General features: G+C 44.6%; 1 protein-coding gene, 3 long non-coding RNA genes and 1 pseudogene across 10 annotated transcripts; 3 read left to right on the plus strand and 2 right to left on the minus strand.

Moving 5' to 3' along the window:
- Positions 1–2,804: 2,804 nt before the first annotated feature.
- LOC131402894 (uncharacterized) lies at positions 2,805–36,207 on the minus strand. 5 transcript variants are annotated; one of them, XR_009219050.1, is made up of 5 exons: positions 10,452–10,532; positions 10,136–10,183; positions 9,765–9,886; positions 5,769–5,925; positions 2,805–3,002 (listed from the first exon to the last, which is right to left on the minus strand). It is a non-coding gene; the product is annotated as an uncharacterized LOC131402894 (long non-coding RNA). The 5 variants fall into 5 exon arrangements; XR_009219051.1 differs by lacking the exon at positions 5,769–5,925 and having other exon boundaries at positions 10,452–10,530; XR_009219053.1 differs by lacking the exons at positions 2,805–3,002; positions 5,769–5,925 and adding an exon at positions 3,890–3,908 and having other exon boundaries at positions 10,452–10,530.
- A 4,791-nt stretch (positions 36,208–40,998) lies between these two features.
- LOC131402895 (uncharacterized) lies at positions 40,999–60,186 on the plus strand. 2 transcript variants are annotated; one of them, XR_009219055.1, is made up of 4 exons: positions 40,999–41,067; positions 56,962–57,111; positions 59,358–59,448; positions 60,123–60,186. It is a non-coding gene; the product is annotated as an uncharacterized LOC131402895 (long non-coding RNA). The 2 variants fall into 2 exon arrangements; XR_009219054.1 differs by lacking the exon at positions 60,123–60,186 and having other exon boundaries at positions 59,358–59,640.
- Positions 60,187–70,758: 10,572 nt separating this feature from the next.
- LOC131402893 (uncharacterized) lies at positions 70,759–73,188 on the minus strand. Its single transcript, XR_009219048.1, has 2 exons — positions 73,056–73,188; positions 70,759–71,261 (listed from the first exon to the last, which is right to left on the minus strand). It is a non-coding gene; the product is annotated as an uncharacterized LOC131402893 (long non-coding RNA).
- A 9,515-nt stretch (positions 73,189–82,703) lies between these two features.
- On the plus strand, positions 82,704–201,775 carry LOC131402896 (ral guanine nucleotide dissociation stimulator-like). 2 transcript variants are annotated; one of them, XM_058537374.1, is made up of 8 exons: positions 82,704–83,086; positions 83,853–84,068; positions 84,443–84,546; positions 87,099–87,173; positions 87,770–87,802; positions 88,163–88,284; positions 88,494–88,584; positions 201,467–201,775. In XM_058537374.1, exons 1-4 carry the CDS (start codon positions 82,736–82,738, stop codon positions 87,139–87,141), a joined length of 714 nt encoding a protein of 237 aa, XP_058393357.1. In that variant the 5' UTR covers positions 82,704–82,735; the 3' UTR covers positions 87,142–87,173; positions 87,770–87,802; positions 88,163–88,284; positions 88,494–88,584; positions 201,467–201,775. The 2 variants fall into 2 exon arrangements, with proteins under 2 accessions (XP_058393357.1, XP_058393359.1); XM_058537376.1 differs by lacking the exons at positions 83,853–84,068; positions 84,443–84,546; positions 87,099–87,173; ... (2 more) ...; positions 88,494–88,584; positions 201,467–201,775 and adding an exon at positions 83,256–83,806.
- LOC131402890 (peroxynitrite isomerase THAP4-like) lies at positions 168,917–172,338 on the plus strand (annotated as a pseudogene).
- Positions 201,776–261,148: the final 59,373 nt, after the last annotated feature.

Raw genomic sequence — 261,148 nt, forward strand, 5'->3', positions numbered from 1 at the left:
GGAATCCCCTGCCATGCCCGAACCTGGGGCAGGCAGGGTGGCCTCCCCTTGGAGACATGGTGAAGACAGAAGGAGCAGCAGGGGCCTGGCTTCTTGAGGACAGGTTTAGGCTGAGGGCTAAACCCACCCCAACCACCCAACAGCCTGGAAGAAGCGACATCCAGCAGGATGGACGTGCTTGGAAGCCAGAGACCTGCTGATGGTGCCAGCTCGGCAACTCCTCCTGGAACAGCCCAGCCAACACCACCGAGTCCCAGGACCAGGGGGGCCTCGTGCCCACAAACGGCACCCCACCTGCCCGTGGACCAAACAGATCCCTCTGTTTGTTAATCTGGACAAGACAGACGGGAATGTTTCAGAGAACGTTCAAGTGAGAAACTATCAAAACCACAGCCTGCCCAGTCCCCCTTTCCCCCTCGCCCCTCCTCTCTTTCCAGACCTCCAGCCTCCACTCTACCTTGGTCATCAATTCTCTTCTCAAGGACTTGTCATGGCTATAGAGCTCCTTAAGTTTTTCTGAGCTCTCCCTGAGGGGAGTGGAAAGAAGGAAGGATAAATTGGGGGATAATGTGAGGGGTCTGAGTGCAAATCCCTTTTCTTTGCAAACCCAAGAGATGCAACCTGCCTGGAGGAGTGTTCTCACTGGGCTCCTCTGAGCGCTAAGGTCTCGTGGGACTGGGCGGGGGCTCTCCTGTTGGTCACTGGGGTCTCCATTCCCCAGCTCTACAGAGCACCTCTGTTTTGACCACTTTGAGTTTCAACTGGGCTTAGAGTTCTGTTGCCATAAACACTTGAAAATCTCCAATGTGGCTCAACCCTGGCATTTAGGGAAACTGAGTCCTGAAGCAGAACTGGTGCACTAAGGACCCAGGGAGGCTTAGAGACCCCCCACCGAGGCCCAGGCCCTGTCCCCAGCATTTGCTGCCTCCCAGGAGTTCCCACGTGACTCAGGTGGCAATGGCAGACATACGAGAGATCCCCCATCCACCCTGATCCTCCTATGGAGAGGGGCCTACCCACCGGGAAACATCCGCCCACGTGTTCTTCAGGTGGCTTATGGAGGTTTTCTGCAGACCAGAGATGACAGCGCGGAGCGAGGAGAAGTTCTTCAGGATCTCGCACTCCTGGGGAAGGGAAGAGAATGAGCTGTGAGGTGGGGCGCTGGAGACCCGCTTGCTCTAGCTTCAGTCCCCTTCTATTTAAATCTCCCCTCCTGGATGAGACAGATGCTCAGGGTGCCCCAGAAGGGCACATTTAGGACCCAGAGAGTAACACTCACAGGGAGGAGGATTTTAGCTCAACCTAGGGAAGGAGCCAGGGAGGAAGTGAGCATCCTCCCACTGGGACCTGGAGTCAAGGTCAGCGGGCCCCTGGCAGGAAGGGCCTAGGAACTGTGCAGGGGCTTAGACCACACACTGCAATCCTGGGAGCTGATAAAGGTGGAGAGGCCGTTCCCAAGGCTCCAGAGAGGGGCTCCACTGGGCCTCCCGCAGCACACCTGGGCCACCTGGATCCAGTGCTCCACCACCCTCGCCCTGTCCTGGGCCGTCATGCTCGGGTCCCCGAGGCAGGTGGTGACGACGAGGCTGACCACCCTTCTGAAGTGGTCGACGGTGGCCTGGACGGTGGGTGCCAGGTGCTCATTGCCGGGCTTGTTCCTCTTGCCCCAGGTGGAGCCCAGGCACTGAGAGGGCACCACCTTCCGGAAGAGCTCCTGGGGAACAGGGGGAGTGTCACCCAGCCCTGCCACACCCCAGCTCCGTTCTACCACCCTCAAAGTGCCGCACAGGGGTCACTGTTTAGAGCTGGAGCTCAGGAAGCTCAGGATGTGGTCTGAGCCTTGTGAGAGTCCCTGGGTTTTCTTCTCTGTCCACTGCGGGCACACAGCACAGGATGACCCAGGACCCAATACTGGCAGGGAAGGGAGGGGCATTTGCACCCAGCCCGTCCTGGCTAACTCCAAGCTCCAGACGGTGGCTCAACTAGGCTCATCCCAAGGGGGCATCTTCCACCACCCTGATGCCCCCTCTGGTCCCACTCCGATTCTGATGCACATTCCCCTGCGGCAGCTACAACCACAGGCTCTGTCTGTCTCCCTTGTAGTGAAGTACACATCAGGTCTCTAATAAATGCTGAGGCTGTTGAGCCTCCTGAGCAGCCGGTTGGGCCACCAGGGACCTGGCTGCACACAGTGAGTTCCCCTCCCCCACTGATGGGCCAGGCCCCACGCAGCTTTCCGTCTCTTCTACCTCATGGAGCCGGCACAGCCACTCTGTGCAGCAGGTCCTGTTAGTGTCCACCTCTAAGGTCTGCAGGTGGACAGCAAAGCCTTGGGGGTTCAGAAAGTTGCCCAGGTCGTACGGTTGGTATGGGGGAGCGCCAGGATTTGGGCCCAGGTCATAGGAGTCCGGATCAGGTCTGGGGCACTGATGGCAGAGGGAAGGCCTGCCCCTCCGCCCTGAGAGCCCAGCTGCTCACCACATCCATCACGGTCAACTGCTCCGCCACCAGCTTAGGAGGGAAGGCGGTGAGATTAGGCTTCTTCTCACCCTCCTTAATGGCCACAGGTGGAGATGGACTTCCCACTAGAAGTGATGGTCCAGGTGACTCCAGCTCAGCAGCTCCCACTCCTGCTGCAGCCGACGTGGGCCCTTGCTCCAGCTCCAACACTGCTGAGGGAGGGGACGCTGGCTCCAGCGCTAGAGGGGGTGGTATTGACGGAGCTGCAGCCAGCTCTACCTCCACCACTGTCCACTGCCCTGCTTCTGCCGCCGGCTGGAGCTCTGCAGCTGGCGCTACAGCGGGATAAAGGGAAAGGTTCACCCACATAGCTGACTTTCCACGTGTCCTTCTAAACACAGGAAAGATCCCACTTTCCTTCCGGGAATACCCAGCCTGCAGGCCGCCTTACCCTCTGGCGCTGCCTCAGTGGCCTCCAGAAGCTCACACCGGGCAAGGGAAAGAGGGTCACGGCAGCTCAGCTCCGAACCAGGCAAGGTGACCTGCATGTACATCCCCTTTAGCTTGAAAAAGGGACAGCCCCAGTCTGGTCCCGCCCTAGTTCTGGTCCAAGCCCGGCGTCTCAAGGTCCTGAGTGTGGAGACCCTCTGCTCCTGCTCTCATCTCAGAGCAGCACTGGATGGTGCGGGTGGCCTCGTGCACCTGCCCCTTGTCTAGTGAGTTGGTGGAGTCGAAACCATTGGGCAGCTCCTCGACCACCTCCTGAGTGGAGTTCTGCAAAGACTGCCCGGGAGCTGGGCCAGAAGGAATCAGGGGCTGCTTGCACACTGCCACTGGGGCCGACCCCCAAGAGAAAGTCTGCTCCTCAGTTCAGGCACAGAGGGGCATCCCTGCAAAGAACTGTGGTCAGGGAGGGAAAGAGATGAAACCTCTAGGGCTCAGTAACATATGACTAGAGGAGCTCAACTTCTCACGCTGCCAGCCTTGACCCTGTATGAACATGACAGATCCACCAGGCTTCTGACACCTAACTACCAGCTCCTGCCTAGGAATGACCCACTCTTCATGCCCTGCCTTCCCCACTCCACACAGACACATGCACACACACACACACACACACACAGACACACACACACACGAAGAGGGGCAAGGAGTGTGGGGCTGATCAGGTGGAACAACAGTTGTGTCCTGGCCTGCACTAGCCTTTCCTGGGCTGCCCCGTTGTTTCCTTTCGCTGCCTCCTGCCCGATGCCCAGAGGCATCGGGCATGAGGGCTGAGCCAACGTCGGCAACGACGAAAAAGATTCTCTTTCTGGGCTCTTTTGAGCCCAGATCTTCCAAAAATCGGGACACAACAACTAAACATCTTTGTTGACCGTCGCCAGTCAAGTGAGCTGGACGGGGGTCTGTGGGTGCCTGGTTACCAGAGTTCTAAGATCTGTTGAGGTCTATGACCAAAGGAGTGAGGTCATTTTTCAAGATTCCATTACCTGGGCCACTTTCCTCAATCAGACTTGCCCAGAGCTGCTCCCTGCCCCGGGCTGCTCACCCTCCTCCCCCATGTCATCTCCTGAACTGTACACAAGGAGCCCACACAGCCCTAGCCACAGCTCCCTGGAAACCTCACTAGGGTCCTAGCTTTGAGGAGACAGAGATGAATGCCGACCTCCTTTTTCTTACCAGTTCTGCATCCTGGGAAAGTCACTGTGCCTCTCAGGTCCTCCCCAGTCTCCAACCTGTACCATGGGGATCAGGCTAGAATCTACTTCCTAGGAATGTCACCCAGTGTATATGAGATAATATCTATTACACCTGTGGGCTGGTGTCACATGTACCTAAGGCCCAAACTTAGAGATGGAAGAATAATAATGAGGGGTGACACGCAGCACAGACCACCACTCAAAACAGGCCTGGGTTCCAGGAATGTGATATTGGGACAGTCACACCCAACTTGGCCTCATTTTCAGGTCAGCATCATGAGGGGGTTGAAACTAATGGAAATTCAGATATTGCCCTACTGTGGCATAAAACCATTCAATTGTTCGCTGCTTTATGTAGAATCAGACCCAAGTGCCTCATCTTGGCCTATGAGGTGGACAGCCTCCACAGTGGTACCCAGTAAGCCCCACCCATGTTATACACCTCCCTATGGAACCACTAAGTGGTTAGTCCCTGGCTTCTGAACATAATAACAGCCAAGGTGACGGTTTGTCTTGTCTAGATTTTAACTAAAAAAGTCTTTCACTTCCTCTTACTCCGTGTCCTCTCTCACTCTGTTGAATCCCTGGAACTGAGGAATCAAATACTGGTGTTTTGGGGCTGCCCAATGTGGAGCCCCATCGAGGAGAGAAGCAAGGAAGTGCCCAGGCCAACAGACAGAAGGGAACTCAGGCTCTCTGTCCAAATTGAACCCTGAAGGCTGAGAGTGAACTTGGGGGCCAGTCCTCCCCCCCCCCGTCGAGCCTCAGTTGAGGCCACAGCCCCAACCTGTTAAACTCATTGAGGCAGAGGCGCCCAGCTAAAACGTGCCTGATTGCTGATCCACACAAATTGTGAGAGAGTCAACATTTGTAGTTTTGAAATGCAAGGTTGGGGCAATGATGTCAGAGAGGGAAAGGTAACTGACACAGCCCACCAGGCCCTGGCCCTACCTTCCACCCCAGCTCCTGTTCTCTCCTTCCAGGGTCCCTCCAGCCACTCTGGCCACCTTTCTAACCTCTTCCGGCCAAACTCACTCTTGCCTGCAAGACTCTGCATCAGTCGCACCTTCTCCCTGACACACTGCTACCAGGCTCGTGCAGGGCTGGCTCCCCCCTGTCATTCTGGTCCCAGCAAATGTCACCCCAGTGAGGCCTTTCAGACCCTCCTACCCAGTGACCCCCAGCCCTCCCTCACAACCCCCTGCTGTGTTTCTCTACAGCACTTGCTCTTTTCTTTCTTATGTCTTTGCTTTTGTCCCTTTCCCCTCTAGATTGTGAGCTCCTGGCAGGCAGGGACCACTTGGTCATTTTCATCCTGCACTTCGGCCCACCAGGGCATCCGGCACAGGGTGAGTGCTCAGTGCACAGCTGCTGAATGAGTACATGGGAAGCTCTTGCACCCCTCCCCCTGCTTAAGACCAACTTTGATTGTGGAGATGAACCCTAGTAAGAGGAGGTACAAGTTGTTTCTGAGGCAGGGGGACAGCCAGAAAGACCTCTGCTTGACTCTTCGCTGCTCCAGGTGCTCAAGAAAAGTTCAGTGGACACTGTGTAAATTCCAGGTTTACAGCAGAATGACTTGATGTAGATATATTATGTAATGGTTACCAAAATAAGGTTAGTTAACATCCATCACGAAACAGAAATAAAAGCTTTTTTCCTGGTGATGACAAGTTTTAGGATCTACTCTCTTAGCAACTTTCAAATATACCACACAGCAGTGTTAACTTGCACAGTGCTGTATATCAAGTATGTCTCAGTAGAACTGAAAAAACATAAAAACAAAAACTCACTGGCAACCACTGACACAAGAGGCTGCCCGCCCCCTGGTGGCCAGCACTAGCGCTGCAGCCCTTGCTGAAACTCCACCCAACAGAAAGGAACTTTTCTTCAGGTGTCCTCAAGGCAGAGGCTCTCCAGGGTCCCAGGGGTAAAGGAGCAGGACCTGTCGGCTTCGAGGGAGTGGGAGCAATCTCGGGAGCCTACCTTTCCCCCCATCTTGCTGTCCTGCACCAGGTGTCCTCTTCACTCCTGAGGCATCCAACCTCAACCAGGACAATGAATCTCCCCTCCCTCCAGATGAGGGCCCCGACGGTCCAACAAGGACTGGTCTTCTCCCTGGACTCTCCCTGTCCAGTGCTCTAGCATCTTCTTCCTTATCCCCATTTCTCATCCACCCAAGCCCCCAAGCCTCCTCAGTTCTAAAGGATCTCCAGGGGGTGGAAAGCATTTTCTCAGCATTGATGACAGTAGGTCATCGACGGAGAACCCAGTCCAACAGACATGTTGCAAGCACATGGAACGCTTGGAGTCACCTGCGGGATGCACTCCACTTTATATAGAAGGACCCTCACTGAGGTCTTCTCTCCTGTTCCCAATGCCTACACTAGGGGAGGATGGGCTCATCACAGTTCTGGGTGCCCACAGAGGTGGACTGCAGGACCCCAGTCCTGTGCTCCCCAGGCTGGGCCAGGGATGGGTCTGGAACAGGTAGAAACCTAGGAACCTTACACATTCCTCTGCCCATCTCTGCGCCCCAGGACACATATCTAGGAGAACGGATGTTACTGCCCCGTGGAAGAGCTGCCTGCAACCTCTCTCCCTCCTGCCTCTTGTCACTTCCCCGGTGTCGGCTCTTTCTTGACTTGCACCTCCGTGGTCCCCACATGAGACGTCAGTGAGAGTGGGTGTGCCTGTGCACATGCGATGATGAGGGGAAAATGACCCCATATGGAGAGGGGTGGGCAGCAATCCCCTAGGATCTTAATGCCTCTCATTGCCAAAGGAAACCTGAGGGAAGGGGTGGAGCCTTGGCCAAGGAAGCTGGAGCTCTCTCTAGTCTTCGGGACCCTGACCACCTCCTGTGGTCTGGGCCAGTACCTGCCTCTTCCTGGGCCAGTTTGCCAACTGTACAGTGAGGGGTAAGATGTGCAACAGCACAAGCATGTGCTCGGCCAGGACAAGTCATCAGGCCCCATAGGTACATTAAGTACGCTTTAAGTGTATTGAAGACATTAATATTGCTGTGCAATCATCACCACGATCCATCTTCAGAACTCTTCTCATCTTGCAAAACTGAAACTCTATATCCATTCATGAATAACCCCCCATTCCTCCTCCTCCCAGCCCCTGGCAAACACCATTCTACTTTCTGTCTCTCTGAATCTAGCGATTTCAGGAACCTCATAGAAGGGAAATCACACAAGGTTGTATTTTTGTGACTGGCTTATTTCATTTAGAGTAATATCATGAATGTTCATCCACGGTGTGCCATATCTTAGAATTTCCTTCCTTTTTTAAGGATGAATAATATGCCATTGTATGTATATTCCACATTTTGCTTATCCATACAACCCTGGACAGAAACCATAACCGGGCCCAAAAGCAAGCCCAAAATAAAATGGGGCCCCAGCCAGATTTTTATCAACTGTCCCCTGGAGACTCCTTTCTTAAGCCACGTCTCATATGATGTTTACTAAGGATCTAATCTTGGGCCGTGAGTTGTTTTTCAGAAACTCCGTTTTTGCTCCTTGAGCGAGTTTCAACTGGTTTGAGCCAATGAGACCACAAGATGGCTGGCAAGACTCAAACCACGAGTGCACAAGTGACTGGAGGATGACCTGGGGGACCAAGAACTCCCCTGTCGATGATGTTAAGGACACTGCCTTTTGAACGGGGGATGTATGACAGAACATGAACATCTTCTGTGCTTGCAGAAAATGCCTAGGACTGCCCCCAACCTTCCTGCACCTGCTGCTTTGCCCTTAAAAAGCCCTTTTCAATAGCCCATCGGGGAGAAAGATTTAACCTTTGTCTCCTGCCTCCTTGCTGGTCAACCACGTAATAAAGCTTTTTCCCTTCTACAAGAGGGGGTATCCCATGTTTGGCTTAAGGGGTGCATTGGGCAGCGAGCCCTTCCTCGGTTACAATACTTGGGTGGCTTCCATTTTTAGCTGTTGTGAATAATGATGTTATGAACATGGGTGCTGAAAAATGTCTTTGAGAACATGCTTTCAACTGTTTTGGGCAGGGGTATATGCCCACAAGTGGAATTGCTGGATCCTATATAACTATATTTTTAGTTTTTTTTAGGAATTGTTATACTGATTTTTACAGCAACTATATATTTTATATTCCTACCACAGTGCACAAGGGTTCCAACTTCTCCACATCTTGGCCAACACTGGTTCTACTCTTTTTCTTCTTTTTTTGATAGATGTCATCCTAATGAATGTGAGGTGGTCTCTCACTGTGTTTCTGCTTTGCATTTCCCTAATGATTACTGATGTTGGGCATCTTTTCATATGCTTATCGGTCACTTGCAGATCTTCTTTGAGGAAATGTCTATTCAAGTACTTTGTTCATTTCTCATTTGGGTTGTTTGTTTTTTATTGTTGAGTTTAGGAGTTCCCTATTTATTCTGGATAGTAAGCCCTTGTCAGATACATGGTTTGCAAATATGGTCTCCCACCCTGTGGGTTGTGCTTTTACTCTGTTGATAATGTCTTTTGAGGTACAAAACTTTTTAATATTCATGAAGTCCAGCATGTGTATCTTCTTATTTTATTGCCTGCTCCTTGGGTGTCATATCCATGAAATCATTGCCAAATCCTATTTTGTCAAGTTTTGTCTTACGTTTTCTTCTAAGGCTATTATAGTCTTACATTTAGGTCTTTGATCCACTGGGAATTAAGCTTTGTATATGGTGTTAGATAAGGGTCCAAGTTGATTCTTTTGCATGTAGATATCCACTTTTTCCAGCACAAGTTGTTGAAAAGACTGTCTTTTCCCCATTGAATAATCTTCGCGCCCTTGTCAAACATCATTTGGTCATATGGGTGAGGGTTAATTTCTGGGCTCTCAATTCTGTTTCCATTGGTCAACGTGTTTGTCTTTATGCCATGACAATGTTGTTTCGATATTGTAGATTTGTAGTAAGTTTTCAATCAGGAAAGAATGAGTCCTCCAACTTAGTACCTCCTTTCAAGATTGTTTCGGGTATCTGAACTTACTTGAGATTCCATAAGAATTTTTGGATGGGTTTTTTTCTATTTCAGCACAAAATGTCCTTGAGATTTCGATAAGGACTGCACTGCATTTGTTGATCTCTTTGGACAATGTTGACACCGTCACAATAAGGAGTCTTCCAATCCATGGTGATGGGATGCCTTTCAGTTCTGGTAGCGCCGGGCGGTTGTTCAGGTTGACGAGTGCTCGAGGTAGTCATGCAGAAACCCACAATTCCTCCTCACTGTGCCTTCACCATTTCCTTAGAACCCATCTACAGTCAACGGAGGGCAAAATGCATGTAAAATGCACGTGGGAAGTTTTCAAAGACTGGGTGTGCATGGAGCACACATTTCTTCCACTCCTCTCCATTAGCAAGAACCATGGACTGAACTAGCAGACCCTAACACAAGGGGCCTGCAGACTCAACCAGCAGACCCCAACAAATGGGGACTGTGGACTAACCAAGGGCTAAGACTGATGCTCTCTTAGAGCATCTTGTCAGTCTAGACTGACCCATTGACCCTGGACTGGAAAGCCAGTTAGATCGGGAGCTCAACACAAAGACAGTGGATCTCAGATCCGAGAGGAACTTACCCACGGCCCTCGGAAACAGCGAAAAAGATGGAGAACTCAAAGGTTTTGCGGGTACCAATGCCTGTGTTTCTCATCTCCGAAGCCATCAGATGAGTCCTTTGAATCCCACTGCTGCCACCAAACTGTTACAAAACAAAATTTAACTGAGTAAATTTTAAACATCTTATTGGCTTTACTCAACAATTCATGAATCAGGCAGCATCCAGTCTAGCAGAGAGAAAGGAGCTCCAAGGAGCTGGACAACATGAAGGACTTTTATAGGCAGAAGGGAGCAGGAACAAGGAAGTTACACTAGACACAACAGCGGGTTGGTTACTGCAAGGTTACCTTCCTTTAGGGGATGGCAGGGCTCCATCAGGAAGATGACCTACCTGCTGCTCATCAGGCGATTCCCCACTGACTGGTTTAAGATTCCATTCCTGGGAGGGCCAAAAGTCTAATTAAGTCTCAGCTTGTTGACGTGGGTCTTAGCCTAAGCGGCTCCATTTGGGCCTGGTGTCTTGTTTTAAACACATGACTTCTGCTGGTCCCTGCTTTCCCCAGTTACCCACCGGCTGTCCCTTCACTGACCATTGTTGGTCACACACCCACTGCACCTGCCTCCAGTCCTTCCCCCTCAACACCGTAATCTCACACACAGCTCCTCCCGACAGTATCATGACGTCTCCCACCACACGTCCCCTATACCTTCCACACTGCCAGCCAGATGCTTCACAAACACCACCACCATTTATGTCCAATGGGCTGAGTGGGCTGCCCGTGCACTGGGAATCAGTAGTCGCAGGGTCTGTCACTTGGCCTCCAATCACCTATTGTACCCCAGCTGAAGTGCTTAACCTGCGGAGAGACTCAGTTGTAGCCAACTCCATCGAACAACATCATCTTTGCCCCAGGCTTCCTTCAAAATGCTCCACCCACTTTCTGCCCCAACTGCTCCTTGAGGGGTCCTTTTGGGGTAGCCTTTGAGGCCACCTTGGTGATTTTGTGCCCAGGCACAAACATCCCTCGGCCCACAAACACTGTAACCATACCCCCTGAAATCATACAGCACAGGTAACCAGTCAATGGATGCAAATTACTGGTTTTACCTCCAAGACCGCTAATGAATATTTTACACCAGGAGCATCCACTTTTGGGTTTCACTGTGGGCTGATATCACAAGGCTCTCACCCAGTGAGCATCTCTCTTCCCCAGCCCTCTGAGCAGCTTTCTCCAGGCTACATTGTGCAATGCATCACTGTCTGTCTCTCAGCCTGCTTCCCTCAGGTCGCAGGAAACTTCCCCTGAGTTTCCTGCCCTGACTGGCTACCACCAACCCATATAGACACTGTCAGTCCTATAGCACTGGGTGTTCAGTTCTACTAGGACTGACTGACTGGACTGGGCACAGGTGCGGTGGCCCTACCCACACAAAATCAGGTAACTGAGGCAACCAAGAAGTATCGACAACCTTAACCCAACATGGACTACAACTCCGTAAGACCCTATCCTAGCCCTTGTACAACAGTCTCATGAGTCTCTTGTCTAAATGGTTTTAGAAAACGGCCTGGCCCTAGAGTGTCTATACCAGCTAAGGAAGGAGGGGTTTGTGCCTTTCCTGGAACCACTTGCTGAATGTACATCAACACACAAGTCCAAACCTACCACCACCAGATGGCCCAAGAGGTTAAAATATTGCATAATATTACCCAAATCTTGAACAGATACCCAAGGCCCCTGAGATCACTGACCTACTTTCATGGTTGGTCCCTCCAAGTTGGGGACGATGGAAACGGACTGGATTTTAGACTGTTGCTTGTACAATCATAGGACTTGTTTCTATAGTCCTCATCGGACGTTTACTTTTTTGGCTACAACATGCCCTACCCCTAATATCTCCGTTAATTACCCTTATTAAATGTCCCAACCAACTTAAAATTAACTAAGTTAAAATTAATCAATACCCTGATTAATTTAAAAACTTTAAAATTTTTATCGAGGAAAATCTGCTTAACACAGAATACACCGTTGAGAGCATTTTAAAGTATACAGTTCAGTGGCTTTTAGTACAATGATTATGTTGTGTGGCTATCACCACTCTCTAGTTCCAGAACATTTTCAACACCCCCTAACAAACCCATACTCATTCGCACTATTTTCTCCTAACCCAAGCCCATGGAAACAACTCATCTGTTTTCTCCCCCTATGGATTTGCCTATTCTGGACAGTGCATTCAAATGGCATCATGCTATCTGTGGCCTTTGTGGACAGCTTCAGTGAGCACACGTTTCAAGGTTCATCCATGGCTGAGCATGTAGCAGTACCTTATTCCTTTCTATGGCTCTATAATATCCTATCTTATGAATAGACCACATTTGGTTTATGCAGTGATAACTGGATAGAAATTTGGGTTTGTTTCACCTTTGGACCATTGTGAGTAATGTTGCTTTGAATGTCCATGGACAAGTTTTTCTTTGAACATATGTTTCCAATGCTCTTTTGGACATACCTACCATGTGACTCTCCAGGTTAATGGTAATTCTAGGTTTAAGATTTTAAAAAATGCCAAGCTGTTTTCTGCAGTGGCTGCATCATTTTACTTTCCCACCAGTAATGTTATGTGGGTTTCCCTTTCTCCACATCTTTATCAACACTTGTTATTTTCCATTATGTTGAGTATAGCCTTCATTTTGAGTGTGAAATAGTATCACACTATCCTTTGAATTTGCATTTTCCTAATAATTTATGATACTGAGCATCAACCTAGTGCTTATTGGACATCTGTGTATCTCCTGGAGACATGTCTATTCCAGTTGGTTACCCATTTTCATTGGCTTCTTTGTTTCTTATAATTGAGTTCTAAGAGATCTTTATATAGTCTCAATATTAGAGCCTTCTCAGTTACATAACTTGCAAATAGAGAACACATCAGTACCCCACTTTTAACAATGGATAGAATATCCAGACAGAAAATCAGGAAACAGCAGACATGAAAACATTAATGGACCTATCAGACATACACAGAACATTTTACTGAACAGCAACAAAACGCACTCTCTTCTCAAGGGCACACAGACTATTTTCCAGAACAGATCAAGTGTTAGGTCACAAAACAAGTCTTAACAAAATTAAGAAGACTGAAACCATACCAAGTATCTTTTCCAAATACAATGGCATGAAACTAGAAGTCAATAACAGAAGGAAAACTGGAATATTCATAATACATGGAAATTCAACAACAAACTCTTAAACAGCCACTAGATCAAAGAAGAAATCAAAAGGGACATTAGAAAATAGCTCCAGACATACAAAAAGAAAAAATAAAAACACCAAAACTTACAGGATGCAGCAAAAGTAGTACTAAGAGCAAAGTTTGTAGTGATAATCTTGTACATTATAAGAGAAGAAAGATGTCAAAGAAACAACCTGACTTAAAACGCACAGCATTAGAAAAAGAAAAAATGAAACCCAAAGTTAGCAGAAGGATGGAAGTCACCAAGAAGAGAGAGGGAAAAAATGAAAGAGAGTATGAAAGATCAATAAAAGTAAGAGTTGATTTTTTGGAAAAAAATAAAATTGACAAACCCTTAGATAGAATATCGAGGAAAAAGAAGAGAGATGACTCAAATAAAGTAAATCAGAAATGAAAGAGGAGGCATTACAACTGATGCTTCAGAAAGAAAAAGACCAGAAGAGACTATTCTGAACTACTGTACATTCACAAATTGGGTAACATAGACAAAACAGATAAATTCCTAGAAACAACCTATGAAGGCTAAATCATGGAGAAACAGAAATCTTGAACAGACCAGTAACAAACAAGCAGACTGAATGAGTAATCAAACACCTCCCAACGAGAGGAGTGTAAAGTGAATGCCTGACTTCACCACAGACCCCTGAGCCAGCCTGCCCCAGCCCCAGGCTGACTCCCGTGGACCTAGCTGGCTCCCTGCAGGCTTCTGCAAATCCAGGCCCCTGGCTCACCCTGGAGCATGCCAGCTCTGGTGGCCTCAAGCAGCATCCCTGACACCAGGCTCCCACCAGGCTCCTGGGAACCCAGGCCCCCATCTCAGCCTAGGGGCTGCCATCTTCAGCAGCCCAAGGTGGCTCCTGTGACCTCAAGTGGTGTCCTTGGCACCAGGCTCCTGGTGGGCTCTGGTGAATCCAGACCCTGGCTCACCCAAGTTCCTGCCTACAGGCAGCCACAGGCAGCACCCACAGCCAGAGGCAGCTTCTGCAACAGGGCACGTAGTGGGCTCCCACAAACCCAGGACCCCAGGTCACTGCAGCACTTACCGGCTCCAGCAACCCCAGGTAGATTCCATGGCATCAGGCTCCCTCGGGGCTACTGGGAACTCAGGCCCATGGCTCACCACACCACCTGCCAGTTCCAGCAGCTGTAGACAGCTCTCATGGAACCAGGCTCCTGGCAGGCTCCCACAAAACCAGGCCCCCCGCTCACCCAGGTGCTTGCTGACTCAGGCAGCCCTAGGCAGCTCCCATGGCACCAGGCACCAGCAGGCTCCCATGAACCCAGGCTTCCATCTTGACCCAGCACCTGCTGGCTCCTGCAGCCTCAGGCAGCTCCTGTGGCCCCAGGCCCCCAGAAGGCTCCCAGGAATCCAGACTTCTGGCCTACCCCAGCACAAGCTGTCTCTTATGGCGCCAGGGTCCTGGCAGGCTCCCGTGAACCAAGGCTCTCAGCTCATCCCAGCACTGGCCAACTCCCATGGCCCTGGATGACTCCTGTGGCTGCAAGCTCTCAATCAGGACCTGCCAAACCAGGCGCCAGTGGAGCTACGCATGAACTCAGGGTCCCAGCTGTGCCCAGGGCCAGACACAATACCGTGGACCCAAGCTCTCCACTCACCCCAGTACCAGGCTGCCCAAGGACTCCAGCAGCAAGCCTGCCCCTGGACACCACCAGATGGCCTACCCAGGACCCCTAGATGGGCTGACTGTGAAGGCTTTGGTTTGCTAAAGCCAGTCTGTAAAGAGTGGAAGAGGTGCCTACTTCTTCAAATTTGCAGACACCAATGGAGGCCACAAGGATCATGAATACTCAAAGACCCATGACACCACCAAAGAAAAAGAATAAAACTGCAATGACCGACCAAGAAATGGAGATATAGGAACTATGTGACAAAGGCTTCAGAACAACCCTCTTTGAGAAATTCATAAAACTATAAGGAAACACAGATAGACTACTAAATGAAATAAGGAAACAGTGCATGAGCAAGTGAGAAGTTCAACATAGAAACAGAAATCTTTAAGGAAAAACAAACAGAAATTCTAGAGTTGAAGAACAAAATGACAGAACTGAAAAATTCAATAGCAAGCTTTGAAATCAGATTCAACCATGTACAAGAAATAATTAGTGAACTAGAAGATGTGTCATTTGAAATCATCCAGTCAAAGAAGCAAAAAGTAAAAAAGGAATGGATGGGAACGGGGAAAGGCAGTGTGAATTACGGGATACCGTGAAAAGAAACAGATAAGCATTATTAAAGTACCAGAGAAGAAGACAAGGAGAAAGGAAAAGAAAGTTTACTTAAAAAAATAGCAGCTGGGCCGGCCCCAGGGCTTAGCGGTTAAATGCGTGTGCTCTGCTACCGGCGGCCCGGGTTCGGATCCCGGGTGTGCATCGACACACCGTTTGTCCAGCCATGCTGAGGCCGCATCCCACATACAGCAACTAGAAGGATGTGCAACTATGACATGCAACTGTCTACTGGGGCATTGGGGAAAAAAAGGAGGAGAATTGGCAATAGATGTTAGCTCAGAGCCAGTCTTCCTCAGCAAAAAAAGAGTAGGATTAGCCCGGATGTTAGCTCAGGGCTGATCTTCCTCACCAAAAAAAAAAAAAAAAAAGATCTAAAGAAAAAAAAATAGCAGCTGACATCTTCCCAAATCTGGGGAGAGATTTAGACATCCAAGGTCCTGAAGTCGATCTGTCACCCTAAAATTTCAAACTAAAACTTTCTTCTCCAAGACACATTATAACAAAACTATCTAAACTCAAAAAAAGGGTCAAACAACAGGATCAAGTTCAACATGATGCAAATCAATGAATGTGACACACCGCATTAATAGAATGAAAAATAAAAATCATAAAATAATCTCAGTCGATGCAGAAAAAGCAGTTTGACAAAATTCAACACCCCACCATGATAAAAACTCTCAATCAAGGGTTACAGAAGGAACATAATAAAAGGTTTACATGACAAACCCACAGCTAACATCATATTGAACAGTGAAAGGTTGAAAGCTTTCTTGCTATGACAAAGAACAAGACAAGGGTGCCCAGTCTCAATACCACTCTTCAACATAGTCCTACAAGTCTTAACCAGAGACATTTGGCCAGAGAAAGAAATATAATGCATCCAAATTGGAAAGGGAGAAACAAAGTGGTCTCTGTTTGCAGATGATATGATTTTATATAGAGAAATACCTAAGGACTCCCCCCCAAACTGTTAGGACTAATAAACAAATTCACTCAAGCTGCAGGAGACAAAATCAACATATAGAAATGTTACCTTTCTGTACACTAACAATGAACTATTTAAAAAAGATATAAAAAAAAAAATCCTATTTACAATAGCATCAAAAACAGTAAAATACTCATAAATAAATTTAACCAAGAAGGTGAAAGGTCTACACACTGATAACTATAAGACATTGATGAAAGAAACCAAAGACACAAAGAAATGAAAAGATATCTTATGTTCGTGGATCAGAAAAATTAATACTGTTAAGATGTCCATGCTACCCAATGCCATCTCAAGATTCAATGCAATTCCTATTAAAATTCCCATGGCATTTTTCACAGAAATAGGACAAACAATGCTAACATTCATATGGATGCACAAAAGACCTCAAATAACCAATGCAACGCTGAGAAAGAAAAACCTGAAGGCATCACAATTCCATTTCAAACTTTATTACAAATCTATAGTAATAAAAACCGTATGATACAGGTATAAAAAGAGACACATAGACCAATAGAACAGAATCAAGGGCGCAGAAATAAAACCACACACATACAGTTTGCTAACAGTTGACGAGTCAGCTAAGACGACTCCATGGGGAATGGATAGTTTCTACAATAAATGGTGTTGGGAAAACTGGATAACCACATGCAGACAAATGAAATTGGATCCCTATTTTACACCACTCTAAAAATGATACCAAATTGAATAAAAGACTTAAATGTAAGACAGCAAATATGAAACAACTATAAGAAAATATAGAGAAAAAACCCCATGAAACCGGTCTTGATATTGATTTTTTTGGATGTAACATCAAAAGTGCAAGCAACAAATGTAAAACTTAACAAGTGGCATGACATCAATCTAAAAAGCATCTGCACAGCAAAAGAAACAATCGGCAAACTAAAGGGGTTAATATCCACAATATATAAGAAACTCTTACAACTCAAAAGCAAAGAAACCAACGAAACAATATGAAAATGGTCAAAGACCTGAATAGATACTTTTCCAAAGAAGGCATAAAACTGGTCAGCAGGTACATGAGAAGATGCTCGTAATCACTCATCATCAGGGAAACGAAATCAAAACTACAATGAGATATCACCTCACACCTGCTAGAATGGTTATTCTCAAAGAGACAACAGACAACAAGTGTTGGCGAGGCTGTGTAGAAAAGAGAACCCTGTGCACTTTTGGTATGAATGTAAATTGTTACAGTCACTATGGAAAAAATATGAAATTTTCTCAAAAAAATAAAAACAGAAATACTATATAAACGAGCAATTCCACTTCTGGTTGTATATCCAAAGGAATTGAAATCACTATTCTGAAGAGATATCTGCACCCCCATGTTCATTTCAGCATTATTCACAAACTGAGGACATAGAAACAATCCATGTGTCCATCAATGGATAAACAGATAAAGAAAATATGAGATATACGTATATATACATGAAATATACAATGGAATATTATTTAGCCATCCAAGAGAATGAAATCCTGCATTTTGCGACAACATAGATGGACCTTGAGGCATTATGCTAAGCAATATAAGTCAGACAGAGAAAGATAAATACTATATGTTCTCACACATATGTGAAATCTAAAAAAGCCCAACTCAAAGGAATAGAGACTCGGGGCCGCCCGGTGGCGCAGTGGTTAACTGCACGCGCTCTGCTGCGGCAGCCCAGGGTTTGCAGGTTCGGATCCCGGGCATGCACCAACGCACCGCTTGTTAAGGCATGCTGTGGCGGCGTCCCATATAAAGTAGAGGAAGATGAGCACGGATGTTAGCCCAGGGCCAGTCTTCCTCAAGAAAAAAGGGGAGGATTGGCATCGGATGTTAGCTCAGGGCTAGTCCTCCTCACAAAAAAAAAAAAAAAAAAGAATACAGACTGGAATGGTGTTTGCCAGGGCCTCGCGGGTGGGGGAAATGGGGAGATGTGAGTCAAAGTGCGCAAATTTCTAACTGTGAAATGAATAAGTTCTGGGGATCTAACGTATAGCACGATGACATAATTAACAAGACTATATTATATACTCAAGAGTTGTTAAGAGAGAAGATCTTAAAAGTAATGACTAGACGGGGGCCAGCCCCGTCGCTTGGCGGTTAAGTGCACGTGCTCCGCTACTGGCAGCCCGGGTTCTGATCCCAGGCGCGCACCGACGCACCGCTAGTCTGGCCATGCTGAGGCGGCGTCCCACATACAGCAACTAGAGGGATGTGCAACTATGATGTACAACTATCTACTGGGGCTTTGGGGAGAAAAGGGGAAAAAAAAACCAAAAAAAAAAAAAAAGTGATGACTAGAAGAAAGAAGTTAATTATGGGAGGGAATGGAGGTGCTAACTCACCATACTGTGGTAATCCTTTCACAAATCATCATCTTGAACTCGAAAACTTACATATGTTATATGTCACTAATATTTCAAGAAATCTAAAAAAAAATCTCTCAACAAAGTACAACCCAGGACCAGATGACTGCACTGGTGAATTCTACCAAACCTATAAAGAAGTATTAAAAACAAGCCTTCTTACGCTCTGTCAAATGTTGAAAAAGAGGGAACACTTCCAAACTCATTTTACGATGCCAGCATTACCCTGATACCAACACTAGACAAGGACACTAAAAGAAAATAAAATTACAGACCATTACCCTCGATGAATATAGATGAAAAAATCCTCAACAAAGTACTAGCAAACTGAATTGAACAGCGTATTAAAAGAATTATACACTACGACCAAGTGAAATTTATTCCTGGTATACAACGGGAGTTCAACATACAAAAATCGATCAGTGTAATATGCCACATCAATAAAATGAAGGGGGAAAAAACATGACCATCTCAATGGATGCAGAAAAACCATTTGACATAATTCAACACCCTTTCATGATAAAACACTCAACAAACTAGAATAGGAGGAAAGTGCCTCACCATAATAAAAGCCATATATGAAAAACACACAGCAAACATAATACTCAATGACGGAAGACTGAAAGCTTTTCCTCTAAGATCAGGAACAAGGCAAGGATGCCCACTTTCACCACTTCTATTCAACACAGTACTGAAAGTTCAAGCCAGAACCATGAGGCAATAAAAATAAATAAATAAAAGGCTTCCAAATTGGAAAGAAAGCAGTAAAATGGTCTCTGTTGGAAGACGATATCATCTCATATGTAGAAAACACGAAAGACTCCACAAAAAAGCCGTTTGACCTAATACGAATTCAGGAAAGTAGCAGGATACAAAGTCAACACAAAAATCAGTTGCATTTCTATACACGAACCATGAGCTCTCTGAAAAGTAAATTACAAAAACAATTCATTTATAATAGTATCAGAAAGAATAACATGCTTAGGAATTAACTTAACCAAGGAGGTGAAAGGCTTGCACCATAGAAACTACAAAACATTTCAGAAAGAAATTAAAGAAGACATACATAAATGGACACATATCCCATGTTCGTGGATTGGAAGGCTTACTATTGGTAAAGTGTCAATATTACCCAAAGCAATCTACAGATTCAATGTAATCCCTATCCAAATCCTAATGATGTTTTTTGCAGAAATAGAAAAACCCATCCTAAAATTCACATGGAATCTCAAGGGACTCATAATAGCCAAAACAATCCTGAAAAAGAACAAAACTGGAGGACTCACACTTCCTGATTTCAAAACTTACTACAAAGCCACAGTAATCAACAGTATGGTATTGGCATAAAGACAGACATAGAGACCAATGGCATAGAATAGGGAGCCGAGAAACAAAGCCTCACATATACGGTCAATTGATTTTTCACAAGGGTGCCAAGACCACGCAACGGAGAAAGGTTTCTTTTCAACAAATGGTGCTGGGAAAACTGGATATCCGCATGCAAAAGATTGAAGCTGGACCCCATCCAACAACATATACAAAAATTAACTGAAAATGGATCAAGGACATAAATGTAAGACCTCAAACACGAAAACTCTTAGAAGAAAACATAGGACAAAATCTTCACGACACCGGACTTGGCAATGATTTCTTGGATATGACACCAAAGGCACAGGTAATGAAAGAAAAACAATGGACAAATTGGATTCCATGAAAATTTTATAAGTTGGTACATCAAGAGGCACTGTCCACAGCGTCAAAAAGCAACCCAAGAGAGGGAGAAAATATTTGCAAATCATGTTTCTGACAAGAGATTGATATCCAGAATATACAGAGAAGTCCTAAAACTAAACAACTAAAAAACAAGCCAATTCAAATATGGGCAAAGGACTTGAAGAGACATTTCTCCAAAGAAGACTTACAAATGGATAAGCACATGAAAAGATGCTCAACACCACTAATTATTAGGGAAATGAAAATCAAAACCACAATGAGACACCACCTCACACCCACTAAGATGAGTGCTATGGAAAAGACAGAAAACAACAAGTGTTGGCCAGGGTGCGGCAAAATTGGAACCCTGGTACACTGTTCACAGGAACGTAAAATGGTGCAGCCGCTATGGAAAACAGTATGGATGTTCCTCAAAAAATTGAACATAGAATTATCACGTGATCCAGCAATTCCACTTCTGGAGATACATCCAAAAGATCTGAAAGCAGAGCCTTGAAGAGATATTTGTACATCCATGTTCATAGCAGTCTTGTTCACAATAGCTAAAACGTGGAAGCAACCCCAGTGTCCACTGACGCATGAATGGATACACAAAATGTAGTATATCCACACAATGGAATATTATTCAGCCTTAAAAAGGAAGCAAATTCTGCAATATGCCACACATGGATTAACCTTGGGGACATTATGCTAACAGAAATAAGCCAGTCACAAAAAGATAAATACTGTATGATTCCACTTACACGAGGAACTGAGAGTAGTCAAAATCATAAGAGATGCAAAGTGGAATGGTGGCTGCCAAGGGCTGGGGGGAGGGGAGAAGGGAGAGTTATTGCTTAATAGGTATAGAGTTTCAGATTTATAAGAGTTATGGGGATGAATGGTGGTGATGACTGTACAATAGTATAAATGTATTTAATGCCACTGAAGTGTACACTTAAAAATGGTTAAGATGGCACACTTCTTTGTTATGTATATTTTAACTCAATATACAAAAAGGGGAAAAAAAAAAAAGAAATGAGCTATTAAGCCACAAAAAGACATAGTGGACCCTTAAATACATATTGATAAGTGAAAGAAGCCAACCTGAAAAGGCTATATACTCTGTTCCATAGTTTTCATGTAATTCAATTACACGACATTCTAGAAACGGCAAAAGTATAGACACACTATAAAGATCAGTGTTGCCAGGAGTTGGGAGGCAAGGGACGAAGAGGTAGAGCACAAGGACTTTTAGGGCAATCCAACTCTTCTGTGGGATACTGTCGTGGTGGATACATGAGATTATGCATTTGTCAAAATCCAAGTACATGACAGCGAGACAGCGAACCTTAATGTAAACTACGGACTTGGTTACCAACACTAGCAGCATCAGCTCCTCACCTGTGAGGAATGAGCCGCACTAACACAGGTGGTCATGCAAGATGCTAACAGTAGGGGAAACTGCAGGGGAGGAGGGAGAAATGCTCTGCACTATCTGCTGAATTTCTCTGTCCATCTAAAACTTTCCTAAAAAACAATCTATTAATTAAAAATTAATCAATGGAAGGTAGGGAGTGGGTAGAAATAGGGATGAAACAAGAATATCCGAATATTGACAAATGTTGAAGCTGGGTAATAGGGACACGGGGGGGGCTATCACACTTTTCTGTTTAATTTGTGAATGTTCAAGGTTTTCCACAATAAAACATTTTTAAAGCTCCAGATTAAATCTAGATTATATATACAAAGAATCAAAGAATGTGAAGAAAGCAGATATTTTTGAAGCAAGTACTCAAGGGGCACACTGAGGGAACGTGCAATCACACTGGATAGAGAGTGAACGTCCTGGTTCCACCAGGAAGGTTTGGAGCTCAGTGAGCAAGGCAGGCGACAGCACAGTCAGGGAAGTGACTGATAATGAACACGGAAAATGTTCGCCCTCACTGGTCACAGAAATGCCAACGATGAGCCCTGACAGAACTGCCCCAGGATTTACAACGTCGAGACACCCAGAGTTAGAGCGGGCTCAGGGACAGTGTACCACGTCCTGTGAGAATGCCAATCAGCACCGGCTTTCTGGAGGGCAAACCTCCCGAACCCTGGAACCTGCAGGCCACTGGCCCGGCTGCTCTGTTGTACGGACTCTGTCCAAAAACAAAGTGATTGGGTAAAGATGATGGACTGAATAAACATATGTAGAGCCCCTTTGACACAAAATCCCTAAAAAATGACCCAAAGATTCCTTCATTGATGAACAAATTCATAATAGCCCTGGGAACCATCAAGAGGGCCGACATTTTGAGAAAGACATCAAAGAGAGACAAAGCTGGTGACCGGGGACCCCAGTGGGGGGCTCCGGGTGGGCCATGGAGACCCAGTCAGGGTGCCCTCTCTTCCTCCCCCTCTTCCCCCTGCCGCTCACCTAACACCTCCTGCATCGCCCCTCCACTCCCAGCCACTGCCCACCTCACGCTCCAGGAATACAGGAGCAGAGGTGCAGGGCACCCTTTCCACCAGCACAGCTGTCCTCTTGCTCTCTGCACCTCCCCAGGCGGCAGAGCCCAGCCCTGCACCTCCTCAGGGCCCAGCACGCTCCTCCCGGGCCCTCAGCCTCCTCCTCTCCATCCGGTCCTCCCTGCAGCACCTGCTAGCTCATCTCCACCTTACAAACAAACTCTCCCTTGGACCCAGGCTCCCTTTTGGCTACTGTCCACTTGCCCGACTCCCCTTCATGGTGAAACCTCTTAAGTAAAGTGCCTCATCCCTACTGCCCTCCCATGGCTCCCCTTCCCCCACTCTAGACCCAGCTTCATTCCCACCCTCTCAAGGAGACTGAGGTCACCAGTGAGCCCACGTGGCTGAGTCCAGCCATCTTCTCTCCATTCTGATCAGAGCTGTACCCTACCCCGCTGAGCACCCCTCCTTTCTGCAATACCCTTTTCCCCTCGTGGCTCCTGCAACCTCATGCTCCACCATTTCAGTCCCCTTTCCTGGACCCTCTTCAGCTACACCTCTGCAAACAGTGCCTGCTCCTAGGCTGGGCCCGGGGCCCTTCCACAGTTGCAGTGTCTCCAGGAAACCTCATTCAATTCCACGTTTTTAAACATCTCTGACCTCATCCTCACTCTGCAGACACACCGATGCAACTTTAAGAGCTTAGGTGCTAGCTCCCCAGCATCAGCACCTAAGGAGTATCTTAGACTCGATTCCTCTCAAAATTTCACTGTCATATGAGTTCCAAAACAGCATCAAATATGTCCAAAAAGGAGGAAAAATTTGCATACAATAAATAGTGGTGAACAAAGTAACCGATAAAACGTATACTTACATCCAATCGTGGTTGCTTGATGGGGAAAATAAGAACACAGAACTGAGATCAGACAGTCTCAAGCTGGGGAGTGGAAGGTGAGGAGCTGAGAGTGTAGAATACAGGAACTGATCAACTCTAAGCATTTCCAGAAAGAAAGGCAGAAACTGTTGTTCCTAAAAGCTGAAAAACACCCACTAGAAGAATAGAAAAATCATGAGAAAGCCTAACAAATTAAAAATTAAATTAAATGGTAAACTCAACTTCCAATTTATCAATAATCACAATCGTGAATGGATGAAATTGTTCTATAAAAAGACGAAGGCTCTCAAGTTGAGTTGAAATATAGTCACAAAATAAAGGGATATAATATGGTTAAAAATGAGGAGATAAAGAAATAAGACTTTAAACGGACAAAAAGGGGTTTTCTGTGTTGATAACTGTCAGGAACACTTATGCACCTAACAATATGGTCTTGAAACATAAAGCAAAACTGGACAAACAAGAAGACACAGGCACCTCCAGAATCACAGGGAAACCTACCTTACCTCTCTTAGAAATCCACAGGTCATGGGGCGGCCCCATGGCTTAGCGGTTAAGTGCGCGTGCTCCGCTGCTGGCGGCCCAGGTTCGGATCCCGGGCACACACCGACACACCGCTTCTCCGGCCATGCTGAGGCCGTGTCCCACATGCAGCAACTAGAAGGATGTGCAGCTATGACATACAACTATCTACTGGGGCTTTGCGGGAAAAATAAATAAATAAATAAAAATTAAAAAAAAAAAGAAATTCACAGGTCAAGTGATACAGTAAGTTAGGAAACACATCTGCGGACGAACACAAAAAAGCTAGATCTGTCCTCAGCCTGAGGGACAACAACGTAAGCAACTAGTGGAGAGGATGCATTCTCCTCAAACCACAATGAAACAATCACCACAATGGACTGTGTGCTAAGCCACAATGAAACCTCTAAATTGTCCACAAAGCAGAAATCTATAAGTGACCATATTACTGGACCTTCAAGCAATAAAAGTAAAAAATAATCACAAAATATTGGCTCCTCTCCCCCAACCTATCCACTTGAAAATCTGTCCACACTCTTCTAAATCTCTCAGGTTAAAGGGGGGATCCAGACAGACAGACAAACTCTTTAGAAATGAACAGCAAGGAGAGCAGCATGAGGCAAATCCATGGCGTGGGGACAAAGGGACAGACGAAGGGACACAGCCTCCACTGCAGGTATCAAGGAATATCACCTGTACATGAAGAAGCTGAGCACTTCCCTCCAGGAGCCAGAACAACACCACAATAAAACCAACGACAGAAGAACGAAGCGAGGATTCACGAGGCAGGAACAACAACGTAGACCTGAGCAATGGAGTCAAGGGCTGGCTGTCTGGAAAGACCTGTAACAGTGAGAAACCTTCACAGTCTGACCAAGAGAAACAGACAAAGGCACCAAAGTGTACCCTCAGGTACGACAAACTACAGAAACAGCTTTAACGTGATAGGAGAACATAGCAGATAACTCTGACCAAGACATCAGCGGTCCTCAGCTGGAGCTGTCCTTCCCCCAGGATGCATCTGGAAACACACGGGATGGGTTTTGTTTCTTGCTTTGTGTTGTCCTAATGGTTGTTGCCCCGGGGGTCCAGGAGGTCCTGAACAGCCTGTCACATAGAGCCATTTCCCACCTGAAGTGTTACTGACATCTGGAAAGACAAGCACTGATCCAGATTAAATGAACAATGTGGCTGAGCGGCCCAGTGGCGTAGGGGTTAAGTGCACGCACTCTGCTGTGGTGGCCTGGGGTTCGGATCCCGGGCACGCAGCGATGCACTGCTTATCAAGCTAGGCTGTGGTGGCGTCCCATATAAAGTGGAGGAAGATGGGCATGGATGTTAGCCCAGGGCCAGTCTTCCTCAGCAAAAAGAGAAGGATTGACAGATGTTAGCAAAAAAACAAAGAAAGAAAGAAACAAACAAATGAATAAATAAATAAACAATGTGGTAGGGAAATGTTTTCCATGGATGTATAACAGGCAAAAGATGGTACCCTCAGTATGTAAGGAATATCGAGAAACCACTGTTTACAACTACTAAACTGTAAAAGAGCGGCAAAATCAGAAACATAGCCAATAAATACACCAAAAATATATACAACCTATTTGTACAGGTGGAGAAATATGTATGTAAAGCACAGGAAACAGTCTAGGAGATGACACACCAAATTTTACCATGGACAAGGACAAAAATAGGGAGATAGGTGAGAAATAGGAGTTTTTACACTTCTCAGTTTATATATTTCTGTAGTTTTAATTTTTACAAAAGTGAACGTATTGTACTCAAACAGATGTTTAAAATTTTAAAGAAATTATTAAAATATTCAAAATGACTTCAATTCAAGGATATTCATTAAAACATGAATAGGAGGAGAGACGTCAGCGTCACGGCGGAGTGAGCTTTCCCGTAAACTCTTCCCCCAATAAGATACAACAAAAGGAACAGTCACAGATCAACAACAGAATCCTAGACAGTGAAAAGCAAGATCAGAAAGATCCACACTGCTGCACATCTGAGAGAGGAATGTGCTAGGCCCCCGGAGGAAGTGAGGAGAGGTAAGGAGAACTCCTCTCCCTCCCCATCAGATCAGCAATCTCGGTCCACATGGCTCCCAGTGAGGGGGTAGGGGCAGCCCTCTGCAGGGAAACCATAGCCCTTCCGGCTCTCTCCACCAGTGGGAAACTCCCACACAGAGCACTCAGAACTGCTACGGGGTACCATCAACATCTGAGCACCCCAGGAGAGCGGATACCGAGGGGCGAATGAGAAGCCCCCGACGCCACGGACCCAGCGGGCAAAAGAGAGAGTGCCCCCCCCCCCCCCCCCCCCGCCTACAAGCTGGACCCTGCCGATCGCAGCGAACAGCTAGGGCAGAGTGCAGGGGGCACAGATTACACAGCCCTTTACCCCCACACAGTGGCGGTGGGTGGAAATTGCAACCAGATATTTCCAGGATGAGGAAAAACAAAGCCAATACAGGAACCACAATGCAAAAGTACATGAAATCACCAGACCAGAAGGAAAATGACAAGCACCCAGAAACCAATGCTGAAGACACAGAAATCCATAACCTAAATGACAGAGATTTCAAAATAGTTATCATAAAAAACTCAATGAAATACAAGACAGCACAAATAATTCAATGAGATTAGGAGTTTCTTCACAAAAGAGATTGAAATCATAAAGAAAAACCAATCAGTGCTGATGGAGATGAAGAACACAATGGAGGAGAGAAAGGAGAACCTGGAATCTTTAAAGAACAGAGCTGACAACATGGAGGAAAGAATTAGCATTATAGAGGATAGGAATACAGATATGCTCCAGATGGAAGAGGAGAAAGAACTAAGACTAAAAAGAAATGAAGAAAGTCTCTGAGGAATATCTGACTCTATTAGAAAATGTAACATGGGAATTATAGGTATTCCTGAGGGAGAAGAGAGGGAAAGAGGAACAGAGAGTCTATTCAAGGAAATAATAGCTGAGAATTTCCCAAATCTGGGGAAGGAGCAGGAAATACCAGTAAGCGAAGCCAACAGATTACCTAAATAAGTCAACAGGCAAAGGCCCACTCCACGACATCTAGTGGTAAGGCTAGACAGAGTCGATGACAAAGAAACAATATTAAGGGCAGCTAGACAAAAACAAAAGATAACGTACAAAGGAACTCCCATCAGGCTCTCAGCGGATTTCTCAACAGAAACTTTACAGGCTAGAAGAGACTGGAATGATATATTCAAAATACTGAAAAAACAAAACCTTTCAGCCAAGAATACTCTTATCCAGCAAAAATATCCTTCAAATATGATGGAGAAATAGTAACTTTCTCAGATAAACAAAAGCTAAGGAAGTTCATGGCCACGAGACCCCCCACTACAAGAAATACTCAAGAAGGCCCTCAGGCCTGAAAAAAAGAAGAGAAAGGGAATACAAAGCTTGGAGCAAGGAGAAAAATAGGTAGACAAACTCAGAAAAATAGTAGATCTTTAGCGGAATAGGTTAGCAACCACTTAAATACCAAAATCAAAGATCAAAGGAAGGAATTCACCAAAAATAAATTTAACCTTATCACTGTAAACACACACCCACAACACAAGATAGAATAAGGTATAACAAGAACGACTTAGAAGGCAAAGAGGAAAGTGATTGAATTGACTTAGTATAAGGAAATAGGAGGCTATCAGATAATGGACTATCTCATACACAAGATTTTTTATACAAACCTCAAGGTAACCACTAAACAAATAATCAACACAAAATCACATATGATAAACAATGAGAACACTAGAAGAGTCATAAGACAGAAGAACCAAACTGAATTGGCAGTCCGAAACAAATGGGACAAGAAACAAAGGAAATGCAAAAGAACCAGAAAATAAGTGACAAAACAGCAACATTAAGCCCTCATATATCAATAATTACCCTAAATGTAAATAGATTGAACTCTCCAATCAAAAGATACAGAGTGGCAGGATGGTTTAAAAAGCAAGACTCAACAATATGCTGCCTCCAGGAAACACATCTCAGCTCTAAAGACAAGCACAGGCTCAGAGTGAAAAGATGGAAGACAATACTCCAAGCTAATGACAAACAAACGAAAGCAGGTGTTGCCATACTCATATCAGAGAAAGTAGACTTCAAGATAAAACAGGTTAAGAGAGACAAAGCAGAGAAATATATAATGATAAAAGGGACACTCCACCAAGAAGACATATCACTTATAAATATATATGTGCCCAACATAGGAGCACCAATGTACATAAAGCAACTATTAACAAACCTAAAAGGAGACATTAACAACAACACAACAATAGGAGAGGATCTTAATACCCCACTTACATCAATGGATATATCATCCAGACAAAAACTCAATTAAATGAAAAACTGGATGAGATGGACCTAGTAGACATATACAGAGCACTCCATCCAAAAACAGCTGACTACACATTCTACTCAAGCACGCATGGAACATTCTCAAGGATAGACCATATGTTGGGAAACAAAGCAAGCCTCAATAAATTTAAGAAGATTGAAATCATAACAAGCATCTTTTCAGACAATAATGCTATGAAACTGGAAATCAACCATGAAAAAAAAACTGGGAAAGTGACAAAAATGTGGAGATTAAACAACATGCTACTGAACAACCAATGGATCATTGATGAAATTAAAGGAGAAAGCAAAAAATATCTGGAAACAAAGGAAAATGAAAATATGCCATACCAAACCATATGGGATGCAGCAAAAGCTGTCCTGAGAGGGAAACTCATAGCGATACAAGCCCACCTTAACAAACAAGAAAAAACCCAAATAAGCAACCTTAAATTGAACTAGAAAAAGAACAAAGCCCAAAGTCAGCAGAAAGAGAGAAATAATAAAAATCAGAGCAGAAATAAATGAAATTCAGACCAAAAAAAACAGTAGAAAGGATTAATGAAACAAAGAGTTGGTTCTTCGAGAAGATAAACAAAATTGACAAACCCTTAGCCAGGCTTACTAAGAAAAAAAGAGAAAAGGCTCAAGTAAATAAAATTAGAAATGAAAGAGGAGAAATTACAACGGATACCATGAAAATACAGAGGATTATAAGAGAATACTATGAGAAATTATATGCCAACAAATTGGACAATCTAGAAGAAATGGATAAATTCTTAGACTTATACAACCTCCCAAAATTGAACCAAGAAGAAATGGAAAATCTGAATAGACCAATAACAAGTAAAGAGATTGAAATAGTAATCAAAAACCTCCCAAAAAATAAAAGTCCAGGACCAGATGGCTCCTCCAGTGAATTTTACCAAACATTCAAAGAAGATTTAATACCCATCCTTCTCAAACTATTCCAAAAAATAGAAGAAGATGGAACACTTCCTAAATCATTCTATGAGGCCAACATCACCCTGATACCAAAACCAAAGACAATACAAAGAAAGAAAATTACAGGCCAATATTGCTGATGAACATTGATGCAAAAATCCTCAACAAAATATTGGCAAACCGAATACAACAATACATTAAAAAGATCATAGGGGCCGGCCCGGTGGCGCAAGCGGTTAAGTGCGCGCGCTCCGCTGTGGCGGCCCAGGGTTCGCTGGTTCGGATCCCGGGCGCGCACCGATGCACTGCTTGGTAAGCCATGCTGTGGCGGCGTCCCATATAAAGTGGAGGAAGATAGGCACCGATGTTAGCCCAGGGCCGTCTTCCTCAGCAAAAAAGGAGGAGGATTGGCGGATGTTAGCTCAGGGCTGATCTCCTCACAAAAAAAAAAAAAAAAAAAAAAAAAAAAGATCATACACCATGATCAAGTGGGATTTATACCAGGGACGCAGGGATGGTTCAACATCCGCAAATCAATCAACGTGATACATCACATCAACAAAACAAAGAATAAAAACCACATGATCATCTCAATAGACGCAGAGAAGGCATTTGACAAGATACAACATCCATTTATGATAAAAACTCTCAATAAAATGGGAATAGAAGGAAAGTACCTCAACATAATAAAGGCCATATATGACAAACCCACAGCCAACATCATACTCAACGAGGAAAGACTGAAAGCCATTCCTCTGAGAACAGGAACGAGGCAGGGCTGCCCACTCTCACCACTCCTGTTCAACATAGTACTGGAGGTTTTGGCCAGAGCAATTAGGCAAGAAAAAGGAAAAAAAGGAATCCAAATAGGTAACGAAGAAGTGAAACTCTCACTATTTGCAGATGACATGATTGTATATATAGAAAACCCTAAAGAATCTGTTGGAAAACTATTAGAAACAATCAACAACTACAGCAAAGTTGCAGGGTACAAAATCAATCTACAAAAATCAGTTGCATTTCTATATGCTAATAATGAACTAACAGAAAGAGAGCTCAAAAAGATAATACCATTTACAATTGCATCAAAAAGAATAAAATACCTAGGAATAAATCTTACCAAGGAGGTGAAGGAACTATACAATGAGAACTACAAGACATTATTGAAAGAAATCCATGATGACATAAAGAAATGGAAAGATATCCCATGCACGTGGATTGGAAGAATAAACATAGTTAAAATGGCTATATTACCTAAAGCAATCTACAGATTCAATGCAATCCCAATCAGAATCCCAATGACATTCTTCACAGAAATAGAAAAAAGAATACTAAAATTTATATGGGGCAACAAAAGACCCCGAACAGCTAAAGAAATCCTAAAGAAAAAGAACAAAGCAGGAGGCATCACAATCCCTGACTTCAAAACATACTACAAAGCAATAGTAATCAAAACAGCATGGTACTGGTACAAAAACAGACACACAGATCAATGGGACAGAATTGAAAGCCCAGAAATAAAACCACACATATACGGACAGCTAATTTTCGACAAAGGTGCTAAGAACATGCAATGGAGAAAGGAAAGTCTCTTCAATAAATGGTGTTGGGAAAACTGGACAGCCACATGCAAAAGAATGAAAGTGGACCATGTGCTATCGCCATTCACAAAAATTAACTCAAAATGGATCAAAGACCTGAAGGTGAGACCTGAAACTATAAAACTCACAGCAGAAAATATAGGGAACACACTATTTGACATTGGTCATAGAGGAATCTTTTTGGATGACATGCCTACTCAGACTAAGGAAACTAAAGAAAAAATAAACAAGTGAGACTTTATCAGATTAAAGAGCTTCTACAAGACAAACGAAACCAGAATCAAGATGAACAGACAACCCACCAGCTGGGAGAGAATATTTGCAAAACATACATCTGACAAGGGGTTGATCTCCATAATATATAAAGAACTCACACAACTGAACACCAAAAAAACAAACAACCCGATCAAAAAATGGGCAGAGGAAATGAACAGACACTTCTCCAAAGACGATATACAGATGGCCAACAGGCACATGAAAAGATGTTCAACATCACTAATCATCAGGGAAATGCAAATCAGAACGCTAAGATATCACCTCACACCCATTAGAATGGCTATAATCACCAAGACAAAATCAACAAATGTTGGAGAGGATGTGGAGAAACAGGAACCCTCATACACAGCTGGTGGGAATGCAAACTAGTGCAGCCTCTATGGAAAACGGTATGGAGATTCCCCAAAGAATTAAAAATAGAGGTGCCCTATGATCCAGCCATCCCACTACTGGGAATCTATCCAACGAACCTGAAATCAACAATCCAAAGAGGCTTATGCACCCCTATGTTCACTGCAGCATTATTCACCATAGCCCAGAAGTGGAAGTAACCTAAGTGTCCCTCGACTGACTATTGGATCAAGAAGATGTGGTATATATATACAACGGAATACTACTCAGCCATAAAAAAAGACAAAACCATCCCATTTGCAACAATATGGATGGGCCTGGAGGGTATTATGTTAAGTGAAATAAGCCAGAAAGAGAAAGACAAACACTGTATGATCTCACTCATATGTGGAATATAAACCAACACACGGTTTACTGTGTTACCAGGGGCAATGGGGGTGGGGGGTGGGCACAAGGGTTGAAGGGAGACATATATATGGTGATGGACAAACAAAAATGTACAACCCCAAACTTCACAATGTTATAAACTATTAAAACATCAATAAAATAAATTAATTAATTAAAAACATGAATGTAAAGAACCTCCCCATGACTTTAAGAGTCTCCCATAACTTTTCTAATAGTTTATTATGTCGATATTATTTCACATTTAGATCCTAACTCATTGGACTTTACATTTGTGTGAGAGATGCAACAGAAGCTGACTTTCTCCTGTTCAAGTGGAAAACCAACCATCCAGGCACCATTCATTGGGTAGGTCTGGCTTTCACAGCTGACCTGCAATGCCTCTTTTCCCACTTGCTAAACCCCGACAGCTACCGCAGCCTCTCGAGCGCCCTAGAGCGAGCGGGGTGAGCTCTGCAACCTGGGCTCCCTGTCTGCGAGGGGCGGCTACCAGCAGAGCCTTCTCCCAAGACAGCAGCAGGCATGCTGCACACAGAAGTGCTCAGGGGCCGTCTGCTGCGGAGCAGGAAACCCCTCATGATGAGCAGGCAGTGGGGGAGCCCCGAGCCCCGGGACTGACCTTGGCTGGGAGCAGCAGGCTGCTAAGGCAGTGAGCCCCCTCCCTTCAGCTCGTCCAGCTCCTCCTGCAGCGTGTGCACCTGGCTGTCGGCAGCTGCCCCTCTTCAGCTCGCCGTTCTTCTCCACCTGCTCCCGCAGGCGGCACCCGTGCTCCTGTTCCCCCGGGAGCAGAAGCAGTAGGAGTGCAGCGAGTCGAGGAGATCTTGGGCCCCCAGTGCTGACAGGATGAGCCCGCTGAGGGACGTGGGGCCGGTGTCCCTGTGCTCGCCCTGCACAGCTTCTGCGGCTGGCTTCGGGGTGACATCTGTTGGAGTGGAGGGGCTCTGGGAGGGTTTCTGAGGCATCATTGTGAATGATGAACTTGGGGGCTCTGGGCCAAGCTCTCGTCAGGCCTCAGGCTGGTCCCGCTGCAGCTGGGCTCCACGTCTCTCTTCAGCCTCCTTCGCTCGACAGGCTCTGGGGGACAGATGGCCTCTCTCGAATGTACACTGAGGAGAAACTGTAAGAAGGAAACCAGTCAATAAATCTGCACGCCCCAGATCCTGGGGGTAAAGTCACCCACGGAAAGGCCACTCTTACCCAGCAGCCCCTCGCTGGGAAGAGGGGGTTTCATCGCCAGCATCTACAGCAGACGTGTTTGCATCTCCCTGGCTGCCTGATGCTGTTGAGGCCACACCGTCTCCTGGAGTTCCTTCCAGAGACTCTGCGCCCGCTCCTGACTGGCGGCTTCCCGGGCAGCCCTGGCTGCGGGTTCACCCTGCAGAGGGGCTCGCTTCAACTTGCGGGACCCCGGCTAGGCCCTCAGGTTTTCCCTCGAGGACGACGATGAACCTGCAGCTCCTTTCCCATCTGCCTCACTCGCATGTTCCCTCAGGCCCCCGGCGGCCTTCCTGGTGTCCTTTCTCCTGGGGCGGCCAGGGCCTTCAGCCCCCTCTTCTCAGTCAGGTGGAAGATGGAGGGCACGGCCGCGGGTTTGAGCACGTAGTACTGATCCTCCAGCCTTTCCGAGAGCTTTTTTTGGCGAAATGTTCACTACAGATGAAAGAATGCTTAGTGGGGTCCAGTCATCCCTGTGAACAGCTTTTAACCACTGGACCACACATTTTGAGCTCTTTATGCAGAGCCCGCAAGGATAAATGAAAAAGTAATTAGAAAGAAAGAATTAAATGTCTCGCCCTAAAGTGAGCAACTATAAAAGCAAAACAAGTGTTTCTGCGGACACCCAAACCTGTAGCGACTTTGCCCATTAAACCTTTAGTAAAGATTTAAGGAATCTTTAGTAAAGATTAAGGCACCTTCTGCTTGCAAGTTATTACTGGAATAGAAAGATGAAAGACCCACTGTCTACTTTAAGGAGCTCACCGTCTGTAGGGCAGAGAAGAAAGGAAGGGGAGGACCTCCTCCCAGGCTGTGGTAAGTGCCCTGTAGGGACACAGATGCTCGGGCAGATAGCACAGGATGGCATCAAGACAACAGGAAAGGCTTCAGGAAGCCCCGGACATAGTTCCTAGAAGCTCATGGCTGCCCAACCCTCCTGCTGTCCCTGGGATGCAGGACTTGGGGTGCTAAAACAGAGAGGGTTGGTCCCCCCATTTCAAAGCCAGGCCAGGTGTCGGCCAGCAGAGCCTCCCAGGCACTCAGCAGGGCGCCTGGCCCCAGCTCTGCGCAAGCAGCTGAGGATGCAAGACCGCCGCCAAGAGGAGGTCAGCCCCAAGAGCTGCAGTTCCGTGTTCCTCCTGTCTTTCCACTACCAGGAGGAAAGCTGCTCCCTGTACAAAGCAAGCAGCCCCTGCAAGACACCGACCAAGACACTTCATCATCTCTTCTCCTCATTAAGGTAAAATCTCTATTTAGACCAAACTGTGCACATGGGCGGGGGCAGGGGGGTGGAGGGGGTCTCTCCCGAGGGCTGTCTGCTCCACCTGAGGTCATCTAGGCCCCTGAGGCTGCTGTGGACCAGACCAGATGGATACTAGGTCCTCAGGGAGTTTCAAGCAACATGACCTTCTAACCTTTCTCAATACTTTGTGACTAGTTACCAAAGGACCCCCACCTCCTTTGCCCCCAGACCACGTTAGACCACAACAAGTGCCAAGAGCAGCCTTCTCTGCAGTACTTTGCCTCATTCTCAAAAACAGTAACAAAACTTTTGGGACACAGGCTCTGAAGGAAACTGTCAAGAACGCATGGTGGCTGACCTCTGAAACAAGCTCATGTTACTAGTTCTTTGGATAGATTGTAACAACTTCCGACTTAGAACAAACCACTGTGAACTTTCAATAAGATTACAGACAACAAGTGCCATTCAGGTCTTTCAAACTTCAATAACAACCTGCAACACGAAACAAAAGGATCTGCCAGGAGGTTTTCAAAGTAGAATGTCTTCAGTGCACTGTTCTGGGACCTCCAGTGTGGAGTCCAAAGGACTCACTGAACTGGCTGAATTTCAGAAGCCCTCCTGAAGGGAGCCAGGCCAGGGGGAAGGCAAACCCCTCACCCAGCTGTGGGAGCCCAAGGAAGACGGTGGAGAGAGAAGCCCCTTTCCTGAGCCCCCAGGGTAAGTCTCCCTGTGAGGAGTGGGCTGCGCCCGGCTCTACCCAGGATGCTGTCAGATGCCCAGTCTGCAGGGTCAGCCTCCCAGTAAGGAGTGGGCCGCGCCCTCCTCCACCCAGGATGCTGTCAGATGCAGAGTCCGAGTCCACAGGGTCAGCCTGGCCCGCAGGGTCAGCCTTCCTGTGAGGAGTGGGCCGTGCCCTCCTCCACCCAGGATGCTGTCACATGCAGAGTCCCAGTCCACAGGGTCAGCCTGGCCAGCAGGGTCAGCCTCCCCTCGAGGAGTGGGCTGCACCCTGCTCCGCCCAGGATGCTGTCAGATGCCTCTCCAGGACTCACCTCCAGCACAGAGCCACCTTTCCCTGCACTGCCAGGACCCTTCTAGCAACAGAGCGTCTGGGAGGCACGTCCATCAAAGAGGTACAAGCTGCATTTGCTCAGCCGCATTCCTGATCGCAGAGATCAAGGCAGGCTCCATGCCATCAGAAGAGCAGAAAAGTCACAGCAAATGCAAAAAGATAGTGACCTAAGGAAGAGCGTTTCCAGAACACCCTGTTTCTCGACATTGTTGGCCCCAGCCCGAATCAGTGGAGACCAGGGTGGCCGCGGGGTGGGGGTGAGAGGGTGGTGGAGGCCATAAAGTGGGCGCCAGTGGCCGTGGTGGCCCCAGGCGCCCGGACTAGAGACGGTGGCACAGGCAAGGCCACACAGCGCCCGGCGCTGACTCACCCGCTGGACCGGCCGAGGACAAAGTGCCGCAGGCCTCGGTCTGGACCGCGCGGGGGTGCTGACTGGGCGGCAGCGCCGGTTACCTGTGGAAGGAGACGGCGGTTTCTCCTGCTGCCCGGCGATGGGAGCAGTTCGCGGCCGCGCAGCGATCACCATCCTGGGCCTCAGGCTATCGCGCCGCCATGCTCCAGCCCCCTCCTCGCCACCCCAGAGCGGGACCGCCACAAGGGTAAGGGTTCGCGACGACACTCTGTGGGACGTGGAGCTGATCCCCGCGGCCTGCAGGACGGCAAGATGGCGGCCTGCTCGTCGGCCGTAAAGCAAGATGGCTGCGCCCATGAGCCTAGGCAAAATGCCGGCCAACGCGCCCGCCCAGGGTCGCGCTGCCCAAACGCGTCTGTTCTGCTGCCCCCATGGGTCGCTGCTGCGGTGATCGGAGCGAACGACCCAGACCGTGGGGGAGCTGACTGTGCGGGCAGGCCCTCTGCGCAGGGACCCGCCGTCCGCCAAGATGGCGACCCACGCACTTCTGCCTGCACTTCCGGCCTGGCCCGCGTTGCTCGGCCGGATTGGCCCCAGCGGCTGCCCGTCGCGTGGCGCTCATTCTCGGAGGCAGCAGAAAGAAGAACGCGGATGAGGGCGTGCCTGGGCGGGGCGGCCTGGGAGGCTGCGCTCGCCTGGGCCCTCGGCCGCCAGGACTGGCGGGCGCGGTTGGGGGGGGGGCCGCGGGGCGGAGCATGATCCTCGAGCGGAGCGGGTGGCGGCGCCTGTGGTGAGATCGGCGCCTCTGACAGACCGCTCCCTGCGGGTCTGGGCGCTCTTCCGCTCCGGCCGCTGCGCTCGGGCGCCGGCCTGACAGGCCAAGGCCGCTGGGGCGGGGGGCAGCGGGGCGTTGGGGAGGGGAGGGGAGGGGATGCGCCGGCGGGGCTGGGGCGCCGGCCGCTGGGGCGAGGGGGCAGCGGGGCGTTGGGGAGGGGAGGGGAGGGGTGCGCTGGCGGGACTGGGGCGCCGGCCTGACAGGCCAAGGCCGCTGGGGCAGGGGGCAGCGGGGCGTTGGGGAGGGGAGGCGGTGCGCCGGCGGGGCTGGGCGGGGGCAGCGGGGCGTTGGGGAGGGGAGGGGAGGGGGGTGCGCTGGCGGGGGTGGGGCGCCGGCCTGACAGGCCAAGGCCGCTGGGGCGTGGGGGGGGCGGGGGCAGCGGGGCCTTGGGGAGGGGAGGGGTGCGCTGGCGGGGCTGGGGCGCCGGCCTGACAGGCCAAGGCCGCTCGGGCGTGGGGGGCGGCGGGGGCAGCGGGGCGTTGGGGAGGGGAGGAGGGGGAGGCGCGTTGGGGAGTCTCTGGCTCTTTTCCACCAGAGGAGAGCAGAGAATGGCCACCTGGAATCCTTCGTATGAAGTCCCTGTGCCCCTCCCAGGCTCTCTTCTGGCACAGACATCCTACGGGAAGGCCTTGGAGTGGAGGTTCCTCTGTGCAAGCTTTCTTGGGTGTTCTGGCCTGTCAGCACTGCCCCTCCCTGGGTTTGTCACCTTGAAAAGATTTACTCACTTAGTGGAGCCTCAGGTTTTCAAAAGTTAAAGTTTATGTAATCAGTGGCCTTGAAAAGCAGTATAAAATATTTCCAAAGAGGCAAGAAATAGGTACTTCAGAAAAAAATAAAAGATTCTAATATTACATTGAATCTGTTAAAAATTCTTGTTTCCCTCTTGAGCATGTGTAGTGCTGTTCTGAGGTCAGTTCTTTTCTTTGGGATGGGGTGTTCCAAATAGAATTCCAGGGCTTACATTTGAACAGCAAAAGTGTAAAGTATGATTAATTGTTTATAAAACAGTGTCTTGCCATGGACATAACAAATAATTAATATTATTTTCTGAAAGTAATAAATACATGTGGCTTTTCTCATTGTATCAGAAAAATGCTTTATAACTTTCTTCCCTGCTTTCCACATAAACTGTGGGTTTGTGTGACTTTGCTGGATTCTTCAAACACTGGGTTGTGCCATTTACAAGATCACTGTGGTCCAAAGCGATGTGACTGGGAGCAGAAGCCTGGGGTCAGGGTCTCTAAGCTAAGCCCCCCTTGAGCCTGCACAGGGAAGTACTTGAGGGCCCACACGTTCTTCCTGGGTGTCCTCCCTGGTCATACCCACTGCAGAAGGAGCCTTTCTGCTGAGAGAAGCTGCAGAGCCCTGGAAAGCTGGGAAGGCACCTGCACAGGGGGAGGGAGTTGCTGCCCTTCCTGAGGTTGTCCCTGTGCTCCCCTTGGGCCTGTGTCTACACGTAGGGTGGAGTTTTGCACCCACAGTGCAGGTGCCTGCAGAGGGTAATTTATGCACATTGGGAAAGTCTGTGAAATCAGGAGTTCTGTGTCTGGATTAGGGTTTATGAATTTAGGGTTCATTTGGGTCACAACCTTAAACTGCATCCTGCCGAGAGTCTCCTCACTTGTGAGAGTGGAAGCTGAGAGAGGGAGCCCTTCTCTTCCTCCCCGGGCAGAGGAGGGTGTGTGAGCTCCCAGAGTCCATTCCTGTGGCTGCTCAGGTGTCCCCACCCTCCTGCACCAGGAACTGACCCACTCAGGGCTTCTGTCCCCACCAGGAGAGTTTAGAATGTGTTTAACTTTCTGAATGTGGCTTTCCTTCTGTCCTGTGGGAAGCAGGCTGCTTATCTGTGCTGATCCCAATATTTGTGTTTCTTTGCTTTGGATTCCTGTATCGATTGAACAGTGCAGCCCTGTGCCTCTGGTTTCCCTTAGCACCTTGTAATTTTATTTCCTGTATAACAAATAACATTTCGAGTTTCTTGGGCTTAAAAATGTGAATTGATGGAGAGATCTAATGTCAGTAAGGCAAGAAAATTGTGGAACTAAATAGAATTTTTGTCCCTTTTAGGCAAGAGACTCTCAAGATGTGAAATGAATGTGTTGAAGTTTTCAGGTGCAGTTTTCGTCTTTACATCAGTGTTTGCGTGTGCATGTCCCTAGAGAACACTGAGATTTAAAAAGCTAAAGCAATGGAATTTCTATTTTAATTGATGTGAAGAAAACTAATCAAACTAATCCTACTATGTTTAAGGAGCTAAACCCAAACCCCTGTTGCGTTATAATATGCCACTGATTCCTGAAAATACTGCCTGTGTGAGATACAGTGAAAGGACAAACTAGGATGCACCTTGCCCTTTTAGTTAGCAAGCGATATGAAAATTTCATTTCCTCTGGTTTACTCTTTTGTAACCATTAGTGTGCTAAAGGAATTAAATCTTAGAATGGTTTCCTATGCACAAAAGTTAAAGAAAAACTATTAAATGGGAAAACATGGTATGTGTAAATTTCTGTTTATATTAGATAAACCTGTAAGATAGAAAAGTCTAACCTCAGAAGAGTCACTGCCAACACTTCTGGGTCCCCTCCAGCGCTGTTACTCCAGCCACCCCCAGTACACAGTTCTGATCATTCTTGAGCTTCCTGTTGGTGTTTCTTTATATAAAAACAAGCCATTGTGAATGCTTATATAAAAACAAGCCATTGAGAATGCATATTTTTGTACGCATGTTAGTCCTTGTAATGAGCGGTCACACTCCACACGTTTTGATGTGTGCTGACAGCTTACGCCTCTCTTCTCCCTCTTCCCCTCGTGTCCACACCTGGACAAGCTGAGGAGAAAGTCCAGAGGCTCCCTTCTCTGGCATTGGCTTTGGATCCAACCACACAATCCCCTGTCTGTGTGCAGAACTCTTGCCCTGGTCTCACCCCTGGCAAAGATTTCTTGCTTTGACCAAACTTTAGTCAGGCTCCTGAACCTTCTTGTAGGCCTGTCTGTGCACTTCTTGTAAAATCCAGTTTTAGCAAGAACCTTGCTAAGTCAGTTTAACCAGACCCCACACCCCTATGTCTGATCGCCTTCGCCATCTGTTCAGGCTCCTCCTCTTCCTCCACCATCCCTCAGGTGGTGTCTGATCACTCTGGCCTGTGTTCGGTAAGAATCCTGTTAGGTCAGGTTAGCCAGTAACCCAACACTTGTTTTTTCTCTTAGTAATTTTCCATCCCCTGACCCCCACCATGCTGCCTCCGCCGTGAATTCCCACTCGCCCATGCTGCATTCAGAGTCGAGCCCAATCTCGTTTCTCCTCCACTGTAAATCCCATCACGGTGGTCTCTACGTATCACAGTGGTTCTGAATAAAATATGCCTTACCATCTTTGACAAGTGTCATTGAATATTTTTCTTTAAAACCCCCAACCGCAATAAAAACCCAGGCCAGGCTCCTTTCCTTGCTCCCTCAAGCCATTTCAGAGCTGCTTGAGATTCTGGACCTGCTCTCCTCGGAGACCTCTATTATGTGAGTCATAAGACTTTTCCTAACTTCTGTGTGTGTGTGTGGAGGGGGGCACACACCAGCATCAGTCTCTACATGGGAACCACAGCACTTGCCAGTGAGCAGTCATATTTTGAAAGGAAGCTCTTTCTCTGAGTGGTAGGTCTCAACAGTGGGCTCAAAGTATTCAGTGAACCATGTTATAAACAGATGTCCTGTCATCCAGGCTTTGTTGTTCCATTTGAGCATTGACTCTAACTTAAAGTCACCAGATGCATCACACCTAACAAGAGAGTAAGCCTGTAGAAAGGCCCGGGGTGGGGTGGGGGGGGTGGATTGGAGGGGGAGGGGAGAGAACAGGATCAGTTAGAGGAACCAGAGGTCAGAGTGTGAGACAGCAGCTGGAGAAGGGGCCAGAGCAGTCAGTAACAGCACAGCAGCCAGGTCAAGTCCCTGTGCACCAGGTCTGGGAGTCAGGACCTTCTCCTAATTGCAGTCAGTGGGGGAGCCCCACTTCTGGTTGGATCCCTGGGGGACAAGAAGGCAGTGTCTTACCACGTCTGTCTGTCCACAGCTCCCAGACCCTGGCCAGGGAGCACGAAGCACTGATGCAGAAGTACCTGCACCTGCTGCACATCGTGGAGCCGAGAAGACAGTGGCCAAGCAGCTACGGCAGCAGATCGAGGATGGGGAGATCAATATCAAGCGGCTGAAGGCAGAGGTGACTGCTGGCTAGGGGTGCAGAGGAGGCTGGCCAAGAGGCCCAAGGCACAGGCCCAACACCTCACACTCCAGGCTCCTGCAGGATCGGGGGGCACATGATGGGCAGGGGGACCAGCTTCCAGTCACAGCTAGGCCAGCCTCCAAACTTAAAGTTAGTGATGCTGGCAGAGTGGGAAGGGCCTTAGTCAGATCTGAGTTCAGATCCTATCTCTGCCACTTGACAGTTGCAACCTGGAGTACGTCCCCCCATCATCTGTGCCTCCATTCCTTCATCTATAAAACAGCCTTTCTCTACTTGCCTGACAAGAGTGTGAGGATTGAGTGAGGTTATTTATGGGCGAGCTTTTAGTTACTCTGCTGATGACCACATTGACTAAGCATTCCCACATTATCAGCTGAAGTGTCCGAGGACACAGGGTCCTGGTAGGTCATCATAGTGTGGGCTCCTGGCTCAGTTCCAAGCAGTCGTTCCCTCTGCCTGTTGTAAGAGCTCCTACAGGGGCTCACCGGACATCAGTCTGGAGGCCACACTGTTGCTAGGTTAAGCCATCTAGAACTTCACTACTCAAAATGTGGCCCATGAAGCAAGAGCATGTTAGAAATGCAGAATCTCAGGCCCTGCCCAGACCTCCAGAATCAGAATCTGCACTTTCACAACGTCCCAGTTGATTGCCATTTACATTAAAGCTTGGGAGGCGCTGGCTCTCTGTCCCTTAGACGCCCCTCACCAGCTGTCTACCCCAGCGCCGAATGATCTGATTGCCCTCCCCCCTCATCTCACCATGCTCACCAGATGCTCAGAGCCATTTGGCCATGTCACACGAGGACCGTGGACGCTGAGCTGAGGACGGGAAAATGGAAACAGATTCTAACCAGGTTCAGCTGCATGATTTGTAGGGCCTGAGGCAAGGGAAAAATGCAAGGCCCTGGGTGGAGTCGGGGAAGTCGACCTCCCCTTCTCACAGCCCACCAACCCACCCATGGCAGACAGGCGACCCCCCAATATCAACCTCCAACCTCCTCTAACCTCTGTGCCATGATACACTTGGTACCTAGATGAGAGGTGGGCAAGATGCCCATGCTGAGTCACCCACCTAGTGCCCAGGTATTGTCTCCTCCCCCTGCTCTGAGACAGCATTGGGTGTGCACTGCACCCACCCTTTCTGCACCTACCCCGAGGCCCCTGCAGAGGGTGGAGGGTGACTCACGGTGGGATGTGAGTCTTCCTGGCTGACTCAACCCATTTACTCCCAGACAGAGGGTAGAGGAGGTCATGGGTTCTGGGGTGCCAGCATGTGGGAAGCAAGCAGCTGAGAAACAATCCCAGGGAGGCAGCAGGAGGCAGGAACACATGAGGGCTGAGTCCCACTCCCCTGGGGCGTGCTCAATTGTTCCATCAGATGTTACTCCTGAAACACAAATTCAAAGAGAAATGGTTAAGAATTTCAAGGTGGCAACCGCAGAACTTGAAGCCCCAAGCATGGGGCCTTCTGAGCATAGGACCCCATCACATGCCCTTGAAGCCAGCTCTGCCTGGAATGTTCAAAGATCTGAAATTGCCAATTCCACCTTATGGTGCCGCTGCCAAGCTCTGAACTATGGTCACATTAGCTTGGAACTTGAGGTTGAACAAAAGTTTCAGATTCCACACACCTCTTCTACCCTGCACCAGGCTCTGTCAGACATGCTTCCTTAGTCAGTCCCCACAACCATCCTCATAGGATGGAAGGAGGAAGCAGGCTCAGAGAACTCAAGTCACCTGCCCAAGCTCACACAGCTGGGAGGTGGCAGAGGCAGGACTAGAACCCAGGTCTGCGTGTCTACTTGCCAGTCTTCCCACTCTACTTGTAGCCTCTTCCCACATGGCTCCTGGGATGGGGGCTTGTCCCGTGTCTAAACCATCTGGTTCATTCTGAGATCTAGCCTAGCCCTACACATATCCCTGAAACCAAGCTGAGTCCTTGCTAGGGACCAAGGAATAGGTCTAGGGACCAGTATCAAGTTAGTGGCTTCATGATCAAGGGTGTTATTCTCTCACTCACTTGTTCACTAACTGCCTAAGATCAGCTGACCACTGCCTAATCCTGTTCCCCAGGCTCCTCTTCCCTCATCACTCGGGGCTCCAGCCAGTGATCCCTGGTCATGAGCTGAGCACCTCTTGGCCTTTGCACATGCTGGGGCTTCTGTTTGGAGTGCCCCTGCCATCCCTATGCTTCCCTGCCTGGTGGAATCCTACCAAGCTCGAATGCCTCCTCCTGGGGACTCTCATCCCAGAATGTGCTCCATGCCCCCTGCTCCAACGGCTTTCCCACTCTAAGCATGCCACATCAAAGCCAGCTCCTTGGGTTTCTGTACCCCACCAGGCATGGTGGGACCTCCATGAAGGCAGAGTCATTTATCACTCTGTCCCTTCTGCCTCGCACATAGTAGGTACTCTGTAAGGGCTTGATGAATGAATGGACATCAGGTGCTGTGGTAGACAGTAAAGAGATGGAAGTTTCTGCCCTTAAGGTCTGATTGTGGTAGAGTGTGCTTGGTGACATATTAGAGCTTGCGGTGTGAATCCAGGTAGATAATGAGTCATTTTATGGCCAAAGAGGGTATGGGTTCATGTCGCATATGCCCTTGAAAGATTTTGGGGGTTGGTAGGCCAGAGAAGGGGTGGGTGCAGAGGGCAGGGCCCTCTCTGGTGCTGGGGAGCACAAAACTGGTCAGTTTTGACTGAAAGTGTGTGTGTGCGCGTGTGTGTGTGTCAGTGTGGCAGCAGAGGCCTGTTTGGTGGGAATTTGGAACAATGTTTCCAACTGAGTGCGTTACTCTCCAGGGCAAATAAATTTTTTAAAGAAGACTTTGAAAGATCAGCTTGGTAAAGCTTTCTGGCTGTAGTCTCTCTCTCCCTCCCTCCTTCCCTCCTTTTCTCTCTTTGTCTCTCTGTCTCTCTCTCTCACACACACACACAGACATATCCTGCAGGGCAGAGGGCACCTGTGTGCTCTGGAGGGGCTCCAGGATGGTGAAACAGAGCCCATTTCCCAGGAAGTAGGCCATCAGGTAGGCAGGAGGCGCTGACGAGCCAAGTAAGTGAGGAGTGATGCCCATGACAAAGACAGAGGGTCTTAGAACGTCAGAGCTGGGAGGGATCTGAGAACTCTGAGGTCCACAGAAGAGGAAGGGACTTATGCAATGTCACTCTAAGGTCACTTCCAGCGCTGGAATCCAGGCTTAACCTTGGGTCTCCTGGTGTAGATCCTTGGCCTGTGGCTGCCCCACAACTGATTCCTTCCTTGCTGGGGAGACGGGCCAGATAAAAGGTGCATGTTCGGGAACCACTGTGTCACCTGGATGGCTTCAAGCTCTCGTGGGCCACATTTCCTCTGATAGCCAGAAAAATTCCTCAGGCACCATCCCACATATTCCTGAGGATTTTCTAGGGTCTTCCATTTTCCTGGCCACATCTGGCTTCCAATTCTGCTCTCCTGGCTTCTTGTATCACTTCTCACAATGGCTGTCTTCACTCAGTCTTGACTGCTCCTTACCCCCGTGTGGTCACTCCATGTGTCCGTCAGGTGGAGCTAGATTCTACTGCAATTACAAACAGCCCCCAAGTCTCAGTGGCTTAAAACAACAAAGATTGCTTTCTCTCTCACACTGTGTTCAGTGTGGGTTCTGCTCCACAACATTCTCAGAGACAGGGACACAGGCTGACGGGGCTCCACCATCAGGAAATTCACTAGTCCCATGGCAGAGGAAGCAATGTGGCAAATGGTGCCTGACAGCTCTGCTCACATTTCATTGGACAAAGCGAGTCACATGACCACACCTGTCTTCAGGGTCCTGGGCAGTACAGTCCTGCCCTGTCCCAGGAGGAGAACCAGAGTATCCACGAAAGCCCTAATGACATCCAACTGGCTCCTCCTTCAGTTCCCAAGACCCCGACACTGGCAAGTATGGACCAGACTCTCTGAAAGGCTTAGATACAGTAGAGGGGGTTTCCAGTACTGAAACAGAAAATGGCTTACAGGTAAATAGAAGACATCCTTGCCCTCCTATCACTCAGCCTTTCCTGCTACAGGGATTTCTTGCTGACCTCCTCTCCTGACACTGGCCTCTCTCCACATACTTCCAAGTGCCATTTTGTTGGTGGTGGGGGTGTTCATAATCCCTTTATCTGCCAAGACCCTCGCCCCCGTCCAGTGATGTGCCAGAGCTGGCTCATACCAACTTGCAAGTTGGTTGTGAAATTTTCAAGAATCTTGCAAGCTTGTTATTCACCCTTTGGTAGCTTAAAATGGGCCAAGGTAAGAATGTTTACACCATGGAAATCGGCCAGTGCTACCAGTCAGAGTTTTTTTTTCAGAGAGCTGGTCGTTAATCCTTTACCAATATATCCTTGTCTACACCTTTTTTCAGGACCAGCTGAATACTTTGCTGGGCCCAGTGCAAAATGAAAATGCAGGGCTCTTAAGAATTTCAAGGCAGCAACAGCAGAGCCTTAAACCAGGCATTAGGCCCTTCTAAGCAGGCTGTGCACAGGTCACCCATCGAGGACACTGGCCCTGTCTCTACTCCTTCTATACTCTCCACCCCCAGAGCCCCCACCCGCAGCCATCTCTCCCTAGAGGTAACGGGAGATCACACCCAAACAAAAGTCTGCACAAAATTTATTAAGCAAAACTATCCAGCTCTGCTCAGTCTCTTCTCTCCCATCTAAACAGCCCTCTTGGGCCCCATCTTTGGTAATCAAAAAGCTCCAAGGACCATCTAAAACAACGGGAGCATCCTCCTCTAGGAAGAATCCTCTGCTTCTCTAGAATCCTCAGTTTGCCACCATTTCATTGTTTTAATAGCTATTTTTCTCCCATTTATGATTGGAAGTAAGTTGGGATGGCTTAGGCAGCCCTAAAGGGCAGGGTAGGGGTTTAGAGACGGTCGTGGTATTTTCCTGGCTTGGGAGCACTCAGAATCCTGCAAGGCTGACTCTGCAATAAACTGCAGAGATCTTAATGCATGGTTTAAGGTAAAACTGTAGCCGTGGAATCAGGGTTGCAAACCAACTTTGACATAGAGAGGGCCGCCTTGACCCCTTCCGAGGCAGCCCCTCTGCAGGGCCCACTCTATGCCTTGAGTCCTGTTTCCTATATTCCTCCTGCCATCCACACCCCTGCTGCCCTGCACTCAACACCCTGTCATACTCTGCATCTTTGTTCACACCATCCCCTCTGCTCTAATTCCTTCCATCCTATAGCACACCTATTGGGCACCTTTTTTTTTTTTTGTGAGGAAGATCAGCCCTGAGCTAACATCCATGCCAATCCTCCTCTTTTTGCTGAGGAAGACTGGCCCTGGGCTAACATCTGTGCCCATCTTCCTCCACTTTGTATGGGACGCCGCCACAGCATGGCCCGACAAGCAGTGCATCGGTGCAGACCCGGGATCCAAACCTGGGCCGCCAGCAGCAGGGGGTGTGCACTTAACTTCTACACCATGGGGCCAGCCCAGTTGGGCTCCTTTTTTGTCCTGCAAAACCTCTGGGTAGCGCTTGTGGCTTCCATGGTGAGACCCTCCCACTTCAGTAGGGGCACACCTCTGTTCTGGCCTCACCTTGTTGGAGTATAAGTTACCTCTGTGGGTATCTGACACCCTTCTTAGGCTGGAAGCTCCTCCAGGGAAGGGATCTGACATCCACCTCTGGCTGTGTCTCACCCGTACCCAGCATGGTGCCCACCACAGAGACTCCATCAGGACATGCTGACAGGATTGGCACAAAGGGAGACAGAGATGGGCATCTCTTAGGCTTGGAAGAGGCCAGAGGGAATGGAGAATGAAGGAGAGAGAACTGAGTTGTGTGGCAGCTGTTGGAAAAGCAAGAAGTACAGAGATCTTTAGCAAAACCTTGACTGCTAACAAACAAGAGAAAACCCTGGACTAATTCCCCCATCAATGACTGCACTGACTAAATGCATTCTGGATTAAAGACACTGTCTCCAGAGAGGGGACTGGGGTGTGGCAGGAGCCAATGAGCAGTGCTGCTAATGGGTGTGGCAAACGAGGATTTGCCTCTGATGGGCCAAGAAGGCCAGACTGTTGGATGGCAAGTGGGCAGGGCTCAGCTGAGATGCCAGGCATTGAGCCAGGTTGGGTAGCCAGAGCTGGACTCTAGCAGGCGTGTTGGGGTGTAAGCCCGAGTCCCAACTCTCCATCGCCATCGTTGACAAGGGTCAACTGAGCCGGCCTTGGACGTCAGCCAAGCCAACCCAGATCCAAAGCAAATGCATCCCCAGAAGGGACCTGCAGGGTAAGAGAAAGGCAGCCTCTGCGAGCCCAGCAGGGCTGGGGCTCTTGCCTCCATCCTGACACTGGTTCATAGCAGGGATGGTCTGTGGCCCAAGGCTTCCGCAGGCTCACAGCTCTCCAGAGCTTTGCCCACCTGGCCCGATCTTTAAATCCGACTCCCAGACTACTGGTGTTGCCTGTGCAAGGAGCAGAGCGCCTGACCTGACTGCGTCTGGTTTTTGCTCTGGTCCCTGGGGAGTAGATGTCCTGTAGATGTCTCTGAGAAGAGCGCCATCAGTTTTACATACAGACTACTTTTACCTACACACCCACACACACACACACACACACACACACACACACACCACCATCCTAAAGAGTAAAGGATACCACGTGCAAATCCCAGAACTGGCAAAGAGAGCAGACTGGCATGGGGGTGATGACATCAGGGAAGTGAGGGTGCTGACTGGGCATCCATGTGTCTCTGAGCTCTGCACGAGCCTGTGTGTGTAAGTCTCTTAGCTCTTTAGAGGTCAGATCCAAGAACAGCCATTATTTCATGTGCCAAGGTTCTCAGAGAATCGAAAAAATAGAAAAGCCTGCATCGGCCCTGAATATTTCTCCATTAGATATTTTCAGCCGCTCTTCAAGCACAGGCCGGGGTAGTTTTAGCAACCCGGAAGTGGAGAGCGGGTAACTGTCCCATTTTGCTTTTAAAGTGCTCCATTCGCTCAATTGTCAGAGCCCATTCATCCTGCAGTTCAGCAAGTGGCCTTGAGGGGACAAAGCCACATGCCCTGAAAAGGGAGCAGAGCTGGCTCTGTGGCACATTTGTGATTTCCTGAGCTACTATCTTTGGATGTGTGCCACTTAGCTCAGAGGTGTCTCTGCGCCCACTCAGCACTTTCCACCCCCTGCTCTTGTACTGAGCGAGTGAGACCCCAGGGTGGGGGTTTGCCCTCAAGGCACAAACTGCTGTGAGATGGCACAGCCCCCTGTGACAGCTCCCCTTGGAGGACAACACCAGGGGCCTCCAACAGCCAAAATGCTGGGTCATCACAGAGAGATGGAACCGAGAGCACACATGGAGAATGGGACCAGGGAGGGACATCTGATGTGGCAGAGAAAGACAGAGACCACTGCAGGGAGATGGGGACAGTCTCCTAGGCTGGGGCTACCCTGACTCCTGGAGGGGTTCACTCTTTCTCTCTCAGCCTGTTTTCCTGTCCACAAATGGAGTGCATGACAGAGTCCCTTTGGCTTCCCCTCTGTCATTCAGTTCAAACCCCAGACACATTGGGGAGGTTCCCAGGTCTCCAGGGTGGTAGGAGCTGGGAGTGATGAGCAGGGGCAGAGGAGGAACAGTTGGGAGGGGAGGGGGCTGCAGGAAGTAGCAGAAGTCTCTCTGGCATCCTTACAGCTCATCCTGGGAGAGGAGACTCGGGCTGTGTTCTGGAGCTGGCTGGCTGGGGAGTACGGGCGGGGAAGAGGGTGCTGGGAGGGGAGCCATGGCAAATGTGGCTGCCAGGGGTGCTCAGGGGCCCCTTACCCAGCCTGGTGCTAAACTGACAGTGAGAAGGCATGTTCCCCAGGGCTCTTTAGGTGGTGACAGAGCAGGTGCTTGGGAGAATCCAGGTGTTTTTGCTTTTCTAAGTTTCCCCCCAAAAGGGAGTGCTGGAGAACTAGCATTTACTGAGCACCTCCTCTGCACCAGGCCCTGTTTTGAGAGGTTCAGGGGATTCGATTGGAGATGTAAAAGAAACTTGCCACTCCAAACAAGTGGACTGAAGGTATATTTTATTATACAGAAGAGAGTAAAGGCGATAGTCCGCAAACAGATCTGAATAGGTCAAATAATAAGAGGGAAAAACACTAGCTCAATTGGAAAGGGAAACATGGACATCGACTGAAGGAAAATGACACAAATCAATCAGAAATTCAGACATGAGGTTGACTGAAAAGAGTACACATCAGATTGGTTACTCACAACATCCACACCCCACTGCTGGGAGAGTGCCTTCAATTGACATGGCTGGGTGGGAATCCAATCATCAAAGGTCCTGGGCCAGGTGTCCCCTTCACAGGTGAGACTCTCACCAGGCCTCAGTCTCCAGCGGTTTATATAGCGTCAGTAGTTTTCAGAGTAAACAGTTATAGAGTTTACAGAGCAAGCATTCAGTGTTCCCATGCACAAATGGTTATCAGTGGCATATGTGCACTGAGCCTCCTGGTTATTGTCCCAGCCTGGCAGTTGTGCACGTGCATTGTTTTCCCTGGTTATGGTCCCAGCCCAGCACAGATGGCCAGTCTGTCCCAGGCTACAATGCCCAAAGGACCTTGAGATGTTACAAATTGCAACTATCTCCGTGGGAGAAAGGCCAGTTCCCACCACACAGAAAGCAGCTTTATATTTCTTTGTGTGCTGGTGGCTGTAGGTCAATGGAACGGCCAAAGATGGCTGCACTCATGTCAAGACAGGCCCTCAAATTGTCCCATTACTTGCAGGAGTGACCTCATTTCACCTTCATATTTTACAGAAAAGAGGTTTTCTGATCTGAGGTTCAGACATGTTATGCATCTTGCTAGAGGTCACACAGCTGAGAAGCAGCTGCAGAAGCAGAAGCAGCATAGGGCAGATTTGAGCCTGCTCTGTGTGGGTCTCAAGCCCTAGCTCTTTTCACATCATCAGTGGCATTTCCTCTGAATTCTCCAGAGCCCTGAGTTCGTCTAAGATCCCTCAGGGTCACCTCAGCAGGTGGGCACTGAGGGTGCCAGGAAGGCTGGCAGTGAGAGCAGCTCCTGTCCTCTGCCAGCTTCTGGGACGTGTGACCATGTTTAGAAAAACTTGTGTTTGGTTTAGTGCTCTGCTGTCACCATCTTGAAATTTTGTCATTTTTAAAAAAGGGATCCTGCTTATTTGCTCTGCACTGGACCCCACAAGTTACATAGTGTATCCCGCTGATGGGGTTTTCACATAAGGTGTCACATGAGAAAGACATTTGCTGCTAGAGTCCCACGGGTGGTAGCAACCCCTGCCCTCTCTCTGGGCCCCTCAGCTCTGCTGGATTTGGGGGCGGGGGACCCTTGGAGGGGCAGGAACTCCATGGCCGGAGCTTACCTTGTGCCTCCTCTGTCAGTGAGGCCATCGTGTGTTTGCACCAGATCTTTACCAAGGCCTGAAGGCCTGCATCTCCAGCTGGCCCACTGGGGCCTGGGTGAGCAGGAAGCCCTGGCAGAGGTCCCCAGCCCCACCTGCACCCAAATCCACCTGAGAAGCCCCTCTCCAGGGCCCACTCCTCCAGGCTGGCGGCACTTCCATCCTCCCGGGGTGTAACAGCGGCCCCTTAAAAACACACAGAATCCCTCAGAAGGAGCAGAAGAGGAAAGACAAGTTGGCAAGCTGTTTTTCTAGGATGAAGCAAGATATTTTTAGTTTCTTATCTACTTTTCCCCTTTCAAAAATTATATATATGAACCCATTTGAGAAAATTTGACAATCTAGAAAAGCAGAAAATGTTAAAAGCTATAACAGCCATAGTTCTGCTTCCCAAAGATAACCACTGTAAACACTTTGGTGTGTTTTCTTCAAAATTTTTTCTATGCACAGGTCTTGGGGTTTTTACCCCCGTTTTATTTACATAATGTCACAGGGGCCGGCCCGGTGGCGCAAGTGGTTAAGTGCATGCACTCTGCTGCGGTGGCCCGGGGTTCACTGGTTCGGATCACGGGTACGCACCGACTCACCACTTGTCAAGCCATGCTGTGGCGGCATCCCATATAAAGTGGAGGAAGATGGGCATGGATGTTACCCCAGGGCCAGTCTTCCTCAGCAAAAAAAAGAAAAAAAAAGAGGTGGATTGGCAGATGACAGCTCAGGGCTGATCTTCCTCACAAAAAAAAAATAATAATAATAATGTCACACATAAATATTGAATTTGAATCTTGATGTGTTTTTTTTTACTTAACATTATAGCACAAATGTTTTCTCATGCTGAAAGTATGCTTTTTGATGGCTGTATGATGCTCCAGTACCTGTGAGCATGCCCTCATCCATGCGGCCATCTCCAATCATTGGCTCTTAACGTTGTTGCAACTTCTTGCTACTAGAAACACTCATCTCTGCATCTGAAATTTCATATGAGAGAGCATCTCCTTGGGACAGGTTTCCAAAAGTAGAATGACAAACAAAAGGTAGAAGCACGGTAAAGGCTCCCACTCCGTCCACCCTGCGTCACTGCTCTCCGAGCGGGCTGTACCGCCATGACGGGCCCGAGGGCTGCACAGCAGGACCCCTGCATCGCGCCTCTCCCACACTGAGTGTGACATTTTGTTGTTCACTTCCCTAGGTCAGAGAGCCCCGCTTTTCCCCAAGGTCACAATGAGAAGAGGCCCTAGAAAGACGAGGTCTGCACTTCCTGTAGTTGCGTGGTTGAAGGTGCCGTCCCTTGGGTAGTGGAATGCCCTGCGTAAGCTCCCACTTAGAGTTCATCGCAAAGAAAGCACATTTTTCTTTTTTAATGGAGTTTATAAGCAGAGGTTTCAGTGGGCCCATCTCTGCCAATCAAATACTGAAGGGCAGGTTTGGGGAGATTGGCTGGTGTTTCAGGGGCTGGAAGGCAGAGTGTTGTGTATCCAGGAGATTGGGACAGAGCGGGCCAGCAGCAGACCCAAGTTGCTGAACCTGGGGAGGCATGGAAGGACAGGGACACATGGATAAAGGGACAGACAGCTGAAGGGACGTGACTCGCGAGGGCATGTCATGTGGGGGAAGCCCTGGAATGGGAGACTCAGGAGACCTGGTTCCAGGCCAGCTACTGACTCACCTTATGACCATGGATGTGTCACTTCTGTCACTGGTGGGGCACTCTGGGAGGGAGGCCTCTTGGGAGAGCCAGGGCCGAGGGGGATGTGGAGCTGCAATTCAGTTACCACAGAGGCCTCAGCTGAACCCCCAAAGCTCCGGAGCTGGGTGGCCCTTCGACCCTCAGGCGGCGAGGCACACCACAGCACCCACAACAGCCCTCTCTGACCTTCCAATACACAGGTGTCGGACTAGACAGGGCTCCATCTCTATAAAGATCTGTGACTCTGATGCAGTCCCGATGCCTGGGGCCACCTATCTGGCCCTGGATAGGGCAGTGGTGCCAGAGTCATCCACAAAGGCAAGGGTGTCTCTGGGTGGGAGCTCTGAACCTGGACCTGACCTCCATGGGTGGGGCTGGGTGACCAAGGGCTTGTGGGGCATCTCCCGAGCAGGCCCGTTGGCCATCCTGCTGCCGATGGTCAATTTCTCTCAGGAATTGGTCTCCAGCCACCAGTACAGCCTGCAGATCCTGGCCCACTGAAAGCAGAACAGTGACTTTGACAAGCTGCTGAAGCACTATGAGGCCAAACTGACTGCAAGGAGAGGGTGCTGGAGGACTTCCTCACTGACCCCATGTTCCAGCTGGCACCTAGCCCTGTCCTTGAGGGCGCATGCCTGGGGAGCCTACTGGGGACCATGTCAGTGAGGGCCCCAGCTGGGAGGAAGCCACACCTGGGGGCACCAGGGGGCCATGGCCAGGACAGCCCAGGCCCTAACAGGCCCCAGCTCTGGGCTGCCTGGAGAATGGGGTTAGAGCCAGACCCTGACCCAGCGGATGGCAGGCCTGTCCAGCTCCACAGAGCAGGCAGTGTGCAAAGGTGAGGGGGAGCTCCTGGTCCTGAGCCCACTTCCAGGCTCTTCCTCCTGCTAGCTTAGAGCCTCAAGCTCTGGGCTCTTGGCCCAGACAAGACCCTGGAAGAGGCTCCACGTTAGAGTCTGAGATCAAAAGTGCTGTGGGTGTCTAGCCTCAGCCCTGCTGGTGGGAGTGCTGGGAGCTGAGAGAACCATTCTCTGTCTCCTTTGTCTCTCTCTCCCTCGCTACGTTGCTGCTCTGTCTCTGACTTGCTTCATCACTGTCTCTCTCCTTGCCTCTGTCTCCCTGTCCCTCTGTCCTTCCCCATCCTTGCCTCTGTCCCTGACCCCTGCCTCTCCCTGCTGCAGATTCCCAGGCACATTCTGACACTACATGAGCTCCTGGCCCACTTTTCACGAGCACATCAAGCCAACAGCCTGGACGACGCCAGGGCTAAACTGGGGGGGCTGTCTGGGTGAGCCCGGCTCCCAGGTGCCCCCACCAGTGGACAGGCCAGGACTGAGGATGCTCCCCAGCGGAAGTTTGCTGAGCCTCAGATGGTAAAATCTCATGTTCAGGTTAGGATCCCAAGGGGTGGTGGTTGGGGGACCCCCAGCCTGCCCCACCTGGAAGCAGGGCCCCTGGAGCAATCTGAGGAGTTCACAGCTCAAGCCCAGGGGAAAGTTGGTGGGATGGTGTGGGTGGTGTGCTGTCCCTGACACAGATGGGGTTCTAGGAAGGGCCCTGGGCACTCACGTGGGCCCATCTGCCAGGACGGGGATCCGCCCAGTGACTCGCAGGCACTCTGCCAACTTCCCCTGTTCTCCAGTGTCAGTGTCACAACATGTGGTATAGGAGCCCCAGAGGGGAGCCTGGGTGACGAGCCTTCATGTGCCCAAGGCTGCAGTCAACAGCAGGCAGTGTCATGGGTGGACAAGCCAATGACTTGTCCAGTGTCAGAGGCCCCAGCCCTCTGGTCAAGGCCCCTCTGCTGCCCCTCTTTCTGTTCCCAAAGCCCAGGGGGATCCTTCCTCTGCCGGGGCAGAAGCAGAGGGACCAGGGAGGAAGGGCCTACAACAGCCCACGCAGCAGCTGACGGTGGCCTGCACCAGGTGGTGGCAGTGGAGGTGAGGAGGAGGTTCAGATTCGGGGTGTGTTTTGAAGATGGAACCAACAGGAGTTTCTGATGCATTAGATGTGAGGAGAGAGAAGATGGGAGTCAAGGATGATTCCAGAGTTTTTGGCTGAGCATGCAGAAGGTTGGAGTTGCTGCTAACCGAGATGGAAAAACTGGCAGGATGGGCAGGTGTGGAGGGGAAGTCTTTCTTGCTTCACTGGAGCTTGACTGGGGGCATGTTAAACTTGAGATGGACAACAGTGGTGGAGAGGACAAGATGGAGGAGGACGTTTGAGTCTGGAGTGTAAGGGAGTGAGCCATTCGGGAGCCATCAGCTCGGAGATGGTATTACAGTCACAAGACTGGTGAGATCACCAGGGGAGTGAGTTTAGGCAGGATCGAGATGTGTACCAAGAGCTGAGCCCTGGGGTCTCCACTTTGTGCAAGCCAAGAGATGATGAGCAACCTTGTAGTCAGTGATGGGCTGCCAGAAGCTGCAAAGGAGGGTGGGTCTGCAGAGTGTGGGGTCTAGTCCCCAGCCCTGCCAACCACTCAGTGCCCTAAATGGCTTCCTGAGTCCAGCAAAAGGCAACCAGTAGGGCCACGTCTCCCAGCTGGGCAGAGGGAGGACCAGGCTGGACCAGGGCAGGGCACAGTCCACGGAGTGGAGGTTCATTCAGGGAGCAGATGTAATCAGAGCGTGATTGCAGACTAACAAAAAGCATTGTGGGGTGGGGACCCCAGTCCTCTCGTGCCCCAAGGAGCCAAATCCTGTACACTTCCCCAAGGAGAAGACTTGGGGCTCCAACGAGGCTCCTTGTCCCTGCGGGATGCCCTATCCTGGTGTGGGCAGCGGTGAGGAAGGCACATGGGTGCCAAGACGTTTGTCCCAAGACCCTGATCCCCTTTCCCGAAGCCTCCTCGTCTTTTGTCCCACCTGATCACCTGCACCTGGCCTGAACACAGCCCTAGTGGCACAGAAGAGGGTTTTCCTGTCGCCCTGACAGCAGCCCATTCATCCTCCTCTCCCTCCCTTGGGGGACTGAGGAAAGCTCCCAGCCCAGCAGGAAGCCATCAGATAACAAACCCTCCCTGGCTCTGCTCAGAAACACTCCTCTCCTGGGGCTGACTCTCTCCTACCTCTGGCCATTGTCCCGCATTTTCTCCTGAACCTCATCTCTTGGGCTCACTGTAACCCAGGTCGTCAATTCCAGCTCCCCCGGCCGACTGTGGCCCTGGGCACTCCTCCGCAGCTGCGGTGACAGTGTGGCTCTCAGCACAAACCCCAGCCGGGGCTGGCAGCAGTCTTGAGCAGCTGCATCTGGCACTTGTCTAACAGTGAAACTCGTGTTGCTACTGTGGGATCGCCCCCTTGTTTGTAGCAAATACAGCCCTCCTCAGCAAAATCCCCACCCTCGTCAAAAGAAATGGTTCTGCTTACCTTTGCTAACCTGCAAAAATGAGTCCATATCCAGGGAACTAGCATATCCTTGAAAGGTGCCTCCCTGTACCCTGTCCCTTCCAGAAGAGGGCTAGGGCCTGGGCTGCTGAGAAGAGAATTGCTGGGATGGAGGGACTGAGATCCTAAGAAAGAGACCCCATCTCCATGCTTCAGTTTGATAACCAGAAAACAACGACAATAGTAGTTTTATAATAACACCTTTGCAACCAGTGATACTAGAAACAGTGATCACTGCCCTTTACTCAAGCACCTGCCATATGCTGGGCCTGAGGTCAGCACGTGAAATGCATTCTCTTCCATCCTCACTCCGACCTTCTACAGATGAGCAAACTGAGGGTCAGAAGGGCCCAGTCATTTGCTCATGACGTTGAGTTCGTTAATCACCGATCCAGCTCAACCAGTGTCATCTCTCATTGCTGGGAGAGTTAAGTTGGACAGTGTCTACTAGAGAACTTCGTAAGCCATGTATATTAACGAGCCCTCTTGGTGATCTGGTCGTGGTTGTAGAATTTGAGGCATCAGTAGACAAATAAGGGGTTTTGTACTTTTCTTGGAGTAGGTGGAGTACTCTTTCCAGACGCTCCTCCCGCCAAAATTACTAACTTCCTAAGACTCCTGAAAACCCATCAAGGATCTTAGCAAAGTTGGCAACTCAAACGCCTCTTTTCCCAGCAACGCTAGTTTTAAAAAGCAGTTAAATGGCGCCACCTTCTGGAGGAGGGGTGTTGCGGCAGTCAGAAGATGACAAATAAGAGTGTTGTCATTATTCTCAGATTGAGGGGCAAGGTGTGTCCTCCTCCCCCCAGACGTGCTGGAGCCTACTGGAGTCAGTCTTTCTGTGAGCCAGTGGGATTGCCAGGTGTTCCAAAACTAAGCCATTCCAGGGCCCGAACATTAAGGAAGCAAGTGTATAAAGTGCATTGGGGGAGGGATGGAGACAGTAAGTGCAAAGGCCCTGAGGCAGGATGGGTGGGTGGAGTTCTATGGATGGAGATAAGGCCAGTAGTGGTGTGGGGGGCAGAATAGTGAAGAAAGGTTCTTTCCTCTACTCCGATCCTCCTCCTAGTTTTTCCATCTCTGTTCCACGTGGTTTAGACTTTTAAATCAGACCTGTTTTCTAGCTATTAATCTCCATTTCCTTCACTCTGAAATAAGAACACCTTTCTCTTTGGGCTATCAGAAGGATGATGTGAGCTCATGCCCATAGAGTGCCCAGCACAGTGGGCATTCAATATGCATTCTCTCTCCCCCTTCGTGACCACAGGCTCCACCTGAGAATCCTGGGTGCTTGGCCTTCTTCTTATGTCTGGCCAGAGGCTCGGCATTCCCTTCTCCCTGAGAGACGGGGGCAGCCTGTCTCTGACTTATTTTCTGTCCCCACAGGATAATGCACAATGAAGTAAACGAGACAGAGAGCATCCAGGAAAACACAGCCATGGAGGGCATGATGGTCGAAGGCTGTGAGACCCTCCTGGACACCAGCCAGACTTTTGTGAGATGGGGCATGGCACCCTGCCTCCCCCCAACATCAAGGTAGTCCCCAGCAGTGGTGGCATTCGGGGACACCACCAGTTGGTTTGGCTCCCATGTGTCAAAACCTGCCAGCGTGATTGCGGAGTATTCCGGGGCTGCTGGAGGAATGTGACAGCTGTATGTAGATGTCCGTGTCTGCATACATGGATGCAGATATTACTGGTTTTCACAGTTCCCTTCTCTCCAGATGTACACATGATTCTTCCCAGATGCCCTTGATGTGTCTGTGGATGTCATAGTAAAGACTGACATGTCCTTTTGGGGAGAGAGGAGTGGAAGATGAAGACAGATACTAATTGGCCCCGTGAATCACAAGCATGTTCAGCATCCGAAGGGAAGTCGTGTGGGTCAGTCCCTCTGTCCCTTGCTCATCATCCTTGGCCCCTTGCAGGAGGCTGTGATCACAGCGGTTCTCACGGGTAGGAGGTTTCCTTCACCCTCAGCCTCCACTCTCCTTGGGAGCTGTGTTTGAGAGGCACAGCCCTGTGAGGGGGCAGCTAGAGGCTGTGACTGAGGGGACTGACTTCCAACTCGGAGACGTTAGAACTGCAAGACATTTGAGGGTCACCTCTTCAGATTCCACTTGCTGTGGGACCCTCAGCTTCTGCTTGCATGCCCCCCAGGTGACCTCCACCTCAGATGGGCCTCCTGAGTTCCTTCTATCCAGCCCTGGAACTCTCTGAGCAGATGAAAATCTCAAAGGCTGTGCAGCTGCCTTTGGCCCCTGCTGCCCTTAGCAAGGGTATTGTCGACTTGAAGTTTTGTCCTGAACCCCTGTGTGTGGCCCCCTGTGCCTTTCCCTAGGCCGACCCTGTGACCTGCTGAGCGCAGGGCCATCCTCCCTGTGTCCGGCCCCCTGTGCCCTTTCCCTACGCTAACCCTGTGACCTGCTGAGTGCAGGGCCATCCTCCCTGTGTCCTGGCTCCCCCTGAGCTGCATTGGGCCTAAGCTGGAAGTAACCAAAGAATGACTTCTCCTGGGGTGGGCAGTGTCACCACAGTCTAGGAATCTGCTCCATTGCCCTGAGCCTAAGCATTTCCTCCCCTCCTGATGGGCTGGGCTGGATGTGGAGAACAGACAAGGGGGCCCAGCAAGGTTCCAGGCAGTGATGGACGTGGGCAGGAGGCAGAGAGGTGGCCCAGAGCAGGCCTGGGGAGATGGAGCGTCAGGGAGGGTTTCCCGAGGAGGCATCACTGGAGTCGAGTCTTGAAGGGTAAGTAGGAGTGCACAGGGTGGATGGGGTGAAGGAAAAGCCTTCCAGGCCAAGGAGCAGCACTCAGGAGCCACAGGTATCTTGCCCTGGAGCTAGAGTGTGAGCAGTGAGGGGAGGCGATGGTAAGGAAGGAGAAGTGCTGGAGCAGCATGCTGGCGGGCCTTGAAGGCCTGAGTCCCGAGGACAGTGAGGAGCTGCTGAAGTAAGTAGGGAGAGGAGGCCTGGAGCATGTCTTAGGGGAGCAGGGACTGCAAATGGGTTCATCACAGTCCCCTGCTCTGCCTGGGAGTGGCTTCGGAGTGCACATTGTCGAGGACTGGGGGCTCTGCAGCCAAGCATGTCATGAACTGATGGGTGATGTCTGCTGCGGCTGTGTGTGGCAACAGGTGCTCTGTGTCTCTTGCTCATCCCTCTGGGCCAGAGCCAGCTCCACACTTGTTCAGCCTCCTGCTCACCACGACCCAGCCCTAAAGAGGTACAGCCTTTTAGATACAGGATACAACCTTCCTTAGAGAGGGACTACAAACAATACCCTAGTTGGCCTAAATTCAGCCACAAATTAAGAAAGCCTTCAGGTTCAACAATATACTTATCTTAATTTCAATCACAGAAACTAACTCCTAATCTAATGCTGCATTAATCTATTAATTCATAGAAGTAGTACTGTTACTATGAGGGACAAGAATTATTTCTCCTTGCATAATCTTATATCAGAACAGATAATCACCGAAAGTTGGCAATAAAATAAATTCAACCCAATAATCATTTATTACATTAATCGTTAAGCCAACACAGGTAAGCATTCAAGGAAAGATTTCAAAAAGTAAGAGAAACTCGGCAAACACAGCCCCCACCTGTTTACCAAAAGCATCTCCTCTGGCATTTCTGGTGTTACAGGCACTGCTTACCCAGTGACACGGTGTAAAGGCCGCAGTGACTGGACCCTGCAAAGGCAGCATCATCATTTGTTGTCTAAATGAGGGCTTGTATGAACGGCCACTCGAGGGTTTTACTCTCTCTTACTTTTAATCAGTGATATTGACCTTTCCCTGAAGAGGCGGGAATGAGAAAATAAGACGAGAAGACTCTATGGAGCTTCAATTAATTAAAAAAAAAAAACAAAGGTAAGCCAAATCAAGGGATAACAAAACTTAAATGGACTAACAATTTTGGTTGGGGTGACATCAGAGAAGAAAATAACCTCTGAGTCATTAAAATTTAGACCAGCTAATCAAAATATTTTATCACTTATTGATCCAAAATGTTGATCAACAGAACAAGTTACCCTCGGGATAACAGAACAATCCTATTCTAGAGTCCATATCCACAATAGGGCATATGACCGCGATGTTGCATCAGGAAATCCCAGTGGTGTAGCCACTATTAGTGGCTCATTCGTTGAACAATTCAAGCCCTACGTGATCTGAGTTCAGACCAGAGTAATCCAGTCGGTTTCTATCTATTCCATATTTCGCCCAGTACGAAAGTGCAAGAGAAACAAGGCGTACTTTAAAAAAGCACATTCAAACTAATAGATGATGTAATCTTAATCTAATATATATGTGTATATAGCCCTGCCTATGAACGGGGTTTGCTAGGGTGGTTGATTAATTGCATAAAACATAAACCTTTATAGCCTTTATGTGTATATAGCCCTGCCTATGAACGGGGTTTGTTAGGGTGGCTCATTAATTGCATAAAATGTAAACCTTTATAGCCAGAGGTTCAATATTTCTCCCTAACAACATGTTCATAATCAATCTTCTTTTATTAATTGTCCCCAATCTACTTTCCATAGCATTCCTTACACTAATTGAATGAAAAGTATTAGTTTATATATGACTCTGTAAAGGACCACATCAATGGCCCCATGATCTGTGGAGACACCAGTATTTACATCAGTGTCACAAGGCCATCAGCTGGAGTTCACATTGGAAAATGTACCCAGGAAGACACCCTACAAAGGACCCACTAGCACACAACAGAACAAGTAATGTGGACTTTTGTCAATGAGCATGTGAAAATGTACCCGGGAAGACACCCTACAAGGGACCCACTAGCACACAACTGAACGAGTGATGTGGACTTTTGTTGATGACCATGTGAAAATGTACCTAGGAAGTCACCCTACAAAGGACCCACTAGCACACAACTGAACAAGTCATGTGGACTTTTGTCGATGACCTAGTATTTAAAATGGTAGGATAAAGATGCAGGACTCTAAAGTGTTCATGGAAATGCTGAATGTACAATTCAGAAACAAAGAATAATCAACAAGGTAAACCAACTACAATAGATTTATCATTGCTTACATGTACACAGTAAGAGTTTTTGCTGAACAATTAAGTATTCAGGTATTTGTCTTGATGAAAACATGAAACTTTATGTTGAATAAAAATGGGCCATTTTCCTGTATTAGTACATTACTACTCATCACTTAGCCAATTGCTATAGTTAATGGAGTTATAAACATAATTACAAAGGCATGTATCCATCTGGAAATTGTAGGGCCAAAAATAATGTTTTCAATATTATGTATTAGAATATGTATATACATAACAAGGATGAGAGAAAACTTTGATTAAAGCAGATTAAAATGTAATCTAATCTTAAAAGAGTAAAAAGGGTCTCAGTCCTGGGAGACTGGGGTTAGGCAGTAAAATTTCATAGAATTCTGAGACTGGAAATAGGCTATTCCCTACTTTCATTTTTTGTTGTCGTTGCCAAGGGAATTTGGCCACCAAGAACAGAGAGATGGAGGGGAAAGAGGACATGGAAGGATATTGTAGACATGGGAAGGGTTCCATTTTCAGGACACCTTAGAGCAGCCGGCTGTCCATATTCTTTCTTTCTTTCTATCTATCTATCTATCTATCTATCTATCTATCTATCTATCTATCTATCTATCTATCTATCTATTTTTATGAGGAAGATCAGCCCTGACCTAACATCCATGCTAATCCTCCTCTTTTTGCTGAGGAAGACCAGCTCTGAGCTAACATTTATGGCCAATCCTCCTCCTTTTTTTCCCCGCAAAGCCCCAGTGGATAGTTGTATGTCATAGTTGCACATCCTTCTAGTTGCTGTATGTGGGACGCGGCCTCAGCATGGCCGGAGAAGTGGTGTGTTGGCGCGCGCCCGGGACCTGAACCCTGGCTGCTGATAGTGGAGCGTGCACGTAACCACTAAGCCAGGAGGCCGGCCCAGGTTATCCATATTCTAGATCATGTAACACAAAGAATTTCCCCTGGGAGATGCCGTCTGTAGCTCTTCCCTCCCAATTTCCACTCATTGCTTTTGGTGAGATCATCCTAAATGAGAACAGGCTGGAAGGAAGACAGAGCTGCCTGGAGGAAAGCCTATCTTGTAAATTGACCCTGCTCTGGAGACGGCTGGGCAGAGGACAGGAGCTGCATGTTGGATACCGGCCCCTCTTCAGTTCAGGGACTTTCCTTTATTGCCCAAAGCACTGGCTGTTAACACTGAGGTTCACTGAAGGCTAATGGGATGAGGTGTGAGACTAAGGTGTCAATAAATCACTTGATGCAACATGTTTTCATGTGTATCAATATGTGCATAACTACAAAGAAGGGCCCTAATGTCTTCATGATCCTTAAGTGAAATCTGACTCACACCCATTCAGGAATCATTGGCAATAACGTGTAATGTAGAAGAAGGATCGTCAATCTAAATGAACTTATCCACACACTCAGTGTCCTAGTCAGTATGAGATGCTGTAACAAAAATACCATAGACTGGGTACTTTATTTTTTTTGCTGAGGAAGATTCATCATGAGCTAACATCCGTGCCAGTCTTCCTCTATTTTGTATGTGAGTCACCCCCACAGCATGGCTGCTGATGCTGGTGTAGGTCTGTGTCCAGGAACCAAACCCAGGCTACCGAAGAGGAGCTCACTGAACTTAACCACTAGGCAGTGGGGCAGGCCCATAGACGGGGCACTTTTGGGGTTTTTCTTTTTTTTTTTGTGAGGAAGCTCAGCCCTGAGCTAAGATCCGATGCCAATCCTCCTCCTTTTGCTAAGGAAGATAGGCCCTGGGCTAACATCTGTGCCCATTTTCCTCTACTTTTTATATGGGATTCCGCCACAGCATGGCTTGACAAGTGGTGCGTCAGTGTGCATCCGGGATCCGAACCTGTAAACCCTCTGGCTGCCAAGGTGGAGCATGCACACTTAGCCACTGAGCCACGGGGTCGTCCCTAGACTGGGCATTTTTAATAACAGAAATGCATTCCTCACAATTCTGAAGACTGGAATGTTCAAGATCTAGGTTCAAGCTGATTTGTTTTTGGTGAGAGCTTTCTTCCTGTTTTGCAGAAGGACAGCTTCTTGCTCTACCCTCATCTGGCAGAAAGAGCTCTGGCCCTCCATCTCCTTGTAAGGGCACTAATCCCATCATGGGGGCATCACACTCATGGCCTCATCTAAGCTAATTAACACCCAAAGGCCCCAATTCCAAATACCCTCACATCGGGGATTAGGATTTTAACGTATGAAATTGGGTTACATAGACATTCAGTCCATAGCATTCATGAAACTAACAATTAACAAATATTTATAGAAGTCATACAACCCCAACTGAAGAATGTTCTGGAGATCATGTGGCAAATGATACAATGGCCTTCCCTTCACAGAGTCTTCTAGTGGAGGCAATAAAAATTAACATACAAACCTTGTGATATTAAAAAGCTAACATAGATCAATTATGACAGATTATACTTTTAATTGTTTTTCTGGTAAGACAGGTTTGATTATCAGAGTCCAGATTAAGCAAATTCCCCTGGGTGAGGGCATGTGTGGCCATCTCACCTAAAAAGGCTCTTTCCTTTTTGAAATTTTATTTCATATAGTCCTGTTTGCTTCCACATCCCTTTGGTGTTTTCAAACATACAGTATTTATTAAATCAGTGTTTAATTGTTGCTCTGCCTTTACCACATCTGACTGGAAGCAGAAGTTACTGGACTTGGCTGGAACCAAATTTCAATTCATTTTTCCTCCTCTTTCTGCTCAGACTCTCTTCTCTCACTGTTGAAATAGCAAATGCCTTAGGGGAGAAGCTGCATGGAGCTGGTGCTCACAATCTTGTGCTTCCCTCATCTCAGAGATTATAGACTCCCAAGTCCTGTCTGCACAGCATGTTCTCTGAACCTTCACACAGCTGTTCTGTGTGCTTTGTCCTGCTTTTCTAGCTGCCCAAGGAAAGCTACTCAGTAAAAGTGGAACCTGCAGTTATTTTACCCTGAAATGTTTTAAATGTTTTAAACCAATGAATATTTGTCATTTTTCAATGAGTATTTCTATAATTTTATAAGAAACATTTAAATAGGAATTTTAACAGCAATAATGGCTGTTCTTTGGCCAGAATTCCATGTCATTCATTGTTTGGAATTATATCTAAGTTTTGATGCACTCTCCTCAGTGCCTTTTAAAATGTCACTGTTCCTTACATTTAAATATCTTGTGATGGGTTTGTATCAGTCACCTCCTTTGTACCATTTCAGATCCTCTTGGGTCCTCATACCCTTGAGTCACATGTCATTTAGCAACCAGCTTTACAGTTATCATATTTGCTTTATGCAGTTTTCTCCTGACTGCTCCCCACATTTTGTCCCTGTACCCTCTGCCTCTCCCTCTCTCCCTGGGGTGTCCATGTTGATGCTGAGGTGTGAAAAACCTCCTGATCAAGCCCGCACGTGCACAGCCACGTTCCTTGTTGTGTGGATGTGTGTGTGTTCAGCAATTCTGTATGGTCACAGGGTGCATGTCTATTATGGCATCCATGTGAAGGTGTGTTTTGTTGATGTCTGTGTGTGTTTAGAGAGTTCAAGTCACTGTGGGCTCTGAGACAGTGAGTGGTCTGTATGTGTGTGTGTTTGTGTATATGTTCTGAGTATCCGTGTGCATTATCAGGTGTAGTTTACAGTCTGAATGCTGCTGGTCATTTGCGAATAGTGTGTATGTGGGTGTGGGTGTGTGTTGTCAGCATTTCCACGTGTTCAGAGGATGTCTGTCATTGTGGGAATGTGTGGAATAAGTATGTTTTTAGAGATCAGTGTGGGCTCCAACACTGTTTGCCTCTTAATAGTTCAACACTCTACACCCCTGAGGAAACACTGAATCCAGACAGACACAGGCCCCATCAGGCCCACAGAGATGCTACTCAGCTGCTTTCCTCCCCATCACAGAAATATGAATGGGTAGCCAAGGACCACTTGATATTTGAGGAATTCCTCTAGCATGAAAGATGGAGCAAGAAACACATACACTGAAGTGAGGGACTAAAAGAGCAACAAGGAAATCCAGAGATCATAGTGAAACTTCAATTGCATATCTAGTAACATCTTCAAAACAATTAGAGATGGACCAGTCCCATGGCCTAGTGGTTAAGTTCAGAGAACTCCACTTCAGCAGCCCAGGTTCAGTTCCTGGGCATGGACTTACACCACTCATCAGTGGCCAGGCTGTGCCGGCAACCCACACGCAAAGTAGAGGAAGACTGACACAGATGTTAGCTCAAGGTGAATCTTCCTTAGCAAAAAGAAGCAGGTTGGCAACAGATGTTAGCTCAGGGTGACTCCTCCTCAGCAAAGAAAAAAAAAAAAAGAAGATAAAACATCCATTAAGTGTATATATATGTATTGATGTTACCGCACAACATTGAGGTTCTCTTGCCCAAAGCACATTAAAAAAGCCAATTATTCTGGCATCAGCTTTTGGGAAAAGAATTGTAGCTTTATTTTGTGAGATTGATCTGCAAGGAAACAGGGGGCATGTGTCTGTCTCAGATCTGTCTCCCCAATCCAGGGCTTGGGGCACAATTTATGGGATGAAGGGCAGGGTGATCTGACATGTAGAGGTAGATGATTGGAAGTAAGGAGAAGTGAGGTAATTGATTTTCTTTTTTTACAATGTATTAAGATTTATTATAAAGCAGTTTAATCAAATATTAAGATATTGGCTTAGGGGTGAAGGTATTTTTTTGTTTGTTTTTTTAATTTTTTGTTTATTTCAGCAACATTTGTTTATAACATTGTATAAATTTCAGGTGTACATCATTATACTTCTATGTCTGCATAGATTACATCATGTTCACCATCCAAATACTAATTACAACCCATCACCACACACATGTGCCGAATTATCCCTTTCTCCCTCCTCCCTCCCCCCTTCCCCTCTGGTAACCACCAATCCAATCTCTGTCTCTATGTGTTTGTTTATTGTTGTTATTATCTACTACTTAATGAAGGAAATCATACGGTATTTGACCTTCTCCCTCTGACTTATTTCACTTTGCATAATACCCTCGATGTCCATCCATGTTGTCACAAATGGCTGGATTTCATGTTTCTCATGGCTTAGTAGTATTCCATTGTGTATATATACCACAGCTTCTTTAGCCATTCATCCCTTGATGGGCACTTAGGTTGCTTCCAAGTCTTGGCTATTGTGAATAATGCTGCAGTGAACACAGGGGTGCATGTATCTTTACACATTGGTGTTTTCAAGTTCTTTGGATAAATACCCAGCAGTGGAATAGCTGGATCATATGGTAGTTCTATCCTTAACTTTTTGAGGAATCTCCATACTGTTTTCCATAGTGGCTGCAGCAATTTGCACTCCCACCAGCAGTGTATGAGAGTTCCCTTCTCTCCACATCCTCTCCAACACTTGTTGTTTCCTGTCTTGTTAATTATAACCATTCTGACGGGAGTGAGGTGATATCTCATTGTAGTTTTGATTTGCATTTCCCTGGTAGTTAATGATGTTGAACATGTTTTCATGTGCCTGTTGGCCATCTGTATACCTTCTTTGGAGAAATGTCTGTTCAGGTCTTTTGCCCATTTTTTAATTGGGTTGGTAGTTTTTTTGTTGTTGCGATGCACGAGTTCTTTATATATTTTGGAGATTAACCCCTTATCAGATGCATGGTTTGCAAATATCTTCTCTCAATTTTTAGGTTGTCTTTTCGTTTTGTTGATGGTTTCCTTTGCTGTGCAGAAGCTTTTTAGTTTGATGTAGTCCCATTTGTTTATTTTTTCTATTGTTTCTCTTGCCCCGTCAGACATGGTGCTTGAAAATATGTTGCTAAGACCGATGTCAAAGAATGTACTGCCTATGTTTTCTTCTAGAAGTTTCATAGTTTCAGGTCTTACATTTAAGTCTTTAATCCCTTTTGAGTTAATTTTTGTGTACGGTGTAAGGTAATGGTCTACTTTCATTTTTTTGCATGTGGCTGTCCAGTTTTCCCAACACCATTTGTTGAAGAGACTTTCTTTTCTCCATTGTATGTTCTTGTCTCCTTTGTTGAAGATTAGCTGTCCACAGATGTGTGGGTTTATTTCTGGGTTTTCGCTTCTATTCCATTAATCGATGTGTCTGTTTTTGTGCCAGTACCATGCTGTTTTGGTTACTATAGCTTTGTAGTATATTTTGAAATCAGGGAGTGTGATACCAGAAGTGAGGTAATTGATGATCTGTGTAAGCATAGTCAAGGTTCATGGCTCTACATTGGATATGTGTTCACAAATTGGTAGTGTTACCATGATCTGAGGATGGAGTTTTTAGCTCCCTGATGTTAAAGAGGTCACTTATCAAGCATTTGTGCAGGCCCAGTTGATAGGTTGGTGGTCTCAACGGGCCTGAACTGGATGAGGGATCTCAGTTCCTGAAAGAAAACTCTTAACTACTCTGTTGATAAGATGAGGTCAGTTGAACTCGTCCTGGAGGGCCCATGGTTACGTTGGTATATGCGTATATATGCATATGCATGACATTATCTGTATATGTGTTAACTGTAGAGTATACACAAAGCCAGACTGTAGTTAAAGTGGTCAGGACAGATTTTAGTCAGTAATATACCACTGCAATAGGGAAGAGGGAACAGGGTGAACTGAACTCAATTTTGTTGTACGGAGGTAACTGAGCATTTGAAAGGGAGAGTGAGGGAGCAGGCAGGGGGTGAGCATGGGCTCAGAAGAGTCAGGGAGGGAAAGTTACAGAGTGTTGGTCAGTGCATTGTGATCTGGCCAGTTGTGTCTGCTAGTTGGAAATGATCAAAGTTTCACTTCTCTCCTCTCACAGAGTCTGGGAGACAGACACCCTGTCCTCTTCTCAAGGAATGGTTTTCAGGACCTTGAGAAATGCAGTTATAGGAGACACATATACAACTCGAAAGAACAGAGGAAAGATTCACAGTTGTAAGCACTTTTGGGTAAATGCTCTAAGAAAGGGATGTCGGGGCCAATGATCAAGTGTTGGCCAGAACAGTCAATTCTTTTGGCTGCCTTGAGCATTCTCAGGCAGGCACTTTAAGGGGGCAGGGGTCATCCTAGGGATGTGGATTTGAGCTGTTAGAGACTATGTCAGTGTTTAAGTCTTATAATGTGTGTGTGTGGTGAAATCATTTGTGCTGAGAGGTCGTAGTTATTATAGGCCAAGATTGAGGCCTAGTCAAGAAGAGGGCTCAAAGGAGCCTGGCTTGAGTTTGGTCAAGTACAGGATCATGTATATAAATAAGATATGCATATTTTTTGAATAATATAAATCTTTATATTGAGTAATATAATATATTGAATTAAATAATATAAATATATATGTAATGAATATATATTGAATGTGTACAACTAACACAAGTATGTGTATATATATTTGAATTAAATAATATAAATATATATATGATTTAAGGAATATTCAGACATAATAACAGAAATTTCCAGAATTAATAAAAGAATCCTATTCTGGATTCAGGCAGCTGAATACATCTCAAGCACAATTAAAAAAACAATCTAGAGCCAGATCCATACAGGGAAAGTAAAGAATACTAAATACAAAAGAAGATATTCAAAGCCCCACAGAGGAACAGAACACTTATGGAGACTTACATTTAGACTATGATACATTTCTTAACAATGGAAGGCAACAGAGTGTTGGATTAAATCTTCGAGGTACAGAGAGAAAATAACTTTCAGTGTATACTCAATCAAACCATATCTCAAGAACTGGGGTGAATTAAAGATATTTTTATGCAAACATTTACTAAGAGTATTACCACCAACAAATGTTCATTAAAGATCTTCTGAAGAATGTACTTTCAGGGGGCCAGCCACCTGGTGTAGTGGTTTAAGTTCAGCACATTCCACTTCAGACGCCTGGGTTTATGGGTTTGGATCCCAGGCGTGGACGTACACCAGTCATCAGCCATGCCATGGTGGTGACCCACATACAAAATAGAGGAAGACTGGCACAGAAGTTAGCCCAGGGCTAATATTCCTCGAGGAAAAAACTTAAAAAGTAAAAAAGAATGTACTTTAAGAAGGAAAAAATTGATAGAAGAAAAAATGCTAAGATGTAAAAATGGATTGTGAGGATAAAAAAGGGTAAACATCTGAATAAATCATTGAAAGCATGACTTTACCAAATAATAATAATATTGACAATGTATAACTGATGGAGTTAAAAACTAATGACAAGGGAACTTCTGTTTTAGAGGAGACTAGGACAGGAAAGCACTCTTGCTGCACAACTGGACAAAGACAGATAAATTATATTTTTAGAGCATCAGACAACTTCAGAATCAACCAACTAAAATTCCAGAAAGAAGAAAAACTCTTTTATGTGAGCAAGAGTTTTTATCTTTCTTTCCCCTGCAGGCATTTTCTAATTCTGGGTGCTTGCCAAGAATCTGGCTTGCTCAGTCAGAGCCTCGGCTAGGGAAAAGAGCAACTAGCCAAACTTGTAGTGATTCTGCAGGACTGGTCTGGCAGAGGAAACCTGAGGGCTTTCAGACACACAGCTGCTCTTCCTCACAGCACCTGTGCTACGTTTTGGTGCCACACAGGAATCTGGGGAACTAGGCCAAAATCTTCCACAAAGCAAAGTGAAACCTCCAGAAGTGGTGGAAGTGGCCTAAGTCAAACATGCTGCTAGTCTGACCTTCAGGGAATTTGCCATATTAAGGTAGGAGGCTGGAGAGCTGCTCTGAGATATGTGAAGGGCGTAACTGAATTTTCTGTGGGCTCCTAAACTTGAGGAGACAGAGATCTACCAGACTTAGAACCAAACACCTGTGCGGGGGAGGGGAGCACAGCAAACAGGAACAGGGGGAAAGCGGAAGGGCTGGGTTTACTAAAAGTGAGACCCGGCCCCAAGTCTGATCAATGTCTGATTGGACTCAGGTGCTCCAACCTCACTCTGTTTCTCAGCGAAGGAAGATAAGGTCATGTGGAGCCTCTTGAGTTACATTACACAGACCTTCCAAAGACACTGGTGAGAGGATGGAAAAGGCAAGCCACAGACTGAGAGAAGACCTTTGCAAATCACATATCTGACAGAACTATAAAGAACTCTCAAAACTCAACAATAAGTAACTCCAAGTTTAAAATGGGCACAGATTTGGACACTTCACTAAAGAAGATACACAGATGGCAAATAAGCACATGTAAAGATGCTCAACATCATTAATCTTGAGAAAAATGCACATAAAAACCACATTGAGATACTGCTACGTACCTATTGGAATGACTAGAATTAAAGAGGATGAACATACCAAGTGTTAGTGAGGATAGAAAGTAACTGGAACACTCCTACATTGCTGGTGGGAACACAAAGTGGTTCAGCCTCTTTGGAAAATAGTTTTAAAGTGTAGTTTGTTATGCTGCTAACAAATTAGCACAAATTTCATGGCTTAAAACAACTCAGATTTATTGTTTTACAGTTCTGTAGGTTAGCATTCTGACATGGGTCTCCTTGGGCTAAAATCAAGGTGTTGGCAGAGCTAGGTTCTTTTTGGGGGACTCTAAAGGTTAATCCATTTCCTAGACTTTTCAAGCTTCTAGAGAACACCACATTCCTTAGGCTGTGGCCTCCCTCTGCCACCCTCAAAACCAAGAACTCGGCATCTCTCTGGCCCTGCTTCCCTTGTTGCATCTTTTTTCTACTCGGCTTTTTCTCTTTCCCTTTTAAGGGTCTTTGTAATGCACTGGGCCCACCTAGATAACCCAGGATAATCTCCCTATTTTAAAATCAGTTGATCAGCAACCTTAATTTCATCTGCAAATTTAATTCACCTTTGCCAAGTAAACTAATATATTCCCAGGTTCCAGGCATTAGGACATCGTTGTGGGCCATGACTTTGCTACCACAAACAGTTTTTAAAATAAAGTTAAACATACAGATACTATGTGACCCAGCAATTCCACTTCTAGGTGCTTACTCAAGACAAGAAGACCTATGTTCACACAAAAACTTGTTTGAAAAGATTTATAGCAGCTTTATTCATAGTCAAAAAAGACAAAACTGAAAATAACTCAAATATCCTTCAACTGGTGGATGGATAAACTGTGGTACAGTCACACAATGGATACTACATTCAGCAATAAAACAGAAGGAACTGCTGATACAGGCAACAACATGGATGAACACTCAAATCAATGTATTGTGCTAAATGAAAGAATCCAGACTCAAAAGGCCAAATACTGTAGGATTCCATTTATATGATATTCGAGAAAAGACAAACCATAGGGAAAGACAACAGATCATTAGTCGCCAGGGGTTAAGGGTGGGGGAAGAGATGACTACAAAACAGCAGCTGAAGGGAGTTCTGGGTGCTGGAACTGTTCTGTATCTCAATTTTGGTAGTTGCACAGCTCTATGAATTTGTCAAAACAGTTGTACAAAGAGGAAAACAAATACATCATTTTTCACCCATCAGATTGGCAAAACTTTAAAAATCTGACAATGCTGACCTGACAATTCCCAGGGCAAGGATGACTCAGACACTGTTGGTGGGAATGGAAATTGTTAAAACTTCAGGGGATGATTTGGCTGCAGCTCGTCAAGTTTCAGATGCACGTCAGCCTCTGGCCCAACAATCCACTCACAGGCAGGTGTCCATTCTAGGGAGTCCTCCACACGTGTGCTCAAGGAGACACGCACAAGAATAGTCATTAAACATGCTAGGGGAATCAATTAATTGTGGTTAGTAGTTATTTATAAAAGAAAGGAAAAAATGCATATGGGAAAGAATCAACCCTGCTGGCTACATATATGATTTGAGAAGGTAACTCACTGCTTTGTCTCCTTAATAGTACGTAGCACAGAGAGCACTGTACTAGGAATCCTGAGACAAGCATCTGAGCATTTAGTTCCAACTCTACCACTACGTAGCATTCAGACTATGGACAACTTAACTCGAGAAACCTCACTTTCCATTTCCTGGAAAATGAAGAGGTTAGACTCTACAACCACTAAAATTATTTCCAACTCAACAATTCTATGATTCAATAAGTCAACAACCAAATTTATATTCCAAAGTACCTATGTTGAGAAACTGTTTTTCCCAGACACCCTGAAATCAGAAACTATCAGAGAAATAGGACATCTTAATATATTGATACATAAAATGGTCCAAATTTCTTGGTATGTCTATGATGAGCGTTTTAATCAAGATCGTAACTCAGAAAGAGCGTATAAACAGCTAAACCCACCATATTGACTTGGGTCACCCTCAGGTAAAACTAATATATCCTTTCCCACTTTAACATTCCAAAACAAATTCACCATACTAATGAGTCTATCTTGTCAAGTTCAGGTCTGTCTAGCCAAAAGTCATTCATGTATATGGTAAGATTTTAACAAAGATAAAATGATGAAGGGCTTTTTGTATTTTTGCCTGTTTCATCTATAAAGATCTTACATTATAATTTAATAGCTTCAGCCTGCTACAATAATTTAAAGAGCCTTTTGAATCTTGTAATATGCCATGTCCAACAGGATCTAGTAAAAAAATCAGTAGTTCAGAATCCAAAAAAGCGTATTTAAAAATTTCATTACCGCCAATACTTACACTTCAAAGACACCAATAACCAACATGTCAGTTCTTCCTACTGCAGAATTTAATAGGTTATTAACTTCTGGTATCATCAAAAATCATAATTAGGATGGTATCATTAAAATGTATTTTTTAAATCAGAAATATTAAAACTAATGATTAAACTATTAAACTAAATGATTAACTAAATATTAAAGCTAATGACAACTAACAATCTGTTGTCTTTCCCTATGGTTTATCTTTTCTAGAATATCATATAAATGATATCCTACCGTATTTGACCTTTTGACCTTTCACCTTGTCAGTCAAATCAAAATTTCAAAATTCTTTTTCCTTGGGCTTTCCAAATCTAAACTCTTACATCTAAATGAGTACGGAGACAAAACACACACTACACACTACTTCTAAAATCCTCCTCCTGATCCGATTTTAATTTTAGCACCAACTGCCTAGAAAATCTTTTGGACTGAAACCAAAATTCTGTACAGATTATGTCAATCATCAATTGATCAGTCATCAGTCTATGTTAACAGAAGGTGAGTTATTATTAGGAAGTTACATAATTTGCACCAAAGATTGTTTAAAGCTTCTTTCATTAAATGCAGTTTACAACAATTCACAGGCTTCAAAGTTCGCCTTGCAAATATAGAGTCAATTACCAGAATCCATTAATGCCATTAGGCTTTTCTATAAAAGTGGTCCCAAGGAAGTAGGAACGTTTATTTGTTTAATGAAGGCAATGAGGAGCCCAATAGCCTGAGCCAGAGTTGGGCTCCCACCGCCTGGGGCAGCCTGCCAGGAGCCCCGTCCCCCGCCCCCGACACCGCGCTCCCGCCATCTGCGGCGGCGATCTCCAAACCGAATCCGCCGCCCAGCACCTACCTCAGCGCTGCCTCCTGCCCAGCGCTCCTCCACACTGTAGAAAGGAGAGCTCCCCAGCGCTGAAAATCCTGGAGAAAGGATCCAGAAACCGCCAATTCCCACCACACAAACCCCTGCAGCATCACCTCCGCACCAGGGACCCCGCCACCAGTGCGCGCGCCTGGGGCGCTCCAGCTCGCTGGCGCCTCTGCCGCTATGAGCGCCGGTCTTGCTCATGCGCGGGCCTCCGAGGTTACAATGGGAACCGCTGGGGGCCAGCCGGGAGGGGGTGAGGGGTTGGAGACCGACGTGTCCCTGAGATGGAGAGCAGTGGCGCTCTGCAGCCCTCGACTCTGCTCTCCTTGGATGACCTTCAGCTCCTGGAGAAGATCTGTCTTCCCTTGAGGTGGCTCATCCTGTCCTGAGAAGCACGTGACATGATCTAAAATTTGTTTAAAAAAGGACAATGACATTGTCGGGAGGAGAGGGAGAATCTCCCTCTGCTCTTTTCCTTAAGGTTCTTATGGCTGGCCAAATAATCAACAAGACAGGTTAGCAGGAGAAAATAATACCAAGTTTAATAACATGTATACATGGGAGAAACTCAGAAATGAGCAACTCATCCCTCTGTCTAAGCTGCTTGCTTAAGTATTACAGCTAAAGGCGAGGAACGTGTTGGGGGTGGGTAGTGGCCTGGGACTTCAGAGGGCAGGAGAACAATTCTTTTCAGGGTCATCTATAGATAATGTGGTCAGGGAGAGACAGAGTTTTTGATAAAAGGGGCTTGGTGCCTTTCCTATTGTAACCTCTATCCTACATTATCTTTACAGCCATCATGCTAGAAGATCTGTTCCAGGAAGGAGCCACCATGTCAAATTCTTTAGGCAGTTAGTGGGGGAGGTCAAATGTCCTTCAGAGAAAACAATCAAGGTAAAGAGATATATTTTAGGATGGCCAAATCTTGACCTCCCACAACATCCTTAACACCCGATGTGTGTCGTGTCCCCAGAAGAATTCTCTGCTTCCCCAGAAGACTAGACAGCGAGCAGCTGGGACCAAGTTTTGACCCGGGAAGGAAGGATGCTGAGTGCGCAGCTGTCTCCCCTACCCTGACTCCTTCCCCTGATCTGTGGCCCTGATGGTGTTGGGGGTGCGTGTAGGTGATGACTCTCAAGTGTTTGCCCATGGTATTACATTTCTTATGGTTTAGTGGTTAAAACGGGAGGCTAGCTGTCAGTTTCTCAGAGGATTTCACTTGCAGAAATGTCTTTGGACAAAGTTTGTTTTCTTCATTTCTGATTTTTAAATTCAATAATAATTAAAATACTTATTTTCTTAATTTCATTGGCATGCTAAAACAAACTTAAGTCACTTAGTTTTCACCAAATTGCCCACATTTTCCTTAAAATTTTGGAAGTATTGCTGTTTGAGGTAAAGAAAGTGGGAAGAACAATTACCCTCAGATAATATCTTCCCAGGTAAAGGTACGAACACATAGTTAAGAGCCATTTTGAGGTGGCTGGTGAATACATCCAGTTTGAGTTCTACAATGGATCGTCCAAAGTAAAGGTTAAATTAGTAATTTTCTGAGGAGTTTGCAAGTAAATGTTCATGTCGCCTTCACCTAATAGGTCTGCTGATTTAAATGAAGGTTGAGCTTAATGATAAAAGTTTTCAAGAGACTGAGAAATATTAAGTAAATGTACTTTAAAAAAAAAAGTGCAAATTAAAGTAAAGCCCGCCATTATCCTCTTTAAAACAGAGTCACAGTAGCACTATTGTCAAGGTATAAGAAGGAATAGAAATGCTTTATAAAGTCAATTCTTCACTTCTAAAGGACCTAATGTGACATTCTAGAAGTCTCCATAGTCTTTTAGTCATCTACATTTAAATTGCTCAATTTATGTTTTAAAGACTAATGAATCTGAGGGCAAAATATTCAAGGTCAGTGTTTAATTGTTTTTCATTGTTACAAAGTACATGGGTATAAAGTGTGGCTGAAATCCATGGTCTTGGAGAAGAAAAATATACAGAACTTATTTATTACTCTCACAGTGTGTCCTGACTTAATCCTACAAATGTCCCAAGAATAAAGCCTCAGTGAATTCCATTCTATTCTTAGATATGACATCTTTCATTCATAATGAATGTTCTCCAATTAGGCTCTAGCTAGTAATTATGTTCCTGATGCAAATAGGCAATAAAAAAGAAGCCGTGCTTGATTAAATTGGGCTCAAGAGGAATATTTAGAACCAATATTTGTTTTTGGCTTTGTTTTTCTTTATCAATTTCTTTCTCCTCAGCAGAGTCAGCAGATAAATGACACAGAAAGCTGAGAGACTGGAGGGCAGGGTCTTGAGGAATATGAGATTTCCTAATCTTCAAGATCCTTTTTATCTTTAAAATTCTATGGTTTTTGCTATTTATGTAGGGGTTCATTTTTTTCATTATTTCTAATAGTGATCATAATAGTGAGACTAACACAACTTAGCACCTGTGGAACACTTTTCAAAGTAAAAATTTAAGTTATTCTGACAATCGTTAATATTTTAAAAAGCTGTTAAGAGCTAATCTGATGCTCAGAGGATTTTTAGCGTAGTGAGACTGTTCTGTACGTAATAGTGGCTACATGTCACTATATGTGTGTCAAAACCCATGGAACTGTACAACACAAAGAGTGACCCTTAAACTAGGGACTGTAGTTCATAATAACGTATTAATAGTATGTCAACAGAAAATAACTTTAAACAAGGGGCATTGACTGATGGAATTGTGGACTTAAATTTAGTTATACAGATAGCCAACAGGCACATGAAAAGATGTTCAACATCAATAACTTTCAGGGAAATGCAAATCAAAACTACAATGAAATATCACCTCACACCTATCAGAATGGCTATAATTAACAACACAGGAAACAAGTGTTGGAGAGGATGTTAAGAGAAGGGAACTCTCGTACACGGCTGGTGGGAGTGCAAATTAGTGCAGTCACTATGGAAAACAGTATGGAGATTGTTCAAAAAATTAAGACTAGAACTACCATACAATCCAGCTCTTCCACTGCTTCGTATTTATCCAAAGAACATGAAAAAACTAATGTGTAAAGATACATGCATTCATTCATTGTGGGTTTCTGCACTACTACCTCAAGGAGTGCCGCCCCCTCAACCTGAACAGCCACCTGGCACTACTAGAAATGAAAGACATCCCCTCACCATGGATTGGAGGACTCCTTATTCTGACGATGTCAACATTATCCAAAGAGATCAACAAATCCAGTGCAGTCCTTATCAAAATCCCAAGGACATTTTGTGCTAAAATAGAAAAAAACCCATCCTAAGATTCTTATGGAATCTCAAGTAAGCCCAGATACCAAAAATAATCTTGAAAGGAGGTAGTAAGTTGGAGGACTGATTCTTCCTAATTGAAAACTTACTACAAATCTACAGTATCAAAACAGCATTGTCATGGCATGAAGACAGACATATTGACTAATGGAAACAGAATTGAGAGCCCAGACATTAACCCTCACCCATGCGATCAAATTGTTTGACAAGGGTGACAAGATTATTCAATGGGGAAAAGTCTTTTCAACAAGTTGTGCTGGAAAAAGTGGATATCTACATGCAAAAGAATCAACTTGGACCCTTACCTAACACTGTATACAAAACTTGATTCCCAGTGAATCAAAGACCTAAAGGTAAGAGCTAACACTATAATACCCTTAGAAGAAAACATAAGACAAATCATTACAAGATGGGACTTGGTAATGATTTCATGGATATGACACCCAAGGAGCAGGCAATAAAATTAGAAAATACACATGCTGGACTTCATGGATATTAAAAACTTTTGTGCCTCAAAATTCATTATCAACAGAGTAAAAGCACAGCCCACAGGATGGGCGACCATATTTGCAAACCATGTATCTGACAAGGGCTTAATATCCAGAATAGATAGAGAACTCCTATACTCAACAACAAACAACAACCTAAATAAAAATTGAACAAAGTACATGAATAGACATTTCCTCAAAGAATATCTGCAAATGACCAATAAGAATATGAAAAGATGCTCAACATCAGTAATCATTAGGGAAATGTAAATCAGAAACATAGCGAGAGACCACCTCACATTAATTAGGATGGCATCTATCCAAAAAAAAAAAAAAGAAGAAGAAAAATACTAGAACCAATGTTGGCCAAGATGTGGAGAAAAAGGAACCCTTGTGCACTGTGGAGGGAATATATAATATATAGTTGATGTAGAAATCAATATAACAATTTCTAAAAAACAAATAAAAAATATATAGGATCAAGCAATTCCAATTCTGGGTATATATCCCCCAAAGAGTAGAAAGCATGTTCTCAAATGCATAGTTCAACACTCATGTTCATAACATCATTATTCATAATAGTTAAAACATGGAAACCACACAAGTATTGTAACTGACGAAGGGCTCACTGCCCAAACACCCCTTAAGCCAACCATGGGCTACCCACTCTTCGTAATAAAGGGAAAAAGCTTTATTACGAAGTTGGCCAGCAAGGAGACAGAAGACAAAGGTTAAATCGTTCTCCCCGATGGGCTGTTGAAAAGGGCTTTTTAAGGAAAAAGGAGCGGGTGCGGGAAGGTTGGGGGCAGTCCTAGGCATTTTGTGCAAGTGCAGAAGATTTTAATGTTCTGTCATACATCATATGTTCAAAAGGTGGTGTTCTTAACATGACCGGCAGGGGAGTTCTTGGTCTCCCAGGTTATCCGCCAGTCACTTGTGCAGTAGCGGTTTGAGTCTTGCCGGCTGTCTTGTAGTCTCACTGGCTCAAAGCTGTTGAAATTTGCTCAAGGAGGAAAAACGGAGTTTCTGAAAAACAACTCACAGCCCAAGATTAGATCTTTAGTAAATATCACATGGGACATGGTTTAAGAAAATAGTCTCCAGGAGACCGTTGATAAAAATCTGGCTGGGGCCCCATTTTATTTTGGGCTTGGTTTTGGGCCTGGCTATGGTATCAGTCCAGGGATGTATGGATGAGCAAAATGTGGAATATACATACAATGGCATATTATTCATTATTAACAAAGGAAGGAAATTCTAAGATATGGCACACCGTGGATGAGCCTTCATGATATTACTCTAAATGAAATAAGCCAGTCACAAAAATACAACCTTGTGTGATTTCCCTTCTATGAGATTCCTGAAATTGCCAGATTCAGAGAGACAGAAAGTAGAATGGTGTTTGTCAGAGGCTGGGGCGAGGCGGAATGGGGAGTTTTTCATGAATGAGTGTAGAGTTTCAGTTTTGCAAGATGAGAAGAGTTCTGAAGATGGATCGTGGTGATGATTGCACAGCAATATTAATGTCTTCAATACACTTAAAACGTACTTAATATATCTATGGGGCCTGATGACTTGTCCTGGCCGAGCACATGCTTGTACTGTTGCACATTTTACCCCTTACTGTATAGTTGACAAACTGGCCCAGAAAGAGACAAGTACTGTCCCAGACCACAGGAGGTGGTCAGAGTCCTGAAGACTAGAGAGAGCTCCAACTTCCTTGGCCAAGGCTCCACCCCTTCCCTCAGGTTTCCTTTGGCAATGAGAGGCATTAAGATCCTAGGGGATTGCTGCCCACCCCTCTCCATATGGGGTCATTTTCCTCTCCTCATCATCGCATGTGCACAGGCACACCCACTCTCACTGACTTCTCATGTGGGGACCACGGAGGTGCAGTCAAGAAAGAGCCAACACCGGGGAAGTGACAAGAGGCAGGAGGGAGAGAAGTTGCAGGCAACTCTCCCACGGGGCAGTAACATCTGTTCTCCTAGATACATGCCCGGGGCCCCAGAGATGGGCAGAGGAATGTGTAAGGTTCCTAGGTTTCTACCTGTTCCAGACCCATCCCTGGCCCAGCCTGGGGAGCACAGGACTGGGGTCCTGCAGTCCACCTCTGTGGTCACCCAGAGTTGTGATGAGCCCATCCTGCCCCTTGTGTAGGCATTGGGAAGAGGAGAGAAGACCTCAGTGAGGGTCCTCCTGTATAAAGTGGAGTGCATCCAGTGGGTGACTCCAAGTGTTCCATGCACTCACAACATGTCTGTTGGATTGGGTTCTCTGTCGATGACCTACTGTGCTCTGAAACCCTGAGTAAATGCTTTCCACCCCCTGGAGATCCTTTAGAACTGAGGCGGCTTGGGGGCTTGGAAACATGAGAACTGTGGATAAGGAAGAAGATGCCAGAGCACTGGACACCAAGTCCAGAGTCCAGGGAGAAGAGTAATTCTTGTGGGAACCTCAAGGTCCTCATCTGGAGGTAGGGGGAATCATTGTCCTGGGGGAGGTTAGGATGCCTCAGGAGTGAAGAGGACACCTGGTGGGGGACAGCAAGAGTGGGGGAAAGTAGGCTCCCGAGATTGCTCCCACTCCCTCGAAGCCAACAGGTCCTGCTCCTTTAAGCCTGGGACCCCGGAGAGCCTCTGCTTTGAGGACACCTGGAGAAAGGTTCCTTTCTCTTTGGTGGAGTTCCTCCCTGGGTTGCAGTGGTAGTGCTGGACACCAGGGGGTGGGTAGCCTCTTGTGTCAGTGGTGGCCAGTGAGTTTTTTGATTTTTTTCTTTTCCGGTTGTATTGAGATATACTTGATATACAGCACTGTGCAAGTTAACACTGCTGTGTGGTATATTTGAAAGTTGCTAAGAGAGTAGATGCTAAAACTTCTCATCCCCAAGAAAAAATGTTTTATTTCTGTTTGGTGATTGATGTGAACTAAACTTATTTTGGTAACCATTACATAATATATATACATCAAGTCCTTCTGCTGTAAACCTGGAATTTACACAGGGTCCACTGAACTTTGCTAGAGCTCCTGGAGCAGTGATGAGTCAAACAGAAGTCTTTCTGGCTGTTCCCCTGCCTCAGAAACAACTTGTACCTCCTATTACTAGTGTTCATCTCCACAATCAAAGTTGGTCATTAGCAGGGGGAGGGGTGCAAGAGCTTCCCATGTACTCATTCAGCAGCTGTGCACTGAACAGTCACCCTGTGCCAGGTGCCCTGGTGGGGTGAAGTGTAGGATGAAAATGACCAAGTGGTCCCTGCCTGCCAAGAGCTCACAGTCTAGAGGGGAAAGGGACAAAAGCAAAGACATGAGAAAGAAAAGAGCAAGTGCTGTAGAGAAACACAGCAGGGGGCTGTGAGGGAGGGCTGGGAGTCACTGGGTAGGAGGGTCTGAAAGGCCTCACTGGGGTGACATTTGATGGGACAAGAATGACAAGAGGGATCCAGCTCTGCATGAGTCTGGGAGCAGTGTGTCACGGAGATGGCACCACTAGTCCTAAGTCTCACAGGCAGAAGTGAGTTTGGCCAGAAGAGGTTAGAAAGATGGCCAGTGCGGCTGGAGGGAGGCTGAGAGGAGAGAACAGGAGCTGGGGTGGAAGGTAGGGCCAGGGCCTGGTAGGCTGTGTCAGTTACCTTTCCCTTTCTGACTTTATTGCCACTAACCTTGCATTTCAAAACTACAAATGTTGACTATCTCACAATTTGTGTGGATCAGCAATCAGGCACGTTTTAGCTGGGCGCCTCTGCCTCAATGAGTTTAACAGGTTGGGGCAGTGGCCTCAACTGAGGCTTGACTAGAAGAATACTGGCCCCCAAGTTCACTCTCAGCCTTCAGGGTTCAGTTTGGACTGAGAGCCTGAGTTTCTTTCTGTTTGTTGGCCTGGGCACTCCCTTGCTTCTCCCCTCTATAGACCTCCATATTGGGCAGCACCAAAACACCAGTATTTGATTCTTCACTTCCAGGGATTCGACAGAGTGAGAGAGCGAGAGGGATGGAACATGAGAGAGAGAGTAAAAGGAAGTGAGAGACATTTTTAGTTAAAATTTAGATGAAACATCCCATCACTTTAGTTGCTATTATGTTCAGAAGCCAGTTACTAACCACCTAGTGCTTTCACAGGGATGGCTATATCATGGGTGGGGCTTACTGGGTACCACTGTGGAGGCTGCCCACCTCATAAGCCAAGATGAGTCACTTGGCTCTCATTCTACGTAAAGCAGCAAACAATTGAATGGTTTTATGCCACAGTATGGCAATATCTGAATTTCCGTTAGTATTAAACCCTTCATGATGCTGACCTGAAAATGAGGCCAAGCTGGAAGTCACTGTCCCAATATCACATTCCTGGAACCAAGGCCTGTTCTGAGTGGTCTGTGCTATCTCCCACCCCTCCTTGTTATTCTTCCACCTCTAAGTTTGGGCCTTAGGTACATGTGACACCAGCCCAAAGGGGTAATAGATATTATCTCATATACACTGGGTGACGCCCCTAGGAAGTAGATTCTAGCCTGATCCCCATGGTGCCGATTTGGAGACTGAGGAGGACCTGAGAGACACAGTGACTTTCCCAGGATGCAGAACTGGTAAGAAAAAGGAGATCTGCATTCATCTCTGTCTCCCAAAGCTAGGACTCTAGTGAGGTTTCCAGGGAGCTGTGGCTAGGGCTGTGTGGGCTCCTTGTGTACAGTTCAGGAGATGACATGGGGGAGGAGGGTGAGCAGCCCGGGGGCAGGGGGCAGCTCTGGACAAGTCCGATTGAGGGAAGTGGCCCAGGTAATGGAATCTTGAAAAATAACCTCACTTCCTTGGTCATAGACCTCAACAGATCTTAGAACTCTGGTAACCAAGCACCCACAGACCCCCATCCAGCCCACTGGACTGGAGACAGTCAACAGACAAAGATGTTTTGTTGTTGTATCCGATCTCTTGGAGGAGCGGGGCTCAAAAAAGCCCAGAAAGAGAATCTTTTTGGTCGTTGAAAACGTTGGCTCAGCCCTCATCCCCGACGCCTCTGGGTGTCTGGAAGGAGGCAGCAAAAGGTAACACAGGGCAGCCCAGGAAAGGCTAGTGCAGGCCAGGGCACAACTGTGATCCCATCTCATCAGCCCGACACTCCTTGCACCTCTTCGTGTGTGTGTGCATGTGTCTGTGTGGAGAGGGAAAGGCAGGGCATGAGGGGCGGGTCATTCTCAGCCAGGATCAGGTTGTTAGGTATTGGAAGCCTGGTGGGTCTGTCATGTCCGTACCCCGCGTCATGGCTGGCAGCATGAGAAGGTGAGTTCCTCTACTCATATGTTACCGAGCCCTAGAGGTTTCATCTCTTTCCCTCCCATAGTTCTTTGCAGGGATGCCCCTCTGTGCCTGAACTGAGGAGCAGACTTTCTCTTGGGGGTCGGCCCCAGTGGCAGTGTGCAAGCAGCCCCTGATTCCTTCTGGCCCAGCACCCGGGCAGTCTTTGCAGAACTCCACTTAGGAGGTCGTCGAGGAGCTGCCCAATGGTTTCCACTCCACCCATTCACTAGACAAGGGGCAGGTGCACGAGGCCACCCGCACCATCCAGTGCTGCTCTGAGATGAGAGCAGGAGCAGAGGGTCTCCACACTCAGGACCTTGAGACGCCGGGCTTGGACCAGAACTAGGGCGGGACCAGACTGGGGCTGTCCCTTTTTCAAGCTAAAGGGGATGTACATGCAGGTCACCTTGCCTGGTTCGGAGCTGAGCTGCCGTGACCCTCTTTCCCTTGCCCCGTGTGAGCTTCTGGAGGCCACTGAGGCAGCGCCAGAGGGTAAGGCGGCCTGCAGGCTGGGTATTCCCGGAAGGGAAGTGGGATCTTTCCTGTGTTTGGAAGGACACGTGGACAGTCAGCTATGTGGGTGAACCTTTCCCTTTATCCCGCTGCAGCGCCAGCTGCAGAGCTCCAGCCGGCGGCAGAAGCAGGGCAGTGGACAGTGGTGGAGGTAGAGCTGGCTCCAGCTCCGTCAATACCACCCCCTCTAGCGCTGGAGCCAGCGTCCCCTCCCTCAGCAGTGTTGGAGCTGGAGCAAGGGCCCACGTCGGCTGCAGCAGGAGTGGGAGCTGCTGAGCTGGAGTCACCTGGACCATCACTTCTAGTGGGAAGTCCATCTCCACCTGTGGCCATTAAGGAGGGTGAGAAGAAGCCTAACCTCACCGCCTTCCCTCCTAAGCTGGTGGCGGAGCAGTTGACCGTGATGGATGTGGTGAGCAGCTGGGCTCTCAGGGCGGAGGGGCAGGCCTTCCCTCTGCCATCAGTGCCCCAGACCTGATCCGGACTCCTATGACCTGGGCCCAAATCCTGGCGCTCCCCTTTACCAACCGTACGACCTGGGCAACTTTCTGAACCCCCAAGGCTTTGCTGTCCACCTGGAGACCGTAGAGGTGGACACTAACAGGACCTGCTGCACAGAGTGGCTGTGCCGGCTCCATGAGGTAGAAGAGACGGAAAGCTGCGTGGGGCCTGGCCCATCAGTGGGGGAGGGGAACTCACTGTGTGCAGCCAGGTCCCTGGTGGCCCAACCGGCTGCTCAGGAGGCTCAACAGCCTCAGCATTTATTAGAGACCTCAGGTGTACTTCACTACAAGGGAGACAGACAGAGCCTGTGGTTGTAGCTGCCGCAGGGGAATGTGCATCAGAATCGGAGTGGGACCAGAGGGGGCATCAGGGTGGTGGAAGATGCCCCCTTGGGATGAGCCTAGTTGAGCCACCGTCTGGAGCTTGGAGTTAGCCAGGACGGGCTGGGTGCAAATGCCCCCTCCCTTCCCTGCCAGTATTGGGTCCTGGGTCATCCTGTGCTGGGTGCCCGCAGTGGACAGAGAAGAAAACCCAGGGACTCTCACAAGGCTCAGACCACATCCTGAGCTTCCTGAGCTCCAGCTCTAAACTGTGACCCCTGTGCGGCACTTTGGGGGCGGTAGACACGGAGCTGAGGTGTAGCAGGGCTGGGTGACACTCCGCCTGTTCCCCAGGAGCTCTTCCGGAAGGTGGTGCCCTCTCAGTGCCTGGGCTCCACCTGGGGCAAGAGGAACAAGCCCAGCAATGAGCACCTGGCACCCACCGTCCAGGCCACCGTCGACCACTTCAGAAGGGTGGTCAGCCTCGTCGTCACCACCTGCCTCGGGGACCCGAGCATGACGGCCCAGGACAGGGCGAGGGTGGTGGAGCACTGGATCCAGGTGGCCCAGGTTTGCTGCGGGAGGCCCAGTGGAGTCCCTCTCTGGAGCCTTGGGAATGCCCTCTCCACCTTTATCAGCTCCCAGGATTACAGTGTGTGGTCTAAGCCCCTGCACAGTTCCTAGGCCCTTCCTGCCAGGGGCCCGCTGACCTTGACTCCAGGTCCCAGTGGGAGGATGCTCACTTCCTCCCTGGCTCCTTCCCTAGGTTGAGCTAAAATCCTCCTCCCTGTGAGTGTTACTCTCTGGGTCCTAAATGTGCCCTTCTGGGGCACCCTGAGCATCTGTCTCATCCAGGAGGGGAGATTTAAATAGAAGGGGACTGAAGCTAGAGCAAGCGGGTCTCCAGCGCCCCACCTCACAGCTCATTCTCTTCCCTTCCCCAGGAGTGCGAGATCCTGAAGAACTTCTCCTCGCTCCGCGCTGTCATCTCTGGTCTGCAGAAAACCTCCATAAGCCACCTGAAGAACACGTGGGCGGATGTTTCCCGGTGGGTAGGCCCCTCTCCATAGGAGGATCAGGGTGGATGGGGGATCTCTCATATGTCTGCCATTGCCCCCTCAGTCACGTGGGAACTCCTGGGAGGCAGCAAATGCTGGGGACAGGGCCTGGGCCTCGGTGGGGGGTCTCTAAGCCTCCCTGGGTCCTTAGTGCACCAGTTCTGCTTCAGGACTCAGTTTCCCTAAATGCCAGGGTTGAGCCACATTGGAGATTTTCAAGTGTTTATGGCAACAGAACTCTAAGCCCAGTTGAAACTCAAAGTGGTCAAAACAGAGGTGCTCTGTAGAGCTGGGGAATGGAGACCCCAGTGACCAACAGGAGAGCCCCCGCCCAGTCCCATGAGACCTTAGCGCTCAGAGGAGCCCAGTGAGAACACTCCTCCAGGCAGGTTGCATCTCTTGGGTTTGCAAAGAAAAGGGATTTGCACTCAGACCCCTCACATTATCCCTCAATTTATCCTTCCTTCTTTCCACTCCCTTCAGGAGAGCTCAGAAAAACGTAAAGAGCTCTATAGCCAAGACAAGTCTTTGAGCAGAAAACTGATGACCAAGTTAGAGTGGAGGCTCGGGGTCTGGAAAGAGAGGAGGGGGGTGGGAGGAGGGGGTTGAAAATTCTGTGGTTTGATAGTTTCTCACTTGAACGTTCTCTGAAACATTCATGTCTATCTTGTCCAGATTAACAAACAGAGGGATCTGTTTGGTCCATGGGTGGGCGGGGTGCGGTTTGTGGGCAGGAGGCCCTGGTCGTGGGACACAGTGGTGTTGGCTGGGCTGTTCCAGGAGGAGTTGCCGAGCTGGTGCCATCAGCAGGTCTCTGGCTTCCATGCATGGACATCCTGCTGGATGTAGCTTCTTCCAGGCTGTTGGGTGTTTGGGGTGGGTTTAGCCCTCAGCCTAAACCTGTCCTCAAGAAGCCAGGCCCCTGCTGCTCCTTCTGTCTTCACCAAGTCTCAAAGTGGAGGGCACCCTGCCTACCCCAGGTTTGGGAACGACAGGAGATTCCCATGGCCCAGGTGGACAAACAGTCTGCTCCTCCTTGGGTCTGAACATCTGGACCAGAGACAGATGTGTGTGCATTCTGGGACTCCCCACTGGACCCCAGAGCAGTCACTTGAGTCAATCACAGGAGTCTCACCTGAGTGCCCAGTTGGCAATGACATATGCCCCAGGTGGCTTATGTGAAGAGTCTAGGCAACTGATGGATTCTTAGTGGATACTGCTGAAAGGACCTTGGGATCTGACATAAATGAGGAAGCAGAGCCTCCTGTCACTCCCCTCCCTGTGGATCAGAGTATGCACCTTGGGTGTCCAGTTCCCGAGTGGATAAATAAAGAGTTCAGTGCAGGAGAGTATCCTGAGGGGTTCCTTGGGGAGGAGAAGGCGTTGGCATGGCCTCTGTTCCAGCCCGGGGGCCAGACACTCCATGAGACTGGGGAAGGCAGGAGCCACTCAACCAGACTCCCAAGACACTCCTTCGTCTCCATCCATGGCTTGGCCCAGGATCACGCTTTGAGAGCTCAGGGGACAGTACTGTGGTCAGTGGTAGGGCGGGGGTTAGGTGAGGACGATGGAACAGGGCCTCTGGCTGGGAGGGGCAAGCGGCCTCTCCTCTGTGGGCCCCTGAGCAACTCACTGCCTCTGTTTGGGCCTCTGCCTCCTCATCAGGGAAGGGAGGGATGGTGATTGTGTGGTGCAGGCCTCATACGGTGGTGATAAGAGGGAGAAAAGGAATGTGGGAGCTTTCCGCCTGCTCCACACGGAGGGGTGAGGGCGAGGACAACGATGACAGTCATATGCCACTGAGTCCTCAGGAGAACCTGTAGGGTAGCTAGAGTTCTCAGACCTTCCAGATGAGGAAAGAGGATTGGGGAGGCCAGGCCACAAGCCCAAGCTCACACTCAGAGTGAGAGTTGGAGCTGGGCTTGTTCTAGAATCACAACACCTTGGAGGATGGAGTGGCATTGCTACCAGTTGACTCGAGTCAGATGTCCAGGGTCGGAGGCCAGTGGTGCTGGAGAGAAATGGGGTGAGGGGAGTATGGCCCGCTGACACTGTCCTCGACCCTGGCAAGAGGGGCCCTCCACGTTTGCCCCCCCGGAGATCATCCCCCAGAGAGTGCAGGAGAAACAGCAGCAGCAGCAGGTGAGTGTGCCTGTGGGGGAGGGGCTCTGCCTTCCCAGCTGGAGGCCTCAAATCAAGAGAGGAGGGCCCTTCCTCCTGGTGCCACAGTGCCGGAGTCCCCCAGTAGAAGTGACCAGGAGGGGGGCCTGGAAGAGCTGGTTCAGGATGGGTTGTTGTGGGGAGGGCCGGGGACCGCATACCCTGTGATTTGCCAGAAGCTGGTGCTGGGAGGTTAGGAGCAGGAGTCTGGTTTTATTGGGCTGGGAAGGGAGGAGGAATTGAGGGGAGGCTGCTGAGGGTCCTAGGCTGCTCCCCGTGGGAACCCTGGGGTGGTCCAGGAGGCTGAGGGTGAGAACTTTTCAAGGGAGGGTCTGCAGAGGGTCGACTTGACAGCAAAGGCTCATCTCACCCGATGTGACAGGGTGTCGTCCCCTATCTTGGCACTTTCCTCGGTGACCTGCTGATGCTGCACCTGGCGATGGGTGATTATCTCGAGGTGGGTGAACATGGGGACCAGGCAGGGAGGACCAGGATCCTGAGCCTTGGGATGCAGGAGCCCCCAAACTGAGCTCTGAGCTCTCAGCAATGGGCACTTCTCTGACGAGAGTCTTGCAGCTGCCCCTGGGATCTGGGGCATCAGGCCCATCTTAGGGATGAGTGAACAGAGGCTGCGTCTGAGACACCCATTCTGGTTCCCCGGGCTGGGGAAGCTCAGAGCTGCCTGATGGCAAAGCTGCGAGATGTTTTATCTGAGCTGGACTCAGCCTCTCCGTCCCATGCTGCCCATGGTGAGAGAGATGTCGGGTCCCCCCAAGTCAGGCAGCACATATGTGGCTGAACAGTCCCCTCTGCCTGAGGCCTCAGCCTCCAAGTTTGTCATCAGAGAGGGTTGTGCTGCCAGATCCCTCAGCATCACGCCCCTGTCCTCCTCCTCTGGAGACCAGAGCCCAGCCTAGGTCCAAGTCCTGTTTTCTGTGCATGCCCGGCCCCCTCTGGGGACCTGGCAGTCGTGCACCATGAGAAGGGGTGGGCATAGAGGGCTAGTCAGTCTGGGGGGCTCTGTCTGATGGACTCTGGCTGTCTGCCTTCCAGGGGAATGAGATCAACCTTGAGTAAAGGACTGAAGTGAGCAACTGTGACACTCCCTGCCGGAGAGGGGAAAGAAGTGGAAATCAGAGACCCTCTGGGCAGAACTGTCCCTGGCTCCACCCCCTGTATCTTACATTGAGTGGAAGAGTTTAATAAGGGAGAAGAGGGAGATCCATCGAATTGTTGGGTGGGTTGAGGGGAGGATGGCTTCAAGGACAACTTCCTGGAGGAGGGGCTGATTATTCCCCTTCTGAGAACAGGTAGAGCCTGGATGGGACTGGAGGGAAGGATGGTTCCCAGGACTGGTCCCCTGCCCCACATCTCACCCCCCACAAGACCCCTGCAGCATCCCCCACCCAGGCCCTGTCTGCATCCTCTCCTTCCCTCTGGCCCCAGGAATACCGAGTCATAAGGGAGATCCTGCTGCTCCAGGTGGCTTCAAAGAATTACAACCTAGAGCCCGAGGATCGATTTGGGGCCTGATTCCAGGACATGAAGCTGCTCAACGAGAGTGAAAGGTGAGGCGGGGCAGGAGTTGGGTGAGGGCAGGAGTGGATTCTCCCTGTTGGCCAGTCCAGATAGCCTGTGTCTATGGCTCCCTGGTCAGCCCCAGGTCTTATTGTGTTGCAACCTCTGGGACACCCAGACTCCAACTGCTGGGCAGGCAGTGGGGGGACACCTGAGGTGTGGCTCCTGGTAGACTCACAGGTCCCTCTCTCTCCTGTAGCTACAGCCTGTCCTGCCAGCTAGAGCCCCAGGCCTAGTTGGCCTGCAGAATACTCAAGGCCCAGAAGAACCGGCCACCATCAAGGTCAGGGGTGAGTGAGTGTCTGGGCTGGGGTGACTACTCCTAGAGTTTCCGTAAAGTGAGCTAAGCGTGGCCTTGGGGAGTCGGACAGCTGGCACTGAGATCCCAGCTCCACTACTGAGCAGTCCTGTGACTGGGGTGACTCTCTTCAGCTTCCTGACACTCCGTTTCCTCCTCTGTGAAATAGGTGATACTAAATGATCGCTCATGTGGCAGGGACAAATGGGGTACTGGTGGCTGACAGCACTGAGCACAGGGACTGGAGCACCCAATGCAGTGGGGACAGGTTGCAGGGCCATGATTCTGAGGGAGGCCCTTCGAAGATAACCCGACTCTTCTACTCAGCCCCCAGGCCCCAACACCGAGCCCCGTACCAGTAGCCAATCACAGCCGCATCCTCAGCAGCAGGGACACAGCTGGGACGCTTGCGATGCACCGGGCCGGCTCCTCCCACCTAACGGGAAGGGGAGAATTGCAAGCTGATTCCTGGGGCCCCTTGAGGCCCAAGAGAGAAGAGACGACCCCATCCCAGCTCCCTGACATCTCTACCTCAGCACTTCATCACCCATTGGGGAGGGACAGTAGTTATGTGTTGTAAATAATAAATGCCATATTTGAATATTGTATTAAAGTCCTGTTCCCTTTACAGCCTGGGAGTTGTGGTGTGGTTCTGTCGCTTTCTGTAGGCATGTAAGGGAGACACAGAATCTCACATTTCTCCTTGAATCAAGAACTCTTCCGGGTCATCAGCTTATTGTACGTGGGAGAAGGAAGAAGAGACAGGCCCTTCTCTGGCTAGTGGGGACGCTCCCAAGTCCCCCTAACCCAGAGGACAAGTTCATTTCAGTATCATTCAGCTGCTCCCAGAGCAGACACAGCCCGCTGCCCATTCTCTTGGGATTTAAAGGTTGAAGGTTCTTTCACAGGCAGAGCAACAACCACTGAAATGTGGGTGTCTTTAAAACAGCACTACCCACGACCATGTCATGCCACAGGCAGGGGCTGCCTTTCTACATTCTGGAGGAAGAGGGAATAGTTTCTGCTTCTCTTGTGGAGGTTTCTTTTAAGCAAATTTTAGGACCTTGTAGTTTTCTAGTTCAATCTCTGGAATTGCATCAACTCTAAGTGGGGAAAACAATGTAAAAGATCAAAACGTGCACGGGGAGAAGACAAGGCCCGAGGAAGGTCATTTGCAAATGGTCTAAAAGCAGGCAGGACTTTCCCTCCTCAGGCCTCTCTAGGCTCTCCGTGTTCACCCCTGACCTAGGTTTGAATCCTGCTGGCATCCTTGTCCAGGACTGTGAATTCCTTTTCCTGTTCGTTTTGAATCCATAGGGAAAGATTTGCGACGCAGCTTTTAAGGTTACCGCAGGGCCTTATTCCATTCACATGACTGCTTTCTGTGAACTAGGATTTTCAGCACCCCTGCCTTCCTTATGCAATATCCTTTAGGGCAGAAACTCCCCAGAAGGTCCCCAGCCTCTCTCTCAGGTTCATCCTGGCTCCTCCTCCCTGGCTTGGCCTGATGGTCATGGGTGAGCTCTGCTTTGACAGGATAAGGGACCACAATCCTGGACTGTGAGTGACCCTACACTCTCCCTTGCTGTCCAGGGTGACTTCTGATCCCATGTCATTCTGAGGTCCACGGTCTCAGACAATCTTCCGGTTTATGCACTCAGTGTTGGTGTTACCATCTCGTCCAAAAGGGGCAATTGGGTCCGAGCCCTTGAAGTGTGTCATCCCTGGGTGGCTCTGTTTTTTTCCCCACTCATGCTGTGGTTATATCACAACCACGTGTTGGGGTATGATCTCTGTTGGGAGCTTTGAAAGATCAAGCATGAGAGGGGTGTGGGGTGTCCAGCAGGGAATGCCACAGCACTGATGATCTATGGACATGCATGAACAGCCTTATCAATTAAAATACTGAAATGCTTCCTATCTAGTGTTGAACAGACACTGCTCTGAGCTCACACAGAGAATCCACCCCATGACTAGGAACTTTCAAAGGGTTACCACGTGGCATTTTGAACCTCATCCCTTAGGAACACCCTGAAGACAAGGGCCAGATGAATTGCTTGGCACTTGTGAGTTATCCCCTCCTTTCTGATGGCTACAAGTGTCACCTAGACACACAGGCTGGATTCTTCCAGGAAGCTTCTCAGGACAGCCAGAAGCTGAGGCTGAATCTTGTTTCCCAGCATCCCAGACCCTTCCTGACATGGCACAGCCATCTAGTAAAGTCTTTTGGTAACAGAAAGACTGGTAAGGCTGTAATTCCCTCCAAAGAGAAAGAGAAGAGCCAATAGTGAAAGCTTGATCCCTCACATGGAAAATTAAATCCCAACAAGCAGTGGGTTCTTCACAGATTACTGATGCTGAAAAGGTCTCTTTTGATGACAGCTCGATCCCCCAACTGCCATGTCCGTCTTCATGAATCAAATTTCCAACACATATGGATCTAAAAACCTGAGGGAAATCTGGTATTTCCTTAGATGCAACTCTGAATTAACATGCAACAAAGAACATAAAAATGGAGACCTAGAAGTAAATATCTAATTTGAGGACATAGACATAAAAGCAATTTTGAAATAATATTTTGTAATCTATTGGAATACTACAGAAAAAGAATAATCCACTTTAAGTAGATTTACTGTGACTGTGAGGGGAAAAACTGAATAATCCCCTGACGTTGATAACTCGCTGCTGACTTTCAAGTACAAATAAATAACGTAAATAGTAAAGGAAGAGGAGAGAACAGCATGAAAAAGGAAGATCTTTCTCTCCTCACCTGAAACCCAACCTCTCACCTCAGAAAGAAACCGCTGTCAATATTTTCTGTGTCACGCAGTGGAGTTTAATAAAAGTATTGGTATATGTTAAAGTTTCAAGAGCTAAAAGCAAGGAAACATTAGGGATGCTGCCAAGAGACCTCACTGAGATGGCTGCTTCATTTCATCTGCTTTCTGGACGTCCTCCTTGGCCCCTCACTTTCTCTGCCTTGCTAGCAAGTCTGTCTGTCATCAGTGCTATCACCAGTCTCTCTCCTCTGCTCTTCACTGCCCTTTCCTCCTTCCTGATATCTTCCTCAGTCACCAGAAATTGTTGGCAGTGGAGCTGTGGAATGCCCAGATCAGCTGCTGGAATCATCTCTGCCAAATCTGAAGACCGGCAGGAGTGGACATGGGACCTGGAGTGCAGACCACCTGCGAGCACACCTGGCAGGGATTCACCTGTGTGACTAAGTGCAAGTGTTTCCAACGCTTTGGCAAGATTTAAAGAACTTACAAGTTGTCCTGCACTGCTGCAGGCCTGGAGTCCTTGCGGTCTCTCAGGCCAGCAGACCTGGTGGGGCTGGTCCAAGGTGTCCTCCCCGAGGCCCGTCATTGTCAGGATGGGATGGGATTCTAGTAATCGGCCTCTTGAATATGTCACTGGACAGCCTCAAAGGGATGGAGATGCTTAAACCAAGCTTTGGTTTGGACTGGTTCCCAGTCACGCTGCTTCCTCTGTGAAGATGTGACCATCATCCTTCTTATCATCCTTCTTTTCCTCTTACCCTACAAAAATAAATCATGAAAGTGGGTCAAATGATAAAGGAAGCCTGCCTCTTTAGGACAATTATCCTGGCTGTTTTGTACTTCCACCCTCCCTCTGTCCTCTGGGGATAGATCTGACCTGTGTCCCGGGATGACATCAGGCAGATTTGCATCAAGAACAGAACGCTCAAGGTCAAAACTCAAGGCTACTCCAGATCATTTCTCCCCCTCCATCCTGTTAATACCCCCTCCTTGTTTGAGTGTGATTCTATTCTCTTATTGTCCTTGTCAATCTCAACCACACAAGTCTTGGCACTCCCTCTCAGGACAGTCGGTCTTCAGTCTTTTACTAAATCTCAAATCCTACCATTTCTGTGTTTTCTGACTACTCATTTACTTAATCCCTTGACCACTTGATGTTCATAGAAGTTAAATCAACAGTGACATTATCAACCACCTCCTTTCAGCGACTTACTCCCATGTCCCAGATGTTCACATAATCCAAATGGTTATGTTCAAAAGTAAATAATTCAGAAAACATATTCACCCACCACAAATTTCTGATCTCTAACATTTTTATTCAAACACTCATGCAGTAGATACCTGTCCCTCAAGATCAGAAGTAATGCCAGGTCACCGATCCTCACCTTAATTTCCTCCTACACCTATCAATCTTGGATTCCATGGACTATGATCTCAATAATTTCCTTGGAATAATAAAAAATTCCTTACCACTCATTTATGTTGTAAACCTTCAAACCCAGAAGATCCCGATTATCTGCTATGCCGTAGCTACTGCTGGCCTTATAACAAGCTGAAGAAAAAGCACGAAACATGATCTTTTGGTACCACTGTAAATACAAAACCATCTGCATCAACTGGGAAGCACCCATAATGCCTGGAAATTTTGTTCTCTGTTTTTTTGTTGGCTCAATAGGAAAAAGACAAATCAATTAAAAAAATGGGCAAGGGAACAGAATAGACTTTTTCCAATGAGGACATACAAATGGCCAACAGGTGTATGAAAAGATGTTCAGCATCACTAATCATCAGAGAATGCAAATCAAAACCACAATGAGCTATCACTTGACACCTGTAAAGATGGCGATTATCAAAAAAACTAAAGATGACAAATGGTGGTGAGGATGTAGAGAAAGGAACCCTTGTGGGAATTTAAACTAGTACAGCCATTATGGAAAACAGTATGGCAGTTCCTCCAAAAATTAAAACTAGAATATGACCCAGCAATCCCACTTCTGGTGTATACCCACAGGAATTGAAATCAAGGTCTAGAAGAGATACCTGCACTCTAATGTTCATTGCAGCCAATTCACAATAGCCAAGATACGGAAGTAACCTAAATGTCACTGATGGAGGAAATGGATAAAGAAATGGAATATTAGTCAACCTTGAAAAAAGAAGGAATTCCTGCCATTTTTGACAACATGGATGGACCTAGAAGACATTACGCTAAGTGAAATAAGGCAGACAGAGAATGGCAAATATTTCTATGTGAAATCTAAAATAGTCAAACTCATACAAGCAGATGTTAGAATGGTGATTGCCAGGAGCTGGGGGGATAGCGAAATGGAGAGCTGACGGTAAAAGTTTACAAAGTTTCAGTTATCAAGATAAATAAGTTCTGGAGATATAGGATATGGCATAGTGCCTACAGCTAACAAGACTGTATTGCATATGTCACATTTGCTAATAGAGTAGATATTATGTTAAGAGTTCTTACCACAGAATAATAGTAATAAAGGAGGTGAGAGAAAACTTTGGGAGGTGATGGATATGTTTGTGGCCTTGATGGTGGTGACAGTCTCAAGGGTGTATACTTATGTCCAAATCCATCAAGCTGTGTATGGAAAAGTATGATATCATCATTGATTCTTCTTCACCTTGAAATACGCCATGTCCTCATCACAAGAGAAAAAAAAATTGTAACTATGTATGGGGACGGATGTTAACTGGACTTATTGTGGTGATCATTTCAACATATACTCAAACATTGAATCATTATGTTGTACCCCTGAAACTAATTTAATGATGTATGTCAACTTTAACTCAATAAAAAAACACAACAGACAAAACCATTTGGATATTGTAAATGAGTTCAGTGAATGCCTGAAAATGCCCCATTCCCCTATGGGAGTTACAGGAAGCAGAGAAGATGAAGTAAGATGGAAGAAAGTTGTACAAAACAGTATTCAAATTAAAATCATTTAAGTTGCTATCAGCTCCTTGTGGCAAAGTTCTGTGAGCACTGATCTTCTTTCACATTTTTCCTGGAAAAGCATACTTTCAGATCCAACCCATAATAGTTTCATCATTTGCTCTAATAAGACACTTTCAACTTAATAAATAAAACCAAAAGCATCCCTTATGTATGAATAAAGTTAGTGAACTTCACAGAGAAAAGAGCATATTTGCACAATCTCAATAAAGGAAACAGAAGAACTGAACGATGATCGAGACTCATCCAAGCTTCTCTTTGAAAGCCAGTGAAACCAGGTTATCTTTTCAAGGATGTGTGTAGAGCTATCAGCTTTGGAATATAGAAAGAGTGGCCTCCTCTGGAGAAAAGGGCAGGCTCGCTTACTGCCCAGTATAATAAAAATAACAACCCCCAGGCCAAAGGTCAGCAGACCTTCTGCCCGTTATCAAAGATTTGAGTTAGTTCCTTGAGCTCTGAGATTTTGCAACCTTCTGCATGTCACCTGGCCCACTGTGTATCACCCTGTAAGAAGTGGGATTTAGTGAACTGGTGCAAATGCTGATACTCTGGCCACTGCTATTGCTGTGTCATCAAGTCCTCTGTCTCTGACCCATGGGTCTCATGTCTTTTGCCAGCATCTGTAAGACCATGGTAGGCTAACTTATTGGTTCGCAGGTAAGGTAAAATATCAGACCTTTCACAGTTCCTGATAAGCCCTTAAAGTAACTAGTAGTCTTAGGAACAGAGAGATTATCCAGAACAATATGCATGGATGGTCTTCATAGTAGACATCATAAGTCTCTGAAACTACAGTAAGTCTCTCTGACTTCTTTTATTTCTACTCCAAGTAGAAGGAGAGGCACCAAGCTATTACAGACCTAGGGCTTGTGCAAGACACCTGGAGACCTAGTGACCAGAAACTTCCCATGGGGAGCAAAGACAGATGGGCATATTACCAAAATGGACCCATGTGCCTCCCGATCATCCAAAAGCTAGTACATAATCTTAATTTATGATGATTTGATTCATTAAATTTTTGTGATGGGCCAAAGATACACTTCTAAGAGGAGTGAGGCACATGGCAGTTGTAAGCAGATTAACACATTTGGTGAATATCAAACTCTGAACTAAATTTAGTGTTCTAATCAATTATAAGGTACAACAAATTTACTTAGGTAGATTAAATGATATTTAATGGTATGCCTGATTATTACTCTGCAATAATGAACAAACAGCTCATGTAAATAACTATAATTGGTCTTACTTTAAAATATGATAGTCAGGGGCCTGCACTGTGGTTTAGCGGTTAAGTGCACGTACTCCACTACTGGCGGCCCGGGTTCGGATCCTGGCGCTCACAGACCCACCGCTTTTCCGGCCATGCTGAGGCCGCGTCCCACATACAGCAACTAGAAGGATGTGCAACTATAACATACAACTATCTACTAGGACTTTGGGGGAAAAAAGGAGGAAGATTGGCAATAGATGTTAGTTCAGAGCCAGTCTTCCTCAGCAAAAAGAGGAGGATTAGCATGGATGTTAGCACAGGACTGATCTTCCTCACACACACACACAAAAATGATAGTCAAGACTGTTTGAGATAAGCTGGAGAGAAGGAAGGGGAGAAATATAAAAAGTAGCTGCTCTGAAGCCACTCTCTAGACCCCTGGATCTACACGTAACCCAGGAGATCGAGGCAGACGGCTGTGTGCCTAGATCCTCCTGCACTGTGGTTCTCAGGGATGTCACGGGGCTGAAGCAGCTTCCTGAATCGTGTTTACACGTCCATGTGTACAATACTCCTGTCCATGGGGATGAACCACCATTCAATCATCCCTTACACCCCTGTAATTAACAATTAGATTTCAAAATCATTGTATCATTACATGATAATTTATTTCTCAAACCTGTAGGAGGCCGAGCTAAAAGAAAATCAAATTTCAATGGCTTATTTTCTTTGAAGGACCAAGATGTTCTTTCACACTTGGAATCTGGATTAGAGGATAAATCCATCAAATCAATGGAAACAACTTAAGAAATGGACAGAGGGATATTTCATTCATATATAGACAGTTTGAACTGTGGCAAAAATAGAGTTATATTTTAAAAAATTAGAATTTTTTGAAATTTGTAGATATTAAAGACTTTGTTCTGCTTATACTCCCTTTGGTTTACCAAATCAAACTCACTCTTTAACGGGCATTTCTAGCATTGAGTGCTAATAACAGCAGCTTTTTAAAATTCTTATTTTTCCCAGGTCAAAGACCAAGGGCAGAGGTCTTCCAGAAGATAAGTCTAATCTACCTATGGATGTGGCAGACTTAGCTATGGATGTTCAAGGCAGACATTGCCAGCAGAACCACATCTCTTCACACATAGGTGAGTTTTTACTAGTAATCACAGAGACTTGAGGCTATCAAAAGAAATTCTTTATTAAGAACCAAAGTTATAGATTCCTATCTTGGGTTCATTACTTTGAATTTTTCACCCAAATCATATATATCTATTGGACCATATTCAATTCTATGATCTTTAGAAGATGCAGCCTATAGCTGAAGAGAAACAGATACAACACCAATATCTTATCTTCTCTGAAGCCCAACTGAGAGCCCCTGGAGTCAGAAGTTTTCAAGACATGAAAAAGTCATCCTTCTTCTGAACAGAGAAAGTAGAGGCTATTCAAAGATTCAACTTTAAATTGTTAACATGACTTGTTAGAGTGTGATGGAGCAAGCAGAATACCTTCTAAGTTTCATGATTTTTCTCCAGAATACTGAGATGGATGACCTTGAAGTGCAGTTTCTCCATAAATGTCTTTATTCAGTGATAAAATTAATTTCCCTATAAAATAATTCCCATAAAAATGTTAAAAATATATCATAGTCTCCGACTAAAAGGAAACAAAGCAAATTGAGCGGTTGAATAGCAGTGTAATAAATTCCATAACAGGATCTTACTGCAGCATTATGTATAATAGTGAAACTGGATATCATCCCATCTCTATTGAAGAAGAAATAAACAGATCATGGTATTCTTGTTCTTTGAATAGCTCTAAAACATCTAAAAAGCTAAGTTAGAGTGACGTGCACGGATAAGGAGAGACGTCTATGATATATAGTTTAGGAAACAGCAAATTGCAAAAAGATGCAGTTATGTAATTTATGTTAAAAAATCTTTATGTGTATTTATAAATTCATAGGAAATGTCCAGAAGGATAAACCCCAACCTCTTAACAATAGTTCCTTCTGAGTAGGGGAGCCAGTTTGCAGGGAAGGGGATGAAAGGGGAAGGTTTCACTTTACTCAACATAGATCTGTGTAATTTGACTTTTTTTACAGAATGTATTTCTTTCACAATTAGAAAAATGAGTGATGTGACCGTTGGTGCAGGGCAACAGTATTATGTTCACTAGTCTCTGTAATGTATGTTACTACACAGCATGGACTGTAGGAGAAGCCCAGAGGAGCAATGAAGACAAAGAAGACATGACACCTGCAAAAAGTCAGTGGAGTATTTCTACATAACAAACCTTCCTGGTGAATGACAGTCAGTATCTTCCACTGCTCCAGCTCTCGCAATGAACCTAGAACCTGCCCAGGGTAAGCCTGAGGACCACGCACCGCTAGTCCACTCCCTGCCCAGAGCCTGTTTGTGCAGGGTGACTGCCATCAAGCAGACAATGGACTCAGGATGGGGCGTGTGTCTTGAGGGGGTCTGGCAGAGAGGCACAAAGTGGAACACCAGCTAAGTGCACACTACTGAGAGACAGAGTTCCAGGAGGAGACTCAAAATATACCAAGAAACTGTGTGAAGTGAAGGAAGCTACTTGACCTCTCTGAGCCTCAGTGTCCCCCCCTGTAATATGTGGATCACAGACCTACTTCACAGAGCTGCTGGGGAAGATACATAAAAGTGCCTGTGACAGCCAGTGTCCACATTATTAACAAAGTCGTATCCGACTTCAAAATAATCGATGAAAAGAATAATGTTGATGAGACCAAAGACGAGATGCCCAGCTTCATAACAGCCCCAGCAACATGAGAATGAGAGGAGCTCCAAGTAAGCAGGGTTCTTCACAGCTCCACTGGAGAGGATGAACACAGGCTACACCAGGATAAGGGGCTGTTGTACAGTGACACGTGTAGTGAGGGTGGATCCCTAAAGATGCTGTGAAATACAGTTACAAATAGTGGCTCCTAGGAAACAACTACAAAGCAATCAACGCAGCAGATAGGAGTGGGAAGGAGGCAAGCAGAGGAGGGTCAGAGCCACAAAATATGACAGAATACACTGCACCATGATGAGCGCCCAGCTCTGTCAACAGCTGCTGTTGTTGCGCCAGGAGATCAAACGTCTGAGACAGCCATTGTGGGGACTGCTGGGAGCACAGTGGTCACTGCAGCCACACCCCAACAGCAGTGCATCGGAGCACACAGACCCCGAGACTTTCCTCAACATTAATCCTTGTTTCAAGATGATGAATATCCTCATCTTACAATGTCTCTTTCCAACATTTTTGGAAGAGTGTCATCAGAATCCCCTGAAGAGGGCACAGGCCAGTGTGGGATGGAACACTGGGGACTAGGGGAGTGGCACTACACCTGACCACATGGACTATCAGTTGGGCCTATTGAACATGAGAGAAGAACCCGAGGATGTGGTCTAACGAGAATTCCCCGCCTTGCCACATTCAGAGACACTACAGAGTTTCTCTTCCGTTCTTTACAAAAATGTTAAAGAATTCACCTGTCACTAATTCATAAAGAGGCAATTCTTGACAAAATGACAGGGTCCAGTTTCCATGACCAGGTTTTTCAGTTGTTTTGATAATATGCCACATTCAGGAATCGAAAATGTAACCTATTGGGCTGTGTAATATAAACAAGGACGTTTTTTCATGTAGATCAACGCCCAGATTTTTAGGGAGGACGTAAATCATGAAAGCTGCTAACCACTCCTCCACAGCTTTCACTAAAACTTTTAAGTTAATTTACCAATATCAGGGAAAGAGAATTTGGCAATTCAAGTTTTTTGTTTCTGCATTCAAGCACACAGTACAGTCAAGAGAATGAGCAGAAAAAAATTAACAAGAAGGTCTTGGTTGCATTTCATCTTTTGCAAATAAGCAGGATATTTTATGCTCTGTTCCTTTCACCAATCTAATCAATTTTTAAAGAATACAGTACATCTGACTATCCCTAAGCATGTTTATCCTGGAACCTTGCCAGAATCCAAAGCAGAGGTGTTAAAGCTGACGGGTTTCAAATGTTGCCCAAGTGCTGTCTACCTTGAACATCCCTCTCCCAAAGCTGGACCACCGGTCTCTTCTTGAGGGATCAGAGTCATCACCCGTGTCCCTGAGAGACTGGCCACTCATTCCTGGGCTGAGATTAGGTGATCAATCAAAAGGGCAAAATGCTTAAGCTATTCTCATCTTAAGGATGCTGTTTCAGAGGCATCTGCACTAGAATGTGTTGATGAAAACGTTCTACTGGATACTTGCCTGGGAAATGGGTTGTTCTCCTCTGCTCTCAGCAGCTCCTAGGGAAACCAATGATTAACCTCATGGATGCCTCAACTTCCACATCTGCAAAAAAGGCAAGCAACAGCCAATGTTACCACCCTGCACAGTTCTTAAGTTGTGCTTGCAAGAGGGGCCACAGGAGCGAATTTCTCTCAAAAGCTGATGAAATGATGGCACTTTTGCTGGAGAAAGCAGATGGCAGCAGGCAAAATGTAAAGTTTCTGGGATGTCAAACCAGTTCCCATAAGCAGTTTAGAGAAGCACCTGGCCCTGGACTAGGTAGGAGGCTGTGGAAAGACCCACAGGCATGCAGGTGGGAGGAGGAATCAAGCAGAGGAGTGAGGCAGTGGAGAAGAGGCGCAAGTCCAGCTTCAATTTTGGACAAAAGCAGTTGCACTCTGCAGGCCCGAGGCTGCCCATGCAGCCACCACAGCTTCCTAACTCACTGGTCCCGCTCGTCCCATCACATCCCTCTGAGACTCAGTCCACGTGGAGCAGGTGAAGAACCAGAGTCCTCAGCCCAGGGCACTTTGGCCCTTGGCAAAGAGCACACTGCCCTCCTCCTCTCCCCAGGGCTAAGCACCGCCCCATGCCCAGAGCATCCTGGGAGTTGTAGTCCTGCAGCCCTGCAGGCTGCTGGCTGGGAGCGGTTAAGAGACAAAAGCTCCCAGCATGCACAGCTAGGGGGCCCAACTCCCTCATTGTCCCTCCACCACTGGGCCCCACTCTGCTTCTCCACCCCACCCTCTACCCTGCCTCTTCTCTATACCATGCCCACCCTCCATGCATTGTCCACCACCCAGAGTATGTGCAGGGTGGTTGGGCCGCATCCCTTGAGGCAGTACTCAAGTAGGGGTGGGGCTCACCAGCCTGGCTCTTGCTGACGATGCTTGCAGCCCTCGTGGAAGCTCCCTGGTCGGTATTTGAAATGTAAATTCAATATCTAAAATGGAAATACCGGGTGACTGGGATCCTGGAATTTGCCTTTTCAAGGCCACCTGTCCTATCATACCCTCGATCCCTCCAGGCTGCCATGATCCTCCCTCTGGACTCCATGGTCAGGGTCGCTGCAGAGATCCTCTTTGGAACCCGCCTGCAAGAAGGGTCCATACCTTGGTCAGGCATCTTAGAAGGACTGCCCTGAGCCATGTTATAAAAAGGAGAAAACATCACAGTGGGCAGCCCCAATTCCTGCATTATACAGACAGGAAACTCAGGTGCACTGGTAAGTGACCCCTAAGCCACTTGAGGGGACCACGCGCATGTCCCTTCTCCGACGATGCACGCAGGTTTGTTCACTGGACTTCCTTATGCAAGTGTGGACCTCTTGGCCTTGTTAACACAGGCAACAACACCAAAACTTCCCGTTGGTCCTTCCCACAATGTTAGGCAAGTTTGTGTAGGAAGGTAATATGCAATTTCTGCTCTACTATAGGGCTGGCTCCTTGGGAACCAGTTTTAATATCCCTTTTTAAATATACCCTCAGAATCGCAAAATAATTAAGAAAAATAATTTGTTGCTCTTGGGCGTTATGGTGATAATTCTCCTAAGTCATTTTTCCATTTAGCTTCTTTGATTGACTCTAAATACTACAGGACCACACCCTTCTCAGACTGGGATGCACAGCTCCACTTCTTTGCAGAGAGGACACACAACAGCAGAATATCCGTGGTCCAACTTCTGAAGCATCAGTATTACCACAAGATTTGGAAGAAGCAAAGTTAGGTCATTTCCAAGGTAAGGAATTAAAAACTTAAAACTAAGATGAGGTGGGAAAGTCATATGCCATTAATAGTTGTCAGTAATCTGTGCTTGAAATGTCAGACTTTCTCTGAGAAAGAACTCTGAGACTCTATTTCCCATTGTTTTAAATAGGAAAAATTAGAAAGCATAGCAAGTCTATCGAAAAATCCTACCAATATCCTAAGTCACGATATGGCACCTAGATATAAGTTACGAACATCGTTGCTCCTCGTTTTGTTCCTCATTCAACCCAGTCCCACAGGTCTTGAGTGCATGCTGTGAACATGGCACTGTGCTAGGTGTCAAGGCCTTGGTGAGCATCATCGTGGGGGTGGACCTTGCTGGGAAAAGATTGCATCATAAAAACTCAAAGCCACACCACTTGCCAAATTGAGGCAAAAATGGAAAGACCCAGGGCACCACACAAGGGTGAGGGCATTAATATATACTTGGGAATATTAAAATCCATCTGATAACGTCATGAGTGAATGTGTTCCACTTTAAAACAAAACACTGCCGTTATTCTGAGATATTGAGTTAGTATCTTTGTGCAAATATGCAGGATTTAAAATATTTGTTGGTGTGTAACATGAGTACAGAAATATATGCAGAGGTCATCCATGTAAACCTCAAAGAATTATTACAAAGTGAACACACTCCTGTGACCAAGAACTAGCACCAGCTTCACTCAGGCCCCAACAATCCCTTGCTCCCTCCTTCCTCCCCAAAGGTAACCGATATCTTACCAGCGAACACTGTATATTGAGTTTGTCTTCTTATACAAGTGTTTTATTACAGAAAAATTTAAACAGTATACAAAATAAACAAAATAGCATAGTAGGCCCATCACCCAGCTTCAACAACTACTTATCGCCTGCCATTTTTGTTTCATCCACACTCCTTCCCATTCCCACCTGACTTTATTATTCTTTTAGTCCTTTTTGTGTGTGTGGGGGGGTAAGATGTACGCACACTGAAAGGCACAAGTCTCAATCATAAAGTTTTGGCAAATAAACATGCCCATATAACCTTCACCCCTTTAAGAATAGATTATTTCCATCACCCCCAGAAAACTTCTTCCTGTTCCTTCCTAGGCAATTTTTTCCTTCCCCCGAGGCAACCACTGTTCTGGTTTTTTCACCATAGGTTCATCTTGGCTGAAATCATCCCACGTGTATTGTTTTCTGTCCAGCTTGCCTCCCTCGGCACGAGGTGGAAGAGACTCACCCAGCATGTGTGTGTCAGCGTTTGCTCCTCCGCACGGCTGAGGGCGTTCTGCTCTGTGGATGCCCCACAGTGCGCTCGTCTTTCTCCTGGGGATGTGCAGGTCATCTCCTGCAAACATTCTTATACAAACCCTTTTTGTATGCTGTTTAATTCCTTTATTAGCATTTAAGTGACACACCTTTGCAGTTTTTAGTGGTAGGTCCACATTACAGTATGCATCTTTAACATAGCACAGCCTACCTAGACTCAATAGTGCACCAGATTAATCAATGTAAAATATAGAAGCCTTGCTACAGAACAGTTCCATTTACCTCTGTCTGTCCTTTGTGCTATTGTAATAAATTTTACAACTGCCCATGTTATAAATCCCACAATACAGTGTTATAATTTTTGCTTTAAATAGTCATAGGTCTTTTAAAGAAATTAAGAGAAAAAAGTTAAGTATTTGGAGGGAGATGCTTTGAGGATCTGCAAATGTATTGTTTCTTCTTTAAGTTTCACTCACAGTTTTTGCATTCATCAGTCAGTCTTGCCCACAGTAATTGTTACTGTGGTGTTCTAGTGGCGATTTTCTATTTCATGCTATCCAGCCGCATTTATTATTTGGAATTCTGTGAGGACGATCCCCCCCCTTCTTCCTTTCTTTCTCTCTTTCTCTCATTCTATTTTCCCCCTTTTTTTCTTCCTTTCTTCCTTTCTTATGTAATCTTTTTTATATCAGTATAGACTCATGGATATTTATTTTATTCTCTGGGTAATTATCCAATGCTACCATTATTTATTTTGTTGCTCACAGTTTTCCAACTTGAGCTATTGTGAAGTCTTTCAGATTGATTCCTTTTGACACATCACATCACTTTCTGTGTTTTTTCTTAAAAGAACTTTCCTACTTTCTGGCACTACAAGATGCTCCAGGCTCATCTTGTATTTTTCATCCCCAGCCCTAGTATTAGCCATTTCTCCAAGAAAACCTGGTTCTTTTTATTGGAGAATGATATTTAGAAACCAAGATCTGGAGCTAGATGTGCTCATTGATACTAGGGTGTCACTGCTTCTAGACCCTCTCAGCAGAGCTTGGAACTGTATATATGAATATAAACTCTATCTATCAATCTATCTATCTATCTGGATAGATATATGAAAAGAGATATGGATTCATACTGATACTCCCAACTCCAATCCAGCACCACAGAGTTTATTCTAGCATTCTCCTTTTGTTTATTTGTAACTTCTTTCACCAACAGTGAGAAACTTAACTCCAGTTAGCTACAATATATTTACTAATGTGTCAACTAGTTTCAGAATCGCTAATCCATACCCTTATGAAAAACAAATTTACCACCTAGAGTACAGTGTTTGTGTCCAGTAGTTTAGTTTTACAGTATCCCATCAAAACACTGTCTTCCAAAGTTACTTAGGTCAGGACCTTTCATCCCCACCCCTTCTGTGTGGTTATGTCACATGCTTGTAATACAGTGACGTTCATTTGTCACTGCATTCCATCTGAGTTCCCCAGCATGCTGATTGATTTTTAAAATCTGCAGAGTAAAATTCACTCTTTGCGGTGTACAGTTCTATGGGTTTTGAAAATTTTATGGTCATGTCTCCACGTCCACAGTGCCACACAAAGCTGTTTCTTTCACCACCAAAATTCTCTCATACTGTCTCATTGTAGTCAACCCCTTCCCCCACTCCATCCCTTGGCAACCACTGATCATTTTCCATCCCTGAAATTCTGCCTTTTCTAGAAAGTCATATAAATGGAATCATATACTATATAGCCTGTTGAATCTGGCTTCCTTCATTTAGAGAAATGCATCCAAGATTCATTCATGTTGTTGTGTGAATCAAGAGTTTATCCTTTTTATTGCCAAGTGGTATTCTAATGTACTGATGCACCACAGTTTCTTTCTCCATTCACCTGATGAAGGACATTTAGTTTATTTCCAGCTTTTGGCAATTATGAATAAAATGGCTATGAAGATTCACACAAAGATTTTTGTTTAAACATTAGTTTTCAATTTGCTTCCGAAAATACTTAGGAGTGGGATATCTGAGTCATATAATAAGTGTATGCTTAAATTTATAAGAACCTGCTAAACTGTTTACCAAATGCAACTATCATGTTGCATTCCCAGTTCTAGTTGCTCCTAGTCCTCAGCAACACTTGGTGTTTGCAATTTTATTTTTTATTTTAGCCACCTAATAGGTGTGCAGTCTCTTATTTTGGCTTCTGTTTTGTTTTTGAAAGTGAGTTCTGCTAAATATAGGTTTCTGTGTTGACTTTTGGGTTTTATTTCTGCACTTGAAAGATGTCATTTTGTTGTTGATTTGTCTCTTTTGTTTTTGATAATATATCATCCATCAGTCACATTATTTCTCCCTGTATGTAATGTCTTCCCCTGTATATATGTATTTCCCAGACTGCTTTCAAAATTTTCATTTTATCTTTGGATTTTAGCATCTTGACTATCATGTGCCTAGGTATGGTTTTATTTTGTATTTTATTTTGTGGATTTCCTGACTTTCTTGGATCTAAAATTTTAGATTTTCCACCAAGTTTCGGAAGTTTTTTGCTATTACTTATTGATTTGCCTTTCTGCCTCATTTAATTTTCTGTCTCTCCTCTCTCGGCTGAGAACTCAATCATCTCACAGGTTGTAAGGATCTCTTCATTTTTCTTCAAAATTTTTACTTTCTTTTCTCCAGACTGGATAATTTCTATTGCTCTATATTCATGTTTCTTCTACTGTTTCTAATCTATTGGTAAACTCAAAAGTATTTTTTTATTTCATCTTCCTATTTGGTTCTTTTCTGTAATTTCCATTTCTCTGTTGATTTTCCAGATCTGTTCATTCATTATGACAATATTTTTCTTTATAAAAGCTGCTTTCTTATCTTTCTCTGCTAATTGCAACACCTTGGAGATAGTTTCTACTGCCTGCTTTTTGTCGTGTATGGATTATATTTTCCTATTTCTTCAAATCTCACGATTTTTAAAATTATGTACTGGAAACCATGGATGATAGTTATAGAGACTCTGGATTCTATTGTATTCCTTTAAAGAGTGTTGTTATTTTGCTAACAGGGATTTAACTTGGCTGGACTGAAACTCCAATCCTCTCTCCTTTACAGTGGGCATAGCTGAAATCCTCATTCAGTTCTTTCATAGTCCAACTGCTGTTTTTACACTAGGCCCCCTGGGGCCTACACTGCATGTGTGTTGTTCAAAGATCTGCCAATTTGGTGTTTGTGTGGGACAGACTTTCATACATATTTCAACATTTTCCGGTTGTGGCTCTCTCCCTTGCAGAATTTCTTCCCTAATTTTCCAGCTACTCTGCCAGCTCCAATATACATCCTCTAACATTACAAGTAAGACTGTAGTTTTTCTCCTGTATGGGCTATGCACAAATTTTGGAATGCTTTAAGGCAAAAGACTCAAGCTTGCATATATCTCCTGGTGCAATTCCCATCATTCAAGGGAAGACTCCCTCTCGGTTCTGCTTCCTTTGGAAGAGATTTATACATACACACATATACACATTTATTGTGCCATCAACTTCCATAACCATCAGGAAATTCTATAACTTCTGCAAGATTAACAATTTTACCTTACACTATATTTATCTCATGTGGTTTAAAACATCCAGAAATCATTGATAAACTGACCCTGCCGAAACTAAAGCATGTTAAATTTTAAGAGATGGTCTCTGTTAACTAGGGAGGGATTTCAGATTGAACTTAATTTTATAAGTGGTCAATTTATTACAATGTATTGTTCTATTATGTATTTCACTTCTTTTTTTAAAAAAGTGATAGTTGAGGGCACTTAGATAATAAAACGTTGAGAAGATAAGGATCTGATATACTCTGTAAGCTTCAAATGTTTTCAAGCATAAGATACAATAAGAACTAAAACTAAGAAATGGCAGAGGAAATAGAGATAAGAGGATGAAATTGCAAAACTAAATCTATAATAATATCTCAATGGCTAGCGTTGTGGTGCCAAGAAGGTGGTGAAGTCAAAGAATTCATAAAGATGATAATAAACTGCAAAGAAAAAAGACTGAAATTTTTGTAGAGGGAATTTTTACAGCGATATTACAGATAGAGAACAGGGAAGATAAGTTGGAGTGAGAGACTATTTGTTTCTTAAATTACTTTCACTGTAGAGAACAAAAAAACAATTTTCTGAAATCTTTATTCCTCTCTATGACCCTATCTTTACCTGCAAACTCTCAGCCCTGAATCAGTGTCACAGTCCTCCTTTTCCATCCCTGGGGAATAGGGCAAATAAACTCATCTGAAACCTCAACTGCCCAGCCTGTGAAATAAGACCAGCCATCCATTCTCACAGAGGAGCCAACTGGAGGTAGGATTTTTAGTTCTGAATTCCGCTAAACATCTTCAAAGAATTGTATCTGGCCTTCCTTATCCAGGGCTATCAGTGAAGGGCTGGCTGGCTTTCAGAGAAGACCAATTCACAGTCAGCTGAGACATTTTCTGTTTAGCTCTCTAGTGAAGGCTGTGGGGTTTGTCAGTAAGAGTTGATTTCTATATGGGTTATAATTTTTTTATTTTATTCATAGATTTATAAAGAAATTTACATGGTATTACTTATTATCAATAATAAAAGTTGTCTATTCTCTAGTCATTTAGGCAAAATCCTCCTCTCAGGCCCCACCCATGGACAAAGCTCAGATTTAATCTCCAAGAATCTGCCAGGCACTTTGTGGTCCATGGGAGGCCTCAAGTTGGCAACGTGTCCCCTTGTGTCCTGTGCTGGTACTTAATCTTCCATCTCTTCAGGGTACAACTAGACAGAGACTCAAAGGACTTGACATTGGAGAAATGTACTTTGCATTATCTTTAGACTTCTACGCTTTTCCAAAAGACTCTCAAAATTTCCAGTAATTGTGTAACAGTTTACCCAACATTAAAGTTCTCACTCTATTAAAATAAATAAATTTTGAAAAGGAAAAAAGTGATCTTTGCAATTTTGTATAGAATCTATATAATAGGTGCATCCTTATAAATGGAGGAAAGATAACAAATTTAACTATTTTGGTTAGTTAACACAGTAAGTAATATACTTTATATATTATCAATTTTGAGACTATTTGTATTTAAAAATACTGCTTCAAACCCCTAAATCATTGTAAGTGGTAGAGTCTGCCATCTGCTTTGGCTGAACAATTATATACAGTAAGTCAGCCAAAATTCTTCCATTCCTGTACAATCTTATATATGGGTGGTAATTGTCAGTTCTCATAGATTATTTGAACACGTGCATGTCACAAAATACAAGTGGCCATTAAAAATTAAAATGTTCACCAAATACAAGATTATCTCATTCCCAGGAAAAGAAAACATTACTGTAACATTAAAGCTAAAACTGTCAAAAAGGAAGGCAAGATACACTCAAGTAAAGCTTTTGTTGAAAAGTTAATTGGCTCCTCTTTGAAACTTTATCATGTTTATTATGTAAGCGAGATAATTTCCTAGCCTAGAATATAGAAATTGCTTATTAGTGAGTTAACATTGTGATCATTTATTTTGTAAATGTTAATATGAGAGACATAATTCATTTTCTACTATATTCATATTTTCAAGTTCTGCTAAATCTAAGGCAACATTAATTGGAAGTTGGGATACCTCTAGACATCTGAAAAATATGAGTCCTACACAGAAGCATATAAATTCTCTAATCAGCAGGCTCTAAATTCTAAAACATTCTAAGGTTTCGGAACAAACCAATGGCATTCCAAATTTACAGTAAGGTTGCATGTGCCATACATGATCCTATAGGAAGAGAAATCCAGATTTAAAATAGAGGAGACTGTGCACAAAAATAAAGTACATTTTCACGTCTGAAAGGGGTTTCAAGAAAGAAAGGACTCTCAGAACAATGGTAATTAACTTACCAAGGGCTCTGTAAAGGAGATCATATTGCAGACAAAAGAGCTTCACACGCAGAGAGCTAAAATGGCATCTCTGGAATCCTTACGATGATACAGACACTGAACTACTTTTTCCTAAAATTTTTTTGTGTGTGTGTGTGTGAGGAAGATCAGCCCTGGGCTAACATCCGTGCTAATCCTCCTCTTTTTGCTGAGGAAGACCAGCTCTGAGCTAACATCTATTGCCAATCCTCCTCTTTTTTTCTTTTTTTCCCCGAAGCCCCAGTAGATAGTTGTATGTCATAGTTGCACATCCTTCTAGTTGCTGTATGTGGGATGCAGCCTCAGCATGGCCGGAGAAGCGGTGTGTCGGTGCGCGCCCAGATCCGAACCCGGGCCGCCAGTAGCAGAGTGCCCACACTTAACCGCTAAGCCACGGGGCCGGCCCCTTTCCTAAAATTTAAAATGCATCTTATCCTCCAAACAAATACCACTTCCCTGCCTTGCAGCTTACCTGGGCATGGTGATGTGTGGGAATCATTTTCTAATTCATTGGCTCTTAAACTTGATGGACACCAGAAGCACCTGGAGGCCTTGTTGAAACCCAGATTGCCGGGCCCCACCCCAGAGTTTCCAGTTCAGCAGATCTGCAGCAGAACCTGAGAATTTGCATCTCTACCCAGTTCCCAGGTGCTGCTGATGCTGCTGGTCCAGGGAACTCACTTTGAGAACCACAGCCTAACTTACACCCTATGTATGGTTACCAAATCCGTTATTTCATCCTTTGGCTGCTACATTTTCTTTATCACATCAGCACCTTAGCTCCAAATCTCCTCACTTAGCAATGGGAATACTTGGAGAGTTTATAAGCTGGTCCTCCTTCCCAGCTCAGTTCTCCCTTTTCCTCTTGATACTACAATCTCTTGCCAGGTAATTCTTCTTTAAACATCAGTTCATCATAGATCTTCCTTGTTCAAAAACTCATGGCTCTTATGCTGAGCACAAGGCATTTTAAATTCTCTACTTGGCTCATAAGGTCTGTAATAGCCTGTAGAATGTGAACACCCTGTTCCCTACCCTGCCTGCTATAAAGGAGTATGTGAGGATTACACAAGATATGCACAGTGATGCTCGTTATGCACAGTGTGACATTCTATAAAGTCACTGTGAACACTGAATCGGTGAATATGACCTACTGCTCCTATGGGAAATGCAGGGTTAGGGTCATGCAAGCCTTAGTCACATTTTCTTCACTGGATCAAAACATGACTTTGTTCTCTGTTTCTCTTTAAAGTCACATTATTTAATATATATTATTGATATATTAACATTGAACTCACACCAACAACACTGTACCTCGTGTCTGAAAGAAGCTTGTCAAACACACATACTTTCTCCGTAAAGGCACGTCACAGCCTCTTGCCCTGAGGAACACCAGGCAGCATTGCAGCACTACACATGGGGGACATATTAAACAGCAAAGTCACCAACACAAGGCACAAAAAGATAAAACATGAAGCACTAAATAGACTGCAAGAAGGACACTTGTTTACAGTATGGGCTGAAACGAGGGCAGAACGTCACCTTGTTCCCCCTCAGCTGGGAACGTGCACGTCCAGTGAAACGTCCAGTGCACGTCCAAATTTTTCACCACTTTGTGCATATCTGAAAATGGACATGAAAGCCCTGTGAATGTTGATTTGGGGGCTGCCAGTACATTTTAGCTAGTGGGCAAGTGTGCAAACACGAAATCCACAAATAATGAGGATCAACTATATTATGAAGGCATCTTTTCAAAACCAGAGTATTGCTCAGATATAAGAGCAATAATGATAACATAACAGCTAACATTTTAGTGCCTACTATGTGCCAGGAACTCTTCTAAGTAATTTAAATAAGTTAATGTATTTAAATCTCACTAAAACCCTATGAGACAGGAGTTATCAGTAGCCGCATTTTATAGATGAGGAAACTAAGGCTCGGAGAGTAAATACTTTGCACAGATTCCCCAGTTAAAAGTGGAGTAACTGGGATTGGTGCCCAGACACTCTGGTCCAAAGCCCACAGCCTCAACTATTATGGTAGGAATGTGAGCGAATTTTCTACCACTCCCTGAAATGCCCCTTCTGCTCCAGCCAGTGTGGTCTCCCACATACTTATTCACTCATCAAACATTTTCTGAGTGCCCCAAAGGTGTCAAGTACTGTGTTTAGATAGTGGAGGGACAAATAGAATGTCGACGCAAATAATCCATAACCAATCTATAAATCAAAATTGTGGTGAGTTTATTATGAGCCAACCTCTGAGGACCATATAGCCCGGGAGAGTCCTTTCACGAAGAAATGGAGCACTCCAAAGATGTGGGGTGTACAGAGTGGTTCCATACCATCAAAGAGCATGTACCACATGTGTTTGCAATGTCCCTTTTACAATAGCCACAACATCGACCTGTTGGCAGGTCGATTGATGGACACAGTGGGTATCAGGTCTGCTGTCTCCATGGATGTGGCTGTTGTCTTGAGTTGGGTGGTCCCAGGATGGGCGCAGCAATCAAATCTTAGCCTAGGGAGAAACGCTTATCCTTAAGGAAATGCCAATGTGGGGGAAGTTGCATTTACATCTTAAGGGCATTGTTGTTGTCTTTGAGACATGTTAATTGCTTAACGCGGATATACAATGGATGAACAGAGGTTACAGGCCCCTTTTGGAAAAAAAAAAAACAAGGTGAGGCCCAATTAGTTTTACACCAAATGGCTTCCTCATGTGCTCCAATGTATCCTGTTGCTCGCCATTTATTTATCAAGAAGAAGGATAGTCTCAGCTTTAAGGAGCTCACTGTCTATGAGACATGAAGAAAACAACAGTTATGGAAAAGTAGATAAGTACAGGGTTTCAGAGTGGGGACATCAAAAGGGGTCTCAGGATGGAGATCTCTCAGGAAAAGTGTCCAAGAGGAAGAAACATTTGACATGAGTTTAGATTAAGAAATAGGAATTAAGTTGATCAAAAAAGTGGGTAGGAGGACAGAAGAAACACATATAAAAAGACAGATATAAAGGATGCTGAAGATTTCGGAAAATGGTATTTTTAAGGCAGGAACAAAGCGAACATGTAGGAGACAGTGGGTGATGAGGCTCAAGATGAGGACAGCAAGGCAAAGCCTGTGTGCCCAGCTCAGGAGTCTGAATGATCTCTCAGATGCTCTGAGCAGTCATTGAAGGAGTCTAAGCAGATGTCAGATTTAAGCAAATTTGGATTCTAGAAGGTAACTCTGGAGGCATTATGGAGGAAAGATTAGAAGAAATTAAGACTGGAACTAAAGGGATCTGTTGGGAGACTAGGCAGCGATCCAGATAAGATAGGCCTTGGCTCAGGCATGGGGTCTGCAGGTGGAGGAGGCCAGGGGGTGGGAAGCAGTGCTGGTCTTCTGGAGGAGGAAACTGAGCCTCCTCTCACTCACGGGAAGACTGTGCCTGTCATGGCCTCCCCACCCCCATGCCCAAATGCCATGTTCCTGTCTACGTCTGTACCTTTCCTCTCTTCCCCCATCTGAAATCCTCATTCTTTCTTCCCTCCACCTGCCCAAAAGTGGTCCCTTTGAGGACTTGATCTAGTTCACCTCTCCTAGAAGCTGTCCTTAATTACAATTTCTCGATGACATTACCATTTTTTTAAGTTCTAGAATACAACATACACTAATACCTTGGCAGAATCTAATTACATCTTGAAAACAATTTCATGGATGTGGAGAGCTTATAATTTTTTGTATTTCCTTCAATACCTACTACAAATACCTTGCACATATAGGTCAATAGACGTCCAGTAAAGTTCAATAAAGAAGAAGCACCCTTTATTAGCTAAAAACTTTTGTGAGCTCAGTTATTCCTTTAGATCAGCTGCTTGAACCATTTGTCTTTCTCCACAGGTCAACAGTGTTGCCCAGAACAAATGAATCTTACACCTTCTCAAACTCAATAGAGCAAATATGGGACTTCATTCTCCCTGCAAGCCTTACTGCCCCAGAGAAAAGCAAAAACAACGTGTGACATCTAATTTTTTTCTCCACATTCTCGTCTCAAATTGCAACTGTTTTCCAGATGCTATCTGCTTTTCATTCTTAAAACTGACAGAAAAGTTTCTCATTATTTCCTTTTCTTTTCTTTTTGTGACGATGATCAGCCATGAGCTCACATCCGATGCCAATCTTTCTCTTTATGCTGAGGAAGATTAGCCCTGGATTAACATCTGTACCCATCTTCCTCTACTTTATATTGGATGTTACTACAGCATGGCTTGACAAGCGGTGCGTTGGTGAGCGCCAGGATCTGAACATGTGAACCTGGGGCCGCCGCAGCATAGCACGTGCACTTAACTGCTGTGCCACAGGGCCGGCCCCTCTCTTTATTTCTAAAGCTGAAATGTCTAAATCAGTCTCTGGCCTAGCTGGAGTTTCCATAAAATGAAAATGTACATTCCAGAAAAGTCCTTAAATTTCCAAAATCATCCTTAATATATTATGGTAAACACCTTGGCAGAATGTCACTGATTTTCAATGTCAGTGCCTCCACAAGGGTATCCTTGCATTGTCTCCCCTCCCAACCACCTCTCACTTTCCCCTCCCCAGGCTCATGGGCTCAAAGTGTTTACTGAGCACTAAGAATGATCAGAGTCTGAGGGAGACTTCAAGGATGACTAAGCCATGTTTTCTGACCCCAACCAGCTCTCTCCATCTCTCCTTTAACCTCTATTTTTCTTGCTCTGGTTTCTACTTTAGTTATTTACTTGTCTTGTGAATTGTTGTTTTGTGGTTTATAATTACCATGTAAATTCATATTATGTTTTGCCTTAGAGTTTAGAAAGAACTTACGTTAAACAATGTTTTTTTCCCAGCGCTTGATGTGTCTAATATCTTCCAATGCAATTCAAGTGGCTTCTTGTTTTTATGTCTCCATCATTATTCGTTCAGAATTATGTTCACTCCACACTTTTGATCTGACCAATGCTGCTTTACTCTTTAAACTTTTCTATGGGAAGACTCACGTGAGGAATCCCTCAAGCACCATCAACTAGGTGACGCCACATTCCTCACATCTGTTTCCTTGATTTGTTTCTAAATAAAGATGTTTCTTTTTTTTTTTGGTGAGGAAGATGAGCACTGAGCTAACATCCATGCTAATCCTCCTTTTCTTTTTTTGCTGAGGAAGACTGGCTTTGAGCTAACATCTATTGCCAATCCTCCTTCTTTTTTTCCCCCCAAAGCCCCAGTAGATAGTTGTATGTCATAGTTGCACATCCTTCTAGGTGCTGTATGTGGAACGCGGCCTCAGCATGGCCAGAGAAGCAGTATGTCAGTGCACGCCTGGGATCCGAACCCGGGCTGACAGTAGCTGAGCGCACTTACTTAACCTCTAAGCCACGAGGCCGGCACAAGATGTTTCTGAAACTAATAATAAATTGTACCAAGTGGTCATTGTATAAAAGGCACTATCACAGATACCTTAAAGAGAACAAATGGAAAAGAATATTCCATTCATCAGATAGGTTTGCAATCAAATGACACATTGAGGGGACCTGGGGACACTGATCAGAGCAGGATCCTAAGAGAAGAGTTTTAAGTCAATTTCAAATGAGGTTAAAACTGGAATGAGATAGCATTTTATCAGTTAGCTGAAATCATAAGCATTTTTCTGACCTTTGAGTGTTTATTTGCATATAAACTGTACATGTGGGGGTAAGAGAGTGCTGATATTGTTTAATTTCTTTTTATTATTCAGCACTTTGTAATAGATGTGGCTATTCACAATTAATAAATATCATAATGTGGAGAGACCCAACTTTCAATTGCCTGATATTATCAATTCTTACACAAAGCTAGAGTTTTAAAGATCAAATATCATTCTACTTACCTTTCAACTAGTCCATTTATATCAGAAAGATGCTGAGTTTTAGGAAAATACTTCAAAACACAAATTTTATATGTAATTTCAAAAACAAAGAATTAGTTAAAAACTGGGTGGTAACCCGTTTTGCTACCATATATTAATCTTTAACATGGGAGCAAACATTTTTAGAAAATATAATTGATATTTGCCTGTTTGTATATTGTAGAATGTTAAAGGATTTAAGTTTTAATAGTATTTCAAATACCAGAGAATAAAAAACAGAATTGTTTCAGTTTTATGAAATAGTTTTTTAGACATAGCAGATTTTCAGAGCATATTACTTGAAAATAAAATAATTAGTGATGTTTAAGCAATGTGGTTTTATTTTAAACTTGCTCATTCCATAGCAGCATCAGTAAAAGCCCTCCAGGGGTAGCTGACGCTCTTTCCCTCCACATGAGTACCAGCTGCGTTTGCTTTAAGCATCAGACTCTCGGGCAACACCATAGACCTCAACTCCGTTTAGTTGAGAAAAGGCTTTATGAGTCGTGGGTATGGAGCTCCCAGACTTATTAACTACAGGGAGAGTGTAAGAGTCAGAACGCATTCAATAAACTCCAGTGTGCTCAGGTGAGAGGGTAAGTGCCTGAACTCACATCTGAAGAAGAACTTAGAGGATGCTTTCCGACTCTGCTTGGTGTCTCTGACTAAACAGTCCTGGACATCCCTGTTACGGCCACGGAATAACACAGGCAACCTCGATGGACCAGAAATCCTCCTATGTCCATCATTTGTACAGAGCAAACTGGCTTAAGACCTCTCGTTTCCTGCTGCAGTGGTAATTTACAGAGATACAGAACTGCCATCTAGTGACTAAGAAGAAAACAGCAAGGTGCTTTACATGAAAAATGAAATTGTGATTTTTTTAAAAAAGAACAGTGAAGCACTGAAGTTGGTAAAGTTGACACAATGTGGCACACGAAAGTTATAATAAAACTGAAAAATGTGTAGGTGAAGTAATCAGTTGTTCTCTCTGTCTCTAAAACATGACTTGACATCTGACTCGTAAATAGTATAGTTTAAGTGCAGTAGAATAATTTTGGAAATAAACTTCTCATCTCATCTCATCCTATGATGTTGGCAGGAGCCGGTATTAAATAGCCAGATGGTGAGTACCCATGTTGAAGTACCATTTTTATCACCATGGAGAGAATATGAAGCATAAAACCCAACATACTGATGTTCAGATCTTCCCTCTTACCCTTGATCAATTTTGCAAACATGGTCTTTTTTTATTTTATTTTTGTGAGGAAGGTCAGCCCTGTGCTAACATCTGCCAATCCTCATCATTTTTTGCTGAAGAGGACTGGCCCTGGGCTAACATCCGTGCCCATCTTCCTCCACTTTATACAGGACACCACCACAGTGTTGGGGCAAGAGGGAGAATCTCCCTCTGCCCTTTTCCTTAAGGTTCTTATGGCTGGCCAAATAATTAACAAGACAGGTTAGCAGGAGAAAATAATACCAAGTTTAATAACATATATACATGGGAGAAACTCAGAAATGAGCAACTCGTCCCTCTGTCTAAGCTGCTTGCTTAAGTATTGCAGCTAAAAGCGAGGAACGTGTTGGGGGTGGGTAGTGGTCTGGGACTTCAGAGGCCAGGAAGACAATTCTTTTCAGGGTCGTCTATAGATAATGTGGTCAGGGAGAGACAGAGTTTTTGATAAAAGGGGCTTGGTGCCTTTCCTATTGTAATCTTTATCCTACATTATCTTTACAGCCATCATGATAATAACTCCTTCCTGAAACAGATCTTTTGTTTTAAATTCTTTAGGCAGTTTGGGAGGGGAAACTCAAATATTCTTCCTGAGTTCTCTGAGTCCTTATTGTCTTCAGCTCGAAATAATCCGCATACCAGAGTGGTGCCTCCTGGGGTAGCTTGCCCTGAGCACCATCAACAGCATGGCTTGCCAAGCTGTGCGTCGGCGTGTGCCCTGGATCCGAACCTGCGAACCCCAGGCCACCGCAGCGGAGCGCACGCACTTAACCGCTTGCGCCACTGGGCAGGCCCCTAAACATGGTTTTCTTTATCAGTTAAGTATGAACTATAATAGTTAATTTAAAGGATTACTGTAAGAATTGCATGAGGTAATACAGTAAAGGAACCGGTGTAGAGTGATAGTTAATTCTCCTGCCCTGTCTCTCTTCTATGAAACATACACAAATCATTCAAGGAGAGAACTCGTCTATACAATAAACTTATGACAAAGAGTCAATGGCTCCAGAAGTAAGGGCCACCATTGTTGAGGGCTTAACCTCAACTGCTTCCAAATACTGTTAACTCTCAATTAATTTTATGTGCTTTCGGTCTTCCAGACACTGAACTGGCTACAAGGAAAGGAGAGAAGGTGTGAAATTTAAATTGATCTATTTCAACCTTGATTGGCCAAGCTGTAACATCAGGTGTTTTAAATCACCTAGTTCATCAGGTTTTCTGCTTATTACTATATATTTTACCATCGTTCATGGCCTGAGAAAAATAGAAAATCATTATAATTTTACACACATGAATATATATCTTAACTATTACAGCTGGAATCTTAATATATAGAGCAATGTTGCACATGTTTTGTCCCTGTTGATAGTACGGAATACTTTTGTCCAGGTTTTCTTTGGCATTATCATATTTAATGAAGAACTCAGTAATATACGCCCTGGAGATAAGGATTTAGAAAAATCTAACACACTATCCTAGTCATGCCTCAAAAAAAATGCTATAAAAATAGTGAGAGGATATTTTGAAGGCACTATTTTTCTTAATTATTTCCAACTTTATGTCCCTTTAACTCTTTTTAATCATTCTGCATCTTATTCGCTATTGGCTAATCATCTCACAGTAATTAAATAACCCTCAGCTGGGTCCACCATGCCTCTTCAAGTGCCCCAGGCTGATGTCAGCCTCATCTCTGACAAAAAGAAGCTGGGAAAACCTGTTTTGTGGCAATATTCTCAAGGATATCTTTACTCTTACAATAATAGCTATATTTTTGAAAGGCACCAGTGGATTATAAAATCAAGTACTCGACCAATGTTGTATCCTCATTTTTCCTCCAGGGGGAGCACAACTTTCATGTGTAATGCAGGGTTGCTGCTTTATTGTTTTTTTCCTTTCAAGATATTACTTGTAAAACATGTCGACGTAAATAATCTATAATCAATCTATAAATCAAAATCGGGGTTAGTTTATTATGAGCCAACTTATGAGGACCACGGCCCCAGGTCTTCCTTCCCTAAAGAAGGAAGGGCACCAAAGAAGTGGAATGTACAGATCGGTTATATACCATCAAAGAGCATGTATCACATCAGATTGCAATGTCCCTTTCACAATAGCCACAAGATCGCCCTGCCAAGTTGCTCTGCCAGAATAGCTATTGATGGACACAGTGGGGAGGACGTGGCTGGTGTCAAGTCTGTTGTATCCAGCTGGGTGGTCACAGGATCAGTGCAGCAGTCAAATCCCAGCCTAGGGAGAAATGCTTATCCATAAGGAAATGCCAAGGAGGGGGAAGTTGAATCCTTATCTTAAGGGCATTTATTTTTCTCTTTGGGACATGGCAAAGCAGATACACAATGCAGGTGACAGGCCCTTCTGGAAAAACAAACCCAGGCCAAATTAGTTTTACCCCAAATGGCTTCCTCATATGCTCCAATATATCCTATTGCTTGCCATTTATTTATCATTTTCTCTCGTTTGATCTATAATTTTTTGATAGAAAGCATTGAATGATCAAAATATTGTCCTTTGGCCCCAGAGTGGTTGCTGCCTGCCCTGGGTCCCTCATGTCCCTCGGTGCCAGGCTTTTATCTCATTTATTTGCCCAGTTGTCCACCTTGGGGGGAATTAATTGGATATAGTGGACAAGCAAAGAGGGATATATATATTAATAGAGGAAGCATTTCATGGGTTTTGGATTAATTTTAGGTTGTTGCACAAACATTGTGTATGTGCTTTTTATGAATCCTTGTATTTACGCTATTCACAATTATAGAACAAGTACAGTAACAATGATAATAATTTAACATCTTTGAAAAGATTAGTTTAAAATGAGTTCTTAGGCATAGTCCCTATGAAAAAAGGAAGTTTGTCCTAGGTTATAAGATCAATCGACCACCTCAGCTTTCATTACTCCAGCTTACATGACAGTCTTACAGCACTGAGAAAAGAAAACAGCAATTAGTTTAAATATTATGACTAGTACAAGAATTCCAAGAAGTAATAGAAATAGGAATTGCTATCCAGATCAAAAAAGGTAACCAATACCAGAAGGGAGCCAAGCAAACAACTCAAGACTGAGCGCAGGATCGCTTCAGGCATTCACCTGCTTTTTCATGGGCTTTAGCAGAGAGGACACATTGGAAGACTCGTCAGGTATGAAAACACAGCATTCAGTTTGAATGATTGTACATGTACCACCTTAGAATGTAGTTAAAATATCTAAGGCCATTCTATTTTGAAGGACAGTCTTTTTATTAAAGACATTTTAGTATTTAATAAGGTAATTCCTGCTTGACTGTCATTAAGGGCTTCTGTATGTGATGTGACATCCTTTAGCCCTAAAAAAGGAACAAATATAGCTAGCTGTTCGGTGGTCATACCAGGGGAACACTGAATGAGCCTGCCTGGCCTTAAGCAGAAGAATGTTGGTAGCAGTTGTCACTGTGAATCCATCCCTGCATTTACGGGAAGATTGGGGGCAGTGTTTTAGCCATCAGGCCAGTAGTCAAGGCCAGAGATTTGCTCTATACAACCATTAAGTTATATTAGGAGCCACCCAATAAATGCCTGGACATTAAGACCAGTCTGTTCCAAATCAAGCACCTTCCTTAAGTATGATAGTATTCTGAAAATCTTAAATGTAACAATTATAAAATAGGTATACAGTTTAAGCATAATAAAGGTTTAAATGAGTGGATTTAAGGTTGGGAATACAGGCTTGGTCAGGAGTATTGGGACAGCTGTCTACAACTGATGTTGTCTTCTTCACATCCTGGTTTGGAGATATTCTTATTGGCCAGTTGAAGTCAGGATTCAGAAATAGGAACTGAAACGCACTCAGGTGGAAAGGCCTCTTTGTAAAACGAGAAATGTGAATCCACGAGTCTATGTCTTTTGATTCTGCAGCACACGAACTGGTTAAAAGTACCTGGTATGGTCTTTTCCAACAGGGCTGTAGAGTCTTTTATTTGATGTCTCTTCTGATAAATAAATTTTCTAGGTTATAATCCTTAAGGTCTGGGAGAGCTCTGTAAAAAGAATTGGCTACCAACTTCTCATGTATATATATTTTTAAGTGTCTCAATCAGACCTTGGCAGTAATTAAGATATTTTCTTTAAGCAAAGTTGATTCATACATTTCTTTATCTAATTGCATAGGCTGTCCAGTTATTATCTCAAAAGGAGACAACCGATGTTTAACAAAGGGTGTAGATGTAAGATTGAGGAGCAGTAGTGGAAGAGCTTTCAGCCATGAGATGAAATGTTCCTGAAAGCTTTGCCAATTGAGTTTTGATTGTGCCATTAGTCCTTTCCACCAATCCTGAGGATTGAGAATGTTAAGCGCAGTGGAAATGCTGTCTCATTGGCCCAATATTACAAATAGACTAATTATTTGTCCAGTGAAATGAGTTCCCTGGTCACTATGTAACTCAGCAGGAATTCCCCAAACAGGAATTATTCTCTCTAATAGTAATTTACCTACTATTAGAGCCATTGTTCTTCTGCAAGGAAAGGCCTCAACCCAATGTGAGAACACGCAGTCATTACAAGATATATTTATCCTTGAGATGGTGGCATTTGGACAAAGTCCGATTGCTATACCTCAAAGGGTCCCTTAGTAAAGGGAAAGTGGCCTTGTGATTCATGTAGTAGTTTCCCTAGATGATATTTTGGGCATATAACACAATCAATATAGCTTTATGAGCCGCTGTGAGAGAAGGTTTTTAAAAGCATTGCTCTTCCCACAAAATTATCTTTTCAGGTGCCCAATGGGTTAATTGGTGTATATGCTGGAGCAGTGGCAATTGTGCTCCAATAGGTACTATGGATTTTTTTACTGGGTGCAAACCACATCTGTGAGGGGGTGTCAAAAACTCCCCCTTTTGACTGCTATATCTGTTTCTCTTCTTCGGTGGTGATTTCTTTCAATCCTGTGGAAAGAAGTCTTTTATTGGGTTAGCAGAGTTAATAGGAATTAGCAAGTGTGGGAGATCAAGATTTGGCCACCCTGAAATATATCTCTTTACCTCGATTGTTTTCTCTGACCGACATTTGACCTCCCCCACTAGCTGCCTAAAGAATTTGACATAGTAACTCTTTCCTGCAACAAATCTTCCATCTGATGGCTGTAATATAATGTAAAATAGATGTTACAATAGGAAAGACACCAACAAGCCCATCTTATCAGAAGTTCTGTCTCTCTGGCCACATTGTCTGGATGGCCCTGCCAAGGAGTTGCCAGACAAACATTTACATTTATAAGGGAAATCTCCATTTGTAAAGGTATCTCTCTCTCTGTATTGGGAAGAGGGGGTATGACCTCATTTCTAGAAACTTATCAATGTGGAAGGTGAGGCCTTAAATCTGCATAATAACCTTACTCTTTTTTACAGAACTTTAGTGGTGATCTGTTAACTGACACCCCCCACCCCCAACATCCTCCTCTGTCTTTATGTAAAGACGGTATTTAAGATCAGAATTTCTGCTATTGTGTTGAGAAAAGCAGTGTCCCTGGTTTCTCCCATGTATACATGTTATTATATTTGGTATTATTTTCTCCTGCTAAGCTGTCTTGTTATTTATTTGGCCAGTCATAAGAACATTAAGGGAAAAGGCAGAGGGGGATTCTCCCTCTTCCCCCACACAGGCATTCTCGAGGGTAGACAGCATATCCAGCTTGGTAATATCTTGCTTATCACTTAAGTAAGACCCATCTGTAAACCAAATTAAATAGAATGCAGTCGTGGTCCTTCCTTTTGTAATGTTGGAAGCAAGATAGCAGTGATAAAATAGTGAGTAATATTTACCTACGCAGTATAACCTAAGAAGTTTTATCTTTTACTTGACAAGGCTGCCCGTGTAATTTAGCATACTTAACAAGTCTAATTAGTTTAGCATCTCCCTCTTTATAGGAAGAGATAAAATTTTCTTGAGAATTGCCCGGGCCCTTTGAAAACTCTCAAAGAAAAAAGTTATTAGACAGACTTTATTTAGGATATGAATTTTGTGGAGATTGCCAAAAATACAGAGGGGTTTTAAACACTTGGTCAGACAAGATCAAGGAGTTGCTGTTCTTGTCACAGTGAAACCATGCTTAGTTAAGAAATAGCATTTAGACAGTCAAAAAGACCTTAATAGAGAGACCTCAGTCTTTTGAACTTAGGAAATTACTTTAACAAAACAGATTTCTGTTCTTTAGATAAACTTAACACAAAGGTGAAGAAAAATCTTTTTACATAATAACCTCTATCAAGAGTAGATTAAGAGTAGAATAGGGCCGGCCCTGTGGCTTAGCCGTTGAGTGCGCATGCTCCACTGCTGGCGGCCCTGGTTCGCATCCCAGGCGTGCACCGACGCACTGCTTCTCCAGCCATGCTGAGGCCACGTCCCACATACAGCAACTAGAAGGATGTGCAACTATGACGTACAAGTATCTACTGGGGCTTTGGGGGAAGAAAAAAAAAGAGTAGAATAAAATTATCCTTTTAAAAGGAAAAAGACCAAATTTGAATTTTGTACCAGCTTACTTTTGATATTAAAAATCATTTACTTAATCGGATTTAGTTTAATCTTAGCCAACTTGACCGTGTATAAAACTCCTCTGGGTTTCTCTTCAACAAACCTTCTATAACTTTTTGTTTACATTCAGAATGTGTGCCATGTGCTCCTTTTTTTTCCTTCTAGTACTTTTCAGGGCAAATTTATCTTTCCTAACCAAAGAAAAATATTTCCATTTTTCATATCTTCTTAATGAAAACACACATCTTACTCTCCTTGAATACAAACATATTTTTCTTAATTTTTTAGTGGCTTAATCACATATCAGAAATTTTTAACCCTTAGAAACATTAATTTTTAAGTAAAAACTAAGTAAGCAATTATAAAATTTCTTTTACCATAGCATTTCGTGGCTTGACAAATTTATATGGACACTTTTTATAATTTTTGGAAACATGTTACTTTATAGTACAATCTTTTAAATAAAACACAAGACATGTTTGCCAATAGACCCAAAACACCTTTTAGTTTTTCTGTAATAAGCCAAAAGTAGATAAACCTATATTTAGCAATCAATGTCTAATATTTTATCTTATTTGGAAATGACCTAGATACTCAATGAATTTTTTTTTTTCTGAGGAAGATCAGCCCTGAGCTAACTTCCATGCTAATCCTCCTCTTTTTGCTGACGAAGACTGGCCCTGGGCTAACATCTGTGCCTATCTTCCCCCACTTTATATGGGACTTGCGCGCACTTAACCGCCAAGCCACGGGGTGGCCCCTCAATAATTATTTAGATGGCCTACAATACTTTATGAGACATTAGATAATATTAGCCATCATTTATTTTTTTTATTTTTTTTATTTATTTTTTTTTTTATTTTTTTTTTTTTGTGAGGAGATCAGCCCTGAGCTAACATCCGCCAATCCTCCTCTTTTTTTGCTGAGGAAGACGGCCCTGGGCTAACATCCGTGCCCATCCTCCTCCACTCTATATGGGACGCCGCCACAGCATAGCTTACCAAGCAGTGCGTCGGTGCGCGCCCGGGATCCGAACCAGCGAACCCCGGGCCGCCGCAGCGGAGCGCGCGCACTTAACCGCTTGCGCCACCGGGCCGGCCCCATAGCCATCATTTATTATTTTTGAGACTCGTTTTGTAATAGAAATAACATCAATTTATTTGACGAATAAAGGCTGCATATCTGCATTATATCCAGTGCTGAAAACTAACAAGCTTAAATAAGCTTTTATTTCCCAAAGATTATTTCATATCACGTTAACTGGAAAAACATGTGGATTTAGAAACAACTTTTGTAGGTGCTTACTTCAAGTTAATTGAATAGACCTCTTGATTTTGACCATACCCTCCGGAGGTAAAATATCACGCACATATAACATGCATGTAGAGACACACACATAAAGAACAGACAAATGCAACAAAGATTTTATAGCCACTGTTTTAGAAAATTTATTAGTTTCTATCTGCAGAAAGCTTCTTAACCATTTTTTTTTTTTCAGCCTTAGGCCCCCTGCTGTCTTAGCACTTGGGCAAGTCTCCTGGGTTCAAAGGCCAGGCCGCCCAGCCGGGAACGGTCCAGCAAATTCAATTTCCCACTTTTCTTTTCTTTTGCTACAAAGTCTGAACAATTTCTAGGGACTGTGTAGTGGGTCAGGAGTGTACTGCTTGTGAGTGTTACTTGCTCTTTAGCAAGGTCGTAATCACTCTCTTATGTGCCTCGGTTTCTCCCGCCCGCAGTCTAGGTACTGCCGTGGGGGTTTGGAGCGCGGGTGACCAACCCTCCTGTGCGCATCCCCGGACGAACCTGTGATTAATTAACATGAATGATAGTGGAGCTCCCTATAGGAAGGACAGTTACACGTCGTGGTGTTCGCCTCTGACACCCCCGTTGAGATTCTCAGTTGCCTGAGAATGCCCAAAAGGCCGCGAGGAGCAATGTCCCTTTTCTACGGAGCTGAACAGATTCAGTCTCTCATTTCTCTATCAAGCAGTTTTGTTCATACTTTATAAACATAATTCTTCCCAATTTTAAGCCATATTAATAAGTCACCCTGCCCCATTCACTCCAAAATTTCCCCCTATGCTCCCCAGGCCTATGAAATTCCCTTTACATTTCTCTTTCCTAGGAATTCCTCCCTAGGTTCCTCTGACCTAGGGAATGTACCAGCACCCCCTTAAGACTGTGGGAGATCAAGATTTGGCCATCCTAAAATATATCTCTTTACCTTGATTGTTTTCTCTGAGGGACATTTGACCTCCCCCACTAACTGCCTAAAGAATTTGACATGGTGCCTCCTTCCTGGAACAGATCTATCATGACGGCTAAAATAGAATAGCTGAAAACCAAAACCTGACAATACCAATTACTGGTGAGGATGTAGGACAATAGGAAATCTCATTCACTGCTGACGGGAATACACACAGTACAACCTCTTAAGAAGACATCTTGCTAATTCTTGTGAAGCTAAATATAGTGTCACTATATGGTGCACCAATTGTGCAGCAGTGTATTTCTCCAACTACTGTGAAAATATACATCCACACACAGACCCCTAAGAACATCTAAAAAGCAGCTTTATTCACAGTGGCCAAAACCTAGAAGGAACCAATATGTCCTTTAACAAGTGAATGACACCCAAGCGTGGGACACTGAGTGAAGACACTTGAGGCACACATGGGCTACAGGCACAGGGTAAGGAAACACACAAGTTCAGACAGGGGCTAGAGGAACAGTAAATGAAAACACTGGTTGTCTAGATAGGCTGGAGGCACAGAGAATGTAGACAAACACGAGCTGGCATGGGCTGAAGCACAGCGGACAGACACGCTCAGGGATGGAAAGAGATGCAGACACATGGAGTGAGAGAGACGTGAGGTCTGGTATAAAATGTGGGCACAGGAGATAGAGACACTCGAGGAAAATATACGCGCTGCAGGTAAGTGAGAGAATGACATGAGTTGTCTGACATGGGTTTTAGAGAGAGGGGATGGAGACTCATATGGGTTGGCAAGGGCTACAGGAACAAGGAATGGAGACTTTTGAGAGGTGATATGGACAGAGGGCAGAGAAAATCTTGACAAAACAAAAGGGCAGACATGGACTGCAGTCATATGAGATGGTGACACTCGACACAAGATATGAGCTTCAGGTAGAGGGATGGAGACACACAAAGGCTGGCATGGTTGCAGACCATGAGCTGGAGATGTTATGGGGCAGACATGGCTTGCAGCACAGAGTTTAGAAATACACTAGGGAAGACAAGAGATACCAGCAACATCTGTATGTAGCCTTAAATGAATGTATGAGTATGGAAGAAAGACAGGAAATCCACAATCTCAGCTTCTGTCTCAAGAATTAAAAGAGAATAACACTGGAAAAAATACAGATAGGAAACAATAATAAAGACAAGAATCAATGAAATAGAAAAATACTAAAGAAATAAATCAGGCTAAAAGTTATTTTTAAAATATTAATAATGTTAATAAACCACTAGCAAAACCGATTAAGGAAAAGAAAAAGAAATGAAATACAAATGACCAGTATCAGAAATCAAATAAGAAGTATTCTCTACAGAGTGCTTAGATCTTAACGAGATACATCATTTTGTGAAATACTTAGCACTATGAATTCGACAGCAAAGGTCAAAATTCACTTTATAAAAAATCCATATACTGAAACTGACACACACAAAAAAACATAAAATAGGAAAACTCACATATCTACTAAATAAATTGAATTGTTAGATGGTCAAACCAACTAACCAACAAGAACAACAAACACTTTCCACAAGCAAAACTCTAGGTCTGGGATTATTAACTATTCCAGACAATAGAGGGAGGATGGAAGGAAAGGTTCAGATTCCAGATTAGACTGAACACAAAAGTAATATAGATTTTATTCACATTGAATACAGTACAAAGATGATTCTTTATCACACAGGACCTCTGAAGTCATCTTTCCACTATACTACCCAATAAATTTAACCTAGAGAAGAACTGGAGAAAAAAAGCACAACACTTAGAAATATATATATATTTTTTATAATTTTATTTATTTATTTTTTCCCCCAAATCCCCAGTAGATAGTTGTATGTCATAGCTGCACATCTTTCTAGTTGCTGTATGTGGGACGAGGCCTCAGCATGGCCGGAGAAGCTGTGCGTCGGTGCGTGCCCGGGATCCGAAGCCATGGGGCCGGCCTTATTAAATATTTTTAATACAGTAAAGAAATTGAGGTGATCTAAACAGAAGAGGAAAATGCTAATAGGTGACAATTACCATCTTCAATGTATGAGGAAGTCCAGAGAAGGCTAAATTTAAAAAGTGGATATAAAGTGAAAATTATTTAAATAACACAAAGAAAAATTTTATTATATGGCAAAGTAATATAGCAATCAACCAATCAATAAAAAACCAATTAATTAATGTATATCATTTATTAGCGATATCAGAACTGATTTCTGGAGGTTGTGGAGTTTTTGTCCCTGGAAACTTCTCAGAAACCAACATTAAGCCATTTGTCCTGGATAGACTTTAGACCTTCTCCTGCTGGGGCTCAAGACCCCTTCAAGTTTCTTCTTTAACTTTAATCTCCTGCTAAATTAAATGAGAGAAGGCATGGTGAAGTCAAATATGAGTGTGGTCTGGGGGATTCATTAGAGGAGTGGTAGAGAAACAGTAAACACACCTGGGATGCCGTACGGTTCTGAGAAGCAGAGCAATAAGTCTGTAAAGGGCTTGAGACATATTAGGTCCTCAGTAAATAACCATTGTTATCACTAATAATTCGTTTCCAGTAGTGTAGATAAAAGAAAGTTGGCTATTCTGTCAAAAAAATCTTCCTCAAAAATGTCTTAATTGACTGAAGATTAAATAATCAAAGCTGGCCTTGTTTTTAATATTCTTTCCTAGCCACACAGGGGTCGAGGGAAGCAAGCAAAGTAATTGGGCAACACTTAAGAGAGTCATAAACCTTGAAGTCAGAGTAATCTTTGCTTTAGTCTCTGAAAATTCAGGAGCCTCTAGATCCAAATGCCAACACATTGAAGTTGTTGGTGAATCTTGATTAAGATTTTGATAGTTTTGGCTGTCTGCTCAAGCAAAGCATCCTTTGAAACCTAAGGTTTCTAAGCCGGTGGTTCTCAATGTGTAGCTGGTTCAGGAGCATCACCTGGGAAATGGTCAGAGACGTATATTCTCGGGTCCCCCCATCCTATTGGATCACAAACTCTGAGATGGGCTCAGCATTCTGTGTTGTAGGGGACCTCCACACAGTTCTAATGCACACTGGAGTTCGAGAACCACTGTCTTAGGAGAAGCCAGTCCTAGGTACAACATAGGGTTAGCATGGATTCCTTTCTCAAGAGGGCTTCTCCTGAGGCCCCATGGACAAAATAAGGATTCTTTTTTATGGCCATAGGAAGAAGTATCGGCTCAACTCCAGGTAGCCTTCTTCAGGAATTTTTCCAATATGACCAGGAGCTCTGAAATTTGGATTCAAAAAAGAAAAAAATATAAAAAATTGGTTCAACGTTCAAGAAATTTTCCTGCTTTAGATTGAGGGTGGAGAAGTAGCTGAAATAGAGAAAATTTTCCCAGAACACTGATCTATCAGTTCTTGATGGAAACCACTGAGTTCCTTCAGTGGAACTAAACAATGACCAGGAAGGTTATGGTTAGTCTGATGTGTTAGAGGAGAAAGAAACACAAAGATAAAGAAAAAAAAAAAATAGGAGAGAGGAAGTGTAAGGAAAGGAGATAGAAACAGCGACCATCAGTCAGAGGTAGTGAGAGGAGGGGGAAGGAATAGAAGATGCAGAGGGAGAGAAGCAGCTGCCGCTCGGTAGGAAACATACCTGTTGACACTGTGCACGTGTGGCTTTCATAGAAAGGTGTAAGGTTTCTAAAAAGCAAAGAAAATAAAAACAAATCCATCCAATTTAGTAATTTGTCCTAAATATTAATTGATCAGGTCTGATCAAGCTGATGTCTTCCTTCTCCTTTATTCCATCCATGTCTCAAATTCTATGTCCTGCCCTTGTCTAAGGCTTCAGAAACACACCGCAATTCAAACTGTCACAAGATGAACCTTTTAAATCATTTCAACTTCTTCTTCCTTGCCCTTCTGCACAAAATAGATGCCCTACGTGTTAGCTTACGCTTCGGTGCCTTTCAAAAAAACTTTATTCTTAAAAGTAGAGTTTGAGATTTACAGATAATTGAACAGATAGTACATAGAGCTCCATACTCTCACCGCACTTCCTCTCCCCTCTCTCCCAAGCCCCATCTCCCTTATTATTAATACCTTTCATTAGTATGATACGTTTGTTATAATGAATGAACAATATTGAAACGTAATGAACTACAGTCCCTAGTTTAAGGGTCACTCTTTGTGTTGTACAGTTTCATGGGTTTTGACTCACATATAGTGACATGTAGCCACCATTATGTACAGAACAGTATCACTACCCTAAAAATCCTCTGAGCATCATATCAGCTCTTAGTGCCTTTTTAAAATATTAACAGTTGTCAGAATAATGTAAATTTTTACAATGAAAAATGCTTCACAGGTGCTAAGTTTTGTTAGTCTCCCTCTTATGATCACTATTAGAAATAATGAAAAAAAATGAACTCCTATATAAATAGCAAAAATCATAGAATTTTAAAGATAAAAAAGATCTGAAAGATTAGGAAATCCCACATCTTCAAGACCCTGCTCTCCAGTCTCTCAGCTTTGTGTGTCATTTATCTGCTGACTCCGCTGACGAGAAAGAAAGAAATCAATAAAGAAAAACAAAGCAAAACACAAATTTTGGTTCTAAGTAGTCCTCTTGAGCCCAAGTTAATCAAGCATGGATTCTCTACTATTGCCTATTTGCATCAGGAACATAATTATTAGCTAGATCCTAATTTGAGAACATTCATTATGAATCAAAGATGTCATATCTAAGAACAGAATGGAATTCACTGAGGCTTTATTCTTGGGACATTTGTAGGATTAAGTCAGGACATGCTGTGAGAGTGATAAATAAGTTCTATATATTTTTCTTCTCCAAGACCATGGATTTCAGCCACACTTTATACCCATGTACTTTGCAACAATGAAAAACAATTAAACACTGACCTTGAATATTTTGCCCTCAGATTCATTAGTCTTTAAAATATAAATTGAGCAATTTAAATCTAGATGAGTGAAAGACTATAGAGACTTCTAGAATGTCACGTTAGGTTCTTTAGAAGTGAAGAATTGACTTTATAAAGCATTTCTATTCCTTCTCATACCTTGACAATAGTGCTACTGTGACTCTGTTTTAAAGAGGATAATGGCAGGCTTTACTTTGATTTGCACCTTTTTGTTTTAAGCACACTTACTTAATATTTCTCAGTCTCTTGAAAACATTTATCATTAAGCTCAACCTTCATTTAAATCACCAGACCTATTTGATGAAGGTGACATGAATATTTACTTGCAAACTCCTCAGAAAATTACTAATTTAACCTTACTTCAGAGGATCCATTATAGTACTCAAACTGGATTTCCCAGGCCCTTCAAAACAGCTCATAACTCTGTGTTTGTACATTTACTTGGGAAGATATTATCTAAGGGTAATTATTCTTCCCAAATGCTTTCTTCACCTCAAACAGCAATACTTCCAAAGTTTTAATGAAAATGTGGCCGATTTGGTGAAAACCAAGTGAGTTGTTTGTTTTAGCATGCCAATGAGATTAAGAAATAAGTATTTTAATTATTGTTATTGATTACAAAAATCAGAAATTAAGAAAACAAACTTCTTTGTCCAAAGACATTTCTGCAAATGAAATCATCTGAAAAACTGACAGCTAGCCTACCGTTTTAACCACTAAACCATAAGAAATGTAATACCATGGGCAAACACTTGAGCCTTGTCCCCAACGCTGTTGCCCCATCAGGGCCACAGATCACGGGAAGGAACAGGCAGAGAGGAGACAGCTGTGCTCTCAGTGTTCTTCCTTCCTGGGTCAGAACTCGGTTCCAGCTGCTCGCTGTCTACTCTTCTGGGGAAGCAAAGAATTCTGGGGACACGAGACATCCAGTGTTAAGGATGTCATCATTCTTTTTTAAACAAATGTTAGATCAATGTTAAGGATGTCATCATTCTTTTTTAAACAAATGTTAGATCATGTGACGAGCTTCTCAGGACAGGAGGAGCCGCCTCAAGGGAAGGCAGATCTTCTCTAGGAGCTGACGATCATCCAGGGAGAGCAGAGTCAAGGGCTGCAGAGCGCCAGCCTGATCCCGCTCTCCCTCTGAGGGACACTTCGATCCCCACCCCCCTCCCAGTGCCCCCCCAACAGTTCCCATTGTAGCCTCCGAGGCCCGCGCATGCGCAGGACCAGCGCTGTGAGCAGCAGAGGGGCCGGTGAGCTGCAGAGTGCGGGGGCGCGTGCACTGGAGGCGGGGTCCCTGGTGTGGAAGTGGCTGCCTCAGACGTTTGTGTGGGGGGATTGGCGGTTTCTGGATCCTTCCTCCAGGATTTTCAGTGCTGGGGAGCTCTCCTTTCTGCAGTGTGGAGGAGCGCTGGGCAGGAGGCGGCACCGAGGTAAGTGGTGGGCGGCAGACTCGATGTGGAGATCTCCGCCCCAGATGGCGGGAGCGCGGTGTTGGGGGCGGTGGATGGAGTCGGGGGACGGGGTTGCTGGCGGGCTGCCTCAGGTGGGGGAGCCCAACGTCTGTCCCTCGGAGGAGCAGAGGAGCGCTGCCTGGCCAACCGGTCTCTCTGCCTTGGCGGGGTCCCACCCAGCGGAGGTTCAGAGGGCGGCAGGGAGTCGCCTGCCCTCTGTGTGCGCCCTTGAGTTCGCGCCCCCCCAGGACCACTCTAGGCCAGGTCTCAACATCCCCGGGTGAACACTTTCTTTCAGAAGATGGACTGTGGTCAGCGCTCCTCTGCCTGACTCCGCGCAGGCTATTGGGCTCCTCATTGCGTTCTTTAAACAAATAAGCGTTCCTACTTCCTTGGGACCACCTTTATAGAAAAGCCTAATCCCATTAATGGTTTCTGATAATTGACTCTATATTTGCAAGGCAAATTTGATGCCTGTGAATGGTGGTAAACTGCATTTAATGAAAGGAGCTTTAAACAATCTTTGGTGAAAATTATGTAAGTTCCTAATAATAACTCACCTTCTGTTAACATAGACTGATGACTGATCAATTGGCGATTGACATGATGTGTACGGAATTTTGGTTTCAGTGGAAAGGTTTTTCCTGGCAGTTGGTGCTAAAATTAAAATCGGATAAGGAGGAGGTTTTTAGAAGTAGTATGTAGTGTGTGTTTTGTCTCCATACTCATTTAGAATTGTAAGAATTTAGATTTGGAAAGCTCATAGAAGAAGAATTTTCAAATTTTGATTTGACTGAGAGGGTGAAGGGTCAAAAGGCCAAATACGGTAGGATTTCATTTATATGATATTCTAGAAAAGATAAACCATAGGGAAAGACAACAAATCATTAGTTGCCATTAGTTTTAATATTTAGTTAATCATTTAGTTTGATAGTTTAATCATTAGTTTTAATATTTCTGATTTAAAAAAATACATTTTAATGATAGCATCCTAATTATGCTTTTGAATGATACCAGAATTTAACAACCTATGAAATTCTGCAGGAGGAAAAAATAACATGTTGGTTATTGGTGTCTTTGAAGTGTAAGTATTGTTGGTAATGAATCTAAATAAGCTTTTTTGGATTGTGAACTACTGATTTTTTTTACTAGATCCTGTTGGACATGGCATTTTACAAGTTTAAAAAGGCTCTTTAAATTATTGTAGCAGGCTGAAGCTATTAAATTATAATGTAAGATCTTTATAGATGAAACAGGCAAAAATACAAAAAGCCATTCATCTTTTTATCTTTGTTAAAATATCAAGTAAATCTTACCATATACATGAATGACTTTTGGCTAGACAGACCTGAACTTGACAAGTTGGACTCATTAGTATGGTGAATTTGTTTTGGAATGTTAAAATGGGAGAGGACATATGTTTTTCCTGAGGGTGACTCAAATCAATATGGTGGGTTTCACTGTTTATACGCTGTTTCTGAGTTACGATCTTGATTAAACAGCTCGTCATAGACGTACCAAGAAATTTGGGCCATTTTATGTACCAATATTTTAAGATGTCCAATTTCCCTGATAGTTTCTGATTTCAGGGTGTCTGGAAAAAACAGTTTCTCAACATAGGTACTTTGGAATACAATTTTTTTTTTTTTTTTTTTTTTTTTTTTTTTTTGTGAGGAGATCAGCCCTGAGCTAACATCCGCCAATCTTCCTCTTTTTTTTTTGCTGAGGAAGACGGCCCTGGGCTAACATCTGTGCCCATCCTCCTCCACTTTATATGGGACGCCGCCACAGCATGGCTTACCAAGCAGTGCGTCGGTGCGCGCCCGGGATCCGAACCAGCGAACCCCGGGCCGCCGCAGCGGAGCGCACGCACTTAACCACTTGCGCCACCGGGCCGGCCCCTGGAATACAATTTTTGATTGTTGACTTATTGAATCATAGAATTGTGGAGTTGGAAATAATTTCAGTGGTTGTAGAGCCTAATCTCTTCATTTTCCAGGAAATGGAAAGTGCGATATCTCAAGTTGTCATCCATAGTCTGACTGTTACTTTAGTGGCAGAGTTGGAACTATATGCTCAGATGCTTGTCTCCAGATTCCTAGTACAGTGCTCTCTGTGTTAAGTAGTATTAAGTAAACAAACCAATGAGTTACCTTCCCAGATCATATATGTAGCCAGCAGGGTTGATTCTTTCCCATATGCATTTTTTCCTTACTTTTTGAAATAACTACTAACCACAATTAATTCAGTCCCTTACCAGGTTTAATGACTATCCTTGCGTGTGTCTCCTTGAACACATGTGGACTCCCTAGAATGGACACCAGCCTGTGAGTGGATTGCTGGGCCAGAGGCTGATGTGCATCTGCAACTTGACGAGCTGCAGCCAAATCATCCTCTGAAGTTTTAACAATTTCCATTCCCGCCAACAGTGTCTGAGTCATCCTTTCCCTGGGAATTGTCGGATCGGCATTGTCAAATTTTTAAAGTTTTGCCAATCTGATGTGTGAGAAATGATGTATTTGTTTTGTCTTTGTACAACTGTTTTGACAAAACACAGAGCTGTGCCACTACCAAAATCAAGATACAGAATAGTTCTAGCACCCAGAACTCCCTTCAGCTGCTCTTTTGTAGTCAACTCTTCCCCCACCCTTAACCCCTGGTGGCTAATGATCTGTTGCCTTTCCCTGTGGTTTGTCTTTTCTAGAATATCATATAAATGGAATCCCACAGTATTTGGCCTTTTGAGTCTGGTTTCTTTCATTTAGCACAATACATTCATTTTAGTGTTCATCCATGTTGTTTCCTGTATCAGCAGTTCCTTCTGTTTTACTGCTGAATGCAGTATCTATTGTATGAATGTACTACAGTTGATCCATCCAGCAGTTGAAGGACATTTGAGTTATTTTCAGTTTTGTCTTTTTTGACTAGCAAAAATCTGATATAAATCTTTGCAAACAAGTTTTTGTGTGACCATAAGTCTTCTTCTCTTGGGTAAGCACCTAGAAGTGGAATTGCTGGGTCACATGGTATGTGTATGTTTAACTTTATTTGAAAAACTGTTTGTGGTAGCAAAGTCATGGCCCACAAAGATGTCCTAAACCCTGGAACCTGGGAATACATTAGTTTACTTGGCAAAGGTGAATTAAATTTGCAGATGGAATTAAGGTTGCTAATCACCTGATTTTAAAATAGGGAGATTATCCTGGATTATCCAGGTGGGCCCAGTGCATCACAAAGGCCCTTAAACGGGAAAGAGAAGCAGTTGAGTAGAAAAAAAGATACAACTAGGGAAGCAGGGCCAGAGAGTTGCAGAGTTCTTGGTCTTGAGGGTGGCAGAGGGGGGCCATAGGCTAAGGAATGTGGTGGTCTCTAGAAACTTGAAAAGGCTAGGAAATGGATTAACTTTTAGAGTCCCCCCAAAAAGAACCTAGCTCTGCCAACACTTGATTTTAGCCCAAGGAGACCCGTGTCAGACTGCTAACCTACAGAACTGTAAAACAATAAACTGAGTTGTTTTAAGCCATGAAATTTGTGGTAATTTGTTACAGCAGTATAACAAACTCCACTTTAAAACTGTTTTCCAGGGGCCGGCCCCATGGCTTAGCGGTTAAGTGCGCGTGCTTCACTACTGGCAGCCGGGGTTCAGATCCCGGGCGTGACCGACACACCGCTTCTCTGGCCATGCTGAGGCCGTGTCCCACATACAGCAACTAGAAGGATGTGCAACTATGACGTACAACTATCTACTGGGGCTTTGGGGCAAAAAAAAAAAGGAGGAGGATTGGCAACAGATGTTAGCTCAGAGCCGGTCTTCCTCAGAAAAAAGAGGATTAGCATGGATGTTAGCTCAAGGCTGATCTTCCTCACAAAAAATACATAAATAAATAAAACTGTTTTCCAAAGAGGCTGAACCACTCTGTGTTCCCACCAGCAATGTAGGAGTGTTCCAGTTGCTTTCCATCCTCATTAACACTTGGTATGGTCAATATTTTTAGTTCTAGTCATTCTAATAGGTACATAGCAGCATCTCAATGTGGTTTTTATGTGCATTTTTCTCAGCATTAATGACGTTGAGCATCTTTTCATGTGCTTACTTGCCATCTGTGTATCTTCTTTAGTGAAGTTTCCAAATCTGTGCCCATTTTAAACTTGGATTTTCTTATTGCCGAGTTTTGAGAGTTCTTTATAGTCCTGTCAGATATGTGATTTGCAAAGGTCTTCTCCCAGTCTGTGGCTTGCCTTCTCCATCCTCTCACCAGTGTCTTTGGAAGGTCTGTGTAATGTAACTCGAGAGGCTCTACATGACCTCACTGGGAAAGAGTGAGGTTGAAGCACCTGAGTCCAATCAGACATTGATCAGAGTTGGGGCTGGGTCTCACTTTTAGTAAACCCAGCCCTTCCGCTTTCCCCTGTTCCTGTTTGCTCTGCTCCCCTCCCCCGCACAGGGGTCTGGTTCTAAGTCTGGTAGATCTCTGTCTCCTCAGGTTTGGGAGCCCACAGAAAATCCAGCTATATCCTTCAGACATCTCAGCGCAGTTCTCCAACCTCCTACCTTACATCGCTTCACAATATGGCAAATTCCCTGAAGGTCAGACTAGCAGTATGTTTGACTTCGGCCACTTCCACCACTTCTGGAGGTTTCACTTTGCTTTATGGAAGCTTTTGGCCTATCTCCCCAGATTCCTGTGTGGCACCAAAACATAACACGGGTGCTTTGAGGAAGAGCAGTTGTGTGTCTGTAAGCCCTCAGGTTTCCTCTGCCACACCAGTCCTGCAGAATCACTACAAGTTTGGCTAGTTTCTCTTTTCCCTAGCCGAGACTCGGACTGAGCAAGCCAGATCCTCGGCAAGCACCCAGAATCAGAAAACGCCTGCAGGAGAAAGAAAGATAAAAATCCTTGCTCACATAAAAGACTTTTTCTTCTTTCTGGAATTTTAGTTGGTTGATTCTGAAGTTGTCTGATGCTCTAAAAATATATTTACAATTTATCTGCCTGTGTCCAGTTTTGCAGCAAGAGTGCTTTCCTGTCCTAGTCTCCTCTAAAACAGAAGTTCCCTTATCATTAGTTTTTAACTCCATCAGTTATACACTGTCAATATTATTATTGTTTGGTAAAGTCATGCTTTCAATGATTTATTCAGATGTTTACCCGTTTTTATCCTCACGATCCATTTTTACCTCTTAGCAGTTCTTCTTCTATCAGTTTCTTTCTTCTTAAAGTACATTCTTTTTTACTTTTTAAGTTTTTTCCTTGAGGAAGATTAGCCTGGGTAACATCTGTGCCCATCTTCCTCTATTTTGTATGTGGGTCACCACCATGGCATGGCTGATGAGTGGTGTAGATCTAATCCTGGGATCCAAACCCACAAACTCAGGCCTTGGAAGCAGAGCGTGATGAACTTAAACCACTACACCAGGTGGCTTGCCCCTTAAAGTACATTCTTCAGAAGTTCCTTAATGAGCATTTGTTGGTGGTAATACTCTTAGTAAATGTTTGCATAAAAATATCTTTAATTCACCCCAGTTCTTGAGATATGGTTTGATTGGGTATACACTGAAAGTTATTTTCTCTCTGTACCTTGAAGATTTAATCCAACTCTCTCTTGCCTTCCATTGTTAAGAAATGTATCCTAGGTCTAAATGTAAGTCTCTGTAAGAGTTCTGTTCCTCTGTGGGGCTTTGAATATCTTTTTTTGTATTTAGTGTTCTTTGGTTTCCCTGGATGGATCTGGCTCTAAATTTTTTTTTTAATTGTGCTTGAGATGTATTCAGCTGCCTGAATCTAGAGTGGAAGTCTTTTATCAGTTCTGGAAATTTCTGTTATTATGCCTGAATATTCTTTTAAATCATATATATATGTTTATATTAATTCAAATATATATACACATACTTATACACATTCAATACATATTCATTAAATATATATTTTATATTATTTAATTCAATATATTATATTATTCAATATAGTGATTTATATTATTCAAAAAATATACATATATTATTTATATATATAGTTTCCTGTACTTGACCAAACTCAAGCCAGGCTCCTTTGAGCCCTCTTCCTGACTAGGCCTCCATCTTGGCCTATAATAACTACAACCTCTCAGCACAAATGATTTCACTCCCCCACACACATTATAAGACTTAAACACTGACATAGTTTCTAACAGCTCAAATCCACATCTCTAGGATTACCCCTGCCCCCTTAAAGTGCCTGCCTGAGAAAGCTCAAGGCAGCCAAAAGATTTGACTGTTCTGGCCAACACTCCATCATTGATCCCTGACATCCCTTTCTTAGAGCATTTACCCAAAAGTTCTTACAACTGTGAATCTTTGCTCTGTCCCTTTGAGTTGTATGTGTGTCTCCTATAACTCAGGACTGCACTTCTTTTTTTTTTTTTTTTTTTAATTTTATGTATGGGCCAGCCCCGTGGTGTAGCGGTTAAGCGTGGGCGCTTTGCTGCTGGCAGCCCGGGTTCGGATCCCGGGCACGCACCGACGCACCGCTTGTCCGGCCACTTTGAGGTCGCGTCCCACATACAGCAACTAGAAGGATGTGCAGCTACGACATAAAACTATCTACTGGGGCTTTGGGGGAAAAAAATAAATTAATTAATTAATTAAAAATTTTTTATTAATAAATAAAATTATAAAAAAATTTTATTAATAAATAAAATTATTAAAAATTATTTATTTATTTTTTCCCCAAAGCCCCAGTAGATAGTTGTATGTCGTAGCTGCACATCCTTCTAGTTGCAGTATGTGGGATGCGACCTCAGCGTGGCCGGACAAGCGGTGCGTCGGTGCGTGCCCGGGATCCGAACCCGGGCCGCCAGCTGTGAAGCGCCCGCGCTTAACCGCTATGCCACAAGGCTGGCCCAGGAGTGCACTTCTAAAGGTCCTGACAGCCATTCCTTGAGCTGAGGACATGGTGTCTGTCTCCCAGACTCTGTGAGAGGAGAGAAGTGAAACTTTGATCGTTTCCAACCAGCAGACACAACTGGCCAGATCACACTGCACTGACCAACACTCTGTAACTTTTCCCTCCCTGATGCTACTGAGCCCCTGCTCACCCCTCTGCCTGCTCCCTCATTCTCCCTTTCAAATGCCCAGTCACCTCTGTACAAATCAAAGTGAGTTCAGTTCACCCTGTTCCCTCTTCCCTAGTGCAGTGGTATATTACTGATTAAAATCTGTCCTGACCACTTTCACTAGAGCCTGGCTTTGTTTATACTCTAGGTTTAACACACATACAGATAATCTCATGCATATGCATAGATATGCATATACCAACATAACCATGGGCCCTCTAGGACCAGTTCAAGTGACCCCATCTTATCAACAGAGTAGCTAAGAGTTTTCTTTCAGGAGCTGAGACCCCTGATCCAGATCAGACCAGTTGGGACCACCAACTCATCAACTGGGAGTGCCCAAATGCTTTATAAGTGACCTTTGGACATCAAGGAGCTAAAAACTCCATTCTCTGATCATGGTAACACTGCCAATTTGTGAACATACATCCAATGAAGAGCCACAAAGCTTGACTTTGCTTGTGCAGATCATCAATTACCTCACTTCTCCTTACTTCCAATCATGTACCTCAACACGTCAGACCACCCTGCCCTTCATCCCATAAATTGTGCCCCAAGACCTGGATCAGGGAGACAGATCTGAGACAGACACATGCCCCCTGTCTCCTTGCAGATCAATCTCACAAAATAAAGGTACATATCATTTCCCAAAAGCTGATGCCAGAATAATTGGATTTTTTAATGTGCATTGGGTAAGAGAAACCCAATATTGAGCAGTAACATCAATACATATATATGCACTTACTGATTGTTTTATCTTTTTTATTTTCTTTTCTGAGGAGGATTCACCCTGAGCTAACATCTGTTGCCAATCTTCTTCTTTTTGCTGAGGAATATTCACCCTGAGCTAACATCTGTGCCAATCTTCCTCTATTTTGTATGTGGGTGGCCACCACAGCCTGGCCACTGATGAGTGTTGTAGGTCCATGCCCAGGAACTGAGCCAGGACCACTGAAGTGGAGTTCTCTGAACTTAACTACTAGGCCATGGGACCGGCACATTTCTAAATGTTTTGAAGATGTTACTAGATATGCAAATGAAGTTTCACTATGATCTCTGGATTTCCTTTCTGCTCCTTTAGTCCCTCACTTCAGTGTATGTGTTTCCTGCTCCATCATTCATGCTAGAGGAATTCCTCAAATATCAAGTGGTCCTTGGCTACCTGTTCATATTTCTGTGATGGGAAGAAAACAGCTGAGTAGGATCTCTGTGGGCCTGATGGGGCCTGTGAATGTCTGGACTCAATGTTTCTTCAGGGGTGTTGAGTGTTGCACTGGTAACAGGCAAACAATGTTGGTGTCCACACTGATTAATAACATACTTATTCCACACATTCCCACAATGACAGACATCCTCTGAACACGTGGAAATGCTGACAACACACACCCACATACACATTATTTGCAAATGACCATCAGCAGTCATCAGACTGTAAACTACACCTGATAATGCACACTGATATTCAGAACATACACACAAACTCACACACACATACAGACCACTCACTGTCTCAGAGCCCACAGTGACTTGAACTCTCTAAACACACACACACGTCAACAAAACACACCTTCACATAGATGCCATAATAGCCATGCACCCTGTGACCATACAGAATTGCTGAACACACACACATCCACACAACAAGGAACGTGGTTGTGCACGAGTGGGCTTGATCAAGAGGTTTTTCACACCTCAGCATCAACATGGACACCCCAGGGCGAGAGGGAGAGGCAGAGGGCACAGGGAAAAAATGTGGGGAGCTGTCAGGAGGTACTTGCATAAAGCAAATATGATACCTGCAAAGCTGGTTGCTAAATGACATGTGACTCAAGGGTAGGAGGACCCAAGAGGATCTGAAATTGTACAAAGAAGGTGACTGATACAAACCCATCACAAGATATTTAAATGAAAGGAACAGTGATATTTTAAAAGGCACTGAAGAGAGTTTATCAAAGCTTAGATATAATTCCAAACAATGAATAACATGGAGTTCTGGCCAAAGAACAGCCATTATTGCTGTTAAAATTCCTATTTAAATGTTTCTTATAAAATTATAGAAATATTCCTTGAAAAATGACAAATATTCATTGGTTTAAAATATTTAAAACATTTCAGGATAAAATTACTGCAGGTTCCACTTTTATTGAGTAGCTTTTCTTGGGCAGCTATAAGAGCTGGACAAAGCACACAACAGCTGTTTGGAGGGTTGTAGAACATCCTGTGCAGACAGGACTTGGGGGTCTACAAGCTCTGAGACAAGGGAAGCACAAGATTGTGAGCACCAGCTCCATGCGGCTTCTCCCCTAAGGCATTTGCTATTTCAATGATGAGAGAAGAGAGTTTGAGCAGAAAGAGGAGGAAAAATGAACTGAAATTTGGTTCCAGACAAGTCCAGTAACTTCTGCTTCCAGTCAGATGTGGTAAAGGCAGAGCAACAGTTAAACATTGATTTAACAAATACTGTATGTTTGAAAACACCAAAGGGATGCGGAAGCAAACAGACCTAGATGAAATAAAATTTCAAAAAGGAAAGAGCCTTTTTAGGTGAGATTGCCAGACATGCCCTCACCCGGGGAATTTGCTGAATCTGGACTCTGATAATCAGACCTGTCTTACCAAAAGACAATTGTAAGTACAGTCTGTCAGAATTGATCTATGTTAGCTTTTAAATAGCACAAGTTTTCTTTGACTGTTAATTTTTACTGCCTCCACTAGGAGACTCTATGAAGGGAAAGACATTGTATCATTTGCCACATGATCTCCAGAACATTCTTCAGTTTGGGCTGTATGACTTCTATAAATATTTGTTAATTGTTGGTTTCATGAATGCTATGGACTGAATGTCTATGTAATCCAATTTCATAAGTTAAAATCCTAATCCTTGATGTGATGGTATTTGGAAGTGGGGCCTTTGGGAGTTAATTAGCTTAGATGAGGCTATGAGTGTGATGCCCCCATGATGGGATTAGTGCCCTTACAAGGAGATGGAGGGCCAGAGCTCTCTCTGCCAGATGAGGGTAGAGCAAGAAGCTGTCCTTCTGCAAACAGGAAGAGAGCTCTCACCAAAAGCCACTCAGCTTGAACCTAGAGCTTGAACATCCAGTCTTCGGAACTGTGAGGAATGCACTTCTCTTGTTAAGAGTGCCCAGTCTAGGGATGGCCCGGTGGTGCAGTGGCTAAGTGTGGGTGCTCTGCTTCGTGGCCCCAGGGTTCATAGGTTCAGATCCCAGGCATGCACCGATGCACTGCTTCTCAAGCCATGATGTGGCAGCGTCCCATATAAAAAGTAGAGGAAGATGGGCAAATACGTTAGCTCAGGGCCAATCTTCCTCAGCAAAAAAGAGGAGGATTGGCATCAGATGTTAGCTCAGGGCTGATCTTCCTCACACACACACACACACACACACACACACACACGCACAAAACCCAAAGATGCCCAGTCTAGGGGTCTGCCCCATGGCCTAGTGTTTAAGTTCAATGATCTCCTCTTCAGTGGCCTGAGTTCGGTTCTTGGACACAGACCTATACCACTCATCAGCAGCCATGCTGTGGGCATGACCCATATACAAACTAGAGGAAGACTGGCACGGATGTTAGCTCATGGTGAATCTTCCTCAGAAAAATATAAATAAATAAAGTGCCCAGTCTATGACTAGGACACTGAGTGTGTGAATAAGTTCATTTAGATTGACGATCCTTCTTCTACATGACACGTTATTGTCAATGATTCCTAAATTGGTGTGAGTCAAATTTCCCTTAAGGATCATAAAGATGTTAAGGCCCTTCTCCCTAGTTATGCACATATTGATACACATGAAAACATGTTGCGTCAAGTGCTTTATTGACACCTTAGTCTCACACTAGATCCTATTGGCCTTCAGTGAACCTCAGTGTTACAGTCAGTGTATTCCCCAAAGGGCAATAAAGGAAAGTCCCTGGACTGAAGAGGGGTCGGTATCCATCGTGCAGCTTCTGCCCTCTGCCCAGCCAGCTCCAAGGCAGGGTCAATTTACAAGATAGGCTTTTCTCCAGGCAGCTCTGTGTTTCTCCCAGCCTGTTCTCATTTAGGATGATCTCACCAGGAGGAATGAGTGGAAATTTGGAGGGAAGAGCTACAGAAGGCATCTCCCAGGGGAAATTCTTTGTGGTTACATGACCTAGAATGTTGACACCTGACTGCTCTAAGGTGTCCTGAAAATGGAACCCTTCTCGTGTCTGCAATATCCTTCCATGTCCTCTTTCCCCTCCATCTCTCTGTTCTTGGTGGAAAAATTCCCTTGGCAACGACAATAAAAAAATGAAAGTAGGGAATGGCCCATTTCCAGTCTCAGAATTCTGTGAAATTTTACTGCCTATCCCCAGTCTCCCAGGACTGACACTCTTTTTATTCTTTTAAGATTAGATTACATTTTAATCTCCTTTAATCAGAGTTTTCTCTCATCCTTGTTATGTATATACATGTTCTAATACATAATATTTAAAACATTATTTTTGGCCCTACATTTTCCAGATTCACTCATAGTTGTTTTCTGATGGATGCATGCCTTTGTAATTATGTTTATAACTCCATTAACTATAGAAATTGACTAAATGATGAGTAGTAATATACTAATACAGGAAAATGGCCCATTTTTATTCAACATAAAGTTTCATGTTTTCATCAAGACAAATACATGAATACTTAATTGTTCAGCAAAAACTCTTACTGTGTACAAGTGAGCAATTATAAATCTATTGGAGTTGGTTTACCTTGTCGATTATTCCTTGTTTCCGAATTGTGCATTCAGCATTTCCATGAACCCATTAGAATCCTGCATCTTTATCCTACCATTTTATTTTTTTGTTATAATTTTTATTTATTTATTTTTTCCTCCAAAGCCCCAGTATATAGTTGTATGTCATAGCTGCACATCCTTCTAGTTGCTGTATGTGGGACTTGGCCTCAGCATGGCTGGAGAAGTGGTGTGTCGGTGTGCGCCTAGGATCCAAACCCGGGCCGCCAGCAGCGTAGCTCGCACACTTAACCACTCAGCCACGGGGCCAGCCCTATCCTACCATGTTAAATACTAGGTCATTGACAAAAGTCCACATGACTTGTTCAGTTGTGTTCTAATGTGTCCTCCGTAGGGTGTCTTCCCGGGTACGTTTTCCAATGTGAACTCCAGCTGATGGCCTTGTGACACTGATATAAATACTGGTGTCTCCACAGATCATGGGGCCAATGATGTATGGTCCTTTACGTAGTCATATATAACCTAATACTTTTCATCCTATTTGTGTAAGGAATGCTATGGAAGGTAGATTGGTGACAATTAACAAAAGATGATTGATTATGAACATGTTGTTAGGGAGAAAAATTGAACCTCTGGGTATAAAGTTTTACTTTTTATGCAATTAATCATCCACCCTAACAAACCCCATTTATAGGCAGGTATATATATATATATATATATATATATATATATATATATATATATATATTAGATTAAGATTATATCATCTATTTGTTTGAATGTGCCTTTGTAAAGTATGCCTTGTTTCTCTTGCCCTTTCGTACTGGGAGAAATATGGAATAGCTAGAAACTGACTGGATTACTCTGGTCTGAACTCAGATCACGTAGGGCTTGAATCGTTTAACAAATGAGCGATTAATGGCGGCTACACCACTGGGATCTCCTGATCAAACATCGCGGTCATACACCCTATTGTGGATATGGACTGTAGAATAGGACTGTGCTGTTTTCCCGAGGGTAACTTGTTCTGTTGATCAATATTTTGGATCAATAAGTGATAAAATATTTTGACTAGCTGGTCTAGATTTTAATCACTCAGAGGTTATTTTATTCTCTGAGGTCACCCCAACCAAAATTGTTAGTCCATTTAAGTTTTGTTATCCCTTGATTTGGCTTACCTTTGTTTTTTTTTAATTCATTGAAGCTCCATAGAGTCTTCTCGTCTTACTTTGTCATTCCCGCCTCTTCAGGGAAAGGTCAATTTCACTGATTAAAAGTAAGAGAGAGTAAAATCCTCGAGTGGCCGTTCATACAATTCCTCATTTAGACAACAAATGATGATGCTGCCTTTGCAGGGTCCAGTCACTGTGGCCTTTACACCATGTCACTGGGCAAGCAGTGCCTGTAACACCAGAAATGCCAGAGGAGATGCTTTTGGTAAACAGGTGGGGGCTGTGTTGCCGAGTTTCTTTTACTTTTTTAAATCTTTCCTTGAATGCCTACTTGTGTTGGGTTAACAGTTAATGTAATAAATAATTGTTGGGTTGAATTTATTTTATTGTTAACTTTCGGTGATGATCTGTTCTAAGATTATGCAAGGAGAAATAATTCTTATTCCTCATAGTAACAGTAGTACTTTTATGAATTAATAGATTAATGCAGTATTAGATTAGGAGTTAGTTTCTGTGATTGAAATTAAGATAAGTATATTGTTGAACCTGAAGGCTTTCTTAATTGGTGGCTGAATTTAGGCCAACTAGGGTATTGTTTGTACTCCCTCTCTAAGGAAGGTTGTATCCTGTATCTAAAAGGCTGTACCTCTTTAGGGCTGGGTCTGGGGAAGGCAGGAGACTGGACAAGTGTGGACCTGGCTCTGGCCCAGAGGGATGAGCAAGAGACACCGGGCACCTGCTGCCACACACAGCCACAGCAGACATCACCAATCAGTCACGACATGCTGGGCTGCAGAGCCCAGAGAGCCCCCCAGTCCTCAAAAAGTTGCACACGGAAGCCACTCCTGGGCAGAGCAGGGGACTGTGATGAACCCATTTGCCATCCCAGCTCCCCTAAGACGTGCTCCAGGCCTCCTCTCCCCACTTATTCCGCCAGCTCCTCACTGTCCTCAGGACTCAGGCCTTCAAGGCCCGCCAGCAGGCTGCTCCAGCACTTCTCCTTCCTTCCCATCGCCTCCCCTCTCTGCTCCCACTCTAGTTCCAGGGCAAGTTACCTGTGGCTCCAGAGTGCTGCTCCTTGGCCTGGAAGGGCCTTCCTTCACCCCATCCACCCTGTGCACTCCTACTTACCCTTCAAGACTCGACTCCTGTGATGCCTCCTCAGGAAGCCCTCCCTGACGCTTCATCTCCCCAGGCCTACTCTGGGCCACCACTCTGCCTTCTGTCCACGTCCGTCACTGCCTGGAACCCTGCTGGGCCCCGTTCTCTGGTCTTCACGTGTACCCCAGCCCCTCAGGTGGGAAGGAAACTCTTAGGCTCAGGGCAATGGAGCAGATTCCTGGACTGTGGTGACACTACCCACCTCAGGAGAGGTCATTCTTTGGGCCTCTTCCAGCTGTGGCCCATTGCAGCTCAGCTGGAGCCAGGACACAGGGAGGCTGGCTCTGGGCTCAGTAGATCACAAGGTCGGCCTAGGGAAAAGGCACAGGGGGCCACACAGAGGGGCTCGGGACAAAACTCCAAGTCAACGATACCCTTGCTAAGGGCAGCAGGGGCCAAAGGCAGCTGCACAGGCCACAGGAAGTGCTGGTGAGCTTTTCATCTGCTCAGAGAGTCCCAGGGCTGGATAGAAGGAACTCAGGAGGCCCATCTGAGGTGGAGGTCACCTCGGGGGCATGCAAGCAGAAGCTGCGGGTCCCACAGCAAGTCGAATCTGAAGAGCTGACTCTCAAACTCCTTGTGGCTCTAACGTCTCCGAGTTGGAAGTCAGTCCCCTCAGTCACAGCCTCTAGCTGCCCCCTCACAGGGCTGTGCCTCTCAATCACAGCTCCCAAGGCGAGAGGAGGCTGAGGGTGAAGGCAACCTCCTATCTGTGAGAACCGCTGTGATCACGGCCTCCCACGAGTGGCTAAGGATGATGAGCAAGGGACAGAGGGACTGACCCACACGACTTCCCCTCGGATGCTGAACATGCTTGTGATTCACAGGGCCAATCAGTATCTGTCCTTCTCCTCCACTCCTCTCTCCTCAAAAGGACATGTCAGTGTTTACTATGACATCCACAGACACATCAAGGGCATCTGGGAAGATGTGTACATCTGGAGAGTCAGGAAATGTGAAAACCAGTAATATCTGCATCCATGTGTGCAGATACCGACATCTACATACAACTGTCACATTCCTCCAGCAGCCCTGGAATACTCCACAATCATGCTGCCAGGTTTTGGCACATAGTAGCCAAACCAACTGGTGGTGTCCCTATGTGCCACCACTGCTGGGGTCTACCTTGAGATTTGGGGGAGGCAGGGTGCCATGCCCCATCTCACTAAAGTCTGGCTGGTGTCCAGGAGGGTCTCACAGCCTTCGACAATCTTGCCCTCCATGGCTATGTTTTCCTGGATGCTCTCTGTCTCGTTTACTTCATTGTACGTTATCCTGTCGGGACAGAAAATGTCAGAGACAGGCTGCCCCCGTCTCTCAGGGAGAAGGGAATGCCGGGCCTCTGGCCAGACCTAGGAAGAAGGCTTGGCACCCAGGATTCTCAGGTGGAGCCTGTGGTCACAAAGGGGGAGAGAGCATGCATATTGAATGCCCGCTCTGCCAGACACTCTATGGGCATGATCTCACATCATCCTTCTCATAGCCCAAGGAGACAGGTGTTGGAAATGGAAATGGAGATTAATAGCTAGAAAGCAGGTCTGATTTAAAAGTCTGAACCACGTGGAACAGAGATGGCAAAACTGGGAGGACAGGAGTATAGGAAACCTTTCTTCATTACTCTGCCCCCCACACCACTACTGGCCTTATCTCCATCCATAGAACTCCACCCACCCATCCTTCCTCAGGGCCTTTGCACTTACTGTCTCCACCCCTCGCCCAATGCACGTTATACAGTTGCTTTCTTAATGTTCAGGACCTGGAATGGCTTAGTTTTGGAGCACCTGGCAATCCAGCTGGCTCACGGAAAGTCTGACTCCAGTAGGCTCCAGCATGTCTGGGGGGAGCAAGACACACCTTGCCTCTTAATCTGACAATAAGGACAACTCTCCTATTTGTCCTGTTATGACTGCCGCAACACCCCTCCTCCAGGAGGTGGCGCCATTTAACTGCTTTTTAAAAATAGCATTGGTGGTGGGGCCGGCCCCGTGCCTTAGCGGTTAAGTGTGCATGCTCCGCTACTGGCGGCCCGGGTTCGGATCCTGGGCGCGCACCGACACGCCGCTTCTCTGGCCATGCTGAGACAACGTCCTACATACAACAACTAGAAGGATGTGCAACTATGACATACAACTATCTACTGGGGCTTTGGGGGCAAAAAGGAGGAGGATTGGCAATAGATGTTAGGATTGGCATGAATGTTAGCTCAGGGCTGATCTTCCTCACAAAAAAAAAAAAATAACATTGGTGGGAAAAGAGGCCTGTGAGTTGCCAACTTTGCTAAGAGCCTTGGTGGGTTTTCAGGAGTCTTAGGAAGATAGTAATTTTGTGGGGAGAAGCATCTGGAGAAAGTACCCCACTTACTCTAAGAAAAGCACAAACCTCTTATTTGTCTGCTGATGCCTCAAATTCTACAAGCACGACCAGATCACCAAGAGGGCTGCTTAATATGCATGGCTTCCAAAGTTCTCTAGTAGACACTGTCCAGTTTAACCCTCCCAGCAATGAGAGATGACACTGGTCGAGCTGAATCGGTGATTAACGACCTCAGTGTGATGAGCAAATTACTGGGCCTCTCTGACCCTCAGTTTGCTCGGTCGGAATGAGGATGGAAGATAACGCATTTCACGTGCTGCCCTCTGGCCCAGCACACAGCAGGCGCTTGAGTAAAGGGCCATGATCACTGTTGCTAGTATCACTGGTTGCAAAGGTGTTATTATTCAACTATTATTACCCGTTGTTTTCTGGTTATCAGACTGGGGCATGGAAATGGGGTCTCTTTCTTAGGAGCCTCAGTCCCTCCCTCCCAGCAATGCTCTTCTCAGCAGCCCAGGCCCTAGCCGTCTTCTGGAAGGGACGGGGCACAGGGAGGCACCTTTCAAGGATATGCTAGTTCCCTGGATATGGATTTATTTTTGGAGGTTAGCAAAGGTAAGCAGAACCATTTCTTTTGACGAGGGTGGGGATTTTGCTGAGGAGGGCTGTATTTGCTACAAACAAGGGGGCGATCCCAGAGTAGCAACACTAGTTTCACTGTTAGACAAGTGCCAGCTGCAGCTGCTCAGGACTCCTGCCAGCCCCGGCTGGGGTTTATGCTGAGAGCCACACTGTCCACGCAGCTGGGGAGGAGTTCCCAGGGCCACAGTCTGCCGGGGGAGCTGGAATTGATGACCTGGGTTACAGTGAGCCCAAGAGATGAGGTTCAGGAGAAAATGCGGGACAAAGGCCAGAGGTAGGAGAGGGGAGGAGTGTTTCTGAGCAGAGCCAGGGAGGGTTTGTTATCTGATGGCTTCCTGCCTGGCTGGGAGCTTTCCTCAGTCCCCCAAGGGAGGGAGAGAGGAGGATGAAAGGGCTGCTGTCAGGGCTATAGGAAAACACTCTTCTGTGCCTCTAGGGCTGTGTTCAGGCCAGATGCAGGTGATCAGGTGATCAGATGAGTAGGCTTCCGGAAAGGGGATCAGGATCTTAGGATAAAGTCCTTGGCACCAATGTGCCTTCCTTGCTACGGCACGCACCGGGACAGGGCATCCCACAGGGATGAGGAGTCTCATTGGAGTCCCAAGTCTTCTCCTTGGGGAAGGGTGCAAGATTTGGCTCCTTGGAGCACGAGAGGACTGGGGTCCCCACCCCACAATGCTTTTTGTTAGTCTGCAAACACACTCTGATTACATCTGCTCCCTGAATGAAGCTCCACTCCGTGGCCTGTGCCCTGCCCTAGTCCAGCCTGGTCCTCCCTCTGCCCAGCTGGGAGACATGGCCCTACTGGCTGCCTTTTGCTGGACTCGGGAAGCCATTTAGGGCACTGAGTGGTTGGCAGGGCTGGGGACTGGACCTCACATGCTGCTGACCGACACTCCTTTGCAGCTTCTGGCAGCCCATCATTGAGTATGAGGCTGCTCATCATCTCTTAGCCTCCATAAGGTGCAGACCCCAGGGCTTAGCTCTTGGCACGCACCTTGTTCCTGCCTAAACCTACTCCTTTGGTGATCTCATCAGTCTTGTGACTTTAAATACCATCTCTGAGTTGATGGCACCTGAATCGCTCACTCCCTTACACTTCAGACTCAAACGCCCTCCTCCCTCTTGTCCCCTCCACCACTGTTGTCCATCTCAAGCTCAACAAGCCCCCAGTCAAGCTCCAGTGAAGCAAGAAATATTTCCCCTCCACACCTGCCCAGCCTGCCAGTTTTTCCATTTTGGTTAGCAGCAACTCCAACCTTCTGCTTGCTCAGCCAAAAACTCTGGAATCATCCTTGACTCCCATCTTCTCTCTCCCCACATCTAATGCATGAGAAACTCCTGTTGGTTCCATCTTCAAAACACACCCCGAATCTGAACCTCCTCCTCACCTCCACTGCCACCACCTGGTGCAGGCCACCGTCAGCTGCTGCCTGGGCTGTTGTAGGCCCCTCCTCCCTGGTCCCTCTGCTTCTGCCCCGGCAGAGGAAGGATCCCCCTGGGCTTTGGAGACTGAATGAGGGGCAGCGGAGGGGCCTTGACCAGAGGGCTGGGGTCTCTGACACTGGACAAGTCATGGGCTTGTCCACCCGTGACACTGCCTGCTGTGATGCAGCCTTGGGCACATGAAGGCCCATTACCCAGGCCCCCTCTGGGGCTCCTATACCACAGGTTGTGAGACACTGACACTGGAGAACAGAGGAAGTTGGCAGAGTGCCTGCGAGTCCCTGGGCGGATCCCCACCTGGCAGGTGGGCCCACGTGAGTGCCAGGGCCCTTCCTCGAACCCCATCTGTGTCAGGGACAGCACACCACCCACACCATCCCACCAACTGCCCCCTAGGCTTGAGCTGTGAACTCCTCAGATTGCTCCGGGGACCCTGCTTCCAGGTGGAACAGGCTGGGGGTGCCCCAACACCCACCTCTTCGGATCCTAACCTGAACATGAGATTTTAGCATCTGGGGCTCAGGAAACTCCCGCTGGGGAGCATCCTTAGCCCTGGCCTGTCCACTGGTGGGGGCACCCGGGAGCTGGGCTCACCCAGACAGCTCCCCCAGTTTAGCCCTGGCGTCCTCCAGTCTGTTGGCTCTATGTGCTAGTGAAAAGTGGGCCAGGAGTTTGTGCAGTGTCAGAATGTGCCTGGGAATCTGCGGCAGGGAGAGGCAGGGGGACAGGGACAGAGGCAAGGATGGGGAAGGTCAGAGGGACAGGGAAACAGAGGCAAGGAGAGAGACAATGATGAAGTAAGTCTGAGAGAAAACAGCAATGTAGAGAGGGAGAGAGAGTGACCAAGTGGACGGAGAATGGTTCTCTCAGCTCCCAACTCTCCCATGAGCAGGGCTGAGGACGGACACCAACAACACTTCTGATCTCAAACTCTAATGTGGAGGCTCTTCCAGGGTCTTGTCTGGGGCAAGAGCCCAGATCTTAAGGCTCTAAGCCAGCAGGAGAAAGGGCCTGGTGGTGGGCTCAGGACCAGGAGCTCCCCCTCACCTTCCCACACTGCCTGCTCTGTGGAGCTGGACAGGCCTGCCATCTGCTGGGTCGGGGGCTGGCTCTAACCCCATTCTCCAGGCAGCCCAGAGCTGGGGCCTGTTAGGGCCTGGGATCTTCTGGCCATGGCTACGTGGTGCCCGGAGCTGTGGCTTGCTCCCAGCTGGGGCCCTCACTGCCATGGACCCCCAGAAGGCTTCCAAGGTATGTGCCCTCAAGGACAGGGCTAGGTGCCAGCTGGAACATGGGGTCAGTGAGGAAGATCTCCAGAACTCTCTCCTTGCAGTCAGTTTGGCCTCATAGTGCTTCAGTAGTTTGTCAGAGTCACTGTTCTGCTTTCAGTGGGCCAGGATCTGCAGGCTGTACTGGTGGCTGGAGACCAACTCTTGATAGAAATTGACCATGGGCAGCAGGATGTCTAATGGGTCTGCACGAGGAGTGGCTCCACAAGCCCTTGGTCACCCAGCCCCACCCACAGAGGTCAAGACCAAGTTCAGAGCTCCCACCCAGAGACACCCTTGCCTTTGAGGATGACTCTGGCACCACTGCCCTATGCAGGGCCAGATAGGTGGCCCCAGGCATCAGGGCAACATCAGAGTCACAGATCTTTATAGAGATGGGGCCCCATCTTGTCTGACACCTGTGTATTGGAAGGTCAGAGAGGGCTGTTGCGGGTGCTCTGGTGTGCCTCGCTGCCTGAAGGGTCTGAAAGCCACCCAGCTCCGGAGTTTTGGGGGTTCAGCTGAGGCCTCTGTGGTCACTGAATTGCAGCTCCACATCCCCCTCAGCCCTGGCTCCCCCAAGAAATTTCCCACCCAGAGTGCCCCACCAGTGACAGAAGTGACCCATCCAAGGTCATAAGGTGAGTCAGTAGCTGGCCTGGAACCAGGTCTCCTGAGTTCTCCTCTCCAGGGCTTCCCTCCACAAGACATGCCCTCCCGAGTCACGTCCCTTCAGCTGTCTGTCCATTTATCCACATGTCCCTGTCCTTCCATGCCTCCCGAGGTTCAGCCACTTGGGTCTGCTGCTGGCCTGCTCTGCCCCAACCACTTGGAAACACAATACCCTGCCTTCCAGCCCCCGAAAGCCCAGCCAATCTCCCCAAACTTGCCCTTCAGTACTTGATTGGCAGGGATGGGTCCACTGAAACCTCTGCTTATAAACTCCATTAAAGAAAAACATGCCTCCTTTGAGATAAACTCTAAGTGGGAGCTTACACAGGGCATTCCAGTACCCAAGGGACGGCACCTTCAACCACGCCACTACAGGAAGTGCAGACCTCGTCTTTCTAGGGCCGCTTCCTATTATGACCTTGGGGAAAAGCGGGGCTCTCTGACTTAGGGAAGTGAACAGCAAAATGTCACACTCAGTGTGGGAGAGGCGCGATGCAGGGGTCCTGCTGTGCAGCCCTCGGGGCCGTCAGGGTGGTGCAGCCCCCTCGGAGAGCAGTGACGCAGGGTGGAAGGAGTGGGAGACTTGACCGTGCTTCTACCATTTGTTTCAGTCATTCTACTTTTGGAAATCTGTCCCAAGGAGACACTTTCTTATATGAACATTTCAGATGCAGAGATGAGTGTTTCTAGTAACAAAAATTTGCAACAACTTTAAGAGCCAATGATGGGAGATGGCTGCATGGATGATGGCATGCTCACAGGTACTGGAGCATCATACAGTCATCAAAAAGCATATTTTCAGCATGAGAAAACACTTGTGCTATAATGTTAAGTAAAAAAACAAACACATCAAGATTCAAATTCAGCATTCATATATGTGACGTTATGTAAATAAAGCGGGGGGGGGGGAACCTAAGGTCTGTGCATAGAAAAAAATCTGAAGAAAACACAACAAAGTGTTTACAGTGGTTATCTTTGGAAAGGAGAACTGTGGTTGATATAGCTTTTAACATTTTCTGCTTCTCTAGATTGTCAAATTTTCTCAAATGGGTTTATATATATAATTTTTAAAAGGGAAAAGTAGATAAGGAACTAAAAATATATTGCTTCCTCCTAGAAAAACAGCTTTTGCCGACTTGTCTTTTCTCTTCTGCTCCCTCTGAGGGATTCTGTGTGTTTTCAAGGGGCCGCTGTTACACCCCGGGAGGATGGAAGTGCCGCCAGCCTGGAGGAGTGGGCCCTGGAGAGGGACTTCTCAGATGGATTTCTGTGCAGGTGGGTCTGGAGACCTCTGCCAGGGCTGCCTGCTCACCCAGGCCCCAGTGGGCCAGCTGGAGATGCAGGCCTTCAGGCCTTGGTAAAGATCTGGTGCAAACACCAGATGGCCTCACTGACAGAGGAACCACAGGGTAAGCTCCGGCGACGGAGTTCCTGCCCCTCCAAGGCCTCGCCCAAGTCCAGCAGAGGTGAGGGGACTAGGAAAAGGGCAGGGGCTGCCACCACCGGTGGGATTCTAGCAGCCTTTCTCAAGTGACACCTTATGTGAAAACCCCATCAGCGGGATACACTATGTAACTTGTGGCCCAGTGCAGAGAAAATATGCAGGACTCCTTAAAAAATGACATTTCAAGATGGTGACAACAGAGGACTAAATCAAACATAGATTTTTCTAAACATGGGTCACACGCCCCAGAAGCTGGCAGAGGATGGGAACTGCTCTTGCTCCCAGCCTTCCTGGCACCCTCAGTGCACACCTGCTGGGGTGACCCTGAGGGATCTTAGAGAAACTCAGGGCTCTGGAGAAATCAGAGGAAATGCCACTGATGATGTGAAAAGAGCTAGGGCTTGAGACCCACGCAGAGCAGGCTCAAATCCACCTTATCCTGCTTGTCAGCTGTGTGACCTCCAGCAAGATGCCTAACATCTCTGAAGCTCAGGTTTTCCCTGTAAAATATGAAGGTGAAATGATGTCGCCCCTGTAAGTAATGGGACAATTTGAGGGCCTGGTACAGAGAAGTTGCTCAGTAAATGCTAGCTCTCGACCACCCCCTTTTGGGGGGACAACTTAGAAAAGCAAAAACACCCAGATTCTCCCATGCACGTGCCCTGTCACTACCTAAAGAGCCCTGGGTATCATGCCTTCTCACTGGCAGCTTAGCACCAGGTTGGGTAATGGGCCTCTGAGCGCCCCTGGCAGCCACATTTGCTGTGGCTCCCCTCCCAGCCTCCTCTTCCCCGCCCATGGTCCCCAGCCAGCCAGCTCCAGAACACAGCCCGAGTCTCCTCTCCCAGGATGAGCTGTAAGGATGCCAGAGAGACTTCTGCTACTTCCTGCAGCCCCCTCCCCTCCCAGCTGTACCTCCTCTGTCCTTGTTCATCACCCTCAGCTCCTACCACCCTGGAGACCTGGGAACCACCCCAATGTGTCTGGGGTTTGAGCTGAATGACAGAGGGGAAGCCAAAGGGACTCTGTCATGCACCCCATTTGTGGACAGGAAAACAGGCCCAGAGAGAAAGAGTTAACCCCCCTGGGAGTCAGGGCAGCCCCAGCCTAGGAGCCTGTCCTCACATCCCTGCAGTGGTATCTGTCTTTCTCTGCCACATCAGATGCCCCTCCCTACTGCCATTCTCCACGTGTGCTCTCTGCTCCCTCCCTCTGTGATGACCCAGCACTTTGGCTGTTGGAGGCGCCTGGTGCTTTCCTCTTCTGTGAGCTGTCACAGGGGGCTGTCTCCTCTCCTAGCAGTTTGTGCCCTGAGGGCAAACCCCCACCCTGGGGTCTCACTCTCTCAGTACAACAAGAGCAGTGGCGGAACGTGCTGAGTGGACACAGAGACACCCTTGAGCTGTGTGGCACACGTCCAAAGATAGTAGCTCAGGAAATCACAAACATGCCACAGAGCCAGCTCCCCTCCCTTTCCAGGGCATGTGGCTTTGTCCCCTCAAGGCCACTTGCTGAACCACAGGATGAATGGGCTCTGACAATTGAACGAACGGAGCACTTTAAAAGCAAAATGGGACAGTTACCCACTCTCCATTTCCGGGTTGCTAAAACTACACCAGCCTGTGCTTGAAGAGCGGCTGAAAATATCTAATGGAGAAATATTCAGTGCCAATGCAGGCTTTTCTATTTTTTCCATTCTCTGAGAACCTTGGCACATGAAATAATGGCTGTTCTTGGATCTGAACTCTAAAGAGCTAGGGGACTCACACACAGGCTCATGGAGAGCTCAGAGACACGTGGATGCCCAGTCAGCACCCCCACTGCCCTGATTTCATCACCCCCATGCCAGTCTGCTCTCTTTGCCAGTTCTGGGATTTGCACGTGGTATCCTTTTCTCTTCAGGATTGTGGGGTATGTGTGTGGGAGTGTGTGTGTGGGTAAATGTAGTTTGTATGTAAAACTGATGGAGCTCATCTCAGAGCCATCTACAGGACATCTACTCCCCAGGGACCAGAGCAATAACCAGATGCAGTCAGGTGAGACGCTTTGCTCCCTACACAGGCAACACCGGCAGTCTGGGAGTCTGATTTAAGGATTGGGCTGGGTGGGCAAAGCTCTGGAGAGCTGTGAGCCTGGGGACCCTGCAGAAGCCTTGGGCTATGGCCCACCCCTACTAGGACCCAATGTCAGGATGGTAGCAGGAACCTCTGAGCTCACAGAGCCAGCCTTTCCCTTATCCTGCTGGTCCCTTCTGAGGATGCATTTGCTTTGGATCCAGGTTGGCTTGGCTGACATCCAAGACCTGCTCAGTTGACCCTTGTCAACGATGACAATGGACAGTTGGGAATTTGGCTTATTATCCCAACTCGCCGGCTAGAGTCTAGCTCTGGCTACCCAACCTGGCTCAATGTCTGGTGTCTCAGCTGAGCCCTGCCCACTTGCCACCCCACAGTCTGGCCTTCTTGGCCCATCAGAGGTAAACCCTCATTTGCCACATCCCTTGGCTGCACTGCTCATTCGCTCCTGCCCCACCACAGTGCCCTCTCTGGAGACAGTGTCTTTAATCCAGAATGCATTTAGTCAGTGCAGTCATTGATGGAGGAATTAGTCTATGTTTTCTCTCTTTTGTTAGCAGTCAAGGTTTTGCTAAAGATCTCTGTACTTCTTGTTTTTCAAACAGCTGCCACACAACTCAGTTCTCTCTCCTTCCTTCTCCATTCCCTCTGGCCTCTTCCAAGCCTAAGAGATGCCCATCTCTGTCTCCCTTTGTGCCAATGCTGTCAGCATGTCCTGATGGAGTTCGTGTGGTGGGCACCATGCTGGGCATGGGTGAGACACAGCCAGAGGGGGATAAGTCAGATCCCTTCACTGGAGGAGCTTCCAGCCTAAGAAAGGGGTCAGAAACCCACAGAGGTAACTTATACTCCAACAAAGTGAGGCCAGAACAGAGGGGTGCCCCTACTGCAGTGGGAGGGTCTCACCATGGAATCCACAAGCGCTACCCAGAGGTTTTGAAGGACAAAACAGGAGCCCAATTGGGCTGGCCCCGTGGTGTGGTAGTTAAGTGCATGAGCTCCGCTGCTGGTGGCCCAGGATCCAAACTGATGCACCGCTTGTCAGGCCATGCTGTGGTTGTGTCCCATATAAAAGTGGAGGAAAATGGGCACAGATATTAGCCCAGGGCCAGTCTTCCTCAGCAAAAAGTGGAGGACTGGCATGGATGTTAGCTCAGGGCTGATCTTCCTCACAAAAAATAAAAAAAAGGAACTCAACATGTGTGCTAGAGTATAGAAGGAATTGGAGCAGAGAGGATGATGTGAACAAAGATGCAGAGTACAACAGGGTGTTGAGTGCAGGGCAGCAGGGGTGGGGATGGCAGGAGGAACATGAGAAACAGGACTCAAGGCATAGAGTGGGCCCCGCAGAGGGGCTGCCTGGGGAGGGGTCAAGGTGGCCCTCTCCATGTCAAAGTTGGTTTGTAAACCTGATCCCAAGGCTACAGTTTTACCTTAAACTCTGAACTAAAGATCTCTGCAGTTTCTTGCAGAGTCAGCCTTCCAGGATTCTGAGTGCTCCCAAGCCAGGAAAATACCACGACCATCTCTAAACTTCTACCCTGCCCTTTAGGACTGCCTGAGCCGTTCCAACTTACTTCCAATCATAAATGGGAGAAAAATAGCTATTAAAACAATGAAATGGTGCCAAACTGAGGATTCTAGAGGAGGGGAGGATTCTTCGCAGAAGAGGATGCTCCCTTTGTTTTAGATGGTCCTTGGAGCTTTTTGGTTACAAAAGATGAAGCCCAAGAGAACTCTTTAGATGAGAGAGAAGAGACTGAGCAGAGCTGGATAGTTTTGCTTAATAACTTTGCTTTTGTTTGGGTGTGATCTCCCCTTACCTCTAGGGAGAGTTGGCTGCTGGTGGGGGCTCTGGGTGTAGAGGGTATAGAGGGACTAGAGACAGGGCAGTGTCCTCGATGTCTGACCTGTGCACAGCCTGCTAAGAAGGGCCTAATGCCTGGTTTAAGGCTCTGCTGTTGTTGCCTTGAAACTCTTAAGAGCCCTGCATTTTCAATTTGCACTGGGCCCAGCAAAGTGTTTAGCTGATCCTGAAAAAATGTGTAGACAAGTGTATATTGGTAAAGGATTAATGACCAGCTCTCTGAAAGAAAAACTCTGACTGGTAGCACTGGCCAATGTCCATGCTGTAAACATTCCTGGCCCATTTTAAGCTACCAAAGAGTGAATAACAAGCTTGCAAGATTCTTGAAAATTTCACAACCGACTTGCAAGTTGGTGTGAGCCAGCTCCAGCACATCACTGGATGTAAGGCGAGGGTGTTGGCAGATAAAGGGATTATGAACACCCCCACCACCACCAAAATGGCAGTTGGGAGAGTATGGAGAGAGGCCAGCGTGCGGAGAGGAGGTCAGCAAGAAATCCCTGTAGCAGGAAAGGCTGAGTGACAGAAGGGCAAGGATGTCTTCTATTCAGCTTTCAGCTGTTTTCTGTTTCAGTACTGGAAACCCCCTCGACTGTATCTAAGCCTTTCAGAAAGTCTGGTCCATACTTGGCCCATGTTGGGGGCTTTGGGAGTGAAGGAGGAGCCAGTTGGGTGTCATTAGGGCTTTCGTGGATACTCTGGTTCTCCTCTTGGGACAGGGCAGGACTGTACTGCCCAGGCCCCTGAAGTCGGGTGTGGTCATATGACTCGCTTTGTCCAATAAAACGTGAGCAGAGTTGTCAGGCATCATTTGCCACGTTGCTTCCAAAGCCCTGGGACTGGTGAATTTCCTGATGGTGGGACCCCTGTCAACCTGTGTCCCTGACTCTGAGTGAGAATGTTGTGGAGCAGAACACACAATGGACACACAGTGTGAGAGAGAAAGCAATCTTTGTTGTTTTAAGCCTCTGAGACTTGGGGGCTGTTTGTAATTGCAGCAGAATCTAGCTCCACCTGACGGACACATGGAGCGACCACACGGGGGTAAGGAGCAGTCAAGACAGAGTGGAGACTGGCACTGTGAGAAGTGATACAAGAAGTGAGGAAGCAGAATTGGAAGCCAGATGTGGCCAGGAAAATGGAAGACCCTGAAAATCCTCAGGAATACGTGGGATGGGGCTTGAGGATGTTTTCTGGCTATCAGGTGTACCCTGAGAGCTTGAGGCCAGCCAGGTGACACAGTGGTTCCTGAATATGCACCTTTTATATGGCCTGTCTCCCCAGCAAGGAAGGAATAACGTGTGTGGCAGTCACAGGCCAAGGATCTACAGCCAGGAGACCCAAGGTTGAGCCTGGGTTCCAGCGCTGGAAGTGACCTTGGAGTGACCTTGGATAAGTCCTTTCCTCTTCTGTGGACCTCCCAGTTCTCAGATCCCTCCCAGCTCTGATGTTCTATGACCCTCTGTCTTTGTCATGGGCATCACTCATCACTTACTTGGCTCCTCAGCACCTCCTGCCTACCTGATGGCCTACTTCCTGGGAAATGGGCTCTGTTTCACCTTCCTGGAGCCCCTCCAGAGCACACAGGTGCCCTCTGCTCTGCAAGGTGTGTGTGTGTGTGTGTGTGTGTGTGTGTGAGAGTGAGAGAGAGTGAGAGAATGAGAGAGAGAGAGAGAAAGAAAGACTACAGCCAGAAAGGTTTACCAAGCTGATCTTGCAAAGTCTTACTTAGGGGCCGGCCCCAAGGCTTAGTGGTTAAGTGCACCCGCTCCACTACTGGTGGCCCGAGTTCGGATCCTGGGCGCGCACTGACGCACTGTTCATCCGGCCATGCTGAGGCGGCGTCCCACATACGACAACTAGAAGGATGTGCAACTGTGATATACACTTATTTACTGGGGCTTTAGGGAGAAAAAGGAGGACTGGCAATATATGTTAGCTCAGGGCCGGTCTTCCTCAGCAAAAAGAGGAAGATTGGCATGAATGTTAGCTCAGGGCTGATCTTCCTCACAAAAAAAAAAAGTCTCACTTAAAAAAATTGTTTTCCCTGGAGAGTAATGTACTCAGTTGGAAACGTTGCTCCAAATTCCCATTAAAAAGGCCTCTGCTGCCACGCTGACACACACACACTTTCACCAAAACTGACCAGTTTTGTGCCCCCAGCACCAGAGAGGGCCCTGTCCTTTGCATCCACCCCTTCTCTTGCCTACCAAACCCCGAAAACTTTCAAGGCCATATGCGACATGAACCCATACCTTCTTTGGCCATAAAATGACTCGTTTTCTACCTGGGTTCACACTGCAAGCTCTATTATGGTGCCAGTCACACTCTACCACAATCAGACCTTAAGACTTGAAACTTCCATCTCTTTACTGCCTCCCACAGAACCTGATGTCCATTCATTCATCAAGTCCTTACAGAGTACCTACTATGTGCAACGCAGAAGGGACAAGTGATAAAGGACACCCCTGCCCACCAGACCAGGTGAGGGACAGACACCTGTGGAGCCGGCTCTACCATGGCATGCTGAGGGTAGGAAAGCTGTGGCAGCAGGGGTCATGGAGCACATTCTGGGATGAGAGTCCCCAGGAGGAGGCAGTCGAGCTTGGTAGGATTCCACCAGGCAGAGAAGCGTGGGAGTGGCAAGGGCACTCCAAACAGAAGCCCCAGCATATGCAAAGGCCAAGATGTGCACAACTCATGACCAGAGACCACTGGCTGGAGCCCCAAGTGATGAGGGAAGAGGAGCCTGGGGAAGAGGATGAGGAAGTGGTCAGCTGATCTTAGGCAGTTAGTGAATGAGTGAGTGAGTGAATGACACCCTTGATCATGAAGCCAGTAACCTGGTACTGGTCCCTAGACCTATTCCTTTGTCCCTAGCAAGGACTCAGCTTGGTTTCAGGGATATGTGTAGGGCTAGGCTAGATCTCAGAATGAACCAGATGGTTTAGACACGGGACAAGCCCCCATCCCAGGACCCACTAGTAGTGTGGCAAGACTGGCAAGTAGACACGCAGACCTGGGTTCTAGTCCTGGCTCTGCCACCTCCCAGCTGTGTGAGCTTGGGCAGGTGCCTTGAGTTCTCTGAGCCTGCTTCCTCGTTCCAACCTATGAGGATGGTTATGGGGACTGACTAAGAAAGCATCTCTGACAGTGCCTGCTGCAGTGTAGAGGAGGTGTGTGGAATCTGAAACTTTTGTTCAAGCTCAAGTTTCAAGCTGATGTGACCATTAGTTTAGGGCTTGGCAGCGGCACCATAAGGTGGAATTGGAAATTTCAGATCGTTGAACATTCCAGGCAGAGCTGGCTTCAAGGGCGTGTGATGGGGTCCTATGCTCAGAAGGCCCCATGCTTGGGGCTTCAAGTTCTGCAGTTGCAACCTTGAAGTTATTATTTCTCTTTGAATTTGTTTTCATGAGAAACATCTGATGGAACAATGGAGCACACCCCAGGGGCTTGGAGCCTCAGCCCTCATGTGTTGCTGCCTCCTGCTGCCTCCCTGGGATGGTTACTCAGCTGCTCGCTCCCCACACGCCGGCACCCCCAGAAACCATGACCTCCTGTATCCTCTGTCTGGGAGCAAATGGGTGGAGTCAGCCAGTAAGACTCACATTCCACAGTGAGTCACCCTCCACCCTCTGAAGGGGCCTTGGGGTAAGTGTAGACAGGACGGGTGCAGTGCAAACCCGATGGTGTCTCAGAGCAGGGCAAGGAGACAATGCCTGGGCATTAGGTGGGTGACTCAGCAGGGACATCTTGCCCAACCCTCATCTAGGTACCAAGTGTATCATGGCACAGAGTTTTGAGGAGGTTGGAGGTTGATATTGGGGGGTTTCCTGTCTGCCATGGGTGGGTTGGTGGTCTGTGAGAAGGGGAGATCGACTTCCCCGACTCCACCCAGGGCCTTGCATTTTTCCCTTGCGTCAGGCCCTTCAAATCATGCAGCCAACCCTGGTTAGAATCTGTTTCCATTTTCCCATCCTCAGCTCAGAGTCCTCGGTCCTTATGTGATGTGGCCAAATTGCTCTGAGCATCTGGTGCGCACTGGTGAGATGAGGGGGGAGAGGCAATCACATCATTCGGCGCTGGGGTAGACAGCTGGTGAGGGGCGTCTAAGGGACAGAGAGCCAGCGCTTCCCAAGCTTTAATGTAAATGGCAATCGACTGGGATGTTGTGAAAGTGCAGATTCTGATTCTGGAGGTCTGGGCAGGGCCTGAGATTCTGCATCTCTAGTATACTCTTTCTTCATGGAAACCAATTTGAGTAGTGAAGTTCTAGAAGGCTTAACCTAGGAACAGCGTGGCCTCCAGACCAATGCCTGGCGAGCCCCTGTAGGAGCTCTTATGACAGGCAGAGGGAACGACTGCTTAGAACTGAGCCAGCAGCCCACACTATGATGACTCATCAGGAACTCTATGTCCCCGGACACTTCAGCTGATAATGTGGGAATGCTTAGTCAATGTGGTCATCAGCAGAGTAACTAAAAACTCGCCCATAAATAACCTCACTCAAGCCTCACAACCTTGTCAGGCAAGTATAAAAAGGCTGCTTTATAGATGAAGGAATGGAGGCACAGAGGATGGGTGGATGTACTCTAGGTTGCAACTGTCAAGTGGCAGAGGTAGGATCTGAACTCAGATCTGACTAAGGCCCTTCCCACTCTGCCAGCATCACTAAATTTAAGTTTGAAGGCTGGCATAGCTGTGACTGGAAGCTGGTCCCCCTGCCCGTCATGTGCCCCCTGGCGCTCCCTGCAGGAGCCCAGAGTGTGAGGTGTTGGCCCTGTGCCTTGGGGCCCCTGGCCAGCCTCCTCTGCACCCCTAGCCAGCAGTCACCTCTGCCTTCAGTCACTCGATATTGATCTCCCCATCCTCGATCTGCTGCCGTAGCTGATTGGCCACTGTCTTCTTGTCTCCACGATCAGCAGCAGGTGCAGGTACTTCTGCATCAGCGTTTCACGCTCCCTGGCCAGGGTCTGGTAGCTGTGGACAGACATAAGTGGCAAGACACTGTCTTCTTGTCCCCCAGAGATCCAAGCAGAAATAGGGCTCCCCCACTGACTGCAATTAGAAGATCCTGACTCCCAGACCTGGTGCACAGGGCCTTGACCTGGCTGCAGTGCTGTTACCGACTGCTCTGGCCCCTTCTCCAGCTGCTGTCTCACACTCTGACCTCTGGTTCCTCTAACTGATCCTGTTCTCTCCCCTCCCCCTCCAACCCACCCCCTGGGCCTTTGTACAGGCTCACTCTCTTGTTAAGGGGAATGCATCCAGTGACTTTAAGTTAAAGTCACTGCTCAAATTGAACAACAAAGCCTAGATGACAGCACATCTGTTTACAACATGGTTCACTGAATATTTTGAGTCCACTGTTGAGACCTACCACTCAGAGAAAGAGATTCCTTTCAAAATATGACTGCTCACTGGCAAGTGCTTTTGTTCCCATGGAGAGACTGATGCTGGTGTGTGCCCCCCTCCACACACGCACCGAAGTTAGGAAAAGTCTTATGACTCACATAATAGAGGTCTCCGAGGAGAGCAGGGCCAGAATCTCAAGCAGCTCTGAAATGGCTTGAGAGAGCAAGGAAAGGAGCCTGGCCTGGTCTTTTATTGTGGTTGGAGGTTGTAAAGAAAAATTATTTAATGATACTTGTCAAAGTCGGTAAGGCATATTTTATTCAGAACCACTGTGATACGCAGAGACCACCGTGATGGGATTCACAGCGGGGGAGAAATGAGATTGGGCTCGACTCTGAATGCAGCATGGGCAAGTGGGAATTCATGGCCAGGCAGCATGGTGGGGGTCAGGGGATGGAAAATTACTAAGAAAAAAAACAAGTGTGGAGTTTCTGGCTAACCTGACCTAACAGGATTCTTACCAAAGAGAGACCAGAGTGATCAGACACCACCTGAGGGATGGTGGAGGAGGAGGAGGAGCCTGAGCAGATCTCGATGGTGATCAGACATACGGGTGGGTGTTCTGGTTAAACTGACTTAGCAAGGTTCTTTCTAAAACTGGATTTTACAAGGAATTGCACAGACAGGCCTACCAGAAGGTTCAGGAGCCTGACTAAAGTTTGGTCAAAGCAAGAAATCTTTGCCAGGGCTGAGACCAGGGCAAGAGTTCTGCGTACAGACAGGGATTGTGTGGTTGGATCCGAAGCCAGTGCCAGAGAAGGGAGACTCTGAACTTGTTCCTCAGCTTGTCCAGGTGTGGGCACGAGGGGAAGAGGGAGAGGAGAGGCGTAAGCTGTCAGCACTCATCAAAAAGTGTGGAGAACAAACATGCATACAAAAATATGCATTCACAATGACTTGTTTTTATAGAAAGAAACACCAACAGGAACCTCAAGAATGATCAAAACTATGTACTGGGGATGGCTGGAGTAACAGCGCTGGAGGGGACCCAGAAATGTTGGTAGTGACTCCTCTGAAGTTAGACTTTTCTATTTTACAGATTTATCTAATATAAACAGAAATTTACACATACCATGTTTTCCCATTTCACAGTCTTTCTTTAATTTTAACTTCTGTACATAGGAAACCATTCTAAGATTTAATTCCTTTAGCACACTAACGGTTACAAAAGAGTAACCATATGAAATGACATTTTCATATCTCTTGCTAACTACAAGGACAAGCTGCATCCTAGTTTGTCTTCCACTGCGTCTCACACAGGCAGGATTTTCAGGAATCAGTGGCATATTATAATGCAAGAGGGGTTTGGGTTTAGCTCCTTAAACATAGTAGGATTAGTTTGATTAGTTTTCTCCACATCAATTAAAATACAAATTCCATTACTTTAGCTTTTTAAATCTCAATGTACTCTAGGGACAAGCACACGCAAACAATGATGTAAAAACGAAAAACGCACCTGAAAACTTCAACACATTCATTTCACACCTTGAGATTCTCTTGCATAAAAAGAACAAAAATTCTCTTTAGTTCCACAATTTTCTTGCCTTATTGACATTATATCTCTCCATCAATTCACATTTTTCAGCCCAAGAAACTCAAAATGTTATTTCTCATACAGGAAATAAAATTACAAAGAGCTAAGGGAAACCAGAAGCACAGGACTGCAGTGTTCAATCGATACAGGAATCCAAAGCAAAGAAACACAAATATTGGGATCAGCACAGATAAGCAGCCTGCTTCCCACAGGACAGAAGGAAAGCCACATTCAGAAAGTTAAACACATTCTAAACTCTCCTGGTGGGGATAGAAGCCCTGGAGTGGGTCAGTTCCTGGTGCAGGAGGGTGGGGACACATGAGCAGCCACAGGAATGCACTCTGGGAGCTCATACACCCTCCCCTGCCTGGGGAGGAAGAGAAGGGCTCCCTCTCTCAGCTTCCACTCTCACAAGTGAGGAGACTCTCAACAGGATGCAGTTTAAGGTTGTGACTCAAATGAACCCTAAATTCATAAACCCTAATCCAGACACAGAACTCCTGACATTCACAGACTTTCTCAATGTGCACAAATTACCCTCTGCAGGCACCTACTCTGTGGGTGCAAAACTCCACCCTGTGTGTAGACACAGGCCCAAGGAGAGCACAGGGACAACCTCAGGAAGGGCAGCAACTCCCTCCCCCTGTGCAGGTGCCTTCCCAGCTTTCCAGGGCTCTGCAGCTTCTCTCAGCAGAAAGGCTCCTTCTGTGGTGGATATGAGCAGAGAGGACATGCAGCAAGAAGGTGTGGGCCTCAAGTACTTCCCTGTGCAGGCGCAAGGGGGCTTAGCTTAGAGACCCTGACCCCAAGCCTCTGCTCCCAGTCACGTTGCTTTCGGCTACAGTGATCTTGTAAATGGCACAACCCAGTGCTTGAAGAATCCAGCAAATTCACACAAACCTACACTTTAATGGAAAGGAGGGAAGAAAGTTGTAAAGCATTTTTCTAGTTCAACAAGAAAAGCCACATGTATTTATTACTTTCAGAAAATAATGTTAATTAACTGTTGTTTCCATGGCAAGACACTGTTTTATAAACAATTAAATCATACTTAACACTTGCTGATCAAGTGTAAGCCCTGGAATTCCAGTTGAAAACACTACATCCCAAAGAAAAGAACAGAACTAACAATATGACTACCCACGCTCAGGGGAGGCAGAAAGGGAAACAAGAATTTTTGACACATTCAATGTAATACTAGAATCTTTTATTTTTTCTGAAATTTATCTATTTCTTGCCTCTTTGGAAATATTTTATACTGATTTTCAAGCCCACTGATTACATAAACTTTAACTTTTGAAAACCTGAGGCTCAACTAAGTGAGTAAATCTTTTCAAGGTGACAAACTCAGGGAGGGACAGTGCTGACAGGCCAGAACACCCAAGAAAGTTTGCACAGAGGAACCTCCACTCCAAGACCTTCCCGTAGGATGTCTGTGCCAGGAGAGAGCCTGGGAGGGGCACAGGGACTTCATACGACAGATTCCAGGTGGCCATTCTCTGCTCTCCTCTCGTGGAAAAGAGCCACAGACAAAATATAAATCTCACAGTCAACTCAGCGAAAAGCAAACTCCCAACAGCTTCCGACCAAGCAGGACAGCCCCCAGTCTCCCCAGCTGAGTTTCTTATTTCTTAGCTCAGGCCATAAACTCAGCACTGACTTCAACTCCCCCCTCCCCAGCCCTCACCATTTCCCATCTGTACACGGTACTACTGTCTCGATCTCCAAACACACCCAGAATTCAACCTCCTCTCTCCACCCTGACCTAAGCCTCCAAGGCCTCTTGCCTGGCTTATTGGAACAGCCTCCTAACTGGTCTCCTTGCCTCTGCCCCGGCCCCTCTGTGGTATATTCTCAACAGAACAGCCAGATCAAGTCTGCTAACCTTTTGTCCAGCCATGTTACTCCTTCTCTCAAAACCTTCCAAATGGTCACCATCTCATTCAGAATAAACGCCCAAGTCCTCACTATGACCAACAAGGCCCCATGATTGGGCCCAAGCCACCACTCTGCCTTCAGCTCCTGCTGCCCTCACCGGCTGTGCCCTGGCCACACTGGCCTCCTTACTGCTCCCAGAGCAGGCCACTTGCCCTTCCTCCTACACTGCTTTTGGGCCTTGTTCAAAACCTACCTCTGCAGTGAGACGTTTCCTGGCCCTCCTGGCTACAACTCCACCTCCCTCCAGCCTGGCACACATCACTCTCCCACAGGAGTCACACCATTGGTGTCACATCTAGAACGTCACCCAGGGCATGCTTTTTGTGTTTTGTTCACTTCTCTGGCCCCAGGGTCTAGAACAATGCGTGACACAAACCTTGCACTCAATAAGAAATGTAGCTTAACGAATGGATGACTGTAAAAACAACAAAGAACTGCCTAACACTTGGGCAAGGAAGGCCAAATCTGTAAGAACACCAGGGGCTAGGGGAGGCTGGTCCATTTATCAGCCCTAAAATGACGCACAGCATCATGTTAGAAAGAAAACTCCCCACCACATCCTACAAATACCATACATCTTTTTAGCAGCATCAACAGAGCCCTTCAAATGTAAACACCTTTTCTACTTTGAAGCAGCCTTCAGTGTCCCATTATCGCTCATCACATGCCTACCGCTAACTTTAACATGATAACTTTCAGATCTAAGGTAATATGACTGACATTAAACTCTGTTTTCTACCTTACCCAAGTCTCTCTTGGGAATGATTGTAGGTATGCAAGCAGTAATAACCTGAGAACAGATGGAGAAGTAAATAATTCTATTCCTTCCCCCACCCTGTGCCCCCAGCAAACAGTACAACACTGTCTGATTCTTTGTCTTTTTAAAACAAACTTCACCAGAAATACATCTGCTGAACATGCTCCTTTGGAAGTCAGGGCTACTGTTTCCTTCAGACACCTAAAGCATTTAAGTGTCCAGATGCCACAAACTATTGAAATATTGCTCACGTGTCTACCGTACAGTTCCCAAACTGAGATTTCAGTAAACTTACGTTGCAGCTGCCAGGAAAAGAAAAAGGAAGCAAAAACAATGCCATCCACGATGACAAGTGGAATTAAACCAAACGAAAGTTTTCCTTTACAGATGCAGGGACACTTGAAAGAAAATCACTCCTTACAAGGAGTGAGGGAACTAAAATTGTTGTGGGAAGAAAAAGAGAGCCCGTGTACAAATGCTTTCAAGGCAACTTGCAAAATTCCAAATTATCTTGCCAGCAAAGATTAATGAACTGTCTCCTCTGGAGCAGAAGCGTGCTGGTGATGGTGGTCAGGGCAGGCCACCCCAAGATGCACCACTCTGGTATGAGGATTATTTTGAGCTGAAGACAATAAAGAGTCAGGAGACTCAGGAAGAACATTTGCTTTTCCCCTCCAAAACTGCCTAAAGAATTTAACATAGAAGACCTGTTTCAGGAAGGAGCCAATATCATATGATGGCTGTAATATAATGTAAAATAGATGTTACAATAGGATTGGCACCAACAAGCCCATTTTATCAAAATTTCTGTCTCTTCCTGGTCACATTCTCTATAGCTTGCCCTCAAAAGAGTTGTCAGACAAACATTTGTATTTCTATTTCCATGTGAATTGTCTTCTTCCCTGTAAAATCCCAAACCACTACCCCTCCAACACCTTCCACGCCTTTAGCTACAGTACAATACTTAAGCAAGCAGCTTAGACAGAATGACGAGCTGCTCATTTCCGAGTTTCTCACATGTATACATGTTATTAAACTTGGTATTATTTTCTCCTGTTAACCTGTTTTTTAATCATTTGGGCAGCCATAAGATCCTTAAGGGAAAGGGCAGAGGAGGATTCTCCCTCCTGCCCAACACTAGCATTGACCAAAGCACCAATACCCCACCCCTGTTCCCCCAACACATTGTATTAGGACCCCAAGAAGTTAAGGCACAACGAGATGGATTGTTTCTCTCTCTCATCACAGAAAAAGAAGTTGGAATGACCTATCAGTCAACAAAAACATGCATGTGTTGTGAGCATTGGAATATGTCCCTCCCCTCCAGCCTACATCATAACTACAGAGGAGTTAGAGAGTTTCCACTTCTTAAGTCCTGGCGGGGAAGGAAAAAGCCTCCCAAGAACCATTGCCCCAGACCCACCCAGTGCCCCCCCTCCACTCTCTGACTCCCTGCTACCCTTCCTGCCCCAGCAGCCATGGGCTTGTCAGGCCAGTGCCAGAGCACCAAGGCTGGATGGAAAGAGCGTCCAGACCCACAGGGACCTGGTTGTCAGATGCACCGGTCTCACTATGGGAGCTGTCCCCGCCTGCTCTCCCTGAGGAGCCACTCCCCACAACGGCCCCGCCCCAAACTGCGCCAGCCAGTCCCAGCTGCTAAGGGCCCAGGCGAGCACAGTCTTCCATGCCGACTGGTGCAGGTGCACTTACTCGCGTCCCTCTCCCCGCTGCCCAGGAGAATGAGGACAATGTGATGCTCAGCCGCTGAGGCCAATCCAGGTGAGCAACGTGGGTGGGGCCAGAAGTGCGGGTGGAAGTGCATCAGTCGCCATCTTGGCGTCCAGCGGGGCCCCTCTGGGAGGGCCGGCCACATTCTCCCACCCCCTCGGTCTGGGTCATTTGCTATGAATACCGCAGCAGTGACCCATCAGGGCAGCGGAACAGACGCGTTTTGGCAGCGTGACCCCAGGGTGGGTGCATCAGGCAGCAGTTTGCCTAGGCCCACAGACGAGGCCATCTTGCTTTACGGAGGACAGATGGGCACACGCCGCCATCTTGCCATCCTTTGGGGCCTGGGGACCAGCTCCCACTTGCTGCACAGTGTCGCTTTGAGCCCTACTCTTGTGGCAGTCCCACTGTGGGACAGAGAGGAGGGGGCCGGAGCCTGGCAGCATGACAGCCTGAGGCCCGGGATGGTGATCACTGCACTGCCGCGAACTGATCCCACCACTGGGCAACGAGGAGAAACAGCCATCTCCTTCCACAGGTAACCAGCTGCTGCCGCCCAGTCAGCCCCTCTGGTGTTCCAGCCCAAGGCAGGCAGCACTCTGTGCTTGGGGCCTTGGGGCCGGTCCAGCGGGTGAGTGAGCACCAGTCGCTATGTGGCCTTGGTCTGTGCCACTGTCTCTGTTCCAGGCACCTCGGGCCACCGTGGCCATCCCATGGCTACTGGCGTCCACCTTATGGCCTCCACCACACTGTCACCCCCACCCCCTGGCCACTCTGCTCTCCATTGATTCAGGCTGGGGCCAACAATGTCAAGAAACAGGGTATTCTGGAAACACTCTTTCTTAAGTCACTATCTTCTTGCATTTGCCGTGACTTTTCTGCTCTTTTGATGGCAGGGAACCTGCCTTGATCTCTGCGATCAGGAATGTGGCTGAGCAGATGCAGCTTCTACCTCCAAATGGACACACCTCTCAGATGCTCTGTTGCTAGAAGGATCCTGGCAGTGCAGGGAAAGGTGGCTCTGCACTGGATGTGAGTCCTGGAGAGGCGTCTGACTCTGCAGACTCTGCATGTGACAGCATCCTGGGTGGAGGAGGTTGCGGCCCACTCCTCACTGGGAGGCTTACCCTGGGGACTCAGGGAAGGGGCTCCTCTCTTCACTTCTTCCTTGGGCTCCCACAGCAGGATGAGAGGTTTGCCTTCCCCTTGGCCTGGCTCCCTTCATGAGGGCTTCTGGAATTCAGCCAGTTGAGTGAGTCCTTTCCTGCAGACTCTGCAATGGAGGTCTCAGAACAGTGCACTGAAGATATTCTACTTTGAAAACCTCCTGGCAGATCCTTTTGTTTCATGTTGCAGGTTGTTATTGAGTTTTTAAAGACCTGAATGCCACTTGTTGTCTTTAGTCTTATTCAAAGTTAACGGTGGTTTTTTTAAGTCAGAAGTTGTTACAATCTATCCAAAGAACTAGTAATGTGAGCTTGTTTCAGAGGTCAGACAGCATGCTTCCTTGACAGTTTCCTTCAGAGTCTGTGTCCCAAAAGATTTGTTACTGTTTTTGAGAATGAGGCAAAGCACTGCAGAGAAGGTTGCTCTTGGCATGTGTCATTGTTTAACGTGGTCTGGGGGCCAAAGGGGTGGGGGTCCTTTGGTAACTCGTCACAAAGCATTGAGAAATGTTAGAAGGTCAGGTTGCTTGGAACTCCCTGAGGACCTAGTATCCACCCGGTCTGGTCCACAATGGCCTAATGGGGGTTAGATGAACTCAGGAGGAGAAGAAAGCCTCGAGAGAGACCCCCTTCCTCCCCATGTGCATAGTTTTCTCTAAATAGAGATTTTACCTTAATGAGGAGAAAAGATTATGAAGTGTCTTGGTCAGTACATTTCAGGGGCTGGTTGCTTGGTACAGGGAGCAGCTTTCCTCCTGGTAGTGGAAGGACAAGAGGAACAACGAACCACAGCTCTTGGGGCTGACCTCCTCTTGGCGGCAGTCCCACATCCTCAGCTGCTTGAGTAGAGCTGGGGCCAGGCGCCCTGCTGAGTGCCTGGGAGGCTCTGCTGGCCGACACCTGGCCTGGCTTTGAAATAGGGGGACCAAACCTCCCCGTTTTAGCACCCAAAGTCCTGCATCCCAGGGACAGCAGGAGGGTTGGACAACCATGAGCTTCTAGGAACTATTTCTGAGGCTTCCTGAAGCCTTTCCTGTTGTCTTGGTGCCATCCTGTGCTCTCTGCCCGAGCATCTGTGGCCCTACAGGGCACTTACCACAGCCTGGGAGGAGGTCTTCACCTTCCTTCCTTCTCTACCCTACAGATGGTCAGCTCCTTAAGGTAGACAGTGGGTCTTTTATCTTTCTATTCCAGTAATAACTTGCAAGCAGAGGTGTTCCTTACATCTTTCCTAAAGGTTTAAATGGGCAAAGTTCCTATGTGTGGGTGTTCCCAAAAACACTTGTTTTGCTTTTATAGTTGATTATTTTAGGGGGAGACATTTAATTCTTTCTTTTTAATTACTTTTTCGTGTATCCTTGCAGGCTCCACATAAAGGGCTCAAAACTTCTGGTCCAGTGGCTAAAAGCTGTTCACAGGGATGACTGGACCCTACTAAGCATTCTTTCATCTGTAGTGAACATTTCACCAAAAAAAACTCTTGGACAGGCTGGAGGATCAGTACTACGTGCTCAAGCCCACGGCCTTGCCCTCCAACTTCCACCTGACTGAGAAGGAGGAGCTGAAGGCCGTGGCTACCCAGGAGAAATGACACCAAGATAGCCGCTGGGGGCCTGAGGAACATGCCAGTGAAGCAGAGGGGAAAGGAGCTTCAGGTTCATCCTCATCCTTGAGGGAAAACCTGAGGGCCCAGCCAGGGTCCCGCAAGTTGAAGCGAGCCTCTCTGCAGGGCGAACCCGCACCCAGTGCCACCCAGGGAAGCCACCAGTCAGGCGCGGACACAGAGTCTCTGGAAGGAACTCCAGGAGACAATGTGGCCTCCACAGTGTGTGGCAGCCTGGGAGATGCAAACATGTCTGCTGTAGATGCGGGCGATGAGACCCCCTCTGCCCAGCCAGGGCTGGTTGGGTAAGAGTGGCATTTCCGTGGGTGACTTTATCCCTCAGGATCTGAGGCATGCACATTTATTGGCTGGCTTCCTTCTTACAGTTTCTCCTCAGCACACACTCAAGAGAGGCCATCTGTCCCTTGAGAGGCTGTTGACTGAAAGAGGCTGAAGAGAGATGTGGAGCCCAGCAGCAGCGGGACCAGCCCTGGGCCTGATGAGAGCTTGGCCCAGAGCCCCCACATTCATCATTCACAATGATGCCTCAGAAACCCTCCCAGAGCCCCTTCACCCTCCAACAGATGTCACCCCCGAGCCAGCCGCAAAAGATGTGCAGGGCGAACACAGCGACACCGGCCCCACGTCCCTCAGCGGGGTCATCCAGTCAGCACTGGGGGCCCAAGATCTCCTCGACTGCTGCACTCCTACTGCTTCTGCTCCTGGGGGAACAGGAGCACGGGTGCGGCCTGCGGGAGCAGGTGGAGAAGAACGGCGAGCTGAAGAGGGGCAGCTGCCGACAGCCAGGTGCACACGCTGCAGGAGGAGCTGGACGAGCTGAAGGGAGGGGGCTCCCTGCCTTAGAAGCCTGCTGCCCCCAGCCGAGGTCAGTCCCGGGGCTCGGGGCTCCGCCACTGCCTGCTCATCATGAGGGGTTTCCTGCTCCGCAGCAGATGGCCCCTGAGCGCTTCTGTGTGCAGCATGCCTGCTGCTGTCTTGGGAGAAGGCTCTGCTGGTAGCCGCCCCTCGCAGACAGGGAGCCCAGGTTGCAGAGCTCACCCCGCTCGCTCTAGGGCGCTCGAGAGGCTGCGGTAGTTGTCAGGGTTTAGCAAGTGGGAAAGGAGGCATTGCAGGTCTGCTGGGAAAGCCAGACCTACGCAATGAATGGTGCCTGGATAGTTGGTTTTCCACTTGAACAGGAGAAAATCAGCTTCTGTTGCATCCCCCACACAAATGTAAATTCCAATGAGTTAGGATCTAAATGTGAAATAAAATCTACATAGTAAACTATTAGAAAAGTTATAGCAGACTCTTAAAATCATGGGGAGGTTCTTTCCATTTGTGTTTTAATGAATATCTTTGAACTGAAGTCATTTTGAACATTTTAATAATTTCTTTAAAATTTGAAACATCTTTTTCAGTAGAATACATACTCTTTTGTAAAATTTAAAACACCAGAGAAATATATAAGCTAAGAAGTGGTAAAAACTCCTATTTCTCACCTACCTTCCAACTTTTATTCCTTGTTGGTAGTAAAATTTGGTGTGTAATCTCCTCGACTGTTCCCTGTGCTTTACATACATATTTCTCCACCTGTACAAATAGGTTGGATATATTTTTGGTGTGTTTCTTGGCTATGTTTCTGATTTTCCTGCTTTCTTACAGTTTAGTAGTTGTAAACATTGGTTTCTCGATATTCCTTACGTATTGAGGGTACCACCTTTTGCCTGTTATACATCCATGGAAAACATTTTCCTACCACATTGTTCATTTAATCTGGATCAGTGCTTGTCTTCCCAGATGCCAGTAACACTTCAGGAGGGAAACGGGTCTATGTGACAGGCTATTCAGGATCTCCGGGACCCCCAGGGCAACAACCAGTAGGACAACCCAAAACAAGAAACAAAACCCATCCCTCGTGTTTCCAGATGCATCCTAGGGAAAGGACAGCTCCAGTTGCGGACCACTGATGTCCTGGTCAGAGTTATCCACTATGTTCTCCTATCACGTTAAAGCTGTTTCTGTAGTTTCTCGTACCTGATGGTACAATTTGGTGCCTTTGTCTGTTCCTCTTGGTGCCTTTGTCTGTTCTTCTTGGTCAGACTGCGCAAGGTTTCTCACTGTTACAGGTCTTTCCAGACAACCAGCCCTTGACTCCATTGCTCAGGTCTATGTTTTTGTTCCTGCCTGGTGAATTCTCACTTCATTCTGCTGTCATTGGTTTTATTGTGGTGTTGTTCTTGCTCTTGGAGGGAAGTGCTCAGCTTCTTCATGTAGAGTTGATATTCCCTGATACCTGCAGTGGAGGCTGTGTCCCTTCCTCTGTCCCCTTGTCCCCACGCCATGGATTTGTCTCATGCTGCTCTCATTGCTGTTCATTTCTAAAGAGTTTCTCCTGTCTGTCTGGATTCCCTCTTTAACCTGAGAGATTTAGAAGGGTGTGGACAGATTTTCAAGTGGATAGGTTGGGGGAGGGGAGCCAATATTTTGTGATTACTTTTTACTTTTATTGCTTTAAGTTCCAGTAATATGGTCACTTATAGATTTCTGCTTTTTGGACTCTAGAGATTTCATTGTAGCTTAGCACACAGTCCATTGTGGTGACTGTTTCATTGTGGTTTGAGGAGAATGTTCGCTCTCCACTAGATGCTTTCGTTGTTGTCCCTGGGGCTGAGGCTAGATTTAGCTTTTTTGTGTTCGTCAGCAGATCTGTTTCCTAACTTACTGTATCAGTTGACCTGTGGCTTTTTAAGAGAGGTAAGGTAGGTTTCCCTGTGGAAAGGGAAGGCACCTCCCTTGGGGTGCCTGTGTCTTCTTGTTTGTCCAGTTTTGCTTTATGCTTCAAGACCATATTGTTAGGTGCATAAGTGTTCCTGACAGTTATCAACACAGAGAACCCCTTTTTGTCCCATTTAAAGTCTTATTTCTTTATCTCCTTATTTTCAACCATATTATATCCCTTTATTTTATAACAATATTTTAACTCAACTTGAGAGCCTTCATGTTTTTATAGAGCAATTTGATCCATTTACAATTATGATTATTGATAAATTGGAATGTGAGTCTACCATTTAATTTAATTTTTAATTTGTTAGGTTTTCTCATGATTTTTCTCTTCTTTTAGTGGGTGTCTTTCAGTTTTTAGGAACAACCATTTCTGCCTCTCTTTCTGTAAATGCTTAGAGTTGATCAGTTCCTGTGTTCTACACTCCCAACTCATCACCTTCTGGTCCCCAACTTGAGAATATCTGATCTTAGTTCTGTGTTCTTATTTTCCCCATCAAGCAACCATGATTGGATGTAAGTATAAGTTTTATTGGTAACTTTGTACACAACAGTTTATTGTATCCAAATTTTTCCTCCTTTTGGAAAGATTTGATGTTATTTTGGAACTCATATGACAGTGAAATTTTGAGATGAATCGAGTCTGAGATACTCCTTAGGTGCTGATGCTGGGGACCTAGCACCTAAACTCTTAAAGTTGCATCAGTGTGTCAGCAGAGTCGGGATGAGGTCAGAGATGTTTAAAACCGTGGAATTGAATGAGGTTTCCTGGAGACACTGTAGCTGTGGAAGGGACCAGGGCCCAGCCTAGGAGCAGGCAGTGTTTGCAGAGGTGCGGCTGAAGAGGGTCCAGGAAAGGGGCCTGAAATGGTGGAGCATGAAGTTGCAGGAACCATGAGGGGAAAGGGTATTGCAGAAAGGAGGGGTGCTCAGCTGGGTGGGATACAGCTCTGATCAGAATGGAGAAAAGATGGCTGGACTTGACCACATGGGATCACTGGTGACCTCAGTCTCCTTGAGAGGGTGGGAATGAAGCTGGGTCTAGAGTGAGTGAAGGGGGTCCATGGGAGGGCAGTATGTATAAGGCACTTTATTTAAGAGGTTTAGCCATGAAGGGGAGTTGGGAAAGTGGACAGCAGCCAAAAGGGAGCCTGGGTCCAAGGGAGAGTTTTGTTTGTAAGGCGGAGATGAGCTAGCAGGTGTCTGTGCTGCAGGTAGGACCAGATGGAGAGGAAGAGTGTGCTGGGCCCTGAGGAGGTGCCTGGCTGGCTCCTGTTATGAGCGGTTTGGGGATTCAATTGGAGACGTAAAAGAAACTTTCCACTCCAAACAAATGGGTTGAAGGTATATTGTATTATAGAGAGGATGGTAAAGGTGATAGTCCGCAAACAGATCTGAATAGGTCAAATAATAAGAGGGAAAAAACACCAGTTCGACTGGAAAGGGAAAACATCCACATCAGCTGAGATAGCGGCACATTTGAATAGGTCATATAATAAGAGGGAAAAACATCAGTTCTATCGGATTGGGAAACACCAGATCGACTGAAGGGAAATGACACAAATCAACCAGAAAGAGAAACGCCAGGTTAACTGAAAAGAGAACACATCAGATCAATTACTTCACAATAAATCAATTACTCACAACATCCACACCCCACTGCTGGGAGAGTCCTGTCAATTGATACGGCTGGGCGGGAATCACACGTCCTGGGCAAGGCGTCCCTTCCACAGGTGGAACTCTCACCGGGTCTCAGTCTCCAGCAATTTATATAAGCAGTTACAGAGTTTACAGAGAAAGCATTCAGTGTTCCCATGCACAAATGGTTATCAGTGGCGTACATGCACTGAGACCCACACTCTGGCTATCGTCCCAGCCCAGTAGTTGTGTACGTGCATTGTTTACCCTGCTTATCCTCTCAGCCCAGCTCAGACGGCCAGTCTGTCCCAGGCTGCAGTGCCCGAAGGGCCTTGAATTTTTTACACATTGCAACTATCTCCATGGGAGAAGGGCCGGTTCCCACCATGCAGAAAGCAGCTTTTATATTTCTTTTTGTGCTGGTGGCTGTAGGTCAATGGAGCCGCCAAACATGGCTGTACTCATGTCAAGACAGCTCCACTGCCTGGCGCCGTGCAGAGAGCAAGAGGACAGATGTGCTCGTGGAAAGGGCGCCCTGTGCCTCTGCTCCTGTATTGCTGGAGCGTGAGGTGGGCAGTGGCTGGGAGTGGAGGGGCGATGCAGAGGGTGTTAGGTTAACAGCAGGGGGAGGAGGGAGAGGGAGAGAGGACACCCTGGCTTGGTCTTCATGGCTCACACGGAGCTCCCCACTGGGATCTCCGATCACCAGCTGTTGACTCTCTTTGATGTTTTCATCAAAATGTCGGCTCTCTTGATGGTTCCCAAGGCTATTATGAATTTGTTCATCAATGAAGGAAACTTTGGGTCATGTTTAAGGGATTCTATGTCAAAGGGGCTCTACATGTGTTTATTCAGTCCATCATCTTTACCCAATCTCTTTGTTTTTGGACAGATTCCATACAACAGCGCAGCCGGGCCAGTGGCCTGCAGGTTCCAGGGTTTGGGAGATTTGCCCTCCAGAAAGCCCGTGCTGATTGGCATTCTCACAGGACGTGGTGCTCTGTCCCAGATCCCGCTCTAATTCTGGGTGTCATGACATTGTAAATCCTGGGGCAGTTCTGTCAGGGCCCATCATTGGCATTTCTGTGATCAGTGAGGGCAAACATTTTTCTGTGATCGTTATCTGTCACTTCCCTGACTGTGTTGTTGCCTGCCTTGCTCACTGAGTTCTGAACCTTCCTGGTGGAACCAGGACATTCACTCTTTATCCAGTGTGATTGCACGTTCCCTCATTGTGCCCCTTGAGTACTTGCTTCAAAAATATCTGTTTTCTTCACATTCTTTGATTCCTTCTACATATAATCTAGATTTAATCTGGAGCTTTAAAAATGTTTTATTGTGGAAAACCTTGAACATACACAAATTAAACAGAGAAGTGGGATAGCCCCCCATGTCTCTATTACCCAGCTTCAACATTTATTAATATTCTGATATTCCTGTTTCATCCATATTTCTACCCACTCCCTACCTTCCATTGATTATTTTTTAATTAAGAGATTTTTTTTAGGAAAGTTTTAGATGAACAGAGAAATTCAGCAGAGAGAGCAGAGCATTTCTCCCTCTTCCCCCACAGTTTCCCCTATGGTTAACATCTTGCGTGACCACCTGTGTTAGTGCGGTTCATTCCTTACAAGTGAGGAGCTGATGCTGCTACAGCGTTCGTAAGCAAGTCTGTAGTTTACATTAAGGTTCATTGTCTTGTTGTCATGTACTTGGATTTTGACAAATGCATAATCTCATGTATCCACCACAACAGTATCCTACGGAAGGGTTGGGTTGCCCTAAAATCCCTGTGCTTTACCTCTTCGTCCCTTGCCTCCCAACTCCTGGCAACACTGATCTTTATATTTAAGTCCACTATGTCTTTTTGTGACTTGATAGCTCATTTCTTTTTTTTTTCTTTTTGTATATTGAGTCAAAATATACATAACAAAAAATGTTTCATCTTAGCCACTTTTAAGTGTACACTTCAATGGCGTTAAATACATTTCCACAGTTGTACAGTCATCACCACCATTCATCCCCATAACTCTTATAAATCTGAAACTCTATACCTATTAAACAATAACCCTCCCTTCTCCCCTCCCCGCAGCCCTTGGCAGCCACCATTCTACTTACTGTCTCTATGATTTGACTACTCTCAGTTCATACAGTATTCGTCTTTTTGTGACTGGCTTATTTCAGTTAGCATAATATCTCCAAGGTTAATCCATGTATAGCGTTATGGAGAATTTGCTTCATTTTTAAGGCTGAATAATATTCCATTGTATGGATATACTACATTTCGTGTATCCACTCATGTGTCAATGGACACTTGGGTTGCTTCCACGTTTTAGCTGTTATAAATAATACCGCCATGAACATGGATGTACAAATATCTCTTCAAGGCTCTGTTTTCAGATCTTTTGGGTGTATATGCAGAAGAGGAATTGCTGGATCACATGATAATTCTATGTTCAATTTTTTGGAGGAACATCAATACTGTTTTCCATAGCAGCTGCACCATTTTACATTCCTATCAACAGTGTACAAGGGTTCGCATTTCGCTGCATCTTGGCCAACACTTGCTGTTTGCTGTCTTTTCAATAGCACTCATCTTACTGGGTGTGAGGCGGTGTCTCATTGTGGTTTTGATGTGCATTTCCCTAATGATTAGTGATGTTGAGCATCTTTTCATGTGCTTATATGCCATTTCTAAGTCCTCTTTCGCAAAGGAGTCTTCAAGTCCATGCCCATTTTTGAATTGGCTTGTTTTTAGTTGTTTAATTTAGGACTTCTCTGTATATTCTGGATACCAGTCTCTTGTCAGAAATATGATTTGTGAATATTTTGTCCCATTCTGTGAGTGCCTCTTGATGTACCAACTTATAAAATTTTCATGGAGTCCAATTTTTCCATTGTTTTTCTTTTGTCACCTGTGCCTTTGGTGTCATATCCAAGAAATCATTGCCAAGTCTGATGTCATGAAGATTTAATCTTATGTTTTCTTCTAAGAGTTTTCTTGTTTGAGGTCTTACATTTATGTCCTTGATCCATTTTGAGTTAATTTTTGTATATAGTGTTGGATGGGGTCCAGCTTCAAGCTTTTGCATAGGGATATCCAGTTTTCCCAGCACCATTTGTTGAAAAGAAACCTTTCTCCATTCCATGGTCTTGGCACCCTTGTCAAAAATCACTTGACCATATATGTGAGGGTTTGTTTCTTGGCTCGCTATTCTATACCATTGGTCTCTATGTCTGTCTTTATGACAATACCATACTATTGATTACTGTAGCTTTGTAGTAAGTTTTGAAATCAGGAAGTGTGAGTCCTCCAGTTTTTTCTTCTTTTGCAAGATTGTTTTGGCTATTCTGAGTCCCTTGAGATTCCATGTGAATTTTAGGACGGGTTTTTCTATTTCTGCAAAAAACATCATTAAGATTTGGCTAGGGAATACATTGAATCTGTAGATTGCTTTGGGTAATACTGACACTTTAACAATAGTAAGCCTTCCAATCCATGAACATGGGATGTGTGTCCATTTATGAATGTCTTCTTTAATTTCTTTCTGAAATGTTTTGTAGTTTTTATGGTGTAAGCCTTTCACCTCCTTGGTTAAGTTAATTCCTAAGCATGTTATTCTTTCTGATACTATTATAAATGAATTGTTTTTGTAATTTCCTTTCCAGAGAGCTCATGGTTCGTGTCTAGAAATGCTGCTGATTTTTGTGTGTTGACTTTGTATCCTGCTACTTTTCTGAATTCATTTGTTAGATCAAACGGCTCTCTTTTTGGAGTCTTTTGGATTTTCTACATACGAGATGATACCATCTTCAAACAGAGACCATTTTACTTATTTCTTTCCAATTTAGATGCCTTTTATTTATTTATTTTTATTGCCTCATGGTTCTGGCTTGAACTTTCAATACTGTGTTGAATAGAAGTGGTGAAAGTGGGCATCCTTGCCTTGTTCCTGATCTTAGAGGAAAAGCTTTCAGTCTTCCATCATTGAGTATTATGTTTGCTGTGTGTTTTTCATATATGGTTTTTGTTATGTTGAGGCACTCTCCTTCTATTCCTAGTGTGTTGAGTTTTTTATCATGAAAGGGTGTTGAATTTTGTCAAATGGTTTTCTGCATCAATTGAGTTGGTCACTTTTTCCCCTTCATTTTCTGGATGTGGCTTATTACATTGATCAATTTTTGTATATTGAACTCCCCTTGTATACCAGGAATAAATTTCACTTGGTGGTAGTGTATAATTCTTTTAACAAGCTGTTGAATTCAGTTTGCTAGTATTTTGTTGAGGATTTTTGCATCTATGTTCATCAGGGATAATGGTCTGTAATTTTATTTTCTTTTAGTGTCCTTGTCTAGTGTTGGTATCAGGGTAATGCTGGCCTCATAAAGTGAGCTTGGAAGTGTTCCCTCTTTTTCAATATTTGATAGAGTGTAAGAAGTCTTGTTTTTAATACTTCTTTATATGTTTGGTAGAATTCACCAGTGCAGTCATCTGGTCCTGGGTTTTACTTTGTTGAGAGATTTTTTTTTTAGATTTCTTTAAATATTGGTGACATATAACATAGGTAAGTTTTAGGTGTTCAAGATGATGATTTGTGAAAGGATTACCACAATACGGTGAGTTAACACCACCATTCCCTCACATAATTAACTTGGTTTTTCTAGTGATCACTTTCAAGATCTACTCTCTTAACAACTTTCAAGTCTATAAGAATATAGCATTGTTAATTATGGTCACCATGCTGTACATTAGATCCCCAAAACTTGTTCATTTTACAGCTAGAAATTTGTGCACTTTGACTCACATCTCCCCATTACCCCCAACCCCGCGACCCTGGGAAACCCATTTTTGTCTCTATTCCTTTGAGTTGGGCTTTTTTAGATTTCACATATGAGTGAGAATATATAGTATTTGTCTTTCTCCGTCTGACTTATATCACTTAGCGCAATGCCTCAAGGTCCATCCATGTTGTCGCAAAATGCAGGATTTCATTCTCCTGCATGGCTGAATAATATTCCATTATATGTTACATGTATACATATATCTCACATTTTCTTTATCTATTTATCCATTGATGGACACCTGGATTGTGTCCATGTTCTCTGTGAATAATGTTGAAATGAACATGGGGGTGCAGATATCTCTTCAGAATAGTGATTTCAATTCCTTTGGGTATACAGCCAGAAGTGGAATTGCTCATTTATATATATTTCTATTTTTATTTTTTTGAGAAAATTCCATATTTTTTCCATAGTGACTGTAGCAATTTACATTCATACCATCGGTTCACAGCGTTCTCTTTTCTACACAGCCTCGCCAACACTTGTTGTCTGTTGTTTCTTTGAGAATAACCATTCTAGCAGGTGCGAGGTGATATCTCATTGTAGTTTTGATTTCATTTCCCTGATGATGAGTGGTTACGAGCATCTTCTCATGTACCTGTTGACCATTTTTATGTCTTCTTTGGAAAAGTACTACTCAGGTCCTTTGACCATTTTCATACTGTTTTCTTGGTTTCTTTGCTGTTGAGTTGTAACAGTTTCTTATATACTGTGGATATTAGCCCCTTTAGTTTGCCAATTGTTTCACTTGCTATGCAGAAGCTTTTTAGATTGATGTCATCCCACTTGTTAAGTTTTGCATTTGTTGCTTGCACTTTTGATATTATATCCAAAAAAATCTTTGTCAAAACCAGTTTCATGGAGCTTTTATCTATATATTTTCTTCTAGTTGTTTTATATTTGGTGTCTTACATTTAAGTCTTTAATTCAATTTGGGATCATTTATAGAGTGGTGTAAAATAGGGGTCCAATTTCAGTTTTCTGCATGTGGTTATCCAGTTTTCCCAGCACCATTTGTTGTAGAAACTATCCATTCCCCATGGAGTCTTCTTAGCTGACTTGTCAACTGTTAGCAAACTGTATGTGTGTGGTTTTATTTCTGGATTCTTGATTCTGTTCCATTGGTCTAGGTGTCTCATTTTATACCTGTATCATACTGTTTTTATTACTATAGATTTGTAATAAAGTTTGAAATCAGAAATTGTGATGCTTTCAGCTTTTTCTTTCTCGGGGTTCCTTTGGTTATTGGAGGTCTTTTGTGGATCCACATGAATATTAGGATTATTTGTCCTATTTCTCTGAAAAATGCCATGGGAATTTTAATAGGAATTGCATTGAATCTTGAGATGGCATTGAGTAGCATGAACATTTTCAAAATATTAATTCTTCTGATCCATGAGCATAAGATATCTTTTCATTTCTTTGTGTCTTTGAGTTCTTTCATCTGTGTCTTATAGTTGTCAGTTTCTAGATCTTTCACCTTCTTGGTTAAATTTATTCATGAGTATTTTACTGTTTTTGATGGTATTGTAACTAGGAATTTTTCTTTATATCATTTTTAGATAGTTCATTGTTAGTGTAGAGAAAGGCAACTGATGTCTATATATTGATTTTGTCTCCTGCAGCTTGAGTGAATTTGTTTATTAGTCCTAAGAGTTTGGGGAGGAGTCTTTAAGTATTTCTCTACATAAAATCATATCTGCAAACAGAGAACACTTTGTTCCTTCATTTCCAATTTAGATGCTTTATATTTCTTTCTCTGGCCAAATGTCTCTGGGTGAGACTTGCAGCAGTATGTTGAAGAGTAGTGTTGAGACTGGGCACCCTTGTCTTGTTCTTTGTCTTAGCAAGAAAGCTTTCAACCTTTCACTGTTCAATATGATGTTAGCCGTGGGTTTGTCATGTAAACCTTTTATTATGTTCAGGTATGTTCCTTCTGTAACCCTTTCTTGAGAGTTTTTATCATAAAGGGGCGTTGAATTTTGTCAAACTGCTTTTTCTGCATTGAGAGATTATTTTAGGATTTTTATCTTTCATTCTATCAATGCGGTGTATCACATTCATTGATTTGCATCATGTTGAACTTGATCATGTTGTTTGATCCTTTTTTTGAGTTTAGATAGTTTTGTTATAATGTGTCTTGGAGAAGAAAGTTTTAGTTTGAAATTTTAGGGTGACCGATCGGCATCAGGACCTTGGATGTCTACATCTCTCCCCATATTTGGGAAGCTGTCGGCTGCTACTTTTTTAAGTCAACTTTCTTTTCCTTTCTCCCTGTCTTCTCCTCTGGTACTTTAATAATGCTTATCTATTTCTTTTCAAGGTATCCCATAATTCACACTGCCTTTCCCCAATCCTATCTGTTCCTTTTTTTCTTTTTGCTCCTTTGACTGGATGATTTCAAATGACACATCTTCTAGTGCACTAATTATTTCTTGTACATGGTTGAATCTGATTTAGAAGCTCTCTATTGAAATCTTCAGTTCAGTCATTGTGTTCTTCAACTCTAGGATTTCTGTTTATTTTTCCTTAATGCTTTCTGTTTCTATGTTGAACTTCTCACTTGTTCATGCACTATTTCCTTATTTCATTTAGTAGTCTATCTGTGTTTCCTTAGAGTTTTATGAATTTCTCAAAGAGGGTTGTTCTGAAGTCTTTGTCACATAGTTCCTATATCTCCATTTCTTGGTCGGTCATTGGAGTTTTATTCTTTTTCTTTGGTGGTGTCATGGATCTTTGATTATTCATGATCCTTGTGGCCTTCCGTTGGTGTCTGCAAATTTGAGGAAGTAGGCACTTCTTCCACTCGTTACAGACTGGCTTTAGTAAACCAAAGCCTTCACATTCAGCCCATCTAGGGGTCCTGGGTGGACCCTCTGGTAGTGTCCAGGGGCAGGCTTGCTGCTGGAGTCCTTGAGCAGCCTGGTACTGGGGTGAGTGGAAAGCTTCGGTCCACAGTATTGTGTCTGGCCCTGGGCAAATCTGGGACCCTGAGTTCATGAATAGCCCCACTGGAGCCTGTTTTGGCAGGTCCTCATTGAGAGCCTGTGACCACAGGAGTCATCCAGGGCCATGAGAGTTGGCCAGTGCTGGGACGATCTGAGAGTCTCAGCTCACGAGAGCCTGCCAGGAGCCTGTGCCATGAGAGACAGTTTGTGCTGGTGTAGGACAGTAGTCTGTATTCCTGGGAACCTGGGGCCACAGGAGCTGCCTGAGATTGCAGGAGCCAGCAGGCGCTGGGTCAAGATAGAAGCCTGGGTTCATGGGAACCTGCAGGTGCCTGGTGCCATGGGAGCTGCCTGGGGCCGCCTGAGTCAGCAAGCACCTGGGTGGGCTGGGGGTTTGGTTCTGTAAAAGCCTGTCGGAAGCCTGGTTCCATGAGAGCTGTCTACGGCTGCTGGAACTGGCAGGTGGTGTGGTGAGCCATGGGCCTGTGTTCCTAGTAGCCCCCGGGGAGCCTGGAGCCATGGAATCTACCTGGGGTTGTTGGAGCCAGTAAATGCTAGAGGGACCTGGGGTCCTGGGTTTGTGAGAGCCCACTGGGTGCCCTGTTATGGAAGCTGCCTGTTGCTGTGGGTGCTGCCTGTGGCTGCCTGGAGTAGGCAGAAACTTGGGGGAGCCAGGGTCTGAATTCATCAGAGTCCACCAGGAGCCTGGTGCCAATGACACCACTTGTGGTCACAGGAGCCGCCTTGGGCTGCTGAAGATGGCAGCCCCTAGGCTGAGATGGGGGCCTGGGTTCCCAGGAGCCTGGTGGGAGCCTGGTGTCAGGGATGCTGCTTGGGGCCGCCAGAGCTGGCATGCTCCAGGGTGAGCCAGGGGCCTGGATTTGCAGAAGCCTGCAGGGAGCCAGCTAGGTCCACGGGAGTCAGCCTGGGGCTGGGGCAGGCTGGCTCAGGGGTCTGTGGTGAAGTCGGGCATTCACTTTACACTCCTCTCGTTGGGAGGTGTTTGATTACTGATTCAGTCTGCTTGCTTGTTACTGGTCTGTTCAAGATTTCTGTTTCTCCATGATTCAGCCTTCATAGGTTGTTTCTAGGAATTTATCTATTTAGTCTATGTTACCCAATTTGTGAGTGTACAGTAGTTCAGAATAGTCTCTTCTGGTCTTTTTCTTTCTGAAGCATCAGTTGTAATGCCTCCTCTTTCATTTCTGATTTACTTTATTTGAGTCATCTCTCTTTTTTTCCCTAGATATTGTGTCTAAGGGTTTGTCAATTTTATTTTTTCAAAAAATCAACTCTTACTTTTATTGATATTTCATACTGTCTTTCATTTTTTCCCACTCTCCTCTTGGTGACTTCCATCCTTCTGCTAACTTTGGGTTTCATTTTTTCTTTTTCTAATGCTGTGTGTTATAAGTCAGGTTGTTTCTTTGACATCCTTCGTCTCTTATAATGTACAAGTTTGTCACTACAAACTTTCCTCTTAGTACTACTTTTGCTGCATCCTATAAGATTTGGTGTTTTTATTTTTTCTTTTTGTATGTCTTGAGCTATTTTCTAATTTCCCTTTTGATTTCTTCTTTGATGTAGTGGCTGTTTAAGAGTTTGTTGTTGAACTTCCATGTATTATGAATATCCCAGTTTTCCATATGTTATTGACTTTTGGTTTCATGCCATTGTCTTTGGAAAAGATACGTGGTATGATTTCAGTCTTCTTAATTTAGTTAAGACTTGTTTTGTGACCTAACACGTGATCTGTTCTGGAAAATAATGTGTGACCTTGAGAAAAGACTGCATTTTGTTGCTGTTCAGTAAAATGTTCTGTGTATGTCTGATAAGTCCATTAATGTTTTCATATCTGCTGTTTCCTAATTTTCTATCTGGATATTCTATCCGTTGTTAAAAGTGAGGTACAGAAGACCCCTACTATTTGCAAGTTATATAACTGAGAATGCTCTAATATTGAGACTATATAAAGATTTCTTAGAACTCAATTATAAAAAACAAAGAAGTTTGAAATGAAACTTCATTCAAAGAAGTTTGAAATGAAACCATTTTCATTGGGTAACCAGTGAAAATGGGTAACCAGCTGCAATGGACATGTCTCCAGGAGAAACATAGATGGCCAATAAGCACTAGATAGATGTTCAGTATCATAAATTATTAGGAAAATGCAAATTCAAAGCATAGTGTAATACTATTTCACACTCAAAATGAAGGCTATACTCAACATAATGGAAAGTAACAAGTGTTAGTAAAGATATGGAGAATGGGAAACCCACATACATTACTGGTGGGAAAGTAAAATGATGCAGCCACTGCAGAAAACAGTTTGCCATTTTTTAAAATCTTAAACCTAGAATTACCATGGACCAGGAGAGTCACAAGGTAGGTATGTCCAAAAGACCATTGGAAACATATGTTCAAAGAAAAACTTTTCCATGGATATTCAAAGCAACATTACTCATAATGATCCAAAAGTGGAACAAACCCAAATTTCTATCCAGTTATGACTGCATAAACCAAATGTGCCCTATTCATAATATAGGACATTATGGAGCCATAAAAAGGAATAAGCTACTGCTACATGCTCGGCCATGGATGAACCTTGAAACGTGTGCTCACTGAAGTCGCCCACAAAGGCCACAGATAGCATGATGCCATTTGAATGAACTGTCCAGAATAGGCAAACCAATAGGGAGAGAAAACAGATGAGTTGTTTTCATGGGCTTGGGTTAGGAGAAAATAGTGTGAATGAGAATGGGTTTGTTTGGGGGTGTTGAAAATGTTCTGGAATTAGATAGTGGTGATAACCACACGACATAATCATTGTACTAAATGGCACTGAACTGTATACCTTAAATGCTTACAACAGTGTATTCTGTGTTAAGCAGATTCTCCATAAAATTTTTGAATTTTTTAAATTAATCAGGATGTTGATTAATTTTAATTTAGTTAATTTAAAGTTGGTTGGGATAGTTAATAAGGGTAATTAATAGAGTTATTAGGGGTAGGGTACATTGTAGCCAAGAGAGTAAATATCCGATGATGGCTATAGTAACAGATCCTATAATTGTACAAGCAACAGTCTAAAATCCAGTCTGTTTCCATTGTCCCCAACTTGAAGAGACCAGCCATGAAAATATGTCAGTGATCTCGGGGGCCTTGGGTATCTTTTAAAAGATTTAGGTAACATTACGCAATATTTTAACCTCTTGGGCCATCTGGTGGAGGTAGGTTTGAACTTGTGTGTTGATGTACATTCAGCAAGTGGTTCTAAGAAAGGCAAAAACCCCTCCTTCCTTGGTTGGTATAGACAGTCTAGGGCCAGGCCATTCTCTAAAACCATTTAGGCGAGAGACTCATGAGACTGTTCCACAAGGGCTAATATAGGGTCTTATGGAGTTGTTGTCGATGTTGGGTTAAGGTTTTCGATACTTCTTGGTTGCCTCAGTTACCTGATTTTGTGTGGGTAGGGCCACCGCACCTGCGCCCAGTCCAGTCAGTCAGTCCTAGTAGAAATCAACACCCACTCCTATAGGACTGACAGTGTCTCTATGGGTTGGTGGTAGCCAGTCAGGGCAAGAACCTCGGGGGACCTGCAACCTGAGGGAAGCAGACTGAGATAGAAACAATGATGTATTGCAGAATATAGCCTGGAGAAATCTGCTCAGAGGGCTGGGGAAGAGAGAGCCTCACTGGGTGAGAGCCTTGTGATATCAGCCTACAGTAAAACCCAAAAGTGGATGCTCCTGGTGTGAAATATTCATTACGGCCCTTGGAAGTAAAACCAGTAATTTGCACCCATTCACTAGTTACCTATGCTATATGATTTCAGGGCGTATAGTTAAAGTGTTTGTTGGCCAAGAGCTGTTTGGGCCTGGGCACAAAATCACCAAGGTGGCCTCGAAGGCTACCCCAAAATGACCCCTCAAGGAGCAGTTGGGGCAGAAAGTGGGTAGAGCATTTTGAAGGAAGCCTGGGGCAAAGATGTTGTTGTGCGATTGAGTTGGGTACAACTGAGTGTCTCCGCAGGGTAAGCCCTTCAGCTGGGGTACAATAGGTGATTGGAGGCCAAGTGACAGACCCTGCGACTCCTGATTCCCAGTGCACAGGCAGGCCTCTCAGCCCATTGGACATAAATGGTGGTGGTGTTTGTGAAGCATCTTGATGGCAGTGTGGAAAGTATAGGGGACGTGTGGTGGGAGACGTCATGATAGTGTCGGGAGGAGCTGTGTGTGAGATTACGGTGTTGAAGGGAAAGGACTGGAAGCAGGTGCAGTGGGTGTGTGACCAACAATGGTCAGTGAAGGGACAGCCGGGGTTTAACTGGGGAAAACAGGGACCAGCAGAAGTCATGTGTTTAAAACAAGACACCAGGCCCAAATGGAGCCGCTTAGGCTATGCCTCACATAAACAAGTCGAGACTTAATTAGACTTTTGGCCCTCCCAGGAATAGAATCTTAAACCAGTCAATCAGGAATCACCTGATGCACAGCAGGTAGCTCATCTTCCTGATAGAGCCCTGCCATCCTCTAAAGGAAGGTAACCTTGCAGTAACCAACCCGCTTTTTTATCTAGTGTAACTTCCTTGTTCTTGTTCCCTTCTGCCTATAAAATCCTTCATTTTGTAGAACTCCTTGGAGCTCCTTTCTCTCTGCTAGACTGGATGCTGCCTAATTCATGAACTGTTGAATAAAGCCAATAAGATGTTTAAAATTTACTCAATTTTATTTTGTTTTGTACCAGTTTGGTGGCAACAGTGGGATCCAAAGGAGACACCTGATGGCTTCAAGGATGAGAAACACAGTCATTGGTACCCTCAAAACCTTTGAGTTCTCCATCTTTTTCACTGTTTCTGAGGGCTGTGGGTAAGTTCCTCTTGGATCTGAGATCCACTCTGTTTGCCTTGAGCTCCTGATCTAACTGGCTTTCCAGTCCAGGGTCAGTGGGTCAGTCTAGACTGACAGGATGCTCTAAGAGAGCATCAGTCTTAGCACTTGGTTAGTCAGCAGTGCCAGGCAAAGGCTTAGCGGTTCAGCTTGAGCTGCCAGATGGTTCTGCCAGGAACCCGAGTCCCTGGCCCTTAGTTAGTCCACAGTCCCCATTTGGTGGGGTCTGCTGGTTGAGTCTGCAGTCTCCATGTGTTAGGGTCTATTGCTTCAGTCCGTGGTTCTTGCTAATGGAGAGGAGTGGAAGAAATGTGTGCTCCATGCACACCCAGTCTTTGAAAACTTCCCACGTGCATTTTACATGCATTTTGCCCTCCGTTGACTGTAGATGGGTTCTAAGGAAATGGTGAAGTCACAGTGAGGAGGAACTGTGGGTTTCTGCACGACTACCTCGAGGAGTGCCACCCCCTCAACCTGAACAGCCACCTGGCACTAGTAGAAATGAAAGACATCCCATCACCGTGGATAGGAAGACTCCTTATTGTGCCGGTGTCAACATTATCCAAAGAGATCAACAAACGCAGTGCAGTCCTTATCAAAATTCCAAGGGCGTTTTGTGCTGAAATAGAAAAAAACCCATCCTAAGATTCTTATGGAGTCTCAAATAAGCCCAGATACCAAAAATAATCTTGAAAGGAGATACTAAATTAGAGGACTGATTCTTCCTGATTGAAAACTTACTATAAATCTACAGTATCAAAACAGCATTGTCATGGCATAAAGACAGACATATTGACCAATGGAAACAGAATTGAGAGCCCAGAAATTAACCCTCACCCATGTGATCAAATGATGCTTGACAAGGGTGCCAAGATTATTCAATGAGGAAAAGTCTTTTCAACAAGTTGTGCTGGAAAAAGTGGATATCGACATGCAAAAGAATCAGCTTGGACATTTACCTAACACTGTATACAAAACTTGATTCCCAGTGAATCAAATACCTAAGTGTAAGAGCTAATGCTATAATACCCTTTGAAGAAAACATAAGGCAAAACTTGACAAGATAGGATTTGGTAATGATTTCATGGTTCTGACACCCAAGGAGCAGCCAATAAAATAGGAAAATACATATGCTGGACTTCATGGGTATTAAAAAGTTTTGTGCCTCAAAAGTCATTATCAACAGAGTAAAAGCACAGCCCACAGGATGGGCGACCATATTTGCAAACCATGTATCTGACAAAGGCTTAATATCCAGAATAGATAGAGAACTCCTAAATTCAACAACAAAAAACAAACAAATCAAAATTGAACAAAGTATATGAGTAGACATTTGCTCAAAGAAGATCTGCAAATAACCAATAAGCATATGAAAAGATGCTCATCATCAGTAATCATTAGGGAAATGCAAATCAGAAACACAGTGAGAGACCACCTCACATTCATTAGGATGGCATCTATCAAAAAAAAAAAAAAAGAAGAAGAAGAAAAAGAATAGAACCACTGTTGGCCAAGATGTGGAGAAGTTGGAACCCTTGTGTACTGTGGTGGGAATATATAGTTGCTGTAGAAATCAGTATAACAATTCCTAAAAAAAATTAAAAATATATAGGACCCAGCAATTCCTCTTCTGGGTGTATACCCCACCAAGGAGTTGAAAGCATGTTCTCAAAGACATATTTCAACACTCATGTTCATGGCATCATTATTCATAATAGCTAAAACATGGAAGCCACACAAGTATTGTAATCAAGGAAGGGCTTACAGCCCAATGCACCCCTTAGCCAAAAGGGATACGCGCTCTTGTAGAAGGGAAAAAAGCTTTATTATGAGGTTGGCCAGCAAGGAGACAAAGGTTAAATCTTTCTCCCCAATGGGCTGTTGAAAAGGGCTTTTCAAGGGCAAAGGAGCGGGTGCAGTAAGTTTGGGAGCAGTCCTAGGCATTTTGTGCAAGCACAGATTTTCATGTTCTGTCACACATCCCACGTTCAAAAGGCGGTGTCCTTAACATGATTGGCAGGGGAGTTCTTGGTCCCCCAGGTCATCCTCCAGTCACTTATGCAGTTGCAGTTTGAGTCTTGCAAGCCGTCTTGTTGTCTCATTGGCTCAAAGTAGTTGAAACTTGCTTAAGGAAGAGAAATGGAGTTTCTGAAAAGCAACTCACGGCCCAAGATTAGATCCTTAGTAAATATCATATGGGATATGGCTTAAGAAAGTAGTCTCCAGGGTACTGTTGAGAAAAATCTGGCTGGGGCCCCATTTTATTTTGGGCTTGGTTGTGGGCCTTGCTATGGTATCTGTCCAGGGATGTATGGATGAGCAAAATGTGCTATATACATACAATGGCATATTATTCATCCTTGAAAAATGAAGGAAATTCTAAGATACGGGACACCATGGATGAACCTTCAAGATATTACTCTAAATGAAATAAGCTAGTCACAAAAATACAACCTTGTGTGATTTCCCTTCTATGAGGTTCCTGAAATCACCAGATTCAGAGAGACAGAAAGTAGAATGGTGTTTGCCAGTGGGTGGGAGGAGGGGGAATGGGGAGTAATTCATGAATGGGTATAGAGTTTCAGTTTTGCAAGATGAGAAGTGTTCTGAAGATGGATCGTGGAGATGGTTGCACAGCAATATTAATGTCTTCAATACACTTAAAACATACTTAATGTATCTATGGGGCCTGATGACTTGTCCTGGCCGAGCACAAGCTTGTGCTGTTGCACATCTTACCCCGCACTGTACAGTTGGGAAACTGGCCTAGAAAGAAGCAGATACTGTCCCAGACCACAGGAGGTCGTCAGAGTCTTGAAGACTAGAGAGAGCTCCACCTTACTTGGCCAAAGCTCCACCCCTTCCCTCAGGTTTCCTTTGGCAATGAGAGGCGTTAAGATCCTAGAGGATTGCTGCCCACCCCTTTCCATATGGGGTCATTTTCCTCTCCTCATCATCACATGTGCACAGGAACACTCACTCACACTTGAATTCTCATATGGAGAACTCGGAGGTGCAGTCAAGAAAGAGCCGACACCGGGGAAGTGACAAGAGGCATGAGGGAGAGAGGTTGGAGGCAGCTCTCCCAAGGGGCAGTAGCATCCATTCTCCTAGATTCGTGAGCAGAGGCCCAGACATGGGAAGAGAAATCCCTAAGGTTCCTAGGTGTCTACCTGTTCCAGATCCATCCCTGGCCCAGCCTGGGGAGCACAGGACTGGGCTCCTGCAGTCCACCTCTGTGGTCACCCAGAACTGTGATGAGCCCATCCTCCCCTTGTGTAGGCATTGGGAACAGGAGAGAATACCTCAGTGAGGGTCCTCCTGTATAAAATGGAGTGCATCCAGCGAGTGACTCCAAGTGTTCCATGCACTCACAACATGTCTGTTGGACTAGGTTCTCTGTTGATGACCTACTGTGCTCTGAAACCCTGAGAAAATGATTTCCAGCCTCTGGAGATCCTTTAGAACTGAGGAGGTTAGGGGGCTTGGGTGGATGAGAACTGAGGATAAGGAAGAAGATGCCAGAGCACTGGACACCAAGTCCAGAGTCCAGGGAGAAGACTAATCCTTGTTGGACCCTTGCGGTCCTCATCTGGAGCTAGGGGGAACCATTGTCATGGCAGTAGTTAGGATGCATTAGGAGTGAAGAGGACACCTGGTGGGGAACAGCAAGAGGGGGGCACGGTAGGCTCCCGAGACTCCTCCCACTCCCTCGAAGCTGACAGGTCCTGCTGCTTTACCCCTGGGACCCTGGAGAGCCTCTGCCTTGAGGACACCTGAAGAAAGGTTGCTTTCTGTTTGGAGTTCCTGCCTGGGCAGCAGTGCTAGTGCTGGCCACGAGGGGACGGGCAGCCTCTTATGCCAGTGGTGGCCAGTAAGTTTTTGTTTTTATTTTTTTTCAGTTGTATTGAGATATGCTTGATATACAACACTAAGTTAACATTGCTGTGTGGTATATTTGAAACTTGCTAAGAGAGTAGATCCTAAAACTTCTCATCATCAGGAAACAATCTTTTATTTCTGTTTGGTGATTGATGTTAACTAAACTTATTTTGGTAACCATTACATAATATATATATATCAAGTCATTCTGCTGTAAACCTGGAATTTACTCGGTGTCCACTGAACTTTTCTTGAGTTCCTGGAGCAGCGAAGAGTCAACCAGAGGTCTTTCTGGCTGTCCCCCTGCCTCAGAAACAACTTGTACCTCCTATTACTAGTGTTCATCTCCAAAATGAAAGTTGGTCAAAAGTAGGGGGCGAGGTGCAAGATCTACCCATGTACTCATTCAGCAGCTGTGCCCTGAGCACTCATCCTGTGCCAGGTGCCCTGGTGGGCTGAAGTGAAGGATGAAAATAACTAAGTGGTCCCTGCCGGCCAGGAGCTCACAGTCTAGAGGGGAAATGGACAAAAGCAAAGACGAGAAAGAAAAGAGCAATTGCTGTAGAGAAACACATCAGGGGGCTGTGAGGGAGGGCTGGGCGTCACTGGGTAGGAGAGTCTGAAAGACCTCACTAGGGTGACAATTTCTGGGACCAGAATGACAAGAGGGAGCCTGCCCTGCACAAGTCTGGGAGCAGTGTGTCAGGGAAATAGCACCACTGGTCTTGAGCCTCACAGGCAGAAGTGAGTTTGGCCAGAGGAGGTTAGAAAGGTGGCCAGTGCAGCTGGAGGGAGGCTGGGAGGAGAGAACAGGAGCTGGGGTGGAAGGTAGGACCAGGGCCTGGTAGGTTGTGTTCATTACTTTTCCCTCTCTGAATTCATTGCCCCTAACCTTGCATTTCAAAACATCAAATGTTGACAATATCACAATTTTTGTGTATCAGCAATCAGGCGTGTTTTAGCTGGGTGCCTCTGCCTCAGTGAGATTAACAGATTGGGACTGTGGCCTCAACTGAGGCTGGACTGGGGGAGGACTGGCCCACAAGGTCACTCTCAGCCTTCAGGATTCATTTTGGATTGAGAGCCTGAGTTCCTTTCTGTCTGTTGGCCCAGGCACTCCCTTGCTTCTCTCCTCAATGTGCCTCCACATTGGACAGCCCCAATACACTGGTGTTTGATTCCTCACTTCCAGGGATTTGACAGAGTGAGAGAGAGAGAGATGGCACATGAGAGAGGGAGTAAGAGGAAGTGAGAGACATTTTTAGTTAAAATTTGGACAAGACATCCCATCACTTTGGCTCTTATTGTGTTCAGAAGCCAGTTACTAACCACTTTGTGGTTCCACGGGGATGTGTATAACATAGGTGGGGCTTACTGGGTACCACTGTGGAGGCTGCCCACCTCATAGGCCAAGATGAGACACTTGGGTCTCATTCTCCATAAAACGAAACAATTGAATGGTTTTATGCCACAGGATGGCAATATCTGAATTTCCATTAGTTGCAACACCCTCATGGTGCTGACCTGAAAATGAGGCCAAGTTGGAAGTGACTGACCCAATATCACATTCTTGGAGCCCAGGCCTGTTTTGAGTGGTATTCTGTACTACATCCCACCCCTCCTTGTTATTCTTCCATCTCTAAGATTGTGCCTTAGGTACATGTGACACCAGCCCACAGGGGTAATAGATATTATCTCATATACACCGGGTGATGTCCCTAGGAAGTAGATTCTAGCCTGATCCCCATGGTGCCGGTTTAGAGACTGGGGAGGACCTGAGAGGCACAGGGACTATCCCAGGATGAAGAACTAGTAAGGAAAAGGAGGTCTGTATTCATCTCTGTCTCCTCAAAGCTAGGTCCCTAGTTAGGTTTCCAGTGAGCTGTGGGTAGGGCTGTGTAGGCTCATTGTGTACAGTTCAGGAGATGACGTGGGGTCATAGACCTCAACAGATCTTAGAACTCAGGTAACCAGGCACCCACAGCCCCCCATCCAGCTCACTAGATTGGAGACAGTCAACAGGCAAAGATGTTTTGTTGTTGTTTCCCAACTTTTGGAGGATCTGGGCTCAAAAAATCCCAGAAAGAGAATCTTTTTGGTAGTTGGCGATGTTGGCTCAGCCCTCATTCTTGACGCCTCTGGGCGTCTGGCAGGAGACAGTGAAAGGTAACACGGGATAGCCCAGGAAAGGCTAGTGCAGGCCAAGGCACAGCTGTGATCCCACCTGATCAGCCCCACATCCCTTGGCCCTCTTTGTGTGTGTGTGTGTGTGCATGTGTCTGTGAGGAGGGGAGAAGGCAGGACATAAGGGGCGGGTCATTCCTGAGCAGGAGCTGGTTGTTAGGTGTTGGAAACCTGGTGAGTCTGTCATGTTCATACCCCAGGCCATGCCTGGCAGCATTAGAAGGTGAGCACCTCTAATCATATGTTACCAAGCACTAGAGGATTCATCTCCTTCCCTCCCTGACGACAGTTCTTTGCAGGGATGCCCCTCTGTGCATGAACTGAGGAGCAGACTTTCTCTTGGGCGTTGGCCCCAGTGGCAGTGTGCATGCAGCCCATGATTCCTTCTGGCCCAGCTCCCAGGCAGTCTTTGCAGAACTCCACGCAGGAGGTTGTCGAGTAGCTGCCCAATGGTTTCAACTCCACCAACTCACTAGACAAGGGGCAGGTACATGAGGCCACCCACACTTTCCAGTACTGCTCTGAGATGAGAGCAAGAGCAGAGGGTCTCCACACTCAGAAACTTGAGATGACGGGGTTGGACTAGAAGTAGGGCGGAACCAGACTGGGGCTGTCCCTTTTTCAAGCTAAAGGGGATGCACATGAATTGTCACCTTGCCTGGTTAGGAGATGAGCTGCCGTGACCCTCTTACCCTTGTCCGGTGTGAGCTTCTAGAGGCCACTGAGGCAAAGCCAGAGGGTAAGGGGGACTGCAGGCTGGGTATTCCTGGAAGGGAGGAGGATCTTTCCTGTGTTTAGAAGGACACATGGAAAGTCAGGTATGTGGGTGAACCTTTCTCTTTATCCCGCTCCAGCGCCAGCTACGGAGCTCCAGCCAGCGGCAGAAGCAGAGCAGTGGGCAGTGGTGGAGGTAGAGCTGAATCCAGCTCCATTGACACCACCCCCTCTAGCACTGGAGCCAGTGTCCCCTCCATCAGCAGTGTTGGAGCTGGAGCAAGGGCCAACATGGGCTCCAGCAGGAGTGGGAGCGGCTGAGCTGGAGTCACCTGGACCATCATTTCTAGTGAGAAGTCCATCTCCACCTGTGGCTCTTAAGGAGCATGAGAAACTTAATCTCACGGCCTTCCCTCCTAAGCTGGTGGTGGAGCAGTTGACCGTGATGGATGCGGTGAGCAGCTAGGCTTTCAGGGCAGAGTGGGGCAGGCCTTCCCTCTGCCATCGTTGCCCCAGACCTGATCCAGACTCCTATGATCTGGGCCCAAATCCAGGCTCCACTCTTTACCAACCATAAGACCTGGGCAACTTTCTGAACACCCAAGCCTTTGCTGTCCACCTGCAGACCGTGGAGGTGGACATTAAGAGGACCTGCTGCACAGAGTGACTGTGCCAACTCCATGAGGTAGAAGAGACGGAAAGCTGGGTGGGCCCTGGCTCATCTGTGCAGGGAGGGGCTCACTGTGTACAGCCCGGTCCCTGGTGGCCCAACCATCTGCTCAGGAGGCTCAACAGCCTCAGGATTTATTAGACATCTGATGTGTATTTCACTACAAGGAAGACAGACAAGGCCTGTGGTTGTAGCTGCCACGTGGGGATGTGCATCAGAATGTGGAGTGGGACCAGAGGGGGGATCAGGGTATTGGAAGATGCCCCCTTGGGATGAGCCAAGTTGAGCCACCGTCTGGAGCTTGGAGTTAGCCAGGACGGGCTGGGTCAAAAGCACCTCTCCCTTCCCTGCCAGTATTGGGTCCTGGGTCCTCCTGTGCTGGGTGTCCTCGGGGGACAGAGAAGAAAAGCCAGGGACTGTCACAAGGCTCAGGCCACATCCTGAGCTTTCTGAGCTCCAGCTCTAAACTGTGACTCCTGTGTGGGACTTTGGGGGCTGTGGACACAGACCTGGGTTGTGGCAGGGCTGGGTGACACTCCCCCTGTTCTCCAGGACCTCTTCCGGAAGATGATGCCCTCTCCGTGCCTGGGCTCCACCTGGGGCAAGAGGAGCAAGCCCGAAATGAACACCAGACACCCACCGTCCAGGCCACCATCGACCATGTCAGAAGGGTGGCCAGCTTCGCCATCACCCCCTGCCTCGGGGACCCGAGCATGACAGCCCAGGACAGGGCGAGGGTGGTGGAGCACTGGATCCAGGTGGCCCAGGTGTGCTGTGGGAGGCCCAGTGGAGTCCCTCTCTGAAGCCATGGGAACTGCCTCTCCACCTTTATCAGCTCACAGGATTGCAGTGTGTGATCTAAGCCACTGCACAGTCCCTAGGCCCTTCCTGCTAGGGGCCTGCTGACTTTGACTCCAGGTCCCAGTGAGAGGATGCTCACTTCCTACCTGGCTCCTTCCCTGGGTTGAGCTAAAATCCTGCTCCCTGTGAGTGTTACTCTTTGGGTCCTAAATGTGCCCTTCTGGGAGTCCCTGAGCATCTGTCTCTCTCCAGGAGGGGAGATTTAAATAGAAGGGGACTGAAGCTAGAGCAAGCTGGGCTACAGTGCCCCACCTCACAGCTCATTCTCTTCCCTTCCCCAGGAGTGCGAGATCCTGAAGAACTTCTCCTCGCCCCGCACTGTCATCTCTGCTCTGCAGGAAACCTCCACAAGCCACCTGAAGAACACACGGGGGAAGTTTCCTGGTGAGTAGGCCTCTCTCCATAGGAGGACCAGGGTGGATGGGGGATCTCCTGTGTGTCTACCATTGGCCCCTCAGTCAGCTGGGAACTCCTGGGAGGCAGCCAATGCTGGGGACAGGGCCTGGGCCTCGGTAGGGGGTCTCTAAGCCTCCCGGGTCCTTAGTCACCAGTTCTGCTTCAGGACTTGGCTTCCCTGAGTGTCGGGTACTCAGTTGAGCCAAATTGGAGATTTTCAAGTGTTTATAGCAACAGAACTCTATGCCCAGTTGAAACTCAAAGCAGTCAAAACAGAGCTGCTCTGAGGAGCTGGGGAGTGGAGACCTCAGTGACCAACAGGAGAGCCCCCTCCCAGTACCACGAGACCTTAGCTCTCAGAGGAGCCCAGTGAGAGCACTCCTCCAGGCAGTTTGAATCTCTCGGGTTTGCGAAGAAAAGGGATTTGCATTCAGACCCCTCACATTATTCCTATGTTTATCCTTCGTTCTTTCCCCTCCCCTGAGAGAAAGCCCTGAATATCTTAAGGAACTCAATAGTCAAGACAAGTCCTTGAGCAGAGACCTGATGATCAAGGTAGAGTGGAGGCTGGGGGTCTGGAAAGAGAGGAGGGGTGTGGAGGAGGGGCACTGGGCAGGCTGTGGTTTTGATAGTTTCTCACTTGAACTTTCTCTGAAACATTCCCATCTATTTCATCCAGATTAACAAGCAGAGGGATCTGTTCTGCCCATGGGAAGGTGGGGTGCCGTTTGTGGGCAGGAGGCCCTGGTCATGAGACACAATGGTGTTGGCTGGGCTGTTCCAGGAGGAGTTGCCGAGCTGGCGCCATCAACAGGTCTCTGGCTTCCATGTATGTCGATCCTGCAGGAAGTAGCTTCTTCCAGGCTGTTGGGTGGTTGGTGTGGGTTTAGCCCTCAGCCTAAAACTATCCTCAGGAAGCCAGGACCCCGCTGCTCCTTCTGTCTTCACCACATCTCCAAGAGGCTGCAGCCTGCTTGCCCCAGGGATGTGCATGGCAGAGATTCCCATGGCCCAGGTGCACAAACAGGCTGCTCATCCTTAGGTGGCAGATGTGTGTGCATTCTGGGACTCCCCCCTGGACCCCTAGAGCAGTCACTTGAGTGAACCACAGGAGTCTCACCTGAGTGCCTGGTTGGCAATGACATACGCCCCCGGTGGCTTATGAGAAGCGTCTAGGCAACTGATGGATTCTTAGTGGACCCTGCTGAAAGGAAGTTAAGAGCCTCATGTAAACAGGGAATCAAAATGTCCTGTCATCCCCTTCCCTGTTGATCAGAGGTGGCACCTTGGGGGTCCAGTTCCTGTGTGGATAAAGAAAGAGTTCAGGGGCCTGCCCCTTGGCGCAAGCGGTTAAGTGCGCGCGCTCTGCTGCAGCGGCTGAGGGTTCACCGGTTCGGGTCCCAGGCGAGCACCGACGCACCGCTTGTTGACCTATGATGTGGCAGCGTCCCATATAAAGTGGAGGAAGATGGGCATGGATGTTAGCCCTGGGCCAGTCTTCCTCAGCAAAAAAAGAGGAGGATTGGCAGATGTTAGCACAAGGCTGATCTCCTCACAAAAAAAAAAAAAAAAGTATTCAGTGCAGGGGAATGTCCTGAGGCGTTCCTTGGGGAGGAGAAGGCTTTGGCTTGGCCTATGGCCCAGCCTGGGGCCCAGACACTCCACGGGACTGGGCCAGGCAAGAACCACTCAACCAGACTCCCAAGACACCCCATCCTCTCCATCCATGACTCGGCCCAGGACCAAGCTTTGAGAGCTCAGCGGACAGGACTGTTTTCAGTGGTGGGGCTGGGGGTTAGGCGAGGATGTTGGAACAGGGCCTCTGGCTGAGAGGGGCAAGTGGCCTCTCCTCTGTGGGCCCCTGAGCACCTCTCTGCCCATGTTTGGGCCTTTGTCTCCTCATCAGGGAAATGGAGGGATGGTGATTGCGTTGTGCAGGTCTCACAGGGTAGTGTTGAGGTAAGAGGGAGGAAAGGAATGTGGGAGCTTTCTGCCTGCTCCACCTGGAGGGGTGAGGGCCAGAACAAGGATGACAGTCTTGTGACAGTGAGTCCTCATGAGAACCTGTGTGGTAGCTGGAGTTGTCACACTTTCCAGATGAGGAAACAGGCTCAAGGAGGCCAGGCCATGAGCCCAAGCTCACACCCAGAGTGAGAGTTGGAACTGGGCTTGTTCTGGAATCACAAGACCTTGGAGGATGGACTGACATTGATACCAGTTGACTCAAGTCAGATGTCCAGTGTTGGAGGCCAGTGGTGCTGGAGAGAAATGGGGTGAGGGGAGTATCGCCTCGCTGACACTGTCCTCGACCCTGACAGGAGGGGCCCTTCACGTTTGCCCCCCCAGAGTGCAACCCCCGGAGAGGGCAGGAGAAGCAGCAGCAGCAGCAGGTGAATGTGCCTGTGGGGGAGGGGCTCTGCGCTCCCAGCTGGAGGCCCCAAATCAAGAGAGGAGGGCCCTTTCTCTTGGTGCCACAGTGCCCAAATCCCCCAGTAGAAGTGACCAAGAGGAGGGCCTGGAAGAGCTGGTGCAGGATAGGTTGTTTTGGGGAGGGCCAGGGAAGGCACACCATGTGATTTGCCAGGAGCTGGCCCTAGGAGGTGAGGAGGAGGAGTGTGGTGTTCTTGGGGTGTGAAGGGAGGAAGAATTGAGGGGAGGCTGCTGAGGATCCTAGGCTGCTCCTCGTGGGAACCCTGTGGTGGGCCAGGAGGCTGAGGGTGGGGACTTTTCAGGAGAGGGTCTACATGGGGTCTACTTGAGAGCAAGGGCTCATCCCACCTGCACCCCGATGTCACAGGGTGTCTTCCCCTATCTTGGCAATCTGCTCAGTGACCTGCTGATGCTGCACCTGGCGATGGGTGACTATCTCGAGGTGGGTGAACCTGAGGACTAGGCAGGAAGGACCAGGATTCTGAGCCTTGGGATGCGGGAGCCCCCAAACTGAGCTCTGAGTTCTCAGCACTTGGTACATCTCCTCTCATGAGAGCCTTGCAGCTGCCTCTGGGAGCTGGGGCATCAGGCTCATCTTAGGGATGAGTGAAAAGAGGCTCTGCCAGAGACACCCATTCCAGTTCCCCAGGCTGGGGAAACTCAGAGCTGCCTGATGGCACAGCTGCGTGAGGTTTTATCTGAGCTGGACTCAGCCTCTAACTCCTATGCTGTCCATGAAGGGAGAGAGAAGTTGGGCTCCCCCAAGTCAGGCAGCACATATGTGGCTGAGCAGTCCCCTCTGCCTGAGGCCTCAGCCTCCAAGTCTGTCATCAGAGAGAGTTGTGCTGCCAGGTACCTCAGTCTCACCCCCATGTCCTCCTCCTCTGGAGCCCAGAGCCCGGCCTAGGTCCAAGTCCTCTTTTCTCTGCGTGCCCGGCCCCCTCTGGGGACCTGGCAGTAGTGCAACATGAGAAGAGGTGGGCATAGGGGCTAGTCAGGCTAGGGGGCTCTGTCTGATGGACTTTGGCTGTCTACCTTCCAGGGGAATGAGATCAACCTTGAGAAGAGGACTGAGGAGCAGCTGTGGCACTCCCTGCAGGGGAGGGGAAAGAGGTGGAAATCAGAGACCTTCTGGGCAGAACAGTCCCTGGTTTCACCCCCTGTATCTTACATTGAGTGGAAGAGTTTGATAACAGAGGAGTGGGAGATCCATCCAATTGTCGGGTGGGTTGAGGGAAGGATGGCATCAAGGATATCTTCCTGGAGGAGGGGCTGATTATTCCCATTCTGATAACTGGTAGAGCCTGGATGGAACTGGAGGGAAGGATGGTTTCCAGGACTGGTCCCCTGCCCCACTCCTCACCTCCAACAAGGCCCCTGCAGCATCCCCCACCCAGGCCCTGTCTGCATCCTCTCCTTCCCTCTGGTCCCAGGAATACCGAGTCATGAGGAAGATCCTGCTGCTCCAGGAGGCTGCCAAGAATTACAACCTAGAACCCGAGGGAGCGATTTGCGGCCTGGTTCCAAGACATGGAGTTGCTCAACGAGAATGAGAGGTGAGGCTGGGCAGGAGTTGGGTGAGGGCAGGGGTGGACTCTCCCTGTTGGCCAGTCCAGAGAGCCTGTCTCCATGGTCCCCCACTCATCCCCCGGCCTTATTACATGGCGACCTCTGGGACACCCAGACTCCAGCTGCTGGGCAGGCAGTAGGGGGACACCTGAGGTGTGGTTCCTGGTAGGCTCACAGGTGCCTCTCTGTCCTGTAGCTACAACCTGTCCTGCCAGCCAGAGCCCTAGACCTATTTGGCCTGCAAAATACACAAGGCCAAGAAGAACAGGCCATCATCAAGGTCTGGGGTGAGTGACTGTCTGGGCCGGGGTGACTGACTCCTGGGGGTTCAGTAAGTCTTCGGGCTAAGCGTGGCCTTGGGGAGTCGGATAGCTGGCACTGGGATCCCAGCTCCACTATTGACCAGTCCTGCGACTGGGGTGACTCTCTTCAGCTTCCTGAGACTCCGTTTCCCTCTCTGTGAAATAGTTGATACTAAATGATCGCTCACGTGGCAGGGACGAATGGGGTACTGGTGGCTGACAGCACTGAGCACAGGGTCTGAAGCACCCAGTGCAGTGGGGACAGGGTGGGGGGCCATGATTCAGAGGGAGGCCGCAGAAGATAACCCGACTCTTCTACTCAGCCCCCAGGCCCCAACGCCGAACCCCGTACCAGTGGCCGATCACAGTCCCATCCTCAGCAGCGGGGACACTGTTGGGATGCTTGCGATGCACCGGGTCAGCTCCTCCCACTTGATGGGAAGGGGAGCATTGTAAGCTGATTCCTGGGGTCCCCTGAAGCCCAAGAGAGAAGGGACGACCCCATCCCAGCTCCCTGACATCTCTACCTCAGCACCTACTCACCCATTGGGGAGGGTCAGTGGTTATTTGTTGTAAATAATAAATGACATATTTGAATATTATATTAAAGTCCTGTTCCCTTTACAGCTTGGGAGTTGTCGTGTGGTTCTGTCGCTTTCTGTAGGCATGTGAGTGAGACACAGAATCTCACATTTCTCCTTGAATCGAGAACTCTTCTGAGTCATCAACTTATTGTATGTTGGAGAAGGGAGAAAGGCCAGCCCCTTTTTTTGGCTAGTGACGTCACTCCCAATTCCCCCTAACTCCGAGGACAAGTTCATTTCAGTATCATTCAGCTGCTCCAGGGGCGGACACGGCCCCCCGCCCATTCTCTTGGGATTTAAAGGTTGATGGTACTTTCACAGGCAAAGCAACAACCACTGAAATGTGGGTGTCTTTAAAACAGCACTACCCAGGACCAGGTCATGCCATAGGCAGGGGGTGCCTTTCTACATTCTGGAGGAAGAGGGAATGTTTTCTGCTTCTCTTGTTGAGGTTTCTTTTGACCAAATTTTAGGAACTTGTAGTTTTCTAGTTCAATCTCTGGAATTGCATCAGCTCTAAGTGGGGAAAACAATGTAAAAAGATTAAAACATGCACATGGAGAGGACAAGGCCCAAAAAGGTGATGTGCAAATGGACTAAAGGCAGACAGGACTTTCCCTCCTGAGACCCCTCTAGTGCCTCCATGTTCACTACTGACCTAGAATTGAATCTTGCTGGGATCCTTGTCCAGGACTCTGAATTCTGTTTCCTGCTTGTTTTGTATCCAATGGGAAAGATTTGTGATGCAGCTTTAAGGCTACCACTGGGCCTCATTCCATAAACACGACCGCTCTCTGTGAACCAGGATTTCCAGCACACCTGCCTTCCTTATGCCATTCACTTTAGGGCAGAAATTCCCTAGAAGGCTCCTCCCTGGCTTGGCCTGATGGATCCCAGGTAAGCTCTACTTTACCAGGATAAGGGACCATAATCCTGACCAGTGAGTGACCCCACACTGTCCCTTGCTGTCCAAGATGACTTCTGAGGCCGTGTCATTCTGAGGTCCATGGTCTTGGACAGTCCTCCAGTTTACACACTCAGTGTTGATGTTGCCAACTTGTCCAAATGGGGCAATGGGGCCCGAGCCATTAAAGTGTGTCACCCTTGGGTGGTTGTGTTTTTTTCCCCAGTCTTGTGCTGTGGTTACATTACAACCACCTGATGGGGTGTGAACCCTGTTTGGAGCTTTGAAAGATGAGGCATGACAGGGTGTGGGGTGGTCCAGCAGGAATTGCCACGGAACTGATGATCCATGGTCGTGTATGAACACAGCCTTACCAATTAAAATACTGAAATGCTTCCCATCTGGTGGTGAATAGACACTGCTCTGAGCTCACACCGAGAACCCCACCCCACGACAAGGGCTTTCAAAGGGTTGCCAAGTGGCATTTGAACCTCATCCCTTGGAAACACCCTGTAAGACAAGGGTCAGATGAGTCACTTGGCACTTGTGAGTTATCGCCTCCTGTCTGATGGCTACAAGTGTCACCCAGACACACAGGCTGGACTCTGCCAGGGAAGCCTTCTTAGGACAGCTAGAAGCTGAGGATGACTCCTGGTTCCTGGCATCCCAGGCCCTCCCTGACATGGCACAGCCACTCAGGAAAGTGATTTGGTAATGAAAAGACTGGGAAGGCAATACTTCGCCTCCAAAGAGAAAGAGAAGTGCCAATAGCGAAAGCTTGATCCCTCAAATAGTCAATTAAATCTCAACAAGCAGTGAGTTCTTGTCAGATTACTGACGCCGAAATGGTCTCTTTTGATAAGAGCATGATCCCCCAGCTGCCATGTCCATCTTCATGAATCAAATTTCCAACACATAAGTATCTAAAAAACTGAGGGAAATCTGGTATTTCCTTAGATGCAACTCTTAAGTAGCATGCAAGAAGGAAGATGCAACTCTTAAGTAGCATGCAAGAAGTAAATATCTAATTTGAGAACATAGACATCGAAGTGCTTTTGAAATAATATTTTGGAATCTATTGGAACATGACACAAAAGGAATAATCCACTTTAAGTAGGTTTTACTGTGACAGTATGGGGCAAAACTGAATCATCCCGTGACGTTGATAACTCGCTGATGACTTGAAAGTACAAATAAATAACATACATAGTAATGGAAAATGAGAGAACAGCATGTAAAAGGAAGACCTTTCTCTCCTCACTTGAAACTCAACCTCTCACCTCAGAAAGAAACCACTGTCTATATTTTCTGTCACGCAGCAGAGTTTAATAAAAGAAACATATTGGTATATTTCAAAGTTTCAAGAGCTCAAAGCACAAAAACATTAGGGACGCTGCCAAGAGACCTCACTGAGGTGCCTGCTCCATTTCGTCTGCTGTCAAGACGGTCTTCTTGGCCCCTCACTTTCTCTGCCTCGCTAGCAAGTCTGTTCGCCATCAGTGCTATCACCAGTCTCTCTCCGGTGCTCTTCATTGCCCTTTCCTCCTTCCTGATACCTTCCTCAGTCGCCAGAAATTGTTGGCAGTGGAACTGTGGAGTGCCCAGATCAGCTCCTGGAATCATCTCTGCCAAATCTGAAGACCGGCAGGAGTGGGCATGGGACCTGGAGTGCAGACCACCTGCAAGCACACCTGGCAGGGATTCACCTGTGTGACTAGAGGCAAGTTTTTCCAACGCTTTGGCAAGACTGAAAGGATTTACTAGTTGTCCTGCACTTCTACAGGCCTTGAGTCCTTGTGGTCTCTCGGGCCAGCAGACCTGGTGGGGCTCGTCCAATGTGTCCTCCCAGAGACCCTTCATTGCCAGGATGGGATGAAATTCTAGTAACCGGCCTCTTGAATATGTCACTAGACATCCTCAAAGGGATGGAGATGGTTAAACCAGGCTTTGGTTTGGACTGGTTCCCACAGTTATGCTGCTTCCTCTGTGAAGACTTGGCTATCATCCTTCTTTTCCTCTTACCCTACAAAAATAAATCATGAAATTGGGTCAAATGATAAAGGAAGCCTGCCTTTTTAGGACAATTATCCTGGCTGTTTTGTACTTCCACCCTCCCTCTATCCTCTGGGGATAGATCTGACCTGTGTCCTGGGATGTCATCAGGCAAATTTGCATCAAGAACAGAAAGCTCAAGGTCAAACTCAAGGCTCCTCCAAATCATTTCTTCCTCCATCCTGTTAACACCCCCTCCTTGTTTGAGTGTGTTTCTATTCTATTCTTGTCCTTGTCACTCTAAACCGCACAAGTCCTGACACTCCCTCTCAGGACAGTCGGTCCCCAAACCTTTACTAAATCCCAAATCCTACCATTTCTGTGTTTTCTGACTACTCATTTGCTTAATCCATTGACCACTTGGTGTTCATAGAAGTTAAATCAATAGTGACATTATCAACCACCCCCTGTTAACGACTTACTCCCATATCCCAAATGTTCACATAATCCAAATGGTTATGTTCAAAAGTAAATAATTCAGAAAACATATTCACCCACCACAAATTCCTGATCTCTAATATTTTTATTCAAACACTCATACAGTAGATACCTGTCCCTCAAGATCAGAAGTAGTGCCAGATCACCGATCCTCACCTTAATTTCCTCCTACACCTATCAATCTTGGATTCCATGGACTATGATCTCAATAATTTCCTTGGAATAATAAAAAAATTCCTTACCACTCATTTATGTTGTAAACCTCCAAACCCAGAAGATCCCGATTATCTGCCATGCCGCAGCTACTGCTGGTCTTATAACAAGCTGAATAAAAAGCATGAAACATGATCTTTTGGTACCACTGTAAATACAAAACCATCTGCATCAACTGGGAAACATCCATAATGCCTGGAAATTTTTTTCTCTTTTTTTGTGTTGGCTCAATAAGAGGAAGACAAATCAATTTAAAAAATGGGCAAGGGACCAGAGTAGACTTTTTCTAATGAAGACATACAAGTGGCCAACAGGTGTATGAAAAGGTGTTCAGCATCACTAATCATCAGGGAATGCAAATCAAAACCACAATGAGCTATCACTTCACACCTGTTAAGATGGCCATTATCAAAAAAACTAAAGATGGCAAATGTTGATGAGGATGCGGAGAAAAGGAACCCTTGTGGGAATGTAAACTAGTACAACCATTATGGAAAACATTATGGAGCTTACTCCAAAAATGGAAACTAGCATATGATCCAGCAATCCCACTTCTGGTATATGCCCACAGGATTGAACTCAGGGTCTCAAAGAAATACCTGCACTCTAATGTTCATTGTAGCTAATTCAAGATAGCCAAGATATGGAAGTAACCTAAATGTCACTGATGGATGAATGGATAAAGAAATGGAATATTAGTCAACCTTGAAAAAAGAAGGAGATCCTGCCATTTTTGACAACATGGATGGACCTAGAAGACATTATGCTAAGCGAAATAAGGCAGACAGAGAAAGGCAAATACTCACTTATATGTGGAATCTTAAATAGTCAAACTCATACAAGCAGAGGTTAGAATGGTGGTTGCCAGGGGTTGAGGGGATGGAGAAATGGGGAGCTGATGGTCAAAGGATACAGAGTTTCAGTAATCAAGATAAATAAGTTCTGGAGATCAAGGATATGGCATAGTGCTTACAGCTAACAAGACTGTATTGCATACATCACATTTGCTAATAGTGTAGATATTAAGAGTTCTTACCACACAATAATAGTAATAAAGGAGGTGAGAGAAAACTTTGGGAGGTGATAGATATGTTTGTGGCCTTGATGGTGGTGACAGTCTCAAGGGTGTATACTTATGTCCAAATTCATCAAGCTGTATATGGAAAAGTATGACACCATCGTTGATTCTTCTGCACCTTGAAATACGCCGTGTCCTCATCACAAGAGAAAAAAATTTGTAACTATGTATGGGGATGGATGTTAACTGGACTTATTGTGGTGATCATTTCAACATTTATACAAACATTGAATCATTATGTTGTACTGCTGAAACTAATTTAATGTTGTATGTTAACTTTACCTCAAAAAAAAAAAATCACACAACAGAAAAAACCATTTGAATATTGTAAACGAGTTCAGTGAATCCCTGAAACTGCCCCATGCCCATATGTGAGTTACAGGAAGCAGAGAGGATGAAGTAAGATGGAAGAAAGTTGTACAAAACAGTATTCAAATTAAAATCATTTAAGTTGATATCAACTCCTTGTGGCAAAGTTCTATGAGCACCGATCTTCTTTCACGTTTTTCCTGGAAAAGCATACCTTCAGATCCAACCCATAATAGTTTCCTCATTTGCTCTAATAAGAAAATTTTAACTTAATAAATAAAACCAAAAACATCCCTTATGTATGAATAAAGTTAGTGAACTTTACAGAGAAAAGAGCATATTTGAACAATCTCAATAAAGGTAACAGAAGAACGGAATGATGATGAAGTCTCATTCAAGCTTATCTTTGAAAGACAGTAAAACCAGGTTATCTTTTCAAGAACGTGTGTAGAGCTGTCAACCTTGGAAGATAGAAATAGTGGCCTCCTCTGGAGCAAAGGTCATGCTTGCTTACTGCCCAGTATAATAAAAATAACACCCCTCCCCAGGCCAAATGTCAGCAGACTTCCTGCCTATTATCAAAGATATGAGTTCCTTAAGCTCTGAGATCTTGCAACCCTCAGCATGTCTCCTGGCCCACTGTGTATCACCCTTTGGGAAGTGGGATTTAGTGAAACAGTGCAAATGTTGATACTCTGGCCACTGCCATTGCTGTGTCATTAAGTCCTGTGTCTCTGACCCATGGGTCTCGTGTCTTTTGCCAGCGTCTGTAAGACCATGGTAGGCTAACTTATTGGTTTGCAGGTAAGGTAAAATATCAGACCATTCACAGTTCCTGACAAGCCCTTAAAGTAACTAGTAGTCTAAGGAACAGAGAGCTATCCATAACATATGCATGGATGGTCTTCATAGAAGACTTCATGCAACCAAAACTTTAATAAGTCTCTCTGACCTCTTTTATTTCTACCTCAATTAGAAGGAGAGGCACCAAGCTTTATAGACCTAGGGTTTATGCAAGCCACGTGGAGAGCCAGTGACCAGAAACTTCCCATGGGAGCAAAGACAGATGGGCATATTTCCAAAATGGACCCATATGCCTCCCGATAATCCAAAAGACAGTACATTATCTTAATTTATGATGATTTGATTCATTAAAATCTTGTGACGGGCCAAAGATACACTTCTAAGAGGAATAAGGCACATGGCAGGTGTAAGCAGATTAACACATTTGGTGAATATCAAACTCTGAACTAACTTTAGTGTTCTAATCAATCAAAAGGTACAACAAATTTAATTAGGTAGATTAAATGATATTTAATGGTATGCCTGATTATTACTCTGCAATAATGGACAAGCAGCTCATGTAAATAACTATAATTGGTCTTTAAAATATGATAGTCAGGACTGTTGGAGATAAGCTGGAGAGAAGGAAGGGGAGAAATAGATAAAAGTTATCTGCTCTGACGCCACTCTCAAGACCCCTGGATCTACACGTAACCCAGGAGATCGAGGCAGATGGCTGTGTGCCTAGATCCTCCTGCACTGTGGTTCTCAGGGATGTCACAGGGCTGAAGCAGCTTCCTGAATCGTGTTTACACGTCCATGTGTACAATACCCTTGACCAAGGGGATGAACCACCATTCAATCATCCCTTACACCCCTCTAATTAACAATTAGATTTCAGAATCATTGTACCATTACATGATAATTTATTCCTCAAACCTGTAGGAGGCCGAGCTAAAAGAAAATCAAATTTCAATGGCTTCTTTTCTTTGAAGGACCAAGATGTTCTTTCACACTTAGAATCCGGATTAGAGGATAAATCCCTCAAGTCAATGGAAACAACTTAAGAAATGGACAGAGGGATATTTCATTCATATATACACAGTTTGCACTGTGGCAAAAATAGAGTTATATTTTAAAAAATTAGAATTTTTTGAAATTTTATAGATATTACTGACTTTGTTCTGCTTATACTCCCCTTGGTTTACCAAATCAAACTCACTCTTTAATGGGCATTTCTAGCATTGAGTGCTAATAACAGCAGCTTTTTTAAATTCTTATTTTTCCCAGGTCAAAGACCAAGGGAAGAGGTCGTCAAGAGGTCAAGTCTAATCTACCTATGGATGTGGCAGCCTTAACTATGGATGTTCAAACCAGACATTGCCAGCAGAACCACATCTCTTCACCCATAGGTGAGTTTTTACTAGTAATCACAGAGACTTGAGGATATCAAAGGAAATTCTTTATTAAGAACCAAAGTTATAGATCCCTATCTTGGGTTCATTACTTTGAATTTTTGACCCAAATCATATGCATCTATTGGACCATGTTCAAGTCTATGATCTTTAGAAGATGCAGCCTACAGCTGAAGAGAAACAGATACAACACCAATATCTTACCCTCTCTGAAGCCCAACTGAGAGCCCCTGGAGTCAGAAGTTTTCAAGACAAGAAAAAGTCATTCTTCTTCTGAACAGAGAGAGTAGAGGCTATTCAAACATTCAACTTTAAATTGTTAACATGACTTGTTAGAGTGTGATAGAGCAAGCCTCATACCTTCGAAGTTTCATGATTTTTCTCCAGAATACTGAGAGGGATGACCTTAAAGTCCAGTTTCCCCATAAATGTCTTTATTCAGTGATAAAATTAAATTCCCTATAAAATAATTCCCATAGGGCTGGCCCCGTGGCTTAGTGGTTAAGTGCTCTGCTACTGGTGGCCCGGGTTCAGATCCGCCATGCACTAACACGCCGCTTCTCTGGCCATGCTGAGGCCACATCCCACATACAGCAACTAGAAGGATGTGCAACTATGACGTACAACTATTTACTGGGGTTTTGGGGGAATAAAAGGAGAAGGATTGGCAACAGATGTTAACTCAGAGCCGGTCTGCCTAGTCAAAAAGAGGAGGATTGGCATGGATGTTACCTCAGGGCTGATCTTCCTCACACACACACAAAAATAATAATAACAATAATAATAATAATACCCATAAAATTGTTAAAAATATATCATAGTCTCTGACCAAGAGGAAACAAGGAAAATTGAGCAGTTGAATAGCAGTGTAATAAACTCCATACAAGGATCTTACTGCTGCATTATGTATAATAGTGAAACTGGACATAATCCCATCTCTATCAAAGAAGAAATAAACAGATCATGGTATTTCTGTTCTTTGGAGTACCTCTAAAACTTCTAAAAAGCTAAGTTAGGGTGGCGAGCACTGATAAGGAGAGACATCTATGATATATGGTTTGGGAAACAGCAAATTGCAAAATGATGTAGTTATGTCATTTATGTTAAAAAAAACTTTATGTGTATTTATATATTCATAGGAAATGTCCAGAACAATAAGCTGCAACATCTTAACTATAGTTCCTTCTGAGTAGGGGAGTGAGTTTGCAGGGAAAGGGATGGATGGGGGAGGTTTCACTTTACTCTAAATAGATCTGGGTAACTTGACTTTTTTTATAGTATGTAATTCTTTCATAATTAGAAAAATGAGTGATGTGACCGTTTGGTGCAGGGCAATACTATTATGTTCACCAGTCTCTGTACTGTATGTTATTGCACAGCACGGACTGTAGGAGAAAGCCCAGAGCAGCAATGAAGACAAAGAAGACATGACACCTGCAAAAAGTCAGTGGAGTATTTCTCCATAACAAACCTTCCAGGTGAGTGACGGTCAGTATCTTCCCCTGCTCCAGCTCTCACAATAAACCTAGAACCTACCCTGGGTAAGCTGGAGGACCACACCTGACTAGTCCACTCCCTGCATGGGGCCAGTTTGTGCAGGGTGACTGTCATCAAGCAGACAATGGACTCAGGTTGGGGCGTGTGCCTTTGGAGAGGATGGCAGAGAGGCACAAATTGGAAGGCCAGCTAAGTGCACACATCTGAGAGGCGAAGTTCCAAGTGGAGACTCAAAATGTACCAAGAAACTGTGTGAAGTGAAGGAAGCTACTCGACCTCTCTGAGCCTCAGTGTTTCCCCCTGTAAAATGGGGATCACAGACCTACTTCACAGAGCTGTTGGGGAAGATACATAAAAGTGCCCGTGACAGTCAGTGTCACATTATTAACAAAGTCGTCTCCGACTTCAGAAAATCAATGAAAAGAATAATGTTGATGACCAAAGACGAGATGCCCAGTTTCGTAAGCAGCCCCAGCAGCATGAGAATGAGAGGAGCTCCGAGTAAGCAGGGTTCCTCACAGCTCCACTGGAGAGGATGAACATAGGCTACACCAGGATAAGGGGCTGTTGTACAGTGACACGTGTAGTGAGAGTGGGTCCCTAAAGATACTGTGAAATAGAGTTACACACAGTGGCTCCTAGGAAACAACTACAAAGCAATGAATGCAGCAGATAAGAGTGGGAATGGGGCAAGCAGAGGAGGGTCAGAGCTACAAAATCTGACGGAAGACACTGAACCACGACGAGTGCCCAGCTCTGTCAACAGCTGCTGTGGTTGCGCCAGGAGATCAAACGTCTGAGACAGCCATTGTGGGGACTGCTGGGAGCACAGTTGTCACTGCGGGCACACCTCAACAGCAGTGCATCGGAGCACACACACCCCGAGACTTTCCTCTCCATTAATCCTTGTTTTAAGATGATGAATATCCTCATGTTACAATGTTTCCTTCCAACAATTGTGGACGAGTGTCATCAGAAACCCCTGAAGAGGGCACAGGCCAGAGTAGGATGGAACACTGGGGACTGGGGGAGGGGCTCTGCACCTGACTACACGGATTATCACCTGGGCCTATTGAACACGAGAGAAGAACCCGAGGATGTGGTCTAATGAGACTTCCCTGTCTTGCCACATTCGGAGACACTACACACTTTCTCATCCTTTCTTTACAAAAATGTTAAAGAATTCATGTGTCATTAATTCATACAGAGGCAAATTCTTGACAAAGTGACAGGGTCCAGTTTCCATGACCAGGTTTTTCAGTTGCTTTGATAATACCCCACATTCAGAAATCGGAAATGTAACCTATTGGGATGTGTAATATAAACAGGGACTTTTTTTCCTGTAGATCAACGCCCAGATTTTTAGGGACGACATAAATCATGAAAGCTGCTAACCATTCCTCCACAGGTTTCAATAAGACTTTTAAGTTAATTTACCAATCTCAGGAAAAGAGAATTTGGCAATTCAAATTTTTTGTTTCTGCATTCAAACGTACAGTACAGCCAAGAGAATGAGCAGAAAAAAAATTAACAGGAAGGTCTTGCTTGCATTTTATCTTTTGCAAATAAGCAGGATATTTTATGCTATATTCCTTTCACCACTCTAATCAATTTTTAAAGAATATCATACCTCTGACTATCCTTAGGCATGTTTATCTGGGAACCTTGTCAGAATTCAAAGCAGAGATGTTAAAGCTGACGGGTTTCAAATGCTGCCCAAGTGCTGTCTACCTTGAACGTCCCTCTCCCAAAGCTGGACGACTGGTCTCTTCCTGAGTGATCAGAGTCGCCACCCGTGTCCCTGAGAGACTGGCCACTCATGCCTGAGCTGAGATTAGGTGATCAATCTAAAGGGCAAAGTGCTTAAGCTATTCTCATCTTAAGGTTGCTGTTTTGGAGGCCACTGCACTGGAATGCGTTGGTGAAAACGGCCTACTAGATACTTGCCTGGAAATTGGGTTGTTCTCCTCTGCTCTTAGCGGATCCTGGGGAAACCAATGATTAACCTCACAGATGTCTCAACTTCCATATCTGCAAAAAAGGCAAGCAACAGCCAATGTTACCACCCTGCAAAGCTCTTAAGTTGTACTTGCAAGAGCGGCCACAAGAGCAAATCTCTCTCAAAAGCTGATGAAAGGATGGCACTTTGGCTGGAGAAGGCAGAGGGCAGCAGGCAAAGTGGAAAGTTTCTGGGATGTCAAACCAGTTCCCATAGGCAGTTTAGAGAAGCACCTGGCCCTGGACTAGGTCGGAGGCTGTGGAAAGACCCACAGGCACGAAGATGGGAGGAGGAATCAAGCAATGGAGGGAGGCGGTGTGGAAGAGGCACGAGTCCGACTTCAATTTTGGACAAAACCAGTTGCATGCTGCAGGCCCTCGGCTGCCCATGCAGCCGCCACATCCTCCTAACTCCCTGGTCCCGCTCATCCCGTGGCATCCCTCCGGGACTCAGCCCACGTGCAGCGGGTGCAGGACCAGAGTCCTGAGTCAAGGGCGGTTTGGCCCTCGGCCAAGCGCACACCGCCCTGCTCCTCACCCTGGAGTTAGGCACCTCCCCATGCTCACAGCCTCCTGGAATTTGTAGTCCTGAAGTCCTGCAAGCTCCCAGCTGGGAGTGGTTAAGAGACAAAAGCTGCCAGCATGCACAGCTAGGGGCCCCAACTCCCACCTTGTCCCCCCGCCCCTGGTCCCCATGCCTCTGCTTCTCCACCCCATCCTCTACCCCGCCTCTTCTCTATGCCCACTCTCTATGCCCTGCCCACCCCCCAGAGTATGCGCAGTGTGGTTGGGCTGCATCCTTTGAGGCCTGCACTCAGGTAAGGGTGGGGCTCACCAGCCTGGCTATTGCTGAGGATGCTTGCAGCCCTCGTGGAAACTTCCTGGCCAGTATTTGAAGTGTAAATTCAATATCTAAAATGGAAATACTGGGTGCTTGGAATTCTGGAATTTGCCTTTTCAAGGCCACCTGTCCTACCATCCCCTCCATCCCTCCAGGTTGCCATGATCCTCCCTCTGACTCCCGTGGTCAAGGTCGCTGCAGAGATCCTTCCCTTGGACCTCGCCCACCTGAAGGGCCCATACCCATCATAAAAACTCAAAGCCATGACACTTGCCAAATTGAGCCAAAAATAGAAAGACCCAGGGGGCCACGCAAGGGTGAGGGCATTAATAGATACTTGGAAGTATTAAAATCCATCTGATGATGCCATGAGTGAACATGTTCCACTTTAAAACAAAACACTGCTGTTATTCTGAGATATTGAGTTAAGATCTTTGTGGAAATATGCAGGATTTAAAGTGTTTATTGATGTATAACATTAGTACAGAAATATATGCAGAAGTCATCCATGTAAACCTCAAAGAATTATTACAAAGTGAACACACTTGTGTGACCAAGAACTAGCACCAGCTTCACTCAGGCGCTGACAATCCCTTTCTCCCTCCTTCCTCCCAAAATGTAACCGATATCTTACCAGCAAACACTGTATATCGAGTTTGTCTTCTTATACGAGTGTTTTATTACAGAACAACTTAAACAATATACAAAATAAACAAAATAGCATAGTCGGCCCGTCACGCAGCTTCAACAACTACTAATTGTCTGCCAATTTTGTTTCATCCACATTCCGTCCCATTCCCACCTCACTTTATTAATCTTTTAGTTCTTTGTGTGTGGGGGGGTAAGATGTATGCACACAGAAAGACACAACTCTCAACTGTACAGTTTTGGCAAATAAACATGCCCATATAGCCTTCACCCCTTTAAGAATAGAATAGTTCCATCACCCCCAGAAAACTCTTTCCTGTTCCTTCCCAGGCAATTTTTTCTTTCCCCCGAGGCAACCACTGTTCTGGTTTTTTCATCATAGGTTCATCTTGGCTGAAATCCTCCCACGTGTATTGTTTTCTGTCCAGCTTGCCTCCCTGGGCACGAGGTTGATGAGACTCACCCAGCATGTGTGTGTCAGCATTTGCTCCTCGGCACGGCTGAGGGCGTTCTGCTCTGTGGTTGCCCTACAGTGCGCTCGTCTTTCTCCTGAGGACGTGCAGGTCATCTCCTGTGAACATTCTTGTACAAAGCCTTTATTTTGCTGCTTAATTCCTTTATTAGCAGTTAAGTGACACAACTTTGCATTTTATAGTGGTGGGTCCAGATTACAATATGCATCTTTAACATATCACAGCCTAACTAGACTTAATAGTGCACCAGTTTAATCAATGTAAAATATGGGAGCCTTGCTACAGAACAGTTCCATTTACCTATGTCTGTCCCTTATGCTATTTTTGTCATAAGTTTTACATCTACCCATGTTATAAATCCCACAATACAGTGTTATAATTTTTGCTTTAAATAGTCATAGGTCTTTTAAAGAAATTAAGAGAAAAAATTTAAGTATTTGGAGGGAGATGCTTTGAGGCTCTGCAAATGTACTGTTTCTTCTTTAAGTTTCACTCACAGCTTTTGCATTCATCAATCAGTCTTGCTCACAGTAATTTTTGTGTGTGTGTGTGAGGGAGATCAGCCCTGAGCAAACATCCATGCTAATCCTCCTCTTTTTGTTGAGGAAGACCGGCTCTGAGCTAGCATCTATTGCCAATCCTCCTCCTTTATTTTTTGCCCCAAAGCCCCAGTAGATAGTTGTATGTCATAGTTGCACATCCTTCTAGTTGCTGTATGTGGGATGAGGTTTCAGCATGGCCAGAGAAGCGGTGCATCGGTGGGTGCCCGGGATCCAAACCCGGGCCACCAGTAGCGGAGCGCGCGCACTTAACCGCTAAGCCACCAGGCCGGTCCTTGCTCACGGTAATTATTACTGTGGTATTTTAGTGGCGATTTTCTATTTCATGCTATCCAGCCACGTTTATTATTTGGAATTCTGTGAGGAAGATTCCGCCCCTACTTCTCCCTTCCTTCTTCCTCTCTTTCCCTCTTTCTCTCATTCTTTTTTTTTCTCTTTCTTTCTTCCTTTCTTATTTAATCTATTTTATATCAGTATAGACTCATGGATATTTATTTTGTTCTCTGGGTAATAATCCAATGCCACCATTATTTATTTTGTTGCTCACAATTTTCCAGCTTGAACCATTGGGAAGTCTTTCAGATTGATTCCTTTTGACACATCTCATCATTTTCTGTGTTTTGTTAAAGCACTTTCCTACTTTCTGGCACTACAGCATGTTCCAGGTTCATCTTGTATTTTCCATCTCCAGTCCTAGAATTAGCCACTTCTCCAAGAAAACCTGCTTATTTTAATTGGAGAATGATATAAACCCAGATCTGGGAACTAGGTGTGCTCATTGATACTAGAGTGTCACTGCTTCTAGACCCACTCAGCAGAGCTTGGAAATGTATGTATGAATAGAAACTCAGGTATACACATCTATCTATTGATCTATCAATCTATCTATCAATCTAACTATCTATCTGGATAGATATATTAAAAGAGACATGGATTCATACTGATACTTCCAACTCCAATCCAGCACCACAGAGTTTATTCTAGCATTCTCCTTTTGTTTATACGTAACTTCTTTTACCAACAGTGAGAAACTTAACTCCAGTTATCTACAATATATTTACTAATGTGTCAACTAGTTTCAGAATTGCTAATCCATACCCTTATGAAAAACACATTTATCACCTAGTGTACAGTGTTTGTGTCCAGTACTTTAGTTTTACAGTATCTCATCAAAACACTGTCTTCCAAAGTTACTTAGGTCAGGATCTTTCATCCCCACCTCTTCTGTGTGGTTATGTCACATGCTTGTAATACAGTGAGATTCATTTTTCACTGCACTCCATCTGAGTTCCCCAGCATCCTGATTGATTTTTAAAATTTGCAGAGTAAAATTCACTCTTTGCAGAGTACAGTTCTATGGGTTTTGACAACTTTATGGTCATGTATCCACCTCCACAGTACCATACAGAGCTGTTTTTTCACCCCTAAAATTCTCTCATACTGCCTCTTTGTAGTCAACCGCTTCCCCCACTCCATCTCTTGGCAACCAGTGATCACTTTGCATCCCTGTAATTCGGCCTTTTCTAGAAAGTGATATAAATGGAATTATATACCATATATCCTTTTGAATCTGGCTTCCTTCACTTAGAGAAATGCATCCAAGATTCATCCATCTTGTTGTGTGAATCAAGAGTTTATCCTTTTTATTGCCAAGTACTATTCTAATGTACCGATGCACCACAGTTTCTTTCTCCATTCACCTGATGAAGGACATTTAGTTTATTTCCAGCTTTTGGCAATTATGAATAAAATGGCTATAAAGATTCACACAAAGGTTTTTGTTTAAACATGAGTTTTCAATTTGCATCAGTAAATCTCTAGGAGTGGGATATCTGAGTCATATAATAAGTGTATGTTTAACTTTATAAGAACCTGCTCAACTGTTTTCCGAATGCAACTATCATGTTGCATTCCCAGTTCTAGTTGCTCCTAGTCCTCACCAGCACTTGGTATTTGCAATTTTATTTTTTATTTTAGCCACTAATAGGTGTGTGGTATCTTATTGTGGCTTCTGCTTCCTTTATGAAAGTGAGTTCTGCTAAATATAGAATCCTGTGTTGACTTTTGAGTTTTCTTTCTGCACTTGAAAGATGTCATTTTGTTATTGATTTGTTTCTTTTGTTTTTGATAATGTATCATCCATCATTCACATTCTTTCTCCCTGTATGTAATGTCTTCCCCTGTATATATCTGTTTCCCTGACTGCTTTCAAGATTTCCCTTTTATCTTTGGATATTAGCAGCTTGACTATCACGTGCCTAGGTATGGTTTTAATTTGTATTTTATTTTGTGTGTTTCCTGGCTTTCTTGGATCTAAAATTTAAGACTTTCCACCAAATTTTGGAAATTATGCTATTAGTTATTGATTTGCCTTTCTGCCTCATTTAATTTTTCTGTCTCTCCCCTCTCTGCTGGGGACTCAATCATATCACAGGTTGTAAAGCTCTCTTCATTTTTCTTCAAAATTTTTACATTCTTTTCTTCAGACTGGATAATTTCTATTGCACTATCTTCATGTTTCTTCTACTGTTTCTAATCTAATGGTAAACTCAAAGGTATTTTTTTTATTTCATCTTCCTATTTGGTTCTCTTTTGTAATTTCCATTTCTCTGCTGAGTTTCCACATCTGTTCATTCATTATGAAAATATTTTTGTTTACCACCATGATCATCTTTATAATAGCTACTTTCTTATGCTGGTTTGCTAATTGCAACACCTTGGGGATAGCTTCTACTGCCTGCTTTTGCTCATATATGGATCACACTTTCCTATTTCTTCAAATCTCATGATTTTTTAAATTGTGTACTGGAAACCATGGATGATAGTTAAAAAGCCTCTGGATTCTATTGTATCCCTTTGAAGAGTGTTGTTGTTTTTCTAGCAGGGAGTTAACTTGGCTGGACTGAAACTCCAATCCTATCTCTTTTACAGTGAGCATAGCTGAAATTCTCATTCAGTTCTTTCATCTTCCAACTGTTTTTACACTAGGCCCTCTGGGACCTACCCTGTATGTGTGTTGTTCAAAGATCTGCCAATTTGGTGTGTGTAGGGGGGAGACATTCATACTTATTTTGAAATTATCCTCTTTGTGGGTCTCTCTCTTCATGAATTTCTCCCCTAACTTTCCAGCTACTCTGGCAGCCCCAAAATACATCCTCTAACATTACAAGTAAGACTGTAGTTTCTCCCCTGTCTGGGCCATGTACAGATTTTGGAATGCTTTGAGGTAAAAGACTCAAGCTTGCAAATATCTCCTGGTGCAATTCCCATCATTTAAGGGAAGACTCCCTCTCAGTTCTGTTTGCTTTGGAAGAGATTTATACATACACACATATACACATTTATTATATGTGTATTACATATATATACATGATTCTCTATAAATATATATAATATTTTATGCAGATTTTATCATTATCTGTGAGAGTGTTAGTTCAACATGCTACTCCACCATTACTGGAAGCCAGACCTCGGTTTTGTTTCTTTTTTGGATTTTATATAAATGGAATTATAAAATATATACCCTTTTGAATATAATTTCTTTTATGCCACATTGTGGTTTTGATATCTATCCATGCTATTGCATGTAGCTAGTGTTTGTTTATTTGTTGAAAATAATTAATTTTTTTAAATGGTCATAAAATATGCATAACATAAAATTCACCATTTTAACCATTTTTAAGTGTACAGTTCAGTCACATTCAGTACATTCACATTATTGTGTAGTTATAACCTCCAACCATCCACAGACCTATTTTCACCTTGCACTGAAACTTTGTGCCCATTAAGCAACAATTCTCTGTTGTCTCTCCCTCTTGCCCCTGGGAACCACCATTCTCCTTTCTATTCCTATGAATTTGACTACTCTAAGTACCTTATATGAGTGGAATCATACAGTATTTTTCCTTTTGTGGCTGGCTTTATTTCACTTAGCATAAAGTCCTTAAGGTTCATCCATGTCATAGCATGTGTCAGAAATCCTTCCTTTTTAAGGGTGAATGGTATTCCACTGTGTGTATCCACCACATTTTTTTTGTCAATTCATCCGTTGATGGACACCTGGCTTGCTTCCAGCTTCTGGTTATTTTGAATAACACTGTTAACAACACGGGTGTACGTATATGACTTTATACCTCTGCATTGAGTTCTTTTGAGTGTATACCTATAAATAGTGTTCTGAGATTCATTTTCTCCCATGTGGGAGGGTTCCCCAGACCTCCAACAAGCAATTCTTGGGATGTCAGCTGGTCGTCAGATAATTCAACTCAATTTGATCCTGTCAACTCAGAGATACATCAGATTCCACAGGTTGAGGGCTCAATCCTATAAGACTGCACATCCACCCAACCTCACCTCAACTTCAGATGCCGGTTAGAAGCCCAGGCTGTTACCTGTACTTCTGACTGACTGGCTATAAACCAGAGGTTCCCACAACCTCCTCCTTGGGTTTGATTAATTTTCTAGAGTGGCTCACAATACTCAGAGAAACATTTACTAGATCACTAGTTTATTATAAAAGGATATAACTCAAGAACAGCCTGATGGAAGTGGCTCATAGGGAAAGGTATGTGAGAAAGGGCACAGAGCTTTTATGCCATCTCCAGGTGCACCACTCTCCAGGCACTCCTTGTCATTGGCAACCTGGAAGCTCTCTGAACCTCCTTCTATTGGGATTTTTATGGAGGATCCCACATGTAGGCATGATCAATTATTAACTCAGTGTCCAGCCCCGCTCCCCTCTCTGGAGGATATGGAGTAGAACTAAACATTCCAAGCTTCTGATCAGGGCTTGGTCTGTCTGGTGACCAACCCCCATCCAGGAGCTATCCAGGAGCCCACCCAAAGTTGCCTCAATAGAACAAAAGATTCTCCTAGTGTTCTTATCACTTAGGAAATTACAAGGGTTTTAGGAGCTCTGTGTCAGGGATGGAGTCAAAGACAAATATTAGAACAAGAGATGTTACTAGTGTTCTTATCATTTTGAAAATGACAAGGGTTTTAGGAGTTCTGTGCCAGGAACTGGAGGAAGAGACCAATAAATATATTTTTTATTATTTCAGAACCCATAAGTGGAATTGCTAGATGATATGGTAAATCTATTTTTAATTTTTGAAGGAACTACCATACTGTTTTCCACAGTTTTATATTCTCACCATCAGATTACAAGGGTTCCAATTTCTCAACATTCTTGCCAACATGTTATTTTCTGATTTTGTGATAGTAACTATCCTAATGGGTGTGAAGATGTATCTCATTGTGGTTTTATTTTGCATTTTCCTGATACTTAGTGACGTTGAGCATCTTTTCATGTGTGTACTGGCCATTTTTTATCTTCTTTGGAGAAATGTCTATTCAAATCCTTTGTGCATTTTTAAATTGGGTTGTTTTTTTATTGTTGAGTTGTGGGAGTTCTTTATATATTCTAGATATTAATCCCTTATCAGATATGTGATTTGCAAATATTCTTAACCATTCTGTGGGTGGCCTTTTTACTCTGTTGATAGTATCTTGTGATACAGAAAACTTTTGCATTTTGATGAAGTCCAATTTGTTATTTTTTTGTTGCTTATGTCTTTGGTGTCTTATTAAAGAAATCATTGTTGGCAATGGCATTTGGACACAATGACACACAGATTTTACCCTGTGTTTTCTTCTAAGGATTTTATAGCTTCAACTTTAACATTCAAATCTTTGATCTATTTTGACTTAATTTTTGTATATGGTGTAAGGTAAGCATCCAACCTCATTCTTTTGCATGTGGGTATCCAGTTTTCCCAGCACCATTTGTTGAAAAACTTATCCTTTCTCCAATGAATGGTCTTTGCACCCTTGTCAAAAATCATTTGACCGTATATGCAAAGGTTTATTTCTGGGCGCTCTATACTATTTCATTAATATATTGTGTGTATTTATGCCAGTACCACACTGTTTTGATTACTTTGTAGTAAGTTTTGAAATCAGGAAGTATGAGTTCTCTAACTTTCTTCTTCTTTTTCTAGATTGTTTTGGCTATTCAGAGTGCCTTGAGAGTCCATAGGCATCTTAGGACAGATGTTTCTATTTTTGCAAAATCATCATTGAAACTTTTATCTTTTTGAATAAGTTGATTCTTAAGTATTTTACTCTTTTTGATGATATTGTAAATAAAAATGTAAAGTTTGTAGATTTCTTTTTCAGATTACTTATTATTAATGTATAGAAGAACAACTAATTTTTGCATGTTGATTTTGTATCCCACTACTCTGCAGAATTTATTAGTTCAAACAATTTTTTTGTGGAATTTTTAGGGGTTTCAACATAGAAGATAATATTTGTACACAAATATAATATTACTTCTTCCTTTCCAATTTGGATGCTATTTCTTTCTTTTTCTTGCCTAACTGCTTTGTCTGGAACTTCTAATACCATGTTGAATAGAAGTGGTGAATGTGGGCCTTCTTGCCATATTCTTGATCTTAGAGGAAAAGCTTTCAGTCTTTCACCCTTGAATATGATGTTTTGTGTGAATTTCTATATATGGCTTTTATTATGTTGAAGTAGCTTCCTTTAATCCTGAAGGATTTTTAGTGTTTTAACATGAAAGCATGTTTAGTTTTGTCAAACGCTTTTTCTGCATCCATTGAGATGATCTTTTTATTTTTTCCTTCATTTTGTTAATGTGGTTTATTACATTGATTCATTTTCATATATTGAAACATCCTTGCATTCCAGGAATAAATCTCACCTAAAAATGATGTATAATCCTTTTAATATGCTGCTGAATTTGGTTTGTTACTATTTTATTGAGGATTTTTGTATCAATATTCATCAAAGATATTGTAGTTTTCTACAATAGAAATTGTACTTTTCTCTTCTATTGTATTCTATTGTAGTTTTCCATTTCCGTAGTTTCAAAGACCTGTCATTTTATTTTCTCTTAGCGTCTTTGGCTCTGATATCAGGATATTGCTAACCCCACAGGATGAATTTAGAAGTAGTTTCTCCTCTTCAACTTTTTGAAAGAGTTTTAAAAGAATTGATGTTATTTAATTAAAAAAAAATGCTTTGTGCCCAGGAATAAATTCAGCATAAAATAAATACAAATAAATATTTTTAAAAAATGTGAAAAAGTTGTTTTCCTAAAATAAGTTAAAAATTGAGCAAGTACATCACTTACCACTTTATTTCTTAAAATTTTTAACCTAATAATAGGCATGAACAAATTGTTAGAATTAAAATGACTCAAGCGTTAATTTTCTTCATTGCAAATTTTTTGAGGGAAGTATATGATGCCATCATGTATGACATCTTTTATGAAAAAATGGTCATTTTTTGTGGTATTTCAGAACATTATGAATTTTCCCAGTGGCCTCTGATATGCAAAGTTATCTTTTCAACATATATGTCTTATCATCATCATTACCAAATTAACAAACTCTGTCAGGTGCTAATTAATCAACTACATTACATATGATTCAGGTTCTCCACCATTAATTTCCCTAACCATCAGGAAATTCTACAACTTCTCAAGATTAAGAATTTTACCTTACACTCTATTTATCTCATGTGGTTTAAAACATCCAAAAATCATTGATAAACTGACCCTGCCCAAACTAAAGCATGGTGAATTATAAAAGATCATCTCCGTTAAGTGGGGAGGGATTTCAGGTTGAACTTAATTTTATAAGTGGTCAATTTATTACAGTGTATTGTTCTCTTATGTATTTCAATTCTTTTTTAAAAAAAAGTGATAGTTGAGGGCACTTAGATAATAAAAAGTTGAGAAAATAAGGAACTGATATACTTTGTAAGCTTTAAATGTTTTCAAGCATAAGATACAATAAGAACTAAAACTAAGAAATGGCAGAGGAAATAGAGATAAGAGGATGAAATTGCAAAACTGAATCTATAATAATATCTCAATGGATAACATTGTGGTGCCAAGAAGGTGATGAAGTCAAAGAATTCATAAAGATGATAATAAACAGACTGCAAAGAAAAAAGATCGAAATTTTTATAGAGAAAATTTTTACAGCGATATTACAAATAGAGAACAGGGAAGAGAAGTTGGAGTGAGAGACTATCTGCTTGTTAAATTACTCCCACTGTAGAGAACAAAAAACCAATTTGCTGAAATCTTTGTTTCCCTCTATGACCCTATCTTTATCTGTAAAATCTTAGCTCTGAATCAAAGTCACAATCCAGCTTTTCCATCACTGGGGAACAGAGCATTTACGCTCATCTGAAACCTCATCTGCCCAGCCTGTGAAATAAGGCTGGCCATCCATTCTCACAGAGGAGCCAACTGGAGGTAGGATTTTTGGTTCTGAATTCAGCTAAACATCTTCAAAGAATTGTATCTGGCCTTCCTCATCCAAGGCTATCAGTGAAGGGCTGGCTGGCTTTCAGAGAAGACCAATTCACAGTCAGCTGAGACATTTTCTGTTGAGCTTTCTAGAGAAGGCTGTGGGGCTTGTCAGTAAGAGTTGAATCTGTATGGGTTATATTTTTAAAATTTTATTCAGAGATTTATAAAGAAATTTATATGGTATTATTATCAAGAAAAAATGTTGTCTATTCTCTGGTCATTTAAGCAAAATCCTCCTCTCAGGGCCCACCCATGGACAAAGGCCAGATTTAATCTCCAAGCATCTGCCAGGCACACTGTGGTCAGTGGGGAGGCCTCAAGTTGGCAGCCTGTTCTCTTGTGTCCTGTGCTGGTACTTAATCTTCCATCTCTTCAGTGTACAACTAGACAGAACCTCAAAGGACTTGACATTGGAGAAATGTACTTTTCATTGTCTTTAGACTTCCACACTTTTCAAAAAGACTCTCAGTATTTCCAGTAATTCTGCAGCAGTGTACCCAACACTAAGGTTCTCACTTTAAAAATTAAAATAAATAAACTTTGAAAAGGAAAAAAGTGATCTCTGCAATTTTGTACAGAATCTATGTAATGGGTGTATCCTTATAAATGGAGGAAAGATAACAAATTTAACTGTTTTGGTTAGTTAACACAGTATTATATTTTATATATTACCAATTTTGAGATTATTTGTATTTAAAAATACTGTTTCAAACCCCTAAATCATTGTAAGTGGTAGAGTCTGCCATCTGCTTTGGCTGAACAATTATATACAATAAATCAGCCAAAACTCTTCCATTCCTGTATAATCTTATATGTGGGTGGTAATGGTTGGTTCTTATAGATTGTTTGAACACATGCATATCACAAAATACAAGTGGCCATTAAAAATTAAAATGTTCACCTCTGATTCCTAGAAAAAGAAAACAATACAGTAACATTAAGGCTAAAACTGTCAAAAAGGAAGCCAAGATACACTCAAGTCAAGCTTTTGCTGAAAAGTTAATTGGCTCATCTTTGAAACTTTGTCATGTTTATTGTGTAAGCAAGATACTTTCAAGCCGAGAATATAGAAAGTGCTTATTGGTAAGTTAACATTGTGATCATTTATTTTGTAAATGTTAATATGAGAGATGTAATTCATTTTCTACTATATTCAGATTTTCAAGTTCTGCTAAATCTAAGGCCACATTACTGGCAAGTTGGGATACCTCTAGACATCTGAAAAATATGAGTCCTACACAGAAGCATATAAATTCTCTATTCATCAGGTTCTAAATTCTAGAACATTCTAAGGTTTTGGAACAAACCAATGGCATTCCACATTTACAGTAAGGCTGCATGTGCAATACATGATCCTATAGGAAGAGAAATCCAGATTTTAAATAAAAGAGATTGTGAACAAAAAATAAAGTATATTTTCACGTCTGAAAGGGGATTTCAAGAAAGAAGGGACTCTCAGAACATGTGGTAAGTGGTAAATAAGTTACCAAAGGGTCTCTAAAAGAGAATATATTGTGGACAAAAGAGCCTAAACGCAGAGAGCTAAAATGGCATCTCTGGAATCCTTATGATGAAACAGACGCTGAACTACTTTTTCCTAAAATTTAAAATGCATCTTATCTTCTAAACAAATACCACCACGCTGCCAGGGAGCTTACCTGGACATGGTGACGTATTGGAATCATTTTTCTAATTCATTTGTTCTTAAACTTGAGGCTACCAGAAGCACCTGGAGGCCTTGTTGAAACCCAGATTTTCGGGGCCCACCCCAGAGTTTCCAGTTCAGCAGGTCTGTGGCGGCACCTGAGAATTTGCATTTCTACTCAGTTCCCAGGTGATGCTGATGCTGCAGGTCCAGGGACCCCACTTTGAGAACCACAGCCTAACTTACACCCTATATATGGTTACCAAATCCATTATTTCATCCTTTGGTTGCTACTTTTCCTTTATCACATCAGCACCTTAGATCCAAATCTCCTCACCTAACAATGGGAATACTTGGAGAATTTAACAGCTGGTTCTCCTTTCCAGCTCAGTTCTCCCTCTTCCTCTCAATACTACATTCTCTTGCCAGATAATTGTTCCTTAAACATCAGTTCATCATAGATCTTCCTTGCTCAAAATCTCATGGCTCTTATGTTGAGCACAAGACATTTTAAATTCTCTACTTGGCTCATACGGTTTGTAATAGCCTGTAGAATGTGGACACCCTGTTCCCTACACTGCCTACTATAAAGAAGTACGTGAGGATTACATAAGATACAGTCAGTTCTCATTATGCACAGTGTGACATTCTATAAAGTCGCTGTGAACACTGAATTGGTGAATATGACCCACTGCTCCTATGGGAAATGCAGGGTTAGGTTGCTGCAAGCCTTAGTCACAATTTCTTCAACTGATCAATACATAACCTTGTTCTCTGTGTGTTTCTCTTTAAAGTCACCTTATTTAATATATATTGTTGATATATTAACATTGAACTCACACCAACAGCACTGTACCTCGTCTGAAAGAAGATTGTCCAACACACATACTTTCTCTGTAAAGGTACGTCACAGCCTCCTGCCCTAAGGAACACCAGGCAGCATTGCAGCACTACACATGGGGGACATATTAAACAGCAAAATCATCAACACAAGGCACAAAAAGATAAGAAATGGGGCACTAAATAGACTGCAAGAAGGACACTTGTTTACAATGTGGGCTGAAACAAGGGCAGAGCGTCAGCTGGTTCCCCCTCAGCTGGGAACGTGCACGTCCAGTGAATCAAATTTTTCACCACTTTGTGCATATCTGCAAATGGACATGAAAGCCCTGTGGGTGTTTATTCGGAGGCTGCCAGTACATTTTAGCTAGTGGGCAAGTGTGCAAACACGGAATCCACAAATAATGAGGATCAACTATATTATGAAAGCATCTTTTCAAAACCAGAGTATTGCTCAGATATAAGAGCAATAATGATAACTTAAGGTAGCTAACATTTTAGTGCCTACTATGTCCCAGGAGCTCTTCTAAGTACTTTACATAAGTTAATGCATTTAAATCTCACTAAAACCCTATGAGACAAGAGTTATCAGTAACCGCATTTTATAGATGAGGAAACTAAGGCTCAGAGAGTAAATACTTTGCACCTGTTCTCCATTTAAAAGTGGAATAACTGGGATTTGTGCCCAGACAAACTGGTCCAAAGCCCACAGCCTCAACCACTATGGTAGGAATGTGAGTGGATTTTCTACCACTCCCTGAAAAGCCCCTTCTGCTCCAGTCAGTGTGGTCTTCCACATACTTATTCACACATCAAACATTTTCTGAGTGCCCCAAAGTGTCAAGTACTGTGTTTAGATACTGGAAGGACTAATAGAATGTCGACACAAATAATCCAACCAATATATAAATCAAAATTGGGTTGAGTTTATGATGAGCCAACCTTTGAGGGCCATAAAGCCCAGGAGAGTCCTTTCACAAAGAAATGGAGGCCCAAAGAAGTGAGGTGTACAGAGTGGTTATAGACCATCAAAGACCATGTATCACATGTGATTGCAATGTCCCTTTTACAGTAGTCATGATGTTGACCTGTCAGCACGTCGATTGATGGACACAGTGGGTATCAGGTCTGCTGTCTCCATGGATGTGGCTGTTGTCTTGAGTTGGGTGGTCCCAGGATGGGTGCAGCAATCAAATCCTAGCCTAGGGAGAAATGCTTATCCTTAAGGAAATGCCAATGTGGGGAAAGTTGCATTTACAACTTAAGGACATTGCTTTTGTCTTTGGGACATGTTAATTGCTTAAAGCAGATATACAATGGATGAACAGAGGCTACAGGCCCCTTTTGGGGAAAAAGAAAAAAAAACAAGTTCAGGCCCAATTAGTTTTACACCAAATGGCTTCCTCATGTGCTCCAATATATCCTATTGCTTGCCATTTATTCATCAAGAAGAAGGATAGTCTCAGCTTTAAGGAGCTCACTGTCTATGAGACATGAATAAAACTACAGTTATGGAAAAGTAGATAAGTACAGGGTCCCAGAGTGGGGACATCAAAAGGGGTCTCTGGATGGAGATCTCTCAGGAAAAGTGTCCAAGAGGAAGGAACATTTGACATGAGTTTAGATTAAGAAATAGGAATTAAGTTGATCAAAAAAGGGAGTAGGAGGACAGAAGAAACACATATAAAAAGACAGATATAAAGGATGCTAAAGCTTTCAGAAAATGGGGGTATTTTTAAGGCTGGAACAAAGCGAACATGTAGGACACAGTGCAGGATGAGGCTAAAGATGAGAACAGCAAGGCAAAGCCTGCGTGTCCAGCTCAGGAGTCTGAATGTTCTCTCCAATGCTCTGAGCAGTCATTGAAAGAGTCTAAGCAGATGTCAGATCTAAGCAAATTTGGATTCTAGAAGGTAACTTTGGAGGCATTGTGGAGGAAAGATTAGAAAAAATTAAGACTGTAAGTAAAGGGACCTGTTGGGAGACTGGGCAGCGATCCAGATAAGATAGGCCTTGGCTCAGGCGGGGGGTCTGCAGGTAGAGGAGGCCAGGAGGTGGGAAGCAGTGCTGGGCTCTTGAAGGAGGAAACTGAGCTGCCTCTCAGTCTCGGGAAGACTGTGCCTGTCGTGGCCTCCACACCCCCATGCCCAAATGCCATGTTCCTTTCTACATCTGTACCTTTCCCCTCTTCCCTCATCTGAAATCCTCACTCTTTCTTCCCTCCACCTGCCCAAAAGTGGTCCCTTTGAGGACTTGATCTAGTCCACCTCTCCTAAGAGGCTGTCCTTAATTACAATTTCTCAATAACATTCTCATTTTTTTAAGTTCTGTAATACAACATACACTAAATACCTTGGCAGAATCTAAATACATCTTGCAAACCATTTCATGTATGTGGACGAGCTTGGAACCTTATAATTCTTTGTGTTTCCTTCAATATCTACCACAAATACTTTGCACATATAGGTCAATGGATGTCCAGTAAAGTTCAATAAAGAAGCACCTTTTATTAGCTAAGAACTTTTATGAGCTCAGTTATTCCTTTAGATCAGCTGCTTGAATCATTTGTCTTTCTCCACAGGTCAACAGTGTTGCCCAGCACAAATGAATTTTACATCTTCTCAAACTCAATAGAGCAAAGATGGAACTTCATTCCCCCTGCAAGCCTTACTGCCCTAGAGAAAAGCAAAAACAACATGTGACATCTAATTCTTTCTCCACATTCTCATCCTATATTGCAACTGTCTTCCAGATGCTAACTGGTTTTCATTCTTAAAACTGACAGAAAAGTTTCTCATTATTTCCTTTTCTTTCTTTTTTAGTGAGGAAGATCAGCCCTGAGCTAACTTCCGACGTCAATCTTCCTCTTTTTGCTGAGGAAGGTTGGCCCTGGATTAACATCTGCGCCTATCTTCCCCTACTTTGTATGGGATGCTACCACAGCATGGTTTGACAAGCGGTGCATCAGTGCGTGCCAGGATCCGAACCTGTGAACCCGGGGCCGCCGCAGTGGAGCATGTGCATTTAACCGCTGTGCCACAGGGCTGGCCCCTCTCTTTATTTCTAAAGCTGAAATGTCTAAATTGTTCTCTGGGCTACTTGGAGTTTCCACAAAATGAAAACGCACATTCCAGAAAAATCCTTATCTTTCCAGGATAATCCTTAATATATTATGGTAAACACCTTGGCAAAATGTCACTGATTTTCAATGTCAGTGCCTCCACAAGGGTATCTTCGCATTGTCTCCCCTCCCAACCGCCTCTCACTTTGCCCCTCCCCAGGCTCATGGGCTCAAAGTGTTTACTGAGCACTAAGAATGATCAGAGTCTGAGAGAGACTTCAAGGATGACTAAGCCATGTTTTCTGACCCCAACAATCTCTCTCCATCTCTCCTTTAACCTCTATTATTTTTTACTCTGGTTTCTACTTTAGTTGTTTACTTGTCTTGTGAATTGTTGTTTTGTGGTTTATAATTACCATGTAAATCCATATTACTTTTTGCCTTCGAGTTTTGAAAGAGCTCACATTAAACAAGGTTTTTTTCCCAGCCCTTTGATGTGTCTAATATCTTCCAATGCAATTCAAGTGGCTTCTTGCTTTTATGTCTCCATCATTATTCCTTCAGAATTATGTTCACCCCACACTTGTGATCTGACCAATGCTGCTTCACTCTTTAAACTTTTCTATGCCAAGATTCACGTGAGGAATCCCTCAAGCACCATCAGCTAGGCGACCCCACATTCCTGACATCTGTTTCCTTGATTTGTTCCTAAATAAAGATGTTATTTTTTTGTTTTGTTTTGTGAGGAAGATCAGCCCTGAGCTAACATCCATGCTAATCCTCCTCTTTTTGCTGAGGAAGACCGGCTCTGAGCTAACATCTATTGCCAATCCTCCTCCATTTTTTTTCCCCAAAGCACCATTAGATAGTTGTGTCACAGTTGTACATCCTTCTAGGTGCTGTATGTGGGACACGGCCTCAGAATGGCCAGAGAAGCGGTGCATCAGTGCGCACCCAGGATCCAAACCTAGGCTGCCAGTAGCGGAGTGCGCGCACTTAACTGCTAAGCCATGAGGCCAGCCCAAGGTGTTTCTGAAACTAATAATAAATTGTACCAAGTGGTCATTGTATAAAAAGCACTATCACAGATACCTTCAAGAGAACAATTGGAAAAGAATATTCAATTCCTCAGATAGGTTTGCAACCAAATGAGGCATTGAGGGGACCAGGGGGCACTGATCAGAGCAGGATCCTAAGAGAAGAGTTTTAAGTCAATTTCAAATGAGGTTAATACTGGAATGAGATAGTATTTTACCAGTTATCTGAAATCATAAGCATTTTTCTGACCTTTGAGAGTTTATTTGCATATAAACTCTACATGTGGGGTAAGAGAAAGCTGATATTGTTTAATTTCTTGTTATTATTCAGCACTTTGTAACAGATGTGGCTATTCACAATTAATAAATATCATAATGTGGAGAGACCCAACTTTCAACTGCCTGATATTATCAATTCTTACACAAAGCTAGAGTTTTAAAGATCAAATTTCATTCTAGTTACCTGTCAACTAGTCCATTTATCAGAAAGATGCTGAGTTTTAGGAAAATACTTCAAAACACAAATTTTATATGTAATTTCAAAAGCAAAAAATGAGTTAAAAACTGGGTGGTAACCAGTTTTGTTACAATATATTAATCTTTAACATGGGAGCAAACATTTTTAGAGAATATAATTGAAATTTGCCTATTTGTATATTGTAGAATGTTAAAGGATTTACAGTTTTAATAGTATTTCAAATACCAGAGAATAAAAAACAGAATTGTTTCAGTTTTGTGAAATAGTTTTTTAGACATAGCAGATTTTCACAGCATATTACTTGAAAATAAAACAATCAGTTAGTGAGGTTTAAGCCATGTGGTTTTATTTTAAACTTGCTCATTCCATAGGAGCATCAATAAAAGCCCTCCAGGAGTGGCTGACGCTCTTTCCCTCCACATGAGCACCAGCTGCGTTAGCTTTAAGCATCAGACTCGCAGGCAACGCCATAGCCCTCAACTCCGTTTAGTTGAGAAAAGGCTTTATGAGTCGTGTGTTTTTTTCTAGGGGCATGGATCTCCCAGACTTATTAACTACAGGGAGAAAGTAAGAGTCAGAACGCATTCAATAAACTCCAGTGTGCTCAGGTGAGAGGACAGGTGCCTGAACTCACATCTGAAAAAGAACTTAGAGGATGCTTTCTGACTCTGCTTCGTGCCTTTGACTAAGTAATCCTGGACATCGCCGTTGCGGCCACAGAATAACACAAGCAGCCTTGATGGACCAGAAATCCTCCTTTGTCCATCATTTGTACAGAGCAAACTGGCTTAAGACCTCTCGTTTCCTGCTGCAGTGGTAATTTACAGAGATGCAGAACTGCCATCTAGTGACTAAGAAGAAAACAGCAAGGTGCTTTACATGGAAAATGAAATTGTAAGTTTTTTAAAAAAGAACAGTGCACCACACATATACGGACAGCTAATTTTCGACAAAGGTGCTAAGGACATGCAATGGAGAAAGGAAAGTCTCTTCAATAAATGGTGTTGGGAAAACTGGACAGCCACATGCAAAAGAATGAAAGTGGACATGCTATCGCCATTCACAAAAATTAACTCAAAATGGATCAAAGACCTGAAGGTGAGACCTGAAACTATAAAACTCATAGAAGAAAATATAGGCAACACACTATTTGACATTGGGTTTAAAGGAATCTTTTCGGATGACATGCCTACCCAGACTAGGGAAACTAAAGAAAAAATAAACAAGTGGGACTTTATCAGACTAAAGAGCTTTTATAAGACAAATGAAACCAGAATCAAGATGAACAAACAACCAACCAGCTGGGAGAGAATATTTGCAAAACATACATCTTACAAGGGGTTGATCTCCATAATATATAAAGAACTCACACAATTGAACAACAAAAAAACAAACAACCCGATCAAAAAATGGGCAGAGGAAATGAACAGACACTTCTCCAAGGAAGATATACAGATGGCCAATAGGCACATGAAAAGATGCTCAACATCACTAATCATCAGGGAAATGCAAATCAAAACAACACTAAGATACCACCTCACGCCCGTTAGAATGGCTATAATCACCAAGACAAAAAACAACAAATGTTGGAGAGGATGTGGGGAAACAGGAACCCTCATACACAGCTGGTGGGAATGCAAATTGGTGCAGCCTCTATGGAAAACGGTATGGAGATTCCTCAAAGAATTAAAAATAGAGATGCCCTATGATCCAGCCATCCCACGACTGGGAATCTATCCAACGCACCTGAAATCAACAATCCAAAGAGGCTTATGCACCCCTATGATCATTGCAGCATTATTCACCATAGCCAAGAAGTGGAAGCAACCTAAGTGTCCCTCGACTGACGATTGGATTAAGAAAATGTGGTATATATATACAATGGAATACTACTCAGCCATAAAAAAAGACAAAATCGTCCCATTTGCAACAACATGGATGGGCCTGGAGCGTATTATGTTAAGTGAAATAAGCCAGAAAGAGAAAGACAAACACTGTATGATCTCACTCATATGTGGAATATAAACCAACACATGGACAGAGAAAACTGGACTGTGGTTACCCAGGAAATGGGGGTGGGGGGTGGGCACAAGGGGTGAAGGGAGTCATATATGGGGTGATGGACAAACAAAAATGTACAACCCAAAATTTCACAATGTTAGAAACCATTAAAATATCAATAAAAAAAAAAAAGAACAGTGCAGCACTAAAGTTGGTAAAGTTGACACAATGTGACACATGAAAGTTATAGTAAAACTGAAAAATGTGTAGGTGAAGTAATCAGTTGTTCTCTCTGCCTCTAAAACATGTCTTGACATCTGACTCATAAATAGTTAGTTTAAATATAATAGAATAACTTTGGAAATAAACTTCTCATCTCATCTCATCCAATGATGCTGGCAGGAACTGGTATTAAATAGCCAGATGGTGAGTACCCATGTTGAAGTACCATTTTTATCACAGTGGAGAGAATAGAGGCATAAACCCAAGAGACTGATGTTCAGATCTTCCCTCTTACCCTTGATCAATTTTGTAAACATGGTGTTATTTTGTTTGTGAGGAAGATCAGCCCTGTGCTAACATCTGCCAATCCTCATCTCTTTTTGCTGAGGAAGACTGGCCCTGGGGCAACATCCATGCCCATCTTCCTCCACTTTATACGGGATGCCACCACAGCATGCCTTGCCAAGCGGTGCATCGGCATGCGCCCAGGATCCGAACCAGTGAACCCCGGGCCGGCGCAGCGGAGCGCGCACACTTAACAGCTTGCACCACCGAGCAGGCCCCTAAACATGGTTTTCTTTATCAATTAAATATGAATTATAATAGTTACTTTAAAGGATTACTGTAAGAATTGCATGAGGTAATACAGTAAAGGAACCGGTGTAGAGTGATAGTTAATTCTCCTGCCCTGTCTCTCTTCTATGAAACATACACAAATCATCTAAGAAGAGAACTCGTCTATACAATAAACATATGACAAAGAGTCAATGGCTCCAGAAGTAAGGGCCACCATTGTTGAGGGCTTAACCTCAACTGCTTCCAAATACTGTTAACTCTCAATTAATTTTATGTCTTCCAGACACTTCACTGGCTAGAAGGAAAGAAGGTGTGAAATTTAAATTGATGTATTTCACCCTTGAATGTCCAAGCTGTAACATCAGGTGTTTTAAATCACCTAGTTCATCAGGTTTTCTGCTTATTATTATATATATTACCATGGTTCACAGCCCGAGAAAAATAGAAAATCATTATAATTTTGCACACATGAATATATATCTTGACTATTACAGCTGGAATCTTAATGTATAGAGCAATGTTGTACATGTTTTGTCCTTGTTGATAGTACAGAATACTTTTGTCCAGGTTTTCTTTGACATTATCATATATACTGAAGAACTCAGTAACATATGCCCTGGAGATAAGGATTTAGAAAAATCTAACATACTATCCTAGTCATGCCTCAAAAAAAAAAAAAAAAAAAAAGCTATAAAAATTATGAGAGAATATTTTGAAGGCGTTATTTTTCTTAATTATTTCCAATTTTATGTACATTTACCTGTTTTTAATCATTCTGCATCCTATTCGCTGTTGGCTAATCATCTCAAGGTAATTAAGCAACCCTCAGCTGAGTCCACCATGCCTCTTCAAGTGCCCCAGCCTGATGTTGGTTTCAGCTCTGACAAAAAGTAGCTGGGAAAACCTGTTTTGTGGCACTATTCTTAAGGATATCTTTACTCTTACAATAATAGCTGTATTTTTGAAAGGCATCAGTGGATTATAAAATCAAGTACTCGACCAATGTCGTATCCTCATTTTCCCTCCAGGGGGAGCAGAACTTTCATGTGTAATGCAGGGCTGTGGCTTTATTTTTTCCTTTCAAAATATTTTATTACTTGTAAAACATGTCGATGTAAATAATCCATAATCAATCTATAAATCAAAATTGGGGCGAGTTTATTATGAACTTACTTTTGAGGACCATGGCCCTGGGCCTTCCTTCCCTAAGGAAGGAATGGCACCGAAGAAGTGGAGTGTACAGAGTGGTTATATACTGTGAAAGAGCATGTATCACATGAGATTGCAATGTCCCTTTTACAATAACCACAAGATCGCCCTACCAGGTTGCCCTGCCAGAATAGCTATTGATGGACACAGTGAGGAGCAGGTCCACTGTCTCGATGGGCATGGCTGGTGTCAAGTCTGTTGTCTAGAGCTGGGTAGTCACAGGGTGACTGCAGCAGTCAAATCCCAGCCTAGGGAGAAATGCTTATCCTTAAGGAAATGCCAAGGAGGGGGAAATTGCATCCTTATCTTAAGGCCATTTACTCTTCTCTTTGGGACATGGCAAAGCAGATACACAATGCAGGCGACAGACCCTTCTGGAAAAACAAACCCAGGCCGAATTAGTTTTACCCCAAACTGCTTCCTCATATGCTCCAATATATCCTATTGCTTGCCATTTATTTATCATTTTCCCCTTTTTGATCTATAATATTTTGATAGAAAGCATTGATGATGAAAATATTGTCCGTCAGCCCCAGGGTGGTTGCTGCCTGCCCTGGGTCCATCATGTCCCTCGGTGCCAGGCTTTTATCTCATTTATTTGCCCACTTGTCCCCGTTGGGGGATTTAATTGAATATAGTGGACAAGCAAAGAGGTATACATATATTAATAGAGGAAGCATTTCATGGGTTTTGGATTTATTTTAGGTTGTTGCACAAACATTGTGTATATGCTTTTTATCACTCCTTGTATTTACGCTACGCACAATTATAGAGCAAGTACAATAACAATGATAATAATTTAACATCTTTGAAAAGATTATTTTAAAATGAGTTCTTAGGTGTAGTCCCTATGAAAAAAGCAAGTTTGTCCAAGGTTATAAGATCAATCGACCACCTCAGCTTTCATTACTCCAGCTTACATGACAGTCTTACAGCACTGAGAAAAGAAAACAGCAATTAGTTTAAATATTATGGCTAGTACAAGAATTCCAAGAAGTAATAGAAATAGGAATTGCAATCCAGATCGAAAAAGGGAACCAATACCAGAAGGGAGCCAACCAAACAACTCAAGACCGGGTGCAGGCTGGCTTCAGGCATTCACCTGCTTTTTCATGGGCTTTAGCAGAGATGACACATTGGAAGACTCGTCAGTTATGAAAACACAGCATTCAGTTTGAATGATTGGGCATGTACCACCTTGGGATGTAGTTAAAATATCTAAGGCCATTCTATTTTGAAAGACAGTCTTTTTATTAAAGATATTTTAGTATTTAATAAGGCAATTCCTGCTTGACTGTCACTAAGGGCTTCTGTATGTGATGTGACATCCTTCAGTCCTAAAAAAGGAGCAAATATAGCTAGCGGCTCGGTGGTCATACCAGGGGAACACTGAATGAGCCCGTCTGGCCTTAAGCAGAGGAAGGTTGGCAGCAGTTGTCACTGTGAATCCTTCCCTGCATTTAAGGGAAGATCAAGTGTAGTGTTTTAGCCATCAGGCCAGTAGTCAAGGCCAGAGATTTGTTCTATACAACCATTAAGTTATATTAGGAGCCGCCCGATAAATGTCTGGACATTAAGACCAGTCTGTTGCAAATCAAGCACCTTCCTTAAGTATGATAGTATTCTGAAAATCTTAACTGTAACAATTATAAAATAAGTATACAGTTTAAGCATAACAAAGGTTTAAATAAGTGGATTTAAGGTTGGGAATACAGTCCTGGTCTGGAGTCTTGGGACAGCTGTCTACAAGTGATGTTGTCTTCTTCTCATCCTGGTTTAGAGATATTCGTATTGGCCAGTTGAAGTCAAGTTTCAGAAATAGGAACTGTAACGCGCTCAGATGCAAAAGCCTCTTTTTAAAACAAGAAATGTGACTCCATGAGTCTATGTCTTTTGATTCTGCAGCGCACTGTGGGAGATCAAGATTTGGCCACCCTGAAATCTATCTCTTTACCTTGGTTGTTTTCTCTAGAGACATTTGACCTCCCCCACTAACTGCCTAAAAAATTTGACATGGTGGCTCCTTCCTGGAACAGATCTATCATGATGGCTGTAAGGATAACGTAGGGTAAATGTTACAATAGGAAAGGCACCAACAAGCCCCTCTTATCAGATGTTCTGTCTCTCTGGCCACATTCTCTGGATGGCCCTGCGAAGAGTTGCCAGACAATCATTTACATTTATAAGGGGAATCTCCATTTGTAAAGGTATCTCCCTCTCTGTTTGGAGAAGAGAGGGGGACGAGCTCATTTCTAGTGACTTATCAACGTGGAAGGTGAGGCCTTGAGCTACATAATAAACCTTACTCTTGTTTACTGGGCTTTAGTGATAATCTCCTGTAACTGACTCCCCCCACCCCCAAAATCCTCCTTTGTCATTGGCTGAAAATAATATTTAAGACGAGAATTTCTGCTATTGTGTTGAGAAACGCAGTGTCCCTGCTTTCTCCCATGTATACATGTTATTTAACTTGATATTATTTTCTCCTGCTAACCTGTCTTGCTGATTATTTGGCCAGCCAGAAGAACCTTAAGGGAAAAGACAGAGGGAGATTCACTCTCTTCCCCTTACAGCACGAACTGGTTAAAAGTACCTGGTATGTTGCTTTCCAATAGGGCTGTAGAGTCTTTTATTTGATGACTCTTCTGATAAATAAATTTTCTAGGTTATCATCCTTAAGGTCTGGGAGGGCTCTGTAAAACGAATCGGCTACCGACTTCTCATATATATATATATTTTTAAGTGTCTCAATGAGACCTTGGCAGTAATTAAGATATTTTCTTTAAGCAAAGTTGATTCATACATTTCTTTATCTAATTGCATAGGCTGTCCAGGTATTATCTTAAAAGGAGACAGCCGATGTTTAGCAAAGGGCGTAGATCTAAGATTGAGGAGCAGTAGTGGAAGAGCTTTCAGCCATGAGATGAAATGTTCCTGAAAGCTTTGCCAATTGAGTTTTGATTGTGCTGTTAGTTCTTTCCACCAATCGTGAGGATTGGGAATGTTAAGCGCAGTGGAAATGCTATATCATTGGCCCAATATTAAAATATACTAATTATTTGTCCAGTGAAATGAGTTCCCTTGTCACTATGTAACTCAGCAGGAATTCCCCAAACAGGAATTATTCTCTCTAATAGTAATTTACCTACTATTAGAGCCATTGCTCTTCTGCAAGGAAAGGCCTCAACCCAATGTGAGAACACGCAGTCATTACAAGATATATTTATCCTTGAGATGGTGGCATTTGGACACAGTCCGATTGCTATACCTCAAATGGTCCCTTAGTAAAGGCAAAGTGGCCTTGTGATTCATGTAGTAGTGTCCCTAGATGATATTTTGGGCATATAACACAATCAGTATAGCTTTATGAGCCACTGTGGGAGAAGGTTTTTAAAAGCATTGTTCTTCCCACAAAATTGTATTTTCAGGTGCCCAATGGGTTAATTGGTGTATATGCTGGAGCAGTGACAATTGTGCTCCAATAGGGACTATGGGTTTTTTTACTGGGTGCAAACCACATCTGTGAGGGGGTGTCAAAAACTCCCCCTTTTGACTCCTATATCTATTTCTCTTCTTCGGTGGCGATTTCTTTCAAGCCTGTGGAGAGAAGTCTTTTATTGGGTTAGCAGAGTTAATAGGAATAAGCAGGTGTGGGAGGTCAAGATTTGGCCACTCTGAAATATATCTCTTTACCTTGGTTGTTTTCTCTGACGGACATTTGACCTCCCCCACTAACTGCCTAAAGAATTTGACATAGTAACTCTTTCCTGCAACAAATCTTCTATCTGATGGCTGTAATATAATGTAAAATAGGTGTTACAATAGGAAAGACACCAACAAGCCCATCTTATCAGAAGTTCTGTCTCTCTGGCCACATTGTCTGGATGGCCCTGTGAGGAGTTGCCAGACAAACATTTACATTTATAAGGGAAATCTCCATTTGTAAAGGGATCTCTCTCTCTGTATTGGGAAGAGGGGGTATGACCTCATTTCTAGAAACTTATCAATGTGGAAGGTGAGGCCTTAAATCTGCATAATAACCTCACTCTTGTTTACAGAGCTTTAGTGGCAATCTCCTGTAACCTGACACCCCCCACCCCCAACATCCTCCTCTGTCTTTACATAAAGACGGTATTTATGATGAGAATTTCTGCTATTGTGTTGAGAAACACAGTCTCCCTGGTTTCTCCCATGTATACTTGTTATTATAGTTGGTATTATTTTCTCCTGCTAACCTGTCTTGCTATGTATTTGGCCAGCCATAAGAACCTTAAGGGAAAGGGCAGAGGGTGATTCTCCCTCTTCCCCCACACAGGCATTCTCGAGGCTGGACAGCATATCCAGCTTGGCAATATCTTGTTTATCACTTAAGTAAGACCCATCTGTAAACCAAATTAAATAGAATGCAGTCGTGGTCATTCCTCTTGTAATGTTGGAAGCAAGATAGCAGGGTTAAAATAGTGAGTAATATTTACCTACGCAGTATAACCTAAGAAGTTTTATCATTTACTTGACAATGCTGCCCGTGCAATTTAGCATACTTAACAAGCCTAGTTAGTTTAGTATCTCCCTCTTTATAGGAAGAGATAAAATTTTCTTGAGAATTGCCAGGGCCCTTTGAAAATTCTCAAACAAAAAGGTTATTAGACAGACTTTATTTAGGATATGAATTTTGGGGAGATTGTCAAAAATATAGAAGAGTTTTAAACACTTGGTCAGAGAAGATCAAGGAGTTGCTGCTCTTGTCGCAATGAAATCATGCTTAGTTAACAAACAGCAGTTAAACAGTCAAAAAGACCTTAATAGAGAGACCTCAGTCTTTTGAACTTAGGAAATTACCTTAACAAAACAGATCTCTGTTATTTAGATAAACTTAACTCAAAGTTGAAGAAAAATCTTTTTACGTAATAACCTCTATGGAGAGTAGATTAGGAGTAGAATAGGGCCAGTCCCGTGGTTTAGCGGTTGAGTGAGCACGCTCCACTGCTGGCGGCCCTGGTTCGGATCCCAGGCTTGCATCGATGCACCGCTTCTCCAGCCATGCTGAGGCCACGTCCCACATACAGCAACTAGAAGGATGTGCAACTATGATGTACAAGTATCTACTGGGGCTTTGGGGGAAGATAAAAAAGAGTAGAATAAAATTATCCTTTTAAAAGGAAGAAGACCAAATTTGAATTTTGTACCAGCTTAGTTTTGATATTAAAAATCATTTACTTAATCGGATTTAGTTTAATCTTAGCCAACTTGACCATGTATAAAACTCCTCAGAGTTTCTCTTCAACAAACCTTCTATAACTTTTTGTTTACATTCAGAATTTGTGCCATGCGCTCCTTTTTTTCCTTCTAGTACTTTTCAGGGCAAATTTATCTTTCCTAACCAAACAAAAATATTTCCATTTTTCATATCTTCTTAATGAAAACACACATCTTACTCTCCTTGAATACAAACATAGTTTTCTTAATTTTTTAGTAGCTTAATCACATCTTAGAAATTTTTAACCCTTAGAAACCTTAATTTTTAAGTAAAAACTAAGGAAGCAATTATAAAATTTCTTTTACCATAGCATTTCGTGGCTTGACAAATTTATGTGGACACTTTTTATAATTTTGGGAAACGTTACTTTATAGTACAATCTTTTAAATAAAACACAAGGCATGTTTACCAATAGACCCAAAACACCTTTTAGTTTTTCTGTAATAAGTCAAAAGTAGATAAACCTATATTTAGCAATCAATGTCTAATATTTTATCTTATTTGTAAATGATCTAGATACTCAATGAATTTTTTTTTTTCTGAGGAAGATCAGCCCTGAGCTAACATCCATGCTAATCCTCCTCTTTTTGCTGAAGAAGACTGGCCCTGGGCTAACATTTGTGCCCATCTTCCTCCACTTTATATGGGACACCGCCACAGCATGGCCTGACAAGTGGTGCATTGCTGCGCACCCAGGATCAGAACCCGAGTCACCAGCAGCGGAGCGCGCGCACTTAACCGCCAAGCCACGGGGCCCGACCCTCAATAATTATTTAGATGGCCTACAATACTTTATGAGACATTAGATAATATTAGCCATCATTTACTATTTTTGAGACCAGTTTTGTAATAGAAATACCATCAATTTATTTGACGAATAAAGGCTGCATATCTGCATTATATCCAATGCTGAAAACTAACAAGCTTAAATAAGCTTTTATTTCCCAAAGATTATTTCATATCACGTTAACTGGAAAAACATGTGGATTTAGAAACAACTTTTGTAGGTGCTTACTTCAAGTTAATTGAATAGACCTCTTGATTTTGACCATACCCTCCGGAGGTAAAATATCACGCACATATAACATGCATGTAGAGACACACACATAAAGAACAGACAAATGCAACAAAGATTTTATAGCCACTGTTTTAGAAAATTTATTAGTTTCTATCTGCAGAAAGCTTCTTAACCATTTTTTTTTTCAGCCTTAGGCCCCCTGCTGTCTTAGCACTTGGGCAAGTCTCCTGGGTTCAAAGGCCAGGCCGCCCAGCCGGGAACGGTCCAGCAAATTCAATTTCCCACTTTTCTTTTCTTTTCTTTTGCTACAAAGTCTGAACAATTTCTAGGGACTGTGTAGTGGGTCAGGAGTGTACTACTTGTGAGTGTTACTCGCTAAAGAAAGGTCGTAATCACTCTCTTACGTGCCTTGGTTTCTCCCGCCCGCAGTCTAGGTACTGCCGTGGGGGTTTGGAGCACGGGTGACCAACCCTCCTGTGCACGTTCCCAGACAAACCTGTGATTAATTAACATGAATGATAGTGGAACTCCCTATAGGAAGGACAGTTACACGTCGTGGTGTTCGCCTCTGACACCCCCGATGAGATTCTCAGTTGCCTGAGAATGCCCGAAAGGCCGGGAGGAGCAATGTCCCTTTTCTTCAGAGCTGAACAGATTCAGTCTCTCATTTCTCTATCAAGCAGTTTTGTTCATACTTTATAAACATAATTCTTCCCAATTTTAAGCCATATTAATAAGTCACCCTGCCCCATTCACTCCAAAAGTTCCCCCTAGGCTCCCCAGGCCTATGAAATTCCCTTTACATTTCTCTTTCCTAGGAATTCCTCCCTAGGTTCCTCTGACCTAGATAATGTACCAGTACCCCCTTAAGACACCTAACCTTAAGCCTTGAAAACAGCTCGAATAAACTCTGGACCGTCGACTTAAAATAAAGAGGTCTAGGTTTCAGGAAAACACACTGGGGTCACCTGAAGAATGCAGTGATCTGGAGGGCACAATGGGCCCTTATTGGTACCCAATGCCAGTTCAGTGTAGATTCCAGGTGGTATCTGGTGGGTTTCTCTGAAATCCTGCCATGACTACGCCAAGAAATGTCTACGTAAATAATCAGTAACCAATGTATAAATCAAAATTGGGATGATTTTATTATGAGCCAACTTTTGAGGACCATGGCCCTGGGCCTTGCTTTCATTAGGAAGGAAGGGCACTGAAGAAGTGGGATGTACAGAACAGTTATATATCGTCAAAGAGCATGTATCACATAGGATTGTACTGTCCCTTTCACAATAGCCACAAGATCACCCTGCCAGGTTGCCCTGCCAGAATAGCTATTGATGAACACAGCAGGGAGCAGGTCTGCTGTCTTGATGGGCATGGCTGATGTCAGGTCTGTTGTCTGGAGCAGGGTGGTCACAGGATGAGTGAAGCAGTAAAATCCCAGCCTAGGGAGAAATGCTTATCCTTAAGGCAATGCCAATGAGGAGGAAGCTGCATCCTTATCTTAAGGGCATTTACTCTTCTCTTGGAGACATGGCAAAGCAGATACACAATGCAGGCGACAGACCCTTTTGGAAAAACAAACTCAGGCCGAATTAGATTTACCCCAAATGGCTTCCTCATATGCTCCAATATATCCTATTGCTTGCCATTTATTTATCAAACTCAGGGCGTGTCTTTCAAACCAAAATCATCGATAATAGCATGAAGTAGTCACTTACCAACAGATGTCACTGTGGCAACAGAAAATTAACAAGTGGCCATCAAATATAACCATTTTCCCAAATATTGTATTTCACTGAGTTAATCAAAAAGGAATTCTTCTTTCTTATACTCACAAATCTCAACTCTGACCTTAACACTAGAGGTAGCCAATTTTGAATAAAGACATTTCACATCAAAGCCAGCCAATAGATCTTGTTAAAGCAAATCCAAACTTGGGAACACTTTGTTTTCACTCACATGCAAAGATAGGGTCCCGGTTTTGTGCAGATGGAGAAAAGCTTCTCTTCCTCTTTTTCTATTCAGATAGTGCAGGGAAGAGCCCAAGAGGTCTCCTGGTGGAACATGAACAGTTCTTTACATTAGAAACGCAGGCAGTGTTTCCTAGCTTCTTTTCTATAGGCCGAGCGAGACCTGCTGACCTGACCAGAGGAGCAAACTTCTGGGCTCCAACAGTAAATAAGACCGTGTGCAGTTTACCACACCAATGAACTACAAAGATGTATCAAGAAATATTTTGAACACCCACACCTAAGCTCTCAGTTTCCCTCTGTCTAATTCCATGGCTGCCTGATCTGAATTCATTCTCCATCCCCATCCCTTTCGTGATAGTTTTTATCTCCTTGAATCACCATGTTATAACATCTAAGAGAAATTTATCAAAACACTTTCTTCAAAATAGCTAGCTGAAGTATAAGAGTTGTAGAGGGTCAAGATGTTAAGATGAACGTGATGTACAGAGTAACTGTACTACAAAGTAAAAAGAAAATGAATGAGAACAATAAGAGAAGGAAGAAAAAATTGATAAGGAATATATAAGGAATATAATAGAGAGTAAAACTAAGAAAGAGAGAAAAAAGAAGAAAGAAGGTGTAGGAAAGAGAAAGAGTCAGGAGAAGCATGAGAAATGGCAAAAAGGGGCACGAGCAGAGGGAAGACACCATGCTCAGAGCGAATGACAAGTCAACTGGCTTCCGAGCAGGGCTCAAGTCTAGAGTCACTGGGCTTCATTTGAGAACTCCACTCAGTTCTAACATCCAAGGAATGACCACGCCTCATCCAAACTCTGACGACACTGATTACCAGTGCTGTCCTCTCCCGGGACCTGCTGGAGCTTTGGGAACTGCCTCTGTCAGCAGCTCTGGGACTGACAGAGTCCTCATTAAATATTCATTAACTAGGATTGTGGTTTTTGTTTTGAATTACTTTTTTTAATTTTATTTATTTTTATTTTTCCCCCAAAGCCCCAGTATATAGTTGTATGTCATAGTTGCACATCCTTCTAGTTGCTGTATGTGGGATGCGGCCTCAGCATGGCCGGAGAAGCTTTGTGTGTGTTCCCACCTGGGATCTGAACCAGGGCCACCAGCAACGGAGCGCGTGCACCTAACTGCTAAACCACGGGGTCAGCCCACGATGGTTATTTTGAAAGAGTAACCCAGAAAGAGATCTCTCAAGGGTACATTTAATCCTGCCAACTCCTTCACTCACCCATCTGAAGAATTAAGACACTAAACTTTTTTTTTTTAATTACTGTGAAGAAATTTAGGAGAAAATTTTTCTGGCAAAATTTTAAATGTTCCATCTTCTTTGAATTTACCTCACAAAATTCTGAGCATAATCTAAAATTCTGGGCTCCCTACAGTTCCAAACATGTTTCAGAAATGATCTCTTTATCATCACAATGTAAGACTATGCCTTATAAAACAAAATAAACTTGGATGAGTTTTATCTTGTAGAGAGAAGGCAGCAAGAAAAAGAGTAGGATGTGCCTTTCTACTATGAAGGAAAATAAATAAAATCATCAAAATATACAAAATATGCCTCTAAAACTGAATGAAGCAGTCTCTAAAGAGTTTTACATTTTAAACAAAAATGCACCTATATAAAATTATACATCAGTTTGTCTGAAATCTAGTCAACTTGATAGAAGAAGAATTCATTCAGTTTCATTTAAATAGCATGACTTATGATTAGCTGCATAATAAATGGCAGATATTTTTATTCTGGTATACCATGTCCTTCCACCAATGAACGTGGGCTTAAACCTGTAATTTTCCTAAAAGGGTCCAACCGGATGTTCTGCTTATTTGATTATTTAATAGTATGGATCTGCTCCTCATTGCCAACGAAGGATGTCTACACACAGGCTTTAGCTTGCATATGTAATGGGAAATGCAGATTGAGTTTACAAAAAGACAAATTGAAAATGGAGCATTGTCTTGAGGAGACGTGGTCAATCTGTTCAAGAACATTTTCTCCTTTGGTCAAGTGAGAAGCTGAGAGAGAATGCTGTCGGCCTCTTCCTTGGCCCCTTATAGAATTCTGCATTACCTCAATTGAACGTGTCCTAAAGTGTTTGAACTAAACTTGGAAATGAGTTGATGATACTGTATTTGCATCATGTCACACAGAATCTCTTTCATTAGGTACCATTCAAAACACTTTTTGGGACATTAGAGGCCAGAAAAGTTTTGCTTCTCTGAGAGACTGTTGCTTTTAATCTCATGGACATGAGATAATAGAGAATTGTTCCCATTTCCCTTTCTACTTTAAACCTGAGGGATACATTTCCAACTACCTTTAAAAACTGCGGGTCCTTCCGAAACACATTTCAGTGCACTGGCTTACTTCAGCTTCATCTCATTGTTCCATCCTAAATTCCTTTCAGTTTGATCTATTTTCCTTTGTAATCCTTTTGTATACCTAGATATTTAAAAGCTGCTCAAATCTATAGTGGAGAAAAGTTGGGTTACAGTTCTTTCAGACAGCATGTAAACCCAATTTTTAGGGTTTCTACACAAAAAGTTTCTGCCATGTTTCTACCAGTTCTCCTTCTATATTTTTTCCTCCAAGATTTCCTGTGACAAAATTGCCTTTCTAAAAGCCAATCTTCTGTTCATTCTCTTGGCCAGTCACATTTTCATAGAAAGATAAAGGATTGGATTTTCCAAAGATGCAACAAGAATGATCAAGTCCTGATCCACACCTAGATATGCTGCTCCTGTTCTCCAAGAATTTTAAAACTAAAGTTAATTATCTCTTTCATTTTATCTAAATCTATTGAGTAACCTTGGCACTGAGCCCCTAAACTGGTCCACAGCCTGCTTCAGCAGACACAAAACTCTCTCTCAAATGCTTGCATTCATGTGCTTAGTAGGTATTTTTATTTATTTTGATCTTATTCCACAAAAGAGCTTCATTTATTCACTCAAATACTTAAGTATACACTATGTGCCCAAAGGTCTTGAAATGTTGGCAGTCTGCAAGGAAGACAGATATGTATGAACAGATAAATTACAATACAGAAATAATTTGAATGAAAGAGATATGAATAAACTGCTGTGGGACTCCAGGAAAAGAACCACCATGGGGAGTGGACATGGTTTTTACCATCTAAGTAAAGGAAAATAAAGATAGAGAACATAAAGAGAAAACAAGGTAAATGGAAACGTGTTTTTCTTCTTAATGTTTCTGCCACCAACTTTTGGAGCACACTGCTTGCTGATGTCCTTCCTAGCAAATCTTATCCTTCAGCAGGCTTCTATAGACTTCAAAAATTCGATTGTACCAAGCTGGGGTCCTCTGTGGAGACAATGCCAAATATGTAGAGAGTCAGGTGGGGATCAGAAGATTCACAGGAATCTGCAGGCCTTCTGCAGCTCACTGGTGTGGAGGGGCACCGAGGCTTCACCTTGGCCTCTGTCTCCAAGTTCACATGAAGGATGGTCCGTACCTTCCTCCACATATGAAGGTGGAGATAAACATCTCTCACAGACGGGATTATAGAAAAATTAAAGTGAGAGCCATGAAAGAGGCAGAGGAGGTAGCACCGTGAATCTGAAGTAATTGGACATGTGAATTATTAACCAATATAACGAAGAGCTTAGGACAAAAAAAACAAGGCAAAAAACAAGTTCTCAATTTTCTAAGATGGAAATGCATGTATTTCTTCTTCAAAAACAAAGTCATTGAACACTTTCCTTTAAAATAAAATTGAAAGGGGTCACATGTTGCAAATAACGGTTTTAACCATGATGTCACTACACAATAATGTGTAGCAATCAGTTGTTACGTGCACTGCAAATAGTTCATTACTTAATAATTATGTTATCAAAGTTTGCTATTGATATATATATTTTAGTAAATAGTAGACTGTGTGCAAAGTTGTCACTATATTATTGACAGTGTCACTCTTACAAGTGAAAACATGACTAGGAAGGAAAAGATGGTGTGACCTCAGATTGCTAGAGTCACAGCAAGAAAAGTGAAGAAAGTGCCATCAGGTCATTTGGACAAAAGGATGCTATATGGCTGTTGGGTTTATAACAGATCAACTGGAGAAAAACAAGTCATTACTTTAAATTACTCTCTACTTACCTCCATCACCCTCTCCAAGGACACATATTTTAAAATGGCACAATATATTACATGAAAAATTACTTGCTCTGTCATTTTGAAAACTACATCAAATAATGAAGAAGAAACTAGGTTACAAACATCCTGTTATCAATTCCAACTACCATCTTTTACCAAACTAAAACTCTATCACTAATTAACATGCAATCTAGAGCTCCTGCAGTATACAACATCAATAACTTAAAATGTTTCATAACTTTTTTTAAATTGTCCTAAAATTTTAGAGAATAATATAAATATATCTCTTGGAAAAGTTGAGAAAGATAAAGACACTAGGAAAGGAAATAATGAAAATATTACCATAATCAATGATGTAAAACACAAGATATGAACAACTGTTAGGAAGAATTCTCTATGAAATTGATCAATTCTACTATCTCCACACCTGGCTATTTCCTATCAGTAATTTGATGCATAAACAGAATAGTGTATTTAAGGGGATCAATTCTTTTAGTTGTGTGCATTTCCTTTGAAAACTTCATATGCTTTTACGTGTTTGCTTTATTTTCAGGTGGTGTCACATTAGAACACCCTCATCTCTGAAGATCTTTGCATTAAGGAACTCTACTTTTTCCCTTGATCAACTGAACTCAGAGTTATGATAAACTCAGAGACCTACATGGAACAATGTTTTCTACGTCTTATCTCCCATGAGTAGTTCATGTCAGGGAGTATAGTCCACCAAGTAAACACTAAGCAGTGTCTCAAAAGCATCGGATACTTAAAGGAGGACATGCAGGGCTGGGTGTGGACCGCCATTCAGTGCCTTAGTGCAAGAAGAAAGAGGTAAATGCATCCCTCTAGAGACTGGGATAAAAACAGAAGGTTAAAAGCACAAGGCTCCCTTTGTAGGTCTTTAAGCAGGGACGTGGAATAAAACTGTTGACACTGTGGATCATTGTTGGTTTTACAGTGAACTTATGAGGAAGATAAGGAGATGAAATAATGATAATTAAAATAACAGCAGCAAACACTTCTACTGAACCAAGCACTGCACTCTGAATGTTAATTCTGTGCTTGAACATACATGAACTCCCATAACCCTCAAAATATCCTGACGTAGTCGATGTTGTGCTTCTCATAATTTCATAGATGAAGAGACTGGGTACAGTGGCAAGAAAACTCAGCCAGGTTACAAAGCTGATACATGGCAGAGCCCAAGCTCAGTGCTCTTATGTTATGCTCTTTTACTACAACTCCAAGTTAAGTCTCTAATGACTATCTTTCTTTCTATAATCCAATGGGGGAAAAATAAAAATTCTTAACTCTAACACCCATGCTACCATTTAGGAAAAGTTGGTGAGGAAGAGATTTATGAATAGTAACAATGACCTTCTATTTACTCTTCACTTATAGATCAGACATCAATATTCCTGATAAGTCCACCAAGAAGAAACTGGGACATTATTATGTCAAAAAGAAGAAAAAACAAGGAATAAAACAACCAAATTCTTTTAAACATCATTACACGAATGTGATTCTTAATTCCGTATTACAAATATAAAGTGCTTTCCTGGTTTGGGGCTCAATATAAAGCCGATGTTAATCTCATGCTACCTTCCCAGCCAATAACACAAAATATTTTAAGACAACAAAAGGGAGAATGACAAAAAACACCCCAACAGAAAAATAAATATTACATCTGAACACTGTACAATTTTTTAAAGATTACTTTAAAGTTAGATTTAGTAAAATTTGTATCTCTATCTTGCCTCTCCCAGTTATCTCTGAAGGTAAAGAAAAGGACTAAGAAAGGCACAACGAAGCCAGTTAGGGAAGCGAGTCAGCGGGAAGAGGTGAGGTGGCCGCCCCTCTGCAGACGACAGACAGAAATCTCCCCTGGGAGCCGTCTCAGGCCTCACAAGATGTGGAGCTTTGACCTCGGGCAGTGGCTACAGCTGGACGCCAGCAGCAGTGCTTCTCAGACTTCAGTCTACACGATAATAACTGGACAAGTCCCGTGTCCCTTCCCCGGAATTCTAACTCAGCAGCTTTGAAGTTGGGACATGAGAATTTTCCATTTTAGAAGCCTAAGAGTGATTTTCCTTGAGTTATCTGCAGATTATGACCAAAGGCATACCTTGAAGAGAAGCACAAACTCACTACCCAGTATGCACTGCACAGATACTTTGTGTCATACACTCTCAGAACATTCCCTGCTCCAGGGGTCCCACCTGCTTTAGCATCTTTGGGCCTGTGTTCTTCATCAGGAGGTTCCGATGGTGGCAAAGCAGACAGGACTCACCTGGGAAACTGCCTTTCTGTGTAATTCAGTGAGTGCGTGGGCTGCCTGCAGCCCAGGTGTAAAGTGGGTCTTGCTATATTTAAAAATAAATTTCTTTTTAATTTTATTGAGGTCATATGGCTTATAACTGTGTAAATTTCTGGTGTACATTACTATATTTCAGTTCTGTATAGACTGGATCATGTTCCCCGCCAATAGTCTTGTTTTCATCTGTCACCATACATATGTGCCCCTTTACACCTTTCCCTCTTTCCCTCTGGTAACTACAATCTGTACTCCTTATCTATGTGTTTGTTTATTTGTTTTCCCAATATGAGGGAAATCAATCAGTATGTTTCTTTGTCTATCTGACTTGTTTCACTTAGTATAATACCGTCAATGTCCATCCATACTGTCACAAATGGCATGATGTTGTCTTCTTTATGGCTGAGTAGTATTCCATGGTATATATGTATATATATCACATCTTTATTCATTCATCCATTGATAAGTACTTGAGTTGCTTCCCAGTGTTGGCTATTGTGAATAATGCTGTGAAGAACATAGGGACACATACATTTTTTTGAATTACTGACTTCATATTCCTCGGATAAATATCCAGAGGTAGAATAGCTGGATCTTATGGTATTTTTATTTTTAATTTTTTGAGTAATCTCCATCCTTTTTTCCATAGTGGCTGCAGCAGTTTGTGTTCCCACCAGCAATGTATGAGGGTTCCCTTTTCTCCACATCCTCTCCAACACTTATTATTTTTTGTCTTTTTAATAATAGCCATTCTGATGGGTGTGACGTGATATCTCATTGTAGTTTTGATTTGCATTGCCCTAATAATTAGTGACGTTGAACATCTTTCATGTGCCTGTTGGCCATCTGTATACCTTCTTTGAAAAAATGTCTTTTCATAACCTCTGCTCCTGTTTTGATCAGGTCGTTCATTTTTTTTGTTGTGGAGGTGTATGTGTTCTTTATATATTATGGAAATTTACCCCTTGTCAGATATATGATTTGCAAATACTTTCTCCTAGTGGGTAGGTTGTCTTTTCATCTTGTTGACAGTTTCCTTTGCTGTGCAGAAACTTTTTAGTCTGATGTAGTCCCACTTCCTTATTTTTTCTTTTGTTTCCCTTGCCTAACAAGAGACAAAGACAGACATTATATAATGATAAAGGGGACATTCCACCAAGAAGACATAATACATTAATATACATGCACCTAACACAGGAGCAACAAACTATGTAAAGAAACTATTAACAGACTTAAAGGGAGAAATTGACAACAACACAATAATTGTAGGGGACTTCAACATCCCACTCTCATCAATGGATTTATCATCCACACAGAAAGTCAACAAGGTAACAGTGGCCTTAAAAGAAACATCAGACCAGATGGTCCTAATAGATATATAGAGAACATTTCATCCCAAAACAGCAGAATACACATTCTTCCCAAGTTCACATGGAACATTCTCAAAGATAGACATACGTTGGGAAACAAAGCAAGCCTCAATAATTCTAAGAAGACTGAAATCAGATCACGCATTTTTCTGACCACAATTGTATGAAACTAGAAATCAACTACAAGAAAAAATTGGAAAAGTCACAAATATTTGGACAGTAAACAACATGCTACTGAACAACTATTGGATCAATGAATAAATCAAAGGAGAAATCAAAATATACCTAGAGACAAATGAAAATGGAAAACAACATATGAAAACTTATGGGATGCAGCAAAAGTAGTACTGAGTGAAATTTATAGCAGTAGAAGCCTAACTCAAGGAAAGAGAAAAAGCCCAAATAAACAATCTAACACTGTACCTAAAAGAACTAGAAAAAGAAGAATAAACAAAGCCTAAAGTCAGTAGGACAGAAATAAAAATCAGAGCAGAAATAGATGAAAGAGAGGCTAGAAAAAGAATAGAAACGTTCAATCAAACTAAGAGCAGTTTCTTTGAGAAGATAAGTCTCCTCCTTTTGAGGTAGAGATGGCATGTGGGCAGAGATTATAAAATCAGAAAATCCAGACGCTCAGTCGGAGAACTCCCTGAACTTTAAGCATCTTTTAAGCAATTTTTTAGCATCTTTAATACATTCAAATATGTTGTCCCTTTAACATCTGTTTGAATACATGTGGCAAAGTCAAAGGACAGGCTGTACTAGGCACCAGAGGATGATAATACCTTCCCTGCCTTCAACAACAAAAGGTTCAGGAAACTGACTTATCTTAGGTCCAAGTTGGGAACTGTTTGGGAGAAATATAGTGAAAAAGTAAATAAACCAGACAAGAATAAAAGAATTGGACAGAGATCTGCTAGCAAAGAAAACTTTTCCCAGCCACAGACAAATAGAATCTGGACAGAATGAGAAGGCTCATAACTACACCTGGCACCAGGGAGTAAAGTGGAAATCTCACAAAGGAGGCCACTTTGAGGCCTATAAACACCTTGCAAAACTACTCATTAGGATTTCAGAACAACAACATGTTTAGGATGTATGTGTTCAATATATGCATGTCCTGGGTTCTCCCTATGATATTTTCCATACTTATATGTATATTTCGCTAAACTTTTCTTGCTTATAAAGCAAAGCAAAGAGAATAAGAGTGTGGCAGAGGTAAAGAGCAAATTAAAAACAAAAAACATACTGTAGTCATCATGTTGAGACTATAAAGTAAACTGAATTTACTGATGGACAGATGTTCTTTCTGTTATTTTTTTAACAAATTAAGAGATTCATAAAATATTCTTCAGCATTGGTGGTAATATACAACGCATAGATGAGTTAGTTCAAGCTTTACCTTCAGGGACAGTCATTGACCCTAATAGAGAATTCAGATTCCAGGGGTCAGCTAGTCTTGTATCAGAAAGTGTCACATTTCAGAGCTGGCTGTGCGTTTCAGCTATTCACGTCTCTTTAAGCTAGTCATATCTTGATAAGCACCACAGGCTTTGCTACTTAGCTTACTGAATATCAGAAATAGCTTTTCATTGGTGAAATGAGTGGTTCATTTAATTAGCACGAATTTAGAAATGAACTCTCATTGGTGAAACTGAAAGAATTCTGTATATGTGGATTGGCCAAAATATCAGAGAATATCCTCATACTTAGAGGAAGAAGGTAGGACTCGGGCAAGGGAGGATGTCAGGCGTGATGTCCTGACAGTGTTGCACCAGCTGCTGGTTTAGGAAAATGTCTCCCTGCCTGTTGCCAGCCATTAGGCACAGGATCCTGCCTCCTTCATATCTGTATCATGTGAACCTTTCATGGAAGTTGTAGCCGGGCATCTATCAGGGTAGCAAGCTGCACATCCCCTGATGAATGGACTCTTGCCTAGAGCTCTTCATCATCCTAATACAATGATTCCACTCAGTCTTGGACATCGCTGGCTCCATATAAAACAGGCGGGACCAACAGCCAAAGGGATAAATGGTTTCACTTAGGATTCCACGTTCACCCCAATACAATGTATGCTATAAGCACTCTATACAACCCCATATAAACTATATATATACGGAAAGTTCAGTTGGTCCTCCAGGCTTTCAGCCACACCCCAGGACTCTCACACATTACAGTGCTGCGAGGTAATCTCAAAACCTCTCCTTCACCGCATGGCTCCAGTAGCAGAAAATAAGGAAAACACAATTTCTTTCATGGCTTTTTAGTGTCTACAGATGCCATCCCTTCAACCAGACTATCACTTATAATTTTCTACATGCCTACCGTCCACCCCCGAAATTCGTCTCTCCCTGTTTCTTGAGTCAAGCTCCACTTCTCTAGAAGGCCCTCCCTGGTCCTCCTCTCACAGAGTCTCATCAATCACTAAAGTCTGGTTGATGGCCCAGCTCACCTGGACCACTTCGGAATCAGCACACAGACACGGCACACCTGCACCCCTCGTTTTGACAATAATGTTGTGCTTTCTGGAAGGGTGGCGGCTTAACACTGTCTTGAGTGTATCTCATCTTCCCTCAAATGCACTGAAAGTCTCTTCAGCACGAGAAGCGTGCACTCTTGTCCTGTCAATCCCCCCACTCTTGACAATGTGATGATGACTGCATAACAGCCACTTAATGTCTATTGAATGAACACGCTTGTCAGGTAGAAAAATAAAGGAGATGGCTTGTCAATATGAGCAGCAGCTGTAGCTTGTAATCTCATATTTTCATCATTTGCTTAACAAGGGACCAAAAGATACCCACAAACTTTGTGGGTTTCATTTGAAAAACCAAGGTAGAAAGTTATCAGTTATATTGAAATAATGGCAATTAAAGAAGATAAAGAAAAATACTGAGTAGACAAAAATCCTAGGATATCATCAATACTGGGGCCCAGACAGATCTCCTAACTTTACAAGGCCTCAGCATTCTCATCAGGAAATCAGGAATGATACCCGCTCTGGCCCTGTTCATAGCGCTGGTGTGAGGCAGGAGCAAACACTATGCGGAAAGAGCTAAGACGATGACAGCTGTTATTCAGAAATAACACACTAAGAGTACCACTCGTTTTGACATTTTAAAAATCTACGTTTAGGGCCGGCCCCGTGGCTTAGCGGTTAGGTGTGCGGGCTCCGCTGTTGGCGGCCGAGGTTCGGATCCCGGGCGCGAACCGACGCACCGCTTCTCCGGCCATGCTGAGGCCAGGTCCCACATACAGCAACTAGAAGGATGTGCAGCTATGACATACAGTTATCTACTGGGGCTTTGGGGGAAAAAATAAACAAATAAAACAAAAAATTCTATGTTTAGTTAGAATAATCACATTATTTCCTGTGTTTAAAAATTTCTCCTCGGAGGAATTCAAAGTCATCACCATATGTCCACATCAAGGCCTCTCCAGAACCAGTGCTGAATCTTTGCTTTATTGTGAAAAGCTAGTTGAGCTAGCTTGAGACTCCAGAGCTTTCTTGGCATTTGTGCTGATTGTCACTGTTTTGCATTCACTTAATAAATTTGCTGTGGCATTTCCTCGACCATTGAGGCATGTCTTTTTCTCTGCTGTGTTTCTGTTTAGCATTTCAGAAATGTAGTTATTGGGGCCGGCCCCAATAACTGCTCGGGTTTTGGGGGGGAAAAAAAAAGGAGGAGGATTGGCAATAGATGTTAGCTCAGAGCCGGTCTTCCTCAGCAAAAAGAGGAGGATTAGCATGGATGTTAGCTCAGGGCTGATCTTCCTCACAAAATAAAAAAAAAAAGAAATGTAGTTATTTTCCAAGTAGGGTAATAAGCTCCTTGTCTGCAGACACTATATCCTATAACCCCTGTTTTCCCCAGGATATTACATATTCTGTATACGTAACAGACACACAATGAGTACTAAGGAACTGATAAATAAATGGCAAGCAATAGGATATATTGGAGCACATAAGAAAGCCATTTGGGGTAAAACTAATTTGGCCGGAGTTTGTTTTTCCAAAAGGGCCTGTCGCCTGCATTGTGTATCTGCTTTCCCATGTCCCAAAGAGAAGAGAATATGCCCTTAAGATAAGGATGCCCTCATTGGCATTACCTTAAGCATGAGCATTTCTCCCTAAGCTAGGATTTGCTTGCTGCAGTCATCCTGTGACCACCTAGTTCGAGAAAACAGACCTGACACCAGCCAAGCCCATCGAGACAGCAGACCTGCTCCCTGCTGTGTCCGTCAATAGCTATTCTTGCAGGGCAATCTGACAGGGCGATCTTGTCGCTATAGTAAAAGGGACATTACAATCCTATGTGATACATGCTCTTTGACAGCATATAACCGCTCTGTACACCCCACTTCGTTGATGCCCTTCCTTCCTTAGGGAAGGAAGGCCTTGGGCCATGGTCCTCAAAAGGCGGCTCATAATAAACTCACTCCAATTTTGATTTATACATTGATTATGGATTATTTATGTAGACATTTGTTGGTGTAGTCATGGCAGGATTTCAGAGAAACCCACCAGAGACCACCTGGAATCTACACTGAACTGGCATTGGGTACCAATAGGGGCCCATTGTGCCCTCCAGATCACTGCATTCTTCAGGTGACCCCAGTGAGTTCTCCTGAAACCTGGACCTCCTTATTGTAAGTCAACAGTTCAGAATTTATTTGAGCTGTTTTCAAGGCTTAAGGCTAGGTGTCTTAAGGGGGTACTGGTACATAATCTAGGTTAGAGGAACCTAGGGCAGAATTCCTAGGAACGAGAAACCCAGGGGGAATTTCCTAGACCAGGGGAGGCTAGGGGGCACTTTTGGAGTGAAGGGGCCAGGCTGACCTTTTTAATTTGGCTTAAAATTGGAAAGAATTGTGTTTATAAGGTCTGAACAAAACTGCTTGATAGAGAAATGAGAGACTGACTCTGTTCAGCTGTGAAAAAAAGAGACATTGCTTCTCCCAGCCTTTTGGGCATTCTCAGACCTGAAGCTGTAAAACTGCTAGAAGAAAACATAGGGAAGAGGTTCCTCGACATTGGTCTTGGCAATAGTTTTGTGGATATCCCACCCAAACTGCAAACAACAAAAGAAAAAAATCAACAAATGGGACTACATCAAACTTAAAATCTTCTGCCTAGCAAAACAAACAACCAACAAAATCAAAAGGCTGGGAGAAAAGTTTTACAAACCATGTATCAGATAAGGGGTTAAATATCTAAAATTTATAAAAAATTTATACAACCCATAACAAAATTTATAATGAACTCATACAACCCAATAACAAAAAAGCAATCCAATTGAAAAATGGGCAAAAGATTAAATAGACATTTGTCCCAAGAAGATATCCAAATGGCCAACATGTACATTAGAAGGACATCACTGTCACTAATCATCAAGGAAATGCAAACCAAAACCACAAAGATCTATCCCCTCACACCTGTAAGGATGGTGATCATCAAAGAGACAAGAGATAATAAGTGTTGGCAAGGATGTGAAGAAAAGGAAACCCTTGTGTGCTGTTCATGGGAATTTAAATTGGTGCAGCCACTATGGAAAAGACAGTGGAGGTTCCTGAAAAAATTAAAAATAGATACACTTCAGTATATTTATCCAAAGAAAATGAAAACACTAACTTGAAAAGATATATGCAACCCTGTGATTATTACAGCATTATTTATAGTAGCTAAGATATGGAAACAACCTAAATGTCCATCAATAGATGAGTGGATAAAGAAAACGTGGTATGGGACGGCCTGGTGGCATAGTGGTTAAGTGTGTGTGCTCTGCTGTGGCAGCCCGGGGTTCAGATCCCTGGCGCGCACTGCCTCACCGCTTCTCAGGCCATGTTGTGATGGAGTCCCATATAAAGTTGAGGAAGGTGGGCACGGATGTTTGTCCAGGGCCAGTCTTCCTCAGGAAAAAGTGGAGGGTTGGCACATGTTAGCTCAGGGTTCATCTTCCTCACAAAAAAAAAGTAAAGAAAATGGGGTATATATTTACAATGGAATATTATTCAGCCATAAAAATGAGAAAATCTTGCCATTTGCAATGTCATGGATGGACCTTGATGTCATTATGGTAAGTGATATAACTGAGACAGAGAAAGATAAATACCATTTGATCTCAGTTATACATACAATCTGGCTCTGCAGTTTCTCACCAAACTGCCACTGGCAGGCCGAGTCAAGTACCAGTTTTCTTTAGTGAATCCAAGCGAATGCCTCTCAGAAAAGGCTTTTAATTGCAGTGTGTCTTGGAATTTATGTGTGAGACAGTCTTAATTCCTAGAGCTGAGGGAGGTTCTGCACAGTTTCAGATCCAGAAATGGAAGACAGAGATAGTTTGGCTCAGCTCTAGGGACAAGACTCTAAGGGCTCTGCAGTTTCTTGCCAAACTGCCACTGGCAGGCCGAGTTGAGAACTGGCTTTCTTTAGTGAATCTGAGGGAATGACTCTCAGAAAAGGTTGGTAACTGCAGTGTGTCTGGGAAGTTATGTGTGAGAGATCCTTAATTCCTAGAGCTGAGGGAGGTTCTGCACAGACTCAGTTTCAACAATGGAAGACAGGGAGAGTTTGGTTCAGCTCTAGGAATAAGCCTGTAAGTGCTCTGCAGTCTTCCTGCCAAACTGCCACTGCCAGGCCAAGTGGAAAATGGGCGTTCTTTAATGAATCCGAGGCCATGCCTCTCAGCAAAGGCTTGTAACTGCAGTATTAGTGGTGGCTGTGTGCCTTGATAGTTCTGGTGAATGGCTGAAATTCAGTGTTCAGATTATTCAATGTCATGATTTGGGATGTTCAAACAGAAATGGAGCCCCGTGTTCTGTGGCCAGATGGGAATTTATAGAGCTATCATGAAGCGAAATGCAAATTCATTATACAAAATTCAGTTGATTTTCTACATACCAACAAATAATTGGAATATGAAACAATACCATTAACAATACACACACATGCACAAAGAAATCCTCAAGTGTAAATCCAATAAAATATTTACAGATATCTGTGGAAAAAATATGAGACACTCTTAAAAGCAATAAAGGAAAAAATAAATAAATTGAAATATATTCCTTGCTCATGATCAAAAGTCACAATATTATTTAGATGTCAGTTCTTCTTAAATTGATCTAAAGATCCAGTGCAATTCAAATAAAAATCTCACCAAGCTATTTTGTAGATATTGAAGAACTCATTTGAAACCTTGAGTGGTCTAGACAATCCTGATGAAGAACAAATTGATGAACTCACACTTCTCAATTTCAAGATTAATTACAAAGTTAAGAGACTGTGATTTTTTCAATACTACAATAATCAAGAGACCGCAATATTTTAAAATGAATAGACACAGAGGTAAATGAAAAAGCATGGAAAGTCCACACATAGACCTCTGCAAATACAGACAACTTGATCTTGGTCAAGACAATAAATGCACTCCAACATAAAAAATAATAGTCTTTTAGGTCTTTAGTCTTTTAGTCTCTAGTCATCATCAACCATGGTGATGATACAAAAGGATGACCCTATGGAAATAAATGAACAAAGACACAAACTTTGCACCTTAGACATAAATTTACTCAAAATCACTCATCAACTTAAAATAAAATGCAAAACTGTAAAAATCATTCTGGGAAACAGGAGAAAATCTTCATGATATACAGTTTGATGATTAGTTTTCATATACAACACAAAAAGCACCATCCATGAAAAAAATAATTGATCGTGTGGACTTGGTTAAGTTTAAAGTATCCAATCTGGGAAAGACGGCATTCACAGAGTGGAAATACAAACTCCTGGCTAGGATAATACATTTGTAAAACACATATCTGCAGAAAGACCTGCATGCAAAATATTCAAAGAACCAATCAAATACTGCAACAAGAAAACAAACTCCCCAAATTAAAATAAATAGACCAAAATATGAATAGACAAGTTACCAAAAATATATATATACATGGCAAATAATCAAATATAAATTTCTCAACAACAAGAAATTATTGGAAAATAAAATGCATTGTGCATTAAGAAAAAGCAAATTAAAACACCAATGAGATACTCTACTCTTCTAGTAGAATAGCTAAAAACCAAAACCTGACAATACCAATTACTGGTGAGGATGTAGGACAATAGGAAATCTCATTCACTGCTGATGGGAATACACACAGTACAAGCTCTTAAGAAGACATCTTGCTAATTATTGTGAAGCTAAATATAGTGTCACTATATGGTGCACCAATTGTGCAGCAGTGTATTTCTCCAACTACTGTGAAAATATACATCCACACACAGACCCCTAAGAACATCTAAAAAGCAGCTTTATTCACAGTGGCCAAAACCTAGAAGGAACCAATATGTCCTTTAACAAGTGAATGACACTCAAGCGTGGGACACTGAGTGAAGACACTTGAGGCACACATGGGCTACAGGCACAGGCTAAGGAAACACACAAGTTCAGACAGGGGCTAGAGGAACAGTAAATGAAAACACTGGTTGTCTAGATAGGCTGGAGGCACAGAGAATGTAGACAAACACGAGCTGGCATGGGCTGAAGGACAGCGGACAGGCACACTCAGGGATGGAAAGGGATGCAGACACATGGAATGAGAGAGACACGTGAGGTCTGGTATAAAATGTGGGCACAGGAGATAGAGACACTCGAGGAAATGTATGCGCTGCAGGTACATGAGAGAATTACATTAGTTGTCTGACATGGGTTTTAGAGAGAGGGGATGGAAACTCATATGGGTTGGCAAGGGCTACAGGAACAAGGAATGGAGACTTTTGAGAGGTGATATGGACAGAGGGGAGAGAAAATCTTGACAAAACAAAAGGGCAGACATGGGCTGCAGTCATATGAGATGGTGACACTCGACACAAGATATGAGCTTCAGGTAGAGGGATGGAGACACACAAAGGCTGGCATGGTTGCAGACCATGGGCTGGAGATGCTATGGGGCAGACATGGCTTGCAGCACAGAGTATAGAAATACACTAGGGAAGACAGGAGATACCAGCTACATCTGTGTGTAGCCTTAAATGAATGTATGAGTATGGAAGAAAGACAGGAAATCCACAATCTCAGCTTCTGTCTCAAGAATTAAAAGAGAATAACACTGGAAAAAATACAGATAGGAAACAATAATAAAGATAAGAATCAATGAAATAGAAAAATACTAAAGAAATAAATCAGGCTAAAAGTTGTTTTTAAAATATTAACAATGTTAATAAACCACTAACAAAACTGATTAAGGAAAAGAAAAAGAAATGAAACACAAATGACCAGTATCAGAAATCAAATAAGAAGTATTCTCTACAGAGTGCTTAGATCTTAACGAGACACACCATTTTGTGAAATACTTAGCACTACGAATTAGACAGCAAAGGTCAAAATTCACTTTATAAAAAATCCATATACTGAAACTGACACACACAAAAAAACATAAAATAGGAAAACTCACATATCTACTAAATAAATTGAATTGTTAGATGGTCAAACCAACTAACCAACAAGAACAACAAACACTTTCCACAAGCAAAACTCTAGGTCTGGGATTATTAACTATTCCAGACAATAGAGGGAGGAAGGAAAAAAAGTTCAGATTCCAGATTAGACTGAACACAAAAGTAATATAGATTTTATTCACATTGAATACAGTACAAAGATGATTCTTTACCACACAGGACCTCTGAAGTCATCTTTCCACTATACTACCCAACAAATTGAACCTAGAAAAGAACTGGAGAAAAAAAGCACAACACTTATTAAATATATTTATATATTTTTTATAATTTTATTTATTTATTTTTTTCCCCCAAATCCCCAGTAGATAGTTGTATGTCATAGCTGCACATCTTTCTAGTTGCTGTATGTGGGAGGAGGCCTCAGCATGGCTGGAGAAGCTGTGCGTCGGTGCGTGCCCGGGATCCGAAGCCATGGGGCCGGCCTTATTAAATATTTTTAATACAGTAAAGAAACTGAGGTTATCTAAACAGAAGAGGAAAATGCTAATAGGTGACCTTTACCATCTTCAGTGTATGAGGAAGTCCAGAGAAGGCTAAATTTAAAAAGTGGATATAAAGTGAAAATTATTTAAATAACACAAAGAAAAATTTTATTATATGGCAAAGTAATATAGCAGACAATCAACCAATCAATAAAAAACCAATTAATTAATGTATATCATTGATTAGAGTTATCAGAACTGATTTCTGGAGTTAGTGGAGTATTTGTCCCTGGAAACTTCTCAGAAACAAACATTAAGGCATTTGTCCTGGATAGACTTTAGACCTTCTCCTGCTGGGGCTCAAGGCCCCTTCAAGTTTCTTCTGTAATTTTACTCTATTGCTAAATTAAATGAGAGAAGGCATGGTGAAGTCAAATATAAGTGTGGTCTGGGGGGTTCATTAGAGGAGTGGTGGAGAAACAGTAAACACACCTGGAATGCCGTAGGGTTCTGAGAAGCAGAGCAATAAAAGTCTGTAAAGGGCTTGAGACATATTAGCTCCTCAGTAAATAACCATTGTTATCACTAATAATTCATTTCCAATAGTGTAGATAAAAGAAAGTGGGCTATTCTGTCAAAAAAATCTTCCTCAAAAATGTCTTAATTGACTGAAGATTAAATAATCAAAGCTGGGTTTGTTTTTAATATTCTTTCCTAGCCAGGTAGGGGTTGACGGAAGCAAGCAAAGTAATTGGGCAACACTTAGGAGAGTCACAAACCTTGAACTCAGAGTAATCTTTGCTTTAGT

The sequence above is a fragment of the Diceros bicornis genome, unplaced genomic scaffold (genome assembly GCF_020826845.1).
Source record: "Diceros bicornis minor isolate mBicDic1 unplaced genomic scaffold, mDicBic1.mat.cur scaffold_326_ctg1, whole genome shotgun sequence".
Classification (NCBI taxonomy): Eukaryota; Metazoa; Chordata; class Mammalia; order Perissodactyla; family Rhinocerotidae; genus Diceros; species Diceros bicornis.

Bases quoted from the DNA above. Each gene is read 5' to 3' on its own strand.
- LOC131402896 (XM_058537374.1), top strand. From the start codon at position 82,736: ATGTGGGTGAACCTTTCCCTTTATCCCGCTGCAGCGCCAGCTGCAGAG. The intron at 84,069-84,442 runs GTTTGCTGCGGG...TCCCTTCCCCAG, and splicing joins ACTGGATCCAGGTGGCCCAG to GAGTGCGAGATCCTGAAGAA. The intron at 84,547-87,098 runs GTGGGTAGGCCC...CCGATGTGACAG, and splicing joins ACGTGGGCGGATGTTTCCCG to GGTGTCGTCCCCTATCTTGG.